General features: G+C 41.7%; 1 protein-coding gene and 1 non-coding gene across 5 annotated transcripts; both read right to left on the reverse strand.

Annotated features, from left to right (window-relative positions):
• Positions 1-38705: 38705 nt before the first annotated feature.
• Positions 38706-38778, reverse strand: TRNAS-UGA (transfer RNA serine (anticodon UGA)). The gene has a single exon. It is a non-coding gene; the product is annotated as a tRNA-Ser (tRNA).
• Positions 38779-46286: 7508 nt separating this feature from the next.
• RAP1A (RAP1A, member of RAS oncogene family) lies at positions 46287-185154 on the reverse strand. 4 transcript variants are annotated; one of them, XM_061632026.1, is made up of 10 exons: positions 184980-185154; positions 183451-183552; positions 107061-107131; positions 80779-80862; positions 65832-65900; positions 64828-64884; positions 63699-63839; positions 57870-58013; positions 52552-52667; positions 46287-47001 (listed from the first exon to the last, which is right to left on the reverse strand). In XM_061632026.1, exons 4-9 carry the CDS (start codon positions 80833-80835, stop codon positions 52581-52583), a joined length of 555 nt encoding a protein of 184 aa, XP_061488010.1. In that variant the 5' UTR covers positions 80836-80862; positions 107061-107131; positions 183451-183552; positions 184980-185154; the 3' UTR covers positions 46287-47001; positions 52552-52580. The 4 variants fall into 4 exon arrangements, with proteins under 4 accessions (XP_061488010.1, XP_061488009.1, XP_061488012.1 ...); XM_061632025.1 differs by lacking the exon at positions 183451-183552; XM_061632028.1 differs by lacking the exon at positions 107061-107131.
• Positions 185155-288358: the final 103204 nt, after the last annotated feature.

Below are 288358 nucleotides of genomic sequence, written 5' to 3' on the forward strand. Positions count from 1 at the left end.
ATATAACATGGTGGGGAGCACTATCCTTCAGTCCTGTGGGCTTCTAATAGGGTAAGTATCCAAGTAAACACCAGCCCATAGCTGTTCTTCTTGGGAATAATTCCTATAGGAGGTGAGATAATTCAGCCCATGGATGGAGAAACAATAGGGACAGGTCTCATCAACGATCTTCAACCTCTCTTATTTGCTAGGGGCTGTGTTTTTTTTTTCCTTTGGTCACTCTTCAGTAATGTTTCCAGGGCAGTTTTAAAAGATTACACATAAAACAATAAAAAACAAACATCATAAACACACAGTCCAATCTTCAAGAGAATAAAAAGGCCTTTTCCTGGTACAAAACAGCAGAGCAGTTTGATGCCAGGCAAGCCTCTCTGGGGATATATTTCCATATGTGAGTCACTGTCTCACCAGTTACCCCCTACCCGACCTAAGATGGTGAGGGGTGCCCAGAGGAGGGCCTCAGCAGTTAACTTTAGTGCCCATGTAAATTGATTTGGGGGTGGGTGCTCCTTCAGATACCCAGATCCCAAGCCACGTTGGGCTTTACAGGTGAGCACCAGCAGTTAGAATTGTTCTTGGAAATCGACTAGGAGCCAATATTGTCATTCATACTATCCCCCTCTACATTTCAAAAAAGCAAAACCTATGCTAAGGCTTCTTTTGGAATTTCTCATACCCAAGGAGCTAGATTCAGATTTGTGCTCTGGGCTATGCAGAACTATGGGACTTAAAACCACAGAAAAAGAGCTTCTTCCACTTTTAGTTTAGGTCCTTCTATTATTAATTATCATTATCATTTATATCCTGCCCTTCCTCCCAGAAGTAGCCCAGGACAGCAAACAAAACACTAAAACCACCTATAAAATATATTAAAAACAAAACTTCTTTAAAAACAATTCCAACACAGATCCAGACACAGAACGGTAAAGCCCACAGACATGTGATTCACCCTTTCCAAAAATGCTCATGTAGTTGTCTTCCTGACTTGATCCCAGCTGCAGCAATATTTCACCCTAACTACACCTTCAAAATCCATGCTCTCTCCAGTGTTTTATTCCTGACTCAATCAATGGTTGTCCCAAAGACAGATCAAGAAAAATGCTCAAACACTTCTTACCACTTCCAGTTCTCACTGTCCAACAAGATGGCGAAGTCCACACTGGATTATATTATGTGATTGATTTACAAGGTTTAGTTCTTCCCAAATCATACTCAGAGAACCCAGGAAGTAGAAGTAAATAATAAACAAAGGACGATTTCCCCCGGAGTGTACAGTTTATGTTTTACTCCAGTGTTGCTGGACATGTGAGAATTCTCATGTGCCAGTAATCTCTCATGCAGTTTGTACTAGTTATGGTACCAGCTGTTTTGGAGGGAAGGATAACACCATAGCAGTTCCTAGTTTCTTCATATTACAAGGAGTCAGAAACGTGGGTACATCCTTAGTACCTCCCACTTCATTATTTATTTATTCCTTGTTAAAAGTAGCTCAGAAGGTCTTTGTTGACTTGAAGAAAGGGAGAGGCGAAATTATCCAAAAAATGAAACAAATCAATAACTGCTGATTCTTCCATGTTCGTAGAGAGGAGAGATCTATCAATGGTGCAGTTAATACATTTTAGATTCTGGGCTTAAAGGACTTGTGAGTGGGGGGCTCTTTTGATAGTGATGAGTATTACTTCACTTACTTCAGAATATAGGGACCCAGCCGTGCTTCATTTGGGGGACCCTCCTGCTGTGTGTACCAGAGGAATGTCTGCTGCATCTTCTTGGGAACGTTTTCAGTTGATGCGGCCTGATGACATAGAGAAGGTGCTTGCGATGATGCAGCCTGCAACGTGTCCTCTCTACCCTTGCCCTTCTTGGCTTATTAAAGCTTGCCGAGGGGATCTGACGAGTGGATCCAGGGTGTGGTCAACGCATCACTGCAGGAGGGAGTGGTTCCAGGCGCCTTGAAAGAGGTGGTGATCCGACCACTCCTGAAAAAGCCCACCTTGGACCCATTGGTTTGTGACAACTACCGACCTGTTGCAAATACCCCCTTTTTAGGGAAGGTGACTGAGAGGGTTGTGGCGCAGCAATTGCAAATACTCTTGGATGAAACAGATTATCTTGACCCATCCTAGTTTGTGTTCAGGCCTGGTTATGGGACTGAATTGGCCTTGGTCGCCCTGATGGATGACCTTTATTAGGAGAAGGACAGGGGGAGTGCGACCCTGTTATTCTTACTTGATCTCTCAGCGGCTTTTGATACCATTGGCCATGGCATCCTTCTGGACCAACTTGGTGAGATGGCTATTGGAGGCACTATTTTACGGTGGTTCTGATCCTATCTCCAAGGTTGCTCTCAGAGAATAGCATTGGGTGACTGTCTTTCAGCCCCCTGGCAGTTGTGCTGTGGGGTGCCGCAGGGTACCATCTTGTCCCCCATGCTGTTTAACATCTATATGAAGCCCTTGGGAGCAGTCATCAGGAGATTTCAGGTGAGGTGTCAGCAGTATGCTGACAATACCCAGTTCTATTTCTCCATAACATCTGAATCGGGAGAGGCCGTGCAAGCCCTGGACCACTGCCTGGACTTGGTGGTGGGCTGGATAAGGGGCAATAAACTGATTCTGAATCCTAGCAAGACAGAGGCGCTGTGGGTTGGTGGTTCCCGAGTTCGGATAATTGATCAGTTGGCTGCTTTGGATGGGGTCATACTCCCTCTGAAAGAGCAGGTCCGTAGTCTGGGGGTGCTCCTGGATCCATCTTTGTCACTAGAGGCCCAGGTGACCGTGGCTAGGAGTGTCTTTTGCCAACTTCAGCTGATAAGACAGCTGCAGCCGTTTCTGGACTGGGATAGCCTGACCACTGTTGTCCACTCATTGGTGACCTCCAGACTTGATTACTGTAATGCCCTCTATGTGGGGCTGCCCTTGAGGTTGGTCCGGAAGCTGCAGCTGGTGCAAAATGCAGTGGCAAGACTGCTCACTGGAGCAGGGTTTCGCCAACATGTCACCCCGCTGCTGAAAGAATTGCACTAGCTGCCCATTTGCTACAGGGCCAAGTTCAAGGTGCTGGTTTTGGTGTACAAAGCCCTATACAGCTTGGGACCAGGATACCTGAAAGACTGTCTTATTCCTTATATACCCAGTCGATCGCTGTGCTCTGCAGGTGAGGGCCTCCTGCAGATACCATCTTCTCAGGAGGTTCATTCTACACAATATAGGAAATGGACCTTTAGTGTGGCGGCACCTACCCTGTAGAATTCCCTCCCCTTAAATATTAGGCAGGTGCCATCTCTGCTATCTTTTTGGTGCCTTTTGAAGACTTTCCTCTTTCAACAAGCCTTTTAAATTGAGACCTATCCCAGTCTGCGTCTGTGTTAGAATTGCTTTTAATATGTTTTCTTTACTAATATGTTTTTAACCCTTTTAAAAAAAAGATGTTTTTAAAGCTTTTTTTAATGTTTTCTTTTTCTTTTAATGTATTCTAAGGTCTTTTTGTGATGTTTTAGAGTGTTTTTAGTGCTTCTGTTTGCCGCCCTGGACTCCTGCTAGGAGGAAGGGCGGGATATAAATCAAATAATTAATAAATAAATAATAAAGGTTTTCTGTAAGGGGAGAGTTTAAAATGGTCGCTAGCTTCAGTCCTAATACCACTTACCTGGGAGTAAGCCCAAATGAATTCAATAGGGCTTCTGGGTAGACATGATGAGGACTGCAGACTAAGGTAGGAAAAGAAACTCCAGTGCCATTTGTCATCATGGGACTCATTCACTGAGCAAATGAGTCTAATTATCCGTATTCCCTACACGCAATCTAGACCAGCAAAAATGTAGGTTATGGATGGGTGTATGCATTTTCACTAATAAGCAATAAACCCTCACGGTTTAAGAATGTACCTATAGCCAACAGATATTTCTATCAAACTACACAGGAAGTAAATGGGACTATGAAAGACCAACCCAAATTGTGTTTGCATTTTTACAAATTTGTAGGGCAGTACAATATCTCAGAGAAGAGATCAGGTCTCCTGCTCCCCTGGTGCATTCACTATAGCTGCCCAATTTCCCTGCTTTTAAAAGTTTGATAGAACTATCTGTACGTTCTTAAACAACAAGGGTTTTTTGCCTATTAGTGAATTTCTCTGTTTTTAAATCTGGGAGGTAAGGATTGGGATCCTGTGCAACTTTGCTGGGAATGGATTGATCATTTGCATGCTTATTGAGTTCAATGGGATTTCTTCCCTTGCAATTATGTTTAGGATAGATGAAACTGACCATGGGGAAAGAGGAGGGAGGGCTGGAGTGGGCAGGGAAGGAGGAAGAAGGAAGAGGAAGAGGGGGAGGGGGAGGGGAAAGGCAGGTCTGATCATTTCCATACTTATTAAATTCAGTGGGATTTACTCCTGCGCAATCATGCTTAGGATAGGTGAAACTGACCTTAGGGGAGGAGGAGAATTGGGAGAGAGGGAGGAAAGAGGAAGGGAGGAGGAGGGGAGACGAGAGGGGAGGAGGAAGGGGAGACGAGAGGGGAGGAGGAAGGGAGAGGCAGAGGGGAGGGGAAGGAGGGAGAGGGGATTGGAAGGGGAGGGGGAACATCAGGAGGGGGGAAGATCAGGAGGAGAGAAGATCAGGAGGGGGAAGGAAGGGAGAGGAGACAGAAGGAGGGAAGGTAAGGTTTGATAATTAGCATGCTTATTGAGTTCAGTGGGATTTACTCCTGTGTAATCATGCTTAGGATAGATGAAACTGACCTGGGGGAGGGGCAGAGGGGGGAGGAGGGGGAATGGGGGAGAAGAGAGAGGGTGAGGGAGAAAGGAGGAGGAGGAGGAGGAGGAGGAGGAGGGAACGGGATTGGGTGGGTAAGAAAACATTGTTAACAGTATCATTATTTTGGGTGCTTTCCCGCACTTTTTCATTCTACAGCAGACACATGTAATCTCCCACCCAAATCTAAATCAAAGCTGTCACTGGCCATATCCACTTTAAACAGTCATAGCTTCCCCCAAAGAATCCTGGGAAGTGTCATTTGTGAATGATGCTGACAGTTGTTAGGAAATGCATTATTCCTCTCACAGAGCTACAATCCCCAGAAGAGGGGTTGACTGTTAAAGCACTCTAGCCATTGCAGCTCTGTCAGGGGAATAGGAGTTTCCTAACAGCTCTCAGCACCCTTCACAAATTATCTGCTTTCTTTTGGGGGAAGCTCTGCCTGTTTAAAGTGGAAAAAATGTCTGGTGTTAGTGTGGCCCCCTGATTAGCCTAGTCAAGTCAAACAGTTGTTAGTCTGGCTTTTAGAACATTGACAGTTGGTTCTTACTGAGCATGCCTGTGCTATCATAGACTCCAATGTTAATTTTCTTAAATTAATTAAAAATCAGCCATGATTTTTTTTTAACTTTTAAACTGCAGAAAATGAAGGTCAGAGTATGGGGCAAGGTCAGCAATAGGATTGCAGGTACACTGTGAATATGGCTGATTTTTAATTAATTTCAACAAATTATGAGACCCCTGACAGAAAAAAAGTGCAACAGGAGTCTAGATTTTCTTTCTCTTGTTTTATACTTCGAACTCTAGATTGTCTCTGAGTGTTTTGTGTATCGCCATGAAAACTTAGAGTGTTATTAAGCAATATTTTCTGAGTTCAGCACTATAGGTTTTGTAAGATTTTGTAGTGAAATGAGCTTATGGGAAGCAGCAGAATGGCATGGGGGTATTTTCAATTTAACATGGTGGAATGTTAAAAATCCATGCTGGCTATAGTATACAGCCACTCTCATGGCTGTATAATTTGCTCCTGTGCAAACCACACCTTGGAGATGCAGAGATTAGAGCAAGGACCAATTGGTGCCATCCCAGTCCTCCATACATACATCTGTACCCAGAATGTCATAACTAATAATAGCTATTCTGCCACCTGGTCATCATCTAAGCATTTCTGACAGCAGCTAATAAGACTGGGGGTGTGCCAATAATGCTGTATGGTTTGTCAACATCATTATACATATGAGGCCCAACAAATCATCATTCTGAAAAGATGCCAATAAACAGAATATGGCTGAAGTTCTTAAGAGAAGCAGAAAATATTAGGAAACGAACAATATTCTAGAAGCATTGATTGCTGTGCTGTCTGTCAACATCAGCTTCATGAGGAAAAGCAAATTGGCAGCACCAAACAATGTCAGCCTGTCTATGCCTGAGGTTGATGTGTTATTTGCTGATATATTTTCATCATTATAAAATAAATAATCAAAATAGGGCAGGCCTTGGGAAATAATAAGCTAATCTGAGAAAACTATAGTAATAGTTAAACTTTGGGGCTTGATTAGTTGCCGGTATGAAATTGAACATGAAGAAAAACTGAAAACTTGCTGAGAAAGACTCAGTGACTTTTGATTCATTTGTACTGGGTGATTTGGGGATTTATTAAAGAGAAGTAGTATGTGAAAGATGAAGAAACATGTTTACTCAGAAGTAAGCATATCAGTGGGGTTTACTCACAGGTAAGCGTGCATAGGCTGCAATCCTAAGCATGTTTACTAGGGAGTGAGCCCTGATGAACACAGTGGGACTTACATCTGTTCTGGCTGCCCCTGGAAGGATCTACTTCAGTTGATCGGGAACCTTTAACCTTCCAGATGTTGCTGAATGACAACTCTCAGCGTCTGCAAGCCAGTGGCCAGGGATGATGGGAGTTCAGCAACATCTGGAGGGCCAAAAGTTCCCCATCCCTGGTCAACTTGCTCAACTCAAGGGTGGTTCAAGCATGTAAAGAGAGAATCTGTCACATGCTAGCATTGGTCCCTCTTTCTTGGCTGCTCACTATGAAAGAGATTTCTCAGATGAGTTTTAGCTGTTGCAAATCAGGAATGGTGAACTTGTGACTTGCCAGATGTTGCTGAACTACAAATCCCATCAGTCCTAGCAAACATGGCTAATGCTTGTAGTTCAGCAACATCTTTAGGGCCAAAGGTTCCACACATCTGTTGTCAATGAAAATGCTACATCTTCAGATTTCTCTAGTAATGATGGGATATCAGACTAGGCATCTATTGCATTTTGATTTTCACTGCTCAGGGAGAGACTCTGGCTGTGAGCACACTACTCACCTACAGCAAAGGGTTTCCATTGGCCGCACCTGGAGGGGCAACAGGTTGATCTGCTGATCAGTTGTGAAATTTCTTTGAAGCAATTTAAAAACAGCAAGACTCAAGCTGATCCACAAGGTTTTACAATAAAGAGAGGTGGAGTTTGACTAGTGTTGTGTGTCCATTTTCAGAAAAGAGAAGTGAACCAGCAGAACTGTGAGTGTGTCTCTACCTTCTGACCTATAGCATTAGTGGCTCTGTGACGTAGGCAGAACTTAATCTCTAAAATAAGTAGTACTGGGCCACTGGGTCCAAGTCTACCTGAAAATTACAACCCTCTACTCTGGAAAATCTTCCCCTAATTCTTTGCAGCTGAATGTGTGCACTTAGTCCCTCCCATGATTAGAATCACATGATAAGAGATTGAGGCCATAATGCCTGAGTAGCACTTGTGCGCACAATTGGCTTGGTGAGGGAAATGATTATTTGCATATGCACAAAGACACTATCATTATTAGTACTTCATACCTTCCAAGATGCAGCCGTGTTGAGCCTTTGTTCAAATTAAGTCCTGGAGGCAGATTAAGCTATAGGGAGGAACTGGAAACTATCCCGCACAGTGAAACTCAACATTCAACACCCCTGGACCACACTCACACTAAGGGAGATGTTAGACAGATGCATCATAGGAACTAGAGATAATGTTTATAGGAACTCCCTAACCTTCTGACACTGGAAGGGATAAATATCCTATCCCTAATGTGACACCATAAGGCGAGATGAGACTTCTCCACTAACATACTATTAGGGGATGGGCTCACCTCCCAGCTGCTATCTTTCTGATTGTCATTATTAGTATGAATATAGATTCATCTGTCTCTTTTCACTTTCCTTTATTTTCTCCTCCTCACCCCCCTTCTACAGCAGCTGCCAGCTAATTGGCCCTTTGATACCATCCATGGGTCTTTGCCAAAGATGTCTCACTGAAGGGGGAGGAGGAGAGAAGCAAGCAACCATTTGGTCCCCCAAATTAAGACGCAACCTGTCTCTCCCTGTCCCCCCAAAACCACATTCCTCTAAGCCCAGTGGATGAAGGTCCAGGGCAAGCTCTTTTTCTTTTTTCATTCTTGCTGTGAGCTCAGCTTTGATTTCTTTTCCCAAGCAATCACAGCCTGACTTTACAAACGTAGGATTCTCCCTCTTCCTCTCCCCATGACTCACGCTCCCAGCTTTGTTTCCTTCTGAAGCTTTTATGAGTGCCCGATTTAATTAGGATGCCAACAATCCCCGAGGAATGTTTAATTAATATTAAAAAGCAAAAATGGGATGATTAAACCAGGAAGGGAAGAGAAACTGCTATTATTTATATAGTGGAGCCGGCAGCAATTTGTTGAGAGCAGGAAAAGTTACACCGGGCAAAATCCTTCTCTGCACAAAGTTATTTTTTGCCCTAATTGTCTGCTTCGTCTGTAATTTTTTTTAGCGCTTTTGTGTTCAGTGAAGCAAAAATATTAAGTTTGCCGTCACTTGTGTCCTGCTTAATTATAAGCATTTGAGGCCACAAGGACTAAAAATAACTAAAATGACCTCTAATTGAGGAGAGGTCTGACATATAGGAAACAGCCTTCAAGCAAACACCACCATCAACAGGAGGACCTCAGGGACACTTGATAGGCTCAAGGGGTTATAGGGCTAACCTGAGACATTTTGCTGCCTGAAGTGAAGAACAAGATGGCATTCCCCTCCACTCTATTCCATATACAGAAGCTGACTGGATTGGCAGCTGAATCTTACAGGACAGCATCATCCAACACAACTAAGGCCCCATCTGCATTATACATTAAAAGAATATTAGACTGGGAAGAGGGATTGCTTGTTAAACCACAAGGGCAATCCCACCCTTTGTTTCAGAGGAGTCCAGAGTGACATTTGGTCTAGTAGACTCTCCTAGGTGGCACAAGATAGGCCAAATGTCCTCTAACACCTCACCACCACTTCTGTCCTCCTCCCCACTCATGTTGCAGCATCTACCATCTGAGGCAGCCATTTCACTCTACTGAATGGCGGGTCTGGTCCTGAAATGCCTTTTCCACACAGGGAAGAAAACAAGTACGTAGAAAATTAGTGTGCCAGGGACAGAGGAAGAATGCTCTTCTCTCTGACAAGCTGCTTCTATGTATCATATTGGTTGTAATGTATTTAAAATGTGCCTCCCCACCTCCAGCCTGAAGTGATGTAGTCCAGCATAAGCTTTATCACAATTCTGCTGGATGTAAAGCAAAAGATGGACCTAGAATGTGATCCCCAAGACACATATAGCCAGAAGCAATATTGCTTGAACTGACATGTGACACTGCTGTCTAACACTTCCTTATTAACTTCTCTGTCATACTTCTGTGCCCCGAATGCTCCCTTGTGTAATCTCATTCACCAGCACACCAGGAAAACTCTTCCCTGCCTTCTTCTTCACTCTCTTTGTTGTTTTAAAAAAGAAAGCAAGAAGTAGTGAGGAAAGGAAGCTCTGTGAAGGCTGATTTGATGCATAGATCTCAGAATCATATCACTGAAAGGGAACAAAGCTTCTTTTACTCCAATACCATACTGTAAGCAGAGCTAAAACAAAAATTTTAGAGCATTCAGTAAAATGTCAGAATTTGAATTCAAAGCTCTAAATTACAACCATGTCCAGACCTCTATTTTGAAGAAATCCAGTTCTGGGGAATATATTTTTGTAACAATAAAGACATGTTGATGAAGGAACAGCAAGGACAAACAGCTTGTTTGTAAAATCCCTTATACTATCAACGTATGTAATTGATAATAGTGGGGAAAATGAATTAGGGAATCTAAAGTAGAATTTCTACAAGCAAATTTGAATTGGGAGAATTTCCCTTGAAAGCTCTCCCCTGGCCCCAATAATGTTTATCTGTAAGTATGAGGTAGAAATATTAAATGATACCTTCTTCCCACCTTCATGAGCACTGATAATTTGAGATAATTAAGCGACTCCCTTATGAGGAAAGGTTGCAGCATTTGGGGCTTTTTAGTTTAGAGAAAAGGCGGGTCAGAGGAGACATGATAGAAGTGTATAAAATTATGCATGGCATTGAGAAAGTGGATAGAGAAAAGTTCTTCTCCCTCTCTCATAATACTAGAACTCGTGGACATTCAAAGAAGCTGAATGTTGGAAGATTCAGGACAGACAAAAGGAAGTACTTCTTTACTCAGCGCATAGTTAAACTATGGAATTTGCTCCCACAAGATGCAGTAACGGCCACCAGCTTGGATGGCTTTAAAAGAAGATTAGACAAATTCATGGAGGACAGGGCTATCAATGGCTACTAGCCATGATGGCTGTGCTCTGCCACCCTAGTCAGAGGCAGCATGCTTCTGAAAACCAGTTGCCGGAAGCCTCAGGAGGGGAGAGTGTTCTTGCACTCGGGTCCTGCTTGCGGGCTTCCCCCAGGCACCTGGTAGGCCACTGTGAGAACAGGATGCTGGACTAGATGGGCCACTGGCCTGATCCAGCAGGCTCTTCTTATGTTCTTATGATATATGCAGAGCACTTGGTCCAAGATGGCTCAAGCAAGCCAGCCATGTCATATACTACAGGGAAAAGGAAAACATTTATTGGGTCACTTGAGGCTCTTACTTGATAGAATTTCCTTCACAACCCTAAATCATCACAAAACAAAGTTGTGAGATAAACAGACTAACAAGTGTATTTTATTTTTATGCAAGTTTAAATGTATTTTGTTCTTTTAATTTTTTTGAGATGTTCGGCACACACACCATACATTTAAAGCACAGGGCCTCCCCCACAAAATTGTAAGGGTAAAATTGTTTACCCTTCACAGAGCTACAATTCCCAGCACTTTTAAACTATAGTCCCAGGATCCTTTGGAGGAAGTAATGTGCTTTAAATGTTCTTGAAATGTATGATGTGTGAAGGAAGATGGTCTACAGACTAATTTCATAAATTTTATTCTAACAAGTGGATGGTGTCATGTGAATGGACACCAAAAGTGGAGCAGGCGATTATGAGCAAAACTTAGATTTGTTCCACCTGACCATTTGACTTCTGCATCCATCATATTGCAAGAATACCCAGCAGAAACACAAGTCAAAGATTCTTGATAGTTCTACCAGGAAATTTGTATGAGCAGTTGCTTAGCTCTGATCCATGGCTCTAACATCTGCACTTGCTTCCCGTCGCCTTCCTAGCTCAAGTCAAAATGCTGGTAGTAGCTACATCTAATTGCATGTGGTCTCAATATTTCAGAAGTGCCGAACATCAGTGGCTCCAGCTGAACTTCAGCAAAGCCATAGGTGCCTAAACTGACCCTGCAGAAAATATTCTTCGAGGAGCCCCCCATCCCCCAGGTCTCAAGCAGCAAGAACAGCGTCAATAAACCAGCAGTTCAGCTCCCAGGGTTGTCAATGCCTGTTTGGAAAAATCACAGAGATAAGCAGCTTGGAGAGACAACAGATGTTTAATGCTAGTGTGGTTCTGGCGGCTGGCTGGGCAGCCACAGGAAGGCAAGAAGCCTAAACTACAAATTAAGTCTTTGTGCCATCCTCATGGGCAATTTTGCTGTTTACTATTTTTTCTTTTTATGATTTCAGAACCTGAAATCAATTTTTTTTAAAATTAAGAGGGGGGGCTGCACCCTGTAAATTAGCATAGCTTATATTTTAAACATTATTATTGAAATGCTTCTTTGCTTAAAAAAGTGAAACAAAACTATTGCGGTTTCTGGGTAATCCTACTGACATTTTGCTGCTGCTGGTGTGCCAACAAAGAGCAACAGAATATAACCTGTTCTGCTTTAACATGGGAGCACAAGTTCCCCAAACTTCTCACACTCTGTAGCCAAATGGGCAGTCCACCTTTCCCCAATACCCCAAGAGCTGAAAGGAGCAGGATTTTCATTGGAGCCATTGTGTAGGGAAAATGGTAAAATACTCTTTCTCTCTCACACACACACACACTGCACTCCTGATCACAATTGCTTTTTCCCTGCTCTAATTTGGGAGGGGCAAGAGAAAGAAAAGAAACAAATATAAAGGTAATGCTGCATGGAAACAGACGGGTGAAAGTGACAGAGGTTGATTCCTAGAGAGGAGAGGCTTACTGTAAAGAAGAAAATGGCTAGAAAAATCTAGGGCAGTGGTTCCCAAACTTTTTTTCCCCACTTGAAACTTAGTGAGAATCTTGGTGGACCACTTAATGAATTTTCTGCATATTGTGGCAAATGTAATGTGCTCTGCTAGATTTTTAATTGTATGTCTATTGTGTCTTTTGTATGGTATTTTATTGTATTACAATTTGAATGCCACAGATTTCAAATTGTATGCGTTCTTCACAGACATGCTGTGGACCTCCTGAATGAAGCTCATGGACTACTGGTGGCCCACAGACAACAGTTTGGGAACCCGTGATATAGGGCATGTTCTGTACAACACATTGTCAAGTGTTTCATCCAGTATGAACTAACCCAGCAGGATCACACTGCATCTTCTGTCTGCATGTCAAAAAAGGCATCTGTTACATAACCTCAGGGAGTCACATATCTCTCAAATATTTTGCAAAGACAATGGTGATTTGGTTTCATGGTGTGACAGTTACCAGAACTGAGCAGAAAGAAAGAGTTTTGAAGATTCCTTGTCATATACTGCTCACATCTGTCCCAGGCAAAGCAACTGGCTCACTTTAGGAGTGTTTCAGAACCTTAGAGCCAGTATATTCTGCTACTGAGTACATTTAAACCAAATGGCCCTGAGGCACAATTTCTGTAATAAACAGGGAATATCTGACTGTTGCAGAGTGCAACTCATGGGCTTGAGCTCACTGTGAAGGAAGGTTCAAAAGCAATAGTCATGTTTTTTTTAAAAAAAGGTTTTCTTTTTAAGAACTTTTGTTTTTAATTTTTTTTAATGATGTTTTGTTTTTAATATGTCCTTTGTTTGCTGCCCTGGGCTCCTTCTATGGAGGAAGGGCAGGATATATATTTTAATGATGATGATGGAATTTCTTTTATTAGGACCAATTAAAACATCACAATGTAGCAAGCAAGCTTTTATGATCCCCAGAAAATAATCTTCATGCTAGAAAAAAGGAAAGTGGTGTTTCAAGGTGTACTAGCAAAGTCTGCAAAGATTGTAACATGCTTGAACCAGTGTATGGATTGCAGATATGCAGACTTAGGGCTTATCCAAATGGAGCGGGATAATCCACAGTTTCCATATTCGGTTTGTCATCTGATAGTCCTCACTTTGCCTTTTAGTTCACTCTTTTCCAATTAAAAAAAAATGCTTTTTTGCACCCGCACCCGCAGCGGTAAGACCCCTACATTCTTTTCGCTTTTTCCAAGCTCCGCCTATAAAACCTCCCCCTATCAACCAATTGGTCAGCAAAAAAATTACTTATGCTCCTCTCCCCCTTTGCAACGAAGCACAATATGGCTGTAAAGGAGTTCTTGCCTGGGAAGGAAAGGCTGCTGGTCGGTTTCACACCTGCCTTCCCACAGAGAATTTAATTGACAAAGCTTTGAGGAGCAGGCTTGAAACCGATCAGAAGCCCTTTTCTTGTTTGCATTTGTGATATTACACTTAAATGAATGTATGCTTTTCTGCCTTTATTGATATTTAAGGAGATACACATGCTGGCAATGCACTTATTTCTCCAAAAAAGCAAGAAACCTGTCATCCCCCCTCCTTCTCCCTTTCCTTCCCACAGAGGATGAAATTGACAAAGCTTTCCGGATTGGGCTTGAAACCGACCAGAAGCCCTTTTCTTGTTTGCATTTGCGATATTACACTTAAACAAATGTATGCTTTTCTGATTTGAAGCAAAAACCCCAGCAAGTAGAATGGAATTGACAAGGCTTTCGGAGGCAGGCTGAAACTGACCACCACCCCCTTTCTCGCTTGCTGTGCATTGCAGATCTCACCCAGAGCGGCCGCCCAGCTTGCAGGCGGGCAAAAAATAAAATGCATCTGCGCAGTAGTTGCAGGCCCCTCCCAACACCCCACAATTGTGATGATTGGTTCAATTTTCCCAGGCTTATTCTCGCACATGCGCAAAAGTGCAGATACGTGATTGGCTGGAATGAGGAGAAGGGGCAAGGGGAAACGCCCAAGAACCGCTCATCAGCTGTAAAGTCTGCGGCATTGCATCCTAACTCCTGAAGGCACAGCGGATGATTCCCGATTTTTAAACAGCAAATCGCATTTTTGCCGGTATTACAAGGAGCGGATTTAACCCACGAAAATGCATAACAGCGCGAGAGGTCATTTGGATGACCGAAAAATAATGAACACACATAGTGGGCGTGTCACACATTTTGCAGTTGTATGGATGAGCCCTTAATTAGGTTAGGCTGTGATAAGTGGAAAACATAAAGGCATCCCACTAATGTAAAATTTGGGGTTTTTTCTAATGGATCAAAATGGCTACCTGCATTATTTTTTTCATTAAGGAATTCAATGGGATTTATTCCCAAGGAAGGACTACAGCCTTAATCTCTTTCCCCCATTTTGATAGATGAGTTCTGTGGTCCAACACCGCTCTGCAAAAACCAGCCAAAGTTTTGCTGTTGATTTCAAGGAAAGGTGAATGGTACTCTTTCACTTGTTGTGACTCACTTCTTCTCATGTATGCACTTTTAAAGCAATAGAACTCCTGATAAACACTGGAAAGAAGGGAGATCTGCATTGAATAGAATTCACAGACAAAACCCCTCACCACATTTAGTAGTTTACAGCTCCTAACAGTTTTAAAAACATTTACAAAATAATGCAGCCTACCCAAAATAAGAGAAAGCATCTCAGATTAAAATTCCCTAAAATACCACTGTCTCAAGAGACCCTGTATAGAGCTATATATGCTCTCTTGGACTCCAAAGTTAACCATAGTCCAGGTGTAAAAGAAGTGATGCAAAACAAACTTTAGAGGAATGAAGTAAGGGATGATTTTTTTAAAAGGATAATGGATTTCTAACCACATTCTCCTTTGCTTCATCATCAAAAATGGACCCCCAAGTTCCTTCATGCCATTCCTGTATGAATAATAATGCCTAATCGTTTAATCCCATTTGTAGGGTTTGCGTAATCTGAACAATTTCCACTGCATCTGGGAACTCTTGCTGTCTGCATTTATCACTAATCCTTTAAAAATGGTTGCAGGTCTTTGCAGATTAAAAGTAACACACAAGGGACAGAAACAGAATGAATAATTATTTTTAAAAAACCAAACACCTGGTTCCCATTCCTGTATAGCCTATCACAATATACAATGTATTTATCCACAATAGTTTAGGAGGCAGGAAAGAGGATTTTTTTTAATGTGCCATTTATGCAAACATGCTACAGGAGCACAGGCAAGGTGCTTGTATCAGCAGGATGAGCCTCCTGTCACAAATTGGCCTTACTAAGGTACAGAACACAGTCCATGTAGCAAAGAGTGGGGAACCTTTAGTTCTCCAGACATTGCTGATCTTCAGCTCCCATCAGTCTTACCAAGCATGGCCAATAACCAGACATGATGGAAGCTGTAGTTCAGCAACATCTGGAGGGCCAGAGGTTCCCCGCACCTGTCTTAGAATCTGGGATAGAGATTGGGGAAGCAATCCCAATGAGGTTATCCCTTTCCCCCCATTCTAGTTTGCTGTGATACTGCTTTGCTTTCTGCTTTGGATATAGTTTTTCAAAACTAGGGTCTTAACTTAAACCAGCAGTTCTCATTTCCCCACAACACAAAAAACATGATGCTAGTGCAAAGTCATCACAACTATTGCTTTTAGGACATATCTGACAAAGCCCGGCTATCAGAAGTCATGCAGCTCACTCAGTGTCTAGGTATGAAAGCCGATTGCTTTGCAATATAAAGAGTGAAGATTTTCTAGCCTATAACAGGTGTGAGGAACCTTTGGACCTCCAGATGCTGCTGAACTACAGCTCCCATCATCCCTGGCCATTGGCCATGCTTGCTAGGGCTGATGGGAATTGTAGTTTAGCAACAACTGGAGGGCCAAAGGTTCCCCACTTCTGGCTTAGAATGTCAACAGTTATCTTTATCTGCAAAAATCAACTGCAACCCCTTTCAGTGACCACTCTTGTGCTGACCAGTGAATTGCCTTGATCTTGACCTTACTGAGAGCCATAAAGGTCTGTGGCACAACCTATCGAATAGAGAGTCCTTGACATGTGGTGGTCTTATGGCAACTATATGGATGTGCATTGACTTTCCCCACGACAACTTGAATAAAAGCCACTGTGGAGGGAGAAGCTGGGTTTGCCTTCTAGCCATCTAACTCTATACCCCAAGGCCAGAGCTGACAGTAAGGGTAAAAGCTTCTACCAATGTATCCGAGCTGGAAAATGTTTGCTGTTCTAATTAGAAGTGTAATGGCTGAGGATACTTTAAAATGAAATGGAGAGCAGGCTGGCTTAGAGTAACCAGTGTGAGAGAGGTCAATGGATTAGCCTAGAAGGACCTGTCACTTCTCGTCTGTCTTTACTCATTAGTATGCTTGAAAATAATGTATGAAAGTCAAAATTCTGCTTTTCCAGTGCTTTTATTGTTTGAAAGACAATCACAATAGTACACACCTCTTTCTATTCTCACCTCCCATCTCCTTCACCAAATGTTCTGAAGGAGGCAGCTCACAAAACCCTCTGCTGTATCAAAAAGTATTCTGGCCAGTTGTTTTTGTTTGGTTTTTTGCCAAATAAACGCTGAAGGCCTCTAATAATATGGACTCAATATTCCAAATTTAAACCAAACCTGTCCTTGGCCACATCCACACCAGACATTTCTTCCATTTTAAACAGTCATGGCTTTCCCCAAAGAATCCTGGGAAGTGTAGTTTGTGAAGGATGCTGAGAGTTGCTAGGGTATGTCCTATTTTCCTCACAGAGCTACAATGCTCAGAAAAGACGCTGACAGTTAAAGCACTCTGGCCACTGGAGCTCTGTCTGGGGAACAGGAGTCTATTGTGTATTGTCAAAAAGATGTACAAAACTGTTTGCATCCTTCTGCTGCTCTTCTATGCCTACTTTTGAATTTAATTGTATGTATACAGATCAATTATACAAAGGAAACAAGAGCAACATACATGTGCCAGATAATTTGCTATTGGCTGAGAATGATTATATATTTCCTGCTGTGAGTTTGCTATGTGTTTTCATAGCGGTAGTCAAAAATGTAGTTGTTTTTGTCTGTAACATAGAGCCTGGAATCTGTTAACAGAAAATCAGGGCAGGCACAGCTGCACCAGATTTCACGGGGCCCTTACCACAATGCCACTGATAAGGACCCCCAGCCAGGGCAATGTCTCTGATGCTTCCTGCATGCGGGAGTGGCAACACTCTTCTGTCCAGCTCCCAAGGACAGGAGATCTGCACTGCTTGCCACTATGTACAGGGATGGCAACACCACCTCTCATCCCAGACTGCCACTCACCATTCTTCCCATTGCCCCCCCCAAGCCTTTTCAGTGCTGGGCAGACAAAGCTGTCAGTTTTGATTGGCAGCCTATAGATTTGTAAAATCTATGGGAACCAAACTTGGCTCTTATTCAAAAGTGGCAGCATTGCCCGCCCTGTACTGAAATGTCTCCAGAGCCCTGGTGGGGAGTGTGAGGAGTGGCAGATAGAAGGGGGGGCACTTTGGAACTCCTGGAGCCCTCTGGCAACCGCTGGTGCTGGGCCTGTAGAAAAGTAACATAAACTAAAAGGCCTTCCTGGGTAAGCCTCAAGCAGTGGACAAATGTAATGTAAATGAATGGGAGAAAATGCATTGGAAAAATAATACATGGATCAGATTTTTCATTTCCTTCAACCCACACAGGCACTGACATTCTGCAGATGGGATCCCTGCCATACAGCCTGCCTACAGGGCACTGAATGGCCAGTATAAAGTAGTAGGTTCTTCTCCACAGTTTGAGAAGTATTTCATTACCTTGATGCCTGAGAAGCAGAGCCAGTGTGGTGTAGTGGTTAAGGTGCTGGACTATGACCTGGGAGACCAGGGTTCGAATCCCCACATAGCCATGAAGCTCACTGGGTGACCTTGGGCCCGTCACTGCCTCTCAGCCTCAGAGGAAGGCAAGGGTAAACCTCCTCTGAATACCGCTTACCATGAAAACCCTATTCCTAGGATCTCCATAAGTGGGGATCAACTTGAAGGCAGTCCAAAGTCAAAGTCATGCCTGAGAAGGTCTGCAACTGATAGATTTCCTTCCAGTTTTATCATACCAGGGAAGTAGACCAGCTGAGCTGCAAAGACACAGTAACCCTTGAAAATCAAAATAAGGATGCTGATTTTTTTAAAAAACACACAGTAGAAAAATATTTGCAAATGTGTCTCCTTTTCCCTCCATCTAGTCCATAAGATAGATGTCGGTCTGCCAACCTCCCTGAGGCATGGCAACTCAAGAAGCTTAACAAAGATTATTCCATAGGAAGCTGCAACTACAGAAAAACGTAGTAGCAGAAGAGTCATTAAACATCAGAGCTGAAGCAGCTACTGCCTGTGATTGGACTTTGACACACTTATTTCTTCCTGTTGTATATCAAAGTCTCTAATGGATTTTGTGTCAGAGCTGAATCAATTTGTACAGGTTGGGAACTTGCGCTGAGGCCATCCAGAGTATTCATTATATCATGGTCCATTAGAACCTGTCATGTGAAGAATGAATGTGTGCGTAAGTATGTCCCACTCTTAATCACAGAGGAAGCCAGGGGTTTCTTTGTTCTACCAACACTGTAGAACAAAACAACACATATATGGTAGACAATGAGAAGAGATCTGCACTCAGAAGACTAGCTTTTCAATTAACTAGTGCTTACCTACAATACTCAGCTCAGCTGACCAGAAGGGCCTGGCAACCAAGATGTCTTCTGTATCTTTAAAAGTTGTGCAGAGGGAAGGGAGAATTCCACCTTGTGGTTTTTCCCATTACAATGTTGCAAGAACACCTGCACTTGGCTGACTTTCTCTTCTCCTAAAGATACAGGATCAGTCTCAGGCCAAGAACCTGGCAACCCTAGTTCCCAGCACCCTTCACAAACTACAGCTCTCAAGATTCTCTGGGAGAAGCCATGGCTGTTTAAAGTAGCATCATAGTAGTTTAAGTGTATAGTGCGGATGTGTTTGGGTCCATAGGCTGGACATTCCTCAATTTCCTGTTGCAGTCACCTGGAGAGTAGTAAAGATAATGTAAAGCTGAAGGAAAGTGACAAAGCATCTCCTGAGCGCTGTCTCTGCTGACCTCTCTGGAAATGCACAGCAGAATGAAAAGGACCTCCAAAAACTGCAGGGCCCTTTGAAAGCTCAAAAAGCTGACGCTATTACAGTCACACCTCAAATATGCCAGTATTGCCACTTACATGTGGCTCCCATCTACTTCTCATGTGACTGATGTGGCTGGAGAAGCCACCACTGCACCACAGAAAAAAAGGGTAGAGGTCTCAGAAAAGGCTTGGGAGGCCATATCCAGTCCATGGCCCAGAGTTTGTCACCCCTGATGTAAACTGAAGAATATTGAGCATATAGAGCACTATAGAACTGGGAGAAACACGACAATGATAATGACAAAACAAGAGGCAACAACATCCTAGACTCTAGGATAAAGCACTCTCCAATTTGAGATAATAATATTGATACTTTCCAGTCATGTTTACATAAAATCTTCTCAGTTATCTTTAAAGATTTCTTGAAACAACCTCAGTGCAAGCAAGCAAGATGTTCAATATTGTTTTGCCTGGAACTGCATAATCTGCTGTATGGATGAGCACAGAGAAAGTTTTTCCAGTTATGATTGTTTAGTCTTTATTGTTTAGCTTTGATGTTTTGATGTTCTGATGCTCTTGTTGTTTTTGATGCTCTGATATTTTATATGTTTTTGCTTTGTACGTCGCTCAGAGTGGCTGAGTATTCCAGCCAGACTAAAAAATCGAATAAATAAATAAATAAATAAATAAATAAATAAATAAAATACTACCATATGGGATTCTGAAGCTCCTTAATAAGGCAAATGGAAAAACATGAGATTGACCAGAATCAAGCTGCCAATGGTACTTTTTTAAAAAAAATGTTACTTGTGTGTTAACTGCCATCCTGGGCTCCTTCTGGGTAGAAAGGCAGGCGACATAAATTTAAATAAATAAATAAATAAATACAAACACAAAATTATAAAGAACAAAATAACATTGTATTTTTTCTTTTGTTACGAAGACAACAAAAGACTGTTTTCCAGTCCCTGTTGCCGACACCAAGAACTGCAAATTGTAATGCTGATTCCAGAAGTACCAATCTAACCCCAATCTCTACCTCATAGCTTATAGTGTTAGAGTTCATCTTCATGATGGTTTACTGTGTGTTTGGTGCTACTCACATCTTTAAATTTACATGGTTCACATAACATAACCGCAAACAGAATCTATCACATAGTTTTCCCCCTGTAAATCTGCTCTAACTCAATCTTCTGATAATACGAAAAGGTTAGGAAAAAAGTATTCACTCCATATCTCTAGTGCTTGCAGATGCTTTGATGCAATGCTTTTAGGTGGGTGTGTCAATCGTTCCCTTCTCCATGCCTCTTCCCTCCTCCTCCCTTTGTTCATTGTATTTCCGGTAGGCTGAAAAGCAACTTCCTGCTGCTCTCCCTCGTTCTGCTAGCATTTCTATGTTGCTGCAAATGGTGCCTTTATTTTCTTTCCCCTGTAACTTGAGTGTAAAAGCAGAGCACTGTTCAAACAAAGATTTGTATTTCAGCTGTAGCAGTGAAAATGCAAATAATTGCACTTCCAAGTTGTTGTTTTTAAATGAAACTAACTGGTAGAACAAACTGAGCATGCTCAGTTGCCAAGCAACCAGAGGAAGTGGAAATGTTAAATCAGAGGGTGTGGTCATTAGGCAACTGTGTGATTGATCCTTCCCCTCAGTGTGAATAGAAAACACCATGTTTGCAGCTGGCATTGAGCCCTTACTGTGGACGGTGCAAATAGAAATTGGAGGTAAAAACAATGTCTTTAGTATGAAGTAATGCTCCCAAGTGAATAAGCCTGTAGAGTCCCAAGTTCAGTCCCCAGAATCTCCAAGTACAGCTAGGAGAAATTCCTGTCTGAAATCTTGGAGAACCACAGTCATTGTAGACAATACTAGGATAGATGGACCTAGAATGCTCCGGCTGAATATAAGGCAGCTTCCTATGTGCCCATTCTTCATCCTATCTACTTATGTCCTTGCCCACTATTAATTTTCCAAACTGAAACACACTTTTTAGGGGGTGGTCTTGTATTACTTTTTGTAGCATAAGTAATGAGAAACAAAATATGTTTCTGGTTTTGCTAGCCTTTTGATCCCATGTATCCGATGGGTAAGCTTCTCCGCTACTGGTGTCAAAGTTTATTGTACCCACAATCTATGGAAACCTCTATAGTAATTTTCCAATTTTGTGTAATAACAATTGTCACCACAACCAACATAGTGCATACAAACTCTTTGTGTTATGGTGACCCAGAATATTACCTGCATTGGGGATAAAGCACAAGGAGATATAGCATGCACACTATGCATTAGGACCCCAGACCTGCAGGCAATATGCCTCCAAGAGACATCACTGAGCAATTTGAGAGATACGGGTTTTTAAAAAATTATTGCGTGGCATGCTCCATGAAAAACATTCAGTGCCATGAACATTCCTCTGCCTATTCCCAAAACTATGATCCAGCATTGCTTCCTCTTTTCTAAGGCATTTTAATCTAATTTTAATCTAGTTTTAAAATTTGCTGTTACTGATTTTAGAATTCTTTTCTTTTATATATGTTTTTTGTATTATATTATGGGAACTTATTGTATATATCTGTATTTTGTTGTACACCGCCCAGAGAGCTACGCTAGTGGGGCGGTATAAAAATTTAACAAATAAATAAATAAATAAGGCAAACCCACATCTCTCTCTCTCTCTCTCTCTCTCATTCTCTCTCTCTCTCATTCTCTCTCTCTCTCTCTCTCTCTCTCTCTCTCACACACACACACACACACACACACACACACACACACACACACAGAGTCATTGGGTTTCCCACTCTTGTCATTTCTTGTTTTGAACTACCCTTTCCCAAAATTTGATAACAACAAAAAAAAAAGCCACACAAAACCCCTGCATTGGAGTTAACTAGCCTTGTCCAGAGATGGCACTGTAGACAATCTCCCCACATCCATACCTTAAGTAAAAGATAACAAATTTTAAGGGAAATCTCCCTCCCATCTACTTTGGCTCCTTTACTGTAAATGCCCCTCCCACAGCTGCCCCCCATATTGCTCAACATTATATAAATTATAGAGATGCTAGTATAATACTTGTATTATTCATTTATAAAGTAACCTTGTAGTTAGTTGCTGTAAACCGCCCAGAGAGCTTTGGCTATGGGGCGGTATACAAATACAATAAATAAATAAATAAATAAATAAATAAAGTTCAGTATCCACTGCAATGTACACCTCTGTGTTATTTAAAGACACAGAGTTTGGAAGTCTTGTAAAGGTGTTTTTCAGAGATTGGAAGTCTTATGAAGGAAGTCTTGGTATTTTTCCTTGCTTGGACTGCAAGCAAGCCGTGTTGTAGTATGGGGAAACCAGCACCTTACCCAGCACTATTAGGTCACCTGGACATTAAAATTCCCATTGCTTGCCATTAATATGAGATGTTCCTCCACATCCCACGCTTCAGTTATGCTCAGCCAGTAGGTGACTCCATGCTTGGGCAGAGCCTAGCCTTCGCCTTCTGCCCTAGACATTCCTGACCTTGTAATTTCTTTTACAGAGTAATAGTTGATAGCGACACAGATGGTTATAAAGAGATAGACCCCATATCAAATATTCATCTGTTGGAGAGATTATCCTGCAGGGGATCCCTGTGCTGTCATTTTCAATAGGCCATGTAGAATAAAAACCCAGCAAGTTTGCCTCAGAGCTTAGTTAGCCACACTGACATAGCAGCTTGGCGTTTCTTGCTTGAAAGGCTAAGCAAATCACAGTAGAACACTGCACTTCTCTTATGCTGGCTCCCTCGGGCTCCCCCAAGCACTCTTCCCTCTGTTATTTGTTGTACAACAGGGTTTCAGCTGAGATCAAGGTCACGCTGCTGATGTGTGCTGAATGAACTTGGTTCTGGCCCTAAATAAACAGCAGCCATCTGAGATATCTGGATATTTCTAAGGGTTTAAGAGAGAGAAATTATTTACCAAAGTTTATAGAGCACATCAGTCCATAGGTAGATCTCGCGGGGCTGGTTCATATAATGCTTATTCCGTTTCATCCTTTGATGGCTGTATTAGTGAGTGACAGTCTTGCGTGTGTAAATGAGTGCTTGCAGACACATTGCAAAACAGTACTTTCATGATGCTTCACATCACCTGATGCACAATTTATTTATTTATTTTTCTTACATTTATATCCCGCCTTTCTTCTGCCACAGAACCCAAGGCAGCAAACATGTTATCCCCAGGCAGACACCCACAGGCACTGACCAGATCAAGACCTGCTTAGCTTCAGCAAGGTGGTTGCTTCATGTCCCATTAGACCATACCTTGGGACAATGGAATCTTCCTGTGATCATGAGATCGTTTGCAATGCATACATGTGGGAAGGCTCACACATTGTCATCAGGTGAGAACTTGCAGGCCTAGCTCCAGATTTGAGAGGACTCTTGGCCAAGTGACCTCTGGTGGCCCCTTGCTACATAATGCCAGCATCCCTCCCCCTGGCAAGCTTACCTGGAGTTGTGACAACAGCAACACACCAACCAGTGCTGAGCAATAACCTGCCATTTCAATGGCCAACACTGTTGTCATTTTACTTACCCACAATGCCCAGGAATGACACTACGCTGGAGGCATGTGGGTAACTAAAATGACAGCTCTCCAACCCCAACTGTTCAGCAATGAACAGAAGGCCTAGGACAGGTGTCAGCTTTCTGAGAACACTGTGCCCTGAAACCAGGCCTGCATGTATATTTGCATGCTATGTATGAGCTATCAGATATAGTGCCACAGATAAAAGTTTCATCATCTCAAAACACAAGGCTGTTCAGAGGAGTCTAGCTGCTACCCATGAAGTGTAAAAATATCAAGTGCTGAGTGTGTATGAGTGTGAGCATGTGAGAGAGAACGAACCAAGCCATACGGTTTTCTCAATGATGTGATTGCATAACTATATTTCAGTGCTTTGATACCTATTTTTAGGATGTAATGGCCTAAACATTTTTTTTCTTGATGTCGTGCAGGTAGAAACTAATCCTTCCCCCCTCCTTCAGAAATCAATTCTCCATAATGCCAAAAAGTAAAACCTTCAATTGATTTCCCACCTCCATCATGTGAGCTCCATCATGTAAACAGCTGGGAGCAAAAGGAACTGGTGGGGAAACATCTCAGGTTCAGGAGGACACTCTATATATATGAAGAAAGGAGACATACATATTTGCTTGCATAGACCCACCAGCTTTATATTTCTAACACCAGCTTTGTGCTTCCGCTGAGTAGGCAGTAGTTTTTGGTTTCCTGCAGGTTTCGCGTCAAAGAGAAGAAATCAATGGCACAGAACATTTGCACAGAAAGAGGTTGTACATTGTGGTAGGTGCTTTGTGTGTGCATGTATGTATGTGTGTGTGTGTGTGTGTGTGCGTAGTTCAATACCTGGAATTAGTTGTTAAACTATTCTGAGAAGAAGAGGGGTCTCCTAACAACCCTCAGCACCCTTAGCAAACGACAGTACCCATGATTCTTTGGGGGAAGCCATGAGTGTTGGCTACTTTAATAATGCTTTGAATGTATGGTGCAGATGGGCCCTACTCAGGAGTAAGCCCTACTGAGTTTGATGACAGAATTTGTTCTCAGACAGCTGTGGAAAACCTTTTTCCCCAAACCACAGAACCAGGAAAAAGTAAACAAAGTAAAACATATCCATTTATTTTTATCAAATGGACTGCTGACCCTTTCAGGTATTCTAAAACTAGAAATGGAGGGGGAGCACCTTTTAAAGCCAAGAAAAAGAAGAAAACACATAGGAAGAAATGATGATGAAAAGGGAGAATGGGGCAACTTCAGGCGGTGTCGGGGGCTGCATAAAATGAGGTTAGAGGTCTCACATGGCCTCTGGGCTGTAGGTTGCCCATCTGTGGAGTAAAGATTTCTACCTGTCGCTCTGCAGAGCCACTGCCAGGTAATGGGGAAGTGTGTATGCCAATGGGCCACAGGACAGGGGTGCCACTGGCAAAGGGAGAGAAAATGGAAAAAATAGATTGTATTTGGGAAACCTGAAACCTTTCACTTGGAGAAAACTCATGACCCTTTCCCTAGGATTTACTCAAGTAAATATCACTGCTTTAGGGAATCATAAGCAATTTTGTGACATCAACACCCACAATACCAGTTCCCACCTTCATCTCAGACATATTATGTCTAGGATCCAAAGGGAATAGAATGCCATGCTTAAGAGGCCTGGAAGTGTATGATACCCTGATAGCCACACCCCCAAGGTCAGTCCATTACTGCAAGCATTCACATGTTCCAGGCCTGAGCTTCAGCAACAAATATAGATTATTGCGTAGAGCTCTGGCTCAAATTGAGACATGATGCCACGGTTATCCTAAGCATATAATATGCTTTATTATCAAACATATTATCTAGCGTATTCTGAGGATCATTTGTAAACAGAGCTGCATTATATTGGCCTTACAAATGAATTCCTGAATTTGATATACTAACTTGACAACTTCTTACTCATTTCTCATGTTCTGTGCTTCTTTCCAACATGCCAAGATTAGTTTTGATATCTTATCGGTTTCGAGCAACTAATTATCAAACCATTGTTCCATCATGCCAAAACGTAAACACAGCAGAGCCATTGCCTAGTGAAGGTAATGATTTTTGGCACTGTAGTAATGCAATAGAATTTATATCCAGATGTTTTGAGCTACTCTTCGCTTGATAGGTGGATTTCTATGTAAAGAGAGTGCAAAAAAAAAATTCCCTGATTTTTCTATCAATCATACATCAAAAGCTTTTTTCCAGTCAACCTTGAATGTCAGGCTGAATATTTTACATTAAAAATGACTTTCTATTCATCCTTTATTATGCATTGAACAAGTAGATGTCATTTGCAAATTTGCAGCATCAACCACTGTTATTGGAGTTAATATATTGTTTCCACATTTTTGACAGTACAGGGCTGGATATTTTAAATCATAGAAGAGAAATATTTTAACAGAAAAATTCCACAGAAAGTGTTTTGGGATTGTAAAATATTTTTCAAATGAATAAAGATAGTTTGCAACATTATTCTCTTGATTTTTTCATAAACCGCTCGATGTGGCCCATCAAGGGTGTGTGTGTGATTACTTCAATTTTCCGAAAAACAAGTACAGGTAAACAAGACAGTTTTTCTGTTGTTGTTAATGACAACAACTGCCCACTGTGGCAAATGTCCCATGCCCTAACACAATGAATAGATATTGTATTCATTGACTGTTAATACTGTTAAGTATAGGAGGTTAAAAATAAAATAAAATGCAGCAACAGAATCCAGGTCCAACCTTGATAATGCTCTTGATGAGCAACGCTCTGTCATTTTCAGGGCCCGTTTATACAACTGATGAGCAAAAATATGGTACATGTGGTGGAGAAGCAGCCTGCCTCTCTCTCTCTCTCTCTCTTTCTCTCTCCTAGGCTGATCTGCACACTGTTACTGAGTCAAAATCTCTATATTAGACTACTGAAGAAGAAGAAGATACTGCCTCCTAAGATGTCAAGTCCATTTCCGTTTCATGAAATTTGCAAGAAACGCTTGAAAATGCCCAGGCTGGAGGCATGATATCCCTTCTCTCTAGAGAAAATATAGTACTTTGGCAAAAGTGCTAAAATGTAGGAGGATGCCATCTGGCTCCTGGCCCCACAATACAGGCTGTGTGCTCAGGTTACAAGTGCTATACTGTCTCCCCATGAAGTTATCCTTTGTGGTTGCAGCTGCAGCTGCTGTAGTGGAAAGGACCGGTTGGATGCTGCATAACTGAGTGCATCACTTATTGGGCACACAATGACTGGAGCCCAGCCAAAGCTAGAATGGTTTCAGGGCTGGCTGCCACCCGACTTTGCTTCCTTTTTACTTTTAAACATAGCAGTGTTGTTATAAGCATGGGATTCAGTGATGGAGCTCCACCTTTTGATCAAGATTCCACACATGGAACTGTTCTGCAAATAGGCGCCATTAAAACGCCAGCCTTCTGTTGATAATTTAAGCTCTAGAAAGAGGAACCAAACAGGAGAAGCAACTCATTTCATTAGAAGAATGGAGAATTGTTTTATGTTAGCCAACAGCACAATCCTATGCATGTCTACACAGATGTTAGGCTCATTGAGTTCAATGGAGTTTATTCCCAAGTAAAATGCATAGCAGGGATGGAGCACCTTTTCAGGCCAGAGGCCACATTATCTTCTCTACAACCTTCCTGGGGCCACAGGCCACTGGTGGGTGGCATCAGAAGCCCAAGTGGGCAGAGCAACGAATGTAAAATTTACCTTTGTACTACTGTCTCACATACCTTTCTCTCTCTATCCTCCATCCAGACAAGATGCAAGAGCATTGTCAGAGTTCAAGGACCCATTCCAGCTAGGTAAAAATACCCAAGGAGGGTGTGAAGCAGGACTAGTGAGAGGTGTGGCCTCGGGAGAAAGGGTGTATCTCGGGATAGTCTTCAGGGCCAGAAAGATAGGCTTGGAGGGCCACATTCGGCCCTTGGGTTTGAGATTCCCCACCCCTGGTGCACAGAATTGCAGCCTTAGACTGCTTTCACACACAGGGCTTGTTGCATCAGTTTTGTGGGTTAAAATAATAGCCCTTCTGTCCTGATTTCCCCTTTCACGCTGCAGTACCTGTTGCATTAAGGAAGTGTGGCTTGTTCAGCTGATCTACTGGCATTTTGCACAAATGTCTTGCACAATGCTACAACAAAGTCCTGTTTTTGTCCCTCATCCGTTATACATATATGCACAGTAGTTCCCCAATAATTCACTGTGCGATGTAGCAGTCTGTAATGAGCTGACCTATCATGGCCCCTTTTTATTATTTCTTTTGAAAAGTCTTCAAACATATCAATATTTCTGTGACTGCTCCTTAACTGAAGCTTAAATGTTTCCTCTCCCATTGTCATGAGACCCCTCTCCCTTTAGCATGTGACATTGTTTTTATGGGGTGTCTGGACAAGGCAGGCGGGAAAAGGAGTAAGGAGAAGCTGCTACCCACACCTATGCCAAAATACCTGTACAATTTTCATCATGCAAAAAAATAATTGATCGCATCTAAAGAGCAGGAACACATTGCATGCTGGGATGCCTGTCACATGAGCAGCTGCAGCTAGTGTAAAACCTTTCCAAGTGATTTTCCAAGTTGCCAAGATTATTTCTGGAATCAATTATCATGGAAATGAGCACTAAACTTCCACTAGATTTCCAGAACTAGCTTTCACATCCTGTGAAAAGTCAAATAAAAAATGCAAATTACCAGGTAAGAAATCATCAGAAAAATGAAATAAAGTGCAGTGTGAAAACAGGCTTAGTCATCCTCAAAGGAATTAGATTGAGATTTGTAAGCCTTGGCTCGTCTTAGAACAGACATACAAAACTTACCAATACTGTCACAGTCATTGGTCCAAATAGCCCAGTACTGTCTACTGGCATGGTCCCAGCTTGATGTCTTTTCCAGCTTTGCTTACTGAAATTCTATTTAAGTGGAGATGCCAAGGACAGATCTGGAATCTTCCACATACAAAGCCTGTACTATACCACTGTGGTATGGCCTTTGTATGGCCCAGCAACAGGCCAAACCTAATGATTTGTCTCTGTAGGAACTGTCTGATAATGAAAATGCTGGAATGTAAGCAGATTTTTCTCCAATTCTGTGTTAATATAGAACACAATTAGTTTCATAAGGCCCATCTGTCATTTCTGAGTTTTATTTTGTTTGGGTGAGAGTAATGACTTTGATTTTCCCACCAGCAAGGACAGATTTGTGCCCTCAGTCAGAATCATTCTCCACTGCATCCTTGCCTCAGCACAGCTCATAATAAAGAATGTGGCAAAAAAATAATCATTACATCAAGGATTTCCTTGGGAGGGGTATATGTAAATACATTGGGTAGGAGATTTAGAGCTTTTGTGCTGCAATGAGAAAAGGCCATTCCACAGAATGTCCCGTTTGGGTATTGCTATGTTCTTGACTAGGAAGAGTAATTGGTAGTTGTGAAGAAGCATTTAAAAATGGATATTATGAAAGGTTTCAAATACAGATTCAAGTACTGGAACAGGTTCAGAGGAGCGCAACAAGGACGACAAGGGGACTGGAAACAAAGCCCTAAGAGGAGAGGCTGAAAGAACTGGGCAGGTTTAGCCTTGAGAAGAGAAGACTGCAGGGAGATATGATAGGGCTCTTCAAGTACTTGAAAGGTTGTCATACAGAGGATGGCCAGGATTCCTTCAGATTTTGGCTGAATCAAGAAAGACTTCCTAATTGTCAGAGCAGTATAACAATGGAACCAATTACCTGGGGTGGGCTTTCCAACACTGGAGGCATTCAAGAGGCAACTGGACAGCTATCTGTCAGATATACTTTAACTTGGATTCCTGCACTGAGCAGGGATTGGACTTGATGCCCTTATAGGCCCATGATTCTATAAAAATAATCCAGTACTCAGCTAATAAAGCTGAAATGACATTGTGATTCTATGACAATTGCTACACAGCAACTGTAATTGGACATTTATTCCTTGTAACGAAGCAATTTAGGTTTAGGATTGGATCTGCTCCTTCAGTGGAGTCCCACAATCCCCCTCTTCCCCCCTCCCATTTAAGGGGGCAGTAGCAGAACCAATATAGCCTCCACATTATGTATGGCTGCTGTCCAATACTGACCTCACCACAGATATGCCTTCTCAGAGAACTCCTCATAATCTGCTAGCCTAAATAAAGCATTAAATGCAGGATCAAGATAAATTTCTGTTCAGATGCACTATAAGGGGGCTTATACTGGATATGCAATATTATGACCCCTGGGAGGGCATTTCAGGGACCAAAGGATGTGCACATCAAATAGGAAATCTGTTTCTTTCTTTCCAGGAAAGAAAATTGTGGCTTGCCTTTGACCCTTTCTTGCACTGTTTATGTGAATGTAGGGATAGCGGAGAAATTCAGTTTGGTTCACTTCTTAATGTGAACCTATGCATTTCACACTTCCCAAAAGAACAGATGGACTAAAACACAGCTGTCCTTCAAAACTGACACTTCTCTGAATTTTGCAATGTAATTCTTCAACCCAAAAATGGGTACCATAAATGTGTGTATTAAGGGGAAGTGTGCATAAAGATACATCAATTGACATACAAAAATGCTCTATTTTATTATTATTTGTTTTATTTATGAATCACATCCCATGAGATATCCCAAAGCAATTTTCAGCACAATAAAAACAAAATAGAACTGCATTTATAAAACCATTAAAAACAATTATGTATATAAAAACAATTTAAAATGACAATGACAATGCCACACATTAATAAAATCAATTCAAATCCAATATAGATACCAACTGGGATGTGTCTAGTTTGCGATTTTTATACTCAGATTGCTCTTCATCCCTCCTTACCAGCATCCTCTCATATAAAAGCAATATTTCCCATCAAATCCAACATAGTCTGTTTATTTGAAATCTGTCTGTAAGGTCTTGGTTCCAACTTTGCTTCCCTGAATTGTTCACACTTATGAAATATGACTTTGTCTTTTATTCTTCCCTCTGAAAACCCCTATGCTCCCCAATATCTGCTTCTGAGGGTTGCAGGGTCCATGGAAATAGTGTGCCATATGGTACTGGGTGTGAGGAGTTATTGGAAATTGCTCAGTTACTTCCATGAACAGAGGAGCAATTTAGGATTCAAGCCAATGTTTGTAATGCTCAAACAACTGTGAAAGGACACGGCGTATCATGTCTCATATCTGATAAGAGCTCAGAAATGCCATTCCGCTCCCCAACAAACTAAGCTTCCAGGTCCCTCCTTCCAGCATTCCACTGAATGGTTCCGCTCTTCTGTTCTCAACTAAGCCATTTCTGGGGGATTACGAATTCTCAATATGTATAATCTACTGGAAGCTAAAGGTTCCCATCATGTTCAGCTATTCTTGCTTTGTTTATGAATAATGACATCTGAGCATTGCTCCCCAGAAGCACAGTAGGAGCTAAATGAAGCACAGAAAGACAAAGCAATTTAATCTGCAAATTCCCCATCTAGCAAAAAAGGAAAAGCCCTTTTTAGGGAGTTGTAGTAAAAGAGAAGCTGCTCTGGGAGGCAATTTAAAATGATAAAGCTTCAAATCTTAATAGCCTTCAGACTCCTTAAGGATGTTCCACTAGCTCAGGGAAATGCTTAGGGATAGTGCTGTGGTATTCAGTCTTCCCTTGCCCACACCAGACTCCTTGTTCTTTAAATCTTGTTCACTCTCCAATCCGCACACAACTCTGGAAGCCACTGGGCTTGAAAATAAACAGAGATGTTTTCAGTGGTCTGCAGTCAAAGATGTAGGATGGGACGCTCTGGCCACCCATGAGCTGTTCCCATAGATTAGTAGTATAATGAATGAGACTAGCCGAAACAGTTCTCAGTCTAGATGTGAATGCCTCAGAGACAAGACCATAGGCATTGGGTTTAATCCAAAGAATGCATTAGACTGCCAGCCTGAAAGATATATCTGCTGTTTTCCCAAGACTCATGAGCATGCCTATAATAACTAATATAAATAGTGCCACATTCTTGCTGACAGTACTTTAATAGGTATAAAGAACAGACCTGACACCAATGCTTTTGGGGCCCAGGACATGGAAATTTAGGAATTTCCTCTTTCCAGCCCCCCTTTTATACTTGGTCACTAGGAAAGAGTAACCAAGCACGAGATGGAGCAGGAAGTGAATTTGGAGCATTAGGGTGGATACAGATCTAAATGTTGCCAACATCCTGAACCTCCATGCAGCTTGCCTATCCAATGCAATCAGAAAAGATTTGGTTTGCACACAGCCATATCCTTCCTCCTTCTGCTCACTCTAATGTTCTGTTTAACCCTCAGGTCTAGCCTCCCTAACTCCTTTGCCACTTCATTCCATTCTTTCCTTAGCATCCCATCTTTCCATTGTTTTGCCTGATCTACACTCTGATTAAGTCTCTGGGTGCTTTCACACTGCACTTTATTCCGTTATTCTGACTATTTCTTACCTGGTAATTTGCGCATTATACCAGGTATCTCCGGAATTCTGGTGGAATGTAGTGCAAGTGTAGCGCTAATTTCCGCAATAAATGATACCAGAAACAATCCATTAGCAAGGCTGGGAATCCAGAAGATTGTGGGAGTGTTTCTCTAGCTGCTGCCGCTTATGTCACAGGCATCCCAGCATGCAGTGTGTTCTCGCCCTTTAGTTGCACAGGGTTTTTTTTCACCTGATGAGCATTGTACCAGTATTCCGACATCAGCGCAGATAGCAGCAGCATTCCCCCCCACACCCGTCTTGATACAATTAAAACAATTTAAAAAGTCAGATCCTAAATGGAGAGGGCTTGCATGGTGATGGGACAAGATCTTAGAGCTCCTACACAGTAGGGAACAGTGTGCATGGATGAGGGACGAAAACAAGCTGTGTGAAAGACAGTTGAGCGAAATGCCGCTATATCAGCTGAAAAAGTACTGTTCCTTATCGCAAGAGGTACTGCAGTGTGAAACAGATTTTAGAAATCGGGACAGAAGCGCTACCTTTTAAATCCATTAAACTAGTGCTATTAGCCCCATGTGTGAAAGCAGCCTCTCTCTCTCTCATCCACCCCTCCACCAAAGTCTATCCACACTTGAATAAGGCTCACAGATCCTGTCTGGGATTTTTCTTACCTTAGTTATTATTGTTTTATCTTTCTTCACCATTTGATGCCAAGGGAGGAGCTGTAGCTCAGGGGATAGAACACATGCCTTGCCTACAAAATGTCTCAGGTTCAATCCCTGGCATCTCCAGGTAGAACTGGGAAAGACCCTTGACCTGAAGCCCTGGAGAGCTGCTTCCAGTCAGTGTGAACAATACTGAGCTAGATGGAGCAATGCTCTGACTCAGAACAAGGTAGCTTCCTATGTTCCAAAAAAGCCTCGAGGTGACTTACAGCAAAAATATAAAAGAAATACAAATACAATATAAAGTTGTCTAAAATTACAGTGCACTCAATACAAAAGCGATTAAAGCGCCACAAACCTCAGCATGATCACCTTAAGATTAACAAAGCCAACAAATAACCACTAAACTACACAAAGAAGAAAGATGCCTGGGAGAGAGGAGGTAAGTCTTGACCTGGCTGAAAAATGGCAAGGATGGCACCAGACAGGCCTTCCTGAGAAGAGCGTTCTACAACATAGGGGTCATAGCTGAAAAGACACCTCTAGTATTGCCACCCTACACACCTCTGCTGGACAAGGGTGCCCAGAGAAGGGTCTCCAGTGATGGCTAAGAGTCTGGATAGGTTAATGTAGGAAGAGATGTTCTGCAAGGTATTGGGGTCACAAGCTCGGCAAGCCTTTCAAGGTAAAAATCAGCTCATTAAATTGGGCCTAGTACCATACTGGAAGCCAATGCAGACCTTACCAGAGAGTGCTTATCTGCAGCCTTTTGCAAGAAGTTTTCCTGTCCACCCCACTTCCCATTTTGGCTGTTTACTATTGGTGGAAGTTGCATAACATATTCATTAGTGCTTGAGAAGCCAGATGGGATGTATCACTTCATGGGATTTGTTTTTTGTTTTTAAAGAACAGTTCTGTTGAGAGAGAGATTATGCAAACTTCTAAGGATTATTATATCAAGCCCTCTTCATTCCTCTGTATAATTTCATTTGCCAAAAAGTTTATTCTATTATTTTATTTGGTATTGTAAATTTAGCCATCTTGGTTTTCTTTGGAAGGAACGGCAGGATACAAATCTTTTCATAATAAATAAACATCCACAAGAGTTTTTGGCAAGACTTGGAAATAAATATCAACAATGTAACCTATAAATGCTGGAACAAATTGGAAGAAGTTGCATTAGACTTGTTTCTTGGAGATCAGATCAGTTAAGCCAAGGACAACTAGATGAACTGTGAACGCACTGCTGGCCAATCTCTTCCATGTCATCAGCTGCTCACTGAGACACAATCCTAACAGCCTAACTTACTTGCCTGATATAATGCTTGCTGGCCACAGAATCTTATTTAGTCCTACCAATTGAGACCATCAACCCAGCTGTAAAAGCCAGCCTAGCGCCACTTCTGTTGACAGTCTGACCCATTTTCAGTCATCTTTGGGAAGACCAACTTGTGGATTGTGTCGGCACAAAGCTTAGGTTGGCACTCTCCCTTTAGGGGATCAGTTCACAAGTTTGCAAAGTAGATGTTTATGTTTCTACAAAAAGTTACCACAGCTGCAAGGGCAAATTTTCACAACACACCAAGACCCATTGATGACACAGCACACATTATTTTTCTCCATGCATGCTTTGCATACAAGCAGAATGTTAAAGAGATAGCTTCCTGCAGCTGCTATGATTTTGCTACCTTCTTTGGGGTATAATGAATTGTTCTGGCTCAGACGCTTTTACTGTTGCCAGGGGTTTATTTCAGACTCTGTCTGAAATCTCAGAGACCAGAGGGAACTAGAGGACGGACGGAAGTTGCTGTGCTGCTCGCCTTTTGAAAAATCTGGAGTCCTTCCAAACCTAAGTTCCACATTGCCTTACATGTAGACACAGAGATCTGGTATTCAAAACAATCTTTATGTCCATGCAAGCAGCCCCTGTCTTGCTCGGATATGCATGTGCAAGAACAGATGCAAGATGTCAATCAGGTGAGCAGTTACAGCCAGCTGCAAGTCCTGTGAAATTCATTTCCCTCATCCAACATCTTAAAACATGCTCAATACACATGTGAGTAGACATGCTTCTAAAAGCAAACTACAAATTCATCAGAACCATAGTAAACCTTTTCCTGACCTGTTCCAGGAAAACTGGGAATAAGACAGCTTCCCATATTCCACTTCAGGATGAAGGTAGGGGGATCACACATTTGAATGTTCCCCTATTTTGTTTTTAAAAAGAACACCTTGAATGTGGAAAAGTGTGATCATCTGGAGGGATGCTCTTGGTTGTCTCCCATGTTACACAGGCCTAACTAGCCTCAACTAGAAATTGGGCATTTAGGCTACATTCAGACAGAAGTTTATTCTGTTTTCCTGATGTTTTCTTACCTGATCATTTCAACATTTTGTTTGATCTTTTTGTGACTTAAAAGCCATTTCTGGAAATCTAGCAGAATATAGTGGAAGTTTAGCGCTCATCTCTGTGTTATTTGCTTCCAGAAAAATATGTTTGCAACCTCATTAACCCAGAAAATCACAGGAGTAAAGAGATGAAATTTGGGGCAGTATATCAGCATACTGAGAGCCAGTGTGGTAAAGTGGTTAGAGAGTTGGACTATGACCTGGGAGGCCAGGGTCCAAATCCTCACACGACCATGAAGCTCACTGGGTGACTTTGGGCCAGTCACTGCCTCTCAGCCTCAGAAGAAAACCACCTCTGAATACCGCTTACCATGAATACCCTATTCATAGGGTCGCCATAAGTCGGAATCGACTTAAAAGCAGTCTATTTCCATTTTTTTCCATATCAGCATACAGTTCTTTTGCAGTGTTTTCATGGGGGAATCATGGGGAACAGAAGTGTGCATGTGCAGAAAGGGTGGAGGAGTAGCAACATGTCTAATGACGTTCATTGTTGTGTGATACTAAGCCCACTGGTGTGAATGAAATTTAGCCTGACATGGCAGTATATTGTTCAAAAAGCCACAGATCCATAATGCAACAGATATTACAGTGTAAAAGGAATATTAGAAATCAGGACAGAAGTGCTACCATCATAATCAGTAAAACTAATGTAATGTCTAAATACAGCCTTAGTGTCACTGATCCCATGTTGTGGAACACTCTTCCTGCAGAGATTCAGCAGGCATCCTCGCTTTTGACTTTCAGACATCTCTTGAAGATATTTTTATGCCAACAGGCTTTGCAGCTGTTTAAAGTGATTAGCTGCCACTTAAATGATTATTTGTATTGGTTTTAATGTTTTATTGTACACCACCCTGATATTTTACTGATACAGCAGTACAGAAATACTTTTATAAATAAATAAATAAATGTTTCAGCTTATTGCTTTCCTTGATACACTGTAGTGCAAAATTCAGACCAACCCACCACCAGGTATATTCCAGAAACAGCTTCACCGCTTGATACTGATGAATGAATAAACCAGCCCTAAACTGACTCAAGAAAAAAACAACATACTGCTCAAGTTGGAATTTAAATACCTCCATCCTACAGCTGCAGCAATGTTTCCTATTGTCTTTATTTCCCCTTGCAGTTACGGAGAGACCCATTTCAAAGTCAGACCAACCTTGCCTAAAAATTGTACGCTTGCCCTATTCATAGTCCTGTAAATACATCCATCTCCTTATTCGAATTAGCTTTTCAGGTTTTCAGCCCCAGAGAATACTCCATCCCTCAATCACAGCCTAAGCCCTCACTTAAAACTGTTTAGCTGTGATTGGAAATTAGCATAATAATGCTTCAAATTGAGTGGGTTGGCATGGGGGGGGGAAGAGAACACTCACTCTTTCCTGTCCTTGTAGTAGGGACCCTAAATTATGGATCTTGCAGAGAGTAGCAGGGGGTGTGCATATGGAGATTCAAGTTCAACCACACATCTGACAAAGTGGGCTTGAGTGCACAAAATCTTCTGCCGTAATAAATGCGTTAGTCTTTAAGGTGCCGCAGGTCTCTGTTTCTGCTGAAACAGACTAACATAGCAACCCCTCTGGCCAAAGTCCAGTCATAGTTATTTAAAATGATGTCTTTACCAAGAACCTAAACTATAAACTAACAATTATAAACTAACAGAGATACAGATGTTGGGAAACAGCTATGAGAAGATCATGTAAAGATTTACTGCTCTCACATTAAGAGATGTTTTCTATAGGTGCCATTCACAACAGCAATTGGCTGCATTTTGCAAATCTTGATAGTCCCTCCGTTACCTTGGTTATTGCAGGCTTTGCGGAAGCTTCCAGGGGCACACAGCACAGCAGTTCTTCTCTTCATACAAGTAACACACTGCAGAAACATTACCTTGTGTTCCAGCACAAGGTTATCTTCTAAGTACAAGTCAAAGCCATCAAAGACTCCTGCAAGAAGGAAGATCACCCAAAAGAAGGGCTGTAGTTTAGTGGTAGGGCAGATGCTTTGTATGCAAAAGGTGTCAGGTTCAATTCATAGCAGCTCAAGTACAGTTGGGGAAAACTCATGTCTGAGAACTTAGAGACATGATGCCAGTCACTACAGACCAGGGATGAGAAACCTATGGCCCTCCAGATGTTGTTGGACTCATCAGCCCCAGGTTCTGCACTCCTGGTCTAGACAATACTGAGCTAGATGGATCCATGATACGACTTGATATAAGTCAGCTTCCCCAATTCACCTCCTTACTGGTTTCTTTTACAACTTCTTGGATCTAATGAGAATCCCCCATTATTCCAGTAATAGAATGCAAGAAAATAGGTCACTTAAAGCATCACATGTTTGGATGCACACTTTGGACATTTTAAAACATTTGTAAGGTATGAATGCAGCAACAATGCAAAATGTAAAGTGTGAATGTATTGGCTGCAGGCTTGTTTTCAGGGCTCAAAAAGCGCTGATGTTAACTTTTAAAACCCTGAATGACTTTGGGCCCTGGCTACCTTCAGGTCCATGTTTTTTCATATGTTCCTCCTCACAAGCTCATCATCACCTGAACCCAGATCCTTAAATCTTGCGAAGCATGGCTTTTTGTGAAGTACTGATGCCCATCCTGTGGATCACCTTGCCAATTGACACTTCAGACCCATTTTGTTTTAGGCAGAAGGCCAAAATGTGGTTGCTTAATTGACTTTTGGTGGAATGTTCTTCTACTTTGTCTGCTGTTTTAGAAATTATTACCATGATTGGTTTACTGTGTTAATATTTTGCTTTCATGATTGAGACTAGGTATATTACACAAGGTTTTGAGTTATATGGTATGATGTTTTGAATTGTTAGGCACCTCACATTTCTTTTGAAAATTAGACAGGATATGTTTGTAAAATAAAACAAACACATCTGTTATAAAAGTATAACATGCTAGGGAGTCAAGTTTGACATCAACTCTCTGTTAAGTGTTTGTACTCTATGACAGTTTTTCCCAACCTGGTGCCTTCCAGCTGTTTTGGACTATAATTCCTATCATGGCCAATTGTCAGATGATGGGGAAAACAGTCTGTGGCAAAGCTGATTTGTCTCTGTGTAAGTTGTGAAAGAAAGATGTTTCCTGCTATGGAAACCCGTACATAGGAACATAGGAAGCTGCCTTATACCAAGTCAGACCAATGGCTCATCTAGCTCAGTACACAGACTGGCAGCAGCTCTCCATGGTTTCAGAAAGGGTTCGCTCCTAACCCTACCTAAAGATGCCAGGGATTGAACCTGGGGCCTTCTGCTTTCAAGACAGATGCTCTACCACTGAGCTACAGTCCCTGGGTTTGCAAACATGTATACAGACCAACTCTCATTTCATATCCAACCATTACTGCTCTAGACCAAAACTTTACATTTGTCCACCGCAGTATAAAATAGGAGTTTGCTATAGGCTTATGCATACAGGATTTGGAAGGTGAACAAAAAAAATCAACTTTGTGGAGATTGAAATGATAAAATAAAACGATTAAGTATTGGGTGCTATCCAACTAAGTCATATTCAATGGCAGTGCATTGATTTCACTGGGTCTGCTCTAAGTATGACTAACACTGGACACCATCCCATTATATGTATGTGTAACACACATAATTGTGATAGTAACTCAGGTTCAAACCTTAGTTGTACATCATAATTATTGGCACCTATCAGTTGATACTGGGTCTTCGGAATTACCAGAAACAGATTTCCTTTTTCACCAAAACTCCTACAGTAATTCTGTAAATGTTTTAACACTGCCCATTAACTCACATGTCCTGCTTGCTTGTTAATTAATTAATTGTTGATTGATTGATATCTCACCCTTCCTCCCAGCAGGAGCCCAAGGCGGCAAACAAAAGCACTAAAAACACTTTAAAACATCATAAAAACAGACCTTAAAATACATTAAAACAAAACATCTTTAACATTTTTTTTAAAAAAGCTTTCAAAACATTTTTTTAAGGTTTAAAAGCATACTAAAAAGCAATTCCAACACAGATGCAGACTGGGATAAAGCCTTAACTTAAAACGCTTGTTGAAAGAGGAAGGTCTTTAACAGGCACCGAAAAAATAACAGAGATGGAGCCTGTGTAATATTTAAAGGGAGGGAATTCCACAGGGTAGGTGCCGCCACAGTAAAGATCCGTTTCCTATGTTGTGCAGAACAGACCTCCTGATAAGATGGTATCTGCAGGAGATCCTCACCTGCAGAGCGCAGTGATCGATTGGGTATTTAAAGGATAATTTCAGGTATCCTGAAAGCTGTATAGGGCTTTGTACACCAAAACTAGAACCTTGAACTTGGCCTGGTACCAAATGGGCAGCTAGTGCAATTCTTTCAGCAGCAGGGTGACATGTTGGCAATTCCCTGCCCCAGTGAGCAGTCTTGCCACCACATTTTGCACCAGCTGCAGCTTCCAGACCAACCTCAAGGGCAGCCCCACATAGAGAGCATTACAGTAATCCAGCCTGGAGGTTACCAGTGTGTGGACAACAGGCTATCCCGGTCCAGAAACGGCCGAAGCTGGTAAAAGGCACTCCTAGCCACTGAGGTCACCAGGGCCCCTAGCGACAAAGATGGATCTAGGAGTACCCCCAGACTACAGACCTGCTCTTTCAGAGGGAGTACGACCCCATCCAAAGCAGACAACTGGCCAATTATCTGAACTCGGGAACCACCAGCCCACAGTGCCTCCGTCTTACTAGGATTATTGGCCCACATCCAGCCCACCACCAAGTCCAGGCAGCAGTCCAGGGCTTTCACGGTCTCTCCCAATTCAGATGTTACAGAGAAATAGAACTGGGTATCATCAGCATACTGCTGGCACCTTGCCCCAAATCTCCTGATGACTGCTCCCAAGGGCTTCATATAGATGTTAAACAGCATGGGGGACAAGATGGAACCCTGCAGCACCCCACAGCACAACTGCCCGGGGCCAAAAGACAATCACCCAATGCTATTCTCTAAAAATGACCCTGGAGATAGGACTGGAACCACTGTAAGCAGTGCCTCCAATACCCATCTCACCAAGTCAGCCCAGAAAGGTACCATGGCCAATGGTATCAAAAGCCTCTGAGAGATCAAGTAAGAGTAACAGGGTCACACTCCCGTCCTCCTGATAAAGGTCATCCATTAGGGCAACCAAGCCCGATTCAGTCCCATAACCAGGCACGAACCCAGACTGGGATGGGTCAAGATAATCTGTTTCATCCAAGAGTACTTGCAATTGCTGCGCCACAACCCTCTCAATTACTTTCCCTAAGAAGGGGGTATTTGCTACCGGACAGTAATTGTTGCAAACCAATGGGTTCAGGGTGGGCTTTTTCAGGAAGGGATCACTGCATCTTTCAGGATGGCTGGAACCACTCCCTTCCGCAATGATGCGTTGACCACACTCTGGATCCACTCGGTCAAATCCCCTTAGCAAGTTTTAATAAGCCAAGAAGGGCAAGGGTCAACAGGACACATTGCTGGCCGCATCATCAGGCCGTATCAACTGAAACTGTTCCCATGAAATTGCAGCAGATGTTGCACTGGACACCTTATCGGGGAGTACAGTAGATGTGGATGGGGCATCAAGACTGCTATGGAGGCAAGCAACTTCACTCTCAGTGCCTTGCAAACAATTCACAGCGGGCCACTAAAGGGTCTAAAACTCCATTTCCTGGAGTTGATGTCAACAGACCCCTGACAATATGGAAACTTGAGGATGCGATGGAGGCAGAGAAGTGGGCCTTCTTCACCACCCACACCACCACACAGTAGGCAGTTATGTTTTACTCCTGCCTGATCAGCCTTACAGCACATCTTTTGCCACTTGCACTCCAGCTGTTGCCAAGCCTGTTTTATTGCCGTTAGCTCAATGGTGTACCAAGATGCAAACCAGGCTCCACAATGCCGGAGAGGGAGCTCAGAGGCAACCATGTCAAGAGCCCGATGCACCTCGTTGTTCCACAGCGAGACCATTCTATCCATTATACGTTTTGATTAAGCCCCTTTAAGATCAGCCTTTACAGAATAACTGTAGTGGCCCTCATTGCTAACCTTTTTTGTCGGGGGGGGGGAGGAGGGAGGCTGCAATAGGATAAAGATAGAGAAAAGACATGGTTTATCCTTATATTTGATAAACTTAATTTCTCCATTGTCAGAAGTATTATTAAAATGCCATCTACTGGCATACTGGATACTGAAATTCAGCTAAGAGCGGCTGGCTAGTGGCAGCACTCCTGCTGTCAATCAACGTAGCAAGTCTTGCTGGGAGTGACGAGTCTTGTTAATGTGCCATTGCTCTCAGGGGGAATTTAATGCATTTTGCACACAAGCTCCCCTTAGAGTCTTGGGGAAATGGAGCATAAAATGTACTTAAAAATATACAAAATGTACATAAATTTTCCATTGAGAGCAATGGCACATCAGCAAGATTAGTCACTCCCAGCAGGACTTGCTGCATTGATTTCATGATGCCTACGAAACTGTGTTTATTAGGAGGAATTTGCATTAAAATGCTGGAGAATTTTCATGAGGTATTTTTTTAAAAATTGCAGATTACTGCAGAAATGTGAACTGAATTTAAGACTGGAAACATGAGAAACTGAGAGAACTGAAATTGACAGATCTTTCCAACTCCAATCCCAACATTGATGTGGACTGGCCACAAAATGGACACAACTGAGCCGATCATGGCTCACCAGATCCTCCCCAACCTTAACGAAAATTAAAATATTTTTCTAGTTCTGTGAAGTTAACTGTTCCATGACCAATCGTGTCAACAGACTTGGTTTTTAAAATGAGAAATACACTGATTGGTGTCTGTAACAAAGACATATTTTATTTTGCAAAAATACCCCCTACCCCTAAAATAATCCATAAAATCTACTTCCCAGAGTGAACAATGTTCGAAGGCATTGATGTCCTATGTCCTGCTAAAACTTTCAAAAAAGTTGGATTTTGTTGCCCTTGAAGGTGTATATCAAAATATACCCTGTATTATTTCCCTATGCTGTTTCCTATACATCTTTGCAGAAATTTGAGGGGTTGCCTCTTTCCCTTTTCTGGGCCTTCTTGTGTTTTAATGCCCCCCTCCCACCGCCCCTGTGTTCTCCTTTCTGGAATATGTGCAACCTTTAACTTTGTAACACAGGTAGTATCCCTGGATATTCATTAACACTGAAAAAAATGGAAAAATAAATGAGTTCTTTTGTTCACCCAATATTTTTAAAAACGCTGTGCATTCACATATGATCAAAAGACAAGTTATTACAAACTGTTAATAGCTGCACCAAACTGCAATACTGGTCAGTAAACAGTCTTCATATGCCATCTGGTGGACACAAATAATTATGCAATAAAGCACAGCTGGCTGCTTTATTGCTTGCTGAGATAAATGTTTTGCAAAACAAATATATTAAGACTCAAGACTTAGTATACAAAATCTGCCTATTCTGCAGTTTGCTCCAATGCAATGCATTCATGTACGGCTGCCCCGCAGTCCTAATACATCTGAGACACTGCTCACAATAGTCCAGCAGTTACTTTAAAAATTGATTTTGGATGAGATCAACTGCCAAATTTCCATTTTTAATTTGATGTGTTCTACATAAATCTGTGATTCCGTGCAACTAGCTTGTTGTTTACCTTAAAAAAAAAATCTGCTGTACAATACAGAATGGCATCAAATTAAGGTTGTCAACTCTTCACTCAGGCTTGGAGAACCAGAATGGTATAGTAGTTACAGTATTAGACTTTGGCCTGGGAAATCAGAATTCAAATCCCCGCTTAGTCATGAAACTTATCAGGTGATCTTGAGCCTGATGCTTTCAGCCTAACTTACTTCACTGTGGATGAAGTGTGGAAATTCACATCCAGGCAAGCAGGTACCTGTACAGGTGGCAGCACTACAGAAGAGATTAAATTTGAAAATGCCGTGTATGAACCAAAGAAGGGAACTGGCAACTCTACATCTCCAACAATTACAGCAAAAATGGTTTAAAAGTTTATTGTATTTTCAGTATGTTAAAATAGCACAAAAATATTCTTACTGTGAAAAAGGCTAAAGTTAGGCCTTTTTCTAACATTTTTATCCATGGGGGGGGGGAATGAACCCTGGCTACTTGACTGACCATGATAAACCATTCTCCTCCTTTCCCCTTCCCACCAACTCCTTGTATTTATAGCTACTTCTCAGGTCTTCATCCTAACAGAGGTTAACATAAGAACATAAGAACATAAGAAGAGCCTGCTGGATCAGGCCAGTGGCCCATCTAGTCCAGCATCCTGTTCTCACAGTGGCCAACCAGGTTCTTTAAGACCAGCTTGTACTATTGATAGGAATATACAGTGCCTTGCAAAAGTACTCAGACCCGACCAATGGTCTCATATTACTGAATTACAAATGGTACATTGTAATTTCATTCTGTATGATATTTCATTTTGAAACACTGAAACTCAACATCAATTATTGGTTTCATGTTGGGAAATGTTTGTAAGAAACATACAAAACTGAAATACAAAACTGTGGAAGCTCCCAGTGTACACAGGTGAAAGAAATTGTCCTATCGAGGACACAATTACTTTACCACTGGCCTCCACCTGTGAACCATTAAAGCTGCTGTCATATTGTCAGGATAAAAACCCCACTGTTGAAGGATCACTGGTCAGGCTGTGGATCTGAAGGAAAATGAAGACCAAAGAGCATTCTACAGAAGTGAAAGATAATGTAATACAAATGCATAGATTAGGAAAAGGGTACAAAACAATACCCAAGTGTTTGGATATCCCAGTGAGCACAGTTGGATCAATAATCAGGAAGTGGAAGCTGCATCACACCACCCAGGCACTGCCAAGAAAAGGCCGTCCCTCAGAACTCAGAAGCCAACAATCACTTGGAAGGAGCCACAGACTTCAGTGGCTGGGAGTGGAGTAACAGTGCACCTGTCAACCATATCAAGAGCTCTGCATAACATTGGCCTGTATGGGAGGGTGGAAAGAAAGAAGCCATTACTCAAAAAGTACCACCTGAAAGCACACCTGGAGTTTGCCAGAAAGCATGAGAGTACCCAAGATGCAATATGGGAAAAGGTTTGTGGTCAGATGAGACCAAGATAGAGCTTTTTGGCCAAAACTCAAAGTGTTATATGTGGCACAAACCTAGCACTGTCCATGCCTCAAGACACACCATCCCTACAGTGAAGTATGGGGGTGGCAGCATCATGCTGTGGGGATGCTTCTCATCAGCAGGGACTGGGCATCTTGTTAAAATTGAAGGAAGAATGGATAGAGCAAAATACTGCAAGAGAACCTGCTTCAGTCCACTAAAAAACTGAAGCTTGGGAGAGAATTCATTTTTCAGCAGGACAGTGATCCCAAGTACAAGGACAAAGCAACATTGGAGCGGCTCAAGAACAAAAAAGTGAATGTCCTACAGTGGCCCAGTCAAAGTCCTGATCTCAATCCCACTGGGGATCTGTGGAGCTCTTTGAAAATTGTGGTCCACAAGCGACATCCAACCTATCTGAATGACCTGGAGTGAATCTCCCAAGAAGAACGGGCCAAAATCCCTCTGACACTGTGTGCAAAGCTGGTACATACCTACCCCAAAAGACTTAAACCTGTTATTGGAGAGAAAGGTGGTTCTACCAAGACGTACGTGTGTGTGTGCGCGTGTGCGTGCATGCTTGTGTATGTGCGTGTGTTTCAGTTTTTTGTTTCTTACAAACATTTCCCAGTATGAAACCAATGTCACCTTACAATAATTGATTTTGAGTGTCAGTGTTTCAAAATAAAATATCATACAGAATGAAATTACAAGATACCATTTGTGATTCAATAATACGGGAGCATTGGTCAATTAGAATACAGCATTCCAAAAAACAAATTGTGAAAAAAACATTTAAGTTCATAATTACAATCCATTGCCATGTCGTATCTATTAGATACTTTATTGCTTACTTAATAATTGGACTGGATCCAGTCTTGCCCTTCCATTCACAGAAGGCCTCCTTCCTTTTGCAAAGGAGCTGAGACTAATGGAAGATCTTGGTGGAGGAAAAAGGGAGAAGCTGATTTGTGCCCCCCGCTCCCTAACACGTTGTTCCAGAGGGCCCCCCCTAGGTTTCCAGAGCAGATGCTTGGGAGGTATTGGGAGAAAGGGGCATCAGTGAAACCTCCACAGGAGTGTTATCTAATGACACTTTTAATTTGCCTATATGCAAACTCAGATCTTGTTTTGGTTTAATTTCTGCCCCAAAAGAGTTCCATGAAGCTGAAAAGTGGCCAATAGAAAGCAATGAAGGGAAACTATCACCTGACCATTTTAAGCATAATCCACACTTTTCCCACAGAAAATCACTTCTCTCTATTGAAGCAAGTGTGACACCTAGTGTAGTGTAGTGGTTACAGTGTTGGATGAGGTCCTGGAAGGCCAAAATTCAAATCCCCACTTGGCCATGAAACTCACTGGATGGGTCACCAACCATGGGCCAGTCACCAATTCTTAGCATAACCTACCTCACAGGGTTGGTATGAAGATAATATGGAGAGCAGGAGAACCACGTATGCCATCTTGAGCTCCTCAGAGGAAAGGTGGGATAACAATGTAGTAATAAATAAGTGGTATTGTGAAAGACATTTCACTAGCATTTTTGTAAACCGCTTTGAGGGTTTACTACAGTAAAGCAGTATATAAATTTTGATAAATAAAGAAAATAGTATTTACTATTACAAATTTTATGACTCTTTCAATTAAACCTCAAACCTGGAACCTGGAACAGAAACACACAAACAAAATGAAAATGTACTAAAATTTAATCATTCATAAAAGCTGTAATTTAATCTGTGACAGTAAAACACAAGAAGCAATATTAGAGTTGGTTTAGTATATTATATATTTTAGCTTTCAAAGCCATAGAAATCAGTTATCCCAGTTTTTTCCTATAAAAGACCCATTTTTTTCCAAAGCATTATGCACAATTTTAATTAGAATATAATGGCAGAATGAAAATAATGATATTCCATAACTTTTTAAATATAAAATGAAGTCAATGACTTGGAAAGTTATTTACTGCAGTGAGTTCAAAGGATAAAATTAGTATAATTATATCTATCATGATAGATATAAAATATTACTGACTGACCATTTTTAGTGCTTGATGGGAGAGAAATTATGGTAAGAGGTCAATATGAAATTATAGTAGCAATACCTAATATTTGAAATGCATCCATGCTCTTTTGTATAATCATACAACTAGAGTCAATTATATTTATTACCACATCTGTTAATTGCTATTGCAAAGGAGAAGTATTATTGTCTTTAATTTCCAAGAGATATACACAAAGCCATTTTATTTTATTTTATTTTATCCCCCCCCCCGGGACCTTTGTGCAAACCACTGTGAGATCTAGATTCTTCACATAATATATAAAAACAGAAGCCTCTTCAGCTATCTTGTTAATTTGTGGTGTAGTTATTTGTAGACTGGAATGCTGGCACTTTCCAAATTAGGCAACAGTTCTTCATTCCTGTAATCCTGAACAAAAGCAGAGAGAATGAAGAGTTAGCACCCAACTTAGAACAGGCTTTGTAAATAAATAATAATAATAATAAAAAAAATTAATTTATGTGTCGCCTATCTGGCCATTGGCCACTCTAGGCGACGTACATGTAAACAATTTAAAACACAATACAATAAAATACAATAATACAATGTGAAAACAATACAGCAGCGAGAACAATACTAGTACAGGGTTAGAGGCATTTCAGTCATAACAGTTAACCCTCCCCGGAAATCCCAAAGGCCTGTTGAAAGAGCCAGGTCTTTAAGGCTTTACGGAATACATTTAGGGAAGAGGCGTGCCGTAGATCTTGTGGGAGGGAGTTCCATAAGGTGGGGGCCGCCACTGAGAATGCCCTCTCTCTAGTTCCCGCCAATCTAGCTGTTTTTGTCGGGGGGATTGAGAGAAGGCCCTGTGTGGCTGATCGTACACGCGCACACAGAGGTTTTAAACCTACTTGCAGAGGTTTAAAAAAAGTACACCGCACATGTTGAGAAAGGAGCGGTCATTTAGCGACATAGAAAGCTATCTTGTACTAGGTCAGACGATTCGTCTGTCTGTCTCAGTACTGTTCACACCAGATGTGGCTCTCTGGATGTTCTTAGACTCCAGCTCCCATCAGCCATAGCCAGTATGGCCAATGGTCAGGAATATTGGGAGATAAAGTCCAGCAACATCTGGAATGCCACAGGTTCTCTGCCCTTGGTTTACACTGACTGGCAGCAGCTCTCCAGGGTTTCAGGCAAGGATCTTTCCCAGTCCTATCTGGAGATGTTGGTGACTGAATCTAAGGCCTTTTGCATGCAAAGCATGTGCTGTACTGCTGAGATACGGCTCACTGGGTTGAAGTACAAGAATTCAATGGAGGGGGGTAAAGGAAGGGAACAGTGCTGATGTTGACTTATAATGCCCTCTATGTTTTAGGGATAGAGAATGTTAAGGACTCTTTCCAGCATGCTCTTGCCTTCAGAGATGGGCAGAAGATGACCAGAGATAGAGCACCACCACAAAAAAGGCTGTGACTTTGAAACGCTCCTTAGAGATGTTTGTCTGGCATCTACCCTGTGGAGATATAGGCACCAGGCTGAAAATGGAAATGGACTGCCTTCAATTCGATCCCGAATTATGGCGACCCTATGAGTAGGGTTTTCATGTTAAGTGGTATTCAATGGTGGTTTTACCATTGCCTCTCTCTGAGGCTGAAAGGCAGTGACTGGCCCAAGGCCACCCAGTGAGTTTCATGGCTGTGTGTGGATTCAAATCCTGGTCTCCCAGGTCATAGTCTGACACTCTAACCGCTACACCACACTGGCTCTCTACATCACACTGGCTCTCTAGGCACCAGATTAGAATGGTTTTAATATGCTCAGACTTTTTATTTATTTTACTATATGTATATAGTCACCTCATAACAGAAGTTCTCTGAATGGCTCATAAGGCAAACAAAATAAAGTCTTTGATGAACACTGGGTTTGTTTGTTACATTTATATCCCAAATGTCCACTAAATGGTGGACTGGACAGAGAAAACCACACAGAAAGTTTATAGAGGCATACTCTAACCCTCCTCCTCCTTGCACTCTTCAAAACGCTGCTGCTGAGGGTTGCTTTCCTGACATGGGCTGGGGCACAGGGTGCTGGCTCGGGAAAGATGTGGATTGGCCAAAATCAGGTGACAGTGTCATGTTTGAGCAGAACAGCCAGGAAGTCCCTTTCCATAAACTTCCTTTCATTCACAATTCTCAGGATCCAACCTACTGGTATTACTGTTTTATTGCTGCAGCTGCCTCCTTTCATCTGCACAGTATTTTTACCGATTTGTTACCAGTTTGTAATGATGTATTTATTTTCATGCTTTTTTTGGGGGGGGGGTTAGTTGTCCATAGACATTTTCTGGAATTGAAAGGGCAGGATACAAACCCTTTGACAAAACAAAATAAGAAACAGACTATTTGTACTGATGTATTGATTGTTGTTATTGGTTTATTGCTGATGCTTTAATTGTACTTTAATACTTTTATTTTGTATTAGTTTGCTTGTATATTAACAGTATGTGAAAATCTTAAATAAATAAATACCACCTCCACTCAGATAACTGAAAAGTTTAACTCAGCAGGTTTTGGAGTCCATCAATATTCTTTATCAGGCTGGAAGTTAAGCAAATAACAAAACAAGAAGATGTGAAAGCAAAGGATGTTGCAGGATATGATGATGATGAAGTCAACAGTAGTCTTACGATAGAATGGGGAGATGCAGATTTCAATAGGCTAGGCTGTAACTGATGCAAAAGTTCCGAACTTGCAACCAAGGCAAAAGGGCCAGAGAAGCAAGAAGCAAAGACTTTCTCTAATGGACTGACATGGCTATCTGTATTTTAAATTTTCTCTTTTTTTCCCCTATGACATGACTGGATTGCTGGGAAAGTTTGTGAGCTCTCTATGTTAAGATCTGCAGGTAGACGAAAAAAGTAGAAGAGAATGTAACAGCACATCTGTCAAACTAGTGCTTCTGTTCTGCTCTCTCTCACATACAGAGAGACAGAGGAAGGATCAGGAGCAAGAGGATTAAAACTATAAAGCAGAAGCAAATGAGTCAGCAGGTGGCACTTCAACCTCAAGAGATGTGGAGATTTGCATATGCATACTGATGGCATAATGGCTACTCTGCTCCAAGTCTACTCCCACAGTCCAGGAAAAGAGGGGGCATGACTCTCATAACACTCAAATGTTGTTCAATCCTCCCCCCATGTAAACAATGTGCCTTTTCAATGACAGAGCTTGCAGAGGGTCCAAGGTTCAACCCCTGACATCTTTAGTCAAAGGCACCTCAGGGTACCTGGACATCTAGCTCTGACTGCAGACAGCCACTTCCAGATGGGTAAGGCGGTAAAACCCTCTTCACGTAGCATAAGGCAGCTTCTTATTTCCCTCACCCCTTAAACAATAAAAAATAAAATCAACCAAAGTTGGAAGAAGTACCACTCAGCAGCAAATCACAAGCCTCGAATGCAAGCATGTCTCAGGTGTAATCCACAGAATATCTTGGGAGGTCTGAGAAAGACCCCCGCCTGAAATTCTAGAGAGCTACTGTCAGTCAATGTAGACCAGGCATGTGTTTGGGTCTGTGGAACCTCCAGCCAGTGGACCTAATTAGGCCCACCAGGCCTCCCCATTTGCCCCACCAGGCCATTTGGTCCAAGCCATAGCCTTCCGCCCTACATCTGATGTCATATATGGCATCAGGTGTGGGGACAGGTAGTCACAGCTGGGCCAAAGAGGGACTTGCAGACACTACTGATCAGCAACTCCCGCAACACCCTTGGCAAGGTGCTTTGCCCTATCAGCTGATGGTTACGGCTTCAAAGTGCAGTGCACTTTCTCTGCAAGGGCCAGCAATCAGTTGTCATGATGAGACAAGCCCTGACAATCAGCAAAGGATCGGCTGCACTAGTGCACCTGAGGAGGCTGAAGGAAGCAGCTTGGATTTAAGATGCTTCCTCCAGCACTTTAAACCCAAGCCACATTATCAGAAGAGGAAACAAAATGCTCTATTAAAAACAGAGCATTTTGCTTTCCAGTGAAGAAGTCTGTATTCAGCACTTTGAATGCAAACTGCTTTCTTTGCAAAGGGGAAAATGCTCCTTTTTAGGAACACTTTCCCCAATGCAGAAACTTCAAAGCAGCTCATGTGATTGTTGGTTATAGGGAGCCCCCTTCGTGACTGGCACTTAAAAGTGTATCTTCAAGGGAGACTGCTGTAACGGCCGATGAGGTGATCAGTGGTTGCAACGACTTCCTTTGAACTTTGACAGGTGTCATGGCCTGATGTCATTTTGATGTCTGCTCTGACAATGTCTAGGGAACAGGGGAAGAAAGTCTTGAACTTGTAGCTTTTCAACATCAAGGACTCCGCCTGGCCCAGTGGGAGGAGCAGAGAGAGATATAAGCTTATGCAGTAGATATTTACTGTGGCAGGTCCTGGGTTATGTGTGGGAGATATCTGTGTCCTGGCCAGTAGGGGTTGGCAGGGTGGCGAGGCGTGGCTCACCTGGCTTCTCAATGCTGAGTATCATTGCCGGTTACCAAGAGGGAGAGGGGGTGAGACAGTGGGGAGCAAAGTGGGGAGCTCAGCACGGTGCAAGCCCAGTGGCAGTAGCATCACATTGGCTCTCCTGCTGTAAGCACAGAGCTCCTTGTTGGGAAGCCAGGTGAACAATGCCACACCTTGCCCACACCCCTCTGCCAACTGCTTCTGGTCCAGGCATTAAAAGCTGAGGGAATAGGTGGATCTTTTATTATTTTATTTGTTTGAACTATTTTTATGCTGTTCTTCATCAAAAAAGATACAACATCCATAAAAACATAATACAGAATAAGCCAAATATAAAATAAATCAAATTAAACAAGACTTAGCATAATGTTTTAAAATGCCATAAAACCCCCATCTAGCTTCATATGCTATAACAAAACCCCTTCAATTAAAAGCCAAGGAAAACATACTTTTATAATTAATTTGTAAAACCTGAACTGATGGACCCAGACATGTATCTTTTGGAAGAAAAGCACAGGGTAGGAGCTATCATTAAGAATGTCCCATCGCTAGCGCTTGCCAGCCTAAATGATCTTAAAGATCAGGGGTGGGAAATCGTTTGGGCTCCATGGACCAACTTTGTCGGGTGTGCCTATCAATCGCATGATGTCATTATGACATCACATGATTGCCAAATGGGCAGGATCGCCCACCTGTCAAAATCCTTTGTGTTTTAAGTCTCCAAGATCAGGGATTTAAAGGAAAGCAAGGAGACTTGCAAACACCTTGAAGACAGCCCCTATGCTCCTATATGAGCAAACGGAAGTATAGGAGCTGTCTTAAAGCCTTTGCAAAAGCCTCTTTGAAGTAACGTGCGTATGACAAGGGAGCTTTTGCACAGGGCTTTAATCCAAGCTCAGCTAATGAGCAGGGATTAAATCCTGCTGCCTCTGCAATCTTGTTCTCTGCTGGGAACAGAATCGTGCAGCCCATGTATGATTAAACCCCGTCTTCTCGCCCATCTGCTGATGTCACTATTGGGCAAGGTTTGGAGAAAATAGCCTTGTGAACCACACTGGACCATGACTGGACCAGAGGGCACAGGTTCTGCACCCCTGTTAAAAATGGACACAAATCTTTTACACATCTCCTTTATAACAGGAATGGGGAACCTGTGGTCCTCTAGATATTGCTATACTACAGCCCCCGTGGTCCTCGACCATTGGCTGTGCTGACTCGGGCAGCTGGGAGCTAGAGCCCAACAACATCTGCAGGGTCACAGGTTCTCTATCCTTGCTTTATAGCATGTACTCCAAACATGGAGTACTGAAGCTTCTAATTATTTTATCAAAGGAATCCAGGAAGCCTCCATCACCTGTCCAGAATGCAGCTGTCCTAGCATTGCGTAGTAGCTGCAGCAAAGAAAGTTGGTACCTACCAACACACCCCAGGAAGGCCATAAGATTTTATGGGGGGGGGAATCTTATGATTGCTTACCTGGCTCAGAGCTGCTGCATGCTGTGGGTCTAGAGCAGCAGGCATGATTTCTTTTTAGGCTTCTTCTTTTCCACTGGTGTTTTTCTATTTATCTGTCTGACGAGATCATAAAAGATCTGAAAGAGGAAAAAAGAGAGCAAAGTACAGGCAGCAATTAGAGAAGCAGGTGCTACAGAACAGCAACCTCTTATTACACTCCTGTCCTATAAGCTAAAAGCTAAATCAAGTGAGAAGGTGAGAAATAAATGGGATGGGAGGCAGAGCAGGGAGAGGTAAAACCTCTCTGTACTTCATCATTTCAGTATGGATAAAGCAAGACAATTTATTTAAACTTCTGAAGGTTTTCATTTCTTCTTGCGGGTTTCCGAACAGTGGTCTTGCTGCCCCTGCTTTCCTGCAGCTACATCACAAAGCAAGAGAGGAAATGCTCTAAAAATCTCTACACTGTTCTAGATGAAACTCTTATTGCAATGAAGACAATCTCACATACTGGATGTACTGGTTCAAACAGGATGATAATCCAGTAGAGGAAACTGATCATTTGCAGTAGCTACCAGTATGGCCTTTATTTGCTACTGTCCATACATGAAGGTGCATACACTGTAGCAACAAGATGCTAGGATATTAAATAAGGCAGCTTTCTGTATGCACGTCTTTCTTTCCCCATTTATCTTATAGTAGAATTTATTATTTCTGAACTCTTGTAGTACAAATAAGGTATATTTGCTAAGAAAAGATGAGAGGTTTGACAAGCGATCATGTCAACCATTAAGGTGTAAGAGTTTCTCTTGCAAAGTGCAGTTACCTGATCCTCTTATATCCTTTTGTGCAGGGTTGCCATACAAAACACAGAAGCTGTCTTATATTGGTGCAGATGTGGCTTAGGGTGTATGTGAATAAATGCATTGCTCCTTTCCAAGGACTCTTTCACTCTGGCTCTTGTGCATTGTAGCATCAAATCTGGAGCCGAAAACTGCATGCATATTTGCCTTTGGTGAAGCCAATTTTGTAGCAATGCAGCTATAGCATTTAGCCTCCTGGAAAACCTCACTTAACTCCCCTCTCCCCACAGCCTAACAAGCTAAGTCTACAGTACTTTGCTTGTGAACTGCAAAACCTAGAAATCAGATACTGCCTTGATATTATCTATTTTTTTTTTAAAAAGGGTGAAGCATAGCCAAGTACTTTCTGAAAGTATGATAAAACCAGCATCTCTTTCACTCTGTACAATGACACTCTAACAGTATTTAGGTTTCTCACACTCCCTCCCTCCTGGGTTTACAGTTACATGATCTGATGCTCTCAGCCTAAGGCAAAACACATCAGCTTGTACTCTAGTAAGGTCAACCTGGTTTCTTGCTAGATGCTCAAAAGAGCTTGGAGGTCGAAGACCGCATTGGAGAGAAGTGAGAAAAAGTTTAGGGAGGATCCTAGAGGAGAAATATGCAGGATGAAGGCATCTACCACCTTTTCTGCTTAAAAGATGACTCAAACTCCTTATTGCTAATCACTTATGACACTTGTAGGTTTCCAAGGTGCTTTACAACTTTGAATAAATCCAACATATCAGCATAAAGCATCAAACTATGAGAGACCTGCCGCACATTGCCAGTACTTAAGGGTAAAAGATGCACTATTTTAGTCCATTGAGTACATACGCAAAAAGTGGATTTAGTTCTCTTCCACCCTACCTTCCCCAGGGATCCAGAACACTGCAGGCATAATTGGGGAAGAGTTGTAGCTCAGTATTACAGCAACTGCTTTTCATGCAGACGGCCCCATGTTCACTCTCTGGGATCCTCCGGGTAGGACTGGGAGAGAACCCTTTTTTAAACCCTGTAGAATTACTGCCAGTCAGTGAAGACCACTGTTCTTCAACCTTGGGTCACCAGATATTGTCAGACTACAACTCCCATCATCCCTGACCATCAGCTGGGCATCCGAGGTTGAAGAACACTGGTATAGACAATGCTGAGCTAGATGGACCAGTGGCCTGACTTGGTATGTTCCTATGACCACATGGGCAGTGCAGTCTACATGCTCAAGCTGGTCATAGGAACATAGAAAGCTGCCTTATAACACCTCTAATACAGTAACTGTCACTTTAGCGGAGACCGTCCACAGTGCTATATGCAATGCGATTCTCCCCCAGTGAAACAGGGGGGTCTGCAATCCACATTCCCACTGTTCAAGTGGCAGCTGCTGTCATTTAAAAAAGTGTTTTGCCGGGGGGGGGGGAGAGGTGATTGTTTTTAATGGCAGCACTGTCCTTTCAGAGAAAATGTTATGTCCCCTCAAAGTCACTTTTCACTATAAGAAGCAAAAGAAAAAAGTACCCCACATACATAAAAAGTGCCTCCCTATTAAAGCCATGCCAAATAAGGACAATGTCAGGTACTTTTTCTTCTTTCCATCTCAAGTCAAGAGATGAGATCACAGCTTGATTTAACTAAATCTCCATATAGAAAATGCACCAGTGAATATTAGGGTGGGGATGCCTCATTCTAATTAAACAGTTGCCATTTTAAAATGTTACACCAGTCTAGTAAAGGGTGAGTACAATAGGACTTATTCCAAGGTAGGTGGGAATAGGATTGCGGTTTTAACCTCACAGTCTCAAACAATAGGGTAAGGCATGCAAATTCTTTAGATTTTTTTGTCCCGCTAAAAACTACGGAGTCTAACAGCAGGAAAACAAAGAGGCATGAGACACTGCTGCCCTTCTCAATGAATCTATAAGGCAGAAATGCCTGCATATAGCAGTGCATTCCTCCTCTCCTTTGATTTCTCTCTGTTTCTACTGTTGAGAACCAGATTCACAAAATACTGTTTTCTGTATTGGCTCTTGTTCAACAAAATCAAAGTAAGTGTGACAGTATATCCTGTTGGATGAAAACCCTTTTAGATTCTGAAAAATGGAAATTACAAGTGGAAGTCATCTCTTGCTTCCGAAACACGAAGTAACAAGGCAACTCTTAGTAGCTGCACAATTACAAACTTGGCAAAGCCAAAAGAGTATCAAAGAGCAGTCCAGAAGCTCATTCTGTTTCCCCAAAACAAAACTAAAAACAAAAGAACAAAAATTAAAATAAGAGATTGAAGTACAGATCCTTCTCTTCAAAATATAACGTACACAAAGCAAAGATGTGTCCAGTACTGAAAACACAAGTTATCAGTTGAGAATGACACTGTTATTTGTGAGTGGCTGTACCAGAAACAGCTGCCCATGAACAAATGAAGGTATACCATCTTCCTCATCTGGCACAGGTCACTAACACAGACCAGAAGCTTTAAAAATCCTGTTCTTAAAATTTCTTGAGTGGTCAGGATTGCCTAGGGTAGTGCTCTTAAACCTTAGGTCTCCAGATGTTGTTGGACTACAATACCCATCATCCCTGAGTTTTGGATGAAACTGGCTAGGGATGATGGGAGTTGCAGTCCAGCAACATCTGGGTACCCAAAGTTGAAGAACGGTGGCCTCTAGCAGCCTTTTCTCCAACATGGCACCCTCCTGATGTTTTGGACAGCAATTTCCATTCTCTCCAACCAGCATAACCAATAATCAGGAACTACTGCAATTGTAGTCTAAAACATCTGCAAGTCACCAAGTTGGGGAAAGCTGACTTATAGTGACATATCTTATTATTTCAGGTACTTCTTTAATGTCATTCGTCCCACATGGCAAAGAGGGTGTAGGGTTTTCTAACAAATGCTACCTCTTTCAGATAGCCAAGCTAACAAAGATGTCTTCCTTTCCTGGAGGAATCATGTTTGTTTATTTATTTGATTGTTTATTTATTAAATTTATATCCTGCCCTTCCTCCCAGAAGGAGCCCAGGGCAGTTCTCATTAATTGTTAAATGAAGCACCTAGTCAGTTATCAACTTCACTGATGTTGACTTTCTAACCCATATCTCAGCATAAACTGTTTTATGAATAAAACAAAGATTCTTGTGGCACCTTGAAGACTAATATGGCTTATTTTATGTATGATAGACAATTGAACATATCACAACAGCTCAGTACAGATGATTCCTAGCTTGTTCAGAAGCCTGTCAGTTTTGTTTTGTTTTTTAAGCAAGCACTTCTCCAATTTTTTCTGGAAAAACTTCTAGGGCCACATCAAATGTTCTCCCATTTGTATTTTCAGGCTAAATATACCTGGAGTTGGGAAGCAAGGGGAAGATCTTTCCCCAAAATACATAACAATCGCCCTTTTACACTAGCTTATTGCTGTTTCTCTGCTCTTTCTCTGTTTTGGCAATATTTGGAGAGTGGGTGGGATGAGAAGAGCTTTTCTCCACCCCCAACAATCCCAGCAAATCAGAGAACACATAGCAAATGTGATGGTGCCATGACACTACTCAGCTAATCAAGATTTGACAGTGTGGTGATGTGACTGTGGGCAAACAGAACTGACCATGTGCACAGAGCCTTCTGCACTGGGGGTGGGAGCAATTCTAGCCAATCAGTTCACTAATTGCCCTTCCTCTAAATAGGAAAACTGTTATCCTTTTTCAGAACACCCCCTACAAAAGGCATCAAAATGGGAGTCAGTTTTCATAGCTATCAATTTTTTTTGTGTTGAGTTCCCCAACACACACACACACCTTTTGGGCTCAGCCCTACAAACATCCCTTATTCCAACCAGTGTGCTGCTGCTCCCTATATTTATATATTACTTTTACCCATATACATCTATAGCACAATGCCTACCAAATGGAAACTACATGGTCTACCTTTCATTTAGATGTATCAATTGAACTTTTTTACTGCTAAGCGCTGGTTTGAACTCTGGGTCTTGAGACATTAACATGCTGTGCACGGCACACCTATTTACACAGGTGCTCACCATGCAAACATGACAAAAACCATTCATGCACTACATTTAGTTCCACATTAAAGCAGCAGTTACTGTGACTGGGGAAGAGCTCTTGGCTAAGGGATTAGTTTTCTCTAAGGGAACACGATAGCAGAATGAATCACATATTGACAGATCAGAAAAACGAATACCGACAACCTTCAGGGATGGCTCAGGTTTTGCTCTGGCCGCATGTGTGGCGGCAAGTCTTGCTTTTAATGAATGCAGTTCTATAATCAAAATAGCACGATGACAGGACTGCAAAAACTGCATCATTTAGATGACCCTTCAGAATGGATCCACCAAAATGTAGGTTTTTGATTGGTGCAAATGTCCAATACAAAAGGATTACAGGAATATTTGTATCAGGGGATGTTGTACAGACATATATACACACAAATGCTAGACTACAAAAGTGGTTTGTGTGCAGCCTTGTGTGAAATTTATAAATAGTTACCTCATTAACATTGATTTTAGACTTTGCAGATGACTCTAGAAAGGCACAGTTACACCACTGTCTTGCTAAGTTCTGTCCCTGTTCTTTGCCAACTACACGCTCATCTTCCAGATCGCATTTATTGCCCACCAGAATCATGGGAACCTGTGCAGAGAGAACAAGAGAGTTATTAATATATAGCATTCAAAACCATGTGCTTAGTCTGAATAGGCCAGAAAAAATCAATGCTGCCCAAGATTACTAGTCTCTAGAGCCAAAAAGGTTTTTTTTAAAAAAGTTACACCTGAATCAATTCCTCATTCTCAGTTTTTCATGATTTTGCTTAACACATTCATTACATTGCATTGCTTTCTTAAGCAGCTAAATTTTAACTTGAAAGAACAAAAACCTGAAAATGCACTTTCACTGCTTTGAAAAATATAACAGAATCTGACGTTTCCATAAATTGTGGAGTACCAACAGTGGGGAGCCTCCTACCTGTGGTTCTATTTAGGCTGGGCACAGCCCTTCACCAAAAGCCATGCCTGCCTGCCTCACACCTGACATCATATATGACATGAGAAGTGGGGAAGGTACAGATGTACCCACAAAGAAACAATGTGGAGCTTAAAGTGAGTGCCCAATTGTTCCTTTGTAAGCGGGGCTCCCTGACAGCCATGATCAGCTGATCAGTCTTTCATCAGGAACTCCCTAGTGCAGCCAAGTGAGCTTATTTGCTGTTGTGAAGCAGTTTGCAATCCAGCCACTTCCTAAAAATGAAGCAATTTTAGGAAATGGTTTGAAACAGAGCAAGCCCCTTTGAAGGCTTGCTTTCAGCACCAGCTGATTGGCACTGGCTATTTGATGAGTATGAAATCCCTATATGCTTTGCAAAGTACATTTTGAGGGTAAGAGATTGGATTATACATTAGGCACCTGCAAGAAAGTAAGCAAACAAATAATTTTGCACCCTATCATTACCATGACTACATAACTCTGGTAATTAAACAGTCTCGTGGCAACTATCAAAGAAGTGGAGATATGGTTTGGAAGGTTCATTGATAAGCAATCTATTTCTCCAAGCACTTACCCTAATGCTAATTTCCATAAAAGCTCAAAGTTGACATTTCAAGCCCCAAGATAGACAGTAGCTACCTTTCAATTTTACATAATTTAGATAACAGGATGTACATCACTTCCTAAGAAATATGCTGCATGTATCGGTCCCAGTGATTTGACAAGTTTCATGGCAACATAGGGGGTAGGAATTGGAAAGGCAAGATGAATTGGTTGGCAAACCAAAAGGACAGTCCAACAGGCAGTTATTCCACATACCATGATTTGTTGTTTGTTATGTGCCTTCAAGTCGATTACAACTTATGGCGACCCTATGAATCAGAGACCTCCAATAGCATCTGTCATGAACCACCCTGTTCAGATCTTGTAAGTTCACTTCTGTGGCTTCCTTTATGGAATCAATCCATCTCTTGTTTGGTCTTCCTCTTTTTCTACTCCCTTCTGTTTTTCCCAGCATTATGGTCTTTTCTAGTGAATCATGTCTTCTCATTATGTGTCCAAAGTATGATAACCTCAGTTTCATCATTTTAGCTTCTAGCGATAGTTCTGGTTTAACAACACTTGGGGGACCTCTGGCTCACCACTCCCTGCTTAAAATTTGTCAGAGTAATGAATGGTGTTGTGGGTAAGAACTTAGGTTAACCATATATAAAAGGATATTTAGTGGATGTTTAGTAGTTTCAAACAAGCATAATTATAATTAGGTGCAATTAAACCCAGTGCACGAAATAAAGATCTGAAAGTTTATAATCTAGCAAGTGTGTTAATTATGTGGTGCATAATACAAAATTAATTGCCCCAAGATATGGTGATGGCCACAAGCGTGAATGGCTTTAACAAGAATTAGAAACATTCTTTAGGACATATGTATCATGGATATTGGCTATGAAAGCTACAAACAACATAGTAATGTTCAGAAGTTGAGTCCATTCCCTCTCCCGCTCATAACCAAAAACTGGCTCAAGCTGGGGGTGGCTGCTTCCAAAACATCCTGCTTCTGAACTCCCCAGGTGCAGGTGGCTGGATATTGCTGAGGACAAAGCACTAGACTGAACTGACCCTTGATCTGATCCAGCAATGCAGTTCTTACATTCTTATTTTGAATTGCATAGGCAACGTCAAGTTTGGCGGTGTGCTGGACATTAACTGTAAACACTGAGCACACAGGCGTGCATACACATCCTGCTTCCCCTGAGCTATCCAAAAGCACTACAGACAGAAAACTGCAGATAATGGGTGTGTATAGCGTTCTGTTTCCTGAAGTATTTAAACCAAACACACACACACATACACACAAACAAACAGCAAAGTCTGCACTTTTAAGAAGGAAAGGACCTCATATACTTTTTTATAAATAATAAGCAACATGCAGTAAAAAATTGAAGCTACTTTTAACATTTAAACCCAGTAGTGTAAAATTAGTTATTAAACCAAGTCTCCCTCAGATCAGTTCAGAATAGTTTTTAATATTTGCTGAAACTTCTGAACACCTTCTCTTATTCACAGATGATCAATTTCATGTAAAAACATATTTCTTGTAACTTTTTTTGGGGGGGGGGAGAGATACAATTAAATCTGCTACTACCCTACCAAAAGAAATATGAAACCCATGCTTCACTTAAAGTAACAACATCATTTAATGTATTAAAATCGGGAAGTTATCACTTAACACATGAAGCCAAAGTAACCAATTAGAATTAATTAAGGGAGTAACTTCCAGTATGATTCATTTGACCTATAATACAATACAAGCACCATCTCAAAACAGTGTAGCTGGTTCCACACCACCATACTCTGACCTAAAGTTTCTAAAGGCTCTGTGTGAACATAATCCCTATCTAAAAGAAGATTAGTTTCACTAAAAATAAGTGAACCCAAGTTAGAACAAAGAGGGTATCAGAAACATTATGGAGAAAAATAAAAATAAAGCCACATATAATGATCAGCAAAGTTGTAAAAACAGAAAACTAGAAAGATGCAGCTAAACTACAATTAAGATCTCCCTCTCTCCCCCACACTGCCACACACTTCTTGTTATGTACTCATCTATGAGGTGATCAAATACAGTGACAGAGCGATTCTGCTCAGTGATTTTCTGGAATAATCCACAACTAACAAAGAGCCCAAATCAAATGAATAAGCTAGACCTGATGTTAAAGTAGCACTTCCTGGTTAACACAATAAATTGCTAGGTCATAGATTTTGCTGTGTGAATGAATGTTAACAGCTGCCATGACAGCATCTGCCCCTGCAGGTTCAGACCAAATATCTTCTCCCTTCCCCCTGCAAAATGATGATTTTCCATTTGCAACTGCAGCCTCAGACATTATATTGTGAGTTTGCTATTGTTTGTTCATATTATTTTTTGTTTTTGATGTACACTGATCCCATTAGAGAGGAATATAAATTAATTAAAGCAAATAGATGGCATTTTAAAATCAGGGGGATAGTGAGAAAAAACCCCAAAGCAGTACACATAATGTGTAGTTCCACCCTTACAGTGCAATCCTGCACATGTTCATTCATTGTATTATATACATTGAGGCTTAATCCCTAGAAAGTGTGTTTAGAACTGCAGCCTAAAGACCTGTTGCAGAATGCTGAACTAGACGGATGTTTGGTTTGGTCCTGGTCAAGCGCTGTTCTTAACAAATGCTGCGGTGGCAGCTGCAAACACTAAAAACATCCATGCACAACACAACCTACAGCATGAATGAACTGGTAATGTAATACAAAGCCTATCAGCTTATATAACATAGGGATCAGTAGGGATTATTATTCGGTACCCACTTTAACAGCTATGCAATGGTATATGACAGCAAACTCATCCAGGTACAGATCTTTCCCATTATCACTGGTGGATCACCTGTTTGGAAAGGTCAGAAAACATAGGAAGACAACTGGCAGAGTTGGCACTCAGTCCAGCCAACTGGCAGGCTTTCACATATTGTATTAAAATGCATGGGTTGAGACTAATCTGTGTCCATCCCCAACCCCTATATGTTACCGAACCAGCTCCCGTCACCCCTGACTATTGGCCACGCTGGCTAAGGCTGATGGGAGATGTAATCCAACATCTGGAGGGCCACAGATTACCCCCTGGTCTACACTATGTGTCATTAATTTAACAAAGTTCTTTTCACTGTCCAAATATTTAGAACTGGCAAAAAGTGAGCAATCCTGTGAAGCAGAAAAACTCTATAAGCCCTAAGAGACTTTGCATTAAAAAAGGAACCATTTTAGCAGGAAGCAGAATAAGGAACAATACTGGAAGAAGCTTCAAAAATGGATTGAGAGGAGCCCCAGTGGTATATTTTGCTGAGGACTGTGTGAAAAGGAGCCTAAACTCAGTAACAGGAGCCAATACTTCTGATAAGCACAACTGCAGTGTTCAGTATTTGACAGGTCTTTTCATTTCCCCTGAACTTAATTTTTTTAAAAAAGTTACGACACAGTAATATTTCTTTTGCTTTAATATCAAGCTTTTGGCAGAACCACCACCTCCAGAATAAAGGAATTGTTAAGCATGGCAGGAATTCCAAATTTTCCACGTGGTGGGCTGAATTTTGAGATCTGCACTACAAGACATGTAGGTTTAATAGCAAAGTAAACAAACACATTATTCTCCTGTATTCTATACACCACAAAATCCAATTTCGGCACATGGCATGGGAATAAGCAGCTTTATAAAAAGAACATGGCCAATACAATTTTGAAGCCTCTCAGAATAAATGTATGCCACTTTAATAACCATTTGCCACAGTCAAACTTCTAGGCTGTAGCTATTAGTACTGGTGCAAATGAATATGCACACCAATGTTTTTACACACAGAAGTTCAAGAAAAAAGGATGGTGCAGAAATCAGAGAATACGCAGTAGAACTAACATTGCATGGATTCAATTCTCTGCTGTGCTACGTTCCCAAATGCTTTAAGCTGGCTATAGCAGAAACATAAGGAAAATAGCCAGACCATTGTTTTTACAAGACCCTACGTTACATACAACCAAGCAGATGGGTTGTTCATCGTGGTTATGTGCATCGAGAGAATTGTTTGGAAAGATGGAAACAGGGATGTAAAGAGCAAGCTTCCTTCTTACATAACTGTGTGTCATCAAGCTATATTCAGAAAACATGATTCTCCACAGACTATGGGTACTGTAACTAGGAAGACTAGGCTCTCGTAACATTTAAGATAGCATGCAGCACAATGAAGTTTTATAGCACTTAGACTTTTAGCAAGCTAATAAGGATGCAGTGTTTTCTAAGGAAAAAAAGCAACAAACTTTTGAATACAGCTATTTTGCTATTACAGACACTTTATTAACTACCTGTGTTCAAATAGAAGCTTGTGTTTTTCTACTTAATAGTAACCAGAAACAAAATTTGAACTGATAAGCCACAATATCAATCACAATAGGAGTTGCTATGTTTTTATCTATTTCAATGGGAACTGACATTCAAAAGAGGGAGTCAAACTTGAGTGTCAGTGCGCACACTGGAATATTCTCCTAAATATCCCACTTCTTACGGGGCTTGAACTTTTCCAGAGTTCAACCCCAGTTTAGGATGTTGAGCATTTGTGACTAACTCTCCAGTAACGTCCATATGAACAGAGTCTCTAAAATATCTAAATAGAGAATTTTATGATATCATACAGAACATTCTAGAACAGTGTTCTTTAGTCATCTATAAACTGTGCAAAAAACAGATGCTGACTTGTTTAGTTAGAAAAAGATCCCAATGGTTCACAAAGCAAAAACCCATTTACTTACATCTTCAGTGTCCTTGACCCGTAAGATCTGTTCCCTCAGGTCCTGTAAGTCATTGAATGTGGACTGTGCTGTAATAGAATATACTAGTGCAAACCCCTGACCATTCTTCATATAGAGATCCCTCATTGCTGTAAATTGCTCCTGTAACCAAATATTTTGAAAAACAAATTAGCTATTTAGTTTAATTAGCTGCTGAATATGCACACATATAAAGAGACGGGTTTAAGCAGACATGGAAAATGTCATGGGTGACTTGAAATTTCTACTCTTTGCTCTTGCAGAAATCCAGCAAAGCATGAGAATTTAATTTTAAAGAAGCCAGTTTTCTCATTTTTTAAAAAAATGTTAGAAATTGGGGGGGGGGGAGAGTGCAAAAGGGCAGCTTCACACCTTACAACCAAAGGGTGCTTCAAGCCTCTACTGTGAAAGACACCTATGTATTACTTAACACCCCCCATTCGCTCTCACACACACCCCTCAGCTAAAACATGCATCAGCAGCCTAGGCCAATCACTGTATATTCATGATGAAAAAAAGTATAGCCATGTCACATATTGTAGGCAGCAGAGGATACATGGTAGTTCCACTATGATAAAAATACACTTCTGTTGCAAGGTGTGAAGCAGCCTTTACACATGGAAGGATTTCAGGAAATCTTTTCAGAACATCAAGAACTACCACAGGCTTTAAAGGACAAACACCAAGAAAGCCCAGCAAAAATACAGTCTCTCTCTTAAGGTGGCAATTGTACGGCACATGCATTTTACAAGTTGCAATGATGTTTTAACAACGTTTTTAGTAATATTAAAATATGGGGTCCCAATAGCGAAGTGCAACAAGAGGATTTTTCAGCAAAACTTCATTGTCAGAATTCTGAAACGTTTTAAATTTTATGAAGTTCTAATGAAAAATGTTCATGGCTACACTTTTATTCCCAATAAAAATAGCATTGTGGAAGGAGCTGTATCGCTTGAGTTACTTTGAATATTAAAGGCAATAAATATTAGTTTATTTATAGTTCAAATTACATAATAAATGGGTCCCTGCTCTTAAAAGCCATCTCTTCTGTCCCTCTTAGTGTCCTCTTCAAATATTAAGCATTTCAGATTTCAAGTTAGATCTCACTTACTGTCCCTGCCGTATCAAGGATTTCAAGCATACATTGTTGACAGTCTACTTCCACTTGCTGAAAGACAAGAGACAAACACCATTAGCCTTAAAAAAAAAGACACAATAGTCCATGCTCATAATTACCCAGCAGTAGGGTTGTTTAAACGTTACAGTCAATGAGTATATGATCTGCACCATCCTTTCCTCCAATGTATAGAAAATCCACAAATGCCCAGGAATTGTAAACACTGATTTAAAATATTTAGTGAGACATTGTGAAATAAGGCTACATCACATTAGTCTTGGTCACATATAAAGCTCTGGGCAACCTATCAGGCCCAGAATCAACAATGTGTTTACCATATGATCCTCTGTTCTGTGCTTAGTGATTGTTGTGTGTGTGTGTATGTTTTAGAAATTGCAGCCATAGGAAGGTCCAACTTGAATTCCGGGAGCAGCATTTAGGCAATCCATCCTTCTTATGCCACTTTCTTGCCAAAAACTACTACAGAAACTATTTGCCCCTGATGGTACAATTTTCTGCCATGACATCTTTGGGAGAAATCTGAAGTATCTGGAACAATTTTTCGTGAAAAAATGGCATGGGACAAGGGCTTCCCTCATTTACCGTGCCATGCTCCAAACTCAGATCAGGTCTTTTCAATATTCAAGAAAGATCAATCCTGGAATAGGCCAAGAGTGAAGAGTCTATAACTCTGCAGATGTTATAGAGCTACAACTCCCTTCATCCTTGAGAACTGGCCATATCGGCTGGGGCTATCAGAAGTTGGACGGTCACAGGTTCCCCACTGCAGAACAGACTAATAGCAGTGTGCTATTCTCTGTAGAAGAATAAGCAATGCACCAGTAGGAACATGATCCTAATTATGGAGACGTACTGGTCAGTTGTTGTCGGAAGAGGCTATGAATTCTACCCAGAGTAAAAAAATTGGGGGAAAATCCAAACATTTTAAAGTTGCTGATCTGCGAGTGGGTGGAGAAAGTTACAGCTTCATACTTTACCTTTCTGTAGGAGTCTTCTATTGTGGGGTCATATTTTTCAACAAAAATTCCCTGAACAAACTGTACAGTCTGGAAAGAAAAACAAGAAAAGGGAAAAGAACACACAGACAGGGTCAGCCAGCTGCCTCCAACTGAAGTTATTCAATAGGCTAATTGGGCAAAACGTTTTCAGAGCACAGAGCTTTCACTTGGTTCCCTCAATCATAATTGCAAGGCACTAGCCTAGTCAGTGATACAGGAAGATAATGCAAGTAAAAATACAGGTTTTAAAAGGTATGTCTACTGCAAGTATGCAACCCATAACTTTGATATATATATATCCCACTTCAACAAACATATTCTGGTTTCAGACTGAAAATATCTCCTCTCCAGATACACGTGAAACCAGTTCAATGAGAAAGCCTCATTAGGTGAAACTTCTATACACAACAGTTTGAGGCATTTTGTGCTATTTGCCACAGTGTACATGGTTGGGCTAAACTGTAAAGCAGGCTACACAACCCTGACCTGATATGGGTGTTGTTACTTGTCCCACTCATGGATGACTGCTACAGTCTACCACGATATCACTTGCACTACATGTATGCAATAATAAACCACAGAAACACAAATAGGATGTGATGAAGCTGGTTATCATCCTGGCTATTTTTAAAAGTTTTGCATGAAAGCAAATATGTGCACAAAAAGCCAATGTGAATAAAACAGGGCTCTAACTAAGGTTTTTGCAGCAAATGGGAGCAGACAGTGTAGCTTTTCTCTCTGCACCTACTGGAAGAGAGTGGAAAGCAGTGAAGAATACATATGACAGGCCAATATCGCCAGGAAGCCACCTCCTGAAGAATAAAGCTCCTCTATTGAGAAACAAAGCTTCATAATCCACTATGATTGGGGCCATAAATTTTAGCTGGCCAAACTTCATTGTTTAAAACTGACTGATTTCTCCCCAACTCAGGAAGGATCGCATCCCCAACATTACGCAGATGTTTCAGTGATATTGGGAAAGTATTGTGAAGTATTGTGTGATCAGAACAGATAAACCAGAAACACGATTGAAAAGCAATCCAGAAGTTAAGTCTGAAGGACAACCACATGATACAATGACAGAGTTTAAGACCAAAAGACAACCATCAGTGGAAACTGGTGGCCCCAATGTCAGTGGAGCAGTGAATCCACTCTGGGTTTTAGTCTGAACTTTCAAAGAGCAGTCCAAGGTGCTGAAAACTCCTTGGAAGTTTGGACTCAAACCCAAAGTGGATTCACTGCCGCCATTTGGGCCAGCAGTCTCCACTGACAACCACATAATGACAGCATTCAGGAGGTTCTTGTTCCTTAAGAAAGGCTCAACTGGAATAGGAAGTCCTCTTATAGATTCTTTCCTGTCCAGGAGGAATCAATGGCCAGGTGGGTGGATATTGTTAGTCCAAGGACAGAAAATTCTTCACTATGAAGCTACCATCTGCAGTTCAGTGGCTCACCACATGGGGCAGCTGCACATAGATCCCAGCAGTTTGTCATAAAATGTTTACAAACTAGGATACGAAACCAGGACCTGATAGCGATGTGTGAACCAGGCTATATAAACTTGGTTGTGAACTAAAACCTGGTTTCATTATTGAACCTGAGTAACAATTTATATGCTTCAGTTTCACAGTCAATTAAATGATATTTACTTCTTTACAGCACACTAAAAGTGTATGGGGGGATCTAAACCCATTAATACTTATGAAGCATTTGGCACTGAAGTCATGAAAGCCATCCTGAGCTGCTTCTGGGAGGAAGGACGGGAAATAAATAAATAAATAAAATCCACAGGATGCAGACTGCATCAGCCTTTCTACAAAAAAGTGTTTTATTGTAACAATCCCTATTTTCCTTCAGCGAATAAGCTATGAGATATGCCTTTAACAGTACTAGTTTACAGATTTGCCCAGGGCCAGGCAAGCACACAAAGGTTCTCAACAAAGGTTTCTTAAGACCATCTTTGACTACTGAATGGGCTTCACTAGCTCTCAAGAATCTTCTGCCCTTCAGTGGAGTGTTATTAATTTTTGCAATATTAAAAAAACTGAACAGGTATCAAATTTCCCTTCTGAAATTCAGCAACCGTTTTTTCTGCAGTGAGCTGTGCAAATATCTTCCCCAGCTTCCAGTTCGCAGAAATTACAAACAGCCTTTAAACAACAGCCCCATTTTGTTCAGGGTCAAAGCTGGGATTTTTCTCATGATGACAAGAAACACAAGCACTATCACTCCTAATAAGTGGTTTCAGATTTTGAAAGGCCAGTTATCTGCAAAAGGCATCATTGTATTTGGTGGGAGTGCTGAATGCTTCAATGATTTCCTAACAAGAGAGAAAACAATTTTCTAGCTTTCAAATCCAAGGGTACTTCCCTGCAATGAAGGAATCATTCAAAATTCATTCTACCACCCTAGTACAACCTACAAGCTGTCTCCTAGAAAAAGATCAAGGCACCCACCAACACGCCACCGTGGAAAGTGCATATGAAAAGGTATTCAAGATGATATTTACAATCCTAAACTTTCCCAACTGAAGAAAAAACAAAAGGAATGTGATGACAAACCATAACACCAAAATACAGTATGGGGACCAGACAGCTATGATTAAAATCTGAAGTCTGTCATCGTATTTGTACCAGTAGAACATGCTTTACTGTTGTTGTTTATTATATTTATTCCTTGCTTTTAACAGAATGTCTCACACAGACTTACAAATTTTAATCTCATTTGAAAAAGTCATGTTTTAAAAACCTAGGTTGTCCTAGGGTGGCAATATGAACTTAAGTTTTAAACACTGGAAGCTGCTAGGCTATATATGCTAACATAGCCCTCCCTCATGCTGCTAAATAAGAGTATACATCAACTCAGGTACATTATTTAACTGCTCAGAACATTCTGTATTTCACACGCCCTTTACAACAGAACAAGTAATTTATCAATTACATCAATGCTTTCAGATATTACTGCAAAGCAAAAATGACACATGAGAAAACATAAAGAGACCTGCAGCACCTTAAAGATTAGCTTATTGTAGCATAAACATTTGGAAGCAAGCAATTATTTACATACTGTAGCTCCATTAGCGTGCACGGGGCTTTACAGAGAGGACAGGTTCCTGCCCCAAGGAGCTTGCAATTTAAAAATTTCAGAGAGGGAAATAGAGGAAGGAGATGAAACGGGTGAACAGGGAAAGAATATATGATTATTTTGGTCTGGGTGTCCACACCCTCAGAGGTTAGGTGGGAGCATATTGAAGAGAAGGCCTTTGTGGTGGTGGCGGCCGTGCTCAAATTATGGAACTGCTTGCCCTGAAAGATTTGCCTGGTGCCTTCTTTGCTATCTATTTATTCTTTTGCATCAATATCGACTTGTTTGTCCTCTGTAGAAAATGGAAAGGCATTGCTGGCAGATGATAGCCTATTATCATAAAGAATAAATGGACACAAATCTGACATCAGAAAGGGCAATATTCAGAAATCAGTGGGAGAACCTGAAAGCAGAGCCATTCTTGAACAAAGGAGCTTTAAAAGGGTGTGTCTTCCAACCAACAGCATGAAAATGCTGAACTGCAATGCATCAAGAAGTTCAGTTCTGTCGCTTCTAGCATGGATCGCAACAACAACTTCTTATTGTTAATAATAATAATACAGATAATACAGATGTTAATTATGCCAACATTGCTGGGAAGTTTGTTTTATTATCAGCTACTGCTGTTGTGAATGGTTACTATGCTCATTCTGCATGCATTTAATATTTAACAGAATTGTCAGTTTGTGTGCCTTGCATTTCATTTCCCTGTCGCCTCACTGTTTACATTTTGCTCTCTACAATATACCTGCCAACTGAAGATAACACTTCAAGATCTGACAAAGTAGGTTCTAGTCCACAAATGCTATAACAAATGTTAATTTTTTAAAAGATTCTTTGCTGGTTTTGGTGAAACAGACTAATATGGTTACCTTTCTGGAACGTGTACAGAATGACTTCTTAAATAAAAATAAAATGACCCAAAAATACAAAATTTTGTCCAGCAAAACAGTCTATTTTCCATGAAGATTATGCAAAACCTATTGCTAACAAAGGATGTCCTCATTCAGCATACTAATTAAAGCAACTATCAAGTCAGCACCACATTAACCAGCTTGCTACTAGAGCACAAGATACCAACTTTGGCTGCACAAAAGCCAAGGACGCTTGGCAGTCAAGGTGAGTGACACAACCAGAGGCAACAAAGAGTTGCAGTTAAATAATCAAGTGCAGCTATAAGGCAGAGCCCCTGAATGTCCTTCTTTAAAATGTTTAATTTGACTGTATAGTGCTTTGTCACTGCAGAGAAACAGTGAATGTTCAATGTCATAAGAATCTGCCTTGTCTTGGACAACACATTTCTTTGTATCGAGATGTAGGAATGGATGAGAAATTAAATTCAGTTCGCGTTTAAATGCAAACCTACTTAATTCGCAGTTTTTGAAACAATACGCAAACCGAAACAAAAGCATCCTTTGAAATTTGCACTTCTCCAAATTTTGAAATGCAGTTCTCTAGCCAAGTAACGTATACAAAAATGTACTGGGACAAACTGTGCATAAAATGAATATATTTGTGAAAATAACATACAAAAATGCATGGTATTTGAAAATTGCTTTGAAAAATGTATATATTAAGCAAAATTGCATACACACGTGTATATTAAGAGAAATTTACACTAAAATGCTGATGAGTTTTCATGAGGACATTTTTTTAAAAAAAGGAAACTGATATGGAATGCAAAGAACTGAATTTAATATTGGAAAAATTAGAAACCAAAATGGAGAGATTCACCCATCCCTATGGAGATGTTGTAATTTACATACCAGAACATCAGAGTTTTTTCTTTATTTTTCTTGTTGGCAATCTTGAATTATAATGGAATCTACTGTCCTATCTTATTTGCGGCATTTATGTATTGTTTTCTGCCAACACACATACATATATTGCCACTATTTCAGCCCTAATACTTATGAAAACATGTGAGTGCATGTATATGTACTAGAAATTTTGAGCACCATGTAGGATTTTATGGGAATGAGGTCACCCAGGTCAAGCACCTCATGAAAATATTGTATTATATTATATGTTGTTGTTAAGTAACAACAACAACAACAACAACAATTGTTTTATGTTCACCGCCCAGAGAGCTATTGCTAGTCGGGCGGTATATAAATTTAATAAATAATAAATAATAATAAATAATTTATTACCCACCCTTTACCCTGAGGTCCCAAGGCAAGTAACAGTTAAAAATGCACCATTAAAAACAATTAAAAGCCACTTAAAATCACAACTGTTGCGCACAGAAACCACAAAGTTTCAAGATCTAATCCTGTGTGTCAATTATTCATTTAAGTCACTAGACTGGAGTAACATACAACTTTATGTGTTAAACTTAACAATGTAATGCCAAAGATAAAAAATATCTCAAAACCTTTAGTAAGGGCCAAATTACACGTTAAGTTCAATACATAGTGTGCACCCGTCTCTTCTTTTACTTTAATTAATCATATACGAAGACAGGAAGCTGCCTTTTGCCAAGTCAGATCATTGGTCCCTTTAGTTCAATATCGTCTACATGACTGGCAGTGGCTCGCCAAGGTTTCAAGCAGGGGACATTCCTAGCTCTAACTTGGAGATGCCAGGAATTGAACCTGGGACCTTCTGCATGCAAAGCAGATGCTCTACCACTGAGCTGCAGTCCTTCACCCAGGCATGGGGGCTGGGCTGTCATCAGGAATGCAGCATGTGGGAAAGGGAGGTGCATCCCTTTTCTCCCCAACTGTGACCTACTAAGCAAAGCTTGGAAGACAGGACCCCATTGGTGCCAATGGGAACTTTTTTCCTAAGCCTCTTAGCCACACAGAGAGCTGATTTTCAGGGACGGCTTGGGGTTGAAGAGGGAAGAGGTAAACCACCACTCTCCATGCACTTCAACCACACACACCCATCCAGGCCACACCTGAGATTAAAGAAAAACCAAGAGATGTAGCTGTTCAGTCCACATTAAGTATAATGTGAAGTTTGGCCCAGTTCAGTCTGGCAAGAATTCTTGTCAAGAACCTTGCCCTACCAACTGCATATAAGGGACAATACCATGAAAAGTGACCAACGTCCACAAATTGACACCGACACATATATAAGCTCCTCTCAGCTACTGTTTTCCTAAACCTTCCTACCAAGTCAGCTATTAGCCTAGTCTAGAAGTAGAGGGCCATGAAATGCCTCTCTCAATTAACTAAATGTTAAACAGTACAAGCAGAGGTCTAGCACTTTTATTTTTAAAAGTACTACAGAGGAAAATATCTACCTGAACGTCTCCTTCATTTAACTGGTTCTTAGTCAATTTCCTGGCTGTGAAAACCTCCACTGCCCTCAGTTCAAATGGGGACAATAATCAGTCATAACGATGTCGTATTTCGATACCTAATAACTGTGCCTCCCAGCTGGAGGAAGGTATTGTTGGCAGGTGATGGCTTATATCATATTGGAAGATGCACTTGTGAATGAGTCCGATAAAACGTTAGCATTATTAGGTCTTATAACAACATTTCCAAAACAGATGATACTACAATCCGACTACTACAGGGCAGGCCCAGCAGAGAAAATGACAGAATATCACTTGCCATTTACAGTTCCAAGCTAAAAACTTTCCAACTCACCAACGGATGGCAGCCCATTCTGGCAAATTAATAGAAGTTACTACAGAACTCAGATGATACCTCTATCTTTCCTTACCAACAGCCCCGACCCAATGTAAACTGTCCACCCACCAGCACTGCGGGACAATAATCTATAACAAAGCCTTGGTGTCAGTTTTGTCATCACCATTAAGCACCATTAGTTATTCACCTATACCCACTTCATACATAAGAATCGCCTTCTGCTATATAGGACAAACTTCTGTCTATCTCTGAATAAGTAAATAAATGGATATAGACAATGCCATTTTTAATGGACATAAACCAGTCCGTGAAAGCGAGGGTATACTGATGCTGACCTCAATGTGACCATATGTCAACAAAAAATAATTTAGAGGGAGGCCTGTGCACAGAAATTTAATAGACCAGTGGTTCCTGAACTTTTCACCCCACTGACCATTTGAAAGCTAAGGGTCTTGGCGGACCACTTAGTGATTTTTTTTTGGTCTGTTGTAGCAATTTTGATGCACTGTGCAAGATGCACTGTGATTCTGAATTGTATTTTTACAGACATGCTATGGACCACCTGCATAAAATTTGAAGACCACTAGTGATTCTTGGACCACAGTTTGGGAACCCCCTATGTTAGACCTATTGCTAGTTTTTATGTGTTAGTTTGTTTAAACTCCACCTGTACCTATAACATGTATGTGTGTGTCTGCGCACACGCACACATCTACACACAGAGAGTTCTGTAGCCTGTTCTATTGTGATGACCTTTTAATAGTAGATGTTTGTGTAAGATTACATTCAACAGGCAATACACCTGCCAATTGAGGAGATGAACTTCAGACATCTGACAAAGAGGGTTATAATTCAGAGAAGCTTATTATTTATTCAAAAGACTTTCAAATTTAATTGTACTCATTTTGTTTTGGAAAGAGCATAGACAGCAATGTGGGTTTCAGACTGTGGTTGCTGACTTAGGAATGGACTTTTACTGTATTATACTTACTATCCCATATAGCACGTCACATGATAAAATTCTTTTCTAAGTCAGCAGATGCAATTTGAAACCCATGCTCCTGGACTTCCGGGAAGGGTTGCTTTGCCTGTGCTGCCTCTGAGCGAGCTCTCTTCTCAGATGAAGCTTTTTCAGCTCTAAAATCAGTCACAACGTTCTTTTTGACTGATAAAGATTTTCTCCCGGGCAGGAAGAAACGTAGAGATCAACCCCAAAGCCTGTTTTTGTGGGGAGGACTGGATTTCATTTATTTATGAGAGAAAGTTCAAACTGCAATGCCGGACGGACTTTCATCAAGCTCTAGCTGATTATAGCGACACGTTTATCTTTTCTTTAAAAAAAACGGACTCTAACAGGCAGATAAGCATCCTTCTTTCTATCTTCTTTTTTTACTTGGCTTAAATTGGTGCAGCAAAAAAGAGATTTGTCAATGAATCAGCTGTGAAGAACTCTTAGGTGAGTTTTGGCTTTTCTCTTTCACTAACGAAATTAAGGAGGAAAGAAATCGAAAAAGCTTATCTTTGTTTTTATCGCAAAAAGCTGTCCTGGAGGTGCATTCTACAGATATCAACGGAAGAGGGATTTCTATTTCAAGGAGGGGGGGGGAATTCTTTTTGGTCTATTTCATTTTGACGAATCTGCTTGTTCACAACGCCACTAATTGTTTTGATGTTGGGAACTAAGTTTGTTTTGTATTGCTGAACACATAGAGATAAGGCAGGCTGTATTGTCTACACTGATACAAGCAAGCCTGAAATATTAACCCAATTGTGGCTGAAATAATTTTTGTCTCTGTGGCTTTAAGAATGACAACCAGGAAAGTGAATGAGACCATGGAAGAAATTATGTTTCAGAAAATAATGGGTGAGATTGAGATAACGAAACAAACCCTGAGACAGGGTAGACAGGAGATGACAATTGAACTTAACAAAATGACGCAGGAGCTTAAAGAAATAGTGGATTCTGTGAGAGAGGAGTTTGATGGGATAGGAAAGCTACAAGCCCTGGAGATTGGAACAAATGTGAAATTTGAAAAAGATTTGGATTTTATGGATGTTAGAAATAAAGTTGACTGTTTGGAATTCAACGTTGTCTCTGAAGAAATTAATGAAGATTTTGGTGGTAAAGTTAAGAACATAAGAACATAAGAAGAGCCTGCTGGATCAGGCCAGTGGCCCATCTAGTCCAGCATCCTGTTCTCACAGTGGCCAACCAGGTGCCTGGGGGAAGCCCGCAAGCAGGACCCGAGTGCAAGAACACTCTCCCCTCCTGAGGCTTCCGACAACTGGTTTTCAGAAGCATGCTGCCTCTGACTAGGGTGGCACAGCACAGCCATCATGGCTAGTAGCCATTGATAGCCCTGTCCTCCATGAATTTGTCTAATCTTCTTTTAAAGCCATCCAAGCTGGTGGCCATTACTGCATCTGGTGGGAGCAAATTCCATAGTTTAACTATGCGCTGAGTAAAGAAGTACTTCCTTTTGTCTGTCCTGAATCTTCCAACATTCAGCTTCTTTGAATGTCCACGAGTTCTAGTATTATGAGAGAGGGAGAAGAACTTTTCTCTATCCACTTTCTCAATGCCATGCATAATTTTATACACTTCTATCATGTCTCCTCTGACCCGCCTTTTCTCTAAACTAAAAAGCCCCAATTGCTGCAACCTTTCCTCGTAAGGGAGTCGCTCCATCCCCTTGATCATTCTGGTTGCCCTCTTCTGAACCTTTTCCAAGTCTATAAGATCCTTTTTGAGATGAGGCGACCAGAACTGTACACAGTATTCCAAATGCGGCCGCACCATAGATTTATACAACGGCATTATGATATTGGCTGTTTTATTTTCAATACCTTTCCTAATTATTGCTAGCATGGAATTTGCCTTTTTCACAGCTGCCGCACACTGGGTCGACATTTTCATCGTGCTGTCCACTACAACCCCGAGGTCTCTCTCCTGGTCGGTCTCCGCCAGTTCAGTCCCCATGAGCGTATATGTGAAATTAAGATTTTTTGCTCCAATATGCATAATTTTACACTTGTTTATATTGAATTGCATTTGCCATTTTTCCGCCCATTCACTCAGTTTGGAGAGGTCTTTTTGGAGCTCTTCGCAATCCCTTTTTGTTTTAACAACCCTGAACAATTTAGTGTCGTCAGCAAACTTGGCCACTTCACTGCTCACTCCTAATTCTAGGTCATTAATGAACAAGTTGAAAAGTACAGGTCCCAATACCGATCCTTGAGGGACTCCACTTTCTACAGCCCTCCATTGGGAGAACTGTCCGTTTATTCCTACTCTCTGCTTTCTGCTTCTTAACCAATTCCTTATCCACAAGAGGACCTCTCCTCTTATTCCATGACTGCTAAGCTTCCTCAGAAGCCTTTGGTGAGGTACCTTGTCAAACGCTTTTTGAAAGTCTAAGTACACTATGTCCACTGGATCACCTCTATCTATATGCTTGTTGACACTCTCAAAGAATTCTAATAGGTTACTGAGACAGGACTTTCCCTTGCAGAAGCCATGCTGGCTCTGCTTCAGCAAGCCTTGTTCTTCTATGTGCTTAGTTAATCTAGCTTTAATTATACTTTCTACCAGTTTTCCAGGGACAGAAGTTAAGCTAACTGGCCTGTAATTTCCGGGATCCCCTCTGGATCCCTTTTTGAAGATTGGCGTTACATTTGCCACTTTCCAGTCCTCAGGCACGGAGGAGGACCCGAGGGACAAGTTACATATTTTAGTTAGCAGATCAGCAATTTCACCTTTGAGTTCTTTGAGAACTCTCGGGTGGATGCCATCCGGGCCCGGTGATTTGTCAGTTTTTATATTGTCCATTAAGCTTAGAACTTCCTCTCTCGTTACCACTATTTGTCTTAGTTCCTCAGAATCCCTTCCTGCAAATGTTAGTTCAGGTTCAGGGATCTGCCCTATATCTTCCACTGTGAAGACAGATGCAAAGAATTTATTTAGCTTCTCTGCAATCTCCTTATCGTTCTTTAGTACACCTTTGACTCCCTTATCATCCAAGGGTCCAATTGTCTCCCTAGATGGTCTCCTGCTTTGAATGTATTTATAGAATTTTTTGTTGTTGGTTTTTATGTTCTTAGCAATGTGCTCCTCAAATTCTTTTTTAGCATCCCTTATTGTCTTCTTCCATTTCTTTTGCCAGTTTGTGTTCTTTTTTATTTTCTTCATTCGGACAAGACTTCCATTTTCTGACGGAAGAGTTTTTGCCTCTAAGAGCTTCCTTGACTTTGCTCGTTAACCATGCTGGCATCTTCTTGGCCCTGGCGGTACCTTTCCTGATCTGTGGTATGCACTCCAGTTGAGCTTCTAATATAGTGTTTTTAAACAACTTCCAAGCATTTTCGAGTGATGTGACCCTCTGGACTTTGTTTTTCAGCTTTCTTTTTACCAATCCCCTCATTTTTGTGAAGTTTCCTCTTTTGAAGTCAAATGTGACCGTGTTGGATTTTCTTGGCAATTGGCCAGTTACATGTATGTTTAATTTAATAGCACTGTGGTCACTGCTCCCAATCGGTTCAACAACACTTACATCTTGCACCAGGTCCCGGTCCCCACTGAGGATTAAGTCCAGGGTTGCCATCCCTCTGGTCGGTTCCATGACCAACTGGTCTAGGGAATAGTCATTTAGAATATCTAGAAACTTTGCTTCTCTGTCATGACTGGAACACATATGCAGCCAGTCTATGTCCGGGTAGTTGAAGTCACCCATTACTACCACATTTCCTAGTTTGGATGCTTCCTCAATTTCATATCTCATCTCAAGGTCTCCCTGAGCATTTTGATCAGGGGGATGATAGATCGTTCCCAGTATTAAGTCCCTCCTGGGGCACGGTATCACCACCCACAACGATTCTGTGGAGGAGTCTGCCTCTTTTGGGGTTTCGAGCTTGCTGGATTCAATGCCTTCTTTCACGTATAGAGCGACTCCGCCACCAAAGTTATCAATGTCTTGGATAATTTTCTGGACTGGAATGATGTGATGGAGTTTGACATAGAAAAAATCTATGGAGTTGGCTACAGATATGTGACAGTGGAGAAACTCTTAAGAGATGAGCCAGTGCATTTTGTAAAAAAGAAGAACAGAGATATGACTTTGCAGCAATACTTCAGTAACATATTCAGAATTCTTGACTGGAATGATGTGATGGGGCCTGACATGGAAAAAATTTATGGAATTAACTACAAATATGTGACAGAGCAGAGATGCACCCAGAACAGAGATGTGACTTTACAACAATATTTCAACAACATATTCAGAATTGATGGCAAAGACGTATTTGTGATGGGGGAAATTCCCATCAGACTCTTGCTATATGACTATGGCTATGACAGCAAGATCATCATGGGATACTGATAATGGATGAATGGATACTGAAACCACTGGATTTAACAGGACTATTGAAGATGGAAGATGGAATTAATATTGATAATGGAAGAATGGTTATGGAAATTATTGGACTTAACAGATTTGACGAGATGGATTAATTGATATGTTTACTTGGACTATGGCTATGACAACAAGATTATTATGGGATATTGATAACGGAAGAATGGCTACTGAAATTACTGGACTTAACAGGATTATTGAAGATGGAAGATGGAGTTAATATAGATAATGGAAGAATGGCTATTGAAATTATTGGGCCTAACAGATTTGAATTAGATAGATTAAGCGACATGTTTATTTGGAGAAAAATTGAAAGATATATCTTTCAAGAAATTGAAACCTCTCTTTGACTTTTTGTGGAAAGAGTAAAATAATGTTTATGAGATTTGATGATTAATTAAGATAATTACTGGAGGGAAGTGATTTTATAATATAATTTTAGAGATAGGATTGTTATATATTCTAGACCTATAACTGATCTGCGACAAATCAGAAGTCGACATTTTATTTTATTGTTCAATTGTTTTTGTTTTGTTTTGTTTTTTCGTCTTTGAAAATTTGAATAAAAATTAATGATAAAAAAAAAGAAACCCATGCTCCTGTCCATGCTTTCCATCCGCACACTAAACATCTATTATTTGCTATTTATAGGTTTCCATTAAATGTTTCAACAAGAGTGATGTGCAGACACAGACAAGAATCTCCTCCCATCAACCTAGTTAGCTAGGAAGGCTACAGTATTTCAAATTGCCACACTAAGATCATCAAAGACCTTTATCCCTATTGCTTTACAGTTTCAATATTGCTGTAAGAGTATCCCTGTCTTTCATTTCACTATTGTCCCCATTACAGTGAAGGAGAACCCCTTGTTCTCCAAATCTAACACTATTAAGTGGCCACTTCCTTTGATACCACAACGTAAGCACATTTGGGGAAAGAAGTATATGCTCTTTTGGATATAAGATCTTCTCTCATTCTGGTTTTATTATTTTAAAGCATTATGTGGGCAACCACTAAAACAGCCTCCCCATCCTGCCATTTCAGTTTTTAGTCTGCATGTCTATTTCAACGTCACAGAGAATGGCAAACCATCAGCCATGGAATGGCACAACAACCTACACCACTTGTAATTCATTGCCTCTGAAGTCCAGCAACCTCATTTTATTTGAGGCTGCTTAAAAAACAGGAGAAGAGTAAACAAGGAGGAACAATAATTTGAAGGCATCTAATTTAAAATAGTTACTGTTGTTTACCAGCATCTAAATAATGTGGTATTTTAAACCTTTCAGCAACAGTTCAGCTCTAACAACTTAGATGTAGCTAGCCAGAGTATAAGCAGCAAAGTCGAGGAAGCTGCAGGATTGCAACCACACTACAAAGCTACAGAGTATGGTTTCTGAGAGAAACTGATAACCCCTCTGGAATCCTAGAGATTGGGAACTCAGGCATAATCTACTTTCGCATTATGTTGTGAAATCAAGAGGAGTCTGAGAAAGATGGCCAGTTGTCAAAAAAGCGGTCAACACAACTCCTAATCCTTCCTTGTGGCATTCTGTTCATCTTCCTCTATAACAAAGACCTTTCTCCATTCCCATTGCCAATATTTTATTTCCGAAGCCCAGCACTACATTTCCAGGAAATGGACTTTTAGACCCTTTGGAGGCCCACTGTGAATTGTTTGCAAGGCACTTTGAGGGTAATGTTACTTGCCTCTGTAGCAATCTTGATGCCCCATCCACATCTACTGTACTCCCCAGTGCAATGTCTGCTGCAACTTTTTGGGATCAGTTTCAGTTGATGTGGCCTGATGACGGAGACAAAGTGCTTGCGACGATGTGGCAGTTACCCTTAAGAATTCCCTTCCCTTAAATATTAGACAGGCACCATCTCTGTTAACTTTTAGGCGCCTACTGAAAGCCTTCCTCTTTCAACAAGTCTTTAAGTAGAGACTCTATCCCAGTCTGCATCTGTGTTGGAATTATTTTTTTAGATATTGTTAAGACTTTAAAAAAAAAGGATATTTTCTTTCAATATGTTTTTAATGATGCTTTGCTTTACTATGTTGTTTTAATATGTTTTAAAGTCTTTTGATTTTAAAAAGTTTTAGAGTGTTTTTAGTGTTTTTGTTTGCTGCCCTGGGCTCCTTCTAGGAGGAAGGGTGGGATATAAATTTAATAAATAAACAAATGTGCAGTAAAGTATAACAAAAAGTACACATTTTGACAAAAATGCAGGCATAGACAAATTGGCCTAAACTAGGGATAATCAACTAGATCCCTCTGGGCCAGGTGCAACCTCCAGCCCAATTTTACTTGGTTCTGATGCTCCTCCCAGATTTTATTCAACGATTGATGAGAGGTTTGTACGAAGTTTCACCTGTGAGGAACAGCAGTAATATTCCAACTTTTAAGGCACTACAGATATTCCCTTGGATGCCACATGTATAATCCAGGATATATTTACTCATAATGCTGAATCTGAGCATATGTGGATCATAATTCTGATGTCATTACTGCTAGACAGCTTTTAACAAGGCAATCTGCGCCCTCATGAAAGTATCCGCTTGTACAGAATAACATACAAGTTTCAGTCCCCCAAACCACTTTGGAGAATAAAGCAGCCCCAAGTAAACAGAAGTTGGACATCTCTCACCTAAATATTTTAATTACAGTTTGCAGAGCTTTCTGGCTGCAGAACTCAAGAGGGAATTCCCTCCTCCCTTAACTCTTAGAATTTCCAGTCATCAATCTTGACTGAACATTTCAAGACTACCTTTCTCATATGACTGTTTGGATAATTCTTATTATTAATCAAGACACAACTCACCAAAGCAGACTTCCCTACGCCGCCTGAGCCAAGGACCACTAGCTTGTACTCACGCATGATGTGGTCTATTCAAATACTGACAGTCTGGAAAAAAAGAAGAAATAATGGAGTTTAAAGTCTCATTATATGAAATAATACATAGGCAACAGTGACTAACCACATAAGGAGATTCCCCATACTGCTTCTGAATTTCTGCACTGACTTGTAAGACCTCTGTTAACAGAGATATATCAGCTTGACTGGCCAATGTTAGACAAGCGTATGATGTGGCTATTCCGCTTGACAAGCTTGATAACTCCTAAAACACTGGATGAGATACTAGTATACTGCTCTGCACACGGATCCACAAATTTGGGCTGGTCCTGGTAGCCAACCTTTATTTGTGATTGTCCCGCTGTTGTCTTTCACCTATGTTTTCTAACAGACACAGAAGACTTAAGGAGGTGGGGTGTGTTTGGAAGGGCAGCCTCTCACCTTCTGCAAGGCTTTGTAGATACACAGAACCAATCAGAGGCCTCAAGGAAGAGTGTCTTACCAGGTACAAAGAGTAAGATACCCGGTTCTCTTCTGAGCTTTCTGTGATGCATGGAGAACTTATGGGGGAGGAGTGGTTTCTATCATGCAGACATTCACTAGGAGCAATTCTGACTACATTTGTGAAACCCTGGATGCACAGATAACAAGCAGCAAGCATACTGACAGGTATTAAAGTCCTAGCTGTTAGTGGGCTCTCTAAAAACATTTTAAAGTTATTTATCTTGCTACTCCAGAACAGATCAAAACATTAACAACACTAAACTCATTTTAAAAGCAAACAAACCACAGGTGAGATTATTGAAAAATGTGTTGCTGTTTCGTAGGCAATTGTACAAAAAAGCCTCATGTAATACTTTTGTTTTAGCTGATCTCTTTGAAAGATGTTATTTTATGAGCAGATATTACAGAAATAACAAATATGAAGAAATAAAGAACACCAGAAGTAGTATCTGCTAAGGAATTGCCTATATATTCTACAATCCTCTGCCTAAACACTTTGAAAAGCTAGCTCACAAGCCTTGAACAATTGCATGTATTTGCTCAGAATGATACTTTATCTATGTTCCAACTATCTGACTACTTTTTAAGTAAGTAAAAACATGTAGCAGACTTATACAACACAAATAAAATAATCCAGGTTTCCGCCCATACAGCTGGCTTATGAACATATAGCTGGTTTATAACAATCCAAAAGGATTAAGTCAAACAATGGAGGAGGGAAGAATGTAATAAAAACAAGAACTTTGCCACATTTAATGAAGAATACGTATATGGCACTATGACAGAAAATGAAATAGTAATTTTTTAGATATTTATATTATATATTTATATTTTATAACCGCTGGGAGAGGTCATCCGGAGATTTGGAGTACAATGTCATCAATATGCTGATGACACTCAACTCTATCTTTCTCTTCCATCTGATGGCAGGGTGGGAGTGCTCATCCTAAACCGGTGCCTGGAGGCTGTGAAGGGCTGGACGTGGGCTAACAAACTGAAACTTAATCCAGACAAGAAGGAAGCGTTGCTGGCCAAGGGGAAAACTGCCACAGGGCTAGGGTTGCAACCTGTTCTGGATGGGGTTGCACTCCCCTTGAAAGAGAAGGTCTGCAGTTTGGGAGTTCTTCTGGATCCTGCCCTGCTGCTGGAATATCAGGTGGCTGCAGCAGCCAGGAGTGCTTTTGGCCATCTCAAAATGGTCTATCAGCTGCGTCCATTCCTGGAAGCAGCTGACGCGGCCACATTGACACATGCATTGGTGACATCCAGGCTTGATTACTGTAACACACTCTACATGGGGCTGCCTTTGAAAATGATTCGGAAACTACAGTTGGTCCAAAATGCAGCACCCAGAATGTCAACTGGAGTACGACGCAGGGAGCATATCACCCCTGTGCTTTATCAACTCCACTGGCTCCCAATTTGTTTCCGAGCCCAATTCAAAGTGCTGGTTTTGACCTTTAAGCCCTAAATGGCCTTGGACCAGTGTACTTAAGGGACCGCTTATGTCCATATGTTCCTACCCTGGATTTAAGATCATCTGCCTCTGGTCTCCTCTGAGTGCCTGGAATGAAAAAAGTTAGATTGTCAGGCACGTGGGAGAGAGCCTTTTCAACTGTGGCTCCCAGACTTTGGAAATCCCTGCCCCAAGAAGCCTGCTTTGCTCCCTCCCTGATGGTCTTCCGGAAACTTGTAAAAACTATTTTGTTCCGGAGAGCCTTTGGCTGGAACTGACTGGTCAGCCTGACAGTGTTTAAAGTTTTTATCTTTTATTTTTATCTTTTAAGTTCTTTTATTGTCTCACTCTCTTATATGTGTATGCACATATATACATGTTTTATGTTTGTATGCATATGCATAATGCATTTTATGTATTTTAATTGTATTTTATGCATTTTAATTAACTGTAATGTTTTTATTGTGTGTTTTACTATATATCTGTGCTATTTTATTGTAACCGCCCTGAGTGCCCTATTGTAGGGTAGAAGGGCGGGATAGAAATATTTTAAATAAAATAAAAAAAATAAAATATATGGTGAAGAGAACTTTCTCCAATCTTTTTTAAAAAAACTTTTTTTGTTAATTTTTTTGGTTAAATTATGCCTTGGTGACAAAAGGAATATTTCAAAACTTCTTTGTATAAAGGAAAACAAACAGACCAAACAAGTACTAATGATGAACGAGACACATATCCACCAGCTCAATTTAGAATTTGACTTGACAAAGATTTATACAGTATATGATCGTCTGAAAAATCTCATTTGTTTCTGAGATCAATTTTAAGTCTGTTTCAGATCCTACCAAATGCCCAATGACGTCATGTGTGATGGCCCAAATCCTCCACCCCACATACACCAAGTCCAACACCCTCAATTTATATGACTATTGTGCCAGAAGTTCTGTGGCAGCAGCAAGATGTGCAGTTCCTGTCAGTGGTGGTGGTAGTCTGTGGGAATGCTCCGGACATAATATATCTCGACTTCAGCAAAGCTTTTGACAAAGTGAAGTGATATTCTGATTAGGAAGCTAGCTAAATGTGGGCTGGATGGACCAACTATCAGGTAGATCCACAGCTGGCTACAGAATCATACTCAAAGAGTGATTATCAATGGTTCCTTCTCAAACTGGGGGGAGGTAAAGAGCAGGGTACCACAGGGCTCAGTTCTGGGCCCAGTTCTGGGCCCAGAGCTCTTCAATATTTGTATTAATGACCTGAATGAGGAGGTGCAGGGAATGCTTATCAGATTTGCAGATGATACAAAACTGAGAGGGATAGCTAATAACCCAGAATACTATTTTAGGCTGCATTAACAGAAGTATAGTTTTTGTGTGAAGTACTAGCTCCCCTCTATTCAGTACTGGTTAGGCCTCATCTTGAATATTGCTGATCAGAGGACTGGAAACAATGCCCTATGAAGAGAGTCTGAAGGAACTGGGCATGTTTAGCCTGGGGAAGAGAAGACTGAAGGGAGATATGATGGCATTCTTCAAGTACTTGAAAGGTTGTAACACAGAGGAGGGCCAGGATCTCTTCTCAATCATCCCAGAGTGCAGGACACAGAGTAATAGGCTCAAGTCACAGGAAGCCAGATTTCGAATGAACATCAGGAAACTCTTCCTAACTGTTCGAGAGGTACGACAATGGAACCAATTACCAAGGGAGGTGGTGGGCTCTCCAACACTGGAGGCATTCAAGAAGCAGCTGGGCAGGCACCTGTCAGGTATGCTTTAAGCTGAATTCCTGCATTAAGCAGAGAGTTGGACCCAACAGCCTTATAGGCCCTTTCCAACTCTACTATGCTATGATTCTATGACCTATCTCCTGCCTCTGTCAGCACTGTTGAGTAAGGGAAGGGGAAAAGGAAGGATTAAGCGAGTGGCAGTGGATGAACTAGGCAGAGAAGTTACAAACTGCTGATATGTACATTCCAAGCCAAGAAATTACAAAATCTGATGACATCACTAAGTGCCATACTGCAGTAACAAAAATCTTGTTGACAAGAGGGTACAACTGTACACAGCATAGGGTTTAAAGACTAACTGAGAGCTACAATACACCAGCTTTTCCTATGTTCTGCCAATTTCTTGTGCTAGCTTCGCAAGGGTTCAAATGTGCCCTGAACAGAATCATCATCATCTTTAAAAAACAACAGAGTCTGATCCTTATGTCAATGCCATGACCAGTTTTATTTTTTTATTACTACATTTATATCCCACCTTTCCTCTAAGAAGCTCAAGCAGGCGTACATGGTTCTCCTCCCTTTCCATTTTATCCTACAATAACCCTGTGAGGTAGGTTATACTGAAAGACTGACTGGCCAAAGATCACTCAGCAAGCTCATGGCTCAGTGGCGATTTGAACCATGGTCTCCCAGGTCAGTCCAGCACTCTAACTACTATACCACGCTGGCTGTAAAACACCAAACATGTTTCCCGACTCACTTGCTCCCTCGTCTTCTTGCATGCTCCTATTCCCTTCCTGATACAGGCAATGGTTTGTGCTTGCCTTGCAAACTAGTACTGGTTAGAAGTCGGCTTCTAATTCTAGTATATCACTGTCTTTCTGCTTAGCAGACCTACAAAATACAAAAGACAATGTACTATGTCCAGTCCAAAATTTTTAGTAAATCAATTATACTATTTCATGTATTGTTATTGGCGACATAGCTCAAGTTGATGCTTGAGCCAATTGTAAATAAGACATAAGAAAGTCATCCTCATCCATTAAGTCATACAAACTTCATATCCCTTGATCAGCCTTATCTTTCAGTGTCATTGGTTTATCCTCATACAAAGCATCAGGTTAAACCCAGATTGGGAAAAAAACCTGAGTTAGGCTGCTACTTACTTGAAAATAATTCAATGGGGCTTCATTCTGACTAGACATGTATAGGAGTGCTTCATTAAAGGATTAAACTAACAATCCTGCAAGTACATGACTATTAGCAACTGACAAACATTGATCATCCAATGCATATGAGCAAATTTAGCACCAAAATCTCCATCCAGGGAAAACACTAATACTTAGGCTGTTGTTTAATGTACTGTTCCAATCACTCCCTCATTAAGCCTCACAAGTAGATATGCAGCTCTGTATTAAATACTGCTTCGGAGCCCTTAAACTTCACTTTCCCAGTTTGAATGGCACTGGAAACTGTGGCTTAGGAAATAAAGACAGCTTTGCTCAAGTCAGACACAGAAGGAAACAGGGAGATAAGGGCACATGCCTTGTTCCTGGGCTGATAGCCCACGGTTCAACCAGACTAGATCACTATGTGTAAACTGAGCCATTGCATGTATGAAATTTCAAACCATGCACAATGATTTTTTATTTTATGTTGCTTCCAAGATTCTGATCTGCAAAATATAGGATGGGGAGTGAGAATGATCCAGAACTAAATTATAAGGAGTGCAAAAGAACTGAGGTTAGGGAGAAAATGACACAGTGACAACAGTAGCTGCTGTGAAAGGAACAGAGAGATCTGCTCAGCCCTTTGTCATTCCTGAGCTTCATTAAAACATGCAGAGAAATAATATAAAAATTATCTTTTTGCTCTTTGTTGATGCCAAATGTGATCAAATAGTTCTAGTAAGTTAAACTTTGTAACAATGACAAATAAGGCAGCTAGATACATATATTAACAAATGAGGCCTTCCTTAAAATTCTATCAAACACATTAATACTTGCTTACGCAATTTATTTTTTTCACACTCAATTGCACAGAAGTATGTACAATTAAGCATGAAAATTATAGTGGTGAGTTGCAAGATACGGAGACTGCTTTCCCATCCCCACTAGGGAATGATTTAGGTCAATATTTTCTCTCTGTAAAAAGGTCAGGCCTCACTTGCCATTGCCAACTAAGAAACCTTTTTGCTCCTCAAAGCAATGTCTGTGCCTTTTTATGGAAATCTCTCTAGTCACTAAGCTGCACCAGAAAACCTTTCATTCTCTTCAAGATTACTCGACAAATAAGGAAAATGACAAAACCAACGATAAACATTTTAACAGTGTTTACATTATAAACCAGCCTTCGCTGCCCCAACAACTGAGCCCAGCCAAGCCATGACATCACTTGCTAATTATCTTTTCAGCCTTCCCCAAGATAGCCTTGCTCCCAAGTAAGGATTCTGAAAAGCAAAAGCTATGGGATTAGAGCAGCATAGTTCTTTTGGAAAGCTCACAATCCAACTTTTGTCATTAGATTTATGAGTTTCCCAAGCATAACTCTTACTTTCGCTGTTATCCTCAGAACCATGATGTGAAAAAATGATCTAGTTGACTATATAAGTAAGAAAAGCAAATAGTTATGTACATAAGACCATTTCTGAGTATTGTGACACTAATCTGTCCTGGTTAACTCCAATCAGAAGTAGTTATGCAGCCAAGCAAAACAGTAGCCATTAGCAATTGTACAAGATCAACCAACAATTAGCGCAGGTAGCAAAGAGCCCAAATGTTTAGGCTTTTTTCATGAGCAACAAGACATCCTTCAAGTCTTAGTACCCTTGCACAGCTATTTCTGTTTGGGGAAGGGACAAAATACAACTCCATGTTTCTATAGCCAAGCAGAAAAGCTACTAAACTTAAGGCTGCATCTAGATCAGCTATTACCTGAAGCCATATTTGGTTATTCTATACCATAATCAATTAGAATCAGATGAAGGGGAGAGTGGGAATGCATTCACTGCCCCTGGGTCACATGCCTATTGCCTGGTTTTACTACCTTCCATACAATCAATGAGGAAGGTCTTAAGCAGGGAGTCTGTTCTGCATGTGTAGGCTCCTCATTATGCAGGGTTCTAAATCACATGTAGACCCCATACACATAGAAGAAGCTATCTTCTTCACACCTTCCCCCCATTAATAGAGGGTGGTAGGGCTCGGCACCAGGGTGTCAGGCCCAGAAATTGAAGCACCATTCTCCCTGTTCATGCGACAAGGGTGAATGCCTAAATACGGCTCCATTAGTGCTCTAATTAGGGTTCCAGGTCTGGGATTTTTAAGCACTTCAGGAAGGAAGTACCTCTCTAAATATAAATTTAGTGATTTCCACCATTAACCTAAGCCTGGACTACTCTGTGCAGCAGGTACACTTTCTGGATATCATAGTACAATGGTGTGACGGGCACTTCACTGGAAGCCAACTAATTGCTATACGTATTTGCAGTGCTTTTTTGGTTTTTTAAAAAATGAGGTGCCAGTACCCATACCTTGATATAAGTGTGAGGGGCCAGCACAAAATGGCTGCCATGAGGAGCAAAAAAAGAGGTGCCTATACTCTGAGCACCGTCACACAAAAGAAGCCATGCATATTTTTTTCCAGCTACCACCCAGATGCCCACATGAACCACTGTCTACAGCCAAGCCAAGTCCTACCTACAATCCCATCCAGGACAATGATCCTTCTCTCAGCCCAAACTTTGTGCAGCAGGATTGCCCTTGTTTACAGTCTCCAAAGCTGAAGCAGCTACTCACCAGCAATACCTAATGCAAAAGAAAAGCACTGCAACAAATCCTGGTGCTAACATTTCCCTATCTACTATGGTGGTGGTATCAGGAGACAAGCCACATTTTTCATGCCACCAAGGCCTCTTTCAACTGTACATTTACTAATGAGAAATGCACCATCACCTGCCAACGATGCCCTTCTGCCATTTACATAGACCACAAAAGGTCTGCCTCTTTGCAGAAAAGGTAAATAGGCACAAATCAGCCATTAAAAATGGGAGTACCAAGAAACCAGCAGAGGAACACATCTGTCTTCTGTAATAGGCCATAAGGTCATTCTACTCCAAACAAAAATGGAGGCTCAAAAGTAAAGTTACAAAATTAGAACTCAATAGTAAATTTGACACAGTGGTCTCAACAAATTTTGCATTTTTGTAGCTCACTACAGAAAGTATCTATTTGTCTTTAGGTGTTTCTTTGCATGACTGATATCGCTATGCCTGCTTCACACCATTTGCCCCTTGTCTGGAGTAAGTCACACCTGCACCAGTTGGATCTGGCACCCATTAGATTGGATTCTGTATTCAATTTGTGCTGTATGTAGCACTGTAATACACCTACTACTCTGTTACACATCACTTCGCCTTTTTGTCTCATTTAAAAAACAACACTCTGTACTCAGGATATATACCTACCCTAGAGTCCATACATCAGATGAAGCAGACTCTGGAACACAAAACCATACACCACAATAAATTTGTCAAGTCTTTAAGATGCTGCAAGACAGTTGTTTCTGCTGCAACAGACTAAAATGACAGCCCCATCTGGGGTGTTTTGTCCATGAGTAATTTCTGGGCTGCTCTTTGCATGTATGATCTGTACATGTGCATAAAGCACAAGAATATTTTGGAACTGAGAAGTACACAGCTTAAAACATGTTAAAACATGGAGCAGCATCTTATGAGGGGGTTAGGTTCTAAAGTCAGCGCATAAGCCAGAAAATCATGTATAGTTAAAATTACCCTTGAAAATCCCTTGAAATGCCCATAAAGTACACTAGAATCACACTCAGCATGGTGAGATGCTCACACTATGAGAGGCATGTGGGAACTGAGACCAACTGAGGGAACAACAGATTCATGCCTCCCATCTCAAGCTCACTCTGGGGCATACACTCATTGAGGGGAATGGCAGGCGGAATTGACCTCACTATTTAATTTGTTTTTTTGTTTTTTTGCCGAGTGAGAGCCAGTGTGGTGTAGTGGTTAAGGTGTTGGACTACGACCTGGGACACGGGGTTCAAATCCCCACACATTCATGAAGCTCACTGGGTGACCTTGGGCTACTCACTGCCTCTTAGCCTCAGAGGAAGACAATGGTAAACCCCCTCTGAATACTGCTTACCATGAAAACCCTATTCAAAGGGTCGCCATAAGTCAGAATCGACTTGAAGGCAGTCCATGCATGTGTATAGTTAAATCTGTGTAAATTAAATGTGCGTATGACTCAACTCCACTGTACTTTTTCCTGTGTGTGAACATGCTGGATAGGTTTGGGTAACTGAATTTAACTAGTTTGTGACCCCCCCCAAAGCAATTTAAAAACACCCTCAGTGGCGATGCAATCACATCTTGGTGGCAAGAGCACTTAAACACTGAACCACTCAACTGACAGGGAAGTACAAGAAGCAATCCAAGTGGAAAGAGATTATAATGGATGTGAAGAGGGCAGGAAGGACAAAAATGAAGGCTAAGGAGGGCTTACCACCACAATGGGGCCATTCAGACGCAACACCAAACATCAGGTTATACCTTCCCAAGTTGTCATGGTTTGCCCACTTTGGACAAAATGGCAAATTATGTCTTTCCAAGAACTAGGAAGTTAAAAGGTAGGAGTCGCAGCACACAGGTGAAGGTAGAGGGGCCACGGGTGGCATAATATCTGAATGATCCCAGTGAGGATGGCTGGAAGGTTTGCCACACTTCAACTGCTTAGGAAGCATCGGTTGCCCTGCAACTATCTTCAGGTGGCTTCTGTGAGTTTTCCACTCTGGGAAAGGCAGCACAGGTTATTACATGCAGAACAGACCACCTTGGTACCATGTTTCCTACTCTGACCATATGTTGTAGCATCTCTGAACAAGACTGCAGTGTTCAAGAAGGAAGCATGTAGCAACAAACGAGAGGTCATCAGAAAGGCTGTGATTAGGGTTGCTAGCTATGCATATTTTTATTTACCTGGTAAGAATTTTGTAACTGGAGGATGAAAGATCCACAGAGTTGCATTTTTGCAAAGTAAATTTGGCAAGACAGTGTCTCTCTCATCCAAATGCCATGCAGTCAAACTAGCAGCAGTTCCCAAATGCAGCCCAAACTCCTCCACTACCAGTCTAATAACTGCCATCTTACCTTAATTTACATCTCAAGCCATACAGCACCTTGTGGGACTGCTGTCACCACAGCAGGATGAAGAGCAGACAGACCAACTTCCAGTCACAAGACAAGCAAAAAAGCATTTCCTTCAAAAAGTGAAGACGCTCTTCACATGATCATAGACAATTAGAAATCAATGAGCAGAAGTGTATATTTGTCTTCTACGACCAGATAATTAGTGATGTACTGTAGAGACTTAACAATCCATGTAACAGTATTCACAGGTACTGGCACCTGTTTTTTGGCTGCTCATGGTAGCCATTTAGCGCTAGTAAAAATGTAAATGTACTGCCTTCAAGTTGATTCCGACTTATGGCGACCCTATGAATAGGGTTTTCATGAGGCTGAGAGGCAGTGACTGGCCCAAGGTCACCCAGTGAGCTTCACGGCTATGTGAGGATTCGAACCCTGGTCTCCCAGGTTGCCAGCACCTCATTTTTCACTAAAAAAAGCATTGGGTATAATACACAGATTTTTTTTTTGTTATGAACGCACAACCATTCAAAGTAATCTTCACTATGATGTTAGAGATACATTTCACACCCTCCTCTATAACCAATGTCTTTTCTGGCTGCAGAAAGATGCCAGCTTTAGGGTGAGCCAGTGTGGTGAAGTGCTTAGAGTGCTGGACTTAGAGTGCTGTGGACCTGGAAGATCAAGGTTCAAGTTCCCACTTGCCCATGAAGCTCACTGGATAACCTTGGGCCAGTCAGTGCCTCTCAGCCTAACCTACCTCACAGGGTTGTTGTGAGGATAAAATGGAGAGGGAGAGAACTATGTACATCCCTTGAGCTCCTTGGAGGAAATGCAGGATATAAATGCAAATAAATAAGTTAAGACAAATCAGTCTATTTGCATGCTGCTTTCCCATGGAAATCATGCTCAAAGCAGCTCACATCTTCAGAAAAATTCACATAATAAAAATAGCAACATTTCAATCTACTTCACTAAAAATTACAAGACATATCTACAAACTTTAAGTAACTAGCTATAAAATGATTAAATGGCCAAGCAAAACATATTAATAAATATAAGCTAAAATTAATCAGTGCACTAATCAATTCTTACTAAGACCTAACAGAAATATAAAAACAAAATCCAAATAGCAGCAAAGGTATGAGACAAAAAACAAGAGATTCATGGTACCTAGCATTCACAGGATGGTCTTCAAAACCACCCACAACAGACAGACATTCACAATAAAGGTGGATCTAGCATGAAGTGAGACCAGCTGCTCTAAAAGCTCAAGGAAAGCAACTAGTGGCTCTCTCTTCCCTGCTTTCTTAATCTACACCCTTGTGCAGCTATTCCATTAGTGGGGTTTCTCATAATAAAAAGCTTGATGCCTGACCAGTCAACATAGATACCAAAATCTAGCCGATCAGATCTAATCCACCCCTGGTAGCCGTTCTTTCTGGTTGCACATATAGATGTGTGCAGACTGATAATGGCTACACATGCAATCACTCAAGTATTTCGCTGGTGTTCTAGTATGACTGTCATTTAGTTAGTAGGTCATGAGGGGGGTAGCAATTCTCTTCTTGAGCAGGCATTTGAGTCAACTTTTCTGCCAATTACTCTGCTGGCTGGCAGCTATGGAAAGAGTGCTGATGTTCTGAACAATGACCACATTGGTTCTTCTTGAAAGAATGGGTTGCAAAGGAATCTTCTGAATAGCTGTCTGTGTAGTTTGACACTCTGGTGTACAAGATGTAATATTGGGTGCTGGGAAATTAGTGCAGTCCCTCTCTTGGCCAGTGACACTGCTGACGTTAAACTGCATCATGTGTCTTAATTCAGTCTGATCCTCGGTAAAAAAGTAAGACAAATATCCAAAAAGATATGAAAAGAATTCTGCTAACAGATACGAATTTTTATGGATGGCTTTTACACTATAATAGTCTGGCAATTTCTTTTCAATAAACTGCCAGATTAGCTCATCGAGAAAGGATTTAAATCCAAACTTAAAAATCAAAAATCTGTGTGGCAAAACACATCTGCAGAAATTATAAGAACCAACAGCAATTTACTTAACAGGAACTCACATCAGAGGAATTCCCAAACATTAGATTGCCGAAGACTATTTATTTATTTATTTATTATTTCAATTTATATACCGCCCTTAGCAAAATAGCTCTCAGGGCGGTGAACAAACAAGATAAAATACAATATATCATAATAAAAATACAAAAACATATACAAACGAACAACAAAAAGCACAGCAAAAACAAAATAAATACTACAAAAATTAAAAATACAGATTAAAAGGTTAAAAAAGATTAAGAAGATTAAAATGCCTGGGAGCATAAAAAGGTCTAGTAGAGGGCAAGACTGAGGACAGGGTCCAAACAAGTCTGAAACTAGTTCTGTGTACTCAAGGAGACTTTGGTCTTGTGTGTTTCTAAACACTAGTCGCTTCAAAAGAAGACAAAATGGCTGCGTTTTTAAGCGACTCTTCCCCCTGCAGGACACACCTCCTTTCGCCACTGCTGACTTCAGACCTTTCAAGACCGCCCACAGCAAACTGTTGGGCCAATCACTGAGGCTGCAGCAAAGCACTTCCACTGGCCACACCTGGAAGGCAAACAGGTTGATCTACCAATTGGTTGTGAAATCTGCCTGAAGCTGATTTTTTTAGAAACTCCACTCAAACCGATCCGACTGAGGCTTTAGAGTAAAAAAGGGTGGAGTTTGACTAGCATTGTGTGCCCCCATTTTCAGAAAAGACAGGTGGAGATGCACTGGAATCAGCACAACAGTAAGTGTGTATCTACCCTCGATCAGAAGTTCCCCTATCCCACTATGTTGCACACACACACACGCAAAACACCCAACAACCCTGATTTTGAAAGCAGGAAGAGTTTCAAAAGCAATTTATGATACAGCATAGGAGCCCACTGCTCAAAGAAAGATGTAAAAATTCTGCCTGAGTGCTCATGCCTAAACTAATCCTTTACATCCCTGCCTTTGCATTAGTGTCATGGCCCCGTCAGAGGACTCATCAGATGAGGATGACTCGGGAGTAACAGCAGCAGACCCAGAAGGAGAAATGGAGGAAACTCCTGAGAACCCAGCTCCTTCTCCCCCTCAGCTGCAGAGCACCCTAGACACAGCTGAAGCCCTTCAGCCAGACGCAGCCAGTGAACAGGATACTCCCCCCTCACCTGCAGAACGTAGACAACAGAAGGGCAGGCAGAAGAGGGGCAGGCCTGTCCACTTAAGGCCAAAACGCTGATGGCTCACACCTGCTGACAAACCTGCTCCTTAAAAGTCAAACCTTGGCTTCAGCTTGTTGCTGACTACAACGTCAGGCGTTACCACTGTGTGTCTTCCTATCCCCTGAACCTTGACTTGGACTGATCTCTCGGCAAACTAGACCCGGACCTTCACTGACGTCTCTTCTGGATTTCTGACTTGGCACATAAGCTTTGAACGGCCTCTGCCCTTATCTTGCTTCCTCCTTGCTAGCCTGGCAGATTTATAGCCAAGCTGCCGGCTGAGGACTTACGGACTGGCAATTACCAAGGAATCTCCAGCCCTGCCTGCACCCCCACCGACGCTGCTGTCTCAGTGAAGAGCTGACAATTAGCATGGATCTGAATCTGACGTTCACAATTTGTACTGTCCACCGAGCTTGCCACTGTAGGTCTGCCCTGTAAAAGGCTTGGGTGCAGTATTTGATAGTAGGGATGGCTAACCTTTTTTGGGGTCCAAAGGCTACAATGAAGGTTGGCCACCCACCCCCAAGGGCACAGCAAAAGTGGCCTACACACACCATGTCACACAGAGCACACACACTCACCACATGCATGCAGTGCATACCACACACAGGCAAGCACACACACACACACACACACACACACACACACACACACACACACACACACAGCAGAAGGAGGAGACTGACAATCAGATGCAGATACAATACACCCACATAATTACTCTGCAATTGGGAGGAAAGCCCTTCTAAAACCAGGTGCCTTCTTTTACCTTTGAAAAGAGAGGCTGCCTTATCCCTTATATATCTAGTACGTCACTGTAGTCTGTAGGAGAGCTTCTCCGGCAAGTTCCAAAGGTATCAGAAGCCCACTCCACAGTAATGTAGAGCAGTTCTTTCAGTGTGATGCCTCTTTTCTGTGTAATAACATTCCTGTTGCGGTATGACAGGCACCGACTATTTGCACCTTCTGGAAACAACTGAAGACATTTTTGTTCCAACAAGTTTTCCCAGCTGGACAAAATAGGTCTCTCCAATAGGTGTCTACTTTGTGCTGTTTTTTAAAATTCATTTTCTGTGCTCTTTTAGAAAGAAGTTTTAGCTATTTCTTTATATTATGTACATTGCTTTGAGATGTATATGTGGAAGACAAAAACAGCAACTTACGCCACATCACCCTCTAGTGCAACTCCACCACGCCTGGTTTACACAGTCAAAATTCTCAGGAGGCATCATTTTAAAACAAGAGCTATTGGTTGCACAAGCCTCTCGTTTAAGGAGGAATGGGAGTGTGAAAGAAATATGCTATAAAAATACAACCTTCACACAGTATTATGGAAGGTCTTCCCCATGTTTCTAGTACATGCCACTGACGCCATACTAAACCAACCAATTTGGGAGTTGCACTTGCAACTGTGTGTAAAATGCCACCACTTGGCCTCATTTCCTCATAGGGATGTCGGGAAGTTTAATTAGGTAATTGTCATAAAACTTCTAGCAGAAATGACAATCATTATTACAACAGTGGGTGCAGAACGCTCAAGTATATCCCACAATATTCAGGCAGAAGTGGCAGGGGCCTGGCCAAGGCACTCACAGCATCAGGTCTTTCTGAGTCCTGCCAGACTGGCTACTCTCTTCTCTTATTTATTTTCAGAGGATTCTCTGGCCACACAACTGCAAATGCTTCCCAGGTGTAGCTGGGCCATATTAGAGTAGGCTTTATCTATGGAATGAAGCTCATTATTTACGGACTGTGTCGTCCAACTACTTCTACCTGATGCATCAGGAAAGCTTTTTTAGGCCCTTGTTTGTGGGATTCTAAATGATTTTCAGAGACAGCAGCAAAGCATAGTTCTCTCTTTCTCCAATGTCTCTCCTTTCCCAATAGCTGCGGAATACTTGAACGCACACACGCTGGGGAAAAGCTGTAATACAGGATCTGTACCTCATTATATCTCAGAGTAGTTCCCATAAATCTATATAACTACAAAACACTATCTAAACAGGAAATACTAGAGTTATGTGGACAAAAGGTCGAAGGGCTTGGCAATTTGAAGGGAGGGGGGGAAAGTAGCTAAGCAAGGACACCAAAACAGCAAAGTGTATTTTCAGTGTTTAAAAAAAATGTACTGCTTTCAAGTCAATTCCAACTTATGGCAACCCTATGAATAGGGTTTTCATGAGGCTGAGAGGCAGTGACTGGCCCAAGGTCACCCAGTGAGCTTCATGGCTATGTGGGGATTCGAACCCTGGTCTCACACAGGTGGTAGTCCAGCACCTTAACCACTACACCACACTGCCTCTCATTTTCAGTTTAAGCCCTAACTAAATGAACTCAAAAGTTGCAAGCGTTTTCTGAGTATAAAGCTGAGGCAGCTAGGTTTCTATGGCATGAAAAGGTCCAGAGGGATAGTCAGGGTTAGAGATGTGAAGGCCCAGAAAAAAACCCAGAAAAGTTGGGAAAAACCCGTTTCCCCCCCGTTTTCCCCTGAAGCCTTTTTTGCCCCCGAAAAATTGGGGAAATGGTGGGGAAATGAAGAAAAAATGGATTATGGCATGTTTTATTTTACCATAATGAATAAAATGTTTCATTGAATCTTGGTCTCCCCCTTTTTCTCAGTTCTTTTTACGGGAATGGATGCTTTATGTTTGCTTGACATCGTGGAGGACTAGCAGAGACATAATTTTCTTTGTTATTAATGTTGATGGTTTCTTCTGTTGTTTTTTTTAAATTGTTTTTTGCATGCTCCTCATAAACTGGCAAAAAGATAGAGGTTCCTTACAGTTCAGGATCTTGTAGATCCATTTGTTACAAAAAAAGTAAAAATTTTAAAAAGTAAATTCAATTTGTAATAATTGTTTGAATAAAATGTACTTTCTAAATACCAAATGATAATTTTATGCCAAATCAACTTGTACATAATTACATTTGATGTTCCTGAAGTAACAAAGTGACTTTCAATCTGTAAAAAGTGCTAATATTGCATTTTTCAATTTTCCAAAAATTTGTTTTTTCCTAAAAAAAAAAGCCATTTTTCCCCCATGGCTTCAAAATTTCTGGAAATTTTACATCTCTAGTCAGCGTAGTCTGTACCCTATAGACTGACAAATATTTCAGGAGACCAGAGCCACCTTGGTTAGATGACAAATCAATGCTGAAAATCTGCTTTAATACTTAAGGCCAAAATATATCACTTATTTTACATGCTGTGATAAACGCAGGAGTAGGAAATGCCCGATTCCTACACCAGTGCTTCATCCAATTTTCCAGCCTCTCTTCTTGCAAGGTGAAAAGCAGGTCTAGCTGCTAGATCCCTAGACACACCACTCGAAAAGCCAACAGCGGTTTTATAGAACAAATTTGGTTCTTAACCAGGGCTACAAGCAGAGTTTAATAGACATGATACTTACATGCAGACCTTAAATGCCGTTCTCTTCAGATGTGTGTGAGAGAAAGCTTTTGTTTTATGGTTCAAAGCATGAACTTGTTGCTAATTCATCATATTTTATCATTTTGCTATTTTTGTTTCAGTCAATTTTATTTGCTTACTCTAATGTGTAGGTGTAGATTCCTCAAGCTTAATATCACATGACAGGCAGTTAAACTGGGGCTGCAATCCTATATTCACATACCAGGGAATAAATTCCACTGAACTCAATGGAGCTCACTTCCAAATTATACATGTATAGAATTGCACTGTGAATCACGGGTGGCATGGGAACTTGAAACACCCAGGCAGGCATCCCTTGTGCCTGTTGGTCTAGAAGCAAGAGATGCCTACAACCGTTAACTTTACAATAATGAAAGGACTCACAGTTAGCATGCAATGTCTTTTCTTACACAGCTGCCTAGATGTCCACAAATAAATATCAGTATTTGCACACTAAAGGCGATAATGTAATTTAGTTGTCATTATTTGCACCTTCTCTCTACTTGAAGACTTCCCTGAGTAGCAACATTCACTTCCTTCATTTTACAAGACTGCTTTTTTACTGGAAATAGAGGAGGGGAAGTCTTAATTGAAGATAGTACCAGAATGTGTAATGCCAGAGAGGAAGTTCTATATTCAAGCTTTAAGAGGAGCTAAGTATTTTAGCGAAACACAGAATAAAGCTTGTTTTATGCACATTCTTTTCTACAGGCAACTATTTTTTAAAAAAAACACCAATCAAATAATGAGATATAGATTAAGCTGTGACCTTATTTCTGTCAGCTTATCTATAGATGTTTGTGAGTTGGGAGGAGATGTAGTGATCTGCACAAGGCTTCCTTAATGTTTGCCTATCTGACTAGCCCCTTTCTTTCATCCAGAGCAGTAAATACTTTGATTAAGGATTAACCTTCTTTGATATAAGATGCATAAAGCAGCATCTAATTCTCTTAAATATCTTGACATTTATGCAGGAATACAATTTTTGAACTGTAGGTTTTCTACATATACACACAACTAAAGATTACTGCTGTAGGCTCAAAACAGATGTAAACCTCATGGTTAAGAATGCTTAACCATGGTTTGATGTGATGTTTAAAACTGACAAACCATAGTTTAAAATGAGCTAGCAAGCTAGAATTAGAAACGATATAACATGATGTCTGAATTGACAAACCATAGTTATGGGTGTAGCTGTGCTCAGATGATCATATATCGGCTTAATAAGTCTAAATATGCACAAGTCTTTCATTTTCATGCTCTGCCTTTGTGCTGCCCCTTCTCTTATTGGCGTCCTACAAAGAGGTGGGAAGTGTTCAGGTAAGCACAATAGTCAATTAACCACAGTCTTCTATTATGTCTGCACCAGGAAACTATGGTTAACAATTCAGAACCAGATATGATCTTAAACAAAAGTTTGAAGCTGATTAAGATCCCAGCTTGTTGTGAACTTTGTAACCCTATTTTCATGGTTTGGACATAATAGTAAACTTTGGTTAATTGAAGATGTCTGTGATTAACTGTGGCACTATGAGAAGGGAAGAGAGAAGTGGCTGCACATACAGACACAAGTCTAATAAGCCAAGACATGATCATCCAGACACAACCATAGTGTCATTGCCAGCCTGTCATTCGAAACATTCTATCATTTGCTTGACAAACCATGAGCCAGAAGTGAACAGGAATAAATATATCAACATAGGAGTAGTCACAGTTCAGGCTGTAAGACTTTGCCCATTCATATTTTAAAAAATACAGGAGCCAGGTCTCTCATTTATATAAAACTTGTATCTCTCTTTTTGGTTAAATTATGTCTCTTATTGATAAGTCAGCAGATGCCTGGGCCAGACTCTATCCAGATTTAAACAGCATCATTTTAGATGGACTGCACAGCTTGAAAAACAATTATTGCCATAGCTCAAGGATCCCAAGTGGAGATGAGGATGTACGTTTATTTATTGCTTATGTTTACTAATGTGACACACTCTGCCAAGGAACGACTTATTTAATACTTATAGATGAATTCAGAATTCTTTCTGTAAATGCAAAGACCCGCCATGAATTTTACAGCTGGAAATGTTTTACATATAAATAAAATATATTTTAAAAAAGAAAAAAAAATTCTGGTCAAACTGTAATGCATTATATTACAGACCCAATACACAGTAAATGTGTAGTAGCTGAATAACTCCAAACATCTTCAGAGCACTCAGTCAATTGTCAGCTTTAGGATATAGGTGAGTGATCCATTTCATGTTAAATAAATATAGGCAGATAAAGTTAAATGGCTTGCTGAAGGATATGCTGGCTGCACTTGTGCTGAAATTTCAGGAATGGAGTAGTTAGCAAAAGACAGTATGGTCCAGGAAAAAAGATTATTTAACTGACTTGGGAGACCTGGGTTCAAATTTCTCCTGAACCATGGGTTGCCTTGCATGATCTGCTTTCACTCTCAGTTCAACAGCTGCAAAACAAGAGCAGTTATCTTCTTTAGACTGTTGCAAACTGCCTTGCAGTTTTTAAGCATTGTATTTTAAGCAATATATTAAATGATGCATTCAAAAAAAACTGAAGGACTAGGACAAGAGTGGGCAGAAGGTAGATTAGGATCTACTGAAAGATCTCTAGGTAGCCTACAGTGATTTCCAGCTCCCAGGTGCTTAACAATAGCAATCACAAAACAGCTTTTTCTGTTTAACTTATGCAGCTGAAATGGGGAACAAACAAACAAAGAGTGGACTGATGTGAAAGGACAGTGAACTCTGTTCAGTTCTGCTACTGAAGACAAAATTCCTAGGCTCAGAATGTTCTCAGAGTTTCCAGTTATTTTTACTAAGTGTCTTTTGCACTTGGCTGGTAAATCTTGGGGGTTCTGATAAAAAACAAAGTAGATTCAACAAGCCTAAGGACTGCTCACTCTGGGGTAAGGAGAGGGAGGACAAAAAATAAGTTGTGGGGTGAATGGACAGTCACAAAAATGTAGGTTACAAATCAGAAGGGGGCTGAACTACTAGGAATATAATGTTTTAGAACAATTTCACTAGATCAGCTTGGAGGAACAAAATAACCACAGTGAATTCAAGACAAAAAAAGGGCATGTTTTAATTAAATAAGGATATTGTATTGTTTTTTGTTTCCTGATGTGCACTCGTTCTCTTTCTCCCCACACACATTCACACACTTACTTCCTCCAAGGCATCAGAACCTATTCTAACCGATCACAAGATGTTGGGTGGCATGTTTGCGGCCTATTGCCGAAATAAAACACAAACACCATTCATTGGGTTAAATCATGGGCCACTTTATTAAACGGAATCAATTAGAATAATGAACCTGCAGAGGGGAAATCAAGTGCGGGAGCATTCTGATGATCCAGGCAAAGCCTGCTTGCCGCCATAGGGCGACCAAACCTTGCCTGAGCCCGGGGCTGCCCTGTGCCAGACCCCCAGCTCAGACCACACCCAGAAGATGTGTAGGGGGTCCAACCCGCATCACCGCCCCCCGGAGCCGTGAAACTCCGAGCGGATGAGGCACGTTGGCCCCAAAGGCGGCCCGTGTTCTGCCCCCCAGGCCATATAGCCCTGAGCTGCAGGCCCCCGGACCGCCAATCGCCCCCAAAGGTGCCTAAAGGTGTCACCTAGCTGCCCTTTCCCTTTAAACCTTTTCCCGCACTTCTTTGCCACAAAAGGGGGACAAGCCTCTGCTTAGTCTCCCTTTACCCCACACCCGATAAGAATCTCGTGCAGACCCCTCTGCAGGTCCATCTGGAAGATGCCATCGTTGCCCCACGAACTGCATGTCCACGCATGCCTGCTACTGAGGGCCTTGCCCTCCATGTCTGACCACAGCAGACGACCCAAGGCTACCGAGGCCTCAACTGCATGTCCTCACATGCCTGCCACTGAGGGCCTTGCCCTCCATGTCTGACCACAGCAGACGACCCAAGGCTACCGAGGCCTCAACTGCATGTCCTCACATGCCTGCCACTGAGTGCCTTGCCCTTCCTGTCTGACCACAGCAGACGAACAGATGCTATTGTGGCCTCAACTGCATGTCCTCACATGTCTTGCCCTTCAGTAACCAAGGTAATTCCCACCCAGGGGAATGACCACCACCTGCAGAACTTTCCGCCCTGAACCCTGCTGGAACAACATGGGTAGGAGACCATTCCAGTGCATACTCTGTCGACCCAGCCACCAAACTGTGGCCCACCATCCGAGGCCCAGCTGTGAACCAATGTGCGTTTGCGGCCCCAAGGCCAGCCTATGAGATCATGCCATGGCTGCAGAGTAGGCTGCGCGTCTGCTCCATCCCCATCCAGCAACCTGCCAAAACAGAAACAATCGTGAACAGTTGGGTCGCGGACCTTCAGACTCACCCCCAGGGTGAATGTATTCCATGCGCCCCCTACTTCCACCTCCTGATGGCGTGCACCTGCATATACCAAAACCAAATGGACCGTCCCAGGTAGGCAATTCCACTGCCGGGTAGGCAACCCCCATTCCGGAGGAGCATGTCCCTCAAACCCCCATGGGTCTGCTCCCAGGCACTCCAACACTAGACTGAAACTTTATAAGGGAAGATCCCTCCCCCTGAATATCAGGCAACCAGGCCTGTAGCTTCAGGCCAAAAACACTATGACGCCGTCATGGGGAAATGTCCAGTCCAGGGGGAGGGTAAAATAATGTGGACTAACTCTTGCACCCCTGGTCTGCCTGGAAGTCTGACCTGGCCCCCAAACACCCTCGCCCCCCATCCGGAAGGCTCCGAATTAAGTGTGAGGGCCGCTACATGCAACTGCTGAGCTTTGAAGCATGATGGTCTCAGGGCGCCTCCCTGATCAACCATCCCTGGCGGGTCAGGTGAACATGGAGGATGAGGATAAGGGGTATGGGGGTGTGCATGGGCCAGCTGGCCAGCACATGACATCTCAAGACATCTGAATGGTCCTAAAGGCCCCCTGCCAGCCTACCTTGCGACACACTGACAGACAAGCTACACTCCTACCATCTGTGATGAATTCCAGCACGTGATTCATAGGAATAGGCCACACTTTGCATAGCCCCTGCCAGCTCCTAACTCCCAGGAATCTCCTCCTGCCCTCTAATAGCTGGTGAGCATGCTGGGGCAGCAGATAGGCATATGGCCATCTCTGACTCCCTTCCCCCATCTCCCAGTATGCGGTATGGGACTAGCTGAGTCGGTCCTTCCTGTAACTGAAACACCATTGACGCGCCGCAGGAAAGGAGGGGGCCACACCACAGGTTGGCGCACAAGGCAGCCAAAAACTTTGAACTTGTGGTAAAGCTGTGAAATCCCTGTTATGGCACCATCACCCCCACCGTAGAAGGCCCCCAACACCTGAAGGGGAGGAAGCAAACACCTTCCCCAGCCCCTGAAAACTGCAGGATCCTGATCTGCAACAGTTCAAGCTTTTCCAGGGGAGCCTGCAGCCCTGGGTCCAAAAGTCAGTCTTCATACCCTGGAAGGTGAACACTGGGGCAGGATCTTCCCTTTCCCCAGCTGCCAAAGGAACCCCCCAGTTCATAGCTACGCTATAAACTGTGCCATCAGGTGCTAATATGCACCCAAAGTCTGCCCTACCCGTAAACTGTAAATCATGAAAGTAGTGCCCCACTGCTTCTGAGCCCTCTCGTCTCCAAGAAGGGGCTGAAGTGCTCCATGCAAGAATACAGCAGCCCCTAGGTAATGCTCTGCTGCATAGTTGACTTAACAGGCAAAACTCAGCAGCTCAAAATCCACCGTGTGTAACGGCCGGCAATGCAGGCAGATTAGCTGCCACACTTGCCCATAAGGCATCACTGAGTGACCCCACTTGTACGACGGATGGTGAATCAGGTAGACTTTGCCCACTGCCACTTTGGGCACTATACGGGGGGGACGCTGAGAGAGCAGAGGTAGGGCATGATGGGAAGGGGCCAATAACCCTGCCCAACTGTATGTCTTCATCAATTGTCCCCTGGACCAGTGCGTCCATAGGATCCGGAAAACCGCATAATAAAGAAAAACCACATCATAAAATGAGTCCCCCCATAACTGGGCAGTCTGCAAGCAAGGTCCATAGCCCTCGAGCGTAGCCGGGAAGGGACACTTTTTCCGAGCAGCCTCTGCTGGGGGCTGCCCTGGCCCCACATATCCTTCTGGCTTGTTGTTGTGCCTTTAATAGCAGGTTCGTATTCAGCAGTTATTAGATGGCATGGAGTTAAGCAATGTCATCTTCTAATGTCTGCAGATGAAATGACCCTTAAAAGCACAGGACTAGAGACCTGTAAAAAGGTGGGCACCTTATCTACAGACCAGTTTGTAAACTAGCTAAAGTGAAGATGCAAGCAAATGTGCAGCCTGCACGTGATTAATTCCATTATGTTTAAATAATTTACTCAGAGAAATATGAATTGGACCAATTCTATGCATACTTACTTATGAGAAAATCCCGAGTGTCTCGTTACTTCTTCCCCTGGAAGGGTGCATGTGATTGCACACATACAGCAGAATCCTATGTGTGTTTACTCAGAATATCACAGATTAAATGGGTTTTAGGACAGAGGTTTATGGGACTTAACTGATGGAAAGGTTCATATATTTTTACCTGGGTTTGAAGAACGTATTTGGGGGGGGGGGAGAAGCTTAACAGTGAAAAAAGGGGGGATGAGTTCCCTTTGCATTTTGGAGTTGAGGTAGTTTTGGAGGTGAGGTTGCAGCACTAACTGGGGTCCCTACTGGCTCCTGCCGCCTCCCTTCTGTCTCCAGCTGCCCCCCACCCTCCTCAAAAAGCCCCTGCTCTTTGTAATTACATTGCATTGCTCCAATCCAAATGGCCGCTATGTTATGACAGAGCATCTTTCTAGGTTATTCTGCAAAAGAAGTGGCGGCCACAGGCAGCAGGAGGCTGAAATTTAAAGGAGGATTAAATTTAAAAGAGGATTAGACAAATTCATGGAGGACAGGGCTATCAATGGCTACTAGCCATGATGGCTGTGCTCTGCCACCCTAGTCAGAGGCAGCATGCTTCTGAAAACCAGCTGCCGGAAGCCTCAGGAGAGGAGAGTGTTCCTGCACTCGGGTCCTGCTTGCGGGCTTCCCCCAGGCACCTGGTTGGCCACTGTGAGAACAGGATGCTGGACTAGATGGGCCACTGGCCTGATCCAGCAGGTTCTTCTTATGTTCTTAACCCATGGCTGCTAAGCTCTGGAGGAAACCAGGTTAGGGAAGGCTGACTTATAATCATAAGATCACCTAGCTTTTCATTTTCGTAAACTGTTGTGATACCTCAGTTTGGTTCTTCAGCTGAATCCCTTTTTAAACAGTATTGTCACCCATTGTATCACATTGATTCACCATTCTGTGCAGTGAATTAAATAGGAATTAAATGATTGACAACAAAAATAAGCAGCTGTTTTTAAACAAAAACAAAAACACTCAACTAAATTGTACTGAATGGTTTTGATGTTCAAACAAAAAATCAACCACCTGAATTCCCACTATCCAGGGATCTGCAGTTCTGACTCATTTAAACTTCAGATGCATTTTCCATCTCCACTGCATATTAACATATCCTCCTGCTAGGATACTTTGAAAAATATGGATTAAATGCTAGCTTGCTCTTTATAGTTCCATGGGTAGATCAGGATAATGAAGCAGCTGCCTTTTTATGAACAGCCACAGAGAATCAACAGGACTAATCAAGTAGTTTGGGGGCCAAAATCTTTATTAACCTCGTTGCCATGCTTGAAATTCTCACTGATGCACAGGATGGTGCTTTCAAGATAAACCAAGAAGCCAACCAAGTAATTAAAAAGAAGCTGGTAAATGTCCCTGGCTGGCACTCATTGCCTGATCAACAATCAAACAACAAAGCACTAGTTTAGATCTTATTTTACCGAGTGCAAGGGCTGAAAAAGACCTCTTGATGGCAACTGGGAAGATAAACCAAGAAGCCAACCAAGTAATTAAAAAGAAGCTGGTAAAGGTCCCTGGCTGGCACTCATTGCATGATTAACAATCAAACAACAAAGCACTAATTTAGATCTTATTCTACCGAGTGCAACTGAGAAGAATAGCATAAGCAGGCTGATCCTTTCTATGCTACTTAGAAGTAATTCTCCCCGTATTCAGTGGGCCTTATTTATTCTCTAAGTGTGCTTAGGAATGCAACCATAAATCTTCCTTACACCACCTCGCCGCGGCTGAAAGTCCTCCCGCGCCTCGCCGCCTCTGGAAGTCCTCACGTGTCTCGTCGCAGCCGCAAGGCCGGCCCATCGCGGCCATAAGGCCCCCCGCATCCCGCCGCCCCCGCAAGGCCGGCTCACCAAAGGCCCCGCTGCGGCCGGAAGGCCTCGCCCGCGCCGGGAGGCTCCCCGCGCCGCGCAGCAGCCGCCGCCACAAAGCCTCAGCCGCCAAAGGCCGGCTCACCAAAGGCCCTGCCGCGGCCAGAAGGCCTCGCCCGCACCGGGAGGCTCCCCGCGCCGCGCAGCAGCCACCGCCACAAAGCCTCAGCCGCCAAAATTCAAAGGAGGGCGGGAGGCTGGTGGAGTGGCCTTAAATGGCCTTCAGCCGCCCCGCCTCCTTCCTGTGTGTCACGATGGCGCGCCGGCATGCCGCGTGCACACACGCCCACCCAATGGCGGCCAGGGCTTTGGCTGTGGCCGCAAACACGCCCCTTTGCCCGGAAGTACCGGGCACGGAACGGGAATCTATGTTCAATAAAAATGCCCTCCTTGGGCTGTTGCTGGAGTTTGGCTCATGATCATTATGAAAAGTTTGACTGATGCCCACATTTGATGCTGTAAAGGAATTTCTCCACACATCAAAATTGGCAGCAATTACGGACTATTTTTGCTTTCCTTGTACTGTGGACTACTAGTCTTGTCTGAATGGGCCATCTGAAGCTATCTGCCCTGTCAGCAACTTTCCTGTGACAAGAAGATAGACTAGTATTTTGGTTCCTTCCAGCTGGGTGACTTTATAACCTGCTGTATTACCAGAAAGCCAAGCTGCTGAACAATCTGAGTGACAATAATTTACATGCAACTTGTATAGCCCTCTCTGGTTACCAAGCAGATGTACAAATGCAGACTGGCATACCACCAATGTGTATTCATAATACCCAAGCACCAGACCTGTAAACGGTATCAAGTTTTTAATCAGCCAATATCCATCAACCTGCAATTCTTTCGCCTGCCATCCTCATGAGTGGGTACACGGGTAACATATTACAAACTGTGTAAAGGCAATTTGACTTTGCTCACATTCCTTACCTTTTACTCACTGGTAATCCAGCAACAAGATGCATTCGATGCATCTGTTTATGCAGAGGATGCAGGAAGATATAGTGCTTGATCATTATGAAATATCCATTCCACCCATCCACATTTAAGTAAGAAAATGCCAAAATACTGAAAAATTTTGTAGCATAGCAAGATAATGGCAGAAAGCACGTTATTTAAAAACATACTAACTGGGGAGGGGGGCAGAAACTTTATAACACATGTGACTCTCTCTTGCTGCCTCAATACACACTTCATCATAAACTGAAAGGTGTCGTAGTTCAGTGACAGAGTCCATGCCTTGCATGCAGAGGTCCCAGGCTCAACCCCAGACATTTCCAGTCAGAGCAGATACACTTGGTCCATCTAGTACAGTACTTAGGCCACTACAAATGTAGATATATTATAAAAAGCACTCCATACCTTGGAATATAAGATTTTTCATCAGTATTGACAGCACCTGCTAGAGGTCTTCCCAAACTCCCTCTAAGGGACTAGAAAGGAAAAGAAAATTCCAATTAAGTATTTTTAACTTTTTTAAAAAAACTCATCATGAGCAAAATCTCATTCTTATTTTACAGATTTTGACGGCCAAACCTCATTCAAGAAACTTGAAATATGACATTTCTTCCCTCCCGCTACTAAATGACAAAATGCTCTTCAGTACCAACTACACAGGAGTGCAGAGAGCTGGATTCATCTTTTAGTATATCAGGCTATGTGGAACTCACAAGTAAATGTAAGTTTTGGAATCTGGCATTTGTGTGACCTTATTAAACTCAGCAAGCAAAAGTTTTGAAAATTGGAAGTAATATGTATTGAATCAACAAGACTCAAAAGGGCAATGCCACTATATAATTTCTGAACATGAACTACTGTCATCAGAATATTTGCAGCCTCAACATTCTCCAGTCTATAAAACTTTAAAGTAGTATGCAACACCTAAATCTAAGAGTTTCTTCCTATCAAATGCATCACACTTCCTCAGATCATGGAGAATAAAGGCATAGTTAGCTTAAACAATTTAATGCTATCCATAGAAGCCTACCACCTCCTTGTTTTGTTTTTTGAAAATTTGAATAAAAATTAATTATAAAAAAAGAAGCCTCCCACCTCCCACTGTACATTCTTACATTATATTATGCTAACTGCTGAACTAGCAAACTTTGTCTAAAAACTGCCATGCTATATTGAATGGCTAGTACTAGAAAACTGACTTGCTGCATGAGCTGTTTGATAAGCTTTCTGTTAATTCCCTACGCATTTTCCAAGCATTTTTATTTTATCCAGTCCTGCTTCATAGGGATACACAAGAGATATACTATACATTACTATACATCCATCGCTACTTAGCCAGATTTTCTAGGGCAGCCTTTCCCAACTAGTGGGCCACCAGATGTTGTTGGACCACAACTCCCATCAGCCTCAGCCAGCATTCCCAATGGTCAGGAAAGATGGGAATTGTGGTCCAACATCTGGTGGCCCACTAGCTGGGAAAGGATGTTCTAGGGAGAAAGCAATTAGCACATACTAGCTAAAGAAAAGCCAATAGTGAATTGATGAAAAGCAAACTACTAGAGTCTCTACAACATCTCAATGCAACTTCCGATCACCATAAAGCTGCAGTGTAAGCTTGCAGCCACGCCAGTTGCCTTTACATGGAATATGCTGCTTACACAAAAGACATACTACTTAGTTATTTTTGTTGATGGGACAGAGGGTTCCCAAGTGGTACCATTTATACCAGTTTCCCCTGTGATGCTTGGAATTACAGTAGCAACACAAACTGGGGCACCAAGTTGTATGTGAAACCAAAACACCAGTGCTGAAAAGCACACAACTGGAAAAATAATATATGCACAAATTACAGTAGTGCAGTTCATGCAGTGCCATCCCACAATTTTACTTTAGCTTCACTAATATTTAAAAGTCTTTTTAGGGCAAAAAGAGACACTGCTGTGTCCTTTATTGCCACACAATGTGTTGTATTCAACTAAGTGCTATGCAGAGTAGACCCAATGAAATTAATGAACCTAAGTTAGCCTTGTCCATTAACTGCAATGGGCCTATCCTGAGTAGGACTAGTACTGAATACCACCCAATTTGCTTCCTTGCTATAGTCTCTGCTTCCAACTTTCTTCAACTGTTTTCTCAGTTCCTATATATATATTTATCGTAATCTGTGCATTCTTCCCATCTGCATTAAATGTGAAGTCCTGCAAGAAAGCTTTCTATCTAGACAACTGGCTAATTATTTGCTTGTTTCTAAAACCATCTCCTATTTTAAATGTAACAAATTTTATTCTGCTGTGCAAGAGACAAAGAAACTAGTGCTTTAGCATTCTTTCTTAGACCACAAGAGCACTGAAGTGCTCATGAGCTAAAATTAGTAGGTTTTACACACAGCCTGAAAGCCAGCACAGAATGTCTCCACTGAGAGATGACAGCCCATGATGACAGCCAGGATCTGGCTTCAGGCCCAAGACGGTCTTTCAGGGACCAAGTTGGGGAAGAGAGAGTTCATCCCAAGTGGGCTTCATCTCAGGCAGCCACGGACCAGCTAGTTTTATCTTGGGTGAAACAGGAAAGGCTAGAGACCCTTTGAATATGCAACAATTCCTTCTCCGGACAATTTCTGGAATTGAATGTAGCACTTCCAAAAGCAGGCTAGAAGCAGGCTGCCCACCCCCCAGAATACCTGAATAAACAGGTACGAGGACAATGTCTTTATTTTGGATGTATCTGTTCTCCACTACTGTGAAGCACTAATAGTGTATGGGGTGCCATACATAGGAACATAGGAAGCTGCCTTATACAGAGTCAGACCATCGGTCCATATAGCTCAGTATTGTCTATACTGACTGGCGGTGGTTCTCCAGATTTTCATACAGGAGTTTCTCTCAGCCCTATCTGGAGATGCTTGGGATTGAACCTGAGACCTTCTGCATGCAAAGCAAATGCTCTGCCAGTGAGCGATGGCCCTTCCCTGGCATGGCTGTTGAGCTGGGGTTGCAATCTATATGAACTGGACAAGAATGATGAGGAAAGTGCAACAAGAGACAGAAGTGGTGATGTTTGGATAATCAATCATTATAGTAAGCATGGAAGCAGGAATGATGTTCACTCCCAGCCCTGCTCTGACCAATTCCCTTGTTCTTCTCGCTGCTGTCACTTGTGACACAAAGGAAGAGCTTTGTGTCCTTTGGTAAAGCATAACAGCTTTGCCTCAAAAGTTTGCTGACTTCACCTTGACAGCAATTCCAGTGTGCACGCCAATTCAGTACCATTCATCCTGCTCAGATAAATAGAAAAGGTTTGCCTCTAATGCTCCTTTGCGGTGGGGGAAGGAGAAGAGGGAGCTATGCGTTCTGTTTTCATTATCGTAAGATGTGTGTCCCAAGATGGAGAACAACAAATGCCATTGACCTTGTTTGACTGTAAGATAGTCCATCCTTCACCCTCTCACTCTCACCCACACGCACACACCATTAGAAACCCAGTTACTCTTGTGCATAGACTACTATATAGAAGAAAGGGAAAACAGTATTTAGCAATGAGACACATATTCTCACCAGGGCTGTGGAGTCGGAGTCATAAGCAATTTTGGGTGGAGTCGGAGTCAGTAGAAATGTACCAACTCCGACTTCAAAATAAATTTTGATTGACAATTTTTAAAAAATATAAATTCAAAATGTCAAAGAAGCTTCCCATGAAGTCAGCTGTAGTTCAGCATTTCACCATAACTCAAGATGGAAAACATTTTGTGTGTCAGTGTATGACACAGGACCCAGATGAAGACAAATGCTGTGATGCCAAGATCAGCGCATATTCAGGCAGCGATAAAAATGCTCCTATGAGAGCTTCCAATTTAAAAATACATTTACAGCCCTTTCCAGGGCTGTGGAGTTGGAAGCAATTTTGGGTGGAGTCGGAATCGGACAGTAGAAAAATAGAGGAGTCGGAGTCTAAGGTTTGGCGTACCGACTCCACAGCCCTGGTTCTCACCACATCTAACAAATTCATGTACTTTAAAAGGATCCTTCTTTGGTATGTTTTCTATTTTTGAAACACAATTAAATTCTTCTTCCATGCCATGGCCAAGCCATGGCCAACAGCTACACATTTGCATCATTCCATGTACACACCATTTACAGGCTGTGAGCCAGCAGCATAAAATTGAACTTATATGCATATCCCACTGAAAAAAACAGCCTGGGAACAGCAGTGTTTTGCATTGTATATATCCTAGCTAGAATAAGATTTGCCACTGCATCAAACATGCTACCTTTCCCAATTCAAAGGCAGGATATAATACTAGGTAAGGGTTATATCCTATGTAACATCACATGTGCTGCATGTAGAAGGTTCTATATTCACTCTACAATCTCCCATCCAATCCATTTTTAGTAGCAGGGTTGTCTACTTCTGGTCCATGTCACTTTCATATGTTTTACCTATAGTTCTGTTAAATGTCCTCTCAAAATATGTATTTCAAAACTATTTTCTCTCAAATAATATTTCTGAGAAAATAAATACATATTCAAAGGCATATTTTTGTTATGTTCTGCCAAGAACTGAACTGCAGTGCAAAATCTAAATTCCAATGTGCCTATTAGTTAAAGGCGGATGAATCAGGCAATTTCATATAGAATTAGCAAACCATCCCCTGTACCTCCAATTATAAAATTGTCTCCCATGGTGACTTCCAAGAAGGCTTTAAGGTTTTTTTTAAGTCTCCAAGTGGAATTTGTATTAATGTACTACATTATATGCCCCAATCATTTGGGATGATGGGCGTCATAAACCTAAATAATATTGCTATTTATAACTTTTGACAGGTTATTACAGTTTCCAAAAAAACAGACAGTCTTAATGAAATATTCTCAAGATTAAAACAGACTTAACACAATAAGCAATTACATAAATGTATTACTATCATTTTTAATTGCAGGCGTGGTAGGACAATACAGAACTGATGAAGTGGGTGGATTAACCTTTTGGGGGCTCCACTGTGGTCCTGATATGGATTGCCCCTTATGCACTTGCTCTTTTCGCTTAATTTCACACAATATCTAACTGCCTGAAAGAAGTCACATCTAGTTCAGCAATTTGACTAATACATTTTCAACTAAACACAGAATAATTTACTATCAGAGTCTCCAGTAATGTGTAAGCTAGGTGTAACGTCCCACAAAGATTACTTACACCAATGTCATAAGTAGAGAAACCCCCATTTAAAGAATGGGAAATGTCAACTAGAGAGACAGTGTGGTATAGTGGTTAGAGTATCAGCCTAGGACCTGGGAGACCAAAATTAAAAATCCCCACTCATCCATGAAACTCATGGGTCACTTTGGGACAGTCACTATCTCTCAGCCTAGCCTACCTCATAGGGTTTTTGCAAGGATAAAATATGGGAGACATGGGGGAGAAGTGTGTATGGCACAAACTCTTGGGAGGAAAGGTGATATATAGAATGTGATAAACAGATTGATTGTTTAATTGATGCTTTTGAAAACCTCTTTTTCTTTCAGGAATCTTATGATATTTATTTCAGTGCTTTCCTTATTTCACACAAAAACCTTGCTGGCTTGCTCTTTTGATAATTTTATAAAGAAAGTGAGAGAGAAGGGCAGCTGAAATTGTTTGGCGATTCGTGTGCTTAAAGCCACAGAAAGAGAGACATGTAGAGCAGACTATAATATCTTGTTCCATTATCTGGTAGCATTTTACCTGCTCAGTATCTCTCAAAGTTGGTAGGAAATCTTTTGAAGCTCTTTACAAAGTGTAGGAACCGGTGGATAAACAGTTCTACAAGGACAAGCTTAGAAACTTGTGAAGGCTGTATGTCCTAAATGGCTCTTTCAGGAGTGGATGAAATGATAAACATGTTTATACCAAAATTAAGTGCTTCGGAGTTTAGCAAAGTGATTTTAGAGAGTAAAACAATTGGACATATGAGCTTACAAAAGGGAGAAAAAGGAAAATAAACATTTCAGTTTCTACCAGCAATTTCCTCAACAGCTCAGAACAGCAACTGAAACCCTTTCCTGGACTTTTACACAGCATAACCTTACACCTTTTGCAACAGTATTTGCAAACTGTACACTTGAACATTTCTTGTGACAATCCAAGCTGTCTAAATGTAGGGATGGGGAACCCATGGACTTCCAGATGTTACTGAACTCTAACTCCAATCAGCCCCTGCCAGCATGGCCCATGGTGAGGGATGATGGGAGCTGTTGTGGCCCTTCAGATGATGTTGGACATGTTCCCCATCCCTGGTCTGATGGATGCTGGTCTAATGGAAGCCTGGTGCTTTGAGGGCCAAACTAGATGCTATGGGCAACAGGTCTATTTGTCTAAAACATAGAACCATCCCAGCCATTTTGGAAAAAAATGGGTTGAGAGGTTCAATTTCAACAACAAAAGATGCAAGAGTAGCTGAGGAGTACAGAATTTTCCTGTTATCCACAGTCATTATTGCACATAAGTGAGATATAAATAAATCATAATAATACAAGTATAGCTGTCCCCCATCCCAAAGCAATGTTCTCCACGGTTGAACTCAGATATTGAAGTTAGCTATGCTGGGTGAAAACATTTGGGGAAAAGAGAAAAGCTGCAGGGAGGTAAATAGTGCTGCAGGAAGGATTCAGCATTCTTTATGCATGCTCCGTTTTTGTGATTAAAACTGGACCACACATCTCTTCCTATGTAACCAGGGAGGCTCATAATTGAAAACACTGACCTGTCGCTGTTACATCCAGTTTGGCTTCAAGCATCGAAGTAGCTCAACATTTGCCATAACCTCTGGGTTACACATTAACAAAGCCCAAGTGACTATTTAATTGCTGTGCTGTTCTAAAGGGATTGCTTTATTGCCTATTTTAATCAGCAACACATATATTTTAAAGGGATTGTTTTATTATGGATTTTAATTATGGCGTATTTTAATAATATTGTGCAATTCTTTTTATGTTTTATAATCCGCTTAGAAGACATCTTGGCATTAAGTAGTATATTAATTAATTATTTTCACACCCACAGCCATCTGGTAAAATATTCCTGGCATTCCTATTGAGATAGAAGCATCGCCTTAGGATTGCATTCTGCCATCACATTTCATGAATACAAAGACTTTCAAGGCACCAATTTCCAAGCAATGGTTCAGATGGCTTCCAGTTTTAGCTGTTTATTGTAAGCAGAAAGTTATTTAATCCATGGGCAATATTTCATTATTTGCTTAAAAGGGAAAGATCTACAGAACTTATTTTCATTCCACTATCATTTTCTGGCCATGAAGCCCAGAATAACAGAAATAAATTTAGATAACTAGGTAAGCATTAGCATTGTCTTGCAGTGTAACATCTCTACGTGTATTCTGTACCAAAATAAGTATAGTGCATCAACTTTCCTCCTTAAGATACATGCAAGTGACAAGCAGAAGAAGAATCAGGCCCCTACGTGTAGTTTAAAGAGGGAAACAGCAACTATTCTCTGTTCCCATGCATCATTGCAAGATTGATGCCTAAATGGATTGCCTGCTTCTCCTCTTCTATTCAGTTATTCCACTCCCAAACTGGAGGATGCATTCATTTTCTGCCTCTTCTAATACTTGAGTTTACCCCTACGGTCAGACAGCCCTCTTTCTTTTCAATATTCTCCATTTCTAGAGTAGCATTGTCATTTTTTCCTTCTATCAGATGGACCATTTCTTTAACCCTCCTCCAGTTTCCAGAAGTACATAGCTGTTTTTATTGTGCTTGCTCCTTTAATGTGCCATGTTTCTGCTTTTGCACAATCAATGGCCAAATTGGCCATGATGGATAGATACACACACACACACACCCCAGGTTAGTCCACACACACACACACACCACAGGGTTAGTCTGCAAAATGTTTACATAAAGGACTATATAAACATTGGTGTGGAAGCACGTTTCCTTTGTATATCTCTACAGCTATGTTTTACATTTCCAACTTCGCTCTGACTTGCTTCCCCTCCCCCTTGAAGGCAAAAATCCCAAACAGCAGAGCAAAAAAATACACTTACACCCCACACACACAATGACAGCAAACAGCTGAAGCCCTCTCCCTAGTACTCCCCTACAAGAACATCCACCATGAACTGCAGTCTCATGCAACATTGGAAAAAGAATGAATAGAGACAGGTCAAATGGTATGTCACCGCTAATTTCAGGCAGCAAGCTCCTCCCTCACCAGGGAAGTGGGAGACAGAGTGTGCATGCATATGTGACATGATGATCCCCCACACACAGCCTGCTAATGTGTACAATGTTGCACAGGTATAAGATATTCCTCATCCTACCTCTTGTGAGGAACCAAGTATTTTGTAGGAGGACAAAACACAGTATCATTTGTTTTGTATTTTATCTCTTGAGTCAGGGTGAGATTAAACATTACAGAAGCACATGACTCTTATGAAACAGAACTGAAGCATCTTGCCCCCCCCTCCCAGCATCTAATAAGTTAAAGAAGGCACAGATGCTGCAAACTGACACAGTTTTATGCCATGGGTTTTGGAGTTCATACTTACAGGACTGAAGTTTCACAAACAATCTAAGTAATCTGCTGTATTAACAATGTTGCTGAATAATATGAATATACCTAACAAAGAATGCAAAAGCGTTATAGTTATTTTATTAGCAGCCATGATGGTACCAGCACAATACTTTGGAGGGGAGGGAGAGCCACAATTCCTATCGTTATAAAAAATTTTATTTGTTGGAGATCACTGATTCATAGGGTTGCCGTAAGTCGTAGCCGACTTGAAGGCACATAACAACAACAACAGGACACTGAAGTAGCTAAAAGGAAAAACCAAGGTGAAAAAGACAGCGTTTACAGATGAAATGGTTGAATTATATATATAAAAAAATCTAAACGGCAACTCTTTATATATTTAAATCATTATTTTGATTTGGAAAATCAAATATTTATGTATTTGAACATTTGTGGCTGAGCGGTGATTTTAAACCATTTAATGCTATCCATGAATCTGCGTATTACTGCACTTTGAATTTCCCTTTCCCTACTCTCTTTCAATGGATGTCATTTGTGGAGGCAAGGAAACAAAGTGCAAGGATGTCAGTTCAGCCTTTTGCTTTCAAGACATTATAGAAATCAAAGACATGGGGCTGCTGTATTTTGTGAATTTCTAGTTTCATATGAAGATGTGAATACCAGGAAATGTATGTTGTGAATGCTGGGAAATGTAATTACTATGCAAGATACTGTCAATTCATAGAATTCACACTTAACAGGGGCTGAGCATTATGCCACAATAATATAGCAACACAAGCAAACACCTAAAGCCACTTCCTGTAAGAAGTTTGTTATTATTATTCCAGAATTTGCAGAGAACAGGATCTAGGTAAATGGCTATCCTGACTTCACCCAGCAATGGCTGCCTGATAAAGGTCCTTACTAAAGACAGATTTGTTACCTGTGGCTAGTGTTCTTTGAAGGATCACTTGAAGGTTCACACAGATCTGAGTCTGCACAGGACCAGATCCCATTGATGTGACTGCACAGAGACTGTGAAGCGGGAAGAAGCAATTAAGCAACTCTGTTTGAATATATAACTACATAAAAGTCTCTTTCCAGTTTGCCTTGCACATGCACACTAAAGATAGACGCTCTGTCTATCTTTTGCTCATATCTTGTGTCTCTTTCTCAGATGAGAAACAATGCAACTGAATGCAATCGAAGTGAGTCTCACTGAATTCAGTGGGAGTGACTCTCAAACAAGAGTTTAAAGGATCACAACCCAAGTTATAAAAAATAAGGCAACTAGAAACTGTGCAGAAAGGCTGTTTCAGATGAGATCGGTCTGCAAGGATATAATGTCTGACAAACACCTCTGCCAGTGATAATGGTAAATGCCATGCTTTTCATTTGATAATTAATTCTTGTGGCTCATGCTGAGCTGTGGCTGGCATAGTCACTGTTTGGGGAAACATGTGCAATTAAAAAAGAACAGGTTGGAGATTTCCATAAACTCTGGTTGGCAACGAAGGGACTTTTGCACAATCTATTTCATTTTGCCTTTGAAATATTTGGATAGAGCAGGTTGCGGATCAGAAACTCGTGCGTGACAAATTCAAGTGTTTCCTTCTGTGTGGATGTTCTTTCCAGCTTTCTGACGGCATGTGTGAAGCATAATGACTCTGCTTCTTCCTACGTCTCAAACAGCAAAAAAAAAAGGGGGGGGAGGGAGAAGAGTAACAGAATGATTGCATTCACATGTCACAGTAAGCCACAGTTAATGGTTTACTATAAATGTGCAGATGGCTCCAGCTTTGCTCTTCCCCAGTGTGAGCTTCAGCAACAAACTATGATCCATCGCTTAGCATTATGTCGAACCTGCAGATTGTTGTTTCCTTCATTCGAACAAACCAAGTTTTGTCAAAGCCAAGATTTGTTCTTAGTTTACCAGCTGTGACTTGTTTGAATGAAACAGCCACAATCCCCAGTTCGGACATAATACTAAGCTAGAGATCATGGTTTGTTGCTCCTGCTAGGGGAGTATCAAAGGGGAGAAATCTGTATTCATGCTAAACCATTAAGCACTGTTTACCATGATGTACAAACTGGACCAGTGGTTAAAATATTCATTTAAATAACCCATACTTTGGAAACAATTCATATGTCATTGTTTTGCGAACTGAGCCTTAGCAAAGACCCTTTCAGGATACACCATTACATCAAAAGCATAAGATATGCACTCTACCATGTACTTCTAGTACATGGTTTTAGCAGCTATAAGTGTTTTAAAATTACTAATTTTATGTTTAATTTTTATGTAACTTTTCTTTAATCTTTGTTTTCAATTGGTATTTTAAAAGAGTATATTATATTGTCTTTTGTAAGCTGCTTAGAGGTCTTTTGTTTTGTTCTAGTAAGTGAATATAAATTTTGTTAAACAAATAAAATCACAGAATGCTATAGCTGGAAGTGGCCTATAAGGCCATCGAGTCCAACCCCCTGCTCAATGCAGAAATCCAAATTAAAGCCTACCCAACAGGTGCCTGTCCAGCTGCCTTTTGAATGCCTCCAGTGATGGAGAGCCCACCACCTCCCTAGGTAATTGGTTCCATTGTTGTACCAGTCTAACAGTTGGAAGTTTTTTCTGATGTTCAGTCGAAATCTGGCTTCCTGCAACTTGAGCCCACTACTCTGTGTCTTGTACTCTGGGACAGTCGAGAAGAGGCCTTCCTCTGTGTGGAAACCTTTCAAGTACTTGAACAGTGCTATCATATCTCCCCACAGTCTTCTATTCTCAAGGCTAAACATGCCCAGTTCTTTCAGGGCATTGTATAGGGCTTTCTTTCTAATCCACTGATTACCCTTGTTGCCCTCCTCTGAACCTGTTCCAGTTTGTCTGCATCCTTCTTAAAGTGTGGTGTCCAGAACTAGATGCAGTACTCAAGGTGAGGTCTAACCAGTATCAACTAGAGGGAACCAATACTTCACAAGATTTGGAAACTATACATCTGTTAATGCAGCCTAAAATACCATTTGTCTTTTTTGCAGCAACATCACACTGTTCTTTCATGTTCAGCTTGTGATCAACAACAATCCCAAGATCCTTCTCACATGTAGTATTGCTGAGCCAAGTATCTCCCATCTTATAACTGTGCATTTGGTTTCTTTTTCCTAGGTGTAGAACTTTGCACTTATCACTATTAACTTTCAATCTGTTGTTTATAACCCAATGCTTCAGCCTATCAAGATCCCTTTGAATTTTGCTTCTGTCTTCCCGGGTATTAGCTATCCCTCCCAATTTTGTATCATCTGCAAATTTGATAAGCATTCCCTGCACCCCCTCATGCAAGTCATTAATAAAAATGTTGAAGAGCACTAGGCCCCGCTCGTTAGCTCCCCTCACTTTGAGAAAGAACCACTGATAAGCACTCTTTGAGTATGATTCTGGAACCAACTGTGGATCCACATGATAGTTGCTCCATCCAGCCCACATTTAGCCAGCTTGCTAATCAGAATATCATAGGGCACTTTGTCAAAAGCTTTGGTGAAGTCAAGATATATTATGTCCATAGCCTTCCCACAGTCTACCAGGATGGTTACCCGATCAAAAAATGAGATAAGATTAGTCTGGGAAGAATTGTTCTTGATAAATTCATGTTGGCTTCTAGTAATCACTGCATTGTTTTCAAGGTGCTTACAGATTGATCACTTTCTAATCTGTTCCATAATTTTTCCAGGGATTGATGTCAGGTTGACTGGTCTGTAGCTCCCAGGTTCCTCCTTTTTGCCCTCCTTCAATTGTCGGGCACTTCACCCATCCCCCATGATTTCGCAAAGATAATAGACAGTGATTCCAAGAGTTCTTCAGCCACTTCCTGAATGCAATTTGTAGGGCCCTGCAGATTTGAACTCTTTCAAAGTGATTAGGTATTCCTTGACCAGTTGTCTATTAATTTCAAGCTGCAATCCTGCCCCTTGATTGCAAGCTGCAATCCTGCCTCTTGATTCACATTTCCCCAGGAAGGCCAGATACCCTCTTTTGGGAGAAGACTGAGCCAAAGTAGGAATTGAGCACTTCTGCCTTTTCTTTGTCATCTGTTATCATTTTGCCATCCTCATTAAGTAGCTGTACCACCATTTATTTTCTCTGTCTTTTAGTATGATTGAATCTGAAGAAAGTTTTTTGTTGCTTTTTGGCATCTCTCGCTAACCTCGCTCATTCTCAGATTTAGCTTTCCAGACGCCAACCCTGCAATTCCATGTTACCTGTCTGTACTCTTCCTTTGTGGCCTGGCCTTCCTTCCACTTCCTGTGTGTGTCCTTTTTTGTTTTCAGGTCATTTCTAAGGTTTCTATGAAGCCACATTGGCTTCTTCTGCTATCTTCACCCTTTTTTCCTTGATGGAATTGTTTACCATTGTGCCTTTAGAATTTCCTCTTTTAGAAACTCCCACCCATCTTGGACTCCTTTTTTCATTAGGGTTGCTTGCCATAGAACCTTACTTACCATTGTTCTCAGTTTATTAAAATTGGCTTTCCTGGAGTCCAGGGTACATGTATGGCTATTCTCAACTTTTGCTTCCTTTAAAATCAAGAACTCAAGTATAGTACAGGCGGGCCCCGCTTATACGGCAGGTTCCATTCCAGACTGCCGCCGTAAAGCGGAAATCGCCATAAAACAGAACCCATTGAGTATAATGGGGCACGTCACACTAAAATGTCGCAAAATGCCGCAAAAGTGCAAAAACGGCTTTAAAACGGGGAATTTCCCCTAATTGTAAGCCACCGCATTAGCGGAATACCGGAATGCGAAGCACCGGTAAGCGGCGCCCTACTGTATGGTCACTTCCCCGCAGAGTTCCTGTAACTGACACTTCATCCACCAAGTCATCTGTTTTGGTTAGAATCAAGTCAAGGATAGCTGATCCTCTAGTTGCTTCCTCCACTTTCTGTAGGAGAAAGTTATCTCCAACACAAGTCAGGAATTTCTTAGAAGGGCTGTGTTTGGCAGAATTTGTCTCCCAACAGATATTGGGGTAATTGAAGTCCCCCATTACTACTACATCATGCCTCTTTGAAACATTGGCAATTTGCTTTTCAAAGGTTTCATCTTCATCTTCTCCTTGATTGGGTGATCGGTAGTAGATTCCAACCACCATGTTCCTTTTATTCCTTGCCCTGTTTATTTTAATTCAGATACTCTCAGTGGAGCTACCAAGCTCATCCTCCTGTATTTCTGTACAGGAATATATATTTTTAATATATAGTGTGTCTCCGCCTCCCTTTCTATTTCTTCTGTTCTTTTTGAACAAGTTATATCCTTCAGTCACTGTATTCCAGTCACAGGAGTCATCCCACCAGGTTTCAGTTATACCTATCAAGTAGTATTTACTCTCCTGTACAGGAATACCCCAATTTACGTACCTTCATTTTACGGACCCTCGCAATTACGGACATGTTCCATACTCCACCATACCCCACTTAATGTATGCGCGCTTTGCAATTACGGACACTGATGGAACGCCCAAACTTGTGTTCCATGTGCCACGTGCATTGCGAAGCATCGTCTCCCGTAGCATTCAGAGCGACTCTGAGCGACTGCTGACCTGAAGGTTCTCATTTACAGTACAGTACAGTAAAGATCTTCTTTAAATTGTTTAAATTGTTACTACAGTACAGTACTGTACTTTACTCTGTACAGTACAGAGCGATCGGAGCTCTGCCTGCCCCAGCCTAGTTCGGTGGCGGCAGTGTGTGTGTGTGTGGGGGGGGCACCTCGTGCTCTTTACAGTACTGTAGATCCCCTGATTTCATTTTATACCTCTCCACTGTTCCCCATTGTCCCATCTTCCTTTCCTGCTTTAATTGATTGTGATAAAAAATAAAAAATAAATAAAATTCTTTAGATCCCCGATTTCATTTTATACCTCTCCACTGTCCCTTTTTATACCTCTCCATTGTCCCATCTTCCTTTCCTGCTTTAATTGATTGTGATAAAAAATAAAATAAAATAAAAAATCTTTAGATAACCTTGATTTCATTTTATACCTCTCCATTGTCCCATCTTCCTTTCCTGCTTTAATTGAATACTGTTCTCTCTGTCTCTGCCCATCATTAGTTCTGGCTTTTGCCACTGCTGGCTTGTGACTACCGAGAGAGAGAGAGAGAGAGAGAGAGAGAGAGAGAGAGAGAGTGTACATTGGTATTGTTTTCCCTTGCCTTCAGTACAGTACAGTAGTACAGTACTGTACAGTATTACAGTACATAATGGCAGATACAGAGAAAAGTCGTAAAACTATTACCTTAAATATGAAGCTTAAAATGATTACACTGTCTGATGAAGGTGTTTCTCAAGCTGAGATAGGCTGAAGGCTAGGCTTCACTCGAACTACAGTTAACACAGTCATGAAGAGCAAAGAAAAAATTCTTGCGGAAGTTAAGTGTGCTACGCCAGTGAACACAACAAAAATTAGAAAAAGGGATAGCGTTGTTGCAGACATGGAGTCCCTTAATAGTTTGGATAGAAAATCAGACTGCACGCCGGGTTCCTGTAAGCCAGGCGATGATTCACAGTAAGGCCTTCAGCCTATTCAATGACCTGAAGGCTAAGAAAGGTGAGGCAGCAAAGGATGCAGAATTTGTTGCAAGCCGTGGATAGTTTGATAGGTTCAAGAAGAGGTCTAACCTACATAACATCAAAGTGCAAGGAGAGGCAGCCGCTGCAGATACTGAGGCTGCAGAAAGCTATCCACGCGACCTTGCCAAAATTATTGAAGAGGGAGGCTACTCCAAGGAACAAATTTTTAATGTGGATGAGATTGGGCTGTTCTGGAAAAAGATGCCTGCAAGAACCTTCATCGCAAGAGAGGAGAAAACAATGCCAGGCTACAAGGCAGCTAAAGATAGAATAACCCTTCTGTTAGGTGGCAATGCCTCTGGTACCTTAAAGCTAAAGCCTATGCTAATTTATTGTTGGCAAAACCCTAGAGCTTTGAAGAACTAATTAAAACTAGACTTCCAGTGCATTGGAGGTCTAATAGAAAAGCATGGGTGACTGCAGCCATTTTTGAAGATTGGTTTGACACCTGCTTGAAAGCCTATTGGAAGGACAATATCCCTTTTAAAATTTTGCTCCTTGTAGACAGTGCTCCTGGCCACCCGCTAACGTTAGATGAACTGAACCCTAACATTTGAGTGGAATTCCTACCACCGAATACCACCTCACTCCTGCAGCCCATGGATCAATGTGTCATAGCCACCTTCAAGTTGAAAAGAACCTTCAGTAAGTGTATTGCAGCAATAGACAATGAAGAGGAGACAGGGCAAGAAGTCCTAAAGAAGTTCTGGAAAAGCTACGACATCTTGGATTGCATCAAAACTATAAGAGATGCTTGGAATGACATCAAGGAAACAACAATGAAAGGGGCCTGGAAAAAATTATGCCCACAGTTTGTTGATGCTGTCGAAGCCTTTGAAGATCCTGTAGCTAATGTTACTGAAAATATTGTAGAGATGGCAAGGCAGTTAGAGCTGGAAGTGGAGACAGAAGATGTTGCTGAACTTATGGCATCCCCTCAGCAATGAAGATCTTCTGGAACTTGAAGAGGAGAGAGAAGAAGAAAATGTGCCCGATGAGGATGAGACCATGGAACAGCCTAAAGGCCTAACTTCAAAAATTCTCTTGGAAGCTTTCCGTCATCTTGATAGCGCCATGGCTCTCTTTGAAAAGCATGATAAGGACTTTGAAAGAAGTTCCAAAGTCAATGCTATTATTTTGGGGGCTTATGCCTGTTACAAAGAAATCTACAGGGAAAAGAAAAGAGCTACAGTTCAAACGCCCTTAGACACCTACTTTCGTAAAAGGCCAGCAGCAGCACCCAATCTCCCAGACCATCAACATCCACTGAAAGTCCATCTCTAGCATCGACATCAGCCCCAAGTCCTACTCCTACTTCAGGTAGTCCATCTAAATCGCCAGCTAGAAAGCATCTAGCCCTTGATGACTCGACTTATGAAGTAGAAGATATGCCTTCTCCTTCATCCTTCCTACAATACATGTAAATTTTCGTTCATGCATTTCGCATCTGCCAGCTGACATTAAAGGCAAGCTTACCCTTTTTCATAAAGGGTTTATTTTATTTTATTTTATGTTTATTTTAGTTATAAATGCGTTATTTACATCAGTTATGCCCGTATATGACAATTGCAGTGCAGTACATGCATTGATAAGTGAAAAAAAAGTAGTGCTTCCCTTTAAGTACATTTTCACTTTACATACACGCTCCGGTCCCATTGTGTATGTTAATGCGGGGTATTCCTGTATTAAGAGTTCAAGTTCATCCTGTTTGTTTCCCATATTCTGGGCATTAGTATACATACATTGAAGACCATGTGATTTATGGCCCAGCTTCCTTCCTACATTTTTATGATGGCTATTACTGGGCCTCATTAGAACTGTTCCCTCAGTTACTCTTACTGTGCATAAACCTTTGTTAGTCATTACTGCCAAGTTTATGTCTCCCTCCCCCTTAGGATTCAGTTTAAAGCTCTTCTGAAGAATTTCTCCATGCTGTGGCCAGTCTTCCCAGTCCTTGTGAAATGCAACCCATCACTTGCCAGCAGTCCATCTTCCAGGAAGTGTAGCTCATGGTCCCGCAATCCAAATATCTTGGGTCAGCACCACCTTTGTAGCCAGTTATTCACTCTGAGTATTTTTCTTTCCCTTTCTACTCCTCTTCTAAGTACTGGAAGGATGGATGAGAAAACTATCTGGGCCCCAAAGTCCTTGAGTTTCCTTCCCAGAGCTTCAAAGTCTGATGTGATTTCTTCATAGCTCTGCTTGGCAGCATCATTAGTTCCCACTTGCATGAGACGAAAGGGATACCAGTCAGTGGACTATACTGTATCAGTGACGGCAACCCTTCTGTCACCATCTCTAATCCAAAGATATAGCATATCTGGCGAGTCCATGGATCTTCTCGGCATTCTTGGGTTTCAATCTCACACATTAGGGAGTCTCCCACTACTACTACTACTCTTCTATTCTTGTCATGGAGCGTGGTTTCATGGCCTTTGCTTGACTGAACTTCAACCTCTTGCCCGCTGTCGCATGGAGTCTCTTGTAATTCTTCCCCTGCAAACTGTCCTCCAGTCTCATTCTCAAGTACCTGGAAGTGGTTCCGTAGTTCCACCTGTGAAGGGTGTCTTCCAGATCTACTCCGAACTGTCACCTCTTTCCACAGTTTCCTCTATTTCATTGTTGCTCTCCACAACAATCTCCTCTTATGCTTCAATTTGCTGTTGGTCTTCCACCTCCTGTACTTCTCTTTGCTGTTGTTGTTCCAGCATTCTATCTAAGAACTCTTCACCTCCTCTTATACTCTTCAGTATGGCCACTTGCCGTTCCAGGCCCCTCACTTTTTCTTCCAACAGCACCAACAGCTTGTACTTGTTGCACATGTATACCATGCTGTTCTCAGGCAAAAAAACAAACATTGCACACACCTTAAAGGTCACCACCACAGGTGACTTTTATTTATTTACTTATTTCTACTTGTATTGGAATGATTTGTGTTTTCTCCTGTCCTGCTTCAGGGTAAATAGGAGAGTCCCACTGGTATGTGGTGCACCACACAAGAAAGAAAAATTAGGGACCTCCCCTTTGACCTCCTCTGCCAAACTCCTGTTCGCTCACTCTCTGAGAGTTGGCTCGCTTGTATCTCCTCTGATCCAAACCTGAACATCTGTGATACAACATTTGAAGATCTCAGTAATTTAAAACCTGCCTGGTCCAGCTAGAAAGCTTCCTGTGCAGGTACAAAAGTGGATATTTAAAATGTTGCCAAAATGAGCAAATATATTAGTGACAGAGCTATAGAAAAATGTTTGGCTTTTGATCTTGCAACAATAGCTCCACTGTCTTCTGATTGTAGACTTCATCTGTATACTTTCACTAAAGATATGTTTCAGTGTTTTAGAACCAAAGGAAACTATACGCTAAAAATTAAGTCAAAGATCTTCAAAATGAAAACACATACATCAAACAGGACCTCAGTAGCAACCATCTCTGGTATGGAACTTGTTCAAAGTGTCACTGGGATTTCTGCAATAATGTAACTCAGGACTTGCTATTTAAAGCACCCACACATAAACACACACACAGAGAGAGCAGAAAATGTGAGAAATCAACACTCTTAATGACCATGTGACTATCAAAGTGCTATACAGTAGGGCCCCACTCATACGGCGGGTTATGTTCCGGACCCCCACTGTAAAGCGAAAACCGCTGTAAAGCGGAACCCATTGAATAGAATGGCGCGCAATGCCCAAAAACCGCTGTGAAAGAGGAACAAGCGCCGTATGAGCGGGGCTTTAGTCTAATTGTGTCTAATTGAGACCGCTGTATTAGCGAAGCGCTGTAAAGCTGGACCCTATTGTATCATGTTTCCTTGATACGGAAAGCTAAGTGAAGAGAAAAGGCAACTTGTGATGCCCTCACTCCAAAGACATCTGCTACTAATTCCCCTACGAACAGCAAATTGCATGGCTGCTGTAGCTGTAATGAAGTTACCAATGATTCACCTCCATCTCAAAGCTACTTATGATTTTTAGCAAAAACAATGCAAACGTGGAAAGCTAAGAGACCAATAAATTATCTGGCCTTCCAACATTCATCATTGAAAGGTCTTCTGAGCCAAGACAAAAGAGTTCATCCTGCCCAAGTGTAACTAGAGGTTTGCCTACATTATGCACTGATTTCACCAACAGGTGAGCTGTTGCCATTTTATCCTGCTACTTTGTTTCATGCAATTCCAGATATCACTATGCCATTTCACCACAGATTAGAGTTCTCTACAAGATTAATAAAACAAAAGGACACCCTACAAAGGTTGCTGACTTGCTACATGACCACAAACAGAAAGCAGCCCCAACAAAGCCTCTGTGGCATGAAGTAGCACATACATATGCTAGATCTAGGGAGCAGATCATCAGAAATAAAGTGGCACAAACCCCAGAGATCAGTTCCGCACAAGGGTGCAGTACTGGAAAACTCAAAAACGTTTCAGTCAGCCAGTGGTGTTCATTTCCAATGCAAGGGAAATGAAGGGATTCATCGTCAGCAGGAGGGCCCTCTGAAAGCTTTATATGTTCCAAGTTACAGACTAACTGCGCAAAAGCAAAAAAAAAAAAAGCAGAGTCCATTAACATGTGCATACATGAGGTCATATTGTACTCACTTCAAGGCAAAGAATGAGAACACCCCCTCCTAACTCAATCAAGAGAAAACAAAGCTGAGCTGAGATCAGTCTATTTTATCAAGCTACTCTGATCTTTTAACTGGAAGTCCTCCAACAAATACCATACCAAAACATCATCAGTTCTTCGAAGTTAACACACTTGCTTCCCCAATTCTGGTGTTACTTCATTTACTGATCCCCTCCCCCCCTCCATTTCAGTCAGGGCTCCTAACAATAAAACAACCAAAAAGATCAAGTTTTATTGTAAAACAATCCATCAAACGCAAGACAAGAGCAAGGTAAGAACTCTTATTTACATCACGCTTATGGCTCTCTACAGTTTTATACAGAAGTCTTTCCCAACCCTACATAGACATGTCAAGAATTGAGCCTGGGACTTTTTGCCTGCAAAGCATGTGCTCTGCTACTGAGTTACAGCTTTTACACAAAGAGGAAACACGGACATTTTGCAAGCTGAATAGTCTCACTTTCCTTTGCTCTATGGTGGTCCACTTTAGCCCCATATCTATGTTATAAATGCAGTAGGTGTTGGAGTGAGCAGCAGGCTCAAACACCGTCCTACACAACAGCCTTCAGTGTGAATTAATTTCTCACACAGACTGTTTACAGGAAAAGCCTAAAGGCAGCAAGGAAGGGCATGCAAGCCTATAACTTATTCCTGAGCCCCATAACACATAGGGCTGAAGTGCCAACTGAACCTCTGAACAATGAAGACAAATGGGTATTACCATGCAGGTCTGTAACTTAATCTCTTCAGGACTGATCAGTCTACAGACCTTGTTTAATTCTCCCCTCAAGGTTATATATTAAAGGTTAACAAATTAACCAGAATAGCTCAAGGTTGAATGGAAAGTCACTTCCACAATTAGTTTTAAAATGTACCTAAGATAAAGGCAAAACAAGTACTATCACAAAAGTCAACACCCAGTACACAGTAATTATTAGGATGATTCACCAGAGAGAACCATGGTAATATTTTATCACCCCTTCGCGTACAAGTCAAATACGTTTAAAAGATTCCCATATAAAACATCTACTATCAGTAAAAACAGCTATTTACTTTGAAATTCTATGCTTCCCCATCCAAACAGCTAGTTGAGTTACAGTTTTAAAGCTAGAAAAGATACAAAATAGCAAATAAAATCATTTCTGGCTTTACCCCTGGCTATTAAGTGTAAACCTACAAAGAGTTTTGATTAACTTAAAAATGAAATCATAGTCCAGGACCAAAGAACAGGTAGAGAGCAGCTCTGGCATCTATCTTGGTGAAAGACTTTACAGGATGCCCTCTTGAGCTATTATCTAAGTTTGAAGGTGCTAGTGATGTAACATGTCAAGACGCACAAAGACCCTCCAGGATAGTTAAGGGTTATGGGGCAACTAGCACAATTATATTGAGTCTGCACAGGGAGTTCAAAATCTCACATGTCGGCAACAAATATTCTAGTTCAGACTAATTAGCTACCGGACACCTTCTTTACCAGTCTGAGCTCAGCAACACACACAATATTAGCAACTTCATCTACATGAATTCCATCTAACTATAACAAATGGTGGTCCTTTACCAAATGAAGTCACAGTAATTAGCAACATTGAAATATAAGGATCACCACTGGCCTCACTCTTCAGAGATCTCATAATTCCCGGTGCGCAGGACGAATAGGATAGGCAGCATTTGCCTGCCCTGATCAACATTAAGCCCTCTCGATGTATGTGTATATAGTGCCTTGCTGGAAGGAAGCTTCTGATCGCATATGTATAAAAACCCAGAACTGAAAGGTGTTTGAAGGTCATCAAGTTTGGTTTCAACAATTCAGCCACACTCGCCACTCTCGGACACCCTTATCCGATGATCTCATATCAATCAAACCATTGTGTTATATGCAGGGAGCAACATGAGCCAGCTACATTGTTTCAGACCTACCTATATTTGCACACCATAAGTGTACGACACACTTATATGGCTTAAGTAAGCCATTCTACACATTACAAAGGAAGATTTTTGAAAAAATAACAAAAATCAAGGTTCTCCTGACCCTAAAGTATTACTACTACATTACCTGAAACAGCTAGTATTAGATGCAGATTGGCAAATAATGGCCAATTTATTGATAGCTGGAAGGACCTGTATTGGAAAAAACTAGATAGCACTCCAACTATACCAGAATGGTTTGATAAGGGCCCCATCATAATAATGGTTAAACTGACATATTACAGAAGCCAGTGAACTATCTGAACTATATCAACTGTCTTAATAATGTCGCTTCCTCCCTGCTAAAACAAGATCAGCACAGCACATGTCTTATTTCTGTTATTTGGGCTGATTACAGGTGTTGCCACCACTCACCACATGCTCAGAGGCACATGATACGAAATGTGAAAGACCAACCCAAACTGTGTTTGCATTTTGACAAATTTGTAGGGCAGTCCAATATTTCAGAGAGGTGGTCAGGTCTCCTGCTCCCCTGGTGCATTCACTATAGCTGCCCAATTTCCCTGCTTTTTAAAGTTGGATAGAAAAATCTGTGGGCTATAGGAATGTCCTTAAACTGCAAGGGGTTTTTGCCTATTAGTGAATTTCTCTGCTTTTTAATCTGGGAGGTAAGAAATGGGATGCTGTGCAAGTTTGCTGAGAATGGATTGATCATTTGTATGCTTATTGAGTTCAGTGGGATTTACTCCCCTGCAATGATGCTTAGGATAGGTGAAACTGACCACAGGGGATGGGGAGGGGAGGAGGAGGGAGGGAGGAAGGACAGAGGGGAGAAGGGGGATGGGAGCAGACAGGAGGGGAGGAGAAGGAAAGGTTTGATCATTTGCATGTTTATTGAGTTCAGTGGGATTTACCCCCATGCAATCATGCTTAGGATAGGTAAAACTGACCAGGGGGAGGGAAGAGGGCTCGAGTGGGTAGGGGAGGAGAAAGAAGGAAGAGGGGAGGGGAGGGGAGGAAGGGAGAGGAGAGGGGAAGGCAGGTCTGATCATTTGCATGCTTATTGAGCTCAGTGTGATTTACGCCTATGCAATCATGGTTAGGATAGGTAAAACTGACCATGGAGGAGGAAGAGGGGGAGAGGGACGGGAAAGGAGTGGAGGGGGGCAAAGGGACGGGCAGGGGAGGGCAGGTTTGATCATTTGCATGCTTATAGAGTTCAATGGTATTTACTCCCGTGCAATCATGCTTAAGATAAGTAAAACTGACTATGGGGAGGAGGAAGGGGAGGTAGGGGAAGGGAAAGGAGGATATTGGATGGGGATGGAGGGGCAAAGGAAGGGGGAGAGAAGGGGCAAGAGGGAGGGAATAGGAGGGAGGGTGGGTTTGATCAGTGGCATACTTTTTGAGTTCAATGGGATTTATTTCTGTGCAATCATGTTTGAAAATGGAAATGGACTGCCTTCAAGTCGATCCCGACTTATGGCAGCCCTTTGAATAGGGTTTTCATGGTAAACGGTATTCAGAGGTGGTTTTGCCATTGCCTTCCTCTGAGGCTGAGAGGCAGTGACTGGCCCAAGTTCACCCAGTGAGCTTCATGGGTGTGTGGAGATTCGAACCCTGGTCTCCCACGTTGTAGTCCAACACTGAGCCGAAAGGGGGGAGAGGAAAATATTGGGTGGGTGGGCACTGGGCAGAGGGGAAAACCCTTTCCTTTCCAAAAGGAAAACATTGTGAACAGTATCATTCTTTTTCAGGGTTTCCCTCAACTTTTTATTCTACAGCAGGCACATGTAGCCTCCCACCCAAATTTAAACCAAAGCTGTCCCTGGCCACATCCACACCAGGCCTTTATTTCACTTTGGACAGTCATGGCTTCTCTCAAAGAATCCTGGGAAGTGTAGTTAGTGAATGGTGCTGAGAGTTGCTAGGAGACCCCCTCACAGAGCTTCAATCAGAGTGGCTGACTGTTAAACCAGTCTGGCCACTGGAGTTTTGTCAGTGGAATAGGAGTCTCCTCTCAGCACCCTTCACAAACTGCACTTCCCAGGATTCTTTGGGGGAAGTCATGACTGTCTCAAGTGAAATCAAAGTCATGTGCGGGTGTGGCCCCCTGATTAGGCAAGCCCAGCAGCTGGGAGTCTAGGTTTTAGAACACTGACAGTTGGTTCTTACTGAGCATGCCCGACGCTATCATTCAGTTCAATGCTAAATTTCTTCATTAATTAAAAATCAGACAGGCATTTTTTAACTTTTGAACTGCAGAAAATGAAGGTCAGAGTATGGGGCAAGGTCAGTAATAGGATTACAGGTACTCTGTGAACATGGCTGATTTTTAATGAATTTCAACAGATTATGAGAACTCTGACACAAAAAAGTCCAAAAGGGCACTGGGGTTTTGTTCTCTCTTTTTAGTCTTTGAACTCTGTATTCTGTCTAACTGCTTTGTTTACTGCCATGAAAATTTAGAGGGCTGTTAAGCAAGCGTTTCTGAGTTCAGGACTATAAGTTTTGTAAGGTTTTGTTTTGAAATGAGCTTATGGGAAGCATCAGAATGGCATGGGGGATATTTTCAATTTAACATTGCGGAATGTTAAAAATCTACGCTGGCTATAGTATACAGCCACTCTCGTGGCTGTATAATCCACAAGCAGTCACAGAAACAAAAAGATGCAAAAATACGTACATTATTTTGACCATGGATAAGACTTTGAGGGATGCTAGCCCAACAGTTCTTTCAATTGATACATGCATATGTAGGGGGAAGGGGATAGAGAGATGTCATGGGCCACAAAAAACAATCTGTCTTGTTGCACAAAACAGTTATTTATCTAAATGAGAACACCTTGTATTTGCATAGCTGCTATCTCATCTCAAACCAACGCCTTTTCCAGACATGCCATAGTATGTGTTGTAAGCTCAGCCAAAAGTAAACAGGGAGCTGGAAGATATTAAGCTCAAGATAAGCAGCTATATAATTGCCAAGAGCAGTTGTCATCCAGGAACCCAAAATGGTTTCCATCTTATGAAACATTTGGGGATATCGCTTGAGAAGTCCAATGATGTAAATCTACCTGAGTACAACAACACATTACAGTACAAAAAAACATTTTACAGTGATGGAAGCCACCATGGTTGTAAAATATATCAATTTCAAATGTTTAGTAGGATGTGTGACTGTACCACCTGAGAGATATGCACGTGGGATTGCATGTCTGAATGTTCTTCCCTTGCCCCACCTCTCTATGAATTTGCCAACTATCACATGAGAAAGACAGCTTCTTTTTGAAGCTACATCCACACCATACATTTAAGGCACATGGTTTCCCTCAAAGAATCCTGACAACTGTAGTTATTTAAGGGTGTTGGGAATTCTTGTTCTGTGAGCGGTAAAATACAGCTCCCAGAATTCTTTGAGGTGGAAGCCACATGCTTTAAATGTATGGTGTGGATGTGACCATAGTCTTTGCCCTGATGTGCTAACTTTGCCAAAGGAGAAACATTTTGACCTGGGTTTCAGATAAGCAACTTCCCTCACACATTTCTGAGGTGGTACAGTCTCATAAAGATAATACCACATCCCTCCCTGAAACACTTGACCTTCTCTTTATTAGGAGTGGGTTGAAAACCTAGAGATTGAGGTTGAAATATACATGTCATGTCTGCTTATGGCAACTAGACCCAAGGCTGAAAGGAGCACAAAACATTTCAAAGCAAAGAAAAAAAACCCAACTTTCCATAGATTAATGGCCAAAAGTAAACAGGGAGCTGGAAGATAAGCAGCTATATAATTGCCAAGAGTGGTTGTCATCCAGGACAAAATAATAATACTGCAGCAAAGCAGAGGCTAGTTGCATCTTATAATAATACCTTTTAGTACAATAAAAAGTGAAAGGAAACTCCCTTATTGTAAATATGATGGGGTGGGGCATAAGAAAGAAAATAGTCCTTATTTGGAGCTGAAACCATGCTAGCTAGTTCTATCCCCTCAACAAACCATGCTGCCACACACCATGTAATGGGGTAGGGCTTATTAGCGGAATGGAGATGGGCTGGGTATGTCAAAAATTACAAGCTGCGAAAGTAGGGCTAAGTGAAGATGGCCTTCCAAAAAGTCTCTACCCAATGTGCAGCCGGTGATATGGGGCAGAGGATTTTGCTGCATATCCTTGGGCAGGGGGAGAGGAGAGAGCAATATCCTTCAACAGTTGGAGGGGGCAAAAACATTCTCAGGGGATTATTTTGAGACATTTCAACTCAGTTAGTGCAGAATGAAAGTATATTGTTAGTTTGCAATACAGGTGGATTAAAAAAAACCACGGGCTGAGAGAGGAGGGATGGAAGGGGTATGAACCAAGCTCATTGCTCCATCATCAACAGTAACATTTTAAATACTGAAGCAATTGCCACATTCAGGCATTACACACACACACACACACACACCTACCTATTATTCCAACGGCATGAAGAGAGTGCCTCAGAATGTGCTCCCTAGCCCCACCCTCCTCTCACATCCAGGGTTCTAAATTGTGTGGGGAATAGAGAAGGCTCCATGCCCAGACATTGAGTCCTAATACCTGGAGGGCAATGAAGCTGGTGACACAACAGGAGAGCATCCCTCTCTTCCCCTTCATATGATTTGAACTGCATGAGGGGAAAAACACCTGAAGAGGACTGATGTTAAAACTATTGGCAGAATTGGGACGGGGGGGGGGATTCTGCTGAATATTCTCAGGGGAAGGGGCTGAAATTTTCTAACAATTCAGTAGAAGCCCCCCCCCCAAAGATCATTATAGAAGAAAAATCAGAAAAGTTATTTTATGAAACGTTTCAGTGGCTCAGCTGTATGTAACCCACCCACAGCAACTCACTGACAACCCAAGCTTCTCATCAACCACCAATATTTTCTCTCTCTTATTTATAGGACTATCTTAAATCTACACTGATATCAAGTCAAGTTAAAAGGAACCTCAGAATGAACATTCTGAAAAAGTCCCCTAGTGAGAAGCTCTATAGCTTATTTTTCACTTAATACCTTTGTTCAGGGAATTTTCCTCCACTCAAGAATAAACTACTAGTACCAAATCAGCAAGTTTTTAGTCAGCAATACTGAGTCATAAGCAGAGATCAAAAAAAGGGTGTGTGTGTGGAAGAAACTGCTCATACCAAAACTCCTACTTATTGAATAAAACTTTTCAACGTGCTTTAGCATTAACTAGGTAAGTCATCCCAAATAGAGGAAGAAATGCTGGCCAGGGCACTGAATAATGGTTTCCTATGCCTCAAATAGCCAGCTTTACAGATGCAATCTCATATGAAACAAGCTGGAAAAGTGAGCAGTTTCTGCTGATCAGAAATATTGAAACAATATGCAGACTAGCAGAAAACATTTGTTACAAATTGGTCCTTGAGCAAAAAGAACCAAACATATATATGTAATTTACCTTCTCTCTTTCCAAGATTTAGATTCCAAACACCACAAAGCTCTTGATCCTTCCATGTAGCTTCTGCCTTTTGATTGTTTTTTAAAAATGGTCACTGATTCATAGGTCACCATAAGTCATAATCAACTTGAAGGTATATAACAACAACAATTATACATTAAGCTCCAAATATTATCTAAAGAAACCACAAATTAGAGCTTTGGGTTATTCAGAAATAGACGAGAAAGCAACTCAATTTTTCTAGACTTATTTTAAACAGGGATCTGAGAAAGCGTTATTCTCAAAAACATTTGAAAATGTGTTGTGTTTAGAAACTACACAGAAGTGGTCTTGTTCAACTGACATCCATGAAATGAAATTTACAGTTCAACCCATTAACATTTTAGAAACTGATAACCTAGTCAAAGCAGAGTTAAGACAGTAAAATATGACCAGAGTCAGAAAATATCAAGGTCAAACTGTGCATGTTGCTGGTTCATACACAAAGAGACAGAGACTGAAGGCAGGAAGGGAAGAGTGGCTGTATACTATAGCCAGCATGAATTTTTTGCTTTTAGCCATGTTAAATTGAAAATATCCTCCCATGCCATTCTGATGCTTCCCATAAGATCATTTCAAAACAAAACCTTACAAAACTTAATAGTCCTGAACTCAGAAATGCTTGAACAACCCTCTAAATTTTCATGGCAATACACAAAACAGTCAGAAAGAATCAAGAGTTCAAAATGGAAAAAGAGAGAGAGAGAAAAAAAACAGACCCCCTTTCGGACTTTTTTATGTTGCAGTTCTCATTATTTGTTGAAATTTATTAAAAATCAGACATGTTCACAGAGTACCTGTAATCCTATTACTGACCTTGCCCCATACTCTGACCTTCATCTTCTGCAGTTTAAAGTTAAAAAAATGCCTAGTTGATTTTTAATTAATTTAAGAAATTTAGCATTGAAGTCAATGATAAGGCCAGGCATGCACAGTAAGAACCAACTGTCAGTGTTCTAAAAGCCAGACTCCCAGCTGCTGGGCTTGGCTAATCAGGGACCCACACCCACACCAGACTTTTATTTCACTTTAGACAGTCATGGCTTCCCCCAAAGAATCCTGGGAAGTGTAGTTTGTGAAGGGTGCTGAGAGGAGATTCCTATTCCCCTAACAGAGTTCCAGTGGTGAGAGTGGTTTAACAGTCAGCCGCTCTGATTGAAGCTCTGTAAGGGAAACAGGGCATCTCCTAGCAACTCTCAGCACCATTCACTAACTATACTTCCCAGGATTCTTTGAGGGAAGCCATGACTGTCTAAAGTGAAATAAAGGTCTGGTATGGATGTGGCCAGGGACAGCTTTGGTTTAAATTTGGGTGGGAGACTACATGTGCATGCTGTAGAATAAAAAGGTGGGGGAAACCCTGAATGAGAATTATACTGTTCACAATGTTTTCCTTTTGGAAAGGAAAGGGGCTTCCCCTCTGCCCAGTGCCCACCCACCGAATCACTTCTGCTCCCCTTCCCCTTTCCTTCCCTCCTGCCCTCTTCTTCCTCTCCCTCTTCCCCCCTCCCCAAGTCAGTTTCAGCTATTCTAAGCATTATTGCATGGGTGTAAATCCCATTAAGCTCAATAAGCATGTAAATGATCAAGCCTGCCCTGCCTTCCTCCTCCCTCCAATCACCTCCCTTTTGTCCCTTCCCTCCCTCTTCTTTCACCCCTCTCCCTCCCCCCTTCCCTTCCTCCTCCCCTCTCATCTCCACTCCCTCTCCCCCATGGTCAGTTTTACCTATTGTAATCATGATTTCACAAGAGTAAAATCCCCTGAACTGAATAAGCATGCAAATGGTCAGACCTGTCTTTCCCCTCCTTCCCCTCTCCTCTGCCTTCTTCCTCCCCTGCCCACTCCAGCCCTCCCTCTTCTCCTCCTCCCCGCCGGTCAGTTTTACCTATCCTAAGCATGATTGCATGGGAGTAAATCCCACGGAATTCAATAAACATGCAAATGATCAAAACCGCCCTCCTCCTCCTCTCCCCCTCATGCCTGCTCCCATCCCCTTCCTCCCCTTTGCCCTTCCTCTCCTACCCCTGCCCTTCCTCCTCCTCCCCTTCCTACCCCCTGTGGTCAGTTTCACCTATCTTAAGCATGATTGCAGGGGAGTAAATCGCACTAACTCAATAAGGATGCAAATGATCCATCCATTCGCAGCAAACTTGCACAGGATCCCATTTCTTACCTCCCGGATTAAACAACAGAGAAATTAACTAATAGGCAAAAAAACCCTTGCGGTTTAAGAATTTACCTATAGCCAACAGATATTTCTATCAAACTTTAAAAAGCAGGGAAATTGGGCAGCTATAGTAAATGCACCAGGGGAGCAGGAGACCTGACCTCCTCTCTGAGAGAGTGGACTGCCCTACAAATTTGTCAAAATGCAAACACAATTTGGGTTGGTCTTTCACAGTCCAAGCCACTTGCTGTGTAGCTTGGAGGAATTTGGTAACATGTGCCTCTGAGCATATGGTGAATGGTGGCAACACGTGCAATTAGCCCAAATAACAAAAAAAAGACATGTGCTGTGTTGATCTTGTTTTAGCAGGGACAAAGCTATTTGTCCTTTCCTATTAGGAAAGTTGATATAATTCAGATAGTCACTTTAAATATGTTTGATTTACTTTGCAATTTTAATGACGTTTCCTATAGTAAATCATTTTCTTTTGCTTCTACTTCTGTGAATGTGTGAAGTACAGCAACACTTTGCAACACTTGCCGCCCTGGGCTCCTGCTGGAAGGAAGGGCAGGATATAAATCAAATAATAGAATAAATTAATAAAAACTCCAAAAATTGTGGAATAATGGCACTGACTGTTCTGCAGAATAGTTTCCAATGGACATGAGTAGTGTCTCAGTTTGCACAAGATAAAACAATGGGAGGTGAAATATATTCTAGCAAAATTCTAGGTGTGCTCCGTTTTTAATTGAGCATGCCCACCTTTCCTTAAGTGGAGTGGTTACACATAGCCCATTGAAAACATGCATCTTGGGCAGGGCAGGTTTCTTTTTTCCAACAGCTAGATTCATTGCTTAAGTAGCAACATATTGAAATCAGTCTGATTTTACATCAAACTTCAGTTTCAGATTCAACTGTTAATGCACCCAAAATAGAAATAGAACATAACCTCCAGTTTGAAACACAAAAGGTGTCTTCACCATCATTTGACATTGACCAATAAAAAGGCTTTGAAATTAATGAAAATAAATTTGACACAGAGTTCTAGGATGAATACTGAGAGAAATAAAATTTTCAAGGTTAGATTCTCTGTAGAAATAGTAGTAACACAGGAAAGAAGCAAAGTAAGGTGAACACCAACATACAAAAATGTAATTCTCCATCTTTGGAGATGGCAGGTGTTGCCACCATTCACCATAAGTTCAGAGGCACATGTTATCCAATTCTTCCAAGCTACACAGCAAGTGGATTGGACTGTGAAAGACCAACCCAAATTTTGTTTGCATTTTGACAAATTTGTAGGGCAGTACAATATCTCAGAGAGGTCAGGTCTCCTGCTCTCCTGGTGCACTCACTATAGCTGCCCAATTTCCCTGCTTTTTAAAGTTTGATATAAATATTTGTTGGGTATAGGTACCTTCTTAAACAGCAGGGGTTTTTTTTGCCTATTAATGAATAATGGCACAGACAGGAAAATAAAGTACAACATTAAGAGGCATATCCACCAAGAAAGAACTGAGAAGATTAATTTCCTGCAAATACTTCAGCAAAAAGGAAGCAATTATATGTGCCTCAATACAGATCACAGAGGAAACAAACATTTGCCAAGAATAATAAGCGGTATGATATAGAACTCATGGGTAGTACAGATTTGGACTCCACAACACCGATATCCTTTTGTCCACGTAGAAACACCTAAAGACAGTGACAAACCTGCAGGCTACTCAAGCTACTCCCAGAGATGGGGATGGAGTTGCAACATGACAGACTTTGTTTCTGTTAAAAAGCTACGCTCCAACTACTGAAGTTTAAGATTTGACAGTAATTGTAGAGTCCATTTTCATAGCTCATGTTAGAAAACATTCCTCATCCTTGCTGGCCTTAAAAAACTATGATCAGAAGGGACACTGGCCTCAGGATATCATTAACTTTTGTTTTCAGTGCTAAAGCTTGTAAACTTTTAAGAAAGGTTATTAACTGGGTAGCTTATACACGAAGCTTTAATATTGGTAACTTAGGAACAATTATTTAGAATGGACATTGAATAGCATACTATGCTTTGTTTTCTTACTATATTATATCTTTGTAAGGGTCACACCATGCTTCTGTTCAGGTGCGTTCCTGCACTGAAGTGTTCACAGGTAGTATAACACAGGCGATGAGGGCCAGGAGAGGCAACCTTGGGTGTGATGGTGCAGTGAGAAGGAGGTGACAATGATGAGGGGGTAGTGGGAAGGCCTAGCTGGGCCTAGCAGGCGGGTGAGCAAACATGCGAGCATCAGCAAGGCCATAAGGTACGTGGGGAGTGGGAGGCAGTTCTGGAGACCCTGAGAGGGGGTGGGTGGAAGTCTGGAGGAGCAGTAGAAGAGTTTCATGATCAGTGTGCATATGTGGAGGCTCTGGCAAACCGTGTGTGGTTGGGTTGGGGTGCGGCTAAAGCACCTGGAAAAGGCAGTGGTAGGGTGCGGCATGACAGAGGGGATGGAGGGATGACTAGGAAGCACTTGGCATAGGGGGTGAGGGGAGGCCTTGGGGGTGCAGGCGGGGTTGGTGAGCAAAGCTAGCAAGGGCAGCAGCCCCTAGTCAACTATATAAATGCATGCAGAAAAATACTGTTTAGCCAAACCATGGCAAATTACCCTACAATGAAAAAGACCACAAAAAAGCATTAAAAGTAAAGATAGCCAAGCTTGCTCCAATTTTTTTTTAAAGCTAAAGAGCCAACACACTTGAAAACTGTTCTAGCTTTACATGTAAAACACTATGTTAAAACACATGTCTCATAACACAGAAACTAATACAGAGCAGAACATTTGGTCTCTTACAGATAATCCAGTACAAGCAGAATTTTCCACATCATAAGACACTGCTGGAGTGTCTTATGGCTTGATTTTTCAAAATGCTCCGTTAGAACTTCAGGCAAAATGAATGAAGAATTTCATGAAATGCAAAATCTTGCTCCATGTTTACCCTATTGCAATGGTGGGGAAACCTCTGGCTCGCAGACCTAATGAGGCCCAGCATACAGCCCAGTTTGGTCCATGAGGCCATTCTTCACAAATCATACCCACTTGCCCCACATCTGGAATGGTTCATAGAATCATTAAATAGTAGAGTTGGAAGGGGCCTATGAGGCCATCGAGTCCAACCCCTTGCTCAATGCAGGAATCCAGCTTCTCACTTCTCACAGAGAATGTAAAAGAAACCAAACAAATGATTTGCCCTTCATCAGTGGTTTAAAATATGAGAACAGGCATCATTTGAAGTATCTTTATCAAAATATAACACACACACACACCTTACTTTATGCAGTATTTTATCTTTCTTGCAGGAACTGGAATTGAATATGCAAAACTGACTTTTACTGGGTCAGAAACCTAGTATATCAAGGCCAGTACTATTGACTGGCCATGAGTCTCCAAGGTATCATTGAGGGAGGGGGATTACTTTACATATACTCAATTAATTCAAGTCACAAAATAGCCACTTCCCTAGTCCCCTAAAGCAAATAAAAACTACAACCAGGCAGGGAAACATTTTTTTAAAAAGACTCAATTATAAACAAACATAGGTACATGTGGACAGGTGCACTAGTAACTTCTGTGGAGTGTTTTGCAAGGTGGAATTAAGGTGTGATGGATACCTAGCCAGGTAAGCATCCAATCAGAAGCAAATGGCAAATGAACAAAACTAAAGAAACAAGAAATAATAGTAATATTCCTGAAGCTTGGAAACTATAGCATACAACCAGACAAGATCCCTTTCAAAGCATTTACCATCAACATGCTCTGCAACTCAGATCATACACTTCATTCACTCATAGTTTTTTCGCAATGCCAATGCGACTTTGCTTTGAAAAACGTGATGGATAAAGTGACCTGGCTTTGAGAGTCAGATTTTTAAAAATAACATTTAGAGATTCTGAAAACATGCAGCTGAATCTTCATTGGAGACAAGACTTTGTCAGTGCCTGCTTCTTCTTTGCTGCCAATTGTACTAGCAAACATTCCCAGACTGAAATCAAGATGTGTGATTAATACTTGACATACTGTGGTTCCAATTCTGCGACAGATTTTATCCGCACTGCTATCTGCCTTGGCCAGGATATTATCTTGTCAATGCATCAGCATACAAAAGTTATTAACATTATTCAGCTGTCAAGTTACTAACAATAGATATCTAATAAAACTTCAATTATTGATAAATGAAAAGCTCCTGATCTAACTTTACTGAATAGGGTCACCACCACAAGCCAGTATCTGAATTTCAAGACTGCTTAGTATAGATGTCTGTCTTCTTACCTCACAGCAGCTTATAGTATTTTTCAAGAAGATCAGCAATTGGAGAAAAGCTTTCCTGCAACACTGCTCGTCCTCTAGTACTTCCCTTCCTCTGCACTGTGCCCCCACAGGAGAATGTTGGGCTTGTTCTAGGATGCCCTCCCAGTTCATGTGGGGCACTGATGAGACCAGTGCCCTGTATGAGCCGGGTGTGTCCCTTAGGCCATGTCCCAGAATCTTCTGCAATGTGGAGTTCCTCAGCAGGGGACTAAATGGGGGACAGGGGTCCCTGAATGCAGAAGATTTGGAAGACCACTGTGATGAAACATATAGAAGGCAGACGTCTCATTTATTCTGGACTCAGTCTTTCAGCCTTTTTTATAAGCCACAGACCACTATGAGCTGTGCCCAGAAAAACTATTCCAGAACATTGAGGTAACATGTAGGGAAGGAGGAGAATCACAGAATCATAAGAGTTGGAAGTCCAACCCCCTGCTCAATGCAGGAATCAAAATTAAAGCATACCTGACAGGTGCCTGTCCTGCTGCCTCTTGAGAATTTCATTTGGTCTACATTTTTAAGCTAAGTGATGTAATTTCACACCTCCCATACCAATATACAGATTTTGCATTTCTGGTTTTTGCAAGCATTTCTTAACTTTAAAGAGTACCAAAATGCATACAAATTTGTATGTGATAAAATACATTTAGAAATGCATACAATGCTTATTAAGAACATACTTAAATACAAACTTTAGCATGGTTTTAAAAGCACAGCGAGAGGGATAAATGCAGAAACAGGACAGAACAGACTTATGAATAAACACATGCAAAACTAACACAGACCAGAAATAGAATTATCTACCCATCCCTAGTAACATGCTTACCAGGTGGCTTTAAAATGAAGCAAGTAAAGCTGCAAACTGCAGTCTCAGATTTCTTTTGCCACCAACCCCAAGTGAGGAGGGAGGATTCCACGCATTCACTCATTTGAGGCAGTATCACCCAAGTCCACACTAAAAACTGATCATCTGGATCAGTAAGTATTTAGGTGATTCTAACTCAAAGTAGTCTTACACTTTCTAACAAGCAGTTTCACAGGCACTAAGAGCGCTTATACAAGCCTTCTAGCAGAGCAAAAAGAAGGCTGTAAAGAGAGACTACACAAGCTCTCCACATCAAAAGCTTATGCATTCCCTACACACAACTTTCTTGGGTCTGCATAGTCTCCAGAGGGTCACATCACTCAAAAATGCTTGGAAGTTGTTTAAAAACACTATATTAGAAGCTCAACTGGAGTGCATACCGCAGATCAGAAAAGGTACCGCCAGGGCCAAGAAGATGCCAGCATGGTTAACGACCAAAGTCAAGGAAGCTCTTAGAGGCAAAAAGTCTTCCTTCAGAAAATGGAAGTCTTGTCCGAATGAAGAAAATAAAAAAGAACACAAACTCTGGCAAAAGAAATGCAAGAAGACAATAAGGGATGCTAAAAAAGAATTTGAGGAGCACATTGCTAAGAACATAAAAACCAACAACAAAACATTCTATAAATACATTCAAAGCAGGAGACCATCTAGGGAGGCGATTGGACCCCTGGATGATAAGGGAGTCAAAGGAGTACTAAAGAACGATAAGGAGATTGCAGAGAAGCTAAATGAATTCTTTGCATCTGTCTTCACAGTGGAAGATATAGGGCAGATCCCTGAACCTGAACTAACATTTGCAGGAAGGGATTCTGAGGAACTGAGACAAATAGCGGTAACGAGAGAGGAAGTTCTAGGCTTAATGGACAATATAAAAACTGACAAATCACCGGGCCCGGATGGCATCCACCCGAGAGTTCTCAAAGAACTCAAAGGTGAAATTGCTGATCTGCTAACTAAAATGTGTAACTTGTCCCTCAGGTCCTCCTCCGTGCCTGAGGACTGGAAAGTGGCAAATGTAATGCCAATATTCAAAAAGGGATCCAGAGGGGATCCCGGAAATTACAGGCCAGTTAGCTTAACTTCTGTCCCTGGAAAACTGGTAGAAAGTATTATTAAAGCTAGATTAACTAAGCACATAGAAGAACAAGCCTTGCTGAAGCAGAGCCAGCATGGCTTCTGCAAGGGAAAGTCCTGTCTCAGTAACCTATTAGAATTCTTTGAGAGTGTCAACAAGCATATAGATAGAGGTGATCCAGTGGACATAGTGTACTTAGACTTTCAAAAAGCGTTTGACAAGGTACCTCACCAAAGACTTCTGAGGAAGCTTAGCAGTCATGGAATAAGAGGAGAGGTCCTCTTGTGGATAAGGAATTGGTTAAGAAGCAGAAAGCAGAGAGTAGGAATAAATGAACAGTTCTCCCAATGGAGGGCTGTAGAAAGTGGAGTCCCTCAAGGATCGGTATTGGGACCTGTACTTTTCAACTTGTTCATTAATGACCTAGAATTAGGAGTGAGCAGTGAAGTGGCCAAGTTTGCTGACGACACTAAATTGTTCAGGGTTGTTAAAACAAAAAGGGATTGCGAAGAGCTCCAAAAAGACCTCTCCAAACTGAGTGAATGGGCGGAAAAATGGCAAATGCAATTCAATATAAATAAGTGTAATATTATGCATATTGGAGCAAAAAATCTGAATTTCACATATACGCTCATGGGGTCTGAACTGGCGGTGACCGACCAGGAGAGAGACCTCGGGGTTGTAGTGGACAGCACGATGAAAATGTCGACCCAGTGTGCGGCAGCTGTGAAAAAGGCAAACTCCATGCTAGCGATAATTAGGAAAGGTATTGAAAATAAAACAGTCGATATCATAATGCCGTTGTATAAATCTATGGTGCGACCGCATTTGGAATACTGTGTACAGTTCTGGTCGCCTCATCTCAAAAAGGATATTATAGAGTTGGAAAAGGTTCAGAAGAGGGCAACCAGAATGATCAAGGGGATGGAGCGACTCCCTTATGAGGAAAGGTTGCAGCATTTGGAGCTTTTTAGTTTAGAGAAAAGACGGGTCAGAGGAGACATGATAGAAGTGTATAAAATTATGCATGGCATTGGGAAAGTGGATAGAGAAAAGTTCTTCTCCCTCTCTCATAATACTAGAACTCGTGGACATTCAAAGAAGCTGAATGTTGGAAGATTCAGGACAGACAAAAGGAAGTACTTCTTTACTCAGCGCATAGTTAAACTATGGAATTTGCTCCCACAAGATGCAGTAATGGCCACCAGCTTGGATAGCTTTAAAAGAAGATTAGACAAATTCATGGAGGACAGGGCTATCAATGGCTACTAGCCGTGATGGCTGTGCTCTGCCACCCTAGTCAGAGGCAGCATGCTTCTGAAAAACAGTTGCTGGAAGCCTCAGGAGGGGAGAGTGTTCTTGCACTCGGGTCCTGCTTGCGGGCTTCCCCCAGGCACCTGGTTGGCCACTGTGAGAACAGGATGCTGGACTAGATGGGCCACTGGCCTGATCCAGCAGGCTCTTCTTATGTTCTTATGTTCTTCCATAGCCTTGCTGTCATGGAGATTATCTCAAAACAGAAAATATACTATTGAGCCCATTTTACTTAAGCTTCCTAAATTTACATGGGGGGAAAAAACAGTTATTTAATCAATAATCAAGAGGACTTCTTCGAACTGAGAGGGCTTTTTAGTGGTGGCGCTGCATTTGTGTAATCCTTTTCTACTTATGAAACAGGTTCCATCACTGCAAGGCTTTAAGAAGGCTTTGAAAACCTATTAAGTTAACAGCTACTTCCCCATATTTTAAGGACTTGAAGCTGTGCTTCTGTAGTATTTATTTATTAACTGTATATCCCACCCTTCTTCCCAAAGGAGCCCAACACTCCCTGGGATAAGTATGATTTTACTGGACTAGCTGCTGCTGTTATTTCTGGTGACAGAAATAACACACACACACAAAAAAACCCACAAGGCAATTTACTGCATCTTTATTTTATCAGAAAGACAAGTACCCTGTCGTAAGGAAATTGCATGCGCCTTTTGTGAAGCTCTCTCTACATCCTGGGTTAAAATACACAAAGACTTTGGAAGCACACCAAATATCCAAGCCACTCCCTCACTTGAAGTCAAGTGTGTGGCCACATGAGCTTTTTCTAATTCTTGATTCTATCTGCACAGTCAGCCTTTTCCCTCTTCTACTACTTTTCTTGTCACTGTTTACAAAAACAAGTGCCTTAGAAATTCTCTTTATAGCTATATTTGAGCTGAAATTATGCATCTATCTACAGTGCAGTTATAGCCTGTTAGAAGGTTCCTTTGAAAACTTGGGTCTCTACCTATACGCTGAATAACTGAAGGTCTGGGATGAACCCCTTGGCTGACTGCCACGTATGTATATGTTTGTCCCTCTCAATAGCATACAAATAAGTGATAGACGTTGCAAAACAACGAAAAATTCAGTCACCAGAAGGATCATAAAAGCAGGGGTGAGATGGGAGTGGGGTGGGGGGGAGAGAGATAATATATATTACAACGTGTGTGTGTGTGTGTGTGTGTGTGTGTGTGTGTGTGTGTGTGTGTGTGTGTGTGTGTGTGTCTGCACCTTCTAAGCCTGCAAGATTTCCTATCAGTCCAGACAGCTATTGTGGAAACTACAAACTACTGCTGCTGCTGCTGCCTCCTTGCTATTCTTCTTGCATCAAGGCTGTAAAATTCCTGCTTATTTGGAGCATCATTATTTGGAGCATCACAGTTACTTCTGGCATCGCTTTCGAAGACATACTCTTGCATAAAAATAACATTAAATGGGTAACACATGAATTATACAGCCACAAGTGTGGCTGTATACTCTAGTCAGCAAGGATTTTTTGCATTCCGCAATGTTAAACTGAAAATAATCCCCATGCCATTCTGATTACAATCCTTATAGTCCTAAACTCAGAAATGCTTGCTTAACAACCCTCTGAATTTTCATGGGGCTTCCCTTCTGCCCAGTGCCCACCCACCCAATCTCCTCCCCCTCCCCTCCCCTTCCTCCTCCCCTCCCTGCCCCTCCCCCAGGTCAGTTTCACCTATCCTAAGCATGATTGCACAGGAGTAAATCCCACTGTACTCAAAAAAGCATGCAAATGATCAAACCTGCCCTCTCCTCCTCCTCCTTCCTACCCCCTCCCTCTTGCCCCTTCCCTCCCCTTCCTTCACCCCTCCCTTCCCCTCCCCATCGCCTTCCAATCCCCTCCTTCCCCCCTCCTCCTCCATGGTCAGTTTTACCTATCCGAGCCATGATTGCACAGGAGTAAATCCCACTAAACTCAATAAGCATGCAAATGATCAAAACTGCCTTTCCCCTCCTTCCTGTCTCCTCTCCCGTCCTCTCCTCCCCTCTTCTTTTTTCCTCCTCCCCTGGCCACTCCAGGCCTTCCTCCCCATGGTCAGTTTTACCTATCCTAAGCATGAATGCACAGGAGTAAATCCCACTGAACTCAATAAACATGGAAATAATCAAACCTGCCCTCCTCCTCCTCTCCCTCCTCCTCCTACCTGCTCCCCTCCTCCCCCCTCCTCCTCCATGGTCAGTTTTACCTATCCGAGCCATGATTGCACAGGAGTAAATCCCACTAACTCAATAAGCATGCAAATGATCAATCCATTCTCAGCAAACTTGCACAGGATCCCATTTCTTACCTCCCAGGTTAAAAAGCAAAGAAATTTACTAATAGGCAAAAAAAAACCTGGCAGTTTAAGAAGGTACCTACAGCCAACAAATATTTCTATCAAACTTTAGAAAGCAGGGAAATTGGGCAGCTATAGTGAATGCACCAGGAGAGCAGGAGACCTGACCTCCTCTCTGAGATATTGTACTGCCCTACAAATTTGTCAAAATGCAGACAAAATTTGGGTTGGTCTTTCACAGTTCAATCCGCTTCCTGTGTAGCTTGGAAGAATTTGTTAACAGGTCTATTAGTGAATAATTATACTATCTAGAGTAAGTTTATGAAGATTTACCTAACATCCATAAAGACTAGGGAAGAGAAGGATTTGCATGTGGGACTCCATCCATCTCCAAATACCAATACTGAAACCAGCTCCCAACATTCTGAATTTCAAAGTTCTCAGTTTCAAATTAGTTGAAATGTATATTATAGGCAAGGATGTATGTGATAGAAGGGTGGCAGGTTCAGTTTTCTATGCTGTGACATCAAACTATTTGTAATGTGTGACCAGTCAGAAGAAAGCAAAACTGCGGAGCTGCCCCATGGCATCCACACCAGCAAACTATGATTAAAGTGCTTCCTACAAACTAGGGTTGAAATGCAGATCAAACTGTAGCTTGTAGTTTGATGCAGATCAAACTGTAGCTTCACCTTGTAGTCCAAGAACATCTGGGGACCCAACTCCCATCATCCCCAGGCAGCTTAGCCACTGGTCAAGGGACCATGAGAGTTGTAGTCCAACAACATCTGGAGACTCAAAATTGAAGACCACTGTTGTAGGGCATGCCCGTTACCCAGTTTGGTCATTACAGTAAACAACGTAAACTAACAGGAAGTCTTCTCTGAAGCCAGAGCATCCCAGAGCACACCAGAGAACAGCAGGAGAAGGAGAGGGGGCAGAAAGAGGGAGGATTCATGCTTGTTAATGTACCTGGCCCAAGGAAGTTACATCTGAATCTGGTCTACTTGAGGAACAAAGATGCAGAACACTTGAAGAAGAAGAATTAGAGGAAGAGGAAGAAGCTCCACGGAAGGGAATCAAGAATTAATACAATTTCCAGAGGGCCCAGCTGTGTTAGTCAGTTACAAAGTATGGGTCTATTGAGGCAACCTAAAGACTAGCAAATTACCACGGCATACGTTTACCAGAGCTAACATCAAAAATAGCCAATATATAACTCTCCTCCATGTCATGCACAAAATACATATTACATTAAGTCAACGTTTTTAGAAGGAAATGCATTGCTAGCTTGTTAGGACTCTACAACAGACGTGCATTTTGAAAGCAACTGTTTGTACATTAAACAGCACTTCCATTAAATTGCCCAGGCTACAAAAGAAAAACACACCAAAAGAAACAAGAAGAAAACACAAAGAAGCTTTCCCTTAGATACAATGGCAGAATCTTACAGCATTACATCAACTCAACCTGGTTATTTATACCCTGAAACTCATCACAGGAATAACCAAAGTATTCTTTAATAAATCTTTAATCCTCAACAACTACATGCTCTGAATGCCAGATTCAGAAGTTACCATGACCCATTTCCTGCTATACTAGTTCTCAGACACCTTTTTAGGACCAGCATTCACTATTAGCCATGGTTCCACAAAGCATTTCATTCAACTCCATAATATTGCTGATAAGGCAGTGTCTTATAGAAGAATTTCTGGATACAATATGACAAATAGAAACTTACTCTAATGATATCCCATCACCACCTTGTAAACTGCAGGTGACCCTTCAATCATCAGCAGGGATCATGCAATAGCACTAGTGGTGATCATAGTGCTCATGTGTCTTTGAAAGTTGCATGGCAAGGATAGATTCTAACCCCAGAATACAGGGAAAGTTAGCAGCTATGTGTCAAAACAGCTGCTAAAAGCACAGAACAGCCTTTCCCAACCAGTGTGCCTCCAGACGTTGTTGGACCACAACTCCCATCTTTCCTGACCATTGGCAATGCTGGCTGATGGGATGTTGTGATGGGAGTTGTGGTCCAACAACATCTGGAGGCACACTGGTTGGGAAAGGCTGGCATAGAAGTTCCCTCTGCATCATGAATTGGCAATCCTATTGTAAACAACCTCATCCTATGCTTTTTTTAAATTGCTGCAGCACAAGCTGTGGAAGCAAGTGAGGCAGAAGTGTGCAATTTGAATCCCTCTTTTTTATATATATAAAAAATCATCCAACAGCCAATGTTGCTTGCTGGTATGCTCTTGTAGCGATCCCATTGAGTGTAGCCTGTTCCAACTGCTTTATGATGTGGGAAACAGTGCTGCTGAATGACTCCCAGACACTGCTCCTTTTATCCTTAAAGGTAGCTGTTGACTCTAGTGCAGGCTGTAGAAGGGATCCAAACAACGGTATGGAGAATCTGGAGCCTAATGTAATACGTGAGTTACCAGATTTTTGGTACCAATTAAATTTTCAAGCAACAATCTGCTTAGTCATAGCCCCATGCTCCTCTACGCTTACCACATCAGATGTGTTTGCTTAACAATCTCACTGGGAAAAGCTATTGCTAATACATATTGCAACTGAAGTAATCACATCACATTCATACTACTGCAATGAGCTCTACATGAGGCTACCCTTGTAGAGAGCATCCAGAGCATTAATTGGTGCAAAAAGCAGCTAGGCAGCTATGGAGAGCTGCTGGTTTCAGGATCATATTATTCAGATACTAAAAGATCAGCATTGGTTGCTAATTGACTAATGGTGCTGGTTTTAACCCTTAAATCCCTAAACACCATAAGGCCTAGGTGTCTAAAAGACTTCATGTCTTTTTATGAACCTGTCACATTATTAAGATCTGTGGGAGAGGCTCTTTTGAGGATACAGGCACTTGTGGAGCCTTGTTTGATGGGCACGAATGCGAGGACTTTCTTCTGTATTGCTCCCAGATTGTGAAATACACTCCCCTTGAGCCATAATTGGGCCTCACATTCTCTGCTTTTAGAATTGGCCTTTTAAATTGCTTTTAGTACTGCTGTGGCTAGCAATGTTTTTAATTACGCGTTACTGTTTTTGTGATGCTGTTTTTTATTGCTTTGATTTGTTGAATACTACCGTGACTGGTTCACATGAAGGTGGCATAAAAATATAATAAATAAGTCCATCAGCACCATGCACTTTGCAGTAGTCCACATACATTGTATCTGTAAATCCTTAAAACAGCCCTACAAAGTGAGTCTGTATTGTTACATCCAAACTGCAGATTCAAGAAGGATTCTAAGGCAAAGGCAGAGCAACACGTCCAATACCAGCTTGTGAATTGATAGCCAAGTGGCAACTGAACCAGGCATAAGCCTACTTTTAGCCCCCATACTACACAAGTCCTAACCATGTACTATAGCAGGGATGGGGAACCTGTGGCCCTTTACAGGTTGCTATACTACATCTCCAGTCATTCATTGACCATGCTAGCTGGGGCTGATGGGAGTTGGAGTCTATCAACTTCTGAAGCGCCACAGGTCCTCCTATATTACTAGCTGAAATTAGACAGGCACCTAGTGTCAGGATAGTGAGATACCAAATGAAGACATTGTCGTTTAAGAAAGCTTTCCTTGAGGTGTGGCCCAGCCATTTCTAGGGTATTAACTGTACATCTGTGGAAATAGTGTTATTGTTTTTAGTTTGTAGGAATTAGATTGTTTTTGAAACTTTTACTTTATGTCATTTTTATATTGTTATGCACCACTTTGATAGCTTCAGGCTGTGAAGCAGTTTATAATATTATAAAATCATCATCATCATCATCATCATCATCATCATCAGTGCAAGGACATGGCAACATGGCACAGAAGTGTCATGCTAAAGGAGACAAATGCAGCCCTTTGCTTATCGACTCCCTTTGCTTCATGCTTGGCTGAACAAGGTGAACTTTTTGTTTTCTGTTCATATATAGCAAGTGCGGTTTCCAGGGGCAGCATAAGGCAGAGGATGTTATTGAGGGTATAGCACATGACTGGTACACACCAAGACATGATCAAATGTGTAGTATTTAAGGAATTCACAGATTAATTTGTACAGTGTCACTAAACAACACTAATTAGAAAACAATTATGAATTAACAGCACTTTCCATGATAGCCTCATAAAGCCACTTATTATTCACATGGCTGCTTAACAACATATGCAGCATACTACTTTTAGGGCTTACTTTCTTCTGTATACCTACACACTATTCCCATATAACTACTAAACTATTTAGTTTCGGGGGAACTTTAAAATGCTAGACTTCAAAATCTTCAACTCAAAAACATTCAGAGACATGCATTTTTTGGGGGGGGGAGACCCAGTCCTGGGTAAAGGCTTGGCATCCCTAAATTCTTCATTGTGAAAGATCATTGCAAGGGAGCAATAAACCCTTGAAAACAGAAGGGCACATCTTCATGGAAACTGCTCCCAATTGGACATTTGAACATCAAACTAGGAGTTTCAAAGAAACTGTTCAAAAACAAAGGAACAGCACAGTGATGGAATATCTTTTGCTGACATGATCGCTTGGACAAGGGAGTATATGCTAACTCAATTTCATCACTGAATGTTGCAAAACTAGACAAGAGACCACCAGAGATTCCTATGTGAAATAAGCACTATTTGATTCTAATACAAAGTCACACAAAATTGCTCTAAACAGTGGTAATGAAATGATATCTCCTATTGCTGCAGTACCTAAAATAATAATGAAGCTGTAAAGCAAGACCATCAGTTAATTGACTCTGCACAGTGCATTTCTTTCTTTTCTATGAAACTTTCATCTCAATATGATTACTCACATATATAAATAGTATGTATAGTATAAGCTACTGAATTAGTACATGTTCCATTTATTACCCATTCATAAAACAACCAACCTAACACAAAGAAAGTCAAACAGACAGTCAAAATAACTTTCACATAAATTGCTGCCATGCTATGTGTGCATACAAATTACTATTTGATAATGCATTATGTTACGAAATCCTCCTTATCACCTGGCAGGAGAATACAGAAAATCAACCATGGGATGGGTGATAAAATGCAACTACTAAGTTATAACAACTACTAATATCTAAAGATCAGTTCAAATGCTTAAGATGGTGATAAAGTTCTGCTAGGCTACAGGTCCAATTCCAAAAGCCATCTGTGCAGGAAGTGTTATGTGACTCAGGTACAACATGCTAGCTTCTCAGTTTCTATGGTCTGTCCATCTGCAACTGGGAGAAAAGCAAAACTCACACATCTTAATACTGAAAGATGCAGGTTATAGTAATGGGGAGAGGGACAACTTTATTTTATTTAATTTTTAATGACACATCTTAATGTACTTAATGTACATCTTAAAAATAGCCATTGTGAGCATCCAGGAAATGGTCCTGGGTCCAGGAAAGGAGAAGGCAAGAAGAAGAAAAAAGCTAGATAAATTTTCAGTGCACTCCTAACCCTGCCGTGTTGATAGCTAGGAGGTGGGGGCACAAAGATTCTCCCTGCCAGCCTCTGTCAGTGGAGAGAAGTGGTACCAAGGGGATATCTTCCATCACCGTGGAGGCCCAAGCTTCACTGAAGGGGATAGGAAGTTGCCATTGGCCATAACCAGCAGAGAGGCCCAAACTGGGGCATTTCAGGGTGAGGCACTGGAGGCTTCAGCTGTACAACTGGGAGAAGGAGAGGCTGCCATTAACCATAAGCACTACCCAATGCATATCCACTGATCCTCACATAATCATAGCCCATCCAGCAATCTAAATTGCAAGATACACACATTTCAAGGGGGCGGTAGGATATTGCTGTCTCAGTAACAGAATACTGCTGTTGAAATGCTGGCAACCACTTCATACCTTTTAAATATTTTAATTTAACATTTTAAACTTAATATGATCTTAATTTAAATCTCAATGGCAATTTTATTAATGTTTTATAATTGTACTATATATATTTTTTTTTTCCACACTTGCTCATATTTTAATTGTGATTTTATTTGTTGTACACCGCCCTGAGAGCTTTCTGCTATAGGGCGGTCTAGAAATGTAATTAAATAAATAAATAAATAAATAATACCTGAGCATTAACCTCCTCCCAAAACCATTGACTGGGAAGGCCCATCTTTTGAATGTCATTAGTAATAACAACTTGATAACATAAGAACAGCTCTGCTGGATCAGATCAGTTGTCCATTTAATCCAGCATTCTGTTTTCACAATGGCCAGCCAGAAACCTATGGGAAGCCTGCAGGCAGGACCTGAGGCTACAGCACTTTTCAAGCATTACATCTGACGGAGGTCCTCTTACCTAAGTCATACATGTTCTTGTTTTGGAAAGGAAAGTGGTGGAGGAGAGGAGGGATGGGAGAACAGAAACATTCTTTTGTTGAGCTTATTTTAAAAAAATACAACAGAGCTACCCTGACACATAGGAAGGACTGTGTACGAACACTGTGGAAACAGAAGGTCACAAAAAAATCACACCTTTCAGATAGAATAGTCACACATGACTAAATGTCACCCTCAGCTGCCAAAAATATATAGCACAGGGCTTCTCAAAAATGGAGCTACACAAACTTTTCAACACAGGATGTATCACAAGGCGGGGAAATTCCCAGTAGCTTTTCCCGCTTCTATTCCTTCAGGAATTGAAGAAGGGTCAGATCTTTCATTTTCCCTTCCTTCAATGCAAACACAAGCTGCAAGATCATAAACCACAGTCCTTCTAACACAAAGACAGTCAGGCAGCAGCTATTGAGCCTTTGTCAAAATATTAGATGCTACCATGAAAAGAACAAGGGAAAAAAGGAAAAAAAATATTTTTACTGCATTTTATTGTTGTGTTGTTTGCGATACTGCATTTTTTAAACTGTGTTTATGACTAGTGTAACATTGTCAACTGTTTTGTGGAGGCTTTTTTGCTTTGAACAACAAGGTATACATTCCAAAACAAAGGTCTTCTGCTATGGATCTCTTTTTCCATCTGTTGCTCTCCAAGTCTGAATATATCCTATCACACACCATATCGAGTAGTACTAAAACTACCACCTTTCGAAAATGATTACCTCTAGTCAGGAAGGTAACAAAACTTAATGAATTTGTTGTCAAGAATTTACAAACTATGCTGGCTGGGACTGATGGGAGTTATACAGTTCAAAACATATGGAGGGCACTAGGTTGGCAAAGTCTGACTTAGGACTTTCAACTACTTTGTTACTGCTTGCAGGCTGTTTGTCATTTTGTTGATTGCAATTTGTATTTTATGCTATTGGAATAGTTTTTTTATTTGTTATGGCTTGGATCTTAACTAGGCTTCTGCAAACAGAAGAGTTCCTTCAATTCATGCACAGAACTGAGGTCACATCTACACCATATAGTTACAACACTCTTATAACCACTTTAGCTGCCATGGCTTCCTTCAAAGAATCCTGGGAACTGTAGTTTGGTAAGGGTGCTGAGAGGTGTTAGGAGGCCCCTCACAGAGCTACAGCACCCTTAACAAACTATAATTCCCAGGATTCTTTAGGAAAAGCCATGGTGTAGATGTGACCTGAGAGGTAGCAGAGCATCCCAGTGGAAGGGGGTGGGAGGTAATTTTCACCAGTCTTCCCTTCCCCCTGCACATTTTCTCATGCTGCTTCAGAGGGTCCCCCAACCTTCCAGAGCAGTTTATTATGGGGGGGGGCAAGGAGCTACAGAAGAAAAGGGGAAATGGTGGATACACCAACTAGTGAATTCAATTAGTGGATTATTCCCACCAGCAGAGCAAACTCAGGATCCCATCCATTATATTTGGAAGACACTGTCATTAAGGTGACCTAAAAATTCTTTAAATAAAGAAATTTAAACTTGCAAACAAACAAAAACATGCATCTGTATCTTCTCAAAGGGAAAGAAACAAGCATTCTGGCTTCCTTCACTGTAAAGTGACATTCTTCAGAAAATGTAATTCACTTCTAACTATGCCTTAATAAGCACTCTAAAAATGACAACAGGCATTGAAGTTCAAGGCTTCTGTTTCAGGATTACAAATTATTCTGTTAGAATCTTCTGTACTGTCTTCTCAAAATTGACAAACGCTCCTTCATGAAGCCTTTAAATTAATGCAATCTGAACATATCCCAAAGCCAGGATGAAATGAAGTTCTTAAATGAGACATTCCTTGTACTTAAATGAGATATTCCTTGTACTTTACCACCAGCTATACAACTTGATTTGCCTGTTGAGCAAAGGTTCTACTTGTCACAAAATAGACAAAACAAAAGCAGAAGGGCCTTTTCAGTGGTGGCTCCATGTCTGTGGAACACTCTCTCCACTGAGGTGCACCCAGCTACATTATTGTTTTCTTTTAGGAAAAGGCTGAAGATATACTTCTGATCGGATTTTGGATGAGGGGAGCTGCGACTGAAGTAACGTATGAATAGTGTCTTATTGCTGCTTTTATGAGCTGTATTGAAATAATGATTTTTTATCCTTGTGTTGCATTATTATGCTGTTTATTATATTGCAATCTGTCCTGTGTGGGAAAAGGCAGTATAAATTCCTCTGTCCTCAGTTCCTTTGTCCAAACACTCACCAACCACTACTAAGGTTTTGTTTGTCTGACATTTCTAAGAACGGCTCCATACTTAATGCAGCAGAGCCAGCTGGTGCGGGTACACTGATGTTAACATACTGTAAGCATATAAAATGTGGATGACATGTGCTGGTCTTTTAAAACCCACATACATCAACTGGGCACTCTGACTGGATCAGTGCAATACAAGACATTAGCCTGGCATCATTACACTGGCTTAATTAGTACCCAAGACTTTTGAAAGGCGAGCAAGCACCATATTTCAAGATGGCTTCCTTCTTCTTCAGCTTGAGTGTAAGACCAAGGCAGCAAATAAAAATCATGCTACATCCCCCTCCATCTTCAGAGTTCAAATGTTAAGCCTCACCAATGTGCACACACAAACACACACTACAGCAATCTACAATGGCAGAGATTATCTAGCAGTCCCCACTTATAAATATGCACAACATTTCAGCTGCCAAGTTAGCAATGTTTCTGATCCTGGTGGCCAACTGATGGAGTTGTCACTAAAACTCTTAGTCCACTGCATCTTACAAAGCTACTTAAAAATCAAGTGGAAATGCTATTCAGAAGGTGACAGAGTGCACCTGACAATGGAAGGGCTAGAGAGAGATCTGAAGAGTACTTGACAGGCTGCTGCTTCTTACTGAAGAGAGTGGGCTGCGAAAGAGACAGAGAGACACTAATATTAGGTATACAGATTTGTTAAGCTGAGCATCAGTAAGCTATAAAAGGCCATTGCACTGTGTGCAATATTCCACTCCTCAGAAACATTGTGTGAGATCTGATGAGTCAAGTTTCCTTGCTTTGGGCCTCACATGAACCCAGTGAGCTTACAGCAGCCTGTTCCAACCTGGTGGTGCCAATCTGGAGAACACAACTCCTATCATCCCTGACTATTGGCCATGCTGACTCAGACTGATAGATGGATGGCCTACAAATTATGCTTTTATCTGATTTGCTTTTGTCTAAACTATTATAGCTTTCAACAAAACCACATTACAAGTACTGCATATTTAAAACTAATAAACAAACCGATGTGCCTTTAGTCTTGACCCAGAAAGAGTGATCCACACACAGAAAACAGGCTTCTCAACTTAACCTATGTCCATATAAAGGCAAAAGCAGGCTATTATTATTTATCTGCCTAGAGCATTTGCCTATTTAAAAGCTATAAGCAGCTCAAGCCTTTGGAGAGAATAAACAATCTGAATAGTGGCCACCTTAAAAAAAGCAGCACTGTTGTTGCATACAATCCTTCCCTTGCACGCTGAGAGGGAATACTAAAGAACCATAAGAATTGGGTTATGAAGCAGTAACCTGTCTGTAATATTTCAAAAATCCGTATTAGGGCAATACCTTTATTATGCCAATCAAAATGTCACAAAATGGTATGCAACCTTTCAAGTTCTCCACAACTCTCTATTAGGCTAGATGGCAAACAAAGCCAAGGAGGGGGGAGGAAGAAAGAGGTTTGCTGATAGTAATGCCATGGAGTCTACATACATATACTCTGTTTATATATTTCTACATTATATATCTTCTTCATGGCATCATCTTCTACTTTTTTCCTCTTCTCCAATGAAGAGTTCTCTAGAACTCAAAAGCTTGCACACTATTTTGTTTCATTTTTGATTGGTGAAATACCTAATACAGATTTTTTTCTTATGGGTCAACATAGCTTTCTTTACTTTTTGTTATCTTTGCTTTGAAAAATGTTGGGCTTGGGACACCTGGAACAGCAGGTTCTGCATTAGAAAGGCCTTAAATCACTAAGGCTGCAATCCAATACGTGTCTACCCAGAAGTAAGCTCCATTGGGTTCAATGGGACTTACTCCCTGGTAAGTGTGAACCAGATTGCAGCCTAAGTAACTTAGTGTTTAACATGACACTACAAGGCATGGGGCCTCACCCCATCAATACATATTGATGGGTAGGGACTCTGTTAAAGCCTGAACAACTTTGGACAACTTATTACCTTTGGTGTTTTTAAGTGACGCATTTAACCACAAAACTGGTTTCAATTTAAGAAGCTTGTGGTTGCTCTGGTCTTCTCACAGAGCTTGCCTCTGGCCCTTCAGCTTGGGCTCAAAAATGGGGACAAAGATGTGGATGGAACTTGTGCATGTTCAAAAAAGCAAGGAGGGTCTGCAGGAAAAGCTTAGCAAGTTTCTCAAAAAGCTGAGCAAACAGCCTGCAGAGAGGTGAGGCAACTCAAGGGGAAGCGTGTCTTTGCTACAGAAGAAGAGGCTGAAACCCTGGTGCCACAGCAGTTTTAAATGCTCCAGATTGCGATCCTGGACTGTGGTCTCCACATTCCAGATGGCTGACCCCACTACTTGGAGGGTGAGGAGAACACCCAGGCTGCTGAATTTGCTGCAGCTACTCAGTTGCTAGACAGACACACAGATTCTGGGGCACACAGAGGTAGGGCAGAATTGTTCTGTGCTATTCCAGTGTTGTTTCAAACTGTTTTATTTTACTTATTGCACTGAAGTAAATGTTTTTCAGGCTCATTCCAGATCATGCACATAGCACTAAGCCTGGAACAGAAAAACGGTGGCCCTCCCAAGATGTTGGACTGGAACGCCCATCATCCCTGACCGCTGACTATGTTGGCTAAGGCTGATCAGAGATGGAATCCAACTACATCTGGAGGGCCTGTGCTAAACCCTATGAAAGTGATGTTAAGGCAACTGTGGCTTTCCCCCCTCCAAAACAAGATGCCCACTACTCCACCAAAATAAGGTCTGGCAGGCTGCACCTGTGGAAGCGCCAGGGAAGGAAGTCCTGTAACCGTACCTTGCCCTAAAGATCCCCATATTTATGACACAGGGCAGAGCAGACATGCCACTTTAATAAAGAATTTCCTCTACAACCTTATTCTAGACATTTCATGAAGTTACAAGACAGGCAGTTGTACCTGAAGAAGCAACTGAATGCACAAGCCCATATGGTCCAAGAATTCCTCCATATCCCACAGTCAATATTACGCCTAGATCAGGCGTGGGTCCAAGGAAGGCATGAAAAAGGTACTTATCCTCACTGGCTAGGCAGTCATAAGAACACAAGAAGAACCCTGATGAACCAAACCAAACATCTGTCTAGTCTAGTATTCTCTTCTCACAGCAGCCAACCAAACAGGGCCAGCTCAAGACATTTTGCTGCCTGAGCAAAGGACAAGATGCCCTTCTCCATTCCACATACAGACGCTGGCCAGACTGGTAGCTGCATCTTTCCTTCAACCCTGGCAAGGGGACAGCATCCTCCACTGCATCCCAAGGCAGTGAGCTAGCTTAGGGGGCACAAGGCAGGCCACATGGCAGACACAGCTCCATCCCCCAACATCTGCTGCCTGAGGCAGCTGCCTCACACTTTTTAATGGAAGGGCTAGCCCTGTAAGCAGATGCCTACGGGAAGCCCACAAGCAGGCCTTCAGCACTCTCTTGCTTTTGATCCCTGCCACTGGGATTTCAGAGGCATGTTGCCTCTGACATCGGAGGGACTATTGCCATCATGATCATTAGCCACCAACAGCCTTATCCTCCATGAATACACTTAACCCAGTTTTAAATCTGTCCACGTTGGCAGCCGGCATGGTGCAAGTTGCTCTTTTATCCCTAGAAATCGCACAGCAAAAGAGGTAGGCGATACTAGATTCTGGGGACACCATTTTTACTAAGTTTTTAACAGTCTAACAGTGCTCCTGCTAGGCACACACAGCTGGCTGGAAGATTCACCTTGCAATATAGAAACCTGACAATGGCCGGGAGATGGGGAGATCACCACCATCTCTTCTAATAATACACATGCATCACATGCAACCTTAGATTTGTGTGCTTTCTTGCAGCAATGACATTCAGAGGTCAATTGTCTGATGATTTCCAAGGAACTTTTTTCAAAAGCAGGAGCATGACTTAACTCCCAGCTAGCTGAAGTTAAAAAACTACAAAAAACAAAGAACTATTTGCTGGCACTGTATGCAAAGCATTCTATTTTGAATATATCCTTTAAACAAAGGAATGAATGCTAAGGAACAGGGAACTGAGCTTTTATTTCACCTTCCTCGGCTGGCTGATCTACCCAGCAGCTACCCACATCACAATGACTTTTTTTTTAACATTATGTTTTAATAATACACGTATCGTCTAAGTAGCCAGAGTGGTTTTTACGTTTGCTTTCAAAACCTTCCACCCATCTGTACAAGCTGAGCAGTTTTCCCTCCCTCTTCACACTTTCATTTAAATCTCTTTGGAAGCTGACAAGCCTTACTCTCTGCAAAGTTCAGTGCTATCCAACACAAGAAACATGAAACAGCCTAGGGAGAGATAGACAGGAGCCAGAAGGTACAAAAGTTCAGTAATTGGATTTTACATTCACAAAGGTCATTAGACATGGTTCCAGATAGATTCTATTCAGAGTCCTAAGATTTAGCATCCAAAAGTCTTCAAGCAGACTCCACCAATATCAAACATCTCTAAAACATCAATATTTAACGTTTGAAAGAAAGAGCCAAGAGAGAAAGAAAACTCCGTTTTATGGTCTTCTGGCGGAAGGCTTTAAACCACAACGGTAAAAACCCCAGAATTTCAGAAGAAAAGCCAGGAATTTCAGGTTATCATACAACACCAGAAGTTGTAAGCTTTAGAAGGAAGATATTAAAAAGAGTGCAAGTATTCCTGGTAAACGCATAAAACCTGGTGATATTACAACTTACGTAGTGCAGTAAAACTCCCTGTCACAGTGACATAACTCTGTAGCTACAAAACCACAAGGCAGAGATATGAAGATGCAATCGAGTAGCTATCCTATGATCTATGGACATCTATGGTCCAGATCTGGAGCTGGAGCCTAGAAAAAAACAGCAGCTATTTCCCTATAAATGTGGGGTTCAGATACTACAAATCGAGGGTCATTATAACTTGTCTGCCCCTTTGTACTCTGCCTCAACTGAAGAGTTCCTTACCAGTTCAGTTGCTTCTTGGCTGAACATCAACTCCCAAATTCACTCTCAACAATTTTACAAGGGCCCTTCAAGGTGACAGAAACCAGCACAGTCACCTCCTCTTGGCTAGAAACATTTCTGTAGATATGGTTTAAGATCTTATTTAATCCTGTTAGACAAATAAAGTGTTACACTGCAAAAAGTTCTGAAACATGCCAATAAAACTTATGAAAAATCTGTATTGTCAATTATTTTAAGAATATCTTGAAAAAGCTCAAGCTTCAATCATTTAACTTGCTAGTTAGTTAAATAGGCTCCTTCTGGGAGGAAGGATTGGACATAAATTGAATAAATAAATAGTTGCTTGTTATCCAAATGTCTCCAGGCAACTTACAACATATTAAAAATACATAAACCCATAAAACAGAACAACCAACCCCTGTAATAGCCAGAGGAAGCATGGCATCACATTAATACCAAAAACAACATTATCTCAGTCTATCAAATGCCTTGGGGGGGGGGAGATATCTGGTGCCAAAAATATGTCAATGAAGGTGCCAGGTGGGCCTTGCTGGGGAGAGCATTCCACAAACACGAAGCCATAACTGAAATAATCATATTCCTGTGTATATGCCTTAAAATTAGGCAACCTACATGTGTAGCTTATGAGTGCTCACTGCCAGAAAAGTATTTCCTTATCTTATACCTAAGAAGAGCCCTGCTGAATCAGCCCCATCTAGTCCATCATCTGATTTCCCACACCAACTTTCTCCTGCTGTTTCCCACTGACTGCTAAAGGTAAATAGTCATAATGACTAATAGCCATTGACTGGCTTCTCCATGAATCCCCTTTTAAAGTAATCAAAGTTGGTGGTCATTGCTACATCTTAAAGTAGCCAGTTCCAAAGATTAACCATATATGCTCTGTGTTTAGAAGTACTTCCTTCTGTCTATCCTGAATTGCCAACATTCCGCTCATTGGGTTCCAGCATTACAAATGATACAAACACAATTATCTTGGAGGCCCAATTAAAACGTCTATCCTATTAATTGCTGAATGAGAACTCTAATCTACCATATTGTCATTAATTTAAAACCTGTGATATGCCAGTTTGACAGTGCCCTACTAGATCAAGAATCATCATCACAACGACAAGCTGTTGGAAACCAAATACAGCCTAAAATTCAAAACTGATTCAGCTACATAATGTTGACTCCCTGAAGTTATTTGACAGAAAAATGCAGCACAAATTTAAATCATCTGTATTTAGCATGTATCAGTTAGTTATTTGCCTTAACACAGGTGTGGGAAACCTTTTTCATCCCAAGGGCGGCATTCCCTTCTTGGCAACCTTCTGGGGCCATGCACCAGTAGTGGGAGAGACCAGAGGCAAAAGTGGGCAGAACAGTAGGCTAGCTTCCCACAGGCCAGAAAGGGCTGCATTTGTCCTCCTGGCCTGAGGTTCCCTACCATCTACATCAGGAATAGGGAGCCTACTGCCCTCCAGATGTTGTAGGACTACAACGCCCATAATCCCTGACTACTAGCCATGCAGGCTGGAGGTGATGCAAGCTGAATTCCAACAAGATCTGGAGACCCAGTCCCTGATCTACACACACTGAAGATACTAAACCAAGATTCATGCAGTACTCTACCGACGTGTTGTGGCTGCTAATTCCCTATAGCTGAATGCCATGCTGCTCCAGTAACATTTGGATCACATGTGGCTGCCAGTATCACATATGCACTTTCATGCCACTGTCCCTCTTTCTGGGCTGCTGACATTGCCACGAATAGTGGTCTTTGCAACTCCATGCACTTCAGCCATCCAAACACTACAAGAGCGGGAGGGATCCAGCCAAAGGAAGCAGCAACTATACTGCTTTGGTAATAGATGTGTTTAGGTTGGATTCATATATCAGGGGAATTGTAAACCCATTGCTAACATACTAGGGTAGGGTGGAGAATAAATTCAATTGAAAATAAACAGAATTGAAAATAAGCAGCTTTCCTTTTCCCATTAGAAAACATTGAGAAGCGCTCACATTTCTATTTTTATTATTTGTTGGGTCGCCTGTGTCAAGCTCTTTAAGTCTATATTTAAAGTAAATATTTCAGAGTGAGTAATAAAGTGAAAGACTTACATCTCAGACTAAAACGTGGCCAGGACTTTTTTCTATTTGAAGTTTGGGGCTTTTATCAACTTCAGCTGCTACATCAACTACAATCCTTTCTGGACAGAGAGACTTACTAAAGTTATTCATGCTTGCTTAACCTCCTGTTTGGATTACTGCAATGCATTTATATGTGGGTCTGCCTTTGAAAAAACTTCAGTTCCAGAAATTTCAGTTAGCCCAAATCAGGGAAGCAATGTTATTAACTGGGCCTGGTTGATATAACCATATTATGCCAGTGGTTTGTAATCTGCACTAGCTTCCAGTCCCTTTCTAGGCCCAGTTCAAAATGCTAGTGTTAACCTTTAAAGCTAAGTGGCTTTGCGCCATTGTGCCTGAATGATATCCTCCTTCAATATATACCTAACCAAGATCTTAAAATCCTCTTCAGAAGCCCTCGCTATGTGCCCTGATCAAGTGAGGTCAGACAGCTACAAGGGAGAGGATCTTTTCAGTGGTGGCTCTCTAGTTGTGAAATTCTCTCACTAAAGAAAAGATTGTCTGGTGTCTACATAGTGGCTTTCGGGCACCAAATGAAGACCTTTTAAATTTTCCCAGGTTTTTTAATCTTAAATCTTTGATTGCTGTAAACCGCCCAGAGAGCTTCAGCTATGGGGCGGTATACAAGTGCAATAAATAAATAAATAATTTTTGTAGCGTTTTTCTTTTTTAAAGTACAGCAGGGCCCCACTCATACAGCGGGTTACGCTCCGGACCCCTGCTGTAAAGCGAAAACCGCTGTAAAGCGGAACTCATTGAATAGAATGGCGCGCGATGCCCGAAAACCTCCGGAAAAGCGGAACAAGCACCGTATGAGTGGGGCTTCAGTCTAATTGCGTCTAATTGAGACCGCTGTATTAGCAAATCGCTGTAAAGCAAAGCACCGTAAAGCGGGGCCCTACTGTACCGTAATATTATCTCCTGTTGGTTATTATTTTGGTTTTAAGTTGTTGCTGTTTTTATTCTATTTTAGACTTCACGATATTATTTTACTTTTCCTATGGTTTTAGATTTTTACAGTAAATCATCCAGAGAACCTTGGTTATTGGGTGCTATATAAATATTATAAATACATACATAAATAAAAATTATCCTTGTATCTGTTCAAACTTGTTTTTTATGGCCAAATCTGTGAACAGAAAAACTATACTGTGACTGTGCAGCTATGCTTTAGTCTGTCATTGACCAACTCTAGTGCTATTTCAGTGCTAGAACAATCTGTCAGTGGTCTGGAAATAATTATGTAGTACACCTGAAACCAAAAGGTTCAAATTTACTTTTGCTTACTACTTGCATCCACCTTTAAACAGCAAGAAGCATGTGGGAAGTTCCAATTAGGGCCTTACTCTTTATACAATACAAGGCAACAATCTCCTAGACGAGCGATTTTTACTTGACACACCTTGGCTAGATTGGAGTCAGGCACACATGAAATGTAATGGGAATAAATGTACTACATTGTTCCCAAGCCTACCAACCGCCTTCCCCAGTCTCCCACCACTACACAGACACACACACACCCCAACATGCCCTGGAGTTACTGGCCACACCCTTCAGCAAACTATTTGTTGCTTCAAAGCAAGAAGTATACTTTGTCCTTAAATTAAAATAAAGCTTTCTGCATATGCAGAACAGATGGGCTGCATGCTTAATGATGGTGGAAACACAGATAGCTTACAATAGCTTTCATATATGCTCTGCAAAAATGCATGAACTATGCATGAACTGCTATGACAAGTTTGCCCGACACTTGAAGGACAATATCACCTTCATGTAGATCTTGATGCCACTATTAAGACAATCCAGCACATTGTCTTGTCTAATTCTGTGTGATCAGTTCCACTTATTGAGGCCTGAGGACACAGACAAATCTTGTGGCCATCCATTCCAGTGCTTGCCCTCTCAACCCTTGCCTATTCTGGCTTGTTTGTGCAAGTCGAATGGGGGGAGGGGTTGCACACACACATGCTAACTGGGTAGGTCTAGGGGGTAATTAACATATCCTTGCATGAGGAGGCAGTGGTGCATCCACTCCTGAGAACCCTCACTGGATCATGAGGTACATGATAACTACCAACCAGTTGCTAATACCCAGGTTTGGAGCAAGGTGCTTGACAGGCCCACAGCCAGCCCAGAAGTTTGAGAAAGCACAAAGAAATATGGGGGCTGTCATGGGCCCCATGGAGAATAATTGGCAGGATTTGGAGAGTGTAGAGGGGTTTGTCGATGTTACAGAAGGGGCTAGGAAAATCATGGGGAAAGTGCTTCCAGAAACCTCTGGCAGCTCTGTGCCTAATGAGTGTACTAACATCAGTAACCTCTCTTTGCCTGTGGAATCCTCACTGGCACCCAGATGAGGCTTAGCCTTTGACCAGATAGTCTCTAATGAACTGACTAGACTCTTTCAGAGAGATAAAGAAGATAGTTTGTCACAACCTGAAATAATTTCTCCAAGGTTTCACATCTCTTCTCAGGAGAGGTCCCCACCTCGGTTCTAAGGTTAAAAAGTGCTAGATTTAACTTAGGCAAGTAAAGTGCCCCCCACCTCTCTTTTATTTAGTGTCTGGGCATGGTAAGGTTGCTGTGACAACTCTCTGCTGCTGCTTCTGTGCAAAGTTTGCACCTGTTCTGCATCCTGAATCATGCCTAAAATGTTTTGATGCTACAGACCACTCTGATTCTGATCAGGAACGAGGACAGGGGCCAAGAAAAAAAACTATAATAAATTTAATTATTACTTTTTTGGAAAAAAAGTTAGGGGGCAGAAAATTTAATGGGAGTAGGCCGTCCCTAGCCCCCCTCCTCGCTATGGACATGGTACTTGAGAGAGTGGTGGTAACTCAGCTGCAGACACTCTTGAAGGAAACAGATTATTTGGACCCATTTCAGGCCGAGTTTAGGCCGCGTTTTGGCAATGAATAGCACTTGGTCACCTGTTGCTCCTGCCAGATCTCTCAGTGCCTTTTGATACTATATCCTCCTGGAATATCTCTGTGAGTTGAGGATTGGAACTACTGTTCAAGAGTGCTTAAGCTCCTATTTGCAGGGCCAGCCTAAAATAATAGCATTGAAGAACTGTGTGTCTACAGCTTGGCAACGCAGCTGCAAGGTGCCACAAGACACTACTTTATCCCCAGTGGCTATGAAGCTGTGGGGAGCAGGCATCAAGAGATTGAGGGTACACTGACATCATATGCCGATGACACCCAGCTCTATTTCTCTCTTACATCTGAGTCAGGAGAGGCCTTGCACAAGCTGAACCAGTGCCTTGACGCAGTGGCAGGATGGATAAAGGTAAACAAGCAAAACTGAATCCTGCTAAGACAGAGACACTGTGGGTGAGTGGTTCTTAGGTTCAAGAACTGAGGAATCTGCCTGTACAGGAGAGGACTACATTCCCTGTGAAGGAACAGGTACACCATTTAGGAGAGTTCTCAGTGTGGTGTAGTGGTTAAGGTGTTGGACTACGACCTGGGAGACCAGGGTTCGAATCCCCACACAGCCATAAAGCTCATTGGGTGACCTTGGGCCAGTCACTGCCTCTCAGCCTCAGAGGAAGGCAATGGTAAACCCCCTCTGAATACCACTTACCATGAAAACCCTATTCATAGGGTCGCCATAAGTTGGAATCGACTTGCAGGCGGTCCATTTCCATTTTAGAACCATTACTGTCCATGAAAGCAAAAGTGGCCTCCATAGCAAAGAGCACCTATCACTAGCTTCAGCTGGTGCATCAACTGTGCCCTTTCCCAGACAGATGGTAACTTGGCCACTGTGACTGATGTGCTGGTAACCTCACTTTTAGACTAGTGTGATGGGCTCAATGTGGGGCTTCCCTTGTGGCTGATTTGGGGGCTGCAGCTAGTACAGATTGTTGCAGCTCAGGTGATGAATGGTGACTCTTATCAAACACATCATGCCAGTATTGTGGGATCTAAACTGACTGCCTATTAGCCATTGAACCAATTTTAAGGTCTCATTACTACATATAAAGACCTAACCAATTCTGGACCAGGTTACATGAAAGACCGACTTTCCCTCCATCGCCTGGTGCTGTTATTCAACAAATAGGACTCAATAGCCTTCCTATGGCCTGCTGATTACTGGCTTATAGTAACTCAGAGGCAGGTTTTTTCATTAGTTGGACAGGTGTTGTGAAATGCCCTCCCTGTTGAAATACGACAGGCTCCATCTGTGGTGGCATTCCGTTGACTTCTGAAGACGTTTACACATAGTTTCCCATGAATTCTTTATCTAGACTTTTTGCCTTTTGAAATTGGTAGATGACGCTGTAGCCCATGTAAGCAGCAGCTCCCACCCACCCATCTCCTAGCACACACTCCCTGGGAGACAGAATCAAAGGTACTCAGTATTTTTCGCAGCAATCTGTAACTGTTTATTATCTGCAAAACCTTCAAAGTGCCAAATTGGAAACTAAGAAGGAGCACAAAATACTTTAAATGCTACCCAAGAAGCATTTGAAAACAAACATCTGCAGTGCATTCTGCCATTGCAACATGGCACTTTCCCATACTCTCTAAAAGCGCAAGTCTTAAATTACTCTCTTAAATGACAAGTAATTCTCTTGCAGCTTGACAGGTTGGTCCCTTGTCTTCACTCAGCAAGTTTCTGCAATCCTCACCCACCCACGGCTTTTGGAGGACTTCAAGGAGGAGTCTGATATCAATTAAACTATGCACAGAGTGAGGCTCGGCCTACAAATGCAGCAAAGGCCACATCTGCACCTTGCTTTTAAAGCACAATTTAAGCAGTCATGGCTTCCCTTAAAGAAACTTGGGGACTGTAATTTGTTAAGGGCACTGAAAGTTGTTAGGAGATACCTATTCCCCTCACAGAGCAACAATTCCCAGAGTTCTCTAGGAAGAGGGATTGGTTGTTAAACCACTCTGGGAATTATAGTTTTGAGAGTGGAACAGAGGTCTGCTAATAATTCTCAGCACCCTTAACAAGCTACAGTTCCCATGATCTTTCAGGGGCAGCTATAACTATCATAGTGCTTTAAATAAGGTGCAGATGTGGTGAGGTGGTAAAATGGATTATACCAATTGGGCTACAGGTGGAAGATGCCATATTTTAATCCTCCCCCCCAAGAAAACCCTAGATATTGAGGAGAGAGATACACAAGTCCCTGAAACTAGTATATGCAGATATAATGTTATCTCCCAGCCCTTTGTCTGGTGTGTTTGTTGATGTTTTATTTGCAGTCATATTTTAGCACAGGAGAGCACTCAAGAATGCAATCCCGCATTGGTGGTCTAAAGTGATGCAGCTCATCTGAATCTGCTGTGTATGTGTGTATTATACACACACACACACACATTCATGCTTAATTCAGGCTTGAAAGTACAACAGGGTAAGAACAGACTTGCCATGTTCCACTAGCATGACTAACCTAGCGATTGAAATATATTCTTCACTTCTGAGAAGCTAGCATGGCAGTCCACTGTACTGAAGGCTTCAAAACATACCTCAAGGGCCCATTACAACACATTTACATAAGTTTTGCCAAACTTTCAGAAAATGCTGGGTCTTTCTGAAGCTGCCTGGCATAAATGGACAGAGTGACTTTGGCAGCCCAACCTTAACCTCTTCGGGAAATTAATCTGGCACCCACCCTCAAAAAGGAAAAAAGAGAGAAAGGGCTCTTATAGCTCAGCATAGCAAAACACAAAGAGCTCTTCTAAAGGATGCAGACACAGGAATACTTTACTCAGTTCCATGACAATCCCCCCCGCCGCCGCCCCAAAAAATGCCCCTTAAGGATTGCTTGCTTGAATGGGAAGATTAAGCTCAAGTTAATACATACACATTTGTCACTTGATAGTAACATCAAGTTACTACCATTATCCGCAACGGATCAGGCATTACAGAGAATGCTTATATTATCACCTCCCACCACCTGCAAGCTGCAATACAATACTTTCCAATCTAAGTGGTTCACACATTCTGTTGAGAGTCAGAGTGATGAGACATAGGAGTCTTGCCTTATAGTATGTTTATGCATGTGGACACCAGAGGAAGACCTCATGATTTAATGTACAAACACTTCAGAGAAGCCATTTTCCCCCTGATGGTTAAAATATTATATCAGAAGGGATAGATCTTCAACACAGTTCTATTACTTATGCTCTCCTACAGTGTCTGCAATGAGAAACAAAAACTTTTGAGATGTAATTAATCAGCCCTCCAATTCGCCCTTAGAAGAGAAGGCTAAACATACCTGCTTCAGTCTTCTGCACTTTTTTTTTCTTCCATGCATGATATTTTCAGAAGTGTGACACTTTGATCACACTTGGTTATATGGAGTGTTGCATTCAGTACTGACAGAGTGAGATTATAATGTTCATAGCCTGAGCAGGGCACTTGGGTAAAGATTTTTTAAATTAGGTTTTTATGCATAAGCAAAGAAAACAAAAACAGCAAATACAAAAAAGACAAAAGAAACAAAGAGGGTGGACTTCAACCAAATATATGTATACAATTCTATCTCTTAAGTACATAATCAGAAATAGTGTACATTCCATTTTATTCATGCATTCCAAATTTCCAAGGATATAGCAGGCAGAAGATTTGCACTGGTGGCATATATACTAAAAATCCACCAAGTATTTATTTATTTTGTTTATTTAATTTATTAGTCACCCATCTGGCTGGCTGTCCAGCCACTCTGGGCGACGTACAAAATAAAAACATACAGCTACATTAAAACATTAAAAATCTCAACAACAATAATAAAACCTAACCCACCCCAAAAGCCTGCCTGAAGAGCCAGGTCTTCAAGGCCCGGCGGAAGCTCATCATAGAGGGGGCATAGCGGAGATCATTGGGAGGGAATTCCACAAAGTGGGGGCCACAATTGAAAAAGCCCTCTCCCTAGTCCTCACCAGTCTAGCTGTTTTAACTGGTGGGATAGAGAGAAGGCCTTTTGAGGCTGATCTTGTTGAGCGGCATCCCTGATGATGTTGGAGGCGCTCCTTCAGATAGACCAGGCTGAAACAGTATAGGGTTTTAAAGGTCAGAACCAACACCTTGAATTGGGCCCGGAAAACAACCAGTAACCAGTGCAACTCCTTCAGCACTGGAGTGATGTCATCTCGCCGGCAGCTGCCTTTAATCAGGCGAGCCGCCGCATTCTGTACCAGCTGCAGCTTCTGGACCGTTTTCAAGGCTAACCCCACGTAGAGCACATTACAGTAGTCTAGGCGAGAGGAGACCAGGGCATGTACCACCGATGGGAGCAGATGCTTGGGAAGGTAGGGGTGCAGCCTCCATATCAGATGGAGTTGATACAGCGCCGCTCGGCTCACAGCCGAGACCTGAGCCTCCATGGACAGCTGGGAGTCAAGAATGACCCCCAGGCTGCGGACCTGGTCTTTCAGGGGCAATTGTACCCCATTGAGCACCAGGTCAACATCCCCCAACCTTCCCTTGTCTCCCACAAACAGTACCTCAGTTTTGTCAGGGTTCACCTTCAGCTTATTCCTGTAGTGTGATAAATGTCCACAATTTCAAATCCCTGTAGAGATTGCAAATTATGAGTAATTTTTTTCTAAACTAGCAATACTCCACACATTTGTATACTAAATTGCAATGTTCAAACTATGCAGTAATTTTCATCTCTGAGCAATAGCAGTAAATATATTACAAGGCCCTTGGATTTAACTGTTATGTTTTCCTGTTTAAATACAGACAATAAGTTTTGGAGAACATTGTAAAGATTCCTGAATATTATTACAAATTTCCTTAAACACCTCCTCCCAGAATTTGCTTTACTTGAGGACATTCCCACTGGAGTGGGTAATATGTGCCTCTAGCACCACATCCACCCCAACATGTTGGTGCTTTGTTAGCCATCATACGTGATAATTGTACTCGAGTGCTATACCATCTATGGCTAATCTTTAAAGTGCTTTCCCTTACGTAGGCTGACACTTTGCCAGTCTGGAGCACTATAGATTTCTCCATGTCACATGAGTAAACATTTCACCATGTCACTTGTCTCAAGAAAGGTCCTTAAAAACCAACATATTAGTCAACGTAACTCAGGTATGATAACATAAAGCACACAGAGCTCAGATGTCTATATAAAGTGAATTTAAATCCTGCTTAACAAAGACCAAAGCCAAAGGATCACAGCATGCTTCCTTCAGACATGGTATCAATGAACACAGTTTAAACACCCTCAAAAAAACTTTTGATTTTTTTAAACTCAACTTATCTCAAGTCTTCAAGTTAATCGAGGACAGAGTGAGGCAAAAGCCAATATCTGACACCTCTGTTCTCTAACAGTGACACATTATCAAAGCAGGGTCAAAGAGACAAAGCATTATTGCTTCAAGCAGGAGCAAGCAGCACAAATAGAGAGAAGTGTTTCAGTGAAATGTAGAAGCAGCTACCATAAAGGCCCTATGACAATACACCTTTGCTCCTGGGTGCCACTCTAAAACAGAGACCCTCAAGGCAATTTACAAAATGCTGTTTTGATTTGTACTTGTGAGAAAAGTGCATTAAAATAACATGGCAGTTAATAAGGTGCCACTGAAGGATTGCTCTATGCTGAATAGTTTCCACATTTAGCTAGCTGAAATAATTTTAGCTGAGGTTTACTTTAACACATTGGTAGTGGTAAACTAAATGTGCCTAGATAATAAAATAGTAAAAAAAAAGGCACCAAAGCACACTGTACCCTAACTTAAGACCTCTCTGTTTACTTAATAGGTCGAGGTTACGGACCTTAATAAATACTTTCACACCAAGAATCTGCATACAAGAAACTGGAGCCATATCACTCAATTTCAGATGAGAATTGATGAGAATTGAAACTAACAAGTAATTGGGTGTAACTTCACTGAAGCCACAAGACTTGAAACCAGAATTACCATGAAAGATCCACTTTTAGAAGGTCTATAGTATTTGGGGAGCAGAAAGAATAATATTTATTAAGTATGTGTATTTGACTTCTCACCTTTAAAATTATCTCAATTCATTGAACGTTTTCTTTTTAAAAACGTATGGACATGTATGCAAAGTGGAAATTTCTAAAAGCCCTGAGTGCAATCCTATCAATTATGAACACGCAAATGAAGTAAATTGACAATAGTGATGTACAGACATATTATAGACAACAGGATAGCATATGCATCTCGAAGTTAATTTAATAAAAATAGCTATTAAATTCTGCCTACAAAAAGTTATTATAAGCAAGGTGGGTTCATTTTAAAAGATCACCCATATCAGTTTAATCAGTGATTTCCCATGATGAAATTCATTTATTTTGTTAACAAGCATGCATACTAACTAACTGTTATAACAAACAAAACACATTGTTTTGAAACTAAATAGTCCCTTTATTTTACCTAGAAGCCTAATGCAGCCCACATGCCTTTTTCACAGCAGAATCCTATTTGCTTAGGGACAGATTTTCCCTGTACACACGCAAAGATATTAAGCAAGATCACTTGTTTTATTTGTGAAGGCTGCAATCATCTACACACTTATTTAGAAGCAAGCTCCATTGAATGAAGTGGGTTTTACTTCTAAGTAAACACAAAAGCATTAGCCCTACTGCTGCTGCTGCTCAGCAACTGGTATTAAATGCATACTCCCTCTGAACCTGGAGTTTCCACATAGCCATCATGACTAATAGCTGATGATAGGCCTATTCCCCATTAATTGACCTAATCTCCTTTTAAAGCCATTTAAACCAGTGGCAATCACATCATCTTTGTGGCAGTGAATTCCACATATGAATGACACATTGTATGAAGACATACTTTCTCTTGGCTGTCCTGAATCTATTGCCCCGTAGATTTCATTAGGTGACACAGCGCTCTAATCTTATTTTAGGAGGAGTGTGGAGGGGGAGACAGAGAGACAACCTTTTTACTTTTGGTTCCATACACAATCTTACAAGCCTCTATCGTGTCTTAACCATTTTTTCTAAACTAAAAAGTCTCAAATCCACTACTGTAGTCTTTTCTCATTCGGGAGAGGCTTTTCCTGAATATATTTGTTGCTCTTTTCTGCTTATTTTGCAGTTCTGCATTACCTTTTGTGAGATGGGTGTCCAGAGGTTCACCTATTCCAAACACAATAGTACCACTGAGATGCATCATTTTTAGTATTTTCTTCCAGTAACACCTAACATGGAATTTGCCCTGATCAGTGTATATGTTAAGTTAGGAATTTTTGCCTCAACAAGCATTACTTCACACTTTCTTGTATTGGACTTGCAACTGTCTAGAAGCATGTTACTATGCAAGAAAGTTTATCATCACCGAACAGAAAGCAAGTGTCAACATTGTTTCATCGACTCATAAATACTCATAATTTGAAAATGAAAACATTGCAGGGCTCAGATAGCTGAAGGGCATGAAAGAGAAGTACAGGATCACCCATTTGGCCTTCGGGGATGACTAGGGATGGCATCTGCTGGATCCTTGCACCTCCAACAGCTTGCTAGTTTTGGTTCCAGTAAGAAGTCAACAATATACATGCCTTAACAAGCAATTGTATGGTGATAAGGGAAGAGACCCTTAGTGGAGGAACTATCATTTCCTAAGTCCTGCCAACTCACTCCACCCAGGGTGCAACAGAAGGGCCATAACTCAATAGTAGAGCATCTGCTTTGCTGGCAAAAAATCCTACGTTCAATCCCTGGTGTCTCCAGTTAGGGTTGGGAAAGACTCCTACCGAAACCCTAGGAAAGCAGCTACTAGTCCGTCAACAATAGTAAGCTGCATGGACCAATGTCTGACTTGGTATAAAGCAGATTGCTATGTTCCTCCTCTCTCTCTCTTTTTGTTTTATTTCCTCCCATCAATGGGAGGAAAAATCACCATGCCAACTCCAGGATTAGCATAGTTTTTTGTTCTTTTCAAGGTCATGGCAGGGGAATAAGCCTTTGGGTCTGAAACCTACCCAACACATTCCCATTCAAGCCTTACTACAGTTGGTACATCCATGCCAGATGTGGGGAACCTGTGGCCATCCAGATATTGCTGAACTACAACTCCCATCATGCCTGGCCGTTGGCCATGCTTACTGGGGCTGATGGGAGTTCAGCAACATCTGGAGAGCCACAGGTCCCCCACCCAGGCCTAAGATACAGGGTTTTCTGCAGGTGTACCAAGGTCTCCTGCAGCACCTAAGTACCACCACACCAGCACAGCTCCTCTCCACCAGTGGAGCAGCATTTACACCACGTTCTAAGGCCCCTTGGCCAGCTTTCAACTGACTTCAGGATTACAACCTTACTGCACCCTTTTAATCTCATCTGCTTGCTAAATAGTCATCAGTAAGTTTAAGAGATAACTTTAGAATTTTAAATGTTTATATTAAAAAGCATTTTACTTTAACTAGGTTATTTTAAAGATATTTAGTTTAATTAAAATTTTAAGAAATCTGACAAACTAAAAAACTGATTTTTATTCTCTTTTTTTAAAGTAGATTTTTCTTTTATCCATCCTGATCATAAGTCATTTTTGCAGTTCATTTCCATGAATCATTCTGGAAAAAGCAAATGAGGTGACACAGTCCTCTATAATGAAACCCCCAAATTGATCTACTGATCTTCCAGTGAACCACAGGTCATGTTTAGCCATAGACAGTCTCTAGGGCTACTATCAAGCATTGCCATCTGCAAGGATGTCTAGCCCATATCCCATCTAACCAACACAGATAAATGGGATTCTAAAGACATCTTTCTCCTGCAAGGATGCTGAATGCTTCAGTTATCGTAACATCTATCAAGAGGAAAGTGAGGCTGTAAGAAATACAGACCGTCTAATTTAAATTGTCAGATTAAAGCTATCAACTTAGAACAGCCTTGCAAATATACTTCCAAACGTTATTGGCTCACAAAACGTTTTACTGGTTGGTTCATTAGTCATTTGTGGTAGAGCATCAATGGCCTAAGGAACCAACTCCCTTGTAATTACAAAAAAAAAGACGAAGAAAAGAAAAGCCTTCCATGTCTAGTCACCTACAGATTGTTCTTACCAGCTGCAGACAGGATAGTGGTTGCGTAAAGCCTGGCTTAAAAAACAAAACAAAGCAAACATACTTTGAATGAAGTGAAAGCAGCATGGAGAACACATCAGTTTACCAGCTTTATTTTAAGTGTTTATCATTTATTGATTAATTTATACCCCTTCTCAGTTACTAAAAGGCCCCAGAGCAGCATACAACATCTGCAGAAAAGGGAAGCATAAAATTGCTGTTGGATATAATTAGATAATTCGGAATCCTGATCCAAGGTTCCTTTTGATTTCTGAATATTCAACAGACACGGCCTGTTCCCTTATTACATTTTCCTCTGTAATCATAAGGGCTAAAAAGTTACTTTCATTTCTTAAATAAAGTTCTCATGAAGCAAAAGTACAGTGGGTACAATTCTCCATAACATGCAAACCTTTCATTTAGCCAGGGAAAGTTCATCTCTGTTATCTTTTTGGCGCCTACTGAAGACCTTCCTCTTTTAGCAAGCCTTTTAAATAGAGACCTTATCCCAGTCTGCATCTGTGTTGGAATTGCTTTTTATTAATGTTTTTAATCCTTCTTTTTTAAAAAATAGATGTTTTTAAAGCTTTTTTAAAATGTTTTTAAAGATGTTTTGTTTTAATATGTTTTCAATGGTTGTTCTGTTTTAATATATTTTAAAGTCTGTTTTTATGATGCGTTAAAGTGTTTTTAGTGCTTTTGTTTGTTGCCCTGGGCTCCTACTGGGAGAAAGGGAAGGATATAAATCTAATAAATAATGTTTTGCTACTATATACTAGCATGTAGTGCCTGCAACAAGTGCTGCAGTATGCAGTGCTCCTGTTCAGTGTTCCAGTCAGCCTGACAGGCTCTCCTCCACAATACCTCATTCCATTCCCGTCTCACAAGTTTTTCCATCACTCTTCAAAAACAATCAAGGTCCCATCTGCAGTATGCATTTAAAGCAGCATCACATCACTTTAAATAGCCGTGGCTTACCCCAAACAATTTTGGGAACTGTAGGGTATAAAGGGTCCTGAGAGTTGCTAAAAAAAAAGGTGTCCCTGCACTTGTAGTGCGAGTCATTTCCGACTCTTAGGGTGACGTCTTGCGACGTTTACTAGGCAGACCATATATATGGGGTGGGATTGCCAGTTCCGTCCCCGGCCTTTCTTTACCCTCGAGCATACGTCGGGTACTCATTTTACTGACCACGGATGGATGGAAGGCTGAGTGGACCTCGACCCCTTTTACCGGAGATTCGACTTCCTCCTTCCGTTGGAATCGAACTCCGGCTGTGAGCAGAGCTTTCGGCTGCGTTACCGCCACTTACCCCTTTGCGCCCCTCAAAGAGCTACCATTCCCAGAGTGGTTTAACAGTATATGCCTCTTCCCAGGGAACTCTGGGAATGGTAGCTTTGTGAGGGGAAAGAGGGGTCTCCTCACAACTCTCAGCACCCCTAACAAACCACAGTTCCCAGGATTCTTGGGGGGAAGATGACTGTTTAAAGTGGTATGAGGGCTTTAAATGCATGATGCAGATGGGGGCCAAATCAGTGTTACATGGCCACTCAGTCCTCATTGGGCTGGGGTGTTTTTTCTTTCCCTTTTTTCCTACTTCTGTAAACCCTGATGTTCCTCCCAACAGGCCAATACCTCCTCTCCTGTGCATGGATGTTATCATTTTGACTACATAAGGATCCACACTTACCTCTGAACTTTGGAAATAGAGGGAAAGAGGCCAGATCATTATGTTGGGAAGGAGATTTGGATACTTCACACAACTTGAGATTCCAAATGTTGTAAGGTCCCTTTCACCTTCTAACCAAGAAGAGTTGTTTGGTCACATATACAAGTTCTTGAACCATGCAGATGCAATTTTTTTATTTATGGAATTTACAAAGTGTCTACTTCTGCTTTTAAAATGCTTTTTTATATATGTGTGCATCCTGTCCCTTTTTTTCTTTTTGTATCTCACTCTTGTGAGGCCAATATATTTATAGCTTAGCATTATAACAATCTTTCAAAGCAGATCGTGTGAGTGACAGAGTGATGTCCAAACTAAATCGGCAAGCTTCACGGCTACAAGGGATTTGAACCTGTGTTTTCCACACACTACGAACTACTGGCCTCTAGTGTCCACAGTCTCCCCACCCACCCCCAGCATCATCTCCCAGAGTACTAGAGAATCAAGACTTGATTAGCACTATTTTTATATAAGCCTACTCTTTTACCCAAGTCATGTTTAGATTAGAAGTGTTGTTTTTCCATCCACAATCAAGTCACTGCTTAGAGAAAATAAGTTACCAGCTATGATCCTTGAAAAAAGTACACTTCATTTGACCTTTGAGGATTCTCACATATGGGCTGCTTAGACATTTATTAGGAAAAGCAAGATCAAACCAATTCAGAACGTATTCAGCTGGGGACTGAGACCTTGGATTAATACCCTTTAATCTCATAGCTGAGAATTCTCTATTAAGTGAATTGAGACACCACGATTATTACCAGGTTTTATCCTTAAAGTCTTATAACAAGAACAAATAATGCTTTTTGAACTAATTAAAAAAAGCTTCAACATGGTAACCACAAAGGCATGCTTTTTTAGAAATTTAAACTGATAAGGTAGGCACTTACTAAACCTACTGAATGCTGATGGGACAAGCAGTATCTCAATAAAATATTTTGTAGAGCGCACAAGCATTCAGAATCTAGTCCAGAAACATAATTCCTTAAAGGACACTGGCGGGGGGCAGAGAGAGAGAGTACAGAGTAGCAGAATTATTAAAAAGCTCTTTATTCATAGGTTTCCACTGAATAATTAATACATAAATTAGGCTTAAATTAATTTCATTATTGCCAACTAGTAGATCTATGAATGGGAACAAGCTGGTGCCTTGTTGCTTACACAAAAGAGTTGCACACTCAGGATCTCTAGATATCCAGACAGAAATCCAACATGTAGGGATTTCCAGATGAGCTTTTCATCCAACATTAATGATGTTAAGACTCTCCTGGGCAGTTTTCTGCACCCTGGTGCCCTCCGGATGTTGATGGACTCCAACTTCCACAGCCCCACCCAACCTGGCCCATAATCAAAGATGATGGGAGGTGTACTTCAACATCATCTTGAGGTTCCCATGTTGAGGAAGTCTGCTCCAGGGTTCTAATTGGGTAAAGGAGGCTATCACAGGGCATGAAAACTGTTGCACTACAAAATACAGCAAAGACAGTCACCTACAGGAAAAAAAGAAAACTTACAGAGGACTTCATTTATTTTATTTTTTAAGGTAATTCAATGTGCCAAACATAACATTAAAGTAGAGGCCAAATGACAAACCATCTTTAGAGCAACTTGCATATGCACCAAATGGTTTGGGAAGGAAAATGAACATAAAACTAATACACCAACTTGACAGTCTTCATTTTCACTTAAATGCAGATACTATTCCAGCAGATCTAATAGCTGTATAATTTGGTTTCCTTCAAGAGACCCTAAATAAAGATACTTGGTAGTTTTCTATGTGTGACACAGGAAACTTCCCCCACAGCTCAATTTCACAGTTGCTTTAATGTACTGCCACTGTGCCAGGCACACTTAGGAAGTAGAGACGTATGTCAGAAGAGGTATGGCCTCCTTTGAACACATCCTGCCTAGGCCACAAACAGATTGCAGCCTTGCCTGCTCTCAAGGTTCTACCCAGAAATTCATCAAGCAGGTTTTAAGTCAAGTAGCTGAGAAAGAAAGCTAAGTTGTATAAAATGTGGAAGAGTATATTGGCTGAAATGGAGAGTGTCACATGCATTTGGTTCTCTGGTGCAATCGTTTAGCATGGTAGCTTGCTTCTTCTTTACATAAACCCTTTTATTTGCCTTAATCATTGACCGAGACCCAGTGTGGCGTAGTGGTTAGACTGTTGGACTACGACCTGGGAGACCAGGGTTCAAATCACCACACAGCCATGAAGTTCACTGGGTGACTTTGGGCCAGTCACTGCCTCTCAGCCTCAGAGGAAAGCAATAGTAAACCACCTCTGAATACCGCTTACCATGAAAATCCTATTCATAGGGTCGCCATAAGTCGGAATCAACTTGAAGGCAGTCCATTTCATTTTCAATCATTGACCATTCTTCCCCATTAACTTCTTGGCTATGTCTCAATCCTGGTTGATTTTGCTCTCCTCTCCCCACCCTCACCATTAGCCTCCATACTAAGCCAAGGAGAGGGACAGAGTTTAGTATGAGGCATGTGATGCAAGTAGTTGTTCTATTCCAACATTCCACAGAGTACAACTTCGCTAAGATGGAACTGAGTGTAATCACTTGCTGCTAAGGCTTCTGTTCTTATTGTAGGAAGAGGAAGGGAGAGAGGAAGGCCAATGGCTAGTTTGTGGAAGTCAATCACACTTGAAAATAGTTTATATATAAAGCTTTGTTTGTCTATCAGCCGCTCTAGTCAGAAATCATGGACACTTTGGCCCTAATTTATTCATAATATAACTGACTGTGTAACTAATGCTCACTTCAGAACTTTATGCTCCATTGCATATTTTTTCACTAAATGGAACATAAGACAGACTGTGTTTGCAATCCTACCCAATTACTGTAAAAAGCTGATTAAACTGTTTTTTTCCACGAGAATGTCACACAAGAAGATTTTTTACTGCTGAAAGACTTCATCATTCAGAAGAGGCACTCACCTAAGATATTAATTAATGTTAGGATTAGACTGCATTGCCACAGTTACGATACTTAAGCATTAAACACAAATAGTTCTTAGTTGCTAAGGTATAGCCAGGAAAAAAAAGGGGGGCTTCCCGTATGTGAGTTCATCTTATGTTCCATTTCCAAACAAGGAAGCTGCATAGATTCAGTCTTGGTTTATTTTGCAATCCCTGGGGATTTCTAAAATCCAGAAGCCTTGGCTGCATATTTACATCTGGTAATTTTAGAAGTAGTCAACTATTAGAAACTACAAGGCTCACCAGAACTGTGCTTAATTTCCTTCCTAAGTGATAGGAAACATTTTACTCTATTCGTCTCAACAAATGCTATACATCAGAACCCTAATTTGTGTTATGTTAAATCCTTTATAACCTAGTAAATGCTCTGCTCCTCTTTTAATTATATCCCATATAATACCGAAAGGTGCCACTAGCATGCTACCCCACATATCATCAAGCATGCAACTAAACTGTTACATGGATATGTGTGAACGATCAGATTGAACACAATGACTCATTCCCACCAATCTCCAGTTGTTGCTTATTCTATGAGAATTTGGGTATTTAGCCTTTCAGAAGAATTGAAGAACTCTGAATTCAAAGTGAAGTCAATTGTTGCAAGAAGTAACTTGGTACTGAAAGAAGATTAAAGAGCAACGTCTTTCTCTTCTCCCATGATTGAATCAAGTTGGTTATCACACACACACTATAAAAAGATAACCAAGTGTAATCCTCAGTAAGGGCAGATATGATCGCTGCAGCTAGTTACAATGCTGTTTCCTGCAACAGATGTATAAACGGTAGATGACAAACCTGTATATTTAAATGCCAGTGTACGCGTGCTGGAGGGTCTCAGCCCAATCAGATTTCCCAGGACCACTTACATGGATATTTAAAGACACAGATTATATCATTCAAACTTCTTATGACTGTGTGAAACACCACTGTACACACAGCAATCACATGGAGCCACTGCTGAGTAATTGAGATTCACAATAGCAAAAAAAGAGAGGCAATGTTATATATACCACTGTGGTATTTTAAGCTGGATTACTGAATATTCTCCATGACCACACTCCATGTCAAAACATTACACATAAGCAAACGCCCTATTTCAGAGTGTCACAGCTCCACAGCATTCCAAAGAATATACACCAGAGTTCTAAAATATTCCTCATTTTTTAAATTCTGATCTGGGAATATGTTACATGCTTAAGTACGAATGCTGGATTGTGCCTTTGTAAATCTGACATGCTAAAAAGTGTTATTCTATAAAGGGAGGAGCACAATTTTGCCACAGAATTTCCTTTATTCATACCACTCAAGCACATGAAGCACACACTTCACTTTAAGTATTTTGCTGCAACTACACATTTATAAGAGTAGTAAAGAAAGCCCAACAAAAACTCAATCACAGTTTCTGCAGTACAAAACCGAGCAAGTCATTTAGAAATGAGCAATTCTGTACCAGCACACATTTCTAAAGGCTCAATTAAACAAAGATTTTGTTGTTGTTGTTCATGTACTATAGCTGCCAAGCTCAATTCCACTTTATGCCAACAATGCCCTCCTGAGTGTGGGAGGGGGCATGAAATCTATAGCATTTGGCACATCAGAGCACCCACTTGCTCAGTGTGTCATTTCAACTGTGACCTGTTGTGGTAGTCTTTATGCAACTGCTTCAAGAAAAGTATTAGTACACAAAACTGTAAATACTCTACACTAAAACTCAGCTCCAGTAGTCATTCCTTTTTTTTTTAATCATTAATTTTTATTCAAATTTTTAAAGACAGAAAACAAAACAAAACAAAAATAATTAAACAATAAAATAAAATGTTGACTTCCAATTTGTCGCAGATCAGTTATAGGTCTACAATATATAACAATCCTGTCTCTTAGATTATATTATAAAATCACTTTCCTCCAGTAGTTATCTTAATTAATCATCAAATCTCATAAGCATTACTTTATTCTTTCCACAAAAAGTCAAAGAGAGGTTTCAATTCCTTGAGAGATATGTCTTTCAGTTTTTCTCCAAATAAACATGTGGATTAATCCATCTCGTTCAAATCTGTTAGGTCCAATAATTTCAATAGCCATTCTTCCATTATCAATATTAATTCCATCTTCCATCAGCTCCAGTAGTCATTCCTGAAACTAAGGTTGCGATGCACACTTACTATGAAATAAGTGTAACTGAACTTACTTCTGAGTCATCATGCTTAGAAGCATGATGTTTCACTGAAATCCTATGCATATTTACTTAGGAATAAAGGCAGTTCCAAGTGCTACAGGAAACACAAGTGCTGTTTCATGCAGCGAACACAAGAAGTTGTATAAACGTGCATGCATGATGTGTAGGGTTGCTCTTAGTCCTAATGTCAATAGGGCTTAGTTCTAGGTTGAGCTTGCACAGATTTTTCAGTCTAGAAGTCCAATCCAACTTACTCAAACTCCAACCAAAATGGACAATTAACATGTGCCTAATTTGAGTCCTTCGTTTACTTGCCCTACCACAAGGACCCAGTATTGTTTCCTTAATTGTACTGATCAAGATTAAATCCAAGAAACTGGGGAAAGTAGTAAGGGGAAGCGTCAGACATTTATTAAATACAATGAGAATGAGAACCACTCATCATTTATACTGAATGTTGAAGTCTTACAGCTTTTTGAAACAGTACTTTTGCTGTAGTACCGAGCTTTGAAGAAAATAATGTGTATGAAAATAGATTTATTTATAGAATCAGAAGAACACAGGACTTCCTGTTTTTACCTCAACTCCACCTTAAAAACTACATATTTTCTCCTGTTGGTTTATAGAACAATGAAATTTATTTGCCAAATTAAAACAGTTGCATTTTATTTATTTGGTGTTATATGAATATCCTTTTTTAAAAAACATAATGTTCCCACTGCAAGAGGATACAATACTGGCATTCTCAAAGTTACTAACAGTAGTATCATAATGATGTCAGAAAAACTATAACACCATAATATTTTTAAACTGCTTCTGCAAAGATTAAAAACTTTTTTAACAAAGATTAAAAACAATCCATTCAGCACCTTTCCTGCACAAACCCCATAAAAATAAGTGTAACAGCACAAGAAATCTGTATTTTTTACTACTTCTATTCATTTCAATGGAACCTGAACTGGGAGGCTCCTAGAGGCACATCTCTTAGAAGTTTCACATCCCAAAAATTAGGATACAACAGCTGGGATCCACCACATCTCTTGTGCTTTAGGTTCAGGGTATTTCTGTACATACTTAGGGCATGATAGATTGTAACTCCTGTATTAAATACCATTCAGGACAGTTTCCCCACAAAAGGGGATCTGGCGGCTGCAGGAGGAATTGTGGGGCTGAAAATCCATGTCACATTAACTGCATTAAATCCTTTTAAAAAAAATTAAAGCAGAGACACTGCATACTCAGTTATAAGCCCTTACATACAAATACAGCAAACTGCTGCTGCTGTAGCTAGACTGAATGGCAAATGGCATCTGACTATGCAACAGGCTAGTAAACATCATGTCAGCTTCTGTTTCCCCATCACCTGCACAAGATGGCAACATCAGAGTTATAAATATCTCAAATTTGGATTCAAGAGTATTTTTATTTCTATCAAGAAGAGCTACTGCTTATATTTAAAACACACCCACCAGCCCTCCACTTATTTCATGCCAGCTTCTCATTGATGTTGATGCTCTGATTTTAGGCATCTCAACTGTGTCTGGAAATTTTCCACACTCTTTCTAGCAAGCAAACTAACATCTAATGGTACATGAATAATACCTCAGGGATTACTAACATAGCAAGTCAACTGTCTTGAAAGTTTTACAGTCACAGAGAATATAACACAGCCACTGCCCAATGTACGTGGGATGCTAGATGTTCTGGAATTGTAACCCAATATATATGTGTGCCTAAATTATCTAAGATAACTCCTCTTCAGATTCACACAAGTCAGATTTCAATCACCACTTAAGGAGTCTTTAAATGCATGCAGGCCTGGATGACATGAGGCTACTCCTCAGGAAGGAAGTGATGTATACAGAACAGAGTTGCTCACCCCACACCATGTTAAAATAGAAGACTGGCATCAAGTAGAGATAACATGACCACTCTTACTTCCTCATGCCCCTCCCATGACATATTGTAAATTGTAACAATATCTCCGAAAAGGAAACTCAATATGATCTTTCAAAATAGGTAGTACTAAAGACAGACAACTGCATTAAGGACAGGAGAGACTCACTCCCCCCACAAAAAGAGAAACCCCACTCATTGATGTCAACCTAAAAAATGGCACAAGACCAGTAGGTTACAATACTGTCAAGCTTCATAATTCAGTAGCACTGTCAACTTCAGCAGCTACTGTCAATTCAAAAACTGTAATACACATTTTTGACAACTTGCAAGTTGCCTCAAGCTGGTGAAATAGCTTTCAGAAACCACAAAAGGCACTCTCGTCTCACACACCACACAATGCTGCTCATTTTTATTTACATTCACGTGGGGTTGCAAATGGAGAGCCTCATCTTCTCACAATGGCTCTAATTCACACTTGGGTACAGTACTAAGGCTAAGGGTCTTCCCAGGTACTGCCCCTACAATAAAGACTGAGGCACCATGGCTGAACCATGCAGACAATGACACTTCAGCAACCAGTCACATTGTAGGAAGAATCACTGTTATCCAGCGGCTCAAGTTCCTGGAAAATAGAAAATTCTATCCCAAATAATTTCTGATCACTCCACTTATGGCTGTCACCATGGAGTACGAGGAAACACTCACACAGACCTTTTCAATGGTTCCAATGAAAGCGCCATTTTGAATTACTCACCCATCAAAAATACTTTTCTGGCACTCCTGGGTCGCTTCTTAATTTCTGAGACTATGCTTTCACTCTTTGCAGCGCTCCAAGCACAAACTTCCAACAAAGTTTAATTCTAAAAATTAAAAAATCTCCTGCTATGTATGTATGTGCGTGTGAGAGAGAGAGAGGGTGGGAGGCTAGTGCTAGAGGAAAAGAGGATTGATGCTTTGAAGGAAGCAGCCAACAACAGTGCCATAAAGTCAAGGGACGGCCCAAACACAGATCACAATACAACAGGAGAAAAGACCTACCTCACTGCAAACTCAGCAATGGAGTGGCAGCAACAGGATGAGCCCTGCGAGTGGTATGAAGAAGCCCAAGTTGCCAGGGATCTTCCCAGCAACCACAACAACCTAAAACAGAGAAGTACAGGGTCTCTGGCACCCAGTTTCTTTTCCTGATATCCTGTTGCATGGGAAGCTGTGGGGAAATCCTGTATTTTACTTCCCCTTTATTGGCACCAGCAAAGAACTGAAGTCCGACTAGAGGGAGCAGAAGTAAGGGATAGCCTACATTGGCCGCAACTTAAAGAGTGTGGTGCTCTGGGCCCTGCCTGCCACTGACTCCAACGGGATGGGTCAGGACCCACCAATGCATCAAACAAACCTTGGGGGACAGCGACCAAGCTGCCAGTAAGGGTACTGGGGACACAGAGTTGAGCAATACGTTCTACTTCTATATTGGGGATGACAAACAAATTGTAGATCCCAAACAGAGTTCAGATCCTATTGCTTGAACTCCCTTATATCACTTTTGCCCCCAGAAAACACTGTTATACACCACAAAAGGTTTTGCGAACTGAAGTAGTGACCACCACATCCGGCCAAAGACATCAAAATAATAAGCAGAATGAGTCTGAACCCTGCCACCCACATCGCTCCCATTAAAGAAGGGCCCGCTCCTAACAGAGTTGTCTTAGTAGAAAGGAAGAGTTCCAGTTGACATATGCCTCACAAAGACAAATCCCACCATTCAGCTAGACCTCCTAGAGGAAGAAATCATCCCCTGATATCGCATGTGTAAATATTAGCCATAATGGGCTTGGGAACTACTAGCCTTTCTCTTCAGAGCACTCTGGTTTCTTCCACTTCCAGGATGCTGTTGGGACATCTTCCCTGGTCTGACAATCAGCTATCCTTCACTAACAGACTGGCATAGTAGCCCAACCAAAAAAGGGATCTTTCAGAGACAGCTTTGAAGCAATGAAGGAGGGAGGATAGGCGGGGTGGGGGTCAAAGAGAGAAACGTGGCTCTGTACTGTCAAAATCACATGAAACCAGAACTTCAACTTTCAACCCCTACCTTCCCACACACAACAACAAATCTGGGATCCCGACTTCTTTAACCCCTTGGTCATAGATGGGCGGGTCAAGACCCACATTGCAACCCTCCCGTACACATAGTACGTACGCTCCGGCCATGCACTTCTTTGGCCCGGCTCCAGCCTGGCTGTCAATGCCTCTCCTTCCAGAGTCCTCTTTTTCCTGGCCGGGTGCAATATCTTCCCACCCACTGACCCGTCCCTCCCCCCTTCCTTTTGGGGGGGCGCGAGGGAAGAGGGGAGCTGTTCAAGCCTTTGCCTACCCTAGAGAGAGAACACCCTGACCCCTCCCTCCCGGGCCCTGAGCCAAGGGGAAGCAGCAGGGCCCCTCGGCCTGGCTGCGAGAGGGAGGCGATTCGGCCCCACACTGGGCCGGGAGAGAGAAAGGGAGATCGACCGACCAAACCGCCGCTTCTGCGGCAGCAGCAGGTACTGCCCCTTTCTGCCCGCTTTACTCACCCCGTTGCCGCTGCCTGCCGGGGCGAGCCAAGCCGCCCGCCCGCTTTCTTCCTTCCTCCGGCTCTTCACTCACCGCCTGCCTTTGCTAGAGGCTCAACAGCTCCAGTGCGCGGCAGCGGCGGAGGCAGCTCATCCGCTCCGCCCCGCTCCGCTTTCCCTCCTTCGACTCGGGGAGGGGCCGTCGGAGGAGGAGGAGGAGCGAGAGCCGCGACGAGAGGAGGGACGGAGCAGAGCAGCGCGGTGAGTCCGAGGAGGGAGCCCGGGCGAGAGAAAGGTTGCGCCACTTTCATTTCAGAGGAAAGGACGCCGATTAGCAGGCGAAGAGAGGGGGAATCAAACGGGAAAGCTGCCGACTACAATCTCGCCTTCCTTCCTTGGCCTGAGGCAGAGGCTGAAGAAGACCAGAGGCGGAGACGAGACGCATAATGCACGCGCACCGCTGCCCAGAAACCCAGTAGCACTTGGCGTGCGAGCCAGAGGAGGCAGCGGCTGCGCTTTTCGCCCCTCTCTTGGTCGCTCTCCTTAGATGCTGGAACTGGAAGGTTTGGGGCCCTTGCACTGCTGTGTGTCCACAGAGAAATTGCCGACAACTGCCTCTGCCCCACTCGCTCGCCATTTTTTCTGGACAGCCCAAAGGGTTGATCATAGCTGACTCGTTATTTCACTTGCTCGTCAGGGTGGCGCAGTGGTCGGGATTGGGACAATGTGATGTAAAGGTTAGACTCGAGTGAGCCAAGTTTAAATCCCAGTTTGGTCATGAAACTCACAGGGAGACTTAGAGCCAAACAGTGGCCTGCCTCACACATAGTGCTAGACCGTGGTTTAGCATTCTGTGTGAACCCTGCCCAGCAGCTTAACTGTGGCTTGTTTATTGCCAACAAACCACAATCAGAAGCTATGGTTTGTTGTTGCCTTACAAACCTTGGTTTGTTTTAACTATGGTTTAGTGTTGCATGTGAAAATGTGGTGCCATCCCAGATGCTCACCAAACTACAATGTCTGAAGGAAATAATAGCTAGGGGTGGAGATGCATTATGGTCCAAAACAAGCCATGGTTTCTTTGATCATCTGTGGGACAATAAGTGGTTAACTCATGGCTTGTTAAACCATGGCTTAGCATTATGTGTGAACCAGGCCACTTCTCTCAACCTAACCTACCTCACAGGATTGTTGTGAGGATAATATGTAAGGAGTGAGGAGAGAGTTTATTGGATTAAATGTGGAATGTATGCTGGGATATAAATTGAATAAGTAAATCTAAATAAGTTGCAGTATGGGCCCTGTCCTTCCTGCCACGGTGCCCAGAGAAGTTGAGCAAGAGAGAAGAGGTAGGAATAGCTGCTGCTTTCTGTTGCTTGCATGCTTCCTCAACCCAGTCAAAGTGTCAGAGCAAAGCTCAGAGGAGACTTCCTGGCTCTCCCCACTCTTTACAGACCTGTGCTACAGGGGACGAGAAGGGAGGCGAGACTGTTGTTGAATGTCTCTCCTCACCAGCAACAGCTATTGATCAGTTGTTTGCAGCAGCATTAAGCATGCTCTTTTTAAACTGTACATTGGGAGGGGAGGAAAAAAGAGTATGCATTTGACTCTGAGAGGGACTGTCCAGCACTGTGCAAGACAAAGCTCAGACCTGCCAGAACTGATACTCAGTGTCAGTTCTAATCACTGAGACATGGGATGTCATCATAAGAAAGAAAGTGCCTTTGAGCATATGGAGAGTATCCCCCCTTGCAGCAGCCTATGTCAAATGGCAGAAGCTGGATCAGGTGAGGGAATGGAGTCACCCTTAATGCAAGAGGGGGATACTATTTTTCAATGCTTCATGAAAGTAAATAAAGAAATAAAAACTTAAGAGCCTGCTGGATCAGGCTAATGGCTTATCTATTCCAGAATCCTGTTCTCACAGTGACCAATTAGATGCCTGTTTTGCAGACAGAAAATTAGCACAGAAAGAAGAATGCTAAGTTAAAAATTATTTTCCCTGTGTTCTTATTTACTACTTAAAGGGTTAAAAAAGAGGCAGCATTCAAAAAAAGTGGTACACCAAGTGTAAATGTACTATTCACACAACCATTTAACCTCCCTGTGACAAGCCACTCATTTGCCGTCTACAGCACATGATGTTGGAAGTTACAACACTGTTCACATCACCTACTTGAGTCCAGCCCTATGCTGAGCTAGTCACATGACAGTCAAAAGATGTCTCTCACCATGTGGAGGACTGATGGATCGACTTCTTGTATGCATAGCAAATGACTGGAAACCAGGGTTGAAATGCTTGTGTGAAACTAAATGAGCCTAGCTCTCCCCAGGCTAGAGTCAGCAACTGCTGACCTCTTTCCCATAGCAAGTTTGTAGGCCAAATGAAGTGTAAAGCTTGTGACATGTTTTCCCCTTGCATTATTGGTTTTTCTTTAATAAATAGCCTGCAAGGGGTGTGGAGGAGCCGGGGTGTGGGATGGGGACATTAACCCTTCTTCCGTGTCATGGGAGAAAAGAGCATACTGGTGCCAATGGGAGCTTTCCTCTCATTGCAAATAGCATGTACAGGGTGGGGGATGTGCATATGCAGTTGCCTTATGCCAAGTCAGACCATTGGTCCATCTAGCTCACTACTCTCTACACCAAATGGCAACAGGTCTCCAAGGTTTCAGACTAGGGCATTCTCAACCTTGACTGGAGAAGCTGAGAAGTGAACTTAAGACTTTGTGCATGCAGAACAGATGTTCTACCACTGAGCTATGGCCCTACCCAATTGGGACCATGCTCCCGCTTCTCCCATACCAAAGTCCTAATTTGGCTTTCCCACGTACCCGTGCCAGTAATGTGTTTAAGAAAAATAAGTTAATCTAGTTTGGGCTTTGACACTAGGACAGGCGACCTTCAATGAAATGTTGAGCTCTGTTTTAAACTCAAAGCTATTTAAAAATGCAAACATAATTCCTTCTGTGACTTGGAACATTTTTAAGCATGTTCCTGTTGCTGTGGATTCCAACAGTCAAAACTCCGTCGGTTCTACAGTACAGGCAACTTTCCAAGCTGCATCCTGGATTTGAACTACAGGCTTACGTAATAATTGCAACAGACAGTTAAGTGTGGTCAGGCCAATTTCCATGGAGAAATATAACCTGTAATTATTAACCACTTGAGAGACTGTTTCTCATGTGATGACTGCAACTGTTGGGTGATTGGAGACTTCTGAGATATGTGTTATAGAGATACCTTGCTATCCCTGCTATTTTTTCGGCGCCTTTTGAACACTTTCCTCTTTCAACAAACCTTTTAGGTTGAGACTTATCCCAGTCTGCGTCTGTGTTAGAATTGCTTAATATGTTTTTTTAATAATGTTTTTAACCCTTTTTTAAAGTTGTTTTTTTAATGTTTTTAATACTGTTTTGTTTTAATGTATTTTAAGATCTATTTTTATGATGTTTTAAAGTGTTTTTAGCGCTTTGTTTGCCGCCCTGGGTTCCTGCTGGGAGGAAGGGCAGGATACAAATTAAATAATTAATAAATAAATAAATAATACCTTCTTTGATACATATAGTATTGATCAGTGTACACTTACTATTTATTTAAAAATGCATTTTATTTACACACCTAGGTGTGCACATGGTAGACACCCAAGTACTTCTTGTGTGAAGTACTTTTTGTATGCACATGTTAGAAAGTTGTGTTAAATAACCATTAGTATAAATTTTCACATAAGAGGACTCGGTTCGCATGGTTCCAATAATCATCATCATCTGTTTTTTTCCCCTTTAAAAATGCTCTATTCAATGCAGTTTTTATGCATGTTTATTTACAGTCAGGTACAGGTGATTTTCAGCAGAAAACTGGTGTAATACCCTCATAAGTCCTGTTTTTAAGTCCTTGGTAGAATTTGTGCATGCAATAGGTAAGAGTCCAAAGAGGATATTCATGATAATCAAATATTAAATTATCTTCATAGAATTCCTGCAGATGTCATGGTAAATGTGGATCGGAAGAGGTAGCACCATATGCTGCCTTTAGCCCTTGTCACTTCCAGATCTCACTGCCACTTCAGCATGAATTTTGTTTAGGGCCACATTAATCCACATTATATTTTGTATACAGTATGTAGAGGAAGAACAAACCACACCAAAGGAGAGAATAAGCAATTAAGTAGATAGGGGTGTTTTTTCCCCTCCCTTTCCTTATCAGAATAGAAAAGTGTGTGTTTGACTGTTAACAGCACAGGGTAGAGGACTGGTTGGTGCAGTGTACTAGGAAACCAAATGATATGAATGCTCTTTGCTTTGTCTTGTGCAAGGCTGGCTTATTTTCAATATTTTGAGGACTGAAAACGTAGCCTGTCTCCTAACATATTAACCACAGCTTTGGTTTCTTTACAGTCTTTTTGGCCCTTGAACATCTGCAGTTGGCCATGAAACCCATCTGTTCCCTTTCAGTGGACTGTGCCTTCACTTGAGAGTATACTTATCCTCTCTCGTTGCCGCAAGTGTTCATTGTATTGTCATGCAAAACCTTTATTTCAAAACTCATAAAACTAGCTGAAGACCTGTCCTGTGTTAGACGACAAATGCCCATAAAGTTATTTGAATTCTGCTGCAGAACTGGAAAACTTGCTTGATCACAGAAAAAGAGACTGCAATTGAAAGCCTTGAATAAAAAGAATTGGTTGAAAGAACAGATGAGAAATAATATGTCAGGCTCAGTGTTTCACAGAATCTGGGAGGGGTGTCATCTGTGTGACTATCGAGGGAATTAAGTCTGTTCTGACCTTTGTAGGTTCCTTCTTCCCTTTTACCTCATTCAGGGTTGGCTTTCCAATAGGCTCTCTCCTACATCTGTGCCACCTCAAGTGGCTTATTTGCTCGTGGTGGCAGTGGCAACAGTAGCCCTGTGATCTGTACAAGGCAGCTGTGAGCTATCCACCATGTTAATTACCCACAGAGCCTCTGAGAGAGCCCCAGTTGGGGGCTGCCATTTTTATTTTTCACAATTACCTGGAATGACACAACATCAGGAGCAGTGTGAGTAATTTACATGGCAGCCAGCCCTGGGGCATATATCAGTGATGGGCCCTGCCAGGATTCTAGAGCCCCAGCAGCTGCCTGAGGGTGCTGGCACAAGCTACTCCCCTTTTTTCACATGTGTCACAGTTTGGTTCATGAAAAGAATAATAAAGAATATGGTTAGAAACAGCTGAAGTAGTATAGCAAAATGATGCTTCACTTCATTGTATGTCTCCAGGAGATTTAGGTATTTCCATTGTAGACAGGGATGGAGGAAGAATTCATTTTTAAATGAATTTATAAATGGAATTTGGCAGTTCCAACCCAATCAAGCTTTGCCCACATCAGTCCACCTCTTGCCTCAAGCACCTGCTTTACATTGTTGGTTGTTTAAAAAGAAAAGAAAAAAAGTCCAACCAATTATATGCAAAAACACATACATTATACATACAATACATATAAAAGAATCAAGCTCCATGCAGTACTGCATTTCTACAACATTTTATTTTATAAGTGTTTATACAGTTATATGCATTGTTGTATGTATCTGTTCTTGTGCTGGCATGTATATGCATGTAACTTGTGTAATAATGCATATAATCTAGAATTATATTTTTAGCAGAGCTGGTAAAAAACTCCTTTTAGAGATCAAAGAGCAAGAATGGAATTAGAAAAAATCCATGTAGATAAGTTTGATCAAGATTTTCAGAAAATTTCATCCCTAGTTGTAGACATTATGGAGCAATGCAATCAATGGTCCCATCCTCAAGAAGGTCGTTGAATTTCACCTAATGGCATGGCTCATTTTGTCAAATCACCAGCACCGATTGAGGTATGAATACTTTCCAGCTATGATCTACAGTAGGGATTTTCGTAATCATGCTGATTACCCGTTGCTCATCATGTGCTGACGGGAGTGCAGAGACATGGAACACAACTTCAAAGAGCAAATTGTATTTATATAAGCTGGCTTGTCTCTTTCACCCATGTTTGAATTATTAACATTTGAAGGTATGGGGAACTCCATCTGAAGGGCAGGCTCTGGATCTGCTTATTTGTTATGGTTTGTACCATCCTTGATTTTCCTAAATGCCATAAAAGAGATTATTGCTGGAAATTGGTATAAATTTAATAAGCCCATTGAAAGTTTTTATTACTAGATAAACCATTTGCGTATGCATAGTGAATAGATACTTTTTCCTTCTCAAATGACATAGTGACAGACTTCAAATATTATGTCCTTACTTGGGTCCTGCAATGAATCAGCATTTTCCAAAAATCCATTAAGAACAATGGAATTACTCATAACTTGAAGTGTAACACATTGACCCAAGTCTATCCAGGATTAATTATTTATTACATTTATTACAATTCTTCCAAGTAGTTCAGGGTACCATACATGTATTCACTCTCACACCAGTTTTTTTACCACCACAACCCTATTGTTGTTGCATATCGGTCCTTGAGAGCTGGAACCATAGAATTTGTCTTTTACCTTGTTTTGTCTGAAAGCTTCAGATGAGAGAATCTTCTTCTGTAAACAAGAGACATACACGCACACCCTTGGGCTGAAGTGTGGAAATGCATTTCAGTTTTCAGAGGTGGAAAGGTATCCATTCTGATTCATTAAATTATCCAATGTTTGTTTATTTCCTAAAACAGATTAAAACAATAAAATAATACAATTATAAAAATAAAACAGTTACATCTATAAAACAATTCCACATATAAAAACAGTTAAAATTAAAACTTGTTTTTTTAAAAATAGTTCCAATATAGATACAGACTGGGACCTTACAGCCTTATCCTTCCTGATGACCCACTTGGCTTCATGACCTACATTTCCCTTGATTCGTCAACATGCTTCCCTGTCCACTCTTCTTTCTGATAACAACACATGTCTGTGGGCTCTTGGTCCTCTTTCTTCTTGGCCTTCCTTTCCTCATCTTCTTGTCTGCTTCCATTCAGGTCCCTGCCCTGTGCTTTCCCAGGCTCCAGATGATCTTCACTTCTTTGTCTCACTTTCTTCAGTCACCCTGCCTACTAGTCTTGCTATCCCTGGTCCCTGTTTCCTGGTCCTCTTCTTTCTCGGTTTCCATGAGTTCATGACGCTCCTAACTCTGAGCTCCTTTTTGGTCAACAGCACACAGACTTCCCTGCCCCTAGGGTCAAAGGAGATGCCTTTCACAGAATCTATTAGCATTTATTATTGTGCCTTTACCCTCAGCAGTGATAATGTGTATGAACATTCTGTGGCATTACAGCAGCTCAGCCTAGGGCAGGGAGGCATAGCACACAGCTGTTTGCCAGGTTTTAGCCTAATTATAGCAGATAGCATGATAACTACTAAAAATGTTAACTGTCCATTGTTCCTTACTTTTTTTTTAACAAAATAACTTTCAGCCAAAGTCTTTCATTTTCCTCAAGAAAAAAAGGTATTGCATTAAAGGAAAAACACTGAAATACGTCAAACCATTGCAAATAACTGGAATATTTTATGCTCCATGAGTATTACTTTAAAGAGAAAGATGACATTTGTTTGCAGGCACAGCTACATAATTAGTTGCCAAGGGACATAACAAGGACTATGCAGCAGCCTCCTTCTCTAGAGACATTTCAAGGTTAGACTAGACTAGACTAGACAAAGGACTCTTGGGATATTGTGAGAGGTGAAGTTACGCTTTCCTGCAGCAGCCATTGCAAGAGGACAGAACTGAATCACACATGGCTTTACACTGAGCTTGTGTCTTGCACTTCTTGATAGTGTTCCATATATCAGAAATGCAGAACAATTTAAATCAAGGAGAGTTTGCTGGTGTCATGAGTCCCGTAGTAGCCTTGGAGCAATGAGGATGAAGAGAAGGGGATGAAATGTGACTTGGGAAAGGGCCCCAGTGATTGGCATTCAGAGGGGGTTGCGGCCAACAGCTTGTGCAGCTGACAGTGACAGCTCCGCCCCTTAGCTCCAAGTACAACTGATGAGGCACTGGTCAATCAGATGGCTGCCTCTTCACCTTCCCTACAGCCCCCTTCCCCACCATTGCCACTGAGTACCCTTCCTCCTGAGGAGGACCTTGCTGAAGTGTCTCCGCTGCCCTCACCTCAGACACATAGGCTACTGCACTGGCAGGCTCAAAGTGTTCCCACAGTTCCCCTGTGGAAGAGTGTGCTCATGCGTGCATGCTCCCAACTGTGGCACCTTTCTCACACAAGTTGAAGGAACCGGCTCACACTTACTTAAGGGTTGTAAGGGGGCATGTCTAATTGCTGCAACAACATCTTAGCTTGGTGTAGCCGTGCCTAGTTACGCACTGTAGAGATTATGAATCCTGTATAACCTATAAGCTGATTCATGAAGTGCTCTGAACTGAAATTTTCCATTAAACCTATTAAAGAAAAGCACACCTTCATGTCTACATCTGATTTCAGCAGGCTTGGACAGGACAGCCAGAGCATAGTAAAAGAATAACACTTTGCCAGTCATTGCCTTTCACAATGCAGTGCTACATTAGTGAACATCACTGATTGCAATGGAAAACGTAGGATACAGTGACATCCCAAACAAGTTTATTCAGAATTGAGTACTATTGATTTCAGTCAGACTTATTCTGCAGGCTTACGACTGCAGCCTGAAGCAAACACAAATTACCTTACATTGGGGATGGAGAATGTGTAGCCCTCCAAATTTTCTGGGCTACAGCTCCCAATTTCCCTGGCCATGCTGATGTCCAATGACATCCAGAGAGCCATCAGTTCCCCACCTCACCTTACATGCAAGTTCAGTGTAGAAGGATATAGTCCAGGCTACTTGTGTCAAGGTGCATATCTCTCCCAAGGGATCAGGGATCTCAGGCAGATGATTCTCTTATTTTGGGAAGGACAGAAATAAACAGCTCTAGCCACAGAATGAAAATAGACTCTGTGGTAAGGGAACTCCCTGGGACTTTTTACAGCAGTTCCCTGTTCCAGTACTGCACAGCTATTTCTTGGCTGGTTTCTTACTTAGAAGATCATGCTGGCCTTTACAGCATTAATGACTAAGTCATGCCTAATCACTGCATAATTGTCAGAGATATGGACCAGAGGTTCGTTTGGTGTAAATGAAAATACCTCATTTGATTTCAGAGAAACTAACTCAGCACATTACTTACAAGTGGTGCTAAGTTAAGTAATTGTAATTACAATAAAAATTGGTGTTCTCTCTAGCATAGTGCAATTGGACTAGAAGCTACAACTCATTGTTTTCCAGTTCCCTGTTGTATGGCATGTATTTCAGCTCATTTTGAAATATTCCCTTTTATTTCTGACACAGTGCAAGAGGCTATGATTGGCTGGGTAGATTAAAATTAAAAGAACACTCAAAAGCTTTTATGCTTGGAAACTCCTGTTCCATGCAAAGGAGCCCCCAAGATTATCTTGTTTTATTCATTCCTAACATCATTTATTCCTCTTTTATTACTTATTATATAAATGTATCCCCATTCCACCCCTTTTTCACACTAGGCACTCAAAGCTGCTTTCCTACCACCTATTATCCTGGATTAAGACAGAAAGATACCTACCTAAATTTGCAACTCTGTGTCAGTTTCACTTCACTAATGTAGAAAATTAGCTACCATCTGTACTAGGACTGGAATTGCCTTGTTGCATCATCTTCTTGGGCCATTTTAAGATGTTGATCCTTTTGTGTTACAGCCTTTGGAGCTTCTAGGTTATGTGTGTGTTGGGGGAACTTGTAGCCTTCTAGATGTTGTTGGACTCACATCTCCTATCAGCCACAGCCAGCATGGCCAATTGTCAGGGATGATAGGAGGGTCACAGGTTCCCTACCCCTGTTCTAGATCTACAGCTGCATCTGGAAACCCACATTTTTCTGGGGGCCAGCAGGATTGCAACATTTAGCCAATTTGCTGGTTAGATTAATCAATTAAATCTGTATCGGTTGATTTAAAAGGAGCACCTGATTAATTGGGCAATAGATTTTTGAAAACTGAAATGGTTTAATAAGTAGCTAGAAAAACTAGGGGTGATAGGCACCATTTTAGAAGAGGCCTATCCTCTTCCCTCCTACATGGGACAGTGCCTCTTCTAAGATGTACAATAAATGTATGCATCATCTAAAAGCAAAGATAAATGTTCTTTTTTGTCAGGACTCTTCTTTATTCAGATGCAAATATATGCAGATGATATATTAAATAATCAGTTAAAAGCTACACAATGAATTGACTAAGATTTTTTTTTCAATTGGAAGGCAGCACTAATGTCAAGCAATGCCTTTCAGCAGCACCACCTGGTGAGACACTTGCAGGCTTTTCTGTTCTTTTCCTTTTTTCCCTGCTCAAGATCTTAGAAGGATCATCCCTGCCTTTGAAACCTTGAGAATAGACAACTATCATGCTGGTCTCCATTCAGCAGTGCAAACCAAGAATAGCAATGTACATCACACCACCACACATTTTTCTGCTTCCTGACACCAGAGAGCCACTGGAGTAAATGGCTGGGTGGCACACATTCCTTCTCCAATGTCCAATGTGCTTAGGCTGGATCAGCCCTGCAGATAAATGAACTACATATAACCAGCCACCTGCACCCACCTGTGAGTCTGCAAGCAACTTGCACAAGTAGGTTGGAGCTGCTCACTCAGAAGTTTGAATTACTCAGATGTCTGTGCAAGACGGACACACTGTTGATCACAGTCCTGAGTTCTATACACCTCATCTGCCTTCCTGTAATTTTTATACTGCTTTGTTTACTTTATTTGCCCTACAGGTTTCATGTCAATAGTAATCAAAGTAGCTTACAAAACAATAAAAAGAAAAATTACATTTAAAATAATTAATGATTAAAACATCACAATTAAACAAAACAAACAAGAAATGACAGCAGTAGGATAACGCAACAGCTATCAGCCAGGGTTAAAATTTCAGAATAAAAGTGTACAAGTGAAAAGACTGGGCTCAGAGGTGCTGTTGGGTGCCCACTTTTAAAAAACGTTTTTTTACTTTGATTTCACAGTAGCTGGGCACACTGGAAAGTGTAGTGCCAGTGAGACCACAGCCACACACCATAGCCACAGCCACACCATACATTTAAAGCACTATTATACCACTTTAATAGTCATAGGTTCCCCCAAAAAATCCTGGGAGCTATAGTTTGTTAAGGATACTGAGAGTTGATAGGAAGCCTCTATTCCCCTCACAGAGCTACAATTCCTAGAGTGGCTTAACAATCAATCCCTCTTTCTGGGGATCATATATATTACATGATCCTTGAACTCATTTTGCACCCCCTCTCCAAGTTGGGCCCAGAGCAGGTGATCTTAATATCCCATCCTCATTTCCCTTAGTTGCTTTATAAGGCCCATTCCTGAGGGTGAGACTTTTAGTTGATTTGTTTATTTTTATCCCTTCAAAACAGTTCAGGCTTTTTGTCCCTCATAACAACCTTTTGAGGTTCATTAGGCTGAGAGATAACCCAAGGTTATCCAGTGAGCTTCATGACTGAGTGAGGTTTTCAACCTGGCTCTTCCTAATCCAGCCATCCCAAACTTGTGCCCTTCAGATGCTGTTGGACCACATCTCCCAGCATCCCTGACCATTAGTTATACTGTCTGGTGCTGATGGGATCTGTAGACCAAAACATCTAGAGGGCACCAGTTTAAGGGAGGCTGCTCTAATCATTACACTATACCGGCTCTCAGAGTTGAGAAAAGGCCAGGATGGGATTGAGGTGAATGGGTGGAGAACCAGCCTGGCCTATTCCTGGGCCTTTGACAGAGCTCTGATATGCAGAAATCAGCAGATGATAATACATTCTATGCCCTGAAGCTAAACAGAATGACCTGCCCAACCTGTTTCTGGGAATTCTGAGACTGCTTGGAAGCTTATCAAGAGTTCCTCAAAAAAAGACAACCAATCATGCTTGACAGGCTTTCTGAATGACAGCTTTTCTCCCCTTACCGATCTTCGCTTTGCGAAGTGCAGCTACAGGAGGTTGTTGGGCATGTTCCAGGGCATAGTCTTTTGGGGGATGATGATGAAATTTAACAGGCCTTTCTGGTGCCCAGTGCAAACAGAGAATACATCCTAGAATGTACCCCACCACAGTCTGACGCATGTACATAGGGGTTCCCTAGCGGACGAATTGATGGGGAAAAAATCTGAAAATCACCAAGAAACAAAAACAGGATAGTTCAAAGGTTGCCTGATTTTTAGATGTTTTATTGCAACATTGCTCATCTGTTCTGTGCATTAGAGTGTAATCCTCACCCCCATGTGGCATGGTGGAGGCCCCAACTTGCTGCCCTGGGCTCCTGCTGGGAGGAAGGGCAGAATGTAAATCAAATAATAAATAAATAAACTTTGACTGGGTGGGCAATAAGCTACCATTAATTGTTGTCCCACTAGCAGTAGTAGGCAGTAATCCCCTGAAGAGGGATATCTGGAGTGGGGAGATGCTGGCAGCTTTGGATCTGTTGGGCTTAGGGCAAGGATGGGGAACCTCAGACTTGGGGTCCAAATGCAGCCCTCCAGGCCTCTCTGTGTGGACCTCGGGAGCCTCCCCATGCCTCCCAAACCACATCTCTCACCTGCCCTGCTTTGCACCCTTCTCCAGTGCTTCTGCTTGGTCAGGATGTGTCCTTGAACACTAGTAATGCCTCTTGCCTGCATAGAGAGGAACGTGCAAGTATGTGAAGAAACTAGCCTACTGTATGAACATAACATGCACACGTGTTGCCTTGCCCCCTTTTGCCTCTGGCCCTGCCCACCACTGGCATATGGCCCCTGGAAGATCGCCTGGAAGGGAACGTGGCCCTTGGGCTGAAAAAGGTGCCCCACCCCTTCCTTCGGAGTCCAGTCTTCAGGCCTGTTAGCTATAACAGCCTGGAGCTGGCATAGTGAAAACTAATAGAAAACCACCACCTTCTGCCCTGGCCAGTATAAGCCAGCAGCATTGGACCCATAACCCTAGTCCTCCCTGGTCCCTTTTTAGGCTTGCTCTGCCAGTTAATTTTTATACTCTGGATTTTATTGTCGTGATCTGCTTTGGGTTTTTTTTTATGGAAGGGCAGAGTATGGGGTGGTGTTGGCAGGCTGGCTACAAGCCTATAAACCTAAGAGACACTCCACCCCAACATGGCCTGTTATGATTTTTAAAATGGCTTCAGTTTGGTTCACTTTGCAAAGAGGCTGCTTGAGACCCAGTGGAAAAAGCAGCTGAAAGAGTTAAAGTTGTCATCTCAGCTAAGCGGATATTGCTAGTCATATGGCCTTTGGCAATCCAATCAATGCAATCCCAGAAGCAATTGTAAAAGTTTCGCTCTTAGGATAGGAGCCCATTGTTCAAATCTTATCAAGCTAGCTAAAAGGTGAATGCCTGTACCTGTCTTCACAAAAGAAAATCCCATTACCTTAAACATATGACTCATTATAGGTATGGAATAGGTATTGAAATTAAGGAAGGATACCTGCCTGATCCAATCAATTCTGCATTCTCCTTTGAGGGTTTTGTCCAGAAAGGTATAAAAACTGGATTGATAGAGCTATTTTCTGTTCTAGATTCTGGATGCCTGGTTCCACTATGAAATCACCTGCTGAATTGCTGTTGCGGGTTCTGATCACCCACTTCTACTCTGCTGAATATCTACCTGAAATTGTCTGCTGAAATCGTCTGCCAGCCAGAACCCAGGGGTCTTTTTCTTCACTGTCTCTGGACTGTGTCTGCTGAAATAGAGGTCCCTGCTTGCTGAAGCTGTTTCAAAGCCCTTTTCAGGGCTCCACTATTTTCCTGCTTTCCTCTGGACTTTGCTAGCCAAAGCAGAGATCCAAGAAGCCATTTTAGGGGCTGCTTGCTGCATTTGCTGTTTCCCCACCTGACCCAGGCATTTCAACTTGCTCTAATTCCACTTTCAGATTGCCCAACAGGGCCGGGAAAGATATATCTTGCTCTCTCTCCTGTCTTCTGGGGGTCCTTTACCTACGAATTGTAGCTTACACATCTGCTCCCTCTGCCTATATTTGATTGTATGTGAGACTGTGTTTCAGAAGCCATATTCTGGTCCTCCCTGCCCAGCTGTGTATGACTGAAGCCTAGTCTACAGAGTGAGGCCAGAAAGAGAGAAAGGGCAGGCTAGTGGGCTGAACTCAACTCTACCCCCCATCTCCTCTTATACCTTGCATGCTTGCTCCTTCGTGTGTGTGTATGTTGAATGTGTGTGTTAATTTAGTTATGATTATGTTTTATGAGCTTATTCCCTCATGTATATTGTTACTGAGCTATCCCCATTGATGCCAATAGATATGTATTGTTACTGAGTTATTCCCCACTGAAGTGTTAAATATGTATATTTTGATTATGTGCATATTCAATAAATATCCCGTTTTAAGGCCTGTGAGTGTAAGTTACTGGGTACATCTGCCACCATGTACTATTGAAGTGTCTAAAGATCCTAATTCACAAGACTTCTAGAATGTGTAAATGTGAAACCTGTGTCTATAGAGCAGAGCTTGGAAAAGTTACTTTTTTGAACTACAACTCCCATCAGCCCAATCCAGTGGCCATGCTGGCTGGGGCTGATGGGAGTTGTAGTTTAAAAAAGTAACTTTTCCAAGCTCTGCTATAGAGGAGTCTTACTAACAGTGGGGGTATCAAATTAGAAGTCTTACCTCAGCACAGAAATGAGTAGTAGTAGTGCTTGAGCTCTAGTTTTATAAACTAATACTGATACTGAACCATTTAAGTATCGTAGATCATTTCCTCCACTACAGAAAGGGTCAGCTCCAAGACCCATGTCTCTTTGTAATCCATCTAATTTTATCTAAAGGGCTTATGCTGGTGTAGCTCAGAGTTTATGCTTCCTCCCAGCACAGACGTGAACGTGAGCCTGCATTTAAAGTTAAATTAAAACTTTGTCTCTACTATCTATTCATCTGTATCTTTTCCCACTCAGCACTCTGCCATTTATTGTAACCAATGACTCATGGTACACTTATCTCCTCGATGACTGAGAGTCGTGGAGATCATATTGTCCATTTCTAAATAGGGGTCCAAGATGTACATTTGATTTAGTATAAAGACCCCCATTCTCTGCTGTTATGCTTGAGTGCTGGATTTTTGCAGCAACATGCAAAAGCTGGCCCATTTTATTGCTGAATCAGATTTTGTGTCTACCTGTAACCAGATTATATAAAAGATATACATTCCTGTTTGAGAGATGATACCCTTTAATTTGCATGTTACTTAAATGAAATCTTCAAATTTAGTTTTATCTGGAAGCCCATTCATTTGGATGGGATAGGGATGGCAGAGTATTGTATGGAGGATAGAGGGCTAAGGAAAGAGGAGTGATATTGAGTCATCTCCTAATCTTCATCCACCCCAGAGTGTTTCTAGCTGAGCAGGCAAGCCTTCTTAGCAAAGCTCTGGTTGATTTCTGGAACAGAGAATTGACACACGGTTGACAGAACAGCAAACTGATGATAACACTCAGTTTTAGTTCTCCTTTTCATCACATCCAGATGGAACTGTGACTCCATATACACTAAGGGAGCAATCCTAACTATGGGAAGCCAGCATAATTTATGGCAAATGACATTAAGCTGGCATAAATTGCACTGGGTCCAAACCCCATTCAGGAGCGAGACACCTGCCAGCAGAGCCAGCCCACACCTGGCAGAGAGAAAACAAGCTTTTAAAACAGAGCTTGATTTACACCACCCTTTTTGCTGGTGTAAGTACTGCTGGATTGCCAGGTCACGTCATGAGCTGAATGGAGTTAGAATTTAGAGCAAGTTCCCCACACTCCTGCCTGGACCTGTCCCCAGATGGTCCCTTTTTGGTGGTTATTCCAGCCTTGGCTAAGCCAGGATGAGGGACTTATGCCCATGCATCCCTGGCTAAGCTGGGGTTGGGGAGTTACAATGGAGTTCGTCTGGCTGAGCTGGAGATCCACCAGATCCTAACTTGCTGATTGCTCTCAAAGGGCTTCTCCAGATGGCATGATTATTCAGCATTCTCCAGATATGCTTGCACAAAGTTTATACAGTGGTTAGACTATGTTCTGTCTTTATTGAGCATTTGTTCTGATTTGTTTATGGTAGTTATACGACAATGAACATACATCCTGATTTGCTCACAAGGTGTTTACACTTTCGTTCATCCCACACTTTTCAATAGGTTTCTCCATCACTTTAAAGGAGATGTGTTGCACTGGGACAACAGCGTGCTTTAATCTACTTTGATCCTGGAAACCCAAAGTTCCAGTATGCATCCATTCCACAAAATACTGAAGAGTCTGAAGGCACCCTATGGGTGAGTAAACAAAGCTTAGCCCTCCACACAACACAGAGATGACAGTGGTGGGAGGCTCAGATGACCAGTTCTTTGGGTGAAATACCTTCTATTTATAAGATCATATGCCCCCTCTGGGATCAGGTTTGCAGTTTGGAAGTACATCTGGGCCAACATTGCTCTGGATGCCCAGGCAGTGGATGCTCCTGGAGTGCTTTTTACTCACTCCTGTTAAAAATACTACTTATGCCCACAGCTGGAAGATTGCGGTCTGTCTACTCTCATTTATGCTTTTATGATTTCTAGATTAGATTGCTACATTATACTTTATATGGAGTGGCCCTTGAATGTGGTCCAGCACCTTCAATTTGTTTATAATTTGGTTGCTCATCTTCACTGGCTGACCAGCCTCTTTCTATGCCCAGCTGAAGGTGTTGCTCTTACAGGTCAGAAGGTCTTGGGAAACTTTAAATTTTGACTCAGATCAGACACCAAAAACCTCTGTTATGGCAAGGTATTTATTATTTTATATTTATACTCAGTGGTGGACCATTGGAACCACTAGAGCAGAAGGTGGGAAGACCCGTGACTGGCAGAACCAGAGACCTAATAATTGGTGGCAAAGCCAACTCATTCTAGTTTTGTCTCCATCCTCTTCCTTGATGAGTTCTATAAAGGCAGGACTGTACAGAGGAGGAAGAGGAGGAGGAGGAGGAGGAGGAGGAGGAAGCTGACAGGCAGTGCCACCCCTTGGACTGGTTGTAAGAAAGAAGGCAGGCAGGTGAGGGCTGGCTCAGGGCAGACTGAGGTTGGTGAGGCAGGGCTGCATTTGCCCCAGTGGACCAACCTCCCCTAGTCATACCCCACCCTTCAACCCAAAGGACTGCAGGATGGCTGACAATATTTCACAAAGCACAGAAGAATATAAAATTGCATTAAAGCAAAACCATTACACTAAAAAAATAATATATATACATAATAACACAGCAATCCAGCATAGGGACAGGAATTCTCTGAATCAGCCATCCCTATAGACCAAAGGTTAGATCCTCCGTGGTGCAGAGTGGTAAGCGGCGGTAACACAGCCGAAAGCTCTGCTCATGGCCGGAGTCCGATTCCAACGGAAGGAGGAAGTCAAATCTCTGGTAAAAGGGGTCGAGGTCCACTCAGCCTTCCATCCATCCGTGGTCGGTAAAATGAGTACCCGGTATATGCTGGGGGGTAAAGAAAGGCCGGGGAAGGAACTGGCAATCCCACCCCATATATATGGTCTGCCTACTAAACGTCGCAAGACGTCACCCTAAGAGTCGGAAACGACTTGCACTACAAGTGCGGGGACACCTTTACCTTTATAGACCAAAGGAACACATTTTTGTAAAATGAGTCTACTTGTTTTTTAAATAATGTTGTGGTATAGGGAAGAAGAGAAATTAACCACAGAAATGGAAGACCACAGGTTCAATATCCAATTTGTGTACTATACAATCCAAACAGTGAGCATGTGCCAGGTAGTCAATGGTCCTCAGTTGTCATGCAGAGTGATGACAGAGAGATGCCTCCCCCACCTTTCAGACTTCCTATATTTACATGAGATTGTTTTCAGATTCAAAATTGCAACTGTCCAAATGGATAAATTATCATGGCCCAAGCTGACATATATGCATTGTTAATACCCATTTGCTAATTTAATGAAATTCAGACAAGTTGTATGCTTATAATGAGCACAGATGCCTTCATGATGGGATCACAATGCTGGACAAAAGAAGAGTCAAGTTCTGAACAACAGATCAGTGCTCATTTAAATGAAACTGTGTCTATTACTCTTATGGATATAGGGGTAGAAACACACTCACTGTTCTGCTGGTTCCAGTGCGTGTCCACTTCTCCCTTCTGAAAACGGGGGCATACAACGCTAGTCAAACCTTGCCCCTTTTTACTGTAAAACCTGGTGGGAGCAGCTCATGTGGTTTTTAAAAAAATATTCAGGTTCAAAGAGATTTCGCAACTGATCAGTAGATCCGTCCATTCCCCTTTCAGGTGTGGCTAATGCAAACACTTTGATCTGGCGACTAGCATGTTTAAAGCCTAGGTCACTGGTATCATGAAGTACAGAGGGTACTGATAGTATTTAGATCATATTCTAAATGTGTCTACTTGTTTGCATTTTAGAGAAGCTGGATTTTTTTCTGCCCCTGTTTCTAAATGTCATATCACTTGCTAGAATACCCACAAAACCCTCTGAAATTAAAACACAAAGATCATTTATTCTGTTGTGACATTAGCCTCAATTAGCATTATTAATGGCACTGGAGGAGGTTCTCATGCATGGTATCTGCATGCAGGAATCACTAGCACCAGTTAGATGCAGAGTACCAAAAATGTAAAAAGCCAAACCCAACCCATTCTACACCTAGAGCTTAGACTGTATAAAATATTTGAAAATGCACAAGAATGGATTCAGATGAGCTCCTCTTCTCCACGCCTCTTTGGGTAGAGACACACTTACTGTTCTGCTGGTTCCAGTGCATCTCACTTCACTTTTCTGAAAATAGGGGCATGCAACACTAGTCAAACCCTGCCCCTTTTTACTGTAAAACCTAGTGGGATCAGCTTGAGTGTGTTTTTTTTTCACTTCAAAGAGATTTCACAACTGACTGGCAAATCAACACATTCCCTTTTCAGATGTGTCCAATGGAAATGCTTTGCTGTAGGTGACAAGTGTGCTTACAGACTTTGTATCCTCAAGCTGCAGGCTGTTTATACAGACCAGGTGTTTTCTGACCTGCAGTCTTGAGCAACCCAAAGAAGCAATTCCTCACACTTTAAAAGGCAGAAGTTATTGAGTGTGTAGATCCAGCAAGATTTCCAGACTGAAGATTTGTGAACATATGTGAGCCACCAGTCCCCATAAAAATCATATACTGTATATTAACAGTGAACACAGTTCTCCAAAAGCTGGTCCATATATAACCAAACCAGCACCATTTACACACAGCAAGTAGCTATGAGCAGGTTTTGTGGGAAACTCAGTATTTGCAGAAGTACAAAAAAAACCCAGATGAAAACGTAAAGGGAGAACCCCCAAAAAGTAGTCCAGTTCAGAATATCCTGGAAGAGGGCATGGCTGGTTAGAACCCTAAACAGGAGTACTCCACAGCATTATCTTTTGTTGCAGGTCCATCTTGTATTCCTTTTCATTTGTTAAGTTGCACTTTCAGATATTCAGGGTGCTTCACATGAATTATTGAGTTGCAAGTCTTTCAACAACCCTGTAAAAGTAAATCATGGTTATTATATGATGATGATGATTTAAAGGTAAGTCATCATTATTATTATTACACTGATGGCAGGGCTATCTGCAGGGCTGAGAGAGTGTAGCTTGCCTAAGCTCACCTGGTGAATTCATGGCAGAAGTGAGATTAGAATCAGTGACTTCCTGATTTGCAGCTCAGCTCTCTTATGTGCGCCACCAAAACAACCATCTATTTTTTGTAAAGCTCTTAGTAAAGTAAAACCATATTTTGATCACCATCTTAATTATCGTAAGCAGTAGATCTTTATTACCATGAAAGCTGTCAGAAAGTACACGTGGTCTGAATGCCATAGTAAGAAAATCCTGCTGTTTCTCAGATGTTCAAACAAAGAGTTCATCCTCTATCATTTGGATATAGCATTAAAGGAAAGGATTACTTCCTACATCCCACGCCCAACTGAATCTACCTTTCTGCATCAAGAGCCTGCTAAAAATGAATTGTTTCTAGCAGAATCTAGATAGAATGAGATCGGATACGAGGTGAATACATGCTGTAACTTACCACAGTGTGAATGTGACCACTGTGAGCGTGGTAATCCAGTTGTCTTTATCATTACTGCACATTGTGTGCAGATGTATATTGAAAAGATTGTCTGTAGTATCTCCATTTATTCTTTCAAACAGTGGACATTTAAAGTTACAATTCAAATGGGAAATAAAAGGTTGTCTGTAGTATCTCCATTTATTATTTCAAACAGTGGACATTTAAAGTTACAATTCAAATGGGAAATACATGGATGCAGACTATGCTTTCCCACTGCCTCACGAGGTTCAGAGTTCTTAATTGCTTGAAAACATGATGGCCACAAAACCCATCATAGATTAGAACCCTTCAAATGATCCAGTGTTGATGATCTTACAAGTATGTGAATTGCTGCATGTTTATGCAATGCACACTTGCTGGAAAAAACAGGAAAGCATCGGTTACCCGAGTGCAGCAGTTTACACATGAGCAAAACTGTGATATACATGTTTGAATATAGGAGTTGCAGACATTGAGCACACACACACACACACACAAGAAATCAATATTTGAACTTGTCCCGTGTGAAAAATCTTGCATCAGCATCTAGGGAACAGTGATGGGCGGAGAAGTGGTACTTGCTGAAGTAAGGAATCATGTATCCACTAAGTTCAAATCATTTATCCATTGTTTTCTCTGTAATTCCAATGGCTTCTTCTCCCTAGAGCAGGAAACACTATAAGCAATGCATTGCTTCAAGAGACATCTCACTGTGAATGCAATTGTGTATGCATGTTAAATTGGAAGTAGGAACAGAACACAGTGAGATTATGAGGCTTATGCCCTGATAAATTTGCATAGAATTGCATCCTGAGTTTCTTATCCCATTCCGTTCCTTGGCAAGTGCAATTTATCACCTTGAAGAGAGATGAACATGAAAACTGATCATCAGGTTACTGCTAAGCATCCTTTCTTGGAGTCTTTATGTGGGCAGTTGGTTTTTTCCTTTTCCTTTTTCAAAGTCAGTGACTGCATCTTCTAATCTCGCAAGAGCCAGCAGAGCTGGCTGGCAAGAGCAGCCTAGAGCAGGCTTCCAGCTGCTTGGGCCTGGTAAGAGCCTTCTCATTAGCACAGATGGGGTTCTCATCTTTTAGGCTAATGGGAACTTAATGGACTGGTTTTATTATCTGCCTTCTACAAGCAATAGCTTCACTGCCCACAATGTTGCAAAGTTGTTGGGGATGTGTGTGTGTGTGGTCATAATATCCTGCTGGTAGAAGGGTGACCCCAAACCAATACTTATCTAAACCAAGTGCTCTTAACTGTTGTGTCACTTCTCTGCTTTTTAATCACATCCCTGGTGCTTATTTCATTTCTATATTTATAACAGATTTCCTGGTAATCTTAAATGGTCATCCCTTCTGTACTCATTTATTCAGGGAGGAGAGAATTCCTTCCCAAGTGTTTATTTATGGACAGCGCAAGGAGTTTTATGCTTTGCAATGTCGGCAAGTTTCCATGTGGGAGTGATTCTTCACTTTCTGATATATTATGCATTCATAGTCACCTGTGCAATATAAATGTAGAGTGAATGAGAAGTCACAGTTGAGTGGCACTGCACTTCTAGCACTCTGGCTACTATTTGCTGAGCAAAGCAAACAGCAACTATTTAGGTGTTCACATCATATGTGTGGCCATCATATTAATTTCTAGCAATAGATTACACAGTTGCATTATTATTGAGCCATCGTTTCTAAAAAGAAATATTGAATATGAACTGTAGTACAGGACAAAATGACAATCAATCTAATGTTAAAGAGATCCTGAGGCCTCAGAAGCCTTAAAATCTATTTTATTCAAAATGTTTTTAAAAAGTTTTTCCCCTTTCACACTTTAGTCCTTCCTCACATTTCTCCCTTTAATTAAGGGATTTATTGCAACGTTATTCCCACTGCCTGTTCTCTTACAAATAAGAAACCTACATGTGCTCACAAAGTGCTGCAAAAGATGCTTACACTGACCCCTATCGCACTAGTAGGGCCATTTAGAGTTTAGTCCTAGCACTTGCTGTTTTGCAATCAGCTAAAAGCAGCTGTGACACTGAGGTTTCACACAGTGCTTAATATACAGAAATACTTCAGTTAACAAAGTAGGTGCATTCCTGGACATTACTTCTTTAGCAGAAACTTTGGTACCAGAGGTAGGAATAATATGGAATGCACAGGGATAGGTTTTTACACCAGCTCATGAATGGTGGGGGCAGCTTCAACAGGGGATTTAAAGGGTGCCTATCTGGCACCCCCCCTCCCTCCCTCCCCCCCGAATCGTATTGGATCCTTCCCTCCTCACCCTGGGAGAAAGCAAGAGATTTCTTTAATGCAAAACAAACACACAGGCTTCTCAGTTTCACCCTAGCAAAGCAAAGGCACAGGCTTATCAGTTTATTGACAGCAAAGCAGACACAGGCTAGTCAGTTTCACCTTAAAGCAAAGGCACAGGTCTGAAAGTTTATCTATAGCAAAGCAAATCTCAGTCAGTTTCACCTTTAAAAAAGCCTTCCTTAAAAGGAGCTTCCTTCCTGGAAGATTCCTTAACTGAGGTATTATTGTAGTGCTAAATTCTGCATTACAATCCTGCCGTGCTCATTCTCAGGGCAAAGGCAAAAAATGGGTAGCACATTACTCTGCCAACCATAGCAATACCAAGCCCCCCTCTCAAGGGTCAATGTTGTTTTTATTTTATTTTATTGCTCATTAATATGCCTGTGTTCTAGTAAAAAAAAAACTACTGAAAATTTAAAACGGTAAATATTTGCTGTTGTTGTCAGGAGCCCTGGGCTCCTTTGGGGAGGAAGGAGATAAATTTAATAAATAAATAATAAATAAAATGTAATTGCAGTGGTGTGAAAAGCCCATTTTTCATTTTTGTAGCTACACTTGAAAAAATGAAGGGCAAATTCCTTATTTTTAATTAAACATTGACTGATTTCACTCCCAATATTCTTGATGTACCCCCTCTAGAATGCACACCTTAATGTGAGGGGGGTTGAGAGCTAAAGAAGCTGAGAGCAATGCTGTCAGGAGTCTAGACCAAGAGGCTAGACTCCTAGCAGGGGCACCCAAGGTGGAATGGTCAAAGCTGAGACATCAGACCAAGATGCATCCAAACTCAGAGGAAGGCAATGGTAAACCACCTCTGAATACGTCTTACCATGAAAACCCTATGGACAGAGTATCCAAAATGCAACATGAGATAGTGCTGGAAGATGAGACCCCCAGGTCAGAAGGCACTCACCGAGCTACTGGGGAAGAACAAAGGACAAGTGCAAGTAGCTCTCTGACTAATGATGCAGCTGGGTCAAAGCCAAAAGGAAGCCCAGAGGCTGGTGTGCACAGATGCAAAAGGAGAGTCCGGAGTTGTGTGACACACACAATAGGAACACAGAATGTGAGAAGCATGAACCAGGGAAAGTTAGAAATTGTCAAGCAAGAAATGGAACGTATCAACATTACAACACTTGGCGTGAGTGAATTAAAATGGAGGGGGATGGGACATTTTCAGTCAGGCAACTACAATATATTAAATGTAGGAAATGAGAAATTGAGAAGAAACAGGGTTGCTTTAACAGTGAAAAGTGATGTAGCAAAAGCAATTAGGAGCTATAAAGCAAGGTCTGAGCCTGTGATTAAATCGGAAACCTATTAACGTAACCATTATCCAAGTCTACCCTCCAATGGCAAACGCAGAAGAAGAGGAATTGGAGAGATTTTATGCAGAAGTACAGGAAGAAATTGATCATATACCAAAACAAGATGTGCTGATAATCACGGGGAACCGGAATGCAAAAGAAGGGAACAGAGAAGAACTAGGAATTGTGGGGAAATTGGGCTTAGGTGACAGAAATGAAGCAGGTGAAAGACTTATTGAATTCTGTGAAGCCAATAATTTGTTTCTTGCAAACACATTTTTTGAACAACCGAAAAGATGACTGTACATGTGGACATCACCAAATGGTCAATATAGGAATCAAACTGATTATATAATTGGTAGCAGAAGATGAAGAAGTGCCATACTTTCTGCAAAAACAAGTCCAGGAACAGACTGTGGTACAGATCATGAACTGGTAATATTGAAAATCAGAGTAGAGCTAAAGAAGAAAAACAACACGAACATAATGTCAAAATAAAATTTAAATAACATCCCAGAAGAATATGAAGATCAAATAAGGAACAGATTTGAGGCTTTAAACTTAGTTGATAGAGAACCACAAGAACTATGGATTGAAGTCAGAGACATTATCAGGGAAGAATACAAAAAGACAATACCTCTAGTTAAAAAGAAAGACCTCAATGGATGACTGAAGAAACTCTTGAAATGGTTAAAGAGAGAAGGAAAGCAAAAGCAAAAGGAGACAGAAACATGGTTCAAATCCTAAATGCAACAGTACAGCAACTAGTACGTAGGGACAAAGAGAACTATTACAATAGTTATTGTATAGAAATAGAAGAGGACAACAAAAAGGGTAGAACAAAACGGTAGTTCCAAAAGATTAGAGAAATGAAAGGGAAATTTAAACCAAGAGTAGAGATGTTGAATAGTCAACAGGGGAACACACTGACTGACCGAGATGAAATAAAAGGACGATGGAAGCAATACACTGAAGAACTCTATAAAAGAGATGCCAGGATGACAGATTCATTCACAGAGGAACCGTATGATGAAGAACCAGAAATTTTAGAATGTGAGGTGAAAGCTACTCTTTAAATACTTGGAAGAAACAAATCACTAGGAACAGATGGCATAGCAATAGAGTTGTTATAAGCTACTGAGACTGAATCTGTCTGAATTTTGACAAAAATTTGTCAAGAAATTTGGAAAACTAAACAATGGCCCACACACTGGAAGCGTTCAGTATACATCCAGATCCCAAAGAAAGGGGATCCCAGGGAATGCAGTAATTATTGAACTATTGCCTTAATATCCCATGCAAATAAAGTAATGCTGTACAGCAAAGGCTCTTACCATATATGGAGCAAGAAATGCCATTCATCCAAGCTGGATTTAGAAAGGGAAGAGGCACCAGAGATCGCAAACATACATTGGATAATGGAACGGACCAAGGAATTTCAGAAGAAAATCACCCTGTGCTTTCTAGGTTACAACAAAGCCTTTGATTGTGTAGATCATGAACAACTATGGAATGCTTTAAAAGAAATGGGGGTGCTACAGCACCTGATTGTTCTGATGCGCAACCTATACTCTGGACAGGAGCCTACTGTAAGGACAGAATATGGAGAAACCAGTTGGTTCCCAATTGGAAAGGGTGTGAAATAGGGGTGTATTTTATCACCCTATTTGTTTAATCTATACGCAGAATATAACATGCAAAAAGCGGGATTGGACCAAGATGAAGGAGGTCTGAAAACTGGAGGGAGAAATATCAATAATTTAAGATATGCAGACAATACCATACTACTAGCAGAAACCAGTAATGATTTGAAACTAAAGCTGATGAAAGTTGAAGGGTTAAGCACAAAAGCAGGACTACAGCTGAACATCAAGAAGACTAAAGTAACGACGCCAGAAGATTTATGTAACTTTAAAGTTGACAATGAGGACATTGAACTTGTCAAGAATTATCAATACCTTGGCGCAGTCTAACCAAAATGGAGACAACAGTCAAGAAATCAGAAGAAGGCTAGGACTGGAGAGGGCAGCTATGAGAGAACTAGAACATGTCCTCAAATGCAAAGATGTATCACTGAACACTAAAGTCAGGATCATTCAGAGCATGGTATTGCCAATATCTATGTATGGATATGAAAGTTGGACATTGAAAAAAGCGGATAAGAGAAAAATCAACTCATTTGAAATGTGGTGGTGGAGGAGAGCTTTACGGATACCATGGACTGCAAAAAAAGACAAATAATTGGGTGTCAGAACAAATTAAACCAGAACTATCACTAGAAGCTAAAATGATGAATCTGAGGTTATCATACTTTGGACACGTCATGAGAAGACCTGATTCACTAGAAAAGACAATAATGCTGGGAAAAACAGAAGGAAGTAGAAAAAGAGGAAGGCCAAACAAGAGATGGATTGATTCCATAAAGAAAGCCACAGTCCTAAACTTGCAAGATCTGAACAGGGTGGTTCATGACAGATGCAACTGGAGGTCTCTGATTCATAGGGTCACCATAAGTTGTAATCGACTTGAAGGCACATAACAACAACAACAACAATTCTTGATGATTTGCACCATAGAAAGATGTTGCTGGGGTGAAGTGGGTCATCTGTCTTAAAATGTTGCCACACTGAGCGAAGTTACCTACCCATTCCTGTAATTACTGTAATGCGCTCTATGTTGGGCTGCCCTTGAGGTTGGTCCGGAAGCTGCAGCTGGTGCAAAATGCGGTGGCAAAACTGCTCACTGGGTCAAGGTATTGCCAACATGTCACTCCGCTGCTGAAACAATTGCACTGGCTGTCCATTTGCTACCAGGCTAAGTTCAAGGTTTTAGTCTTGGTGTACAAAGCCCTATACAGCTTGGGACCAGGATACCTGAAAGACCGTCTTACCCCTTATATACCCAGTCGATCACTGCACTCTGCAGGTGAAGGCCTCCTGCACATACCATCTTATCAGGAGGTCCATTCTGCACAACATAGGAAACGGACCTTTAGTGTGGCAGCACCTACCCTGTGGAATTCCCTCCCCTTAAATATTAGACAGGCTGTTATATTTTTGGTGCCTATTGAAGACCTTCCTCTTTCAACAAGCCTTTTAAGTTGAGACATCCCAGTCTGTGTGTTGGAATAGTTTTTTAATACATTTTTAAACCTTTTTTTAAAAAAAAAAACCCAATATGTTTTAAACCTTTTTTAAAGATGTCTTGAAGTCTTTAAAAAATGTTTTTAAAGATGTTGTGTTTTAATGTATTTTAAAGTCTGTTTTTATGACTTTTTAAAGTGTTTTTAGTGCTTTTGCTTGCCGCCCTGGGCTCCTGCTGGGAGGAAGGGCGGGATATAAACCAAATAATAAATAAATAAATACATAAAAGTTTTCTTTCCCTGTGAAAGTGGCTTCTGTTTTTTCACTTTGGAAAAAAAACACTTTAAAATAGTAACGGCTGTCAAGTGCACAGCAGGCAGCCTACCCAGCTTTCCACTCATACAGAAAAGCCCAGTGGAGAACATCATGGGGTTTTCAGGGTGTGTGGGTGTCTCAGAAGGCTGCAAATGCAGATCAGAACAGAGATGATTGGTGGAATTAAACACACCGACAAAACCTCTCAGCCACCTCAATAGTAAAGTAAGTGCAACCAAACCCTGCACCCCACCTATGAGAACTTCACCAAAATTTTCTCTCTCCCTTCTGATAATTTTCAAATGCAATTCATTTTCTCACTAATAGATGGACAGTAGTTTAAAAATGCAGAAAGAATTTTTGGCACAACAGCACTAAGCATTTCCTATAGATTCCTGTCCACTTCAGCTCACAAATCAACATGTCTCGTTCCCAATCAAGGTTGGGGGGAAATCTGTGAACAGCAAGTTAGATTCCTGCCCCCAACAAGGGAGATACTGCATGCATAATGCAAGGGACTCTACATGGGTAGGTAACAGCCAAAATCCAACCCAGAGCTAAACAGGCTTAAGCACATTTACTCCTTTTTGGTGACTGCCCCATATTTTTCACATGTATTCCTCCACAGATAGTCTTCCGAGGGGTAGGGGGATGCAAATGCAGGATGGATGTAATCATGGTGGCATCTGTGTCTTCTCCAGGCATCCAATCCATTTCGGAGGACAGGAGTCAGAAATGACACCAGCAAAAGATCTCAGGAGAAATTCTTTCACGTACAAAAGCTGACACAGGATCTGTTCAGAACTGAGTCTAAGTAGTGAATGTCATTTCCTTTTGGTTACACGATCAAACTGTGTTTGCTGATTCAGTGATTAAAAGCCACCTGCAGCCTCACACATAGTTTCTTCCCTTAACACACTTCCTGTTGCATATTACCCCACCTCTTAACTTTCATTAGATCAGCAATAATTTCTCTTTCCTCTTTCTTTCTTTCATTGAAATAGAAACAAGTGGGAGCTAATTCCTTAATGCGAACTGATGAAGTCTTTCTCCTGATCTAAAGAACATAAAGCATCCCCTGTTTGCGGGTTGGGGCTGCTGAAACCAGGAAGTACAGAGGAGTATGGCTGTGGGATGAAGGAAAAATGGAATCTGAGTGGGTTTACAGATCTTTTTGTTTGAAGTACTACAACAGCATAGGGCATGAACTTAAGTTTCGGGTTTCATAGCAGTAGAAATAACAGCACCAATTTGTCTTGCCCACGCTTCTCACAGGCTTGTCTTGGCAGAAGCAAACAAATGTCTCACCCCCTCTACTAAGACAACCCCTCTTTTAGGTAGCATGCATTGATCACAAGTTGTTACTATTTTGACTAATTGCCCTGCTTTTCACAAATGCTTTCAAGCAAAGCTGTAACTAAGGAGCAACTTGAGTGTGTTGTCTCCTTGAAACCACTGCCAAGGTCTGCTTCCCCAAGTATTGTTTTCCTGTTGTGTTCAGGAAATCAAAATGCCAATAACTGTGTGGACATATTGGGTGAGTATGTCTCATTACTGGCAATATTACTGGCATTGTCCCATCAAGTGTCCATGACCATCACTCAGTCAAGTACCAAAAATAATTTCAATAGCAATAGACGTGAGGGCTGGACAAACCTCCATTTCTTCATGTGAGTGTTGCTTTCCAAGCAACGGTGCCACAACTTGGAGAGATACAACTAAATAGGGGCATGTAAACAGTTTTTACAATCACAATAGCTGTACACTGACAAAATGGCACAAACATTGGATAGATGTATAGATGTGTCACTAATCACTAGTGACATCACAGGCACTATCCAGTAGGTACTGTTGACACACAGCTATGTTTTACGTATTCTTAATGGCAACAATTACACATTTGCCCAGGAACAAAATATTCTATTTTAAGGACAAGAATATAGGAAAATATCATATACCAGCTCAGAATATTCATTATGGTGGCCATGTGTTATACTTTACAGAAGATAGTCCTCTATACAGAATTATTTTATGAAACTAGAAACTTCTGTTTCCTTTGCCTTAAGATTACAAAGGGATTCTGGATTTGAAGTTTTTTCTAAGGTAAATAATTTTTAGGTTGCTCCCTGTTTGTTATAAAATATTTTGGATGTTCCTCTTAAACTTTGTATTGTTTCTGATTGGTCAGCAGTTTGCAGTACTTGGATATTTAGGAAGGTTTTTTTATAACTTGTAAGTTTTAAATAACTTAGCAATGTTTTTTATATTTCATATTTTTAAAACTTTATGATCATCTGTTTTAGTTATCTAATAATGTTTTGTTTTTTACAGACCGCCCTTGAAAAAGGGTCATTCAGACCTGAAACGCATTGGGCTGTAATTAACAGCTTCTATTTAACTAAACCTTTTTACTGCCGTGTTTCGTGACTGATCTTGGCTTTTTAGAGGAACTCATTTCATCTTTTCGTTTTCAAGCAGCGTAAGTGCAATAAAGCACACAGCTTGGATTGGGGAAGTATATAATATTGATAGAGGAGAGGTCAGGTTCTGGTGTTCATATCAAACCAGGAGTCTTCATCTCTCTTGATTTGGAATTATTACATACCAAGCACAAACACAGTTAGCTTTCAAGAGAAAAGAAGACCTGCACATACATCCTTTACTTCTTCCTTTACACATACTGTAAAAGAGAAAAGAGCACTTGGATGAGTTAAGAGAGGAGCAGAAGTCATCTTGGGACAAGTCACAAGTGGTGAAGTGATTATGAACGAGAAGAGAATTCTCTCAATTGTTGTGGTGCTTTCTAACCAAATATATTCATCCTATGACCTTGATGGCCACCTGGCAAGCAGCAACAATGTCTTCTCTCTTTTGCTATTGCAGGTGTGTTTAGCAACAGTTAGATCTGCTGCTTTAGGAGATTTTACTTCTCAGCTTTTTAACAAAATTAAATTATAAGACAAACATTTGTAACACTATGTACCTCCAAGGAACTTTCAGACAGCAAGCACTTAGTAAAGGCTCTTCTACTTCCTCCTGCTCTGCAACTGGTTATACATGGCATCTTTCTTTTCCTGGAACACAAGTTCGTTCAGATTGGGAAGTCAGCTTCGTGGACTGCACAGAGTACGTCTGAACACATAGCAATGACAGCAATGTGGACCAGTGGGAGTCAGCATAAATTGAAACACTCCATGTCTAGATTTCTCCCATTTTCTTTCGAATTGCCATCCTTTCTTGACTCACCTGTTTATGAGAATCCAGACGACATCACAGTCAAATTGCTGCAGTCCAGTCTTTTTGTGTGTTGCCCCCCATGCTTTTCAGTCCCAATTCTAGGTTATTCCCTCTCCCCACCCCCAGCAATAAAACCCAGTTGTATCATCCATTGTGGACTGGCAAAGCACTATTGGGACTTTTCAGGGCTCCTGTGCTTTTAGCTGAAAGTTTCCTGTTTGCAGCTTCTGCCCTATTTTGTTATAAAAAATTGAGGGGGGGATTTGCAAGGAAAACAGTAGTTAAAACTTTCTTCTCTCCACCCCTTGTGGGACACTGAGGCAATGGGTAGAAATTATCATGACTTTTTGCCAACATAATTTATTACTGCTCCACCACCCTCCTCTACCTATCAGGCCAGACACTGAGTAACTAGTGCCAATCTGCTGCTATTCATCCTAATACAGAAATTGGAAATATCAAACACAAAAATGGCAAATCTTACAGCATGTGCTGTCCTGATAGCATTCCCTTTCATTCAAGGCTTACGAATAAAACAGGCCCCTGTTGATGTCCTATGGTGATACCAGACCTCTACCCCACTGACCTCACAGCTTGATTTATTTGAAGCTTTTCTTCTATTTTCTTGTTGCTAAGGCTTATCCCAGCAGGATCCTGCTCCTTGTAAATCTTCCTCTGTAAACTAGTCACACTAACTACCACATTCCAAGAGACCAGGAAACAGAATTGCAAATATATATATTTATCATGTTAAAATGCTGATGAATTTTCATGAGGATTTGTTGTTGGTGTTGAAAGCACACTGATGTGGAAATGTAGAGAACTGGACTTGACTGAAAAAGTTAAAAGCTGAGAGAAACCAAAAATGATAGATTTGCTCATCCCTCACTGGAAGTAAAACCAAACCTAAACCAGGTGGAACCTTTATTTCTCCTGGTCTAGTAAAGGCAATTTGAAAATGTCTCTGTCAAACTCAAAAACCAGAACACAACCAAAAATACCTTTATCTTAATGGTTCACAGAAAAGGTTTGAACAATTACCAAAATAACGATATAGTAGAACTAGTGCTTTTTTTTGAGATGGTCCAGCAGAATGACAATATTTTTTATTATTATTTATTAAATTTATTAGTCGCCCATCTGGCTGGCTGTCCAGCCACTCTGGGCGACGTACAAAATAAAAACATACAATACATTAAAACATTAAAAATCTCAACAACAATAATAAAACCTAACCCACCCCAAAAGCCTGCCTGAAGAGCCAGGTCTTCAAGGCCCGGCGGAAGCTCATCATAGAGGGGGCATAGCGGAGATCATTGGGAGGGAATTCCACAAAGTGGGGGCCACAATTGAAAAAGCCCTCTCCCTAGTCCTCACCAGTCTAGCTGTTTTAACTGGTGGGATAGAGAGAAGGCCTTTTGAGGCTGATCTTGTTGAGCGGCATCCCTGATGATGTTGGAGGCACTCCTTCAGATAGACCAGGCTGAAACAGTATAGGGTTTTAAAGGTCAGAACCAACACCTTGAATTGGGCCCGGAAAACAACCGGTAACCAGTGCAACTCCTTCAGCACTGGAGTGATGTGATCTCACCGGCGGCTGCCTTTATTCAGGCGAGCCGCTGCATTCTGTACCAGTTGCAGCTTCCGGACCGTTTTCAAGGGTATCCCCACATAGAGCGCATTACAGTAGTCTAGGCGAGAGGAGACCAGGACATGTACCACCGATGGGAGCAGATTTGAATGAGAGATAGAGCTGCGTGTCATCAGCATACTGGTGACACTGCAGCCCAAACCTTCTGATGATAGCCCCCAGCGGTTTTATATAGATGTTTATATAGGTTTTATATAGATGTTGAACAGCATCGGGGAGAGGATGGAGCCCTGTGGCACCCCACAAGTGAGAGGCCAAGGATCCGAAACCTCATCCCCCAATGCCACTCTCTGGTACCTACCAGAGAGGAAGGAATGGAACCACTGCAATACAGTGCCCCCTATGCCTAACCTCTTCAGGCGGTCCAGAAGAATACCACGGTTAATGGTATCAAAAGCCGCTGAGAGATCCAGGAGGACGAGGAATGTGCATTCGCCCCTATCCAATGCCCTCCCCATATCATCCACCAAGGCGACCAAGGCCGTTTCAGTCCATGTCCAGGCCTGAAGCCTGATTGAAATGGATCCAGATAATCCGCTTCCTCCAAATGCACTTGCAAGTGCTTCGCCACCACCCGCTCAACCGCCTTGCCCAGGAATGGCAGATTTGAGACAGGGCGAAAGTTGTTCAGATATTGGGGATCCAAGGAGGGCTTCTTTAGAATTGGTTTTATTACTGCCTCCTTGAGAGCTGATGGCATTACTCCCTCTTCCAGGGACGTATTTACCACCATCTTGATTCCCTTGCCCAGTCTGTCCTTGCAGCTCATAATGAGCCACGACGGGCAAGGGTCAAGTAAGCAAGTGGTTGGCTTTAAGGTTGAAAGCACCTTGTCCACTTCATCAGAAGGAAGAAGCTGGAACCAATCCCACACCACCGGAGCACCACTGGCCGCCTCTGGCTCGCTCACTGTGTCCACAATGCACGGAATAGCACTCTTAATACGATCAGTTTTCTCCATAAAGTGCTTTGCAAACTCATTACAGGAGGCCTTAGCATGTTCCATCAGTTCTGGGGCAACTGGACCGACCAGGCTTCGGACCACTTGGAATAGCCTCCTGGGACAGCACTCTGCGGAAGCAATAGAGGCAGCACAAAAATCCTTTTTTGCTGCCCTCACCGCCACATGGTAGGCTGCCGCAGCCGCTCTAACCCATGTCCGATCATCATCAGAGCGAGATTTCCGCCACCAGCGCTCTAGCCATCTCACCTCCGGCCTCAGAGTTCGCAACTGTGGAGTATACCACGGTGCCGTCTGAGCTCTATTCAGGGGGAGAGGGTGTTTCAGAGCCACCTGGTCTAATGCCTCGGTAATTGCAGCATTCCACCCCTCCACCAGGGTCTCAACCGAGTGCCTGTGTGCATGCCCCAAAGAATCCCCAAGCGCATTCAGGAATCCATCTCGATCCATCAGATGTCTGGGGCGGGCCATCCTAATTTGGGAGATAACTGTTTTCCTCAATTAGACTAAAAATCCAATAAACAAAAATATTCCGATAATGGAGGGATGGAGGTGACACAATGATTTTTATTGCTTTCAGTTGATGCATTTTAACTTCTTGATGATTTCATACCTTTAAGCCTTCACACCGTAGAAGAATTTTATTTATTTGTTTACTTATTTATAAATATATTTGTATACCGCTATTTCATTAAAAAACCATCAGAGTGGTTTACAACCAATAACCATGCAGTAAAAATCATTAAAAAATATAGTGAAAACAAAGATCAGCTATTGTAAAAAGACTTCTTCTTAATTGCCTGCATAAGTGTGGCAGAACAGAAAGATTTTCAGTTAAAGCAGAGGATGCCAGCTGAATATCTGTTGGCAGAGCATTCCAGAGAACTGGGGCAATGACACTGAAGACCTGATTTCGTGTTGATGTTAAATGAGCCTCGCTAATGCCATTCCTGCTGATGATCTCAGTGATCAAGCTGGGATATAAGGGTTCTGGTGATCCCTAAGATACCCTGGACCTAAGTTGTTCAGGGCTTTGTAAATTGATACAAGGACCTTGAGCCTGGCTCAATAGCCAGTCTATTCCTGACTACTATGGACCTGCAAAGGTTCTCTTGCCCTTCCATCTCTCCTCCAAAGTATTTCAGACAGCAATATTTCTTGGGAGACAGGATGGGGATGGATGGACAGCTGCAGCAGGTGGCAGTAGTATAGTTGTACAGAAGGGAGAATCCAGAAAATTGGATTTAGGAAGTCAATATGATTAGGGTGTCTGTTACATATTCTCAATTTCTCTCTTGAGCATGCATACACACACACACACACACACACACACACACACCTTTCTCCACATACACACCTGGGCCAGGAAAACAACTACCTCTCCAAAAGGCTGCCTTTCGTTTCTATGCTTTCTATGCTGATACCTTACCTACACCAAAGTAGCAAGAGTACATATTTTTTAAAAAAAATATCCTTAGCTTATTAATTTTTACCACATTGCTCAGCCTTTGCATGGAGATAGCTGTTTGTATAAAAGAGAGTGGATGGGTTTTAAAATAGCTTAGTGTTTAGTGATAGAAGGAAGTTGTGATAAAAACAGCAGAGTATGATATGAGAAGTGTAACAGATGGCCTTCCTCTATGTAGCTAACTGCCCCCAGGTTTCTGTTTCAGGGAGCTGAAACTACAAACTGCCCCCAGTTTTCTGTTTCAAGGAGTTAAAACTACAGGGAGTTAAAACTACAGACAGAAATTAAGTCAAACACAGAGCTCCTAGGGTCACTGTTGGGAATAGGATACAAGGCTAGAAAGGCTCTAAGTCTCAATCCTTTGAACCCTGTTCTAGGAAGAAGATCCATGATGGGACTTACTTCCAAGTAAACATGCACAGGATTGTGTTGCTATTCTATTTCAGCAGGATGTGACAGATGATAGATGAATGGAAATTGTCAATTCCAATTAGGATTGCAGGATTAAAATCCAAAACTAAAGAATGCTTGAGAATTCTGATGTCTAAAAATAAGAGATAGCAATATTTTTCAAGCCTATATAAAACTGACACAAAAATCCCTTCTAAACATAAATCTCAATAGCCATGCAAATCCTTTGTCTCTTGTGACCCTGTGCCACACAAATATCTTGGACAGTTTGCCATCCTGACTTTTATGTGTGCCCATTATCATGCATGTTATACATATTTATAGGGACTTTGTGACTTTACTAAGTTCAAGATCTGCACTTTGTAAAGGAGCCTTCATTGGTCATATAGACCTACCACCAATCAAATGCGTAAAATGATTCTTACCCCCCAAATAGTTAGCTAAATACTAAATAATGAGGTTCAGGTGTTTTAGATTAGGGGCAGCCAATCTTAAACAACAGATCTGGTTCTGGCTTACTATGAAGAAGACAAAGTGTGTGCACAAAGAGAGGAAGACCATGAAACAGGGTTGTTCGGCAACTGGCTTTCAGGATTCTCAACTGGCCAGGTTTAGCTGCTGCTTAAAAAGAAAGTAGCTCAAGAAATTAACAGTCTCATTTAATGAGTACAACAGCATAAATTCAGCATTAAGGGGCGGGAAAGCAACCACAATTTTGATGATGAAGGGGGGGAAATGAAGCATCCTTGACAAGAGGAACTATGTGAGACTGCCATCCAGTCTTCCATTCGCAGGAAAGCTTGTATGTCTTAAGGAGGTGACCCAGAACAGAAGTGGAACACAAAATAGGAACAAAATGAGACACATCACAGTGGGCTGTTCTGATTGTCCAAGCTTGGTTTTAAGGAGTAAAATTCATGATAAAAATACCATTCTGGTTTGGATGCATTCTAAGAGAGCAATGTTCCATAGTATCTCAGCAATACAGCACATGCTTTGAATGCAGAAGGTCCTAGGTTCAGACCCTGGCATCCCCAGCTAAAAGGATCTCAGACAGGGCTTGATGGGAAAGGCCTCCATCAGAAACCCCAGAAAGCCAGTGCCAATCAATGGAGTCAGTACTGGGCTTGGTGGACCAATAGTCTGACCTAGGGATGGGGGAGAACTTTGATTCGGTTCACATTTTAATGCGAACCTACCTAATTTGCACTTCCCAAACCAATATGCAAATCCAAATGCAGCTGTCCTTCAAAATGCGCACTTCTCTGAACTTTGTGATGCAGTTCTTCAACCAAAAAAATGTCTACCAGAAAATAGAGGTGCAGTTGTTAATAAAGGAAAGCTGAATGCATTTTTTCCATTTCACAGGAGTAACGACGTATTCATCATAGACATTGGTCTAGGTTGTGGCTATAAAACATGGAGTTCAGCTGACTGAATGTCTCATAAAACTTCCCAGTGCTGAGATATACAAACTTTTGATTTACTCTGAGTATCTGAACTGAGACAAGCAACAGCCCGCTGCACATTTTGCACACTCTACATCTGGATTATTTCAGTGACACTGAGACAACCCTCTTCCCCACCCCCATGGCAGATTTTTTTTTTTATGACTCTTATTTGCTCTGGTGCTGCTGAGCTGTTTCCTCCATCCTGCAGCAAATATGCCCTAGACAAGCTCTCAGGTTCTTTCTGAGGTGGATGAGTTCCGATATGCAAGGGCAGTTTCCTACCAGTGACTCTCCACCTAGAAATTGAAGTGGTACAGCTGTCTGGGAGGACTACACCACCGCAGTGGCTGGGTATTTGAATGATCCTTCCTCCTGCCCTCCTCAAATTTGAGCTTTGGAAATGTGACCTGCCTTCCAGTCACTTTTCTGCCAGGACAGGTGCACTTCACAATTATAGAACGCTCAATTCAGCATCGCTCTATTTCTAAGGCTACAGTTCTAAGGGTTGCAAATTTAGCTGGGAATACGCTCCACTCAGCACACAGGGGGATTTACTTTCAAGTAAGCACATACAGGATACAGGTGAACATCCTAATGGATGTTCATATGATGAAATCTCCATCAGATTTTTTTAACGATTGGCTTAGATTCTAAAACTGACTTTTGTTATGTTCGACATCAGACAGAAACTCTGGCCTTCTCTCATATAAAAGCTTCCTTGAAATTTATTTATGTTTTTTCCTTATTTGTGTATACAATTTCCACACTGAAGTTTTAAGGCAGGTGTCGCTCCACCTCTGGTTTTTTGCTTTCTGTTCATTCATGGACAGAGGGAATCCATTTCCAAAACTATGAGGGTTTCCCCCCCCTCATTCTGGGGAAAGAACAAATTTACTGGTAAAAATGTATCATGTTATCCCACCTTTCTTCCATGGAGTTCCATTTTTGTACCCAGTAAGCATGGATTTCATCACAGCTGGCATGCTAGCTATTGCACTATAATACATCTAAAAGAAAAAAGAAAAAACCCTAAGCTGAGAAAATTGGTCCAAAACAAGACATCACCTTATCACTTCTTAGATCAATAGTTTGAACTCCAGTGCAGCAAACCTGTGTAGCCATTGCAAGCTATGGACAGGCTCCTTGTGCTGTTGAGTCCTTCCAATCATTACAGCTTGTTTCAGTCATTGCAGGGAACCTGGAGTGGAACCATTGCTCAGTGATAGAGTCAGGGCCAACACCAGGGGGCAGCCAGGTTGGGTCCTGGCCGATGTTGAGCCCCAGCTATCCCAAGCACATCAGGGACAGTGGGCAGAGGAGGATGAGACTTTTGAGAGCTTTGAAGGAGGGGGGAGCACTAGCCCTCCAGTTTCCCTGGACAATCCCCCAGGTGACCTAGCCCCCACTCCACCTGAAGGCACCCTGACACCTGCAAGCGCTCTGCCAGAACCGTTGGGGAGTGATCTCATGCACATGCCAACTCCATCCCCCCAGGACTCCCTGCCTGGACCTTCAAACGTTTCCCCGCCTCCTGAAGTCGAGCTGACACCTAGAGAGCCTTTACTGTCCGATGAGCAGTCGGAGGCTCACCCCCCCTCACCCCACGCGACACAACACAAGAAGTGGGACAGTCAGAGGGTGGAACCACGCAGGAGTCAGAGATTACGGGCAAAGACCTCCCCACTTAAGGCAGCGCCCCCCTGGTTGAGGTGCTGAGTCAACTTACTCCACATGCCAGAGAATGCTTAGTTAGCATAGTTAGCATCAGTAGTGAGCCAGCCTAGTTATGTCTATGAAACACACTGCTTTTGATGTAACCGTGACTCTAATAAAGCAAGGATTATTGCCAGTCTTGCCTCCGCCTCATGTGTCGGGCTCTGGACAGGACAGCCGAGGGCCCTTGTGGCCCAGAGAGGCCCCTCCTTAGGATGGGAGGGTAGCGCTCCCATTCTGTGATCCACATCAACATCAGCTCCCAAGCCTGCTGCAGATTGCGGAGAGGAAGCTCCAAGGCTCCTCATCCCCCAATATATTCAGTGCTGGCTATGCATGCCCCACCTACCTCTATTGCTCCTGTAAATTATGTGTGTGCTGTATGTACATGCCTGCCATCAACCAAGATGGTGGCAGAGGCTTCCCTAAGGGGCTGCTGCCCCTGCTGCCATCTTGGTTGATGGCAGGCCTGTGTGCATAGCATGCGCGTCATTTACAGGAGCGATAGACGTAGGTGGGATGTGCGAGGGGGTTTATTAGCCCTGCGTGGCCTGTATGGATGGGTTGTGCTCTGGAACTGCGGGACTTGGGCAGGCTGGTGCCCAAGGGCTCCAGCAAACCTGGCGCCAGCCCTGGGTAGGGGTCCCAAGTCCAATCCCTGTCTAGCATCTTCAGCTAAAAAGGATGAGGTAGCAGCTAATGAAGGGAAAATCTCTTTCTGCCTAGGACCCTGGAGAGCTGCTACCAATCAGAGTATATACTGCAGTAGCTGGACCCATAGTCTGCCCTGGTATAAGGCAGCTTCCTATGTTCCTGTGAGGGAGCTGTTCTGCCTCCACAATCTGTCAGATTAATGCAGACTTAACAATAGATGGGAGCAACACTCTATAACAGAACATTAAAACACAAGGGACAACGATTTTATAAAACTGGAAAATGTCCATAAGATTTTCAGGATGATGATGATGATAATGATGATGATGATGATAAAAGTCATCAGTCCTGTCTTGCCATGTGGGCAAGTGTTTTGTTGTCAGTGTTCTAGCGGTGCAGCTAAATTCTGAGTTAGATTTGGTGCCGTTCAACAAATCTGCCAGTCATGTGCAATTTGAAGGAGTACCAGCAATGGATAGTTTGTGCTGAAGGGCTGGAATATGATAGCTTCATCCAAATCAGTGGCATGTTCAAACACAACTTGAGTTGTGATATGCCGAAGCTTGATGTACTGTCGTATTTCATCACTAGACCAGCATCTCCCAAACTTTTTAATCTTGTTAGCACAAAGTTCACTCTATTTGAGATCTGTGCTGATTCATCTCCTGACCAGGCAGGCATTCCTGCTATCTGGCACACATGGTTCCCAGTCTGGGGAACCCATCTGCAAGGCTCCTGAGAACCACAGGTAGGTCCCCTCTCACCACTAACATAATTGCCTTAGTCCTCTTCCACTGCTCTATTGTGCTATGCATTGTTGTACTAATCCTCTAATTCTGAGTTCTCATCAGCACATTAATCCACTGTGGCATGTGTCCACAGACACCTTATGTAATGGGCGAAAAATAACTTTCTTCTGCCAACCTAAATTTCTCAGTGCCTGGGGCTTCCCACAGCTAGAATCATCATCACCCAGGTGCCTCTGCTTTCTAGCCTCTCCTTCTAACCACTAGACCTCCAAACTACATATAGCCTCTTGTGCTATATAAGGCCACATCCGGGCTTTTAGCTATGTCGAGATGACTCTTTGAATACTTTTTTATAAAGAACTCTCATGATGGTGAAGATGAATTTGAAAAGGCAACAACAACGATAATACATGTTACAGAGCGTGGACTCACAAACAATGCCAATAAAAAGAAATCAAAATGTTATAATTTTTGAAATGTCATTATTTTTATGTCCGTTCATTGCTTGGCATGAAGGCTAATTCTAGCACTGAAATGTGAACCAGTGCTCAGACCTAACATTTGTGATCAAATGACAAAAAAAGAAAATATTTGAAGTTGTCAGTTCCCCATCCTCCCACAGGGTTCCTATCATGAAAGAGCTGCATGAAAGAGAGATTTAGAAGGTGAAACCTTTTCTGTAAAGCAAATGAAATGATGAGCAAAGTTTCACTGTTAAGATCTGCTTGTAACACTGTTACAAGCAACAAAAACCCTCCTGGGAAAAAAAATAAGCTGTCAAGCATATATCTAGGTTGTCCAGGTTTAAAAGGTGATTTCCAGACATGCTTGAATCCAGTTTCCTCCCTTTTTGGAACCTAAGAGCACAGATTTTGAAAGTGCGTGAGTAAAAATTCCAGATTTATTGATATTATACATGCATTCATCAGATCAGAACTAGACACCAGGCAGTCACCATCTTCATGTAAATGCTGTGGACTACCTCCTTACAAAACATGTAAAGCCATGATTGCTCGTGACTCATGGAGTGTTTCCAGTGTATGACGGCTGGGCGCTGACTCTGAATTGCTTTCTCAATCCTACAACTGATCCCAATTTCCTCCTTGAGTCAGAAGCTGAAGCAACCCTGTCTGATGATTCCTAGTTAGCACATCTACTCACTCACTCCAGTCTTAAACCCCCTATTCAATCAGCCTTACTCACAAATAGAGTTTCTGGCTGCGTGCTTAGGAAATGCAGGCAGGAAATACACTGGGAGCCATTTCCTTTCCTATGGGGGAGGGAGGTGATGATGAGCCTTCAGAGAAGGTGGAGCCACACATTAAAACAGCTGGAGCAGCGCTCCATGGTGCAAGGATGTTATTCTTGAGTCGTGGGAGGAGGAGGATTGCCAGCAAGGAGGCTCCAGGCCCTTGGGCAATGGCACAGCCAGCCACTCCCTTGGAAAGAGTCATTGTTTCCAATTGTGCACAGCAGTTTTCAAAGATCAGCCCAGCAAACAGACAGGAGCTGATCTGAGAGCTTTCCAACCCAGAGAGCTCCGTTTCTGAATAGTGATGAACATGAGTGGGCGGGAATGTAGTGGTGACCTTTCCAGGCCACTTGGTTATGATGAGATGCAGTAAAGGGAAGTGTGTGTGCCTGGGTGCTGGGCTCTCTCTTCTCCTTTTGCTGGCAGTGACAGGGGGCTTGGAGCTTCTGCAGTTGTTAAGACGCCCAACAATTGACTGACAGATTGTCTGATTTCAGTGAGTTGAAGGACAAAAGCAGACAGCACAATTTTTTTCTTTAAAAAAAAACAGATTAAAATATAAAGTGTGATGACTATAACACACACCAAACCGGTTTAATTCCTCCCACCAAATAACAGCCAAATCAAAGAAGCAGGGATGACAGTTGCCTTGTGTGTCTTACAAGTCCCACCAAGCTCTCACCCTCCACATCTTCCTTCAGTCCCCTTCCCTAAAGCTCCTCTTTCCTATTGGTCTTGAATGCTAAATGGAACCTCCATATTCAAAGGCAGTACAGTGGGAGGGAGAACCTCAGGATTGGGGCTGAATGTGTCCCTTCAGGCCTCTCAAAACTCTCTCCAGGCTATACCCCTCACTTGCCCTCTTTTTCACCCTCCTTGAATGTTTTTATTTGGCTGAAATGTGCCCTTGAGCTCTCATAATGGCTCTTGTTTTCCCAGATGGAAGATAGAGAGGGGCATGTGAGTGTGTGTCGACACCCTATGTACAAAGGTGAAGTTTACATTAGTTGCTCTGCCCATTTTTGCCTCTGGACCACCCCACCACCCTGTCACTGGCACGTGGCTCTCAGAAGTTTGCCAAGAAGGGAAGGCAGCCCTTATGCTAATAAAGATTACCAATCCCTGCAGTATATCTTGGAATACCAGAGTCTGGAGAGAAAGAATGGGGGGATGCAGTTGCCATCATGTCCTGTGTGGAAACTTCCCAGAAACATCTGGCTGTCCACTGTTGAAAACAGAATGCAGGACTATATGGAGACAAGCAATTTGCCTAAGACCACAGCTCCTTGAAAGTTTGGACTAAAATTAGGAGCAGATTCACTGCTCCATTGACATCAGAGCCACTACCCTCCACTGGTGGTAGGCAAATAAAACATGACAAGAAAATAATTTTCTGATTGAAAAATAAATAAATCACAATTTCTGGACCAGCTTGTGCTGCAGTGCCATGGTATGTTGTACTCTGAATTGCTCCTTATAGTCTCACGTTCGCAGAGACAAAAAAGAGATCCTGGCATGCTCAGAAACGAATTCTGCACTCATTCCTTTATCACACACCACAGAATTACCTTATGGAAATCACAGCCACAAGTTGTGGTAACAGCTGCTCAGATGACTTTTTAAAAACCCACAACACGATTAGACAAATTCAGATGATTCCAGGATGTGTTCTGCAGGCACATGAAGTCACCACCTTGCTAAAGTTAAAAAGATCTGGACCTGGGCAGTGTTTGGATGGACAAATGTTTGGGAATCGCATGTATGCTGCCTCGGGATCCAGGAGGGAAGAAAATATATAAATGGATATAAATGTGAGAAAATAAATAAAACCTCCATGCTCAGAAGCAGTATACTTCTAAGTAGCAGGTGCTAAGGACAAACCATATAAGAGCCCTGCTGGATCAGACTAGATATAGCCCACTTAGTCCAGCATCCTGTTTCTGGGCATCCCACAAGCATAGGCCTCTCCCAGAGGTAATTACATCTGGCTGGCCCAGATATCCACAAAAATTCACCCTCCCATCTTCCCCAATTCATTGTCCCTTCTAGTCCCCACCCCAGAAAATCCCCACTCTCTCTACTCAGTCTTCCTTAACCTTGCAGCCAGATCCTCATGTTTCCCAGTCCAGGACAAGCTGACAGATTGGAGCTCTCTCTTTCAGCCTTCTCCCATGTATATTGCCCAGTCATTATGCCCCAGTCTCCTACCTCTGCCTTGGGGGTCCTCCAGATGATCTGTTTATTGAGCATTCATCCTGATTTGCTTGTACAAGATCTAACTATGTCTGGTCTTTACTGAGCATTTGTACTGATTTTTTTGTGGGGAAGTTATGCCACAGTGTTCATTCATCCTGATTTGCTTTTGTGGTGGTTATACATCTTCCTGTTAATAATCCATATATCCCATACTTTACAGTGAATTCTCCTAGCAGCAAAAAGTCCAGTGGAAAAATTAAGGCGCGACACTTTAAATGGCCAGCTGATGTCCAGTCAACAGATAACTACTGTAGCACTGCTTGAACAATCAGGTTGAACAATCTGCCTCCATCATGCAGCCTTCCACCATCATTTCATACCACAGGCACCTGTGTAGTTTTAATGTGGCAGGTAGGGCCTTTCTTCTTTCCTGCACTGCCATCAACACTGACTCCAGCTTGGGGCCAAAACACTGTCATCGTCATCATCATCATCATTATCACACCACTTTTGTACATTGATTGTACACTGATCTTTTATTTCATTTTTTGGATTTCTCAAAAAAGAAAAAGAAAAAGAAAAAAAGAAGTGCACTATTTGCACTAAAGACCAGCTGCATTGCAGTAATGGCTGCAATCCCAAGCATGTTTACCCCAAGCGCACTGAAGTGGTTTCCTTCTGAGTATACATGTTAATCAGGGTTAAGAACAGAAGAAGAGCCTTCTGGAATAGGCCAGTGGTCCATCTAGTCCAGCATCCTGTTCTCATCCTGGCTGCCCAACCAGATGGCCATGGGAAGCCCTCAAGCAGAACCTGAGAGCAAGAGCACTCTCCCCGCCTGCAGTTTCCAGTAACTGGTATTCAGAAGCATGCTGCCTCTGCCATGGAGGCAGGGCGTAGTCGTCATTGCTTGTAGCCATTTGTAGCCTTATCCTGCATGTATTTGACTAATCCTCTTTTAAAGCCATTCAGTCTATGGGTTAGACTGAAAAGTCTTGCTCTGCTTATGGCAGATATTCAAGTTTGGGCTTTGTTAACTAGCCTGCTCTCCTGACTTTATCTCCACTCCATGCCAGATAAAGCTTCACTTGCTAAATGTCTGTGTTGAGTCAGGCAGGCTGCAGGCAGGCTGCTGTTATGGGGAAAGTTTCAGCTGCCAGGTTTCTGCATCAGACATACAGTAGATAAGAGAACTGATATTGAAAGATAAGGAGGTTGACTCAAGGTAAAGGAGGACAGGCCTCCTGGACTTCCCACTGTTGTGTAGGAGAAGAGGCTGCTTGCCAAGCAGAGGGGAAAATCTGCTGAAATTCCCACTTCTAACTATAGGAACCTTATCCCTCTGTTGCCTCTGGTCCCGCTAGAGCAGAGATGGGGAACCTATGGCCCTCTAGAAGATGTTGCTGGACTTTTAACTCCCATTAGCCACATCCAGCAAAGCTCCTGTCAAAGACAATGGGTGTTATAGTTCAGCAACTTCTGGAGGGCTATAGGTTCCCCATCCCTGCCCTAGATTCATCACTAGATGATTATACCACCAAGAGATTCTGTATGCAAAGTATATGCAGATACATGTATGATCACTTCTATGCATAGAAGAGCCATCACAGATTAGACAGCTTTTATATTTACTAATTTGCATGCTTGGCTGCTGGTCCTCAAGTGATATCAAGAGGTATACTATCATGTATGAATTAGCCATATGCCCATGCAAAAAATCCATAGCTGAGATGAGCGTGCAAGAAACGGTTCTAACAACAATTACAATAGGGCACATTTCATTTCAAAGCTTACTAACATCAGTCCTAAACTAGACATGTCATCACAGATCAGATCTCTTGGTATCTTTTTCTTTAGTTAAAAGCAGCTAGGGTGGGGTCTGATTTGAAACAGGCTCAAGGTGTTCCAAGGGTCAAGGAGAGTGCTGTTGTGCTCAGGTTCTGCTTGCAGGCTTCCCATAGGTTGGCCACTATGAGAACAGGATGTTGAACTAGATGGCCCATTGGCCAGATCTAGCAGGGCTCTTCAGAAGGTGCTGGAGGATGGGGGGTAACTCTTTGCCCCTGTGCTAGCTTGACAACTTATACAGGGCCAAAAAAAGAGTGAAAATTTGCATAAAATAAGAATATGCTAATATATGTATATAGGTGCAAATACAGAAATAATTACTATAATTTAAATAGAAATGCAGTACATCTCACCACTGCAGAGAAAACTATCACCAGGTGACCTATATGCCTGCTCAGTCTTCTATCCAGGTTGTAAGTATTGATGGGCAGCCTCAAGGCCCATTCTCCCCTCTTCTGTTCTTTAAGGTAGACTTGGATCAGACAGTCTTTCCTACAGAGGATACAGCTAATAGCAAGTTCAGGGGGATTTCCCAAGGAGAAATGGGATGTGTTAAATCTCTGTACCATCATCACCACTAGTGCTGTGACCCCAGTCCAAATTGCTCCCCCCTTCCCCCCGCTGCTTTACGTTATTGAGCCTTTGGCATCATATTCAGTTTGGCCCTAAAGATGTGTGGGAATTAACTTGTGTATTGCCTGACATGAGTAAAATGCAGTGCACACCTTTTTTGGAGGATGATTGACAAACAAAAGTCTGCGGATTTCAAAAGACACAAAACAACTTATTGCCAACTACCTTTCATCACAACTTTGACCTGCTTTACGATGTTCATCCTAAGATCCAGATCAGGAAAACTGAAGTGTAAGGTGCCCCCACTCAGTGTCTTAAAGAGGTGTGTGACGTCCTTCCCTGGCTCTCCCTGTCAGGTTTCTACCTGCGTGTGGCTACTGCCTGTCACTAGGCACCACCAGGGACTCCACCAGTCCGGACTGTCCTTTTTTATTGTTTCTCTCCCCGCTCTAGCACAGATCTCAACAGATCCCCCTGCTAGGCAACCACCAGTCACGTCCTAATACTAGTATTCCCAGAGACTCTGAATACTGGTATTGTTATTCTCTTCACCGCTGCCACCATTTGTTACAGTTCCCCTTCACCCCCTCCCTTCTGGTCTGTGAAACCCCAGCCAAGGATCAGGCCTTTGGTAAACCAAATTAAGTATTTATTAAAGATAACAAAGCTAACAAGATTAACAAGATTTCTTCTTAAGGCACATAAGCATATGGTTTTACTCAATACTAATCCGAACTCCACCTCCCTCCTTCTCCACTCTCTCCTGGCAAACAACTCTCTAAACCCCACCAAGCAACCCACTCAGTTTTACCTCATCCCCCCAGATTCCACTCTCACTCTTCCTTTTATACGTTCAGCCATTTTAAACACTCAGCCAATCATCTAGCATTCTACTGCCCATTCACTCCCCCTCCTCTTTCACTCCACTTACCATGTATCTTCTAAACAACCAACACTTACCATATATACATTAATATAGGAACATCACAAGATGATTCTACCCTTAGAAATTGGGGTAAGACACTGCAAAAGAGATGTTTGCTACAAACACCACACGTGTGTGTGTGCATGCACATGTGCACATGTGCGTGCATGCTAGGTCAAGACCAGCCCCTTGAATTATCCCAGGAAGACTTTAGAAAGCCATTAATCTTGTGATTTTGAAACTGGCACCACTTGTGATAAAATCCTGACTGTTTTCTTGCTAAACAATAGCAGCTGTTATAGTAAAAAAATATATATACATATTTCAAAGCATATTATCCCAAAAGCAGATATTACATGATTCATCATAACGTATTTATTAGTGTTGGAAGACAACTTTGCCTTCTGATATTGGATGAATTTCACAGGAATCTTCAATAACAATGAAAAAATTATAGCTTTATTCATGAAAAACGCCTCATTTATTCAAATGAGAGTACGACAGAATCTCCTTGGCACAGTGGTTTAGTAGAAAGCGCGGACAGGAATGGCATCCTTTCATGTGTCTCTTACAATTTTCCTGCTGTTACTGATGTGCTCTAAGCAGCAGTGGCACCATGTCCTTGGGCACCCTTAGACAAGATACCTTCTGGAAGTCCTCCTCCCTGAATACCCCCACCTTCCCCTCCCCCTGCTGCTGCTGTCAGTTTGCTGACCCTGTCCCCCTGAGCCCAGTCTCCCCTGCTGACTACAGGGAGAGAGCAAGGCAAGTAGAGACTGCTGGTGCTGCTTTCTCCTGACACCACTCAGAAGCTTGGAGAGATCAGGTAAACAGTCAGGGGGGGGCAGCAAGGAGTATTAGCAGTGGGGTCAAGGGACTCTGGGGGTTGGCCATAGTCCCCCTGCTGGTGCATGGGCCTTGGCAGATGGTCAGTGATGCCAACCCCTGATGCTATGCCCTACCTATGTAAGGGTACAGGTCTGCTCAGTAGTAGCTGTTGTAGTAGGGTGGATCTGTGGAGGCACCTTCCCGAGATTGCCAACTACCTGGATGAGGTGAGGCAGGGTGGTGATGAGGGTGGGGCATCATGGGTGCTCCAGCAAGAGCACTGGATTGGTCCTGCTGGTACATCTACACTGCCCCAACTTCGCCACCACTCTGCCCCATCCCAGACCCATCCAGGTAAACTGCAGTGACACTAGTCTCAAGAGGGTAGCTCTGCCCCATCACACTGGCCCTCATCCGCTATGCTGATTAGGGCTCCTGACTGTAATCTTGTGCCCACTTAGGCACACTGAAGTCCTCCTTATTGTGAGAGACTGCGTGTATGTCATTGATTGAGGGGAAGGGCTGTAGTTTTGGGGAAGAGCCGTAGATCAGTAGGAGAGCATCTGCTTTGTATGCATGAGGTCCTAGGTTCAGTCCCTGGCATCTCCAGATAGAGCTGGGACAGAACCCTGTCTGAAACTCTAGCAAGCTGCTGCAAGCCAGTGTAGACACTCCTGAGCTAGATAGACCAATGGTCTGACTCAGAGTAAGGCAGCTTCCTATGTTCTATTGAACAGCTACCGTTCGGCCACAGCGATTAACAATATCTGCAGGTTTTATCACCTTTGCATGGTATTATTAGTGGAGAATAATGGTGTAACTAGGTGTGGTTTTTTAATGTTTAGGATGCCATCCTTTGCACATTTACCTGACAGCAGACCCCACTGAGCATAGCCGTAAATCTGTATAGAATCACACCATAAATAGGAGCTGGAGGATGGGGGGTGGCAAATTAGACCAGTGCAGTAGCTTCTGTTTTCCTGATTAAAATCTCCCTCAAGCTTCTACTTGCCCCATCACCAGAGAAATCGTATAGATATTAGGGAAGTAGCTGTTAAAGTCCCCCCCCCTTCCAGGGCAAACCACTTGGTTGCTTTTCTTTTTATTGGTTCATTTATGTTTTGTATCTAGTCCTAGTATCTATATATGAAGGGTGGGTTGTACATATTTTTAAATAAATAAAGTAACACACTCCAGCTTTTAATCACTGAAAAGTTTTGTGTAGCCTGTACATTTGCATCCATTTTTAATGACGGAGCAGCTACCCAGTGTTGATGTGTGCTGTGTACATTGTTTGCACTGGTAATGTACCTTTGGCCATTTTACTGCTGGAATTATGGCTGCATGTCCTTTTCCACAGGTGATAAGTGTACTTTGGTGTTAAATTACTTCTAGAAGACTCAGCAGCAGTTCTTGCTGTTTCCCCTGGGATGCTTGAAAGAGACAACACAGATGGTCTGGAATGGATTGTAAGTACTTCTGTTCCCAAGGGAAGAATTATCTGGGCAAAGTGCTCCTTTCAAAGGCAGAATCCTCTATACCAGGTGTGGTTAACCTTTTGCAGCCGAAGGGCCACATTCACTCATAGCGAACCTTCCAGGAGCCACATGTCAGGGGTGGGTGAGGTCCAGAGGCAAAAGTGGGTGGAACAATGGAAGTGACTCTTACCTTTCCAGAGCAGGTTGTATTCCAGCCATACAAAAGTCAGAGGTGTCTACACCCAAACACACGTCTCTCCATTAGGGTTGCCAGGTTCATGGCCTGAGACTGATCCTGTATCTTTAGGAGAAGAGAAAGTCAGCCAAGTGCAGGTGTTCTTGCAACCCTGTAATGGGAAAACACACAAAGTGGAAATCTTCCTTTCCCCTACAAGGGGAAAGGGAGAATTCCACCACCTTGAGTGTTTTCCCATTACAGGGTTGCAAGAACACCTGCACTTGGCTGACTTTCTCTTCTCCTAAAGGTACAGGATCAGTCTCAGGCCATGAACCTGGCAACCCTAGTTTCAGTACATCTCCACCTCTGTATTGTGAATCTGAGGACACATGACGTCAGTCAAACCCCACCCCCTTTCCTCCAAAATCTGGGATTTTTGAGATTGAACCCATTTTCCCTTCAAGCCAGTTTCACTCTGACTTCAAAACTGTTCGGTCAATCAACCCGTTGGGACTCCAAGGTGTGTCCAATGGTGACACTTTGCTGTGGGTGGTCCTAAAAGGTCTGACATCAGCAGTGGGGCTGGGTGTATTCCAATCAAACAATAAAGGTGCAGATTTATTTCAAACCGCACCTAGACAGAATGGTCTCACTGCTTTTTAAGGAACTAGTGAGCATATAGCTTTATTTACTCTCACATACGTGAATAGTATTGCAGGCTTTGTTGTTTTAAAAATAATAGATAAACTACATTTTACTCAAGTGTTAGATATTGGTTTGGATTTTAAAGTTCATTTTAAGAAGTTATATTTATTCAAATTTTTTTTTTTATATAGTTTTTATTCAAATTTTTCCAAAAAACAAACAAAACAAAATAAGAAAAAACATAACAATACTACAACAAAAAATAAAAATAAAATGGTTGACTTCCGATTTGTCACAGATCAGCTATAAGTATATAATATACATCAAACCTGTCCCTTAATATGTACATACAGAATCCCTTTTCTCCATAAGCTGTCTTAATTAATCATCAAATCCCAGTATCATCATTTTATTTTGATCTTTCGACAAAAAGTCTAAGAGAGGCTTCCAATCCTTAAGGAATGTATCTGTCGATTTTTCTCTAAGTAAACACGTCAATTTATCCATTTCTACTAAGTCCATTAATTTCAGTAGCCATTCTTCCATTGTTGGTATTGATTCCATTTTCCACTTTTGTGCATATAATAATCTTGCTGCCGTAATCATATATAATAATATTCTTCCATATTTCTTTTCTATTTGTTTATCCATAAAACCCAGTAAAAAAAATTCTGGTTTTGACTGAATATTTATCTTTAAAATTTTTTGCATCTTCCTACCTATCTGTGCCCAGAATAATTTCGCCTTTTTACATGACCACCACATATGATAAAAAGATCCTTCTTGTTGTTTACATTTCCAACAAACATTAGAGACATTACTATACATTTTTGACAGCTTTTCTGGAGTCATGTACCAACGGTACATCATTTTATAAAAATTTTCTTTAAGATTATAACATAATGTAAATTTCAAGCCTTTTTTCCACATATTTTCCCATTGATCCATTTGTATGTTATGACCAAAATTTTTTGCCCACTTTACCATGCACTCTTTTACTTGTTCTTCCTCCATATCCATTTTCAATAAAAGTTTATACATTTTTGCAATTATGTTTTCATCATTTGTATACAAACCTATTTCAAAATCAGATTTACTTATTTCAAACCCATACATTTTCTTGTCCATTTTATATCTTTCTAACAATTGTAAATAGGCAAACCAATGAAAACTATATCCTTCCTTTATCAATTGTTCTCTCTCTTTCATTGTGTATTCTCCATGTACATTTTCTAATAGTTCTTGATAAGTTAACCATTTCTCTTTTCCAGACATTTCTCTTCTATAAAACGCTTCTTGACTTGAGACACATAATGGTATTTTCGAATAAAACCTTGGTTTGTATCTATTCCATATTTTCAACAGAGAACGTCTTATAAAATGATTGTTAAAGTCTACGTTTACTTTTACTTTGTCATACCATAGATATCCATGCCATCCCCACTTCAGATTGTGGCCCTCCAAATCCAATAGTCTTTTATTCCTCAATAAGATCCATTCCTTTATCCAGACTAAACAGCAGGCAGCAAAATAAAGTCTCAAATTTGGTAATCCCAGTCCTCCTCTTTCTTTAGCGTCTTGAAGTAATTTAAATTTAACTCTTGGTTTTTTTCCTTGCCATACAAATTTAGAAATATCTTTTTGCCATTGTTTAAAAGGTAAATCAGAGGATATTACAGGTATTGTTTGAAACAAAAACATCATTCTCGGTAATACATTCATTTTTATCACAGATATTCTACCCATTAATGACAGTTGTAGTTTATCCCATCTTAGCAAGTCTTTCTTAATCTCTGTCCATAATTTTTCGTAATTATTATGAAACAGCTTTGAGTTTTTATTTGTCATGATGATGCCTAGATATTTCAACTTTTTTTCTATTGTAAAATCTGTCTTGTCCATTAACTCTTTCTGTTCCCTTAAAGTTAAATTTTTCACCAACATCTTTGTTTTTTGATTGTTGATCTTAAATCCTGCTAACGGTCCAAATTCTTTTAATTTGTCCATCAATATATGAATTCCTTCCAAAGGGTTTTCTAGTACAATTATCAAATCATCAGCAAATGCTCTCAATTTATATTCTTCTTTTTTTATTTTTAATCCCGAAATCCTTTTATCTTGCCTTATATCTCTAAGCAGCACTTCTAAAACCAGAATAAATAAAAGGGGAGATAATGGACATCCCTGTCTTGTACCCTTTTGTATTTCACATGAATCCGTTAAGTCTCCATTAACAATTATCTGGGCCTTCTGTGATGTATAAATCGATCTGATCCATTTTATAAAGTTGTCTCCAAAATCCATTTGCTCCAAAACCTGGAACATAAATTTCCAATTCAAATTATCAAATGCTTTTTCAGCATCTAAAAAAATCAAAGCTGCTTGTTTATCATTTCGTTGTTCTAAATATTCCAACACATTCAAAACATTCCTGACGTTGTCACGTAATTGTCTTTTAGGTAAAAACCCTGATTGATCTTCCTGAATAAATTGTTGCAATATTATTTTCAATCTTTCAGCCAAAATCATTGTAAAAATTTTATAGTCATTATTCAGTAGAGATATTGGCCGATAATTTTTTGTTTTAGTTAAATCTTGGTCCTCTTTAGGTATTAATGTTATATTAGCATTTTTCCAACTATCCGGTATCTTTCCCTCTTGCAAAATAGAATTCATTGTAGACTGTAAGGGTAGCAAGAGTTCTTCCTCCAAACATTTATAATACATTGCAGATAGCCCATCTGGTCCTGGCGCCTTTCCTAATTTAATTTTATTTATAGCTTCAGATATCTCTCTTGACGTAATAGGGCCATTAATAACTTGTCTCTGAAAATCTGTAATTTTCGGCAAATTCTGTTTAGATAAATACTCTTCTATTTTTTCAGATGGAATTTCTTGACACTTATACAATGTTGAGTAATATTGATGAAAAATCTTTTTGATTTTTACATTATCTGTCAGCGTCTCATCTCCTTCTTGTATCTTTAAAATAATATTTTTTTGACGTTCTTTTCTTAATTTATATGCTAACCATTTCCCAGGTTTATTTGCAAATTCAAAAGTCCTTTGTTTAGCAAAATTTAATTTCCTTTCAATTTCTCTAACTGTCAACATTGATACTTGCTTCTGTAACATTTTAATTTGATTTACAATAGAAACTTTAGCTGGATTCTTTTTCAATTCTTCCTCTTTTTGTTTTATTTCTTCCAAAATTAATTGCATTTTCTGTTGTTTCTTTTTTTTTAATTCAGAATTACATTTAATAAAGTATCCCCTCATAAATGCCTTACTAGTATCCCAAACAATATTTTCACTTGTTCCTTTATATAAATTATATTCAAAGAACTCCTTTAATTTCTTCTTACATTCTTGTACTACTTTATCATTCTGTAATAAAGATTCATTTAGTCTCCATCTAAATCCAAGATTTTTTTTTTTTAAAGTTAATATCACAGGATTGTGGTCCGAAAAAGTTTTTGGTAATATATCCATTTTAAAAATATCCTTCGCTAAAATTTTTGACATCCAAATCATATCAATCCTCGAAAATGTTTTATGTCTTTCTGAAAAATAAGTAAATTCCTTTGCATTATCATTTATATATCTCCAGGTATCCACCAATTCTAAATGTTCCATGAGTTCAAAACAAATCTTCGGTAATTTACCTTGTGTCTCTTTGATATTTTTTTCAGAAAGCCTATCAGTTTTTGGTGAGATTACCCCATTCCAGTCACCCATGACACACCAATGCTCATATGAAAACTCTGACAATTTTTCCATAAGTCCTGTATAAAACCTTGTTTTATCTTCATTGGGGGCATAAATACCCACTATCAAAATGTTTGTACCTTGTAAAGTAATTTCAACCCCCACAAATCTACCACTATCGTCCAATAATACCAATTTAGGAAGCAATTGTGGGTTAATATAGAGAACAACTCCATTTTTTTTTTTTGGTCCAGCTGAAATAAATTCTTCACCCAAATTTTTACAAATCAAATATTTGGAATCTTTCTTCTGAATATGAGTTTCTTGTAAACAAATTATATCCAATTTTAATTTTTTCAAATAATGAAACACTTTCTTTCTCTTCTGCGCCGTGTTGGCTCCATTTATATTCCAAGTTAGGTATTTGTAATCCATCATTAAGCGTGTATTTTAAAATTTGCCTGATGCTCCTTTTGATCCATCATCTTCCTTCCCCTCCTCTGCATATCCTTGTTGACTTTGTTTCCCAGGAACTATATCCATATCTTTGAGTTTATCTTCTTCCATATCTTTTGAAGCTTTTCTCAAGAAGTCCCTTGCTTTTTGAACAGTATTCAGTCTGTATTTCTGTTGTCTGAATGTAAAAATCACTCCTTCTGGAACGTCCCACCTAAATTGAATTTTGCATTGCTTAAGTTTTTCTGTAAGGAAAGCATATTCTTTTCTCTTACGTAAAAGTCTAATAGGAATTTCCTTCATCACCAGTATTTCCTTACCATCAATTTTAAAGGTATATTTAAAGTGTTGCTGTAAAACCATATCTCTGGTCGTCTTCTTTACGAAATGAACAAGCACATCTCTTGGAATTTTTTTCATTGTTGCATATCTGGAGTTAATTCTATAAACTTTGTCTATTTCAAATTCCATCCTATCTTCATTCAAGTCCAGAAATTTTACTAAAGCATTAACAATTTTATCTCTAATGTCTTCACCTGTTTCCTCAGGGATTGCACGGAATCTCAAACAATGCTCTTTATTTCTCATTTCAGTCACAGCTAAATAGTCCAAATTTTTTTCTAGTTCCAGATTTAGTATATCTGTTCTATTCTCCAAGGTTTGTACCTTTTCTTTAGTATTTTTTGCATCTTCCTTTATTTGCCCAATTGTCCCTTTAATCTCATCCACTTGTGTTTTAATATAGTCTTTTATATCTGTCAATTCAGTTTTCATTTCCTGTTTCATTTCCTGTTTTATAGCATTAATCCCTTCCATTATTTTTTGAAACATTTCTGGGGGTATATCCTCTTCCTGTGTATCAATAGAACCTCTTCGCCCCTGGGCCTTGGTTGTTTTTTTAGTTGTCATTTTCAAAAAGAGGCCTTTAATTTCTAATATTAATCACTGTTTCAGAACCTAAGGGCAGTCTATTTCTTTTCTTTTTTTCCCTCCACCAAAAAGAAGAGTTAATATTCCAGGCCTATTATTGAAATCCAGCCAGCACAACACAGTCCTTATCTGCTTCCAAGAATGCAAAACAATTCTGGTTGCCAAGACTAAACAATTAGTAGCATATACGAGCAGCGGATTCATCCAACAAGAAATAGTCCAAAGAGAAAAATAGTCCAAAATATAATAATTACCTCTCATCCGTTTTTAAACTTTAAAAGTCCAAATTCAAGCCAGCTTTTTGTCGTAAAAAAAGTATATAAGTTGTTTATATTTTCTTTCTTCCTTAATTATATTTAAAAGAGAAAAAGTATGACTCACCCAGGTTTCTCAATTGCTGATTCATAAACAAATCCCTTTTATTGCAGTAATTTAAGCCGAATGATAAGGTTTAGGCAGAAGTGGGCTCGCTGGTTAAGAACGTTTTTTTTTGAGAGAAGAAAAAACGCTTCGCTTTATTCCAGTTCAGCTTGCGTGGAATTCCTGACTCCGTCTTCAGCCGATCGGCTTGCCTTCTTATCTCAGGAATTTCCTGATCAATTCCAGCCGCCGACAGCTCAACGAAGTCTTGTGGAAGATCTGATCGGTTCTCCTATACCTTGGAGAACATTTAAGCCAGTCCAAGATTCCTCTTGGCTGGCTTTTAACCTGAAAAAAGCTTCCTCTGAGGCAGAGCTCCCTCAGAGACAACCACCAGCCAGCACCACTTCCCGGAAGTCATATTTATTCAAATTTTTAACAAACGTCTAATAGGAAGCATTTTTCATTCAAGGCATGTTTGAGGCCAGCTCTACAAAACAAAAAGCTTAAACAGTTCATCTTGCAGTAATCTGCAACTCATTTTCCCTTTGTAAAGTGTGAATTCAAGTCAAAGGAATGCTAATTTAACAGGGAATATTTTGCCATCACAACCAAGAAAACAATTTACTATAGCTAAGCCAATTTTTTTTTTTGGGTGGGGGGAGCAGTGAAAAGTTAACCAGGACTACGAAAGATGGAATGAGAGGCAAAAAGCTCCCAATCAGATAATGGGAGCAGAAATATTCACTACTTATGGGATAAGGTCCAGTGTATTAGGTTTCTTGTTTGTATTAAATATTAGGCAGGCGCCATCTCTGTTATCTTTTTGGCAGCTATTGAAGACTTTCCTCTTTCAACAAGCCTTTTAAGGTGAGACCTATCCCAGTCTACATCTGTGTTGGAATTGCTTTTTACTTAAAAAAAACAAACCTTTCCCCCACTAAACAATATGTTTTTAACCTTTTTATTTAAGACATTTTTAAAGCTTTATATAAAAAAATGCTTTTAAAGTTGTTTTGTTTTAATGTATTTTAAGGTCTGTTTTTATGATGTTTTAAAGTGTTTTTAGTGCTTTTGTTTGCCGCCCTAGATGTTGTTGGACTCCCATCACCCCAGCTAGCATGGCTAAATAGTCAGGGATGTTGGGAGCTATAGTCCAACAAAATCTGGAGGGTCACTGGTTCCCCATCTGTGGCCTAAGACTTTGGGGAGCTACGTGCAAGGCTCACTGGCTAGTCAGATTTTATTCCACTGTGTTGAATCAGATGGCCATTAATTTTGACTCAATGTAGGACAGATCCTTATATCCATACTGAAATGTTCATCTTTTTCCTACAACGGAATTCAAAAAGAAATAAGTCATAGATAGGAATGAAAAATCTGTCAATTTCATTTTTCTCAGTTTCTCATTTTTCCAATCTTAAATTCAGTTTTCCACATTTCTACAGCAATTTGCTTAAAAAAAAACCCATAAAAATTCTCCAGCATTTTAGTGCAAATTTCTCCTAATAAACACAGTTTTGTAGGCCGTTTTTGAGTAATCTACACATTTTTGCAATCAATTTCTCATTATACAAATTAAAGATGTTTTGTTTTAATGTTTTTAAGGATGTTTTGTTTTAAATATATTTAAAGTCTGTTTTTATGATGTTTTAAAGTGGTTTCAGTGCTTTTGTTTGCTGACCTGGGCTCCTACTGGGAGGAAGCGTGGGATATAAATCTAATGAATGAATGAATGAATACAATGCATTTTTGAATGTTATTTTGACTCATATATTCATTTTTATCTACACCGTAACACATGCATTTTTGTACACATTAGTTGAACTGCATTGCAAAATTCGACTAAGTGCGAATTTCGAAGGATGGCTGTATTTTGGTTCTCCTGTTGTGTTGGAAAATGCAAATCTGGTAGATTCAGCTTCAGACATGAGCTGAATCAAATTTCTTGTCCATCCCTAGTCATAGTTACTAATGGCCAATTTGGCCTTATAATCTATGAATACAGAACTGCATAAACTGTACTGGTGAAAGTAGATGAGGGTGCAGTCCTGCTTCCTGAACATGTGTCTGCATATGGAAGTGAAGTTGAGGAGTGGCTATTTGGGGGGCCAAGCAGTATTGTGAACAGTTCTTAATTTTTGGTACCTGTTTCTGGTAAGTCACTGTCCGTACTTTTGCTTCCTGGGGTGGCTTAATCTTTTTAACAAGTGTGAATTGCTATAGTAATTCTTCAGAGTTTCATTCCCTCCACAGGGTCTCTAGATGCTAAGTGTCTGAGGGGTATTGCAGAGCAAACCAATACAACACATGGCAAGCAAAGTAGACTGGTGGGAGCTGTGGTCCATCAACATCTGGAGATCCACGGTTTCCCTGTCCTTGGGTTAGGCTATCCCATGCCATCCCATCCCATCCCAACCTCATGCCCTCCACATTATTTTGGACAACAACACCCATTTTTCTTACCATTGGCAATGATGTCTGGCACTAATGGAAGCTGCATTTCAGCAATGTCTGGAGGACACCAGGCTGGGGAATGCTGGGTTAGGCAGTGATCCTTTGTTGAAAATGGGGCTGTTATACAAGCATGTCTCCCTTTTCCACCTCTGAAATGTTGGAAGAGTATGGAGCTCCCCCATCCCTATTCTTTCTCCTGCTGCACTGGACAAGTCACAACCAAGCACTCTTACCTCAGCAGGGGTTTCCCAGTGGTTTGGAAAGGTGATCCAACAGACCATAGGAACACAGAAACTTTATTTATTTATTTATTAAATTTATATTCCACTCTTCCTCCCAGAAGGAACCCAGGACAGCAGACAAAAACATTAAAAGAACTTTAAAACATATTAAAACAAAGCATCTTTTAAAAAACAACTTTATAAACATCTTCAAAAGCAATTCCAACACAGACACAGACAGGGATCAGGTCTCTGTTTAAAAGCCTTATTATTATTATTATTATTATTATTATTATTTATTAGACTTTTATACCGCCCGACTAGCAATAGCTCTCTGGGCGGTGAACACAAGAAATACAATAAAATACGCAGTAATACAACAAAGACATATAAAAAATAAAACAATCTAAAATCAATTACAACAGATTTAAAATTAAGTTAGCTTAAATTAAAATTAAAATTAAAATGCCTCGGAAAAGAGGAAGGTTTTAACTTGGCGCCGAAAGGATAACAATGTCGGCACCAAGCACACCTCCTCGGGGAGACTGTTCCAGAGTTCGGGGGCCACCACTGAGAAGGCCCTAGATCTTGTCATCACCCTCCGGGCCTCTCTATGAGGCGGAACCCGGAGGAGGGCCTTCGTAGTAGAACGTAGTGTACGGGCCGGTTCGTATCGGGAGAGGTGTTCCGACAGGTATCTTGGTCCCGCGCCGTATAAGGCTTTATAGGTTAATACCAACACTTTGAATCTGGCCCAGAAGCATACTGGTAGCCAGTGCAGGCGAGCCAGAACAGGTGTTATGTGCTCGGACCGCTTGGTCCTTGTTAACAATCTGGCCGCCGCAAGAGGTGCCAAAAAGATGACAGAGATGGTGCCTGTCTTATATTTAAGGAGAGGGAATTGCAAAGTGGTATCTAATTTGCCTTATATACCAAGACAAACCATTGGTCCATTTAGCTCAGTATTATACACACTGACTGGCAGCAACTCTGCCGGATTTCAGACAAGTTTCTCTCCCAACCCAACCTGGAGAAGCCAGGGACTTCTGCATGCAAAGTGTGCACAACACCACTGAGCTGTAACCTCTTATCCTTAGTACCAACGTTCCAGGTTGGTTTCAGCAGAAGAAACAGCTGGGCTTCATTTGGGGCCCAAGGACAAATGTAAAAGCTGGGAGAGACTGTGGTAAATTTCCTTGCTGCAGCAGAACACTCACTCTGTGTGGCAGAGAAGGGACAAGGAGAGTCCTACGTGACTCCCATTAGGAACCGTTCTGCAATCTGGGGCACTTCCAGACTCTGGGCTCATCCAGACCATACTAAAAATCCTTATTTTCCTTATTGGAATTGTCTGCAGGTAGTCCAAATCGAATTGTTTTGCACTTTCTTGATACTTGAATCAAACATTTTCCTCATCCATCCTTGTAGGTATGCTCTTTTTTGTTTAGAAACTCCCCCTCCCTCCTTCTCATTTTGTTGTGTTGCTGATTGGCTCAGATCAGAAGGGAGAGGGGTGAGGGAGCCAATGGGAACCCAACAGAAGCAGGAGTTGTGGAAGGAGATGAAAATGTGAGGCAACTCTGGCACCCCTCCTCAGCAGCTCTTCATAATAGCTGCTTCTCTTCTTTTTGCAGTATAGCTGGTATAAGAAACTGCGGATTAAAGGTGAGGGGGAAGTGTGGGAAGGCAGTGATTAGAGGCCAACATCATACGGAAGAATTAATGGAGACACAAGGGGCTTACTGTGACGCCCTTCCCTGGCTCTCCCTGTCAGGTTCCTACCTGCTCGTGGCTACTGCCTTTCACTAGGCACCGCCAGGGACTCCACCAGTCCGGACTGTCCTTTTTTATGGTTTCTCTCTCCGCTCTAGCACAGATCTCAATAGATCCCCCTGCTAGGCAGCACCACCAGTCATGTTCTACAACCAATGTTCCCAGAGACCTTGCCTGAGTCTCTCTATCCGGTTACATTCGTGACTGCGTGCCTATGCTGTTCCCAACCCCCTTGTATCAATGCAGATAATTCATAACTCGGGGTTGCTCTGGATACTTACAGTGTTATCTTCTCCTCTTCACCGCTGCCACCATTTGTTACTGTTTCCCTTCTGCCTTGGTTATTACCTTACCCTCCCTTCTGGTCTGTGAAACCCCAGCCAAGGATCAGGCCTTCGGTAAACCAAAATAGTATTTATTAAATAACATTAATAACAAGATAACTTTGATAATGATCTACAAGCTTATGGTTTCATCTATTACTGTGATATTTGACTTATTACTAATCCGAACTCCACCTCCCTCTTTCTCCACACTCTCCTGACATACACCAACTCACACCCACCTCCAAACTCCACCAAAACAACCCACTCACGTCCACCCAGATTCAACTGTCATCCTTCCATTTATACTCTCAGCCATCCAAACACTCAGCCAATCATCCAGCATTCTACTGCTCATTTACTCCCCCCTCCTCTTTCATTCCACTTACCATGTATCTTCTATACAAACAGCACTTACCATATATACATTAATACAGGAACATCACACTTACCTTGCAGATTAAACAGAAGTATAGATGAGCCCTCTGTTGTTATTTCAGGTGGAATAAAATCCTATACAACTCGTAACCTGTAGTTTAACTGTTTTTTATTATATTTTGTACATCAACTTTATATATATATATATCTATAGCTACATATGGATGGCAATATTATTATAATCAACAACAGTTGCTGCTACTGCTACTACTACTACAATACTGGGAAATTCAGGTTGCACAATGAAAGTTTATGTGGATCTCTTATACTACAAACCTTCTTCCCCCCAAAATCAGACTTTTTGCAATAAGGAAAGTGATGGGGAGATGCACTGGAAAGTGTGCTTTGATACAACATTGTCTAATTTCCCTGTAAAAAAACCAAAATGCATGCTCAATAAACAGGTCATCTGGAAGCAACCCTGCTCTCCACACACACACATGTACATACACATAAACTGGGGTGGCCTCATTGCACCCTTTTGCATCTAAACTTGTTGGCAGCTCCTTATAATTACCAGATGGTACTGTTGAAGACCGGTTTCCACTGTGTACAAATTACCCTTTTGATGCAATGATGTTGCTATTTTAGGAGCCATTTAAAACAAAGTTTGCTTTAGGTCACCTAGAAACCTGAAGTGCATTATTCCCCTACCAAGCTGCCTCTGGTATTGAACTTCCGTAATGATTGCTTTATATTGTATGTGGTCATCCTGATGCCAGTTTGGCAGAGGAACTGGATTTCTTCCATAAATTGGACTTCCATGTGATAAGAAAGCCAAATATTTGCCATCGTTTAGTAAACAGCCATATAAAGGGCACAGATATGCAATATGGTAAATGTCATTAAGACCTTGCCTTTCACATAGCCTGCCTTTTAAGCAGATTACAACACAGAGAAAGAGAGAGAGTACAAGGCCGGATAGGTGCTACTTTGGAGTCAATGCAACGACATAACAGAGAAAGGAATTGGATAGGTAATATAGTCTGTGTTTTGTATCTGAAGGAATGGATGATCTCCCTATTTATCCTGCATGCTGCTTTTCCACTTTCCATTCATTCTCTTCTTTCTTCAGCTGAGTTGGCTGCAATGCCCTTGCATGGAGCTTCTTGCTATCATTTTCTTCGCCATTGTTTTCTAACAATCTTTGCCTATATCTTGCCATTCAGCTCTAACGTCACCTGGACTGCAGCAGTATGTAAGACAGTTGAACTCTTTTACACACAAACATATTTAGCAGACACATACGAGCTAAGGGACCTCTCAGATAGGGTTGCCAGGTTGATGGCCTGAGACTGATCCTGTGTCTTTAGGAGAAGAGAAAGTCAGCCAAGTGCAGGTGTTCTTGCAACACTGTAATGGGAAAAACCAGAAGGTGGAATTCTCCCTTCCCCCTGCACAACTTTTAAAGATACAGAAGACTAGGGTTGCCAGGTCCATGGCCTGAGACTGACCCTGTATCTTTAGGAGAAGAGAAGGTCAGCCAAGTGCAGGTGTTCTTGTAACTCTGTAATGGGAAAAACCACAAGGTGGAATTCTTCCTCCCCCCTCCACAACTTTTAAAGATACAGAAGACCTCTTGGAGGCTGGGCCTGGCAACCAAGAGGTCTTCTGTATTCTTAAAAGTTGGGCAGGGGGAAGGGAGAATTCCACCTTGTGGTTTTTCTCATTACAGAGTTGCAAGAACACCTGCACTTGGCTGACTTTCTCTTCTCCTAAAGATACAGGATCAGTCTCAGGCCAAGAACCTGGCAACCCTACTCTCAGATGAGGTCCTGCTTTGGACTTTGTTGATACCTTTTGACTAAGATTTCCAGTTCCTCTGGTAACATTGCCTATCTGTCTAAGATGTTGTAGGCTGCAAGAGAGGATTCAATAGTGGCACCTTCCTTTAATATACCCTGTAGTGTAGTAGCAAATTCAGAAGTGCAGGGTCCCTTTTTATAGTCATGCCACATCCCCTCACAGCCATGCCCCTTTCCACTTTCCCTCATCTCCTTTGCTCTCCCTGTCATCTCACAAATCTATATTTCACTACAGCAGATGTACCTAAGAGCCAATCAGCATGAAAGGAGAGGCTGTGTTAGCTACTGAGAAGTCTTCTCAGTGGCTGACTCACCTCCTTTCACTCTCATTGGCTCCAATCATCATGAAAGGACAAGGATTCTTCTTAGTGGTTCCTTTTTCATGCTGATAGGCTCATACATAAGGAGCTGCTTGGGACCCTGTTCCCAAAAATGTAACAGGTTTATGACCCTCAATGGCCCCAGATGACTACACCCCTGATGTTTCTATCTACATCTGAGTATCATAGTCCTGCCTGCATAAGAAAGGGGTGGGTGAAGTGACCACTGGAACACCAGGGCAAGCACCATCATCAGTGTAAGCTAAATGTGTTCAGCCATTGAACTCTGTATCAACAGATGAGAGCATGCAGCATGGCTTCTGCAAGGGAAAGTCCTGTCTCAGTAACCTATTAGAATTCTTTGAGAGTGTCAACAAGCATATAGATAGAGGTGATCCAGTGGACATAGTGTACTTAGACTTTCAAAAAGCGTTTGACAAGGTACCTCACCAAAGGCTTCTGAGGAAGCTTAGCAGTCATGGAATAAGAGGAGAGGTCCTCTTGTGGATAAGGAATTGGTTAAGAAGCAGAAAGCAGAGAGTAGGAATAAACGGACAGTTCTCCCAATGGAGGGCTGTAGAAAGTGGAGTCCCTCAAGGATCGGTATTGGGACCTGTACTTTTCAACTTGTTCATTAATGACCTAGAATTAGGAGTGAGCAGTGAAGTGGCCAAGTTTGCTGATGACACAAAATTGTTCAGGGTTGTTAAAACAAAAAGGGATTGTGAAGAGCTCCAAAAAGACCTCTCCAAACTGAGTGAATGGGCAGAAAAATGGCAAATGCAATTCAATATAAACAAGTGTAAAATTATGCATATTGGAGCAAAAAATCTGAATTTCACATATACGCTCATGGGGTCTGAACTGGCGGTGACCGACCAGGAGAGAGACCTCGGGGTTGTAGTGGACAGCACGATGAAAATGTCGACCCAGTGTGCGGCAGCTGTGAAAAAGGCAAATTCCATGCTAGCGATAATTAGGAAAGGTATTGAAAATAAAACAGCCGATATCATAATGCCGTTGTATAAATCTATGGTGCGGCCGCATTTGGAATACTGTGTACAGTTCTGGTCGCCTCATCTCAAAAAGGATCTTATAGACTTGGAAAAGGTTCAGAAGAGGGCAACCAGAATGATCAAGGGGATGGAGCGACTCCCTTACGAGGAAAGGTTGCAGCATTTGCGGCTTTTTAGTTTAGAGAAAAGGCGAGTCAGAGGAGACATGATAGAAGTGTATAAAATTATGCATGGCATTGAGCAAGTGGATAGAGAAAAGTTCTTCTCCCTCTCTCATAATACTAGAACTCGTGGACATTCAAAGAAGCTGAATGTTGGAAGATTCAGGACAGACAAAAGGAAGTACTTCTTTACTCAGCGCATAGTTAAACTATGGAATTTGCTCCCACAAGATGCAGTAATGGCCACCAGCTTGGATGGCTTTAAAAGAAGATTAGACAAATTCATGGAGGACAGGGCTATCAATGGCTACTAGCCGTGATGGCTGTGCTGTGCCACCCTAGTCAGAGGCAGCATGCTTCTGAAAACCAGTTGCTGGAAGCCTCAGGAGGGGAGAGTGTTCTTGCACTCGGGTCCTGCTTGCGGGCTTCCCCCAGGCACCTGGTTGGCCACTGTGAGAACAGGATGCTGGACTAGATGGGCCACTGGCCTGATCCAGCAGGCTCTTCTTATGTTCTTATGTTCTTATGCTCAAGTTGCCTCATTCCCTGACCATCCCCATATTGAGCGGGGAAGAGCCATAGCTCAGAGGTAAAGGATACGTTTTGTATGCAGAAAGTCTCAGATTCTATCCCTGCATCTGCAGGTATGGCTGGGAAAAGACTCCTCCCTGAAACTCTGGAGAACAGCTGCCAGTTAAGATCTGAGTCAGTAAAGGCAGCTTCCTATGTTCCTATATGTGACATTCACAGAAGATGTTCAACTTGTTTTTTTATGGGTAGAAGCCACCTGCAGACCTTTCCTGTTCAGTACAGGGAAGGCTGGAGATGTGGGGGGGCTGCAATGTTGGGCTCATAAGCTGCATGCATGCCCCTGCCCCCATCCACACTTTGAGCATCCACTTCCTAGCTTGTTCTTCCAAACGCTTAAAAAGACAGACACAGAGTGTCCATCATGGGATTGGCACTGTTCATGCATGCAATGTTTTTGCAGCATCAGCACATCGCCACCATCAAAATGCTAGCCTTAATTTTTTTCAGCATTTAATCCAGAATCCTTTCCATAGTGAATCTCATACATTTTTGTTTAAAAAAAAACCTGTTGCCAATGACCCATTAGCAATATGTGAATAGCCTGCTTGCAATATTAAGCCTCCATCAGGAAGCAGCCATGTTTTCCAGCTTAGCATTTGCCAGGCAATCCTGTTTCCAGTAGCCTATTCCAGTCCCTTCTCAATGCCTTTTATGCACCGATCAAGACCTTCCAACTTGAATTCAAAGTTTGTCCAATGGTTAGAAGTTGAGGTTAAGGAGGACAGACCTTAACCGCGATCCTGGGTTTGAACAACACACTGAAACAAAACTTGGCTTAGCTGCTGCACTGAACTAAAAAGCCCAGGGATGAGCAAAGCAAAAGCAGCTATAATCTCCTTGGGAGCCAGCATATTTGCTGGCTCCCAAGGCCAATGAGACAACATTTCAAGAGATAATAAATAACTGTGCTTTGGTATAGCTCAACATGCAGCCAAAAAAGGCAGTCCTTCATTTAATACTGATATATACCCAGGATCTGGTGTGAGATGTAACAGTTGCTGAACATCTGGGGAACAATGATGACACTATCAAATTGTGTGTGTGTGTGTGCGTGCATATCACAATCCAAAGTTCCCTGGGAAGAGGGACTGATTGTTAAGACTACTCTGAGAATTGTAGCTCTGTGAGGGAATAACAACTCTCAGCACCCTTAACAAACTATAGTTCCCAGGTTTCTTTGGGGGAGCCATGACTGTTAAAGTGATATAAAACTGCTTTAAAGGTACAGTACAAATGGGGCCATAGACAGCAAATGAGTGAAAGGGTTACTGTAGGAGGACCAGGACTCCAAATGGACACCTTCAGGTGTCCTTTTTATTGTGCATTTCTGGAATTGTGCTCATGATGGTATTGGGGCAGTTATATGCAATCCCACTTTCAATACTGTTTGTGCCTGCAAATGTTTCAGGGAGGACATACTGTTTCGTTTCCGATCAGTGCATGTCCCACAGCTTCCTGCTGAAATTCTGTAACTTTTCATTCCATGGAATGTTTTGGAATTGTAGTTTTTTGGTTCCACTTTTTTTTTTTGGCTATAGATCAAGAGTGCCACTCTAGACAGCAAGAATCCAGGAACATTAGGGAAGCATCACAGAACAACTAATAAAACAGAATGATGTATGGGTGGTCCTGTATAAATCCACCACTGATATACTCTTATTGCATCAATGACATGTTGCAGAATGCACACACCAAAAAAAAAAAATCACACCAGTTTGGAGCGACCCAATGATTTTTGGTCAGTCTTCACTGAGGAAGGTGTTGGATAGAGCAGAGACCCACATTTGAGCCATGGTTTTGGAGAATGTGTATTGCTGTGTCAAGCAGAGGAGACAAGGAATGGACCTTCAGATGTAACTGACAAATTACAAATTAAGAAAGTCAGTGTTGCTGGATGGAGTTCAACCATGAATTCTTAAAAAGCTCAGAAGTGGAAATACTGATCTTCTTTCTAAAAAGAAGTGACAGCATTAAAATAATCTCCTTCCCAGAAGACTGGAAGATAGTGAACCAACTACCATTTAAAAGGGAGGGGGAGCCAGGGCCCAGGAAGATCCAGGAAATACAGACAGACCCACCAGCTTAAGCTGTCCCAGGTAAATTGGTGGAAGGCATAAGTCATGAAATGATAGTTGAGAAAGCCCATCCACCCCCATTTCATCCTTTGCATTCCAGATGTACCCTTTCTTCCCTGTAAACACTTCTTGCCAGGTGGACTTGAAGTCCCTGCCAGCCCACCCCTGATATCCTCATTATCAGGGCCAGATTAAGACATGCTGAGCCCCTAAACCATGTCAACATCAGAGGCCCCATGCCATAAACAAAGAGGGGGGAAAGTGATGGGAAAGTGGTACAGAGGGGATTCGTGGTAATGATGCCTGGTGCGGAATGGGACTTTAGAATGTGTTGGTAGGCTAGCTCTCATTTGTCTCTTCTTGAGGTCTGAGGTTAGGTTGGGCAAGCTGTGGGTGATGCAAGTAGTCCAGCATCCCTGGAAGGGAAGCTGATGGGACTGGGTGTGGATTGGGATGGATATTTCATGGTTGCAAATTTTGGTGGTGGTTTTATATGAAAGTTTACTTAAGCCAAAACAATTTCAGTGTAATAAAACTTAGCTAGATGGACCAAGAGAGCTAGTGTGGCATAGTGGCTGGAGTGTTGGACTATGGCCTGGGAGACCAGGGTTCGAATCCCCACACAGCCACAAAGCTCACTGGGTGACCTTGGACCAGTCACTGCCTCTCATCCTCAGAGGAAGGCAATGGTAAACCCCCTCTGAATACCGCTTACCATGTAAGCCCTCTTCATAGGGTCGCTATGAGTCGGGATCGACTTGAAGGCAGGCCATTTCATTTTTTCAGATGGACCAATGGTCTGGTTCAATATAAGGCAGCTGCCTCTGCTGCTATCCCATCCTCTTCCCCATGTGCTCTATTCCCAAATGGCTGGTACAAAGCTGTCCCCTCCTTGACAGAAGGTGGGAGAGCAGGATTATCAAAGATGTCCCTAATCAGAATGTGTTCTCTAAGGTGAAGTCCTGCTTCATCAACTTTTTAGAATTCTTTGAGACTGTCTAATAGGTGATTTGATCAACATGATAAACCTTGCCTACCAAAAAATGTAACAGCATGGGACCAATTTAGTTGCAAGATCACCTTACCCCATATATGCCCACTAAACTGCTTCCATCTGTGGAACAGGCACTGTTGCACGTGCCACATAATGCTTGTTCTGCAGTTGTAAGAAACTGATATTTTAGTGTGGCAACACCTACACTTTGGAACTCCCTGCCAATTGACATCAGGCAGGTGCCTTTGCTGTATTCTTTCCAGTGCTTGCATAAAACATTTTTGCTTAGGCAAGCCTATCCAGACATGTAGAAGTTACGTGTTTTAATCTCTTTTAGTTTATTGTTGATTTTAATTAGTTTTTGAATGTTTTTAAATATCTGTTTCTAACTATCTTTTATTGATAATTTTAATGTTTTATTTTAGTTTTTTATAAACTGTTTTAAGGTTTCATTACAACCAAGCAGTATATTAATTTTGTTAAATTAAATTAATAAATAGTCAGCAAAGGATGCTGAGCAAACCTGGGATAAGAGTGTAATTATACAATTAAGCATCTTGTGGATTCTTAACTAAAGAACAAGAAGCTGTTGGGGAAGGGGGAAAGGAGGGAAGGGTCCTCTCCCTACCCCCACCATTAATCTAACTAGGAAACCAGGTTCTGTATATAACACATGATCTGGAGCCAGAATTGAGTATTGACGCAAGAGAGCCAAGTATGCAGATGAATGCAAACTGTTCAGGATGATGAAGACTTAAGAATGTGAAGGAACTCTGCAAATGGAATGAATGGATAACAAATGGTCAAAGACGATTCAACATATGTAACTGTAAATTATGAAAAGTGGTACAGAAAACCCTCCCAATAATATATACACTGATGGTATCTTGACCACTGTGATTATCCACGAAAAATTCTGGAGAACAGCTTTTTGAAAACATTAACTCAATGTGCAACAGCAATGAAAATGGGAAATTCAATATCAGGAATTTTTAAGGAAAGGTACAGAAAATAAAAACAACCAGTATCTTGATAGTCACATTTGGAATACTGTCTACCATTCTAGTCGCTCCATCTCTAAAAGGGTATTATATTTTTGGCAAAGTTGCAGAGAAGAGCTATCAAAATGACCCAGGAGTTGGATGGAACACTGTCTCAATGAAAAAAACATTAAAGCCTTTAGAGGTTTTTAGTTTAGAAAAAGATTATTGGGATGGACATTCTAGAGGTTCATACAATTAAGCATATCTATTAAAAGAGTGGATTCAGTCCCCCCCCTTTCTCTCTCATAATAGTAGCAGTGTGCCCACAGTGGTAACATGTACTTTTATACTGGATTTTCTTCCCTTACCAGATTATCTTCTGATAGAGAAATCTGGGTTAACTGGAGAAAAATGTGGGCTGCCACTTGGATGACAAAGATTCTGTATGGACACCACTAAAAAAACCTGAGACTCAATCAGCTTCAGATTCATACAAAACTCCCATGTGCACAAGCTGCCCTAGGACTCAGAATCATCAATTCAAATTGCTTGCAAGATGTTTACACACCTTCCCATTAACCATTCACTCATTCATTCTATGCCTTTCAATGTATTTCCCCATCACTTTCCTAACTGCATAAAGCTTTTTTTAAGTGCATTTGTTGCTCTAGGGTGACAAGAGCACTTTAATCCACTTTAATTGGACAAACCTAATGTTCTGATATGGACTCGTATCCCTTCCACAAAATAGCAACAGTCTGGAGGCTTCTTAAGTAAACACACATAGAACTGAGCTGCAATTAATAAGCAACACATGATTTCTCTCAGCAAAAGGAACAACGGCCTTCTTTTTCTCCCATTTTCTTCTTGCTAAGGTCTTCATGTATCATCATGTAGATGAAGCAAAAGAGTGGCTGCCTTAAATCTCTGTGTTTCTGATTCCCCATTCTATATGTTTAGCAAAACCTTCCCAGCCATTCCAAAATAATCTCCTGCAATATCTTCCATCATGCTGAATCTTTTTTACTGGCCTCTAAAGAGCCATCAGGCTGCATCAAATAGCCACTCAATGGTTTCCCTGCATTACTCAAAATCAAGTCATTATAACTTGGCAAACAATAAAACTCTATTAATTTATGTTTTAGAATGAATGTTCTGTTCAAGACCAACCTCTTACTGAAGCAAGGAGATTGAAACAAAGCTCAGAGTAATCACCCAGCTGGGGCTTGAAGAAATTCCTGTTCTGAGATCACAGCAGCAATACAAAGACTGACAGCACATCCGTCTTGGAGGCAGTGATGCTATAAAAACCAGCTGCAAGCAGAGCCACCAAAAAATGTTGAACCCAACACTGGAAACTCCATTGATGGAGTGTGCCCAGGCAGCCTGGTCCTATGGGTCAGGCTTGGGGATTGGGCACCTTTTTAAGACCAGGAATTATGGAAGAAGGGAAAACTGAGAAGAGGACAGCCTGATCTTGCTGGGAGACACCCTCCTGGGCTTTCTTAGTAGCTACAGAACTATATACCACCATACCTGACACTTTAACAAAAAAAATCAAATGAAACAGAACCAAAGCACTTCAAATTATATACCAAGAGAAGCTAAATTCTGCAACCTGCATAAATTATGCAAACCAATCCAATATATGCATAATTTATTCCTCTTTGGGTTGTCAGGGCATGTGTTGGAATATATGTGGTACAACTCCAACTTGTGGGTTGAGGCTGAATTGGGTTAAAAAGGGTAGCTAGAGCGGAGACCTCTTGGTTGCTAGGCTTTGATCTCCTGCAGTCTCTTCCTTCCTGCTAGACTGATATGCAGAAGATGTTGATCACAGTTCCTTCCCTCCTTCTTACTTCTTCTTTCTCTTGAGAGGGGAGCAGACATATTCCTTTGTCTCTCCCTCTCCTACAAAGCATGAGGGCAAGCACTGGGCTCTGTGTTTGCAGCTCCCACTTAGCTAGTTAGCTAGATATAGGACTCTTGCCTATCAAGCATGTACTTCCAGAATAAAGTAGTTATTTCTTATTTTAAAGCTTAAAGTCTCTGTCTGACCAATTTGCAGGGAAGGTATGATCGTTAGCAAAGTTTCAAACACACATATAAGCTCGCTCAGAACTCTCCATTCCCAGCATCATCTCTGACAGCATGAAGCAAAAGAGTATGGACACAGTAATCCTAGCTTCTGGCCACTGGGATCATGCTCATCCTCTCCTGCCCCACCCCAAGTTCTGAAAATTCACTTGGAATTGACTATGCACTTGCTAGTCTATCTGCATAGTCTTAAGGGCTAGAAACTTAAAAAAAACTTTTCACAGAGCAAGCCATCTGAGAGCACTCAGATGGAGGACATTAAACTTGTCACATTTCCCTGCTTTAAGTCTGAAGTGGCTGTCCTGGCTCATGCCCCTATGTTGTTGGTTATGAAGCTGGATGCTAACCAGGAAGTGTGGAAAACAAAGTCAGTATCTTGCTTTTGCAGGGCCATAACAGAACTCTTGCTGTGAAGATAACACAGTTCACTTTGGACCCATATTATTTACAATTGCCTGTGGAGTGGCCTAAAAAGGATGTGCTGAGAAATCCTTGGTTCATACCTGGTATCATCCAATCCTGTGCATGTTTACTCAGGAGCAGAAGTGTGTTCAGAGGAGTTTACTCCCAAGTAAGTGTGCATAGGATTGCTGCCTTAGTGACCTAAAGCAAGCTCTTGTTCTTTTAGTATCAAGCTTGCATTTGCAAACTAAGAGTGTAATAATGCCAAGGCTGTTTTAAGCATTGCAAAGTTAATGTATATGTGATGACCATGGGCTGGATAGACACGGAACACCTCCTTCCCAATCAAGCCTGCAATCAAGCAACATCTTAAAAATCTAGGGCTTTGGGGCCACCCGCTGGAACATTTTTCACTAAAATGAATTAGGCTGCAATGCTAAACAAAACACAAAAAAGTAATCATCATGGAACATGGTGGGACTTTCAAGTAAATGTGTATAGGATGTGCTAAGTTCCATGTGTTAGACAAGGTCAAAGCAGTGTGGTCGTTCTCTCCCATGGGTGTATGTTGCTATTACAAACAGATTTTTCTTGTCTTTTTTCAGAAAAGTGTATTTCTGATTATTCTAAAGAAAAACAGTTGCCACTGAACCATTTGCAGATCAAAAGGAACTCAACAAAACCTTCAACATCTGTTTTGGAAAAAGAATTAAAAAAACCACAAGTTGCATCTAAAATAAGATATGTTTCCTTTCCAAAGCCCTTCCCTCCTCAAATGTATTAAGTTGAAAGATTCTAGTCAGAGAGGAACCATCACTCTGATCCCTTTCCTGAAAGGAAATAGACAGTCTGGGATGTCTCAATTGCCTCTGGGGAATTCTAAGCGCTGGCCCTCAAAATATTTGGGAGGGAGGCGGAGGGAAGTCTTACTTACCTGGCAGTGTGCTGTGCATTGCATCCAGAGATGCAATCCATCCATCCAGAGATGCAATCCATACAGTTGTCCATACGGAAATTGTCAAGAACGTGTATAAAGAAGGGATGAGTAGCCTTTTTTGGTCTGCAGGCTCCATTCATCCTTGGCCAAGCCTCTGGGGGCTGCATGCCAGTGGTGGGTATGTCCATTCTGCACTCTCATGCACACACTCACATGCATGCAGGCACGCATGCTGTTGAGCCTCCGCTGCCCCACGAGGGCCAGGGAGGGGGGAGACATGAGTTCCAGGTTTCCCAGCTGTCAGAGGGCGCGGAAGACCAAGGAATTGTTGAGTCTGAGCAAGACCTTGGGAGGGGGAGTGAGTTTGACTCCGGGCCATTTCCCACAAATGGCGCAGTCTCAGAAGTGGAGAGCGCGCTGCCCCCAGACAGGTTGGAGGAGCCGTTGGAAGATGTTCCAGAGGGGGCATTGTCTCCCCCTTTACCAAGCGGTTCTCGGGATGCCTCAAACGCGTCACCACCCCCTGACCTCGAGCCGGTTGCTAAGGAGACGGTTCTTTTGGATGAGCTGTTGGAAGCACATACCCTGTCACCCTGCTCTCGATGCCTCGAGAAGCGGACAGGACAGAGGCAGGACTTGCGAAGGAGCCAGAGATTACGATCTAAAACTTTCCCTACTTAAGACTGCAGCTGTCTGGGTTGAGTTGCTGAGTCAACTTTCTTCACACGTTGCAGAGCATGTCTAGAGTGCAGTTAGGGAATTCTAGTGAGCTAGCTTAGAGATTTCTATGAAGCGCACTGCTTTTGATGTATCAATTACTTTAATAAAACAAGATTTGATTGCACCTGCGTCTCAGCCTCATGAATCCCGCTCCGAACAGGACACATGCACGCACACACACACAACCAGATGATGTATGCAGAAGGGTATTGTCCCTTCTGGGCTCATAATATGTTTGAACTGATGAATGAAGAAAGGAGGTTTGCATCCCCATCAGGATGCTGGGCTGTGTCTGCTCAAGTTCTTTGTCTACTTTAATTTTTCCCCTTTCACAGCCAAAATTGATGAGGTCTTGGGGGAGCGGAAAACATGGCTTGAGTGGACCAGATCAGGCCCCCCAACAGGGGTTAGCTACTCTGGTGTGAAGGTTGCCTGCGGGGGACAATAAAACTGGAATTGCTCTAGACAATGAGCTTCACAAGGAAGACCGAATCCTATGAAAAAAGGTAGAAGGAACTGGGATTGGTTAGCTTGGAGCAGGGGAGACTGAGGGAGGGCATGATAGCATTCTTCAAATACTTGAAGGGCTGTCATATAGATGAGGGGGGGAAAGTGCTCACTGTTGCCCTGGAGGGTATGGCTAGATATAATGGGCTTAGGACACAGGAGGGGAGGGTAGATTTCAATTGAACAATAGAAGCAACAATGGGACCAAATGGTTGACAATGGAACCAATTGCTAGGGTGGGGTTGGGTGGAGTCTCTTCCTTCCTAGATGTTGTCAGGTAAGGGCTGGACAGTCACCTGTTAGGGATGCACGAGCTCTGGATTACCTGCATTGTGCAGGCACTTGGACCAGATGGCCCTACAAGGCCTCCTCCAACTCTACTGTTCTATGATGCAGCAACTCTATTATTCTAGGTGACTGTCTGTGTTGGTGTCAGTGATACATTCCCTATTAGTAGTTAATCAGCAGATTTTTACCCTATTACTCTCATGTAAATCACATGGCTTCCCCCCAAGAATCCTGGGAACTATAGTTTACCCCTCCAAGAACTACAATTCTCAGCACCCTCAACATACTACAGTTCCCAGGCTTCTCCAGGGGAAGCCATGGGCTTTAAATGTATAGTGTGGATGTGACCCAGAGCTCTCTTCCCCCAAAGAAACAGCTTTGATGGTTGTTTTCCATTTCAACACTGTCTATGCATGAGCAGAATGGACTTCTGCTTGCATGATGGGATTTCACCTTCCTCTCCTCCCCCCTGCAGCCCCTCATGTGCCCTCAAGATCTGCTCTGGAGGATTGGAGGAACCCTCTGGACCAGAGGGGGGCACAAGTGGCTGCAGGGGGAACAAGAGGAAGGTGAAGACCAATTGCACAAGCAGAGGTCCACTTGTGGGACATTGGGTTCCATCCTGAACCTCTCTCTTTCTCTCTTGTTTGGGAAAAGGAAAGAGCAAAGCCATGACAAAAAATCTGTCAAGGATGTCCCAACCCCCATGCTAAGCTTCTGGCTCCACCTATCATCACCAAGGGATCTGAATGGTGATGTCTAAGGAACTTGTTTTGCTATAGCCCATGCAGAGCATGCTGGCAGATTGTTTCACCTTTGTCTGAACTTTCTATTCAGGAAAGGAACGGGGGGGGGGGGAGATTACTTTGGTGCCTGTAGTACAGGAAGCTCATGATCACTTTATGATCACTGTGACCAGCTGTTTTTGCTGTCTCTCTCCTTAGCATCCCAAACTGAATCAGTTGCAGTTCTGCAATGTACTTCCCCTAATTCTTCACTGCTACAGTTATGACTCATTGTAAGAAAGCCATTCCTACCCCACCATTGCCTCAACAGAGGATAGGATATGGTGTAACTCGGTATCTGATCATAGCTCACCACCACCGGTATATAAAACCCACACAAAGAGACCATAACTCAGATGACAAGTATGTGGCATAGGGCTATATCTCTCTGGCCTGGCAGACATAATTAGGCCCACAGGCTGGAGGTTTAGGTGCATGTGCATGGTTGGCGTGCCTTGGGCTTTCCGTCTTGCCAGATCCCCTTTGCCCAACAGCCTGATCCCCATGGCTATTCCTTCTGCTCCACTGGCTGCTTTTTCTTTGGGTAATTGTGTTTGGATAGTCCATAGCATTAGGAAAAAGAGATCCTCTTAAATGAGCTAATTCGAGAAAGCAAAATATTCTCTTCAGCCTCCCATTGACATTTTTCTCCCGCCCTACCCCTGGAAGAAGAAACCTTTCTTAATCTCTTGAGCAATGTTTTTAATGAGCCTTCAGTTTCTGATTGGCACCTGCCAGGACCCCCCAAAGAGCGTTTGTTTGCTGCCAGTTGTCAAGTGCATAATAGCAGGCAAGTGGGAAAGTGTTAGAAAGAAATTGAGAAGTAATTTCCTGTTACATTATGTAGGAGATGAACACAGTGACAGTGCATTTTGTGGCTACATCTAAGGAAGAAGCAGGATAGTAAGTTCCATGATCAAAGCGACCTGAAAGAAAGATTAGAAATAAGAAAGAGAAACCATTCCTTAACTTCTGTTTGCTTCTTCAAAACAACAACAACAACAACAGTTCTTTATCATCATACCAGATGGATTTGTGTGGATATCAAATTCAGCCAGGGGAGGAGAGTGTCATTGAATTTTTTCCCTTACCAAAATAATAGCAGTGGCCAGGAGGCAAAGAAGAACTGGAATCTCCTTCTGGTTCTGCTGATTGATCTTGGGCAGGGGTGGGGAACTGGTGGCCCTCCAGATGTTGTTGGATTCCAACTCCCATCAGCCCCAGTCAGCATTGTTTATCATCCTCGTGGCACAGTAGAACTAGCTTTGAGACTTCTGAGAAGAAGAGCCTGACCATAAGAAGAGCCCTGCTGGATCAGACCAAAGGCCCATCTAGCTCACAGTGGCTGGCTTACAGTAACCAACCAGATGCCTATGGGAAGCACACAAGCAAGGCATGAGGGCAATGGGCCTCTCCCACAGTCATTCCCCAGCAACTGGTATTCAGATGAAGTAGCCCTTGATGTGGAAGTAGTATAAAGTCATCATGACTAGTAGCCATTGATAGCCTTCCCCTCCATGAAGCTGTCGAATCCCCTTTTCAAACTTCCAAGTTGATGGCCATCACCATGTGTAGTAATAGCGAATTCCATAATTTAACTTCCTTGCATTGTTAGGGGGGCCCAAGCTCCATGTCCTTTGTACTGCCCCCCCCCAGATCTCCTGCTTAGATTCTACTCAGAGTGGACCTATTGCAATCAATGGACCTCAGTTAGTCATGTCTATTAAATTCAACAGGTCTACTTTGAATATGGCTAACCATTAATTATTTTAGAATGTTACTTACAGGGCTGCTAAGCAGGGTGCAAAGTGCAGTGCCAGTAAGACCCTACCCAGCATCTTAATTTGCTCGGAGGCCTAAATTTGCATCTATACATATAAATCAGCATACACAATGTTTTTGCAAATTTGTGTTATGAGTCTTTTAAATACCTAACAATGCCCCTGGTATGTGCTGTGTAAAGACATACTCCCTACTAAGGGGAAGGGTGGCATGCTGAGTCTCCCTTTTTAAGACCAGAATAAGGATTTCAGGGATGAGTCTTTTTTTTTCACCCAAGAAGGAACTTAACTCTTTATAAAATTGTGAACTAACCAGCAACAGCAGATGGTGGGGTGGAGTGGGGATATTCACCTGACCTCTGTTTGCCCACGTCACTGCTGCATTCCAGGTTTGGGGGGGGGGGGGCGGTCACAGCAGCAGCAAGAATTACATAGTGCAAATGCACCAGCAGAGCCAATCCAGCACTCACGTCAGTGTGTTTGCAGCACTTTGGACTCACCACTGCCCCACCCAGCTGTCTGCTACTGCTAACAAGGAAATAGATGAAACTCTTTTAGGATTATACATATGGCCAGCGCTTGGAGTGAACTAATTCAGATTAACTAATTCACTGAATTAGTTCAAAAATCTCTGAATTACACCTGAGAGTAGTTCCTATAATTTCCAGGTAAACTGAATGTGAATTAAGTTCTTTTTGCGTTGGAATTGTGGGCAATTTTAAATTCAATTTTAAGTTTAATGCAATAATCTGTCTATGTAGATGGGCTTTGTTGTACTTAACTCTGTGTTTGATTGCATTTGCATTTACCATTCATGTATTTCCCTAAAAAAGTGATGCTCCTGTTTAAGCTTAGAGATCTGATTGTTGGGGAAAACACATTACACTATCTTAGTCTTCTCAAGTATATTTTATACTTTAGCAGAACAGCTTGTAAAATTCTGAAGGCTGAAAGAAAAAAAGCCAAGGTCTACATGAATGAACTGGGAACTGAATTGCGAGTTTGAACTGGAATAGAACTGGTTCTTTTTGAAGGAGGTGAATTAAAACTGGAAGTAATTCCTTTTTTAAATGAAGTTTTGAAACACTGTATATGTCTTTCATTTTCTAGGTGCAATACATTGGTGGAAATTGATGGGGGATTCAGTGAGGAGTAGATCTCTTTGCCCTACCTTCCCCGGAACTAAAACTGGATGCAAATGTGTGTGTCGAGATTTAACATACTCAGCTGCCCATTTTAATGGAGCCAGCTTGCAACTCAGATTGATGCTATACTTTTACATTTGCTCATGAATGCTGAGTTTTCCCATGGTTCTTTTGGCTAATTGGCCATGCTGGCTGGGGATGATGGGAGTTGGAGTTCAACAACATCTGGAGGGCCACAGGTTAGTCTGGTAAAAAGCAGGGCCATCAAAAGATTAAAGAAGTTTTGGAATTGGACTGCCTTCAAGTTGATCCCGACTTATGGTGACCCTATGAATAGGGTTTTCATAGTAAGCGGTATTCAGAGAGGATTTACTATTGCCTCCCTCTGAGGCTGAGAGGCAGTGACTGGCCCAAGGTCACCCAGTGAGCTTCATTGCTGTGTGGGGATTCGAACCCTGGTCCCCCAGGTCATAGTCCAGCACCTTAACCACTATACCACACTGGCTCTCAAAGATGTTTTAGTTGATTATATTCCTCAACAGAGGACATCTAATCACTCAGTTAAAATTCCACATTGCTGAAAGCTCAGTTTCCATATAATAAACAAAAGTTAACACTGACAGTTATGAGGAAAGGCTTTCATTCCCTATTGTAACAAGACAGAATAGCCTCAAAAAACCCAAACTAGTGTGCCCTTAACTCACAGCCAACCAACAAAAGCTTTAATTAATTAATCTACCAATTACAGCTTGCAGGCTTAGTTACAACAGAATCACAGTTGACTGAAGATGGCAGTTAAATGACAATGCTTTCACTGCATGAGTATCACACCATCTAGAAAAAATGAATGTAGTTCATTAGCAGCAGATAGTTCAGTTCATATATCTGCAAGAGAGAAAGAAAATATCCTTCAAAGGAAAGTGTTTTTCTTTAGGCAGGATGCTGCCAGCTTTCAAGGAGAAGTGTCTTTTTGAACATCAAGTACATAGAACCCATGATGGCATGCCCAATGTTCACATTAAAGGGTATATATTAAAGACTGGAAATATCATGAGCATCCAACCAGCACAGAAACAACAAATTAGAAAGAAAAGATTGAAAGGGTTAAAAATTATCAGGGCTTCTACTCTGCAGACAGCAGGTGGGCAGGAGGACAATGAATGGATAAACCTTCCTGAGGAACTTGGCCAGAGTCAGCAGCTTTATAGGTCCATGTTAAGATCTTGTTAGCTTCTTGTGACACTCAGTCTCAGTTGTCCTGGAAGCTGTAGCACCACTCCCAACGATAAAGTGATGAGCAGGTGAATACGAATGGACCATAGCTCAGTAGTAGAGCACATGTTCAATCCCCTGTTTAAGGGCCCAGATTCAAGTGTAGACAGCACTGAGCTAGATGGACCAATGGTCTGACTCAGGCTGGAGACACAGTCACTGTTCTGCCGGTTCCAGTTCATCTCCACCTCTCTCTTCTGAAATTGGGGGCACATGATACTAGTCACACCCTGCTGCTTTTTACTGTAAAACCTGGTGGGATCAGCTTGAGTGCATTTTTTTAAAAAGTTCAGCTTCAAACAGGTTTCGCAACTGATTGGCAGATCAACCCATTGCCCCACTAGATGTGGCCAATGGCCAATTTGTTATAGGCGACTAGTGTGTTCACAGCCTCAGTATAAGGCAACTTCTTATGTTCCTGTGCTTCCTAGCACTTGGGGATTCTCCATGCCCTGTTTCCCACTGGACTACTGAGTCTTTTGTGTGATCCTTTAATTGGTCTCTTGACAGGAGAAAGGCTCATTTTGAACATCTAAAGCTGTCTTGTTCATTGCCCTGGACCAAGAAATGTACAACCAAGCACCTTCTCAGACATATATTTTAGAAAGAAATGCAGTTTTGCTTCCCTTTACAGCATTTTAAGCAGTGGATTGTACAAACCTGAAACTGTTTAATGGGGTGACGGGAGAGATTATTCATCAGGTTGAATTTTGGAGTTTTCCTTTTGTTAAAGAAACATAATTTTTTTGATGAGTTCTCAGATTATTATTACAAAATATTATTAAAATGCTCCTCTATCAGTTTTCTCCAGTTTTTTTCGTATCAGTTTTATCAGGCCTTGGGAAATGTGCTTATATCCACTGAATTTTGTACATTCTCTGGTCATTATGAAAAATCTCCAACAGGGCTGGGGGCATGTGCACACTCTATCTCTCAGCCCTCTTTTCTCTGCCGGGTAACCCTTCCTCAGCAACTTGCTCAAACTAAATCAAAAGTTCAGAAATTGGCTATTACAAAAAGTTTATAATTCTACATCAGTATCATCTATCTGTAAGTGGTTATTAGATACGAGGTATTCTATTTATTTATTTATTAGATTTATATCCCACCCTTTCTCCCAGTAGGAGCCCAGGGCAGCAATTGAAAGGAAAATGTGTATGTGTGATTTCTAACTGTTTGGAGGACAAGAAGCATATTTGTGGTTTTTGTGTTCTGTATTAAATAGGGTATTACTACAAAACATGAACATATAGCAAGCCTAACGCAAGAGAGAAAGCCCCCTCTAGAAGCAAAACTGATACCTGTAAGCATAAAACAACAGTAAATTCTTCTAACAAGAATAGAAAAGTTGTGTATTTGTGTTTGGGTACATGTGTGTTTTTGCAGTGGAATTTCAATGGTTCCAGGCTCCGGTGACATCTGCTCTCCATCTGGTATGCAACAGATGCATTCAACATAAAGTGAAGGAAGCATTGTGCTTCCCCCTTGATTTCTTTGGTGTGACATAGTGCAATCAGACAAGGACCAATTCATCTTTGTGCGATGTGTCGCAATGTGAAACATCAGCCTGTACTAATGGAAGAGGAAAAATGTGGCCTGAGGAACTGGAAAGGGTGCTAGCTACCTGAAAGATGTAGGTCAATAGCATGCAAAGCCATTTGGATGTTTCTGGAAGCATGTACGACTGGCTGGGTGATAAAACATGGCATGGCATCCCCTTTCCTTGTGTGTATGAGAGGCTTCCTAGTCCAGATGAAAGTGGGAAAACACATAAATGGATAACTGGAGGAGTAAGAATGAGAACTCTTTCCAGGTATGCTCTCCCCACCCCTGGTTTCAGATTGGCTCAGAAACAAGTTGAGTGGGTTGGCTTATTTCCAAATTCCACTGTCACCCACTTGCAAGCCCCCAACCCAACCACTACCTCCCATCTAGCCCCCTTCTCCACTCACTCACTGCAGCTGCCAAGCACCTTGATGACTGTAGGGGCACCCATTCAAGTTTAAGAAAAGAGACAAAAGAATTCAGTGGGGCAGGAAAGATTCAGTATGAAATGAAGATCTGCTTCTCATTATGTTCAAAGTTATATTGGAAAAAGCTGTTTAACTTTGAACGTAGCAAAGAGTTGGCATTTACCTACCCCTATGATTTATTTGTTTATTGGTCTCCTTTCCTAAAGTCATAAAAAGTGTTTGGCACTGCATTGGGTGGGTGGGGAGAGGGAGCTGGATACATTGTAAGAGGAGTTGGGGGATCATGGGGGTGATGGGTGAGCTTAATCTGAATTCAGCTTAACTTGGAAATAAACCAAGATATTCTGCAATTTGAGGAGGGAAATAAGTTGGTTTGCTTCTGTGCCAATCTGAGACCAGGGTAGGGTGGGGAGACAGCTCACCCATCCCTAGAAACCATATTAATAATGTTTGTAAGTGGGCTCAATATGTGAGACTGTGGAATGTGTATATGTCTTGCATGGCATGGAAAGTAAGGCGGGCACTTTAACTTACAGTGTCCTTTTTTGTGTGTGTGTATGAGTGACTTTGCAAGTATCTTAACTCTTCCCATAAAATGGAGGCTTTTTGAACCAGTCTTTTGAATGTCTGATTCCTGTATTGCTTTGGCTTCTAACACGACGTGCAGCAGGCATCAACAGTGCATGGGGGCTGAACTTTTCATCGGCCAAAGAGAGAAGGAGGCTCTGTATTCTTGCTCTCTGTGAAAGAATTCTAACAGCCAACCATTAGGGGTGTGATAGTTCTTCCCTATGAAGAATACCATCACCCTACATGGAAGCAACAAATAATGTGCTAGTCCTCTGTACTTACAAGAAGCTTAGCTCACTTTGCAGTGGAGGCAGTGGCTAGACCTGGCAGTCCATCTCCTGAAGGCTCTCTGCCCAAATGCACTTGTATAAAACTTCCATTCATCCCATTCCCTTTCTGCCCACCCCACAGGCCTGCTGTACATCGAGGAGGCAAGAGGCTGGGTCTGTGTTTTTGAAACCTGTCAAGCTGTCATGCTATTAATCCTCTCCCAAGCCAGCCTGCCTGCAAAATCCCCAGAGAGCAATGCAGAAGGCTCTGCCATTGTTTACAATGTCAAAATCTTTCCAGGGAGGGACAACATTTGCTAAGTCTGCAAACTGTTGTATTTGCTAAAAAGGGAAGGGTATGCTCTACAGTTTCACAGTGTCAAAGAACCTTATCTTGAAGTGTGGCTCCAACTGGAGACCTGCCCGGAAGAATCCTTCATTACACATACGCAGCCCACACCGAGATTTTCTTACAACTCTGTAACCATCTCCAAGGAGCTGGTTTTAACTCAAAGGTGTACTCTCTTCCTGCTGCTCAGGTTCTGGGGCCAATTCATTGGCCAGCTTTTCTGATAATTAGAATAAAATGAAAAATGATGCCACCATCTTGTGCACATTCCAAAGTGGTCAGGAAGCTTTCATCATTGTTCACTGGGGCTTATTCACAGAGCTGCCTTGTGTGTAGGGATGGAGGGATCAGGCTATTTCTGATCCATGTCAGTTTCGGATGCATTCATTCATAAACCCATTCCCTCCCATTTCTCCATTAGTTCAGGGTTTTTTTGAAAAAAAGAAATCTGTATGAAAATTTATATTTAAATGCACACTTTATTATTTATTTATTTATTTATTACATTTATATCCTGCCTTTCTTTTTGTGATTGAAACCCAAGGCAGCTTACATATATGGTTCCCAGGCGGTTTCCCATCCAGGCACTGACCAGACCTGACCCTGCTTAGCCTCAGCAGGGAGCTGGCCTCAATGTGCCTTTAGACTATGCATTTAAATACACATTTTATCACAATGTACACATTTTAAAATACATTTTATCCCAAAAAATGCAATTTTGTTTGCTTTGCAAAAAATGTTCGTTAAACATTTTAGTACTTTTTTTTTTTTTGAGCCAAGAATTATATCTCAAAATTCGGAGAAGCCTGAAATGCAAAAGAGAATTGCATTCCAATCTACTAGACCAGGGGGTGAAAATTAGATCTGTTTGCTTGAAGATGTGAACCGAAGGAAACTCTTCTCCATGCCTACCATGGCAGCTTCCACTGACCTTGAGCTGTTCTGCCATGGGTTCAGCCAGTGTCTCCATTTGACTAGTAACTGAATTAAAACTCTTCTTTACGCAAAATAAGATGCATTGTAATAGCACAGTAGAATATATTTTAAAGGTAAATATTCCAAGTTATAAATAACAATTGTGCAGTAGTACAACTGTCTAGAATTAATATAATATAGTTCATGACATGTAGAAATCTATTTTCGTAGCCATGTTAGTAAACTAAAATCAAGTAATCCAGCTCCAAGTAAATATCCTTTGTAATTATGGAGTAGTTAAGCTTAACAGAGGCATGTCAGAAAAGATGGACAATGCACCCTCATACCATAATTACAGCTTGAGTTTTTTAAAAAATGTTTTTCATCTTTAATTGCCCTTTATTAGGAGAGAACATCTTAAATGACCCTTCCAAGGCCAGCACCAGCCCACTATGGGTCCTTGGACACCAGTCCACCCTGGGACCCTGCTTCCCCCTGTGTGTGCTTTTGCACATGCATGCACCCACCCACACTTAAATATGCCCGGTTGCGCCACCTTGAGCATCAGCGCACATGACTGTCATCACCGATGATGGGGGGGGCATTGATGCATATTTAAGTGCTTGCCAGCTGTGTGCACATATGGGGTTGCTGTTAGCTGGGAGACTGGAGCTTCTGCTTCACAATCCGTACCACTGTCCAGTTTTGGCCCATGACCTGATGCTGGTGGGGATCTCGGAGTGGAAGCTCCACCCTCCCAGCCGCATGGGCCTTTGGCTAGTGACAGGGGCCCTCAGCCAGTGCCTGACCTGGTCACCTGCTGGCGCCAGGCCTGGGCCCATGAATACAAAGATTGAGTTGGATCCAGTCTTAGTCATGTTTAAAGAAGGTCCATTGAAATAAGTCAGACTTAAGTCCCCTTGATTTCATTGGGAGGTGATCTACTCTAAGCATGACTATGTCTGGATGCAGCCCACTATTAGGATCATAGGAAGCTGCCTATACGAAATCAGTTCACTGGTCCATCTAGCTCAGTGTTGTCTACCCTGACAGCAGCTTTCCAGGTTTTCAGACAGGGGTCTCTCCTGGAGATGTACCTGGGACCTTCTGCATGCAAAGCAGATGCTCTCTCACTGAGCTACAGCCCTTTACTTTCTGTAACCCACCCTGGGATCTAAAGGTGAAGGGTGAGCAATCATCATCATGATCATCATCATCTTAGGTTGCTATCTGATGCTCTGTTTATATACCTTGTGACGCTTCAGTATCTGATACTGTCATGTGTCGGGCACTTTAGAGAAAATGGAGGCAGATGTTTGGCTGGTGTAAATCTGTTGTCAGTCAGTGGAAGCTGACAAAAGAGAACAGCTCAGTAATTGAAATCAATGAAGCAATAATCACGATGACACCAGCTGTAGCATTGGCTCTATGATAAAACAAAGCTGTGTGTCTGAAGTTGAGCAAAGCGCTTTGTGTACAAATTACATTCTCTCATCCAGCACATCTTATCTTCTTTCCTGTAGGCGCAGCTTGATATTGTAGAGGGAAAGGCAAGAGTATATCAAGTTTTCCGCTGTTATCCAGAGGCATCTGCACATTTTCCCCAGCTTCTCTCATTACTGCACTCTGCAGAGGTTACTATTGGCTTAATTAGTTTGCTGCTGTTACTGTTTCATTTGCAGAAGACAGAGCTAAATCACAAAGAATTACACATCACTTTAGCCACAGACCTCAAGCCACACACTCCAAAATTAAAACCACTAATTTAATTGGGGCTGCTCACATGAATAAGTGTCTGGCTGGTGGCTTGTGGTCTTTGTCTGATTCAACTTTTCCTACTTCTATTTTTAAATCATTCATTTATTAAGATATTTCTAGACCACCCTATATTGGTTGATCTCAACAATAAAACAATTATGTAACAGCTAAAACCATAAAATATATTGGGTGTTCACATGTTACATTCAAGAAGTGTACAATCTGTGACGTTGAGCAAGGGTGGGAACCCCAGGCTCAGGGTACAAATGCAGTCCACCAAGGCTCTCTGCTTGGCCGTTGGAACTCTCCCCAGGCCACATGTCTCCCTAGCCACACCCTTTTCTCCAGGCCACACCCTGCACTGGCCCTGCTGCACGCCCTCCATTAGGGTGTTTGCCTGGCTGGAATGTGTCCTTGAACTCTAATAAAGCTTCTTGCTTGCCTGAAGAGCTTGGAAAAGTTACTTTTTTAAAACTACAACTCCCATCAGCCCCAGCCAGCATGGCCACTGGATTGGGCTGATGGGAGTTGTAGTTCAAAAAAGTAACTTTTCCAAGCTCTGCTTGCCTGGATGGAGAACAGAGAGGGAAGTGTGAGGGTGTGCAGGAACTAGCCTACTAGACAAGGGTAAACATTTACATGAGTTGCTCTGCCCACTTTTGCTCCTGACCCCACACACCACAGGCACAGGACCCCTGGAAGGCAATCTCTGAGAAAGCTTCACATACATTCAGAGCAAAAGACACACACTGGCATAAATAGTTTACCATGTAAGGGCTTTGTTGTGTAAGGAAATATCTACCATCAGTGAGCATACTTTGCATAGCATACTTTGGGATGGTTAGAAACTGAATATACGACTTCTACAACATTTTTTAGTGGTTTCCATTTTGTCTTAACCTTGTTTAAAAATTTAACAATGAAAATGTTAGCTTCTTGTATTTTTGAGTTTCTTTTCCTCTTCATTGTATGGAATTTAATTTTTTTTGGGGGGGGTGACCCCAGCCACACAGGAGTACATTTTGGAAAACCCTTTCCAGTGTGCTTAGTCTTGTCCCTACTCAAAACGTTTGGAATGGATCAAGACTCCTTTACTGTCCTGGCCAAGCCCATTGGAATCAGACTCAGACCCACTGGTGTATTTTTCTCTAGTATGTTTAATGAAAAATTTCAGTTGAGAGCACTTCATGGATGAGATTACAGGTCACACAAGAGTCTGCATCTCTACACAACATATCTAGCTATAACTACTCAAAGCCGAGATGTCGCAACTATTAGACCCCCCCTTACAACCCTTAAGTAGGTTCAGGTGGGCTCTTTCCACTTGCGTGAGGAAGGTGTCACAGAATGGGAATGCATGCGTACATGAGTGCTCCTCCTAGTTGGAAAAGTGGGGGCCAGCAGAGCCTGCTGGCACAGTTGTCTACATGTCTGGGGTGATAGCAGCAATGGCACCTCATTGAGGTCCTCCTCCTCTGGAGAAGATGTGCATGAGGGCTAGGGCGAAGGAGAGGATGGAGTGGAGGAGATGGGGCTGGCTCCTGATCAGCCAGCAGTCCCTCTATAGAAACTGGAGCTAAGGGGGAGGAGTTTGGGCAAACATATGGCTCTGCTATAAATCTGATCTCCCTGTAAGAGGAATGGAGAACTCTTCGCCACAGGAGCCAGTTTTTGCCTTCCAGGGGTTCCAGTTTGGCAAGGTCAATATCTCAAAACCATGCTCACTTATCAGTCAGCTGACATCTCACCGGTGGATGGGGTGACATGAGCTGATGGGTGGGATTAAATTCAGCATTGGTTGCACACACTAGTTTCCCACAGCTGATGAGTTGGGGGGGTTAAATCCTGCTCAGTTTGGCAGGATTCAGTGCATTGAAACCCCTGCTAAAATGGAGGAAAGACCTTTGTTTTAACAGGGGTTTCAATGCAAACCACTTCATGATCATGATAGGGTTTGTATTGCAATCCCTGGAAAAATGAAGGGATTTTTTTTCCTTTTAGGAGTGTTTTGCTGACTGTGTGGTCAATCATAGTGATGTCAGGTGACCGAGAGGTGGGTGACCCCACTGACTTGTCAAATTTGGCCCATGAAGCCAATCATGATAAGGATCCGGCCTTTGGAGCCAAAAAGGTTCCCCACCCCTGCCCTATATGATGCAGACAAGGATCTATACTAAATCACTATTAAGTAGCTGTCATGCACTGGAGGCGGCCCTTCTTCTCCCCTGCAAGTTCAGGGCGCTTTGGGTGCAGTAGACAGAGATCTGTGTCTCTGCTGGGTGCTGCCTTTTTGAAGGCCAAATTACATGTTCTGTTGAAGTTCATGACTGGAACTCACAGCATAACTGTCATCCTTAAAAAGCAGCCACAGCCCCGCAGCATGAGCCACTGGGAATCCAATCCTTTCTCACCACACTGTGGCCCCAATTCAAATCCAAATCACAGAAGGGAAAACATACAGATACAAAACACAGCAACACCGAAAGATTGATGTGAATACTGTAATGAATGATATGTTAATGCACAAAACAAACGTGAAAGAAAAGAGATTCTAAGGAGTAAAACATGAAATGAGCAGTGCTCTTTTGTAATGAAGACAAATGATATCCTGAATTTAAAAAAAAAATTATTTCACACCCCTAGTTACATTTGAAGGTGATGTCACAATCAGATCCCAGGAATCTGCTTCAATGTATTCTTTATTTCTTTTCTGATATATATCTTTTAAGTTGAGACCTATCCCAGTTTGCGGCTGTGTTAGAATTGCTTTTAGTATGTTTTCTTTAATAATATGTTTTAACCCTTTTTTAAAAAAAGATGTTTTTAAAGCTTTTTTTAAAGTGCTTTTAAAAAAAATATTTTTGTTGTTTTGTTTTAATGTATTTTAAGGCCTTTTTAGGATGTTTTAAAGTGTTTTTAGCAGAGCTTGGAAAAGTTACTTTTTTAAACTACAACTCCCATCACCCCAGCCAGCATGGCCACTGGCTGGGGCTGATGGGAGTTGTAGTTCAAAAAAGTAACTTTTCCAAGCTCTGGTTTTTAGTGTTTCTGTTTGCCGCCCTGGGCTCCTGCTGGGAGGAAGGGTGGGATATAAATCAAATAATAATAAAATAAATAAGTAAATAAATTCTTTCACCCATTTTTTTTGCTTCCCAAAATTCAATATGTTGAATTTTGGGGGAAAAAATTCAATTTTTTTCAATGTAGTGCCTTTCAGAGGAAATAACTCTAGGCCAGATGGGCCAATGGTGTGACCAAGTTTAAGGCAACTTCATATACATGATGCCCCTTGCTGGGAGTGAAGGGCTCAAAAGAAGTGCTAGACTGATTGCTAATCAAACTGTTGTCTTGGGTCCAAAGATTGCCCTTCTCTCATTATGTGATTGAGATATGTCACCTTACTCAAAAAGATCTTGCCTCTCATGAGAGCAGCAAAAGTGGCTATTACCAAGTTCTGGAGGTTGCTAAATGCAAACTTGGTGGAGATCTGGTTCCAACAATCATGGGGCTTGGTCCTCATGGGAAAATTAACTAATAAGATGCAAAAATGAAGGAACAATAAAAAGTCAAGCAAATGTTATGCCATTTGGTTTACCTTTATTGGATATGCTTTGATAAAGGAACATGGATACAGAGCACCAGCATTTCATGGCGATTTATGGAAGGACACTTTCATCTGATGGACACCATAACTTGTTCTCCCCCCCCTTTCCTTTTAAAAGCTGTATGATGTACCCAACTTTGTGGGCAGCAGTAGAGGGGTTGTTGATGTTGTCTTTACCTGAAAGTCAAAAATAAAACTAAAAAAAATAGAGGTGCTAAATCAGTGCTTGGAAGTGGTGATGAGCTGGATGTGGAACAATAAATTGATGCTGAATCCTGGTAAGACAGAGGTGTTATGTGTCTCAGTTCTTGAGTCCAGGAGGTGGGAAGATGGCCTGTTCTGAACAGGGTTGCACTCCCCTGGAAAGAGCAAGTCTGTAGCATGTGAGTACACCTGGATCCAACATTGTCACTGGAGGCTCAGGTGGCCTTGGGGGCTAGGAGTGCCTGGTTCCAGCTCTGGCTGATTCTCTAGCTATAGCCCCTTTTAGACAAAAATGACTTGGCTATAGTATTCCATGCTCTAGTAATTTCCAGGTTTGATTGTTACAACATATTCTTCTTGAGGCTACCTTGAAGATGCCTTGGAAACTTCAACTGAAGGGGTGGCAGTCGTGGAGAGGACATTCTCTGTGGCAGCCCGTGTTGTGAAATTCCCTCCCCACAGAAGTGTGTCTGGCACCATCACTGTAGCGTTTACAGCATATGCTGAAATCATATCTCTTTACCCTAGCCTTTGACACCTGAGATATATACTTTGAGAAACCACCCTATTCTATTCTGATTGTAAATTGCTTAAACTGATTGTAATACTGTATTTTACATTTTTTAAACCTGTCCTGGAACCTATTGGTGAAGGCAATAATAATAATAATAATAATAATAAAAAGAAGAAGAAGAAGAAGAAATCCAGTTGTTGCTGTTTGCTGCTGCTACTGCTACTGCTCATCATAAATTAATTAATAAATACATTATTATTAACAACAATAGCAGCAGCAGCAGCATGAACCAAAGACTGGCTAGAGCAGCCTTTCCCAACTAGTGGGCCACCAGATGTTGTTGGACCACAATTCCCATCTTTCCTGACCATTGGCAATGCTGCCTGAGGCTGATGGGAGTTGTGGTCCAGCAACACCTGGTGGCCCACTAGTTGGGAAAGGCTGAGCTAGAGTGTAAAACCCTCTGTTAGGTGAGCTAGCTAATTCCATTAGCCAGCAGCCCCAACTGGCTTCTGTCTGTGCCCAACTCATGTATGTGAGGGCAATGAAAGACTGTATTGCAATATTGGTGCTTAAAGAGTTCTAAGATTAAGTGTAAGCTAACTGAAAGCTAGTAGCAATGGAGAAAGAGTTTATTCTCAGCTGCCTGATTGATTTTTAAGAGCTCAATTTATTAAATAACTAACAAGGAAAGCAAAGATATGTAGAAGAAGGCAAACTGGAAAAAAGAATTATCTGCTCTGACTACATTGCAAAGAGGGTTCTTTTAAAAAGAAACAACACTTTTTTGCAAGCACACCAGTTTTCTAGAAATGGTTTAGAAACCAGAGGGATGGGTGCCAATTGAAACAGGAAGTGTGTGGCTTAAAGGATGGAAAAACACGGTGCAGCATCCTCGTTCAGTGGCTTTGCTCTCCATAATGGGGAGTTCCAAAAAGCACAAATACTTGTAAAGGGAATGTCCACAGGAGGTTTTGGGAAAGGATCTTCTTTGCTGCACAATGCAAGAGTAACACAAATCTAATAACCGGATTGTTCAGCTTTGGGCAGGAAACAGATGCTGCCCGACAGAGGAAATGTCTGTACAAAAGACAGGTAGTGGGAGATACACGTGTCAGACTGATGGAAGACAGCGGGCCTGTTTCACTTGGACTGAGATGCCAATCTCCCCACATAAAACAGATTCATGCACAGGCGTCTTCCAAGCATATCTTGGAAGACAATCTTACTCAGCCACGAGTGATCACCAATGAATGAAACATATCAAGACACTGTTTGGAGAAGTCATTTCTTTATAGCAGGGGTAGCCAATATGGGGCCTTCCAGATGTTGTTGGACTACAGTTCCCATCATCCCTAACCATTGGTTATGCTTGCTGGGCTTATGAGAGGTGTGAGTCCAATAGTAACTATAGGGCACCAGGTAGACTACCCATTTTTTATAGAATGCAAAAGGAAGGAGGGAGGTCGAAAGAGAGATTAATTTTCAACAGAAATGTCATATTAAGAGGTGCAGAGGCAAGGAAATAGCACAAGAGGGAACACAATTCTATATCATATTACATAAATGAGGAACACTGTCACAACCGACTCTAGATTTCTGGGGGCCCTTGTTTCCTTCTTTTCCCCCTCAAACATCATTTCTCCTTCCTTGTGGCCCCACCCCTTTCAAAGAAACATCCGCCAATATTGCAACCCCCTCTTGTAAAATAAAAATACAAAATTTTGATTTATTTTAATTTGAACTTATTCTGATTTTCCGTGATAATGATAGGCAGATTATATGAATAATATCAAGAGCCTGGGATCTTCCACATAGTGTACTGAGAAATAATTCTCATTTTTTGCTGTTTCTGTTAACTTCTCTACTTTAATGTTTTCCCAGACAAAAAAGTGTGTTTAGGGGGTTGAACCATACTCTTCTGTCATTTGCAAAGATCTTTGAAAAAAGCACTTCAAATAAACATTTCAATTCTCCATCAGGATTTTCTTCTCACATAGAAAGCTACCTTATACTGAATCAGACCATTGGTTCATCTAGCCCAGTACTGTCTACACTGACAGGCAGCAGCTCTCCAGAGTTTCAGGCTGTCTCTCTCAGAAGGTCCCCCAGGTTCACTCCCTGACAGCACCTTTCCTACCTGAAGATGCCATTGGGGACTGAACCTGAGGGACATTCTGCATGCAAGGCAGATGCTGCAGTGGCCCTTTCCCTGCACACACAACTTACACAACTGTGCCGAGATATTAGGAGGCATTTTAAAATTAATCTTAGAACCCCTTATTGCCACGTGGCACTGTTGTATCAGAGCACCAGGGCACGCCAAGGACAGAACATTAGATGAAAGGCTGCCCTTTTAAGCAAATACTATTTTTAAAAAGTTAAAATTCCTTTTCTCAAAAAATAAAAGACATTCACAATTATTCAGCTACAATTCACCCATATGTTAAGAAGTGTGTATAGTGTACAAAAATGACACTAAAGGATACTTCTGCATCACAGGGCTTACATGCAGAGAAAATAAAACTTTTAGATATTGTAGACCCATAATAATGCAGATGCACGCAGAGCTTGGAAACGTTACTTTTTTGAACTACAACTCCCATCAGCCCAATCAAGTGGCCATGCTGGCTGGGGCTGATGGGAGTTGTAGTTTAAAAAAAGTAACTTTTCCAAGCTCACAATACTCCAGCATGCCTCAGCCCATCAGAAATCCTCATAAAAATGTTCAATAAGAGGAATCACCTTTGACATGTAGTGCAGAATAAACACACAACACTGGTGGAGATTTAATGATATCAGTACCACTAATGTAGCGCTTTTTATGAAGGACTGGAAAAGGGGGCCTTGCCAGGAACAAACTATTAGTCTCTGAATGTGCCACGTTACTATCAGGCATTACAGATGTACAAGTTTCCAAGTTAAAGAGACAAATGATAACTAGGATCTCTTGCCAGACTTGGTTTCAAATTCCTGCTCAGCCATGAAGCTCACTGGGTGACCTTGGGCCAGCTTCTATCAGTCTAACCTACCTCACAGGGGTGTTGAGAGGTAGAATGGGGAGGGGAAGAACTATCTTTGAGCTCCTTATATATAAAAAAAGAATATAAATGAAAATAATAATAGGACCTTCCCAGCTACAACTGGGGTGGTGGGGAGGTTGGGGGAGGGGAAGAGAGGGAATTCATATACAAAAGCTCCAGTACAGACCTGAACAATGGAAGTTTGCCTGTAAACAGAGAGGGAAGGATTTAACACACATGCATGCACATTCGCACACATACAGAGCCACTATCAGATCAGTGGGGTGAGGGGAATGGGGGGGGGGGGACAGGCAAGAATTATTATATAATTAAGGCTGCAATCCAGTGCACACTTACCTGTGAGTAAGTCCCATTGAATCCAATAGAGCTTACTTCTGAGTAGTCAGTATTGGATTGCAGCGTAAGAAAACCAGGAAAGCCTTCTCTTACCTTCCTTCCAATCTCCGCATATCACTCTTAGGTTGCAACCCAATACACACTTACATGGGAGTAGGGACGGGTGAGAATTTCAATTCAGTTCGCATTTCAAGCAGAATTCATCAAATTTGCCATTTCCAAAACAATATGAGAACCGAAACACGGCTATCCTTCAAAATTTGCATTTATTAGAATTTTGGAATGCAGTTCACCAACTTAACAACCTTTACAAAAATGCATATATTAGGGGAAAGTGTGCATAAAAATGAATACATGAGTGAAAATGAGTGAGTGATGTGTTTATTTGGAGAAATTCACACTAAAATGGTGGAGAATTTTCATGAGAATTTAAAAAAAATGTTTTTGCTGATCACTGCAGAAATGTAGAGAATTGTATTTATACAGCCACGAGAGTCAGCATAGTCTCTATAGTCAGCATGGATTTTTCACATTCCTCAATGTTAAATTGAAAAATATCCACCATGCCATTCTCATGCTTCCCATAAGCTCATTTCAAAACAAAACCTTGTGAAACTAATAGTCCTGAATGCAGAAACATTTGCTTAAGAACTCTACGTTTTCATGGCGATACACAAGTCAGAGAGAATCGAGAGTTCAAAGTGTAAAAAGAGAGAAAAAACCCAGAGCCCTTTTAACTTCTTTCTGTGAGAGTTCTCATAATTTGTTGAAATTAATTAAAATTCAGCCATATTCACAGAGTACCTGTAATCCCATTACCGGCCTTGCTCCATACTCTGACCTTCATCTTCTGCAGTTTAAAGATTTAAAAAATGCCTGGCTGATTTTTAACTAATTTAAGAAATTTAGCATTGAACTCAATGATAAGGTCAGGCATGCACAGTAAGAACCAACTGTCAGTGTTCTAAAAGCCAGACTCACAGCTGCTGGGGAGTTCACCTACACCAGACTTTGATTTCATTTTAGACAGTCATGGCTTCCCCCAAAGAATCTTGGGAAGTGTAGTTTGTGAAGGGTGCTGAGAGGAGACACCTATTCCACTGACAGAGCTCCAGTGGCCAGACTGGTTTAACAGTCAGCCGCTCTGATTGAAGCTCTGTGAGGAGAAAAGGGCATCTCCAAGCAACTCTCGGCACCAGGGCCGGTTCTAAAGGGCGGCCAGGTTGGGCACTGGCCCAAGGGCCCTGGAGCTACAGGAGCCCCTGAGGGGCCCCTGAGGGGCCCCTGAGGGGCCCCTGAGGGGCCCCTGAGGGGCCCCTGAGGGGCCCTCCGCTCCCCTTCTGTGATCTGCAGGGCCCCCACACCTCCCACTTACCTGTCAGCTGGATTTTTAGCATTGCCCTTAATGAAGATGGCAGCTGCAGCTTCCCAAAGGTACTGAAGCCGCTGCCGCCATCTTAGTTGATGGCAGAGATGTGAGCGCGTAGCAAGCACGTGTGCCATCAACAAAGATGGCAGCGGAGGCTTCATTCCCCTTAGGGAAACAGTGGCCGCCATCTTCATTAAGGGCAATGGTAAAAGACTAGACAGGTAGGGAGGGCATGGGGGGGCACGCACGTGTGTATGCATGCACACACACCAGGGCCCAGGGCAAGCTGATGCCCAAGGGCCCCCACATGCCTTGAGCCAGCCCTGAACTGTTGTTACCTACCTTAGGTCAGGCTGAGCCCAAACAAACTCTACTGATCTGCTAATCAGTACTTACAGCAAGCCAGTTAGGAACTGCACTTAAAGTAGGTCCCTAAAATGGGCTTGCTCAAAGTGCCAGTATCCCTTTCCATCGCTGGCTTGAATTGAAGCCAGCAATGTAAAGGATCTTCCTCTCTGGGCGTGGCTTGAGCTGCACCTACAAAGAATTTTTGGGGGGAGGAGTCACCTAATATCAATATGCTTCCGGGCCAGATTCAAAGTGTTGGTACTTACCTATAAAGCCTTATACGGCGCGGGACCACGATATCTGTCGGAACGCCTCTCCCGATATGAACCGGCCCATACACTACGGTCTACTACGAAGGCCCTCCTCCGGGTTCCGACTCATAGGGAAGCCCGGAGAGTGGTGACAAGATCTAGGGCCTTCTCAGTGGTGGCCCCCAAACTATGGAATGGTCTCCCCGAGGAGGTGCGCCTGGCGCCGACACTATCATCTTTTCGGTGCCAAGTTAAAACCTTTCTCTTCTCTGAGGCATTTTAATTCCTGTTAATTGTAAATTATTATATTTTGATTTTAGACTGTACAGTTTTGTGTACAGTTTTGTGTTATTTTTATTGTATTTTTAATGTTCACCGCCCAGAGAGCTGTTGCTAGTCGGGCGGTATATAAGCTTAATTAAATAAATAAATAAATAAATTGTGATGGGTTAGGTGGTTGACAGGTGGGAGGCTCCACCCACCTGTCAAAATGGCCCATGGGGAGGGGTGTCAGCATCTGGCCTAATGGCTGAAATGTTTCCCACTCCTGCAGTAGAGGATCCCAACCCATCAGTGCTATAGCCTCCATTAACACTATTCAGAAAAGGAAAGAAGTGTCTGGTTCAGTTATTTGAAATGTTTAGCTCTTTCTGAAGTCTACACATCCACAGCATTTAGGCTTGGCGCTAGCACACGGCCAGCTTGGGCACTGGCCCGAGGGCCCAGGATATCAAGCAGGGCCCCAAGGAGCCCTCCTGGGATAAACGCAGGCCAGAAGTGGGCAGCTTCATAGCAACTAAATCTGTCCTGCTCAGCTGCACTGCTGCTCTGCAAAGATAAGTGGCAGGCCAGTTGCTAAGGAGCTGCCACAATCTGTCCTGAGTTTCAAGCATGGAAGGAGGGGCGGACCTTATTGGCTTGTAGCAGCAGAAGCTAGGCAATGCTGAGGGAAGGAAGCTGCTGAAAAAACAACTCTATTCTAATGTCTGCTCAGAAGAAATCTCTGTTGAAGTCAGAAGATGCATATTTTTAGCCTGCTGTGCTTAAACTACTCCACTTAAGGAAAGGTGGACACGGTCAATTAAAAACATAGAGCACACGTAGAACTTTGCTAGAATATATTTCACTTCCCACTGTTTTATCTTCTGCAAACTGAGACACTCCTCATGTCCACTGGAAACTATTATGCAGAACAGTCGGTGTCATTATTCCCCAATTATCTTTGGAGCTTTTTTTTTTTTAGTGTTGCTGTACTTCACATATTCACAGAAACAGTAGCAACAGAAAATGATTTACTATAGGAAACTTCATTAAAATTGCAGAGTAAATCAAACATATTGTTTGTGGGTCCCTTTTCCAGCCTCTGATTTGGAATACTGTGGCTTGGAATGAGGAACTCACTCAGCTGGTCAGATGAGTCTCTTTTGTTAAACAAATAGAGTGGCCAGAGAGGATAATAAGTCTATCAGTTGCCCAGCAACTGGTGAATGGGCCAGGAAGACCTTTTTGTTACTGAAACTCTTCAGGAGAAGCCTCCCCCCCCCCTCCTGGAGCCTAGGAGAGGCTTGTGTTTTTTAGTTGTGTAGAGAATGGCTTGGGCTGGAGGGAGGCAGGGAGGCAGGCTCTCTGCACCATGGCATTTGGGGTGCCTCCTGTAACACTGATGGAAAAACTGGATATTGAACTGCTGATGCCTTGAACCCCTCCATCCTAAGCTCAGGTTGGAATGTGTATAAATAAATAAACCATATTTCTTAAAGACACCGCAGTCTCTGCTAGCCTTCTTCCCAAAGGAAACCAAACCCTGGAGGAGCGCAGGGACCCCTGAAATCTCACTGCTCGGAGACTGGGGAGGTGCACAACAATATTTAAAGTGACTATCTGAACTATATTAACTGTCTTAATATTGTTGCTTCCTCCCTGCTAAAACAAGATCAGCACAGCACATGTCTTGTTTCTGTTATTTGGACTGATTGCAAGTGTTGCCACCACTCACCATATGCTCAGAGGCACATTATCAAATTCTTCCAAGCTACACAGCAAGTGGATTGGACTGTGAAAGACCAACCCAAATTGTGTTTGCATTTTGACAAATTTGTAGGGCAGTACAATATCTCAGAGAGGAGGTCAGGTCTCCTGCTCCCCTGGTGCATTCACTATAGAGGGGAGGGGCAGAGGAGAAGGGGATTGGAAGGGGATGGGGGGAAGTGGGGTGAAGGAAGGGGGAGGGAAGGAGCAATAGGGAGGGGATAGGAGGGAGGAGGAGTGGAGGGCAGGTTTGATAATTTGCATGCTTTTTGGGATTTACTCCTGTGCAATCATGCTTAGGATAGGTGAAACTGACCTGGGGTAGGGGTAGGAAGGGGAGGTGGAGGGAAGAAGGGGGAGGGGAGGGGAGGGGAGAGGAAGGGGAGGAGATTGGATGGGTGGGCACTGGGTAGAGGGGAAGCCCTCTTGCTTTCCAAAAGGAAAACATTGTGAACAGTATCATTCTTTTTCAGGGTTTCCCTCACCTTTTTATTCTATAGCAGGCACATGTAGCCTCCCACCCAAATTTAAACCAAAGCTGTCCCTGGCCACATCCACACCAGACCTTTATTTCACTTTAGATAGTCATGGTTTCTCTCAAACAATCTTGGGAAGTATAGTTAGTGAAGGGTGCCGAGCAGGACCAGCTCCAGGCATGTGGGGGGCCTTGGGCATCAGCTTGCCCTGGGCCCCGGTGTGTGTGCGTGCATACACACGTGCATGCCCCCCCACGTCCTCCCTACCTGTCTAGTCTTTTACCATTGCCCTTAATGAAGATGGCAGCCACGGTTTCCCTAAGGGGAATGAAGCCTCCGCTGCCTCTTTGTTGATGGCACACGTGCTTGCTACGCGCTCACATCTTTGCCATCAATTAAGATGGCGGCGGCCGCTTCAGTACCTTAGGGAAGCTGCAGCTGCCATCTTCATTAAGGGCAATGCTAAAAAGCCGGCTGACAGGTAAGTGGGGGGCTTGGGGGGCCCGCAGATTGTGGAAGGAGAGTGGAGGGCCCCTCAGGGGCCTCTTAGGGGCTCCTGTAGCTCCAGGGCCCTTGGGCCAGTGCCCAACCTGGCCGCCCTTTAGAATCGGCCCTGCAACAGTTGCACTACCACCTTCTAAACATATACTAAAAGAGGAAGAAGTGGATCCCCAGATTGATGTCCTGGGTCTAAAAAGGTTAGAGATTATTGGGACAGAGCACAAGAACAGGTCATCTGAACTTTGCTATTGCATGTTACGTCATACATAAGTGAGTGGTTTGCAGAGAAGTGAAATCAGCAGGTAAGGCCATAAAACAGGCTTAAGTTTAGGTTTATTCAATTTAAGTACTGTAGTGGGAACTACAGTAACCAGAATGCCCTTCAAAATCTAGGATATTGATTGAATGGAGTAGAATGGAAAACTGATTAGCTGAGCTCTGGTGTGCTTTTGAAAACAACTCACTAGGACATGGTACACCACACCCTGAAGTGAAACAGTCACCTTGGCTAAAATGAATCCTTATTACCATTTCTGAAAATACTCTTGTAATAGACACATTGATTCCACATGCGGATGGGCTCACTGCATCAATTTATTGTGTCAAAACAACAAAGATCTCTGTTAAATGCTAACCAAGTGATTGTAGCATAAGCTGTCATGGACTAGAGCCTACTTCATTAGATGCTTGAAATGTTTTTGTCAGGTAGTGCGACACAGAAAGATGATAGATCAGTCAGTATGGCGGTGGGGGGAAATGTATAAACAGCAGGACCCCAAATCCATGGAATCCAAGGTGCAGCAGTGATCTGAAGCATTTCTTTGCAGAGCTCAAATGCATACAGATAAGAAATCTTGGATCTACTGTGGTACTTCTCCTGGAGATACAGATTGTGTGAAACAACCTATGGAGTAATTACAGAAAAGAAAGCAAACAATCCAATGTGTGCATTGCAGAACATGCACAAACAGCTGATCAAAAAGGGAAGTGGGTTTTCTCACCACCAGAAGGTGGGTGTGGGAGGAGGATGTTAGTCAGGCAGCACACTTGTCACTACTCATGGGAGCTGATCATCCAGCAACCACCGCAAGTGGAAATCAGCACGTAGGACTCCCTCACAGAGATGTCATGTAGGAACATGGCTTCCTGCAGGAAACTGCTGCCATCTTGTGGCTATTTGTTTCCAAGCAACTTTTGCCTGTAGTATGCTGAAATTTCTAGAGGGAAGTTAATTTGTCTTTTTGCCATGGAAGTAAATTTTGTCTTTTCAGCATGTGTCTTTGTCCATAACCCACATCTAGATGACAACCTCATATAGATGGCTCACAGATCAGAGTTCTCAAAATCTCAGCCGTAAGTAGGGATAATGTGGCTATTCATTCTGGAAATTTGGGAGACCTGATGAGCCTTTTTAGACCTCTACCTCTCTGAGCAAGAAGTATAGGAAAAGGCAAACTGGAAGCATGGGAAGGCAAACTCTGAGAACTCAGTTCCCTGATTACTGATGAGGAGCAAAAACTATGGATTAAACATCAATTACATTTTAGCATGTTCACAACAAAAAAGAAGATTGGATAAAAGTCCCGCTTTTTAGTTGTAACATATATCTGTACACGTGAACAAACAGAATGCTCTCCTTTGATATTAGACTTTAAAAAAAAAAAGTTAAAGATTTGCTGTTATGCTGATCATTAAATAATAATAATGACAATGATCCAAGTCTGAGTCCATCACAGACAAAGTGCCCCCTTCTCCATCAGTGGCTGGGTGGGGGGGCAGTGGAGGGAGGGAATGGAGTATTGTTGAAGAGGGCATGGCTGGTTCATTGGAATTATGAACAGAAGCACACCACACTATAACATTTGTAACTTTCTATATATAAACTTTAATATATTAAAGTATTAAAATCATCAATTTTCAACAGCGTTGTCAGTGTCAACAAGTAGGTCACCCTTTATAGACAATACTAAGGAGATATATGAACATTTCCCAGGTTTGCTGTGACCTCCACAACAAATGCTAGTCTGCATTTTGCAGCCTCTTGGGTATGTGTTTTACTTGTATTTCCATTTCAGTCTGACCCTTTGTAAATAAATGTTTTGGTATTCATTACTCAGTTTGGATAAATGAGGCTTTCCTCAAAAGAAAAAAAAACCTTGGCACTGCCACAAAATCATTTTTTGTGGCAGTGCCAAGGTCTTTTTTTTCTTTTGAAAGAATATTTCTTGGGATGCTTTCCCACAAATTCATAAAGATGAAAGCTGCATTTATCCAAATTAAGTGATGAACACTTAAAAATATTTGAATAATCAAACTGCCATATGATGGGAAGAGCGGTTACAAAGGGTCACACTGATGGTGAAGTAAAAGGGAAGTCCACAAATAATCTCAGGCTGCAAAACAATACACACACTTTCTTCCTCTGTTATTCCTCCCATCTGATGCCTTTTTTGTGCAAGAATCAGCATTTGTCGTAATGTTGTGTTATGCCCCCATGAAAACTCTTTCAACCCCATCCTGATATACAGCTGCAGCTCAAAGAAAATGTTTAATTAGCATTGCCTTTCTGGAAGGTCCTTGGTTATCAAAAACCTCAGAACTTATTGCGTACAAAATATGTGCTTGCTCTTTAGTGTCTGTGAATGAATGGGCAGGACCTTTGGTAAAGTTGTTTCTCAACAACTGTTGATGGTCCCCTGAATGGGCAATTCACTTGCAGGGTTGGGGGTCATCCGAGAGAAGTGTCCTGGTATGGTGGAGGGGGAAGGCAGGGGAGTGTAGCTTGGGACTTTTTTCAAAGCAGGAGCTATGAAATTTGCTGCCAAACACCAGAATAATAGATGGACCTCCTTGCTCTGGTTAAGTGAATGAGGTAAGGTGATAATGAAGCTTTCTCCATAATACGGGTTTAAACCCATTTCCTCATTTAATCCAGATTTACGGTTTCCACAAGGTTGTGGTTTTTTTTTAATTTATCTGAGTTTCTGCAGAAATGGTAAATCTGGATTAAACAGACAAACAATAGGGGATAGCATTTTGACAAGGATGACATTGTGGATGCCGTGCAAAACCTGCAAGCAGCAGTAGCACTGAACCCACAAGAACCTGCCATGTGGAAGCACATTTTAGCCTCACTGAAGTGGCAGAGCTAAAATGTGCTCATGTGTGCTCATTGCTACCCTGTGCTCCTTTAATAATAATAGACTTCTAGTGCAAATTCAGCTAAGTACAGGATACTAACATTTTTAGAGGAGCATTGCCCAACCATTAGATCACAGATCAGAGTGGGAGCATGTTTCTTGGAGTACAAGTATCACTAATAATGACATTCTAAAAGGCAATCCTTTAGGTTTTCTTCCAAGAGGAGGAAAAATAACATGTTCTCCTAAGGATTGGTGAGATGAACCCAACATCTAGTATTTTGAGTGAAATTCATCTTAGTGTTCCAAGCCAGAATCCTAATGATAGACTAAAGCTGCAATCCTAACCCTTCTTACATGGGAGTAAGCCCCAGTGAATTCAATAAGATGTACGTCAAAATAAAAATGGTTAGCACTGTGCTGTTTATGTTTCACATACACTTATATCCAGTTCTCTTTTTCCACATGAAGAGGAAATGAGCAATCACTCTTGAAAAGGGCTTGTTTCAACCTTAGTGGTGAAATTAGTTTTTTCTGACCAATATCTTAAAAGTCTGAGAATGGAGCTTCTTAAAAATTAGCTCTTGAATCAGAAGTAATCTGATGTATCTCTTCAAATGGACAGAGCAACTATGGGCCCATCTATACCTAACCTCAAAATCCCATTTTCCATATTTGGTTGGTGGCCTCGAGATCCATACATGTCCTGTTTGTGTTCGGATTATTGTGAAAACCTGATTATCAAGCATGCATACATTTGGGCTCTTTTTTTTTGTCTGAATTGCTTTAGCATTGGCCACTCCCCTAAGTCCACCCAGTTTCGGTGATAGGTCCATAATGGTCGTTTGCTTTTCGTGCGCTTTTTTGGAAAAGTGCAAAAACATATATATATATTTTAAATTCCCACGCATACGCAGGTTTGTGGATGTGCTATTGGGTGGGAAGGAGACAAGGGGCTTGACATATGACAGAGTAATTTCCATTGAGCGCTATTGCAGAAAAGTCCGCGGCATTATGTCCGAGCACACGGAGGTTAATGTGATTGATTATCAGTTTAGGAAAGCATATTGGTTTTTCGGTGGTATTTCTAATGCGGATTTGTGAACAGGAAAATCCATACTAGCCTGCAATGTCATATGGACGACAGTGAATTAATGAGGGCACTAAATTATACCATTGTAGATTATACAGCCGTAAGGGCAGGACCTAAATCAGTTTCTAAAGTAGCAACTCCTGTCAGACCTAGCCAACACGGCCAATGGTCAGGGATGATGGGAGTTGTTGTGGGAAAAACAACAACAACACTGCAAGGCACCATGCTGGCAAAGCTTCAGTCAGCTGAAAGGCAATCTTTAGATCTTAATCAGAAATGACAATAATTTTTTTTTAAAGTTGCATCAGTTAAATTGCTAGCCTAAAAAAAGGACCTCTTCAAAGACTTCTGTTTTTTTGTCTGACTTCTGTTGATTTGTCTCTCACAAACACACACACACTCCCCTTTTGCTGTCCTCTGGAAATTATTTCTGTGTCTATTCATTTTTTATATCTAGACTGTTGTAGTTCAAACTAGTAGTTTGAAATATTGGAGCTGTATGGCTGCAAAAAGGTTGCAGACGGAAAGCGCCACCCAATGTGCTCTCCCCCACCCCGTTTTAAGATCAATTGATTAGAATAGTTTAGCACAGAGTAAGTGATGCAGCTTCCGCCATCAATATTCACAAAAATGCCCTCGGTATCATTTCATGTGGTATCCCACAAGCAGAAAGTACTGTCAAGCAGATGATGTCATCACTCTTTTGCTCTAAAAATAGTGCAAGAAATGCACACTGCCCCATGTCTTGTGGCAATGATTTCCATAGTTTAACTATATGCTATGTGAAAAAGTCCTCCTTTTGTCTGTCCTGAATCTTCCAACATTCAGCTTTGTTGCATGGCCCTGGGTTCTAGTACAGTAGGGCCCCACTCATACGGCGGGTTACGTTCCAGACCCCCTGCCTAAAAGTGAAACCCGCCTAAAAGTGGAACTCCGTCAATAAAATGGTGCCCAACGCCCAAAAAATGCTGTAAAAGCGGAACAAGCGCCATATGAGTGGGGCCTTACTCTACTGAAAACCGCCAAAAAGTGGGGCCCTATTGTATTATGAGAGAGGAGAACTTCTTCCCATTCACTTTCTCCCCACCATGCATCATTTTATAAAGTTTTATGTCCCCTCTTAAAGCCATTTGCCCACTGTGGACTTCTCTTCACAATCCATTCTTTTTAAAAACAAACATACACTGTGAATTATTTGGTTTCATCCCCAAATGTGGCCACCTCATTGTTCACCGCCGGCTCCAGATAATTTGTGGACTGTTTTTAAAGCACCAGTCCCAAGACAGAACATCAGGGGAGTCTATCTTTTATTACCCTCCATGCTGAGAATTGTCCATATACTCCTTCCGTTTCCCATATTTTAACCTGTTACCAGTCCACAAGATGACACTTCCTCTTATCCCATGACTACTCAACAGCCTTTCATGAGTGAAGTATTATCTCAGATGGCAAGTACAGTGTTATGCTTCCGGCTTACTATGCCTTCACTAGAAAAATGGCAGGTTAATACCTCAGAATGGTGTCCTGATGGAAATGAATGAAGATACTAGGAACATGGGGAAGGGATATGTATGTAAAAAAAGAGGTTTGCAGTTCGGAAGATGCTGAATTAGAAAGAGAAAGTGAGTTGGTTGAAGGCGCCTTGAGAGAGGAAGGTCTCTCCCTTTGGGGATCTGGTAGGGTAGTGAAACCTTGGCCTGGCAGAAAAGCATCTCTGCTTCCATTTACTCCCTGCTTCAGGGGTGGGGAACCTTTTCCACCCCAAGAGTAGGGTTGCCATATTCCAGTTCCACAAATCCGGGCAAGCTAATTTGCATATTATGCAAATTATTTGCATATTATTTGCATATTGTGCAAATATTTGCGTATTAATATTTGGATTGTCCAGTTGTTTTGTTTTTGTGCCTAGGAATTACCACCAAAAACTGGGGAAAGATGTGAGAAATATTTGTTTAAAAAAACTTAACATTTTCAGCATTAAATGCCTAGACTCTAGTTTCCAACACTGTGGAATGTTGATTGATTGATTAAGAGGATTTATATCCTGCCCTTCTGCTGTTAAAAACAGCGCTCAGGACAGCTTACAAATATAATATAAACAATAAAAATACACAATCAATATAAAAACATAATAAAAACACAAAATAGCAACAAACATAAAGTAAATCAGGGCAGCAGTACGGTTAACCATTGCATATATGATATATTTCAGAGATGTGGTGGGTGGAGAAAAACAAGAAGCCAAAATGTTAGGAAAAGGAGTCTTTCACACCACATGCTCAGTTGTAAATACTGTTGCAGCAAGTTCCTCCAGTATTCCACTGGTGCAGGCACTCAGACATTCAAAGTATCTGTATGTTTCTTAGGTTTTATAAAAGCAGAGCTTTGCTTAACTCAAAATTTCTTCTCCCTTTGATCAACCACATCTACACAGGTTCCACCTCCATACTCAAAATGAAACTGGGCCTGGAAGTGTGCAACAACCCCACACATACCTTGCTAATTAGATTACCAATGCCAGGATGTCTGTCTTATCAACTACTCTCCTGTCCCCCCCCCCCACCGGGCATCATGAAGGACCCAGTCCTGGGCTCAGAAAGAAAATAAATATCTGGTCCTCTTCAAAGTACTGATAAGCCTCTTGTTTTAATTAAAATAATAATTATAACTTCTTGCTCTTATCACTAATGGGAGTTAATTATCTTGCATATGCTGCTGTTGCT

The sequence above is a fragment of the Rhineura floridana genome, chromosome 6, assembly GCF_030035675.1.
Source record: "Rhineura floridana isolate rRhiFlo1 chromosome 6, rRhiFlo1.hap2, whole genome shotgun sequence".
Classification (NCBI taxonomy): Eukaryota; Metazoa; Chordata; class Lepidosauria; order Squamata; family Rhineuridae; genus Rhineura; species Rhineura floridana.

What these genes read in the sequence shown, in the direction of transcription:
- RAP1A (XM_061632027.1), bottom strand. Translation starts at nt 80,835, where the DNA reads ATGCGTGAGTACAAGCTAGTGGTCCTTGGCTCAGGCGGCGTAGGGAAG. An exon ending in GGGTCAAGGACACTGAAGAT is followed by an intron (nt 58,014 to 63,698) that starts GTAAGTAAATGG and finishes CTCTCTGCACAG; the next exon opens with GTTCCCATGATTCTGGTGGG. An exon ending in CTAAAATCAATGTTAATGAG is followed by an intron (nt 52,668 to 57,869) that starts GTAACTATTTAT and finishes TTCCTCTTTCAG; the next exon opens with ATCTTTTATGATCTCGTCAG.